The sequence below is a fragment of the Neolamprologus multifasciatus genome, chromosome 12, assembly GCF_963576455.1.
Source record: "Neolamprologus multifasciatus chromosome 12, fNeoMul1.2, whole genome shotgun sequence".
Lineage (NCBI taxonomy): Eukaryota > Metazoa > Chordata > Actinopteri > Cichliformes > Cichlidae > Neolamprologus > Neolamprologus multifasciatus.
Window position 1 is genome coordinate 34,588,309 of NC_140450.1, and position 243,790 is coordinate 34,832,098.

The window sequence follows — 243,790 nt, forward strand, 5'->3', positions numbered from 1 at the left end:
AATGAATGAAGTTCTTCAGATAGATTTATTCTCTGTCCTTGGACACAATATCTGTATTACAGTCATGCTTTCCAATATGCGGAAATGCCAAAGTTGCACCAATATTTAAACCTACTATCAATTTTAACAGGGCTGATTTCTGTGTCATTTGCTCGCAAGCGTAGTATTCTTGCATCGCTTTCAAACATTTTCTTTCTAAGTTCCCGGAGCCAGATGCTCAGTGGTACTTTTATGAAGTTGGATACTTTGTTTTAAAAGTGACTGCAATAATGGTTTATCCCCGCGAATAGCCGGGACAGGGACATGAACTTCAGCCTGATCTATTTCTCTGAACTGTTTCAGGAACATTCTTCAGAAAGGCGGCTCTGCAGTAGATGCTGCCATCGCTGCGCTGCTGTGCACCTCCATCATCAACCCACAGTGCGCGGGGATCGGAGGCGGGGTCATATTCACTGTGATGGACAGCTCCGGTAACAAGGCACCCTTGCTCCTCTTAGCTCAACCCCGCTGGGGTTTAACGTAATAATATGTAATGTTTTCAAAGGTAAAGTGAAAATCATCAACTCCAGAGAGACTGTCCCCAGAAATGTGAACTCTGACCTGCTTAAGTTGTGTCGTAAAACCACAGAGTGGACCGTGGAGTGGCCTCAAGGTGGGTTGTTTTTCTGCCATAATGCTAATATTTACGATTGTTTAGTCAAATCTGCTCTTGGACTCACCTTTATGACACAGCCTCATTGAACTGGAGAAAAGAAAAAAAGAGATCAAGCAAACCAGAAAAAGAGGTTTGGCTGTCGGCAGTTATTCAAGACAGTGAGTCGGTGTCATATATGACACTATCAGAATAATCTAGCATAAATTAAAACCATGAAACACATGCTCCTTAGTTTCAGAAGCAACCAGAGAGATTGAAGTAGTCAGGTCTTTCTCCAAACAGGTCTTAACAGGTCTTTTTCCAGACTGGTCTTAACAAGTCTTTCTCCAAATTATGCACAAGATGTAACACAAAAGTTCTAAAGGTGTACCTTAGTCTGTAAGACAAACTCAAGATGTGAAGGATCATACCTACTTTTTATCATCTGGGATAGGGCTCTTGTCACCAAAGAAGCGAAGGAAAGAGACAGCATGACAGGTATCCTCCTCCTCACCTCTAACCTCATCTCCTGAAATAAAGTCAGGGCTCTAACACACTAAGGAATGCTTAACCATTATTTAATTACTGTAAGCAGATTAGAGCGCTTCCAACTCCAGGCAGTCAACGAAAAACCAGCTAAACAACAACAGCTGGTTATAAGCTAACATTAAAGCAGGCTTGAGTTTCCTGTTTGTGAAAGTGGGACAAACTGGTGGGATAAACTGGGAAAAAACACTAAAGACAGGATCCTCAGATGAGACAGAGACGGACTGGACACAAAGAAAACATCATCAAGCTCAAAAGCACAAGAAAATAATTTACTCAGGAACAAAACATAAATTATCTTATACCTCTTCAAAGAAATGTATAAAAAAAGTCCAGAGATATTCAAATACTGAGTCAAAATGTTTTTATTTGCCAAAGGATTCTTGCTGCTCCACAGTCCTGGGTCCTTTTTGTCATATCTTTCGTTTCATGATGCATCCGATGTGTTTTTTGGTTTGAACTGCAGGCAGGTCATTTGAACACCCAGGTACTTCTACTGTGAAACCATGCTATTGTAATAGATACAGTATGCGTGGTCTTGCTGATGTCAACTCTGCACCATGCACCATGCACCATGCACTGATGGTGCTTTGCCAGATGTGCAAGCAGCCAATTCCATAGGCAGTAATGTAATCGCCTTCAAATGTTTTGAATTGAGTGTTGATAACAAGCTGCAAAAACAGCAGCACTTGTTAAAGCCCTTTACTGTTTATCCCAGACGATGCAGGATCCACATTTTCTAACAAACAAACAAACAAAAAGATTTGTCTGACATTAGAACAGTTCTCCACTTTGCCTCAGTCCTTTTTAAATGAGCTTTAGTCCACAGAAGACAGCTGCACTTCTGGATCATGTTCATGTATGACTTTCTTTTTTGCATGATAGAGAATTTAAATTTGTGGATGGCACACTGAACCATGAAAAACTAAGCACATGCTTACTGTTGTGGCGAGGTGGTCAGGGGGTGTTATGATTAAAATGCAACAGCGCCACCTAGGGGAATTTCAACTCTAGGAAATATAAAGAGAGTGTGTTTTCAGACTAAACAAAAGAATTACATAGGCTTGAAGAGACACTGCTGAGGCAAATTGGTTCCAGTATTAAAATGCCTTTATTAAATACATTTGTTAAAAGACAAAAAAAGGGTTAATAAGCAATTGCAGCCCAGAGCACAATGAAAGTTGACTGTGGCCTCAATAGTGTCCTAAAGTGTCCTATTATATTACATTTCCACCAAATTATGTGTGTGTTTTAACAGCAAAGAGAAATATAAAATCAATGATTTCTAAACTCAAAATAACCTGTAACCACACAGCTCTTTACATACTTTAGAAGTTAGTCTGTGCAATACTACAAATTTTTGGATTCAAAGATTCAAGAAAGTGTTTATTTTCATGTGTACAGAAGGAATATTATTTCTATGTGCAAAATGAACTTAGTGTGCAAATTGCAGTTGAGGTAGGTCAGCTGTTCAGGTGTCCGACAGCAGTGGAAGAAGGAGTTGTTGAGTCGAGATGTGCTGGATTTCACACTTCTAAACCTTCGTCTCGAGGGCAGAAGTGTGAACAGTCCGTGTTGGGGGTGTGTGGGGTCTTTGAGGATGGAGGCAGCTCTCCTCTGGACTCTGCGATGGTAGATGCTCTGCAGAGAGGGCAGCGGGGTCCTGGTGATCTTCTCCGCAGTTGTTATCACTCTCTGCAGGCGTTTGCGGTCCATAGCAGTAGTGCTGCCGTACCATGCAGTGATGCAGCTGGTCAGGGTCTCCACAATGCAGCTGTAGGAGCTTCCCCAGCCTCCTCAGGAAATACAGCCGCCGCTGAGCCTTCTTGAGCAGCTGTGTGGTGTTCAGTGTCCAGGTGAGGTCTTCACTGATGTGAATGCCCAGGTACCTAAAGCTGCTCACCCTCTCCACTTCACTCTCTTGGATAAACAGCGGCTGGTGAGGTCTCTTCTTCTTCCTCATGTCCACTATCATCTCCTTTGTTTTGTCAGTGTTGAGGGTGAGGTTGTTGTCCTCACACCATGACACCAGACCGGCCACCTCTCTCCTATAAGCCGCTTCGTCCCCTCCAGTGATGCGACTGATCACATCAGTGTTGTCTGTGAACTTCAAAATGATGTTGTCTTTGTTGGAGGCGACACAGTTGTGGGTGTACAGGGTGTAGAGGGTGGGGGTGAGGACACAACCCTGTGGAACTCCAGTGTTTGTGGTAACGCTGACTGAAGTCCTGTTGCCGATCCTGACAGAGGCCTGCCAGTGAAAAAGTTCTGTAGCCAGTCACAGAGGGTGGGGTGCAGGCCGGGTGTAGACAGTTTGTTGATGAGTTTGTGAGGGACGACTGTGTTGAAGGCGGAGCTAAAGTCAGCAAAGAGTACCCTGATGTAGGAGTCATTATTTTCCAGGTGGGAGAGTGAATAGTGAAGGGCAGCAGCGATGGCGTCTGACGTGGACCTGTTGGACAGTAGGCATACTGCAGGGGGTCCAGAGTGTCTGTGATGTTGCTCTGGATGTGTCCTTGGGCAAGACACTTCACCCTACTGGTGGTGGTCAGAGGGCCCGGTGGCGCCAGTGTCCGGCAGCCTCGCCTCTGTCAGTGCGCCCCAGGGTGGCTGTGGTTACAATGTAGCTGCCATCACCAGTGTGTGAATGTGTGGACGACTGGTTGTGTAAAGCGTCTTGGTCTATTGAGACCGCTGGTGGGGGAGAGGGTCAGGTAATCTGGGGGTTCTGGAAGGTCTTGGAGGTCTAGAGGTTCTGGGAGATCTGGGAGGTGTGGAGGATCTGAGAGGTCTGGGGGGTCTCAAAGCAGGTGTAAAGCGGATTGAGATCCTCCAGCAGACCGCCTGCGGAGCTGATGGTGTTGGTGGTGGCCCTATATTCTGTGATGTGCTGCAGGCTTTGCCACATCCGCCTGGGGTCAGCAGAAGAATAGAAGCCATCCAGCTTCTCTCTGTACTGCCTCTTAGCCGCTGTGATGGCTTTACTCAGTCTGTACTTCACAGCTTTGTACTCCATCTCATTGCCTGATCTGAATGCAAGAGAGCGAGTACGCAGCATGTGTCGTACCTGACCGTCGATCCAGGGCTTCAGGTTTGGGAACTTTCTGATTTGTGTAGACAGCTTGCCAGAATGCTGTCCATCTTTCCCATTTTCTGGTCCCCAGGACCAATCTTAACTTTCCTCACAAGTCCATCTTTATCAGTCATTGTTTCTGCTTTGGCTAATCTTCACTCGTTCTGTGGCAGATTATCTGTCTGTGGAGGTGAAGCTGGAAATCTTGTGAGATCTTGTGAGGCCAGAGACACAGGCTGCTGTGGATGCACATGTCCCTGTCCCTTATGTTTTAAATTTATGAGAGAGCAAATTAGTTTAATCTGCCCTTGATCCTGAGATCCCCCCTCCCACCTCTCTTCATTTTTTGTCTGTGAAAAGAGTTTCAGTCAGGTTTCAGAGTTCATCACAGCACAGAAACAGCTTTAGTGAAGGTTACAAATGATCTTCTTATGGCCTCTGACAGTGGACTCATCTCTGTGCTTGTCCTTCTTGACCTTAGTGCAGCATTCGATACTGTTTACCATAATATCCTATTAGAGCGATTAGAACATGCTGTAGGTATTACAGGTATTGCACTGCAGTGGTTTGTATCATATCTATCTAATAGACTCCAATTTGTGCATGTAAATGGAGAGTCCTCTTCACACACTGAGGTTAATTATGGAGTTCCACAGGGTTCGGTGCTAGGACCAATTCTGTTTACATTATACATGCTTCCCCTAGGCAGCATCATTAGAAGACATAGCATACATTTTCACTGCTATGCAGATGACACCCAGCTCTATCTGTCCATGAAGCCAGATAACACACACCAATTAGTTAAACTGCAGGAATGTCTTAAAGACATAAAGACTTGGATGGCCACTAACTTTCTGCTTCTTAACTCAGATAAAACTGAGGTCATTGTACTCGGCGCTGAAAAGCTTAGAAATATGGTATCTAAGCAGATTCTTACTCTGGATGGCATTACCTTGGCCTCCAGTAACACTGTGAGGAACCTTGGAGTCATTTTTGACCAGGATATGTCCTTCAACGCACATATTAAACAAATATGTAAGACTGCGTTCTTCCATTTGCGCAACATCTCTAAAATTAGAAATATCCTGTCTCAGAGTGACGCTGAAAAACTAGTTCATGCATTTATTACTTCCAGGCTGGACGACTGTAATTCATTATTATCAGGATGTCCAAAAAACTCACTGAAAAGCCTTCAGTTAATCCAAAATGCTGCAGCAAGAGTCCTGACAGGGACTAGAAAGAGAGAGCATATTTCTCCTGTTTTGGCTTCCCTTCATTGGCTTCCTGTTAAATCCAGAATTGAATTCAAAATCCTGCTCCTCACATACAATGTCTTAAATAATCAGGCCCCATCTTATCTTAATGACCTTGTAGTACCATATCACCGTATTAGAGCACTTCGCTCTCGCTCTGCAGGCCTACTTGTTGTTCCTAGAGTATTTAAAAGTAGAATGGGAGGGAGAGCCTTCAGTTTTCAGGCCCCTCTTCTGTGGAACCAGCTTCCAGTTTGGATTCGGGAGACAGACACTATCTCTACTTTTAAGATTAGGCTTAAAACTTTCCTTTTTGCTAAAGCATATAGTTAGGGCTGGACCAGGTGACCCTGAATCCTCCCTTAGTTATACTGCAATAGATGTAGGCTGCCGGGGATTCCCATGATGCATTGAGTTTTTCCTTTCCAGTCACCTTTCTCACTCACTATGTATTAACAGACCTCTCTGTATTGAATCATATCTGTTATTAATCTCTGTCTCTCTTCCACAGCATGTCTTTTATCCTGTCTTCCTTCTCTCACCCCAACCAATCACAGCAGATGGCCCCGCCCCTCCCTGAGCCTGGTTCTGCCGGAGGTTTCTTCCTGTTAAAAGGGAGTTTTTCCTTCCCACTGTCGCCAAAGTGCTTGCTCATAGGGGGTCATATGATTGTTGGGCTTTTCTCTGTATCTATGAAGCGCCTTGAGGCGACATTTGTTGTGATTTGGCGCTATATAAATAAAACTGAATTGAATTGAATTATGTTGCTGTCAGCAGAGTATAAAAGACCTTCCTGCATTACTTCCTGTTTGTCTATAGTGTGTTGACTTTGACCTATGGGATGGACAGCAATACGAACTGGGAGTATTTATTATAGCAGTTCACTTGTGGCAGACATAAAATAAATAAATAAAGAAAATAGAAATTAAAATATGTGTGAGATAGATGGATTGAGAAAAGAAAGGGGGCTCCATTTATTTAAAGGGTCCAGAGTTCTGTGCTACAGTCCTGCACACAGGCTGCATAAACAGTAAGAAAAGTAAGTATAAGATGCTAAATGCTTCTTTAAGCCAGAAATAGTGTAAATATGTAAATATAGTGAAATAAACTATTCAATTCAATTCAATTCAATTTTATTTATATAGCGCCAAATCACAACAAATGTCGCCTCAAGGCGCTTCATAGATACAGAGAAAAGCCCAACAATCATATGACCCCCTATGAGCAGCACTTTGGCGACAGTGGGAAGGACAAACTCCCTTTTAACAGGAAGAAACCTCCGGCAGAACCAGGCTCAGGGAGGGGCGGGGCCATCTGCTGCGACCGGTTGGGGTGAGAGAAGGAAGACAGGATAAAAGACATGCTGTGGAAGAGTGACAGAGATTAATAACAGATATGATAAACTAAAAGTAAGTGTTGGATGCAAAATGTTATCTCTAACATAATCAGTTACAAACAGACACGCATTTAAAAATTACTGTGTTTCCCTCTGAAATGGAGCAGAATAGAATAGATTATTTACAAAGCACCAAATTATATCAAATGTCATCTCAGATCATTAAAGGTCAGGACTAGGGATGCAAAGATACCAATTTTTTCAAACCGATACGATACCGATACTTGGATCTGAGTACTTGCCGATACAGAGTACAAAAAACGATACTTCTACCACACACACACACACAAATGCAATGAATTGGAAGACAGGTTTTATTATATTCCCTGCCGATAAAAAATAAAATCTTAATAAAAATGACCACAAAAAAATTTCAAGTGAAAAATAAGCACTTCTGTTAAATTATTGCAGAGTCTCCACACTGTAATTTTACAAAATATCACTGAACTATTGGCACTGTCTCAAGCTTTCAGAATAATAAATAAACACTTCTGTTTGGAATAAAATAAATACAAATTAGGTTTGAGAATAAAATAAACTTTTAAATTATTGCAGAGTGCCCATATTGTACACAAACACACAAAATAATTATTATTAAATAATAATAAAATATAAAAAAATTATAAAATAAATAATAAATAAAATAATAATTGCCCCCTAGTGGCCAATCTAAAAAACTACAACAGAAATGACCAGCCACCCTCTGATTAATGAAATAAGTTGGTATCGGTTCATGGTATCGGTTAACTTTTACGAGTATGAGTACACACACATTTTACAGTATCGGCCCCGATACCCGATACCAGTATTGGTATCGGTGCATCACTAGTCAGGACCTTACAGTTTACTCAAATCACAAGTAAATCTATGAGTGACTTTCCAGCCCTGACTACCCATTATCTATCTAACCAGATAGCAGATGGATTGGGATTCCTGGGGAAATTCGAGGTTATGAAGTGGCACACCGGCTTTATGGGAAGTTGCCGTGGGCCGACCTCTTTAAGCCGACCATCAAATTAGCCAGAGAAGGATTCCCTATTCCTCCCTACCAAGGTCAACACATCCCACGCATTGGTAACACGTCACTACGGTATGAAATACACCCACAATGTGATTTCATAAATACAAATGAATGTTTTAGGCAATCGTGGCTCAAAGAGTTGGCAGTTCGTCTCATAACCGGAAGGTCGCCGGTTCGAGCCCCGGCTCGGACAGTCTCGGTCGTTGTGTCCTTGGGCAAGACACTTCACCTGTCGCCTACTGGTGGTGGCCAGAGGGGCCGATAGCACGATACAACTGTAGCCTTCACCAGTGTGTGAATGGATAGTGGAATTGTAAAGCGCTTTGAGGGCCCCGAAAAAGTGCTATATAAATGCAATCCATTATTATTATTTCACTGTCTTTGTCTTTTAGGGAGTTATATTTAGATAAAAATGGGAACCTGCTTAAGACCGGTGATACTGTGAAATTTGAGAAACTGGCTGACACTTTGGAGATGATCGCAAACGAGGGACCAGATGTGTTTTATAACGGAACAATAGCAAAGAATTTAATCAGTGACATACAGAAAGCAGGTATTATCAGACGGGATTCATTTTTTTGACCATTTTCTATGTTTGCCAGGCACAATGATCTAATTACAAATTAACAAATCGATTCATTCTGTAAAAATCTACCACGATCACTGTGTGCTACACTGTGATCTGTCTGGATCCATTCAAAATCATTTGTTTTAATGTTTTTGCTCAGGAGGAACACTCACACTGGAGGACTTGGCATCGTATCAAGTTAATGTGACTGATGCGTGGAATATTTCTCTGCGAGACTACCGGATGTACTTCCCTCCGCCCCCTGCAGGAGGAGCCATCCTCAGCTTCATCCTCAACATCATGAAAGGTTTTGTTGCTTCTAGCATGTAGAGTTTGTTTCATATAAGAAAATGATCCTTATCAATCTTTACAAATGTGATACACTAAGAAATGATGTTTTAAATAAAAGAAATAACAATTTTTTTTTTTTTTAGGATACGAAATGAAATCAGAACCTAAGACGACTGATGAAAAGATTTTGTTTTATCATCGTTATATTGAAGCTTTAAAATTTGCCAATGGATTAAAGAAACATATCAGAGATCCAAACTTCAGCTCAGATAAAGTAAGTATCTCAAAATTTGCACTTGCTTTGTTGCATATAGTATGATTATATTTAAGTGACTAAATGAGTAAATGCAGCAATACCACATCAGCCTCTGCTCTGCCTGAACCCACTGCTCCACCCCGGCCTGCAGCTCATCCACAAACCACCTCCCACCACAGTCGGTTTATGCACACTGATAATGAGTTGAGGTCTGAAGTTTTTTGTAATATCTCTGAGCATTGCACAGTCAGACTTTCGGTTAATTTGCTGGGGTGAGATTGCGACTTTGCAGGTCGCTAGTTGAAGATGCTTCTGCTGTGTCTGTCACCAGCAGCGTCAGTGATGCCTCAATGATCAAAATTCTGTTAATATTTGGCTGTAAATTGTTAATTTTCTTGATATCAATGTATTTTCTGTAATGTGCTTATATATTTCGTTTGATTAATTCTCTGTATTTCACACAGATGGCAAAGAATTTGACAGAGGATCGCTTTGCCAACCACATACGGAGCTTGATCAGCAGCGACAAGACTCACGATCCCCAGTATTACGGCAAAAACTCGTATCTGGACAGCATCGGCACCACACATGTATCTGTGCTGGCTGAAGATGGATCTGCTGTGTCTGTCACCAGCAGCATCAACGACGAGTCCGTACCTGCATCATTCTGTTTCACTGTTGAAACCAGCTGACTTTTCCACAACAGTGTCACAGGGTTTAGACCTCGTTCATTTAATGTTTACTCTTTACAGATTTGGGTCCAATGTCCTCTCTTCAAGCACTGGAATCATCCTCAACAACCACCTAAATGACTTCTGTTTTAGAGCTGATAACATCGTTCATGGTGAGGGATCAGCAGGATTCCTTCTGAATTTAATATTTATTAACAAATATTCTGGACCTCAGTTCAGATTTGTATAGTGCTAATTCGCAATTTTAATTCATCTTCTAAACTAACGTGTTAAGCGTGGTTAATATAACATATACTTGATAAATATGCATGTTTGTACATGTTAGCACATTGGGGGGCAAATATAAGAGATTTGAAAGAAAAACAACAACACCTCAGGAAACTGCACACCATGAATTATTAGTCTAAGAGTACCAAACAAAAGCACAATTGAGGAAATGAGCGGAGAATTTGCATTTCATAATTCATTATGACGCCTTGTCATCTGACAATTGATGAAAACAATCAACAAAACTGCCAAACTGAAGCACATCATGTAAATTTGGATTAAAATGCCATTTTCCATTTAATGCTATAGCCCACTGAAATGTTTTCAATGTTCAAACAGGCACAGTTGAGCTCTGAGTGACCTTCTACAAACACAAATTACACAAGCTCTCTAAATCTGTCCTGTCTTCCTCACCTCACTCTTCAGCTGGTCACAGCAGACGACTGCTCCTCTGTGAGCCTGGTGCTGTTGGAGGTTTCTTGCTGTTAAAAGTGAGTTTTTCCTTCACACTGTCATCAAGTACCTGCTCATAAGGGGCTCGTCTTATTGTTCAGTTTTGTCTCTACTGAAGTGGGTTAACCTTATAATATAAATGTGCTGTTGTGATTTAACAGTATATGGATATTTATATTCATTTATACTGTATATACTAGAGATGGACCGATCCGATATTACGTATCGGTATCGGTCCGATACTGACGTAAATTACTGGATCGGATATCGGAGAGAAATAAAAAATGTAATCCGATCCATTAAATATCAAAAAAGCACCTCACAAAACTTGCGACACGGCGTAACTCGGCTCATAGAGAATGATAGAGCGGCTGTGTGTATTTGTAGCCTTGCTACCAAACAAGCATTTCATCTCCGAGGAAGTTTTCCCAGAGAGAAGTAAAGCAAGTGTGTAAGTTCATCTCTGAATGTTTGTAAAGCATTCCCGCGTTAAGCTTGACAACTGATATATGGAGCGACTGCCTCTCTCTCTCTCTCTCTCTCTCTCTCTCTCCTGCTGCTACTTCAATCATGAAACTGATCAATGATCAGCTGATCGTCTCTCTTGTTTGTTTTTGGCCCACTTTGCACCAGAAAGAGGAAACCAGCGGCTGAACAACAGCAGCACGTTTAAGCTTGATAATCTGTTGTTAGAATTTATTTAATATTATTTCTACACCAGGATCTTTTTCTACGCAGCTGACGTAACTGTGCAGGGGCGGATCTAGTAAAGTTTAGCCAGGGGGGCCGATAGGGCATTAACAGGGAAAAGGGGGCACAAAGAAATACTTTTCTTTCTTATTCTCATTTAAAATGTCGAGCTTTTAATAAATAATTATCTGAATCTTACACCCAAAGTTTTAATCTGATGTAAAATGAATAGAAGTCCATTACTGTATATAGTAACTGTTAAGTCTAATATACCCTAGTAAGCTATAGTACTTTTTCCTTTGGGAAGATACCATCTGTGCAGTCTGCAGTTCTGTTGAAGAAATATGTTGAATCTATTTAATTATTCTTGAAAAATAATTTATTTCTGTGCATTTCCCCCCCTGCATCAAATTAAATTTGATTACATCGATTAAGCATCATGAGGTGGAGGGTGGTTCCCTATTTTTTATTTTTTTTATGCTGGGAGTTTGCAACCCTATTAGTTAGGTTGCTTAATATTTCTGCTAAGTACTCTTTAAAATACCAGAATAGGGAGGATGGAGCAGGTTTAACTTTATTAGATTGATCAGTATTCATGAACTTTGAAATATTTTGGGTGCAGTGTATTTTTTACATACAGGTGTAACAGAATAGCTTTAGTGTTGTTGTGTATTTAAACTTGAGTATGAACTTATACAAAATGCAGCAAGATATTAAGAAAACAGTTTTATTGATTAAAAAACACTATATCGGATTCATATCGGTATCAGCAGATATCCAAATTTATGATATCGGTATCGGACATAAAAAAGTGGTATCGTGCCATCTCTAGTATATACATAGGGCAGCACGGTGTTGCCTTATAGCAAGAAGGCCCTGAGTTCGCTCCCACCTCCTGTGGGGAGCTTGCATGTTCTCCCCATGTTTGTGTGAGTTCTCTCTGAGTACTCTGGCTTCCTCCCACAGTCCAAAGACATGCAGTTAGTAGGGTTAGGCTAATTGGTGAATCTAAATTGCCCATAGGTGTGAATGTGAATGGTTGAGTGTCTCTCTGTGTTAGCTCTGCATCAGGCTAGCGACCTGCCTCTCACCCTATAATAGCTAGGATAGGCTCCACTGCCCCCGCAATCCAGGTATGAAAATACTGCAAGAAAGTACAGTCACTGATAGGGATGGGTACCGGTGTCCGGTGCCATGATGGCACCGGTTCTGACATAAACGGTAGTAACCAGACCGAAAAGCAGCGCACATTTCGGTGCTTTATTTCGGTGCTTTTTTTTCCTGAGAAGTGATACACTTTAGATTCTAGCCAATCATTTTACGTTTCCGAGGATAGTAGGCGGGGCCAGGTACGTAAGTTCTTTTAGAGCAGAGCTACAGATTAAAAATGCCCAAGGCGAAGCAGTCAAAAGTCTGGCTGTACTTCACAGCAAAATATGCAAACTCAGCAGCCTGCAACAAGTGCTTTAAGCTGATACTGTGACACTGTCAAAGGTAACACCTCGAATCCGATGAAACACCTGGCGACGCATAGCGCTTTTTTTTTAAAGCCGAGAAATGCGCCGTATTTGATAGCTTGCTGCGAGACCTCACACCGTGCACATCTACTGCGGGTGTGGTGCCTGTTATCGGACCCGGAGGCCTGCTAGTGTAGCAGAAATGATGATGCAGCAGCAGCCGTTCTTCTCTGCGTGAGTAGCTTCATGTTGTTCATGTGTAATTTACGTTGAGTAGGCTAACCACGTTATTACATTAATGCATGTAAGGTGAACTAGCAAACACCGTCATAGTTACATGCGGCTGTCTTCTTGTTTGATGGCAGATACTCCCTTCACCCTGGACAAAAAGGCTAAAATGACCAAAGAAAAAGTGGAAAACAGCTAAACATGAGAGCTTTTTGGACAAAGTTTATGTTTTTTCCATTGTTTAAGCTGCTTCCAGCCAAGAGTGATACCATATATGCCCCATAGCTGCAGAAAAGGCTAACATTGTTATCTTTTTACAAAAAAAACAGCTAAACATGAGAGGTTTTTGGACCAATTTTGTGTTCTCCATTCTTTAAGCACCAGTTTGAGCACCGTTTAAGCACCGGCACCGTTTCAAAAGTACCGGTTTGGCACCGGTATCGGATAAAACCTAAACGATACCCATCCCTAGTCACTGATTTGTGTATGAAACATTTGTATGAATGATTTATGCTCAAATATGTGTGTACAGACTGATTTCTGCTTTCTAGTTTTGTCATTCAAGGTCTTTGCTGTATTTCTCAGGGGAGCGGCCTCCCTCCAATACAGCCCCATCTGTGCTGAAGTCTCCATCGAAGACGCTGGTGATTGGAGGGTCTGGTGCTGAAATGATTCCACCGGCAGTGGCCTCGGTATGTATGCACGGTACACACAAAGGTGCCATTACATATTAAATAAAATAAATTTATGTGGACTGATGCTGTCTTTGCTGTTAAAGCTTGCATCACAGTAAGAGGATTCTTCACCCTAATTGATCCTGTAATCATCACATTCTCACCTCATAGATTATTTTTTCTCTCCAAGGCGCTCATGAACCACCTTTGGTTTGGAAAGAGCCTTAAGGAGGCGATTGATACTCTGGTTGTTCTTGTAGACTCTCAAAGTGAAGTAAAACTTGAATCCAAGCTTGAAAAGGTAATTTATTCAGTGTATTTAAATGATAACTTAATAATCTCTACAGGTTTTGTTCCATCTGAGTCTCTCTCCTCTTTGCAGGATGTAGTTGATGGTCTTGAAGCTCTGGGACATAAAGTAGCAAAATTCTACAACACAGTCAACGCTGCGGAAAAGGCGGGCAGCTGTATCTCTGCATGGTCTGATAAAAGGAAAAATGGTGAAGCAGCTGGTTACTGAGACCAAGAGTCAGTGATGTTAGTTATAGAGTATGGCTTTAAGGTTATGATAGCAGAGCTGGACATGATATATTATGTTTAAGTGGAAGCTAGCGAGCTAACTTCCTGCTAACTTCTAACTCTGTAAAATTTCATAAATTCTGTTTTCATGGATGCCTGGATGTTAAACTTAAATGTTACACCTGGTAAAGCAGCAACGCTGATCCTTTTATTAAAGATGAAAGAATTTAGACAGTTTGTAACTCTCAGTGACGCCGCAGTGATCGTTTGACTTTGGGACCCAGAAACGGTTAATGACGTTAGACTTTAAGACCTGATAACTTTTTCAAACTATTTACAGAACACCAATAGGAAAGGATGGTTTTGTTTTTTATAATTTTTGTGCTTTTGAGTGTTTTCCTTAGAAAATGCAGTTTTTACTGTTTCTTCCCTCAGTAAACACAAACAACGATTCAGGAAAAAACATTACATATATTTTTTATCATGACTCTAGTTTTACGTGGCCTTTCAACACACTTTTAACACAAAAGTGAAGACTCAGGGTTGTCTCGGGTTGTTGCTATGTCATCTTAAATTGGTCATGTGATTGGTTTATCATGGCTATTTTTCCTCAGCAAATCAGCAACACTTGTGCGATTGTTTCAGCTTCGACTGTCTGAGTGTTGAAAAATATTATTTAAATCCCAAATTTAATCCAAAATAGTGCAAAGACAGAACTGTAAATCGGCCTTAATTTTATACAGTCAATATGATCTTTTATATTCTTTTATCATAGAATATAAAAAAACAAGGACACAGCTTTCAGGTGAAGCCTGTGTCGATGTTTCTTCAACCTGCATCAGGCCAGCAGGAAGAGACTGACTGCAGAAATCTTTGGTTATATAAAAGATTGTTGGAAACAGAGCTACAGACTTCATGTTCCACTCCACCAGTGAACAATTCATATTTTCAAGTCTCATCAAATTCATGTTTCCTTTGTAAATTTTAGCCCACTGGATTGTCCAGAAGTGAGAGAAAGTAGGGACCACTTTAGGGCAGCCCTAAGTTATCTATCAATTGATTTGTAGCTTAAACAAACAAACAAAACCAAAAAAGTTTGGAGTCCTACAACAGCAGTTACTGTCACAGGCATGTTAGCATTAACAGAGCTAGATCTCACAGACTGTTCGAGCCAAATAGAAAGGTCAGTTTTTTATCTGAATATTATAAACTTTTAAATGCTTTTCAATATTAGTTATTTTTGCACAGTTCATCCTGTTATTGTTTTGCTGTTATAAAGTGTGGGTAATTCTGCTGATGTGCTCAGGGTTAAAGTTAATCAGACAAACAGTTTGTGAAGCAACACTTTTCTTTTTATAGCTGTTTAATGTGTTTTACTGACAGGAATAGATAACCTGGACTTGAGCTGAAAATGTTTTATTTTGCCAGTTTTGTGTACAATAAATTCCTTTCTTCAGTGTTTAATGTCTGCCTTGTTTTCATTGTTGGATTACATCCAAGCTGCCTTTTGGAAATCACGAGTCAGAAACTTTATGTTCTGCAGAACAGACAGAAGCTTATAGAAAACAATTGCTTTCAAAACACACAGGTCACGTAATTCTGACAAAATCTGAAGTTTTGGTGCTCTTCCCTCTAGTTCCAACAGGTGGCGCACCTGCAGCTTCAAGGTTCTGCCAGGCGCCAAAATTCACATTTTTATCAACCGGAGTGATTTGTAATAATTTCATCATTACTGCTTTAATTTATTAAACACACATGTGTAAAAGAAAACAATACCCTCTCTCTGACCTGAATTTGAAGCGTAATCAAATAAATATTATATAGATAAATATCCTACTCTGATAATCCTGTCTTACAGGTTGGAGAACGCAAGATACTGCTGGGTGAGCTCCATTCACTCATATAAGCAGAGACAGAGACACACCGAGCTGCAAACTCATAAAAATACCTCAATAAAAAAATGTCATCCTGACTGTGTACACTATATTTGTACTGTAGATAAGAAAAGCTAGAAAAACACATCCATTAATTTCAGGTGATTGATTTCATAACTAGAGAGAGTGTTGTGTTCTTTGCAGCTTTGTGCTGGGGCAGTGGGTGAAGACAGCCGATGCCAACAGGCTGAACAAACTGATTAAAAAGGCTGGTTCTGTCCTGGGTGTCAGACTGGACCTAGACGAGGTGTCTGAGAGGAGAAGGCTAAAAAGGCTTCTTTGTATCATGGACAAACCCTCCCACCACATGCACGCCTCCATGATGGACCATCAGAGCACACGCAGCAAAAGAATCATTGCCCTGAAATGCAGAACTGACCGGCACAGGAAATCCTTTGTGCCGGTGGCAATAAAACTGTAGAATAGAATAGCCTTTAGAATAGAATAGAATAGAATAGCCTTTATTGTCATTGTACAAAGTACAACGAAATTGGAGTGCCACTCCCTTGGTGCAAAATGCAAAATAAATATAAATGTAAAATATAAAAAGTACAATAAAACAACCGTAGTACTCAGACAATAATAAGTACGATATATACAGGATAGCAGCATAATATAGTGACAATGGCAAGTATGGTTAAGCAGGTTCAATAGTTTTGTGCTTATTTACTACGGTGATAGCTCTGGGAAAGAAGCTATCCCTGAATCTGTTTGTCCTGGTTTTATGTGACCTGTACCGTCGGCCTGACGGTAATAGTTCAAACAGTTGGTTACTGGGGTGAGAGTAGTCCTTAATGATACTGCCAGCTCTGCTGAGGTATCGGGAGTTTGCAATGGCCTCCAGACTGGGCAGAGAGCAGCCAGTGATCTTCTGGGCTGTGTTGATGACCCTCTGCAGTCCTTTCCTGTCTGCAACTGAGCACCCTGCATACCATGTTGTTATGCCGTACGTTAGGATGCTCTCTATGGTGGCTCTATAGAATGTCACCAGCAGCCTCTCCTCCAGGTTGTTCCTCCTGAGCACTCTTAAAAAATGGAGACGCTGCTGGGCCTTTTTTACCACCGCCGTGGTATTTGCAGTCCAGGAGAGATCATCAGAGATCTGCACGCCCAGAAACCTCATGGAGTGTACCCTCTCCACACAGTTCCCGTGAATGTAGAGTGGGGCCGGGTCTGCTCTGCCCTTCCTGAAGTCCAAAATAAGTTCTTTAGTTTTCGTGGTGTTCAGTTGGAGGTTGTTAACTGAACACCACTCAGTCAGTCTGTTAACCTCATCTCTGTAGTCCGACTCATCCCCCCTTGAGATGAGTCCAACCACTGTGGTGTCATCCGCGAACTTTATGATGGTGTTTGAGAGATGGGTAGGGGAGCAGTCGGATGTGTAGAGCGTAAACAAGAGGGGACTCAGAACACATCCTTGTGGAGACCCGGTACTGAGTGTGATGGTGCTGGACAGGTGGGGGCCGAGTCTGACAGACTGTGGTCTATTTGTCAGGAAGTCCTTGATCCAGAGGCAGATGGAGGTGGAGAGTCCCAGGTGAGACAGTTTCTGGACCAGGATCTCCGGGATGATGTGATTGAATGCTGAGCTGAAGTCCAGGAAGAGCATTCTCACAGTTTCCTCGGTGCTCCAGGTGACTCAGCGCAGTGTGGAGCGCTATGGTGATGGCGTCCTCGGTGGATCGATTTGTCCTGTAGGCAAATTGGTGGGGGTCCAGAGTGGAAGGCAGACCGGCCCTGATGTGCTGACAGACCAGTCTCTCAAAGCACTTCATCACTACAGGTGTAAGTGCAACAGGCCTGTAGTCGTTTGGGCTGTCCACAGCAGTCTTCTTAGCGATGGGGATGATGATTGAGGTTTTGAGGCAGGGTGGGACGGTGTTTAATGACAAGGAAAGGTTGAAGATTTTAGTGAAGACTCCGGTCAGTTCGTCAGCACATGCTCTGAGAACCTTTCCATGTATTCCATCAGGAATACATGGAAAGGTTCATACACAACTCCTCCTCACTCTGTAGGTGATTTTCCTGAGGATTAATAACAAAGCTATTCTGTTCCCATTCAGACGGTGCAGTATCACCAACAGTTTTTCATTGAATGTTTGTTTCATCTCTCCATCATACGCTGCTACTCTTTTATCCATTTGCACAATACTGTCACTTTTAGAATCACCTGCACTGATAGCTAAGCTAAGCTATTTATTTTTCAGGATACAGTTATATTGTTACTTGTTACAGTTATTTGATCTTATACTTTGCACTATCCTACTGTATATTACTGTATACTTGTATTCTATTGTACATATTGTATACCTTATTACTCTGCTCCTCTGTCTCTCTTGCTGCACTGAGCATGTGCATGACAAAAGAATTTCAGGTGATCGATTTCGTAACAGTTTTCATAACAGATTCGTTTTTTCTTTTCTTTTTTTTTAAAGAAAATTCTTGCTGATGCTTCTGGTGTGAATATCTGATAAACAACACTGGGCAGGTTTACTATCACCAAAGCTCAGCACTCACAGTAAACATCATGTCACTGTTATGAGATATACAACATTCACAGCAGCATAAGTTTAAAAAAGGTTTCTTCATGTTTCAGAAGTCGCTCAGCAGAGGAGGATTCGAGTCAACATGCATGAAGTGGACTGTTACAACTGATCAGAATTAGTCCATCAAAATTAATACATGTCAACTTTTTATAAAGAAGGAAAACACATTTAGTGTTAAATTGACTAAAAATAAAGCCAAATTCTATTTCAGCTTCTAGCTTTGTTCTACTGTGTGTAGAAAAAGTAAAGCAAACCTGATGACAGGAACTCCCAGAAAATGTAAAAAACCATGTAGAAGTCAACCAAACATCCAAATTTTGAGCACTTTGAGCAAAAAATGAAGCCGACTGAGCTCAAAACCAACTGTAAACCTGTGTGGTTTTTACAGTAAATGTAGTAATGTTACCCAGAGATGTATTTGGGGCTCACTTGTGAGGGATGGCAAGGATTCTTATAAATTATAATAGTATAAATCTATAATAATCCTTATGTGTTAGAGTGTATACTGTTGACTTTAAAGAGTTACTGGTAAAGTTACACTAATCAAAGCCCAAAAGGTTGATTCTGTTCACCTGGACGTAGCGTTTTCAGTGGGAGAAACATTTTTAGCCTGTCTCACCCTGTCCCTCTCAGCAGATGACATCAAGAATTGGGCAGACTCCACTCCAGTAAAGCTGCTGGCCCTGATGGTGTCAGTCCCAGGGCCCTCAGATGCTGTGCTTCCCAGCTGTCTGGAGTTCTGCACCAGATCTTCAACATGAGTCTGAAACTGCAGAGGATCCCATCACTCTGGGAGACATCCTGCCTGGTTCCTGTCCCTAAAAAGATTAACCCGTCGACCCCCAGTGACTACAGGCCAGTGGCTCTGACTTCACGTGTCATGAAGACGCTGGAGAGACTCATCCTGAGACATCTGCGTCTGCTGGTGGAGCCTTGGCTGGACGCTACAGTTTGCTTATCAACCCCGTATCGGTGTGGAGGATGCCATCATCTACCTGCTGGACCAGGCTTATTCTCACCTGGACATTGTTGGGAGCACTGTGAGGGTCATGTTCTTTGACTTCTCTGGTGCTTTTAACACGATCAGACCATCACTGCTGGGAATAAGCTCACAGAAATGCAGGTGGACGCCCCACTGGTAGCTTGGATCACAGACTACTTAACAAGTCGACCACAGCATGTTCGGCTGAAGGGCTGCCGCTCGGACAACATCCTGAGCAGCACGGGGCGCCACAGGGGACGGTCCTATCACCTTTCCTCTTCACCCTCTACACGTGTGACTTCAGGTCCAAGTTTCAGTCATGCCATCTGCAGAAACTCTCTGATGACTCTGCCATTGTGGGCTGTATCAGGGACGGGCAGGAGGAGTGCAGGAGTGTGGTGGACAGCTTTGTTGAGTGGTGAGCTAAACCATCTACAACTTAACATCACAAAGACAAAGGAACTGATCATGGACTTTAGGAATCAGGCTCCTCCTCCTACGCCTGTCACCATCAGAGGGGCTGATGTAGAGATCCTGGAGGACTACCGGTACCTGGGGGTACACTTGGACTGTAAACTGGACTGGACCAAGAACACCAATGCTGTCTTTAAAAAAGGGCAGAGTCGGCTTTTCCTACTGAGGCGACTCAGGTCCTTTAATGTTTGTAGGAAAATGCTGACCATGTTTATCACTCTGTGGTGGAGAGTTGTGTTCTTTGTAGCTGTGTGCTGGGGCAGTGGGTGAAGACAGCCGATGCCAACAGGCTGAACAAACTGATTAAAAAGGCTGGTTCTGTCCTGGGTGTCAGACTGGACCTGGAGGAGTTGTCTGAGAGGAGAATGCTAAAAAAGCTTCTTTGTATCATGGACAATCCCTCCCACCACATGCACGCCTCCATGATGGACCATCAGAGCACACGCAGCAAAAGACTCATTGCCCCGAAATGCAGAACTGACCAGTGGTCAATGCAAACAGTGCTGAAGCACCCCCAAAATGGGTTAAAATCTATATTGTATATTCACAGTTTAAACCAGATATTTACACTTTATGGAAAACACAAGAACATTTTTTTACTGTAAAACATCAATTTAGAGTAATTTTTTTTGTTTTAGATAAATAAATATTGAAATATCTTTTGAATGAGTTAAATGTCAGAATAAAGAGAGAGAGAGCTGTCTATTATTTATCACTTTCATCAAATTTAGGAGTACATATACACTAAGTTACGTGTTAATTAATAAGAAAACTGCAGACGATTCCATTCTGAGCTGAAGAAGCTTCTGATAGGTTAGTAGAGTCCATGTGAGTAAATTGGTGGCACAGCTGTGGATGCATATAAGGCAAAACACAGAGCCTGTTTCTGTGACATGGGAACATCAAGAGATGTCAACCAAAACACCAGGAAAAGAAATGTGGAGCTCCATAAGTGTGGCTCAAGTTTGAATACAATTTGGTGCCATTTACAATTAAGAAATACAGATTTTCTCTCTTTACTCTTAAAGTTAACAAATGTTTTTTATATTGATCAATCTAAACAAAAATAAACATTTAGTCTGATTTGATGTCACAATTAAAAAAAGTGTTTTTATTTGAAGAGTTTGTAAATATCTGGTTTCAACTGTATATTTGATGATGTTGGTGTTTGGCTTGATTGTCAGCACAGAGAGAGGGAGAGAGAGGGGGAGTGCTATTATCATCTAGTTCTGATTCTGGTTCTGTCTTGGTTAAGTCCTCAGTAGTCCTGATTTTGAACTGTTGTAGTCCTGTTTTAATTCCGGATCAGTTCTGGGTCTGGTTGAATTGGGGTTTAGTCCTCGTGTCTTGATACAGCTCTGAATTTGTTCTGCCTTGCTGCTTAATTAAAAAACTAGTTTAAGGTGTCCTGCACATGTGATATATTTTTTCCTATATGAAGTCATTCTTTTTTAAACAAAACTCAAAACACAGCCTAATAAATCTTTCAGTCATTTCTAACCCACATGCATACTACCCTTTAGGGCTAAGCTCCAGGTGTATAAAATGTCTGGCTCTGGTATACTCAACTCTGGGACACACAACGTAACGTTTGATAATGTGTCGTGTGCAAAAGCATCAGCTCTCAGAGCCGTGCTTGGTAGTGAATCAGAAGAATAGCCTCCCATTGAGCGAGAGCCGCTCCTCACTTAATTTCCTTTGGCTGCTCAGCTCACACAGTGGCTCAGCTATGCTCCAATCTCTCCATATTGTGGCCAATCACATGCGAGGATATAGGATAATATCATTATGTGAAAAACAGAGAGGGTGAGAGAGAGGAGGGCTGTGCGAGTGCGTCGCAAAAATACATAAATATGGCTGACACCCGTAAACGAAGCAGCATCTGGCTGCAGTTTAAAGACTTTTTTGTCTCGGTCTCGATACCCTCTGGTCTCGGTTTAGGCGTCTTGACTACAAGTCTGCTGCTATCACACTCTTTAATTCATCCACTTGGGTCAGATCCACAAATGTGGAACAGAATTAATCACACCACAATGCACCATGTACACCATGACATATATTTGCAGACATACTTGTCCTTTTATATGTATAGTTGTAGTTATATCTCTATATTTATCCTAATATTTATGTATCATAACTCTGTTTCCACACTCATTTTGTGTGAGTGCTTGATGCTTGTTGTATATTTGCTGCTATAACAACTCAATTACCCTCTGGGATTAATAAGGTTTCTCTGATTCTGATTGCACAAAGTGGACGGGATAGGAGGATGACTACCTTGTTCTTCCTCAACTTCACTTTAAATCAGTAACTATAGTTAGAACTTGGACACGACTGGAGGTTCCAACAGAATAATGATCCCAAACACAAATCATTTAACATTAAGCTTCTGCAATGGCTTCAAAGCTCCAACCTCAGCTGCATTGAAAAGTCGTGGACTGCTCTTCAAAGCCAAATCTGTGCCTCAAAAAGAGTGGTCAAATATCTGTTTTTGAAATTTTACCAGAAGCTTGTTAATGGCAACAAGAAGGGTTCGGTCGAGATGGACATTTAACCAAATATTAGTGGTTAACATTTGGTTAAATGTGAAACATTATTTGAGCATGTATGTGCAAAATGAATTACATTTGGGTAACCAATTCTTTTTTTTTGAAGTTATTAAAAATAGATGCTTTACAACCATTCCACCCTGTAAAAAGATTCATCTCCAGTATACTTCAATAAAGTAACCATCCAATGAACAGGTCACAAGAGTTGAAGTAAACATGTGCAGTTAGGGTGGGGATCGTGTTGAGCTGAATGTCAGGGGTTATTTGTGACAGAAGACTATCAGCTAGAGAGAAAGGAAAGGCTTACAAGGTGGTAGTGAGACCTGCTATGATATACAGTTTAGAGATGATGGAGTTACAAGATTAGAAATGAGTATCGAAGGAACAGCTCGGGTTGAGTGGGTTAAAGACAAAGCTAAAGAAGAAAGGTTGTACATGTCCAAACAATCTTAAAGGATAGGGTTGGTGTGATAGAAGAGTCTAGAGATGGGGTGAGAATTAGCCGGTCTCACTACCATCTTAAGCCTTTCCTGTAGTAATTCTTAAAGAGAGCAGCCAGAAGAAGATTCTAACTTGAATATTATTTTATAGTTTAAAAAGAGGTTTCAAGACATCTGTTGAGCAGTTAGTGGTTGAGCCCTTCCTGATTTTCTTGTTTGCCACATTTAAGATCATTAAACGAATGTAAATATTAGACAAAGATAACAAAGAAAAACAACTGGTTCATAATCTCAAGCTGAACCACAGTTGTCTTTTTTTACAGCAGAACAATGATCCAAAACACACCAGCGAGTCCACCTCTGAATGGCTCAAAAACCAAATGAAGGCTGGAGTGGCCAAAATCCCTCCACAGAACTGGAAAAGACTCATTGCCAGTTATTGCAGTTTAGGGGGCACACAGGGTCATGTTGGTTTTGAGTTTTCCCCCTTAATGTTAATTACATTCATTTGAAAACTGCATTTTGGGTTCACTTGTGTTATTTCAATTTATGTATTTATTTTGGGGGCATGGGTCAGACCTGCTCACCCACTGAGCTAAACTGAAACTAAACTAAATGTGTTTAATGATCTGAAATATGTAAATGTGACAAACATACATAAAAATATCAGTAAGGGGACAAACACTTTTTCACATCACTGTATATTAAGAATCATGAAACAAAAACAAACTTTGCAAAGTGTTTCCAAAAACCTTCAGTGGCACATGAAACTCCAGGTTTTTGGCAGCCAGTGATAACAAAAACAAAAAGCATTGGGACATGCTCATTCTGCATCAAACTCTACACTGCACTTAGGCAAAAAACACACAGATGGACTCTGTCAGGCTTTTAGCAGGAATATACAGTGGGGCAAAAAAGTATTTAGTCAGCCACCGATTGTGCAAGTTCCCCCACTTAAAATGATGACAGAGGTCAGTAATTTGCACCAGAGGTACACTTCAACTGTGAGAGACAGAATGTGAAAAAAAATCCATGAATTCACATGGTAGGATTTGTAAAGAATTTATTCGTAAATCAGGGTGGAAAATAAGTATTTGGTCACCTCAAACAAGGAAAATCCCTGGCTCTCACAGACCTGTAACGTCTTCTGTAAGAAGCTTTTCTGTCCCCCACTCGTTACCTGTATGAATGGCACCTGTTTGACCTCATCATCTGTATAAAAGACACCTGTCCACAGCCTCAACCAGTCAGACTCCAAACTCCGCCATGGCCAAGACCAAAGAGCTTTCGAAGGACACCAGGAAAAGAATTGTAGACCTGCACCAGACTGGGAAGAGTGAATCTACAATAGGCAAGCAGCTTGGTGTGAAAAAATCAACTGTGGGAGCAATCATCAGAAAATGGAAGACATACAAGACCACTGATAATCTCCCTCGATCTGGGGCTCCACGCAAGATCTCATCCCGTGGGGTCAAAATGATCATGAGAACGGTGAGCAAAGATCCCAGAACCACACGGGGGGACCTGGTGAATGACCTGCAGAGAGCTGGGACCAAAGTAACAAAGGTCACCATCAGTAACACACTACAACGGCAGGGAATCAAATCCCGCAGTGCCAGACGTGTTCCGCTGCTGAAGCCAGTGCATGTCCAGGCCCGTCTGAAGTTTGCCAGAGAGCACATGGATGATACAGCAGAGGATTGGGAGAATGTCATGTGGTCAGATGAAACCAAAGTAGAACTTTTTGGTATAAACTCAACTCGTCGTGTTTGGAGGAAGAAGAATACTGAGTTGCATCCCAAGAACACCATACCTACTGTGAAGCATGGGGGTGGAAACATCATGCTATGGGCTGTTTTTCTGCCAAGGGGACAGGACGACTGATCCGTGTTAAGGACAGAATGAATGGGGCCAAGTATCGTGAGATTTTGAGCCAAAACCTCCTTCCATCAGTGAGAACTTTGAAGATGAAACGAGGCTGGGTCTTCCAACATGACAATGATCCAAAACACACCGCCCGGGCAACAAAGGAGTGGCTCCGTAAGAAGCATTTGAAAGTCCTGGAGTGGCCTAGCCAGTCTCCAGACCTCAACCCCATAGAAAATCTGTGGCGGGAGTTGAAAGTCCGTGTTGCTCGGCGACAGCCCCAAAACATCACTGCTCTTGAGAAGATCTGCATGGAGGAATGGGCCAAAATACCAGCTACTGTGTGTGCAAACCTGGTAAAGACCTATAGTAAACGTTTGACCTCTGTTATTGCCAACAAAGGTTATGTTACAAAGTATTGAGTTGTATTTTTGTTATTGACCAAATACTTATTTTCCACCCTGATTTACGAATAAATTCTTTACAAATCCTACCATGTGAATTCATGGATTTTTTTTTCACATTCTGTCTCTCACAGTTGAAGTGTACCTCTGGTGCAAATTACTGACCTCTGTCATCATTTTAAGTGGGGGAACTTGCACAATCGGTGGCTGACTAAATACTTTTTTGCCCCACAAATGACCAGTTGGTGTAACTGTATTCCTTTAAAATGGGTCTTAAACATGCTTGAGTCTTACGTACGACACAGTTTATGGGTTTCACAGGTTTATTAGAATCCAAACAGTAGTTGGAGGTTTGAACAATAAATAAATGGGCTTTCAGCATGCTCACGTGATTCAACAAAGAAATATGAAGACAAATCAAAAGTGTTATTCATTATGAAGCCCAAATACAGCATCAGGTCACACCTGCCTTATCGTGGAACAACTAAAAGGCACATACAGAACCAACATATAATGTAGTGACATACATGCAGTAGTGAAAAAGAAGGAATACACAACCCCACTGGTCATTTACTTTTACGTCCTACAGCACAAGACATGAAAGTAAATAACAGATGGAGATCTGGCTGAACTCCACCCTATCATGTCCTCACAGAGCTACATGTAGACAGCTTACAAAAGGAACAGTGCTCGTTTAACACCATCACAAATCTGCAAACTGATTAAAAAGCATATTAAAACAAAACAAAACACTTTCCGAACAAAGCATTTCAAGAAGATAAGGCGACATCGTTTCATTTCAAATCCTACAGTTTAAATTTGGAATGACATCAAGCTAATTAAATTCTGGACTAGTTTTCAATTATTATATTATATTATATTATATGATAAAAAACTAACATGACATCACAGATGCTATTTAAGGCATTTTTAATAACCCACAATTTAAAACTAAATAGTGTACAACCAAGTAAAATGTAGCTTCTCTCCTTTCCTTCAACGTGCTAAAAGCATATCAAATCTGGTTTTTGGTGGTGACTTGCTGCAGAAAGGATTCCTCCTTTGATAACTGAAGACACGTGTTCACCGGGCAGCCACTTTGGATCACTTTATCAAAAAAATGATTTCTAAAAGCGTAAAGTAAAAATCCCCTCATTACACCAGGACACACCAGGTTTCATGTGCATTGTGAATGTCTTTCTTTCTTTTTTTAAACTTTTTAAAAAAATGGCAGGACTCTTATATTAGAAAGGCGGCAACATTACACATGAACTTCACCTCAACATATCAGTTAATTGTTAGTCGTTCCTGGTTTCTTCTTCTTCGTCCATCTCATGTGTTGCAGCTCGCGTTGTAAGAAGGAGGAGCCTCTGAAACACACACCATCAAACCAACTGGTTAATATATAAACACTGTTAAATACCACACTTTATATACTGCCACAAAACAAGGAGTACGAGCTAGGTCCTTGTATTCCAGTTGACTTTGTTCAATCAGATACACTCTTGTTTGGACCACATTAGTAGCTGTGGTTCTCCTGATGGATCAAATTACTGCACCTATTTTCAGAGCATGAAGCTAGTTGGGTAACTAGACTTTATCCTGCAACTGGACTTTCCTATATATGAATTTGTAGAGCCAATCAATCTCCTATTAATTTCCTTAAGAGTACTGCTGTGGGGAAGAGCTGCATTGATTCTGCAAAGAGCCACAACCCTGGGATTGCTGAGCAACACCACTAACACCTTGCAGTGACTGTATCCAGTGTTGGGAAGGTTACTTTTAAAATGTATTCCATTACAGATTACAGATTACATGCCCCAAAATGTATTCTGTAACGTATTCCGTTACGTTACTCAATGAGAGTAACGTATTCTGAATACTTTGGATTACTTAATATATTATCATGCTGTTTACAACTACATGAATGTACTATTGCTGTGATTTATTACTGTTACTGAAGGTCCGCGGCTCCGAACCGTAGTAAAGGGACCTCTGGCTAATACGGTGGGTTCTGTGTCGGCTCGTAGCTGAAAACTAGCTTTACTTTGTTGTCTGGGTCAACTTCGCTAGCAGAGACAGAGAGAGGCGTTGAAAGGCTGCTCCAACAGAACTTATTGTTTTTGGAGGAAAACACGAACACTGTGTACAGTCGAGTCTTAATAGCTTACTTACAACTTACAATGTAACCATGGCAACCGTAACACCGCCTGGAACAACAGAACGTAGCTGTCAAACAAAACCCAAACAGTCCTGACTGTTTGACCGCCACAATATGAAACAGGGAAGTACCGCCGTGTAATCCGTTTATTTCAACAAAGTAACTGTATTCTAAATACCACCTTTTTAAAACGGTAAGTGTAACGGAATACAGTTACTCATATTTTGTATTTTAAATACGTAACGGCGGTACATGTATTCCGTTACTCCCCAACACTGACTGTATCACACCAGAAACTTTTACTGAACTAAGTTGGGGTTCATGAGACCCTGTTGTTTCTGGTGAACAGGGATGAGCTGATGATACTTTACAATCAGTAAGCCATTGCATCCCACCAACATGAATTCCTGTTCCAAAGAATTCCATGCAGATTGATATTTTAAACTAGCTGCCATCATCATCATCATTTATTTATTTATATAGCACTTTAAAAACACACCTGGTAGACCATAGTGCTGTACAATACTAATATGCACATAGTAATAAAACCAGACATAGCAATAAAAATAAATAAATAAATAAAAATATCAGTTACCCACAGAGTTAAAAGACAGGGAATACAAATAGGTTTTTAATAAAGACTTAAAACTGGCACTGATGTAGCCTGTCTAATATGGAGAGGAAGGTTATTCCAAAGCATCGGCGCAGCAACAGAGAACGCTCGGTCTCCTCTAAGCTTCAGCCGTGACTTTGGCACCGAAAGCAGCAACTGCTCGGCTGACCGAGGGGAACGAGTGGGGACGTGGGGCTTCAACAAGTCAGACAAATAAACAGGTGCCAGACCATTTAGAGATTTAAAACCCAATAAAACGACTTTAAAACAGATCCTGAATTCAATTGGAAGCCAGTGTAAAGAGGCCAAAATCGGAGTGATGTGATGCCATACTGCACAAAGGTACAAAACATTCCTACAGACTATGACATAATATGAGGCATGGTGGAGGGATCATCATGGTTTGGGCTGCTTTGCTACCCAGTCTTTCAATCATTAAGGGAACAATAAATTCAAAATTGCAGCAAGAGGTTTTGAAGGCCCCAGAATATCCAGACCGGTTGCTGGTAAAATCATCATACAGCCATCTATTTATGCTTGCCATGACGGCACAGGTAGCCACTGTAGTATTCCCAAAAGATAAGCGTTGCTATTGAAACGTCCACATCAATGCTGATATAGGAGAAGAAATCAAAACTGGATGTCAGAGTCCTGCCTTAACCATTAGTGTTGCATCGAGTCCAAAGTCTAATAAGCAGCTACAGGAACCATTACTTAAGGGACTTCTAGGAGTAACTAAGGGTTCATTAAAGTTGTTGCAGTCAATACTGTGAGTAATTACTCAGCGATGAGGCTTGAACCATCGCTGAAGTTTTTGGTAACTAATTAAAAAGTAGAGTCTACTGATTTCTGGAGCAACAGTGGTAGATTGTGTGGCAACTGACCTTTTGGATAATCTGAAGTGCTGTAGTCTGGAGGCAGGATCTGTGGTGTTGCCACTGAAGTGGTCCCATTCAAAGAGGGGTAAAGACTTGTGGTCCCACTAAATTCAGGCCCGTTGGGTGCTGCAGCTGGTCCGACTGGCTGCTGGTTTTGAGGAAAAAAGAGGCCTGGTGCATAACTAAATGCATTGGGTGACACCAGTTGAGACTGCCGCTTGTTTTGGAAGTCCTCATTCATCAAGGCACCTCCCTCGGCTCCTGGGTGGTAATCAGCTGGAGGAGCGCTGGGGGAATTGCGGGAGGATCCCCTAGAGGGAGGGGCAAGACGAGGAGCAGGTTTTGGGGCTGGACGAGGGGGCAAGGTGGGCGAGGAGGCAGACATGGATGTGTCTAGTGTTGAGTCAGAGGCTGGCGTATCCTCAGTGGAAGGAGCAGATGCTTTTTTGGAAGGCCGTTGTTTTTTGTCTAACGAGACGTTCCCAATGTGGATGGGTAGAGTCAGCAAGACATCAGGAGACTTCAGACACACCTGGTTCATCAGCAGAACAAAAGAAGAATGTCGGTTGGTGGAATAGACTCTGATTTTCATTCTTTGTCAATATTAGTGGATGTAAATCTGCTTTGTCATTGGTCAAAAGCTTAAATCAGCACAAAGTCACATTTTTTTAGACTATGGGAGCTCTTGGCTCTTAGGGATTACTGGGAATTGTCACTGACCTGATTATTCAAAACCTTGGCTAAACATTGGGATCATCATTTAAACTGTACACACACACACACACACACACACACACACACACACACACACACACACACACACACACACACACACACACACACACACACACACACACACACACACACACACACACACACACACACTATAGGTTCTTGCAGCTATCCTCATGCTTACAGTATTGCACATACTAATAATTTTTCAGACAGGAAGCAAAGCAATACCAAGTATGTATCAGAGAAGAAATATGAACCTACTTTGACAAAATATTCGATCTTTATAAGCTCACAGCCAGCGAGGGAGGACTGAGGCAGGGGAGGAACAATGATCTGCTCCTTCCACTCCACCTCTTTGCCAGCTTTCACCACGCCTCCCTCCACCGCCGCTATTATTCTCACATCATGGGTCGGCTTCTTCGTCTCATAGGTTATTCTCTGAAAACATACGACTATGGATAGTCAGCAACTGTGATCAGTGTGTAGTGACTGCAAAATACAGCCCAAAGTCAGCGTGTGATCTCACTAATAGGCTTCTGGAAGAATGGTCAAAATTCTCATAAGCACACTTTTAAATATTGTAGAAAACCTTCCCAGAAGAATTGAAGCTGTAATAGCTACAAAGCCTAGGCCAACATCATATTAGAACCCTATTCATTAAGAATGGTATGCCAGTTAAGTTCATATGCATGCAAAGACAGATGAACAAATACTTTTGACATTCAATTAACTTATAGAAGAAAATGGCAGAAGGGCTAGTCCTGCTAAATGCGAGCAGGACTGCTAGCAGCTAGCAATAGTAAATTTAGAAACTTATTCCTATAGTGTCAGACTCAAGTTTGGTCTTCTGTTGGGTTTATCAAAGCAGCCATCATATTTAGAAGATATAGAAAATAAGTTTAAAACATGGATTGTAAATGTAAAAACATAACACTAAAAGTGAGAAACTAATACCAGAAGATAACCAGAGTTAAGGAGATATGTTCTAACCTGGATCAGACTGGCTGCCATGTTGCCGGTGCTCTTCCCAGATTGGTTGTGGATGTTGGCGGTCACCTGAATGACCTCTCCTGGTGTGTAACCCTTCATGTGCGTCTGAGCCCTCAACACTATTGTGCCAGTTTTCATCAACATGTAGTTGAACTGCTGAGTCACTGCGGATGAGCAGGTTCCCTATATGGGTCATGGCAAAAGACACTTTGAATAGTATAATTGACTTTAAATTAATTTGGTGAATCTAAATGCCAATAAGTACAAAACGAAGCAAATAACACTCAAACAGTTTCTTGTCTAGTTATTCAAAGGATTAGAATTAAAGTTCACACAAACGCAGAACTCTAGACCCCCCATTTATTGCCTTTAGTTGACATTTCAACTGCACACCTGCTCTTCATCAGACTCTACCTCCTCCTTGTCCCATTGGATGAGGAAGATGTGCGTGTTCTCTTGTGTTCTTTGTCCAGTTATCCAAAAATCTAAAGTTTGTGGATTAATTGGAACTATTTCTGATAAACAGCAACGTGTTAGGGTTGGTCCAAGCTCCAAATCAAAAACACTTGGCTGTTGTTTTGAACTCTGAAGACTAACTAACTCAATGTTTAGGACCAACCATTCAGGGACTGAATACAGACATACAGCTGTAATGTCTCACCCATATATCTGGCACTTCATTCAGGTTCAGAAGGCTTAGCAGGAAGAAAGCTTTCTCTGTGGTGTAGTCCTTGGAAAATCGTGGTGTGTCAATAAAAGCCCTCACTCTGTAAATGATCCTTCCATAGTTGCCTTCAAAAGACGTTGGAGCAGTGGCTGTGGGGAAGAAGTAAACTGTGTTAGTTTGTAGTTATACAGTAGTGTGAACTACAGTTGTTGTTTTTAAAAGAGTTACAGTTTTTGCAGAAAGAGTGAAGAGTACCCAAGAGCGGCCACAGTATTAGCGATCTGTCATTTTAGATTTAAATCCTTTTAATGTCTGGAAGGGATGTTTGAGTAACTCCTCTAAAATGTGTTAACCCTCAACTAACACACTTATTGAACATGAAGACTATAAAGACTTTTGTTGAAGGATGTAGGGACCAAAAGAAAACATTGTGAGAATAAATACAGATACCTCAGAACAAAGTAATTGTATTGCTGTGTTTAATTAACCGACATGTATAGCTGTGGTTTAAAACATTGTAAAAATGTAACCAACTCTGCTTTCTGTTTGTGTTTTTGTCTATAACAAAGTAGTACAGACATGGTTTCTGTCAACACTAACTCCAGTCCTTTAATGAATCTGTATAGTTCTGATACTGTGTGCATGAACCGTAATAACAGTAATATTGGTAGTAGCATAACTTGCAGGGAAAAAACTAACTACCAACTAGCACCAAACATTTGAAATAGCTTTCACTGGATTTGACTGACACAATCCAGGGAGTTTTTATGTCCCAGCCGCTGAACTGAATTTAAAGCTATAATCCATTCAGATTAATTCCAAAATAGCTGCTGAGTTTTGACACCTTTTCCCAAAAGAACTATGGTATTATTTTATAAAGTATAGAGCTCTTCTCTTTATTAACCTTCCAAATCTTGACAAATACAGAAACAAACAAACAAATAAACAAAAAGAAACTTCATAGGCACCTGCCAACTCTAGGAGTGAAAGCAAACAAGCTGAATGATTCATATCAGATTCACAAAAACTGGCTTGACTGGTTCTGAGTTTCTGTGATCCTAGCTACACGACAGAAAAGGCTTCTGTCTTGTCTGCATGTCATCTTGCAGACATGCACCTACACAATGACTAAACACTGTTGCCTGTGTTCTATTGTTGTTGTTCTATTGTGCGACAGCCAAAACAAATCAAGACAATGTATAGAAAGGAAGTCTAGTATTTTATTTCAGGCAACAGTTTTGGCACTGAATGAAAAGTTAACAAGTCTTCAAATGGTGATACTAAAATATTTCCTCATTATTCAACTGTCTTGTCATCTTTATGCACAGTTATCTTAAGAGTCCAGAACAATTAATGGTGTAATCAGGGAGTTCTCTCAAAGATTACATTGTTATGAGTCAGTGGAACAAACTGTATACTGCTGACGTCGCAGGAACCATTACAGGGATGGTGGTGGAAAGCATACACCAGTCTCTTCTGAGTTAGACACCATCATGGCAGCATGTATACGCTCTGCAATTTTGGCCCGTTCCAGAGAAAAGATGACTGACGGCTATAAGGGCCAAATTATCTGTTGTGCTGGCCCCAAAACGAGAACTGTTGCAACTGCCTTATCACTACTGATGGACAAAATTCTGATAGTGCCAAAGATTTAGAGTGACCTTATCTCACAGCGTCAGTGCTGCCCAGCATACCTATGTCAGTGACGCAAACAAGACTCATGACTACACTGTTGTTTTTCAAATGAACAACCCAAAGCCTTGCTGAAGATCAAATAGTCAGGCAAAAATGTAAAAACAGAAGAAGAAAAGCTAATAAAAGGAACAAATTTCTGAGCAGGTTGTGAACAAAGAATCAATTTGATCTCTTAACCACTTTATCTGGAGGTTAAACTAAAACCACCCCAACCATCATGAGAAATAACCCTTCACTAGTGGTGTGCGGATTGATATTGAAATATCGATTCTTCCAATACCAGAAATTTATGCTCCAAAATCCATTCTCATATTAAAATATCACCATTTTAGTACTTGGGGGTAAATTTGTAGTTTTTCATTAACAATAATCTTTTCTGGCATCGTTGTATTTTTACTCAGTTGTATACAGCATTTGTATTCTATTTTTTTCTTATTGTATATTTTATTCTATTTTATTTTACTGTATGTAGTATTTTATTGTATTCTATTCTGTACAGTTGTGTACTGCATTTATTCTTATTGTATTCTAATTTTTGCTTCATAACTTTTGCACTGTCCACTTCCTGCTGTGACAAAACAAATTTCCCACGTGTGGGACTAATAAAGGTTATCTTATCTTATCTTAACAGGAACACAGTGGAAAGAAACTAGATCATTGGGATCGTCGAAATTGGAAGGAACTACTTCCTCTTACGCATTTCACAGTCATGTGCGAAATACGGCTGAATAAATGTGTCGCAGCCCCTGGCGTGCGCACTCACAACAATGGCTGAGCGTAAACAAAGTCATGTGTGGACGTATTTTACCTCCACAAACTGCCAAGACGTGGTTTGTGATACATGTGGCAAGAAAGTGAGGTGCTGTGGCAACATTACTAATCCTCATCAAACATGTCAGAGTAAATCATATCACAGAATATGACGAGCGTATGTTGAGGCGAACTGACGAGACAACAAAAGCATGCATATTGTGTGTGTGTGTATACGCGCGCACACACATATTTGTTACATTTTGGGAGGAAAAGAAAACCAGTCCCATCCTCACAACATGCCAGAACATGTCAGACAGACTGGGAAATGCAAGGGGAAAATAAACACATGCAGAAATATCCCATCAACTTCACCTACCTGGTATGAGAAACTTGAAGGGAAATGTGTGCGTTCCCTCTTTCAGGGTACCTATTTGGGACACAAAGCACAAATAAAATCCTTCGATGGAAACAGTAACAGTTGCCCTGTTGTTTCCCAACAGTCAGATATGCCTCAAGGCTGCAGTGGAGAATGAGACGCTGTAATCTTCACATATTGTCACATGAACCAGTTACGTTTGCAAATTTGTCTCAATTATCACAACAAACCATCTCACAAGGAAGTATTTTGTGGACACTGGACATTTGCACACGGTTTTAATTAGCATTTGGAAGCACACCTTTGTCTGCCACTGAGGTCGTGCTGTTGAAGTACTGCTCCTCCGTCGTCCATGCTGTGTCATAGACCTTATTGGTGATGCCGCAGAAACCATTGCAGTTCACTTTGATAGCTGCAGATAAGAAAACACACAAGTTTAACTACAGACGATTCGTAGTAGCCACAGCAGGAAACACTTTTCGTAATCAGTGTGTTATTGATCTGTTTAATGGCATATTGCTCCAGATTTATACAACATCAATATGTGCAAAAGACCTGTAATAAACACCCTTCAGGAGAGTTTAGGATGCATTTTTTGATTTGAAAAATCGCTTAAGCCAACTAATGTTTTGTAACAAAAACAGACCAAAAACAAATTACTGGTCAAAAGTATAAAGATACTTGACTTTATACTGAAAACCATAAAATGCTTGCACCAGATTTTCACCAGATTAGGAAAGTGTTAAAGGCAGCCAAATATTCCACAACATTGTATTGTTCCTACAGTCTGTTGGCCGAAGTCTGAAGGTTATTTAACTAGTCTGAATGCTTTATTACTGTTTTAATGTAATCCTTCATTAACAGAAACAAAAGTAACCATTACATAAAATCCAGGTCCTACATTCTATGAACATAAAAAATACCCCAGCTTTACAGCTTCAATGTTAGCCACATTTGTTTCCATTTTGTTCATACATCATTACTTATTTAAGCAGTTTTGTGCAGTTGGTGCCTTTGGAGAACCATCGCGATTGAAAAATGATCTAACAAGTAATATGGTTTGTTAAAATAATGACTTACCAAGAAGTTTGTGCTTCAGCTTTTGTGATTAAAATTGTAGAATTGAGTTATGGTGTCTATTACTGAATGCCAATTAAATTTCACGTGTTTCAGCATTTGCTCAAAATAAAGACATCTACCTCTGAAAGAAGATACCAGCAACAATAATACCTGCTAATAATGTCCAGGACCTACAATGTGGTCATGTTTGTCCAGAAACTAAATGGTTGACATCAAGGTAAGAATGTCCATCTTAGTCCATCATCTAAGTCACATAAAATGTTCAAAATGTTCTCAAAATGTAACACATTTGAGTTAACAGCAACAGAAGAAAGCTTTGCTTTGTTGTCCAGGGACACACTGCTACAACGATGGCATCACATGAACAGAATGAAGAGCACAAACAACAAAACCTTTAACCTTTAACAGTCTCAAGAAATCCCAAAACAGAACAAAACATATGAAAAGTTGTTTGTGGGTTCTTCAATAAACTGGCTGTTTAAGTGAATAGTGGTGAGTGAAACTAAGATTTTTATTGCAGTGTTAATATTTTTCAGTGGCGCGTCTCATCACAGTACTTAAAATAGTTCAATATACCATTAGTATTTTAAACGGTCAAACTGTAGCATGTAGCATAAGAGATCTTGAGCTGACAGTCCGACCAGCTTTACCTGAAGAGGAATGTAAACAGACCAGCGGCCTCGCAAGCATTCAAAGTAACAAAACACAAAGAAGCCACTCAGCAGGTTGAGAGCGACAAAGAGTAGAAGAAACCTTTCCCTTGCAATCTGCATTCAAATGTGTTACCTTTTATTGTCCTTGTTGACACAGTTTGAGATGTTAAATATCCCAAATAAGAAGAAAGAATAAAGTGCATTCAGATGGATGAGATGTTGCTTTTAGAGCAATCTGGACAATGACACTCACTTTTCCTGTTTCAAGTTTCATTTTGGTCTTGATGACAGTCTTAAGTATGTTTTCCAGTGGATTAAAATGTACAGTCTGACTATACAACACTACAAAATAAACAAAACAACAGAACCAATTAGACACTGCTCAACCCCAGTGCATTACTGTAGAGGGTCCCTTCAGAGAGGGGGGGCCTTGACACAGAGTCAAAACTGGAATAAGGCAGCAAAGTGAGAGTATTTAGTACAGTCGCCTCACAAAAATGTTCCTGGTTAAAATCCTGGCTGGTGCTTTTCTTTGGGAACTGGTGCCTGTGTGGGTTTCCTCAAGTTACTTTTCACCAAAGCCAAGCATGTTAGGTTAATTAGTCATTTTACATTGAATATGAATGTCGGGTAGGTAAAGTGAGGTGTATAGAGTACAGTGCTGCAATAATGTATAATTAAACTTATTTTCTGAGCTAATCTTTCAACTTTTAACTAAATTTAAACTCTACGTAACATAAAAACAGTAAGAAATCTATGCTTATAAAGCTGAGCAGGACTGAGGAGTTGAACTAGGAATCATGTTAAATTATAAACTATCAAAACAGAATATTTACATAGACCAAATTACAGGTATTTTGTTGTAATTTAATGAAAGACCGTCAATTTTTTTTGTTTTGGATAGTTTGGGAAATTTGGATAAAACATTGACCCAAGTGTTACAAAACACAGAAGCACATTTCCCATTAGGCCTCATTAAACATTTCGCATTGAATCAGTGGAGCTGCACCGCGGTAAACGGCCAGTGAAAAATCATATGTAAGTTTTAGAACCACAAACACAGAAAACCACAGGATGGCTTTTCAACCTCGGAGCGATCTTCAAATAGGAGAAGTTGTTTCTAAAACCAGGTGTAGGAACAGTGTAGGAATTGCGACTCGTTACCAAATCACCTCACTTCCTCGTTTCTCGAGGTCGACGTTTTCCCACCTGCTGAGCGCAGATGGCTCTTACCTTTACACTGCAGCGGTTGGTCCAGTTTTACTGTCACGGTTCCAGAGATGGACTCTCCCGGACTGTACACGTCTTTGTTTTTCTCAAAGGCAATCGTAAACTCCTGAAGCTTTCCCATTTTCTCTCCCGACGCAATGCGAAACAAGACTGAAAATCACCTGTGCGTAAAGACGACAGCGCTCACTTTTACCTCCTCGTCCCCACCCCTTTTAGTGACGTCATGTTCACCGGACAAACATTACATAAAAGACTGCTTTTTCAGGCGTATTATTAACGAAGTTGTTTCTTAGCATAAAACAAGTAAAGTTTTCCAAATGTTTCATTTTCTTTGCCTTAAAATATCTACATGCATAAAAACCCCATTACACTTACCTGCAGCACTCACAGCCTCTGTATCCTCATCGTAGATCAACTCCCAGAACTTAATGGCTGAAGGAGATCGACCGCCTCACAACCATTAGCAATTCCAGAGTGTTTTCCCCAGAAACTGGGAAGCAGAATTGACGAAGAGTATCTACACACCACATACACCATCAGACCAACTGGTGAGCACTTAAACACTGTTAAATTAGGGATTACTTTATTAATCCCTCGGGTGCGGTTCCTCCGGGAAATTCAGTGGTGTCATTAAAATGACACTTTTTACATTAACACAGCTGAATGAAGCACGAGCCAGCTGAGGGGCAACTGTCACATTTAAGATATTTAAGTATTCTCGGTGATATTAAGGTTAGCAGAAGCAAAATTAAACCATCAAACCAACAATATTTTCTCCAGACTGTTTTTTTCTTATTAATTAACGTCACTCAGCTGCATCCCCAGAAGGTTTGGTGGCTTTCTATAACAGGTTAATATCAAATGAGCTTAGCTGCATTTGGATGAAGCTTATTAATAAAACCATGAGGTTGTATTACTGCATACTTACCTTGTTCTTATGTTAAAACAGTTAGTTAAGTATGTCAAAGACAATTAATTATCAATGACACCAACACTGTCTTTAGATAGTGACATATATATGTATGCAATGTAGTATAATGTGCTGATGTCATTAGGGAGTGCTCTTGCAGGTTACATTCTTATGACTTAATGGAACAAAGTAACAGCTGCTGGGTTGCATTAGGAACTGTTTCTAAACCTGTTCTTGTTTTCAGTGGTGAAAAATAGGGTGACAGATGAGGTTAGACTTCGATGCTTGCATACAACATTTGTAATTTGGAAATGGAAAAAGTATGCACTGCAGAGAAGGGAAATCTAGTAGGTAGTAAGACAGATCAGAATCAGAATACTTTAATAATCCCTAAGGAAATTATGTATTCAGATTACCCAACCCTCATCCCCAATCAGTCGTGGCAGATGGCTCAGGCTCAGCCTGATAGAGAAGAGAGTGTATGAGACAAGTGTTGGGGAAAATTGTGACAGAGGGATTGCAAAAAGAGTGAAAGGGAACATTTACAAACTAGTGAGACCTTTCTCCAACAGTTGGCTGACCTCTCCTTTAGTGATAGGATGAAGAGGACAGTCATTCAAATGGGCACAGAAGAGAGCCACTAGCCCTCCACATCAAAAAGAGCCAGTCGAGGCAGTTTGAGCATCTGACTAGGATGCCTCCAAGGTTCGTCCTGGGTGAGGTATTCTGGGCATGTCCTACTGGGGGGAAAGATATTAATAGACTTGTCTTTTTCACCTCTGATATTTGTTTTTGGGCTGCTTACAAGACAGGTAGACTTACCTGGTGAAGAGGTTTAACCAAAACATCTTTAACCAAACCATATTGCTCAGACAAGGAGGAGAGAGAGGTGTCGTTTGGTCTTGCTTCCCCCGAGCTATCCAGGGAGCACAGCCGTTTATTAGCATTCAACAACAACGACGCAACAGCGCTCTCTCACCCCACACAGAAAAACATAGCCGCAGAGAGAGCGCGTCACGTGGTAACCGTGGCAACATAACGCTGACGCCTGAAACAACAGAATACAGCTGCCAAATAAAACCCAAACAGCCCTGACCCGCTACATAGCCCCCACCTAAGGGGTCAGTCATCCCGACAACCCCATTACCCAACACAAAGTCCAGCAAATGCCCCCTGCCAGTGACTGCACAGCTTGGAGGACACTCATCTCGTAAGGACAGGGCAGTACACCCAAACCTTGTCACCAAGCACAAAAGCTCCCCCACTGGCACCTGGTATCATAGGCCCTCTTCTGTCGTACTCCGGCGCCGGCCTAGGCCTGGCAGGTGTAGTTATGAACCACCTGCAGCTGCTCCCTCAGCCTCCTGTAGTAGTCCACCTCTGGCTCACCATCAATCTCCGGCTCGGGTGGGGGACCCGAACACCAAGGCATCACTGCACGCTGTCGGAGGCTCGGCATGTCGGTCAACAGAGGCAGCCCACGAAGCATTGTCCTAGCGTCTGTCATGAGAGCACTTCACTCTCAGGCTGCTGGCTTGCTTGTGGTTCTCATTGTATTTAAAAGTAGTGTGGGAGGCAGAGCCTTCAGCTTTCAGGCCCTCTTCTGTTGAATCAGCTCCCAGTTTGGGCCTTGGGCCCCTGCCCTTGGCCCTCGTCAGGTTGGCTAGCCTCTGGTGTGATTGCCTATTGCGTCTGGCTCACTGGGACGCTTGCCCTTTTGGCCGTGGGCCATGTGGAGCCTCCCTCCTTCTCTTGCCTCTGAGATGTGTGGGCTCAGGTCTTCAGGTACCCTTGGGGACTGTGGATGCTTTGAATCTCCTGTATACTTCGTTGGCTTCCCACCTTTATTATCAATTGATTGTTGATCTGTGTTCCTGTGCTCATATTTTTCTGTTGAAGGTGCTGTTTGCTTTTTCTTCCTTCCTTTCTTTCTTTCTCTGTTTTGTTCTTACAGGTACAGCAGTTGGCGATACATCATGCTTTTGTATTAGTGCTCTTTCCTTTTTTTAATATTTTCTACTATTTTCTCTTATCTTCAATTTTTTTATTGTCTTCCCTGTCAGCTTAGACATCGTCATACTACACATTTTGTGTAGAAATGAATGAATAAACAGATAAAAGTAACATTCAAACTCAAGGAGCCCATAGAGCTCATAAAAAGCAAAAATGTCTTTGGCACAACATCGCATCAGGTCATCATTCTCATTGCATAAGGTGCCAGACAAGTTTGAAAAATACACATACTGATAGAAGAGAGAGAGAGAGCAAAAGAGAGAAATGGGTGAACTGGAACAGGAGGACTGGGAGACCATGACACTTGTTGGTGGAACACCACTAGAAAAAATCTAGTATCTAGTGTGTTGGTTAAATCTTTGATGCAGGCCTGTATGCTGAAATGCGTTGGAGTTTTAGTTTAAGTTGAACTATGCAATGAGAATCCCTCATTGGGCACCTTTTAAAAAAAAGAAAAAAAAATTGAATGGCTTGGAGGGTTTTTTTTTAAATTTTATTTTAAAGCCCAACTTTATTTATGTAGGATACTGTTTTATTATGAATCAAATTTTAGCTGCAAATATTTCTTCAATTGCTTCACATTCCTGTGGCAAAGGTGTGGCTCTGCTGAAGAGGAGGTGCAGTGTGTTTGGCAAAAGACAATCTCCAGACATTCTTTCATGAGGTGGAGGCTCGACAGCGGTTTGGACCCAAAACAGACTAAAAAAAAAAGCTCTCCAAGTAACACTTAAATATTAAATAAAATCCAATTGTGAAGCTGAACTTTAAATGGGTGGGCAAGGGGGCAGGGGGGTGTAGAAAACGATGTGCCAGGAGTCAGGTGTTCTCGCCGGGTCTAGTGAGCCTCGACCTCCCGGTCAGCTATTGAGCTGGTGGGTAACAGACATCTCTGAAAATGTCAGAGTAGAACAATGATACAAAGATAATCAAAGTTAGAAAAACCCAAAGCCTCCCAAAAATTCAAAATCCATGGCAGCCCTTCATTGCTTGATTAATGAAATAGAATTTGGGAGTCCTGCATCTCTGAACTGATTTGCAATAATCAGATAAATTCCACTTTTTTGAACAGCAGCTTAATCAGCTCTGAGTAGGTCTCCACTGCAGTGTCCCTTCACCTTTAGTAAAGGCTGTGAATACATTTTATTTTAATATGAATTTCAAGGAAACGTTCTTCACTTTATTTTGTATTTCATTTTTGAAAATCTCTTTTAAATTTCTGAATTCGAAGATATTTTATATTAAAAATGTTAAATGATGTTTCTGTTGAGAGTCGAATCTTCTTTTTATTCTGTTAATCCTTTCCATTATGCCAGTTTGGGTCTCATCCTCAACAGTCCTCTATCTTTCAATTCACACATTAATAATGTCACTCAGTCTGCATATTTTCAATTGTGCAACATTAATCGTCTCCGTCCTTTTCTCACTCCACATGCCACTGCCATTCGTGTCCACAGCCTTGTTACTTCCTGGACCGATTACTGTAATTCACGTCTTTTTAGTCTTACTCAAAAATCGATCCACAAGCTCCAACACGTCCAGAACTCTGCTGCCCGTATCATCACCAGGACCACTTCTATCCACCACATCACTCCTGTCCTGCAGCAGCTTCATTGGCTCATGGTCAAATATCGCATCGATTTCAAAATACTCTTCTACATATTTAAGACTATTCATCATCTCCCCCCTCCATATCTCTCTGGTCTGGTTCAGATCACCATCCCATCTCGGTGTCTCAGAGCTTCTTCTTCTCTTTCTCTCTCTGTCCCCTCTCCCCGTCTTGCCACCATGGGGAGCTGGGAATTCAGCTGCTCTGCTCCTCGACTCTGGAATTCCCTACTTCCTGATTTAAGAAATATCACTTCCTTCTCTCTCTTTAAGTCCAGACTCAAAACTCACATGTTCAAAATAGCTTATTCCACATAACCTCTCCAGGTTTTAGTTTTCTGTCTGTCTCTCCTCTCTTGTCTCCCTGTGCTGTTTGACTGTGACTGTGTACACTATCAGAAGTATCATGTCGAAGAGGAGGCAATTGATCCAAAACCTCAGTAAACTAAAAATGAAACTGCATCTTATTGATTTATTGCAAAAGGAATCGGGAAGTAAAAGTTATCAAGCCTTGTACTGCTGTGGTGAGCACTGCAGACGTTTCATAGGTATTTTTGACATGAAGAAAGAAAATGTTCTCAATTACGGAAACAGCCAGAGGGTTTATTTATGTTTGAGGTGTGATTTACGTGTGTGGCTGTTAATAAAGTTGGCGCTCTCTCAGGGGCGTGAGCGTTCATCCAAAATGGCAGAAGGCTGATGTGTTTATTTCTCCCCAAGTATCGTTGGTGCAGTTTACCATGTACATCAGATTTTCCTGCACATCCTCATACTTCTGCTAACAGGTTTTGGACCCAGAAAGCTAAGAACCTTTCTAAAAGAGTTCATGTGTTTTTGCCACATAGAGAGAAATGTCGCAATGTACAGCGCGCTTGGTGAGGATCAGCATACCATAGCGCCATGAGCCGACGAGCCGCTGAGTCAAATAGCCGTTGGTCTGGGCTAGTTTTTGATGGAGTAACTATGGCAGACAAAGCTTTTGGGCCACCTTCATTTGCAAGGACTAAAAGACATTATTTTGAAGCAGCCCTACCTGACGCGGAGGGAGAAGACAGAGCAAGGAGCAGAGGCCTACGCGGAGCTGATCCAGTTTCTGGGTGATAAAAGTTTGTCTTTTGTTATGCGAGAAGCTGCAGATGATGGACAGATGATGGAAGGCGCTGGGCATTCTAAAAAAACTATTATGCAAGTAAAGGGACTTCGCTCCAAAAGTCCAGCAGTGAGATTGTGACTGAGTATGTGATACGATCAGAGACAGCTATCACAGCCCTGAGAAATGCTGGAGAAACATTGAGTGATTGGTAACAATGGTTTTGAAGGGCCTGCCAGAATCATTCAAACCTTTTGCTGAATTCAAAACTAAACTGCGAAGCTACGAAGACACAGAAAATGTGCGCTGCAGCATCAGATGACAACGTCATGAAAACACGTGCACGACCGAGTGACAAACCCATGTTTGACCATTCGAATGACCGGGGAGCCGGTGTTGATTGATTGGAAATCACTTTTTGGCAGGCAATGTTTCTGTGTATTTTTTTTATGTGTAATATCTTTACGTATGTTGGTAAATAGACTTCGGTGAACAGCGTTTACAAAGGGGTTATATATAGAATTAAAATATTATCTGTTATCTTTCCAACTCTGTGTTATTGTGCTTGCATTATAACCAATCCGCTCCTTTATCCCCACTTAAAACATTTTTACTGAACTATTGTAATATTTCCTCTTGGCCATCTTACTCTTACAAAAGACATTTTTAATGTTAATGAGATTTTTTTCATTGCATAAATAAAGGTTATATAAAAGTCGCTGCCAAAAACTGATCGCAGCTTCTACCTTGTTACACAAATGTTGTTTGTGGCTCAAGATAACTTTATGTCATCCATGAAGGATGCATTTGACACGTTTCACATATTACAGCCCAACAAGTTACTTATAACAGTTTAAATACGAGCAATCGGTTTTTGAGATGATGAGATAGCCTTCATTTGTCAGTTGCAGGTCTTTTGCCCACAACCGAGATGACAGACCTTGCCGACCGTACATACAATACAAACATCACATTGGGGAGACAGGTCAGGCTGGTAGCGAGGAAAAAAACATCGAAATGTGTAACACAAAAGGATAATACAGGAATGCACAGATATCAACACACCATAGCACAATAAACACAGACAGCAACATGGGAAAGAGTTCCAGTGTGACCATCTGATCTGGGACCGCTGCAATCTTTCGACTGCGCCTCCAACTGACCCGATGTCCACATCAGAGGGGAGGTAAGCGTTGGAGGTGGCGTTGGATCCGGGGTAGGGAGGGTGATGCGTCGGTGAGTGCTTATCAGTATATGTATGTGTGTGCGTGTCCATAGTTCAGCTGAGACAGTGCCCTTCGCCCTGCCAGGCTAAGTAAACAGTCGTCCAGCCAACCCAGGTGGGCTTGTAGGGAATGGGAAGGAACGGACTCAACAAAGTCGTTATCAGGGAGTTTTTGTTCGGCTCCAGCCTTGAGCCCACAGCTGGTGCCGAAGGGGAAGCCGGATTTTGGTTTTTGGCAAATACCGGAAATCACTTTTTGGCAGACAATCACTTTTTGGCACAACACCGGCAACAGAGACTTGGTGTGTTTCAGATGCAAACTAAAGGGACACAAAGCCAGGATGTGTCAGTGCAAGCAGTGGTGTAGATGGTGTAAAACCACTTACTGGGACTCAACCTGCAGACGGAGTCAGCGACAGAACAATGCACGAAAAGTTTCGGAGGAGTTGGGCAGCAAAGATTACGCATTCTGGATAAGCAGCAAGGATACAGAGTTCCAGTCAGAACGTGGCATCAACAAAAAGGGTCTGATGGTGGACACAGGGGCAACTTCGCATATTATTACAGATATAACGAAGTTCGGAAAATTTGACGACAGTTTCCAGACCAAGACACACTACGTAGAGTTGGCTGACGGCACTAAGTGCACCGGAGTTGCAGAACAAAGAGGGGAGGCAGAGTTTTGCTTAATGGACAGCAGGGGGCAGTGCCACAAATGACAGGAACAGTCCAGCTTATATGGGCTACTACCTAGACAATGGAAAAGTACAGAAGCATAGCCTGGTGAAGTTTGAGACCAAAACAAGAGTAGAGACATACAAACTGACATGATGCCCGATGATAACAGTGACTTTGAGACACAAAATAGGTCCAGTGAGACCAGAGAAAAGACTGATGTGAGTACAGAACACACAGATACTCAGGAACAGATCCCAGTAACCATGTCTGAGATGAGCAGCCAGTCACAGGAGAGTGAAATTGACTGCGAGGCTGCAAGGTACCCTTCCAGAGTGAGAATAAAGCCTGGGTATTTAAGTGAATATGTTACTGACAAATAGGATTGTGATCAAGTACTCACAAACATGGATTATTGTTCCAGAGCAATGTGTAACATCCCCCAAGCATTCAAGGAAGCAATGACTTCATCTAACTCAGAGAAATGGGTCAGTGCAACGAATGAGGAGACGCAATCACTAAGAGAAAATGACACCTTTGCCTGAGGGTAAGAAGACAGTGGGGGGTAGATGGGTGTACACAGTCAAAAACAATGTTGATGGTTCTGAGAAGTACAAGGCACGTTATGTTGCTAAAGCATACAGTCAGAAGATGAAGAAAGATGTTCCCCTTCTACTAACCTGACTACTATCAGTGTTGATGCACAAGAAAACATGCTTTTACATCAGGTGGATGTTAAAGCTGCCTATCTACACGCACCGATAAATTGTGAGGTATTCATGGAACAACCTGAGGGTTGCACTTTATCAAGCACTTTATTTAGCATTGCACTTTAAGCATGGATTTGCACACAAGAAGTTTAAATATTTATTGACTATTTATTGGGAATTTTAAAATCAGTCGGTAGCCTTATTTCAGATCCTGCACAGCTGCTCCTCATCAAGGAATGTGGTGGTTGTCTGTGAGGAGAGAAGAATGGTGATTGAAATTGTGATTAAGGTTTACCAGTAAGGAAAACTAATGCAAGTGTGTGTGTGAAATCTAGGGATAAAAGTGGTGCAAATAAGTGTAAGATAATGATTACTCACCTTTCTTGCCTGTGTCCTCTTCAAGGTGTTTGGGCAAATGTTTCCCTGGGGGTCCAGACACCATTTAAAGGTTCCGGGAGAGACCATTGGTAAAGAGAGTGTGGTGAAACTTTTTGTGCTTGGGTTTCTGGGTTTTTATAATATTGGGTTTGGTGTAACATTAAAGTGTGAAATATTTATTAATATGTAAATGTGAAATGTATTTATTTATTCTTATTGATATATTGTATACTGTGGTGGAAGGTTGGGATTTAATAACTTACCTGAGAGTGGAATAATGGTTAAGTCTGTGACAGCTGAACATATTTAAGGCTGCCAGTTGTCATTAGATTGTGGATTTTGTGCTGTGAAGAAGCTCGACAAGTTAATTATTGTAAGGAGAGCTGTATAGAAAAGAAATACTTTTTGTTCCACTACACTTGCCTTGGTCCATCTCACTGTGTTTCCAGCCGCTAAGCGCCGCCCTGTTACAGGCTAAAACAAGGTGTTGCATGAATATCGGAGTGAGAACAACTTTGTGCAAAATCCCACTGACCATTGTGTTTACACAAAGATGACAGGAAATAAGGTGATTTTGATAATATGGGTAGATGACCTGATCATCACTACTAGTGATGAAAGTGAACTAACTGTTGTGCAGCAAAATTCAAAACAAAGGATTTGGGTAAACTGAGACATTTCATTGGAATAGATTTTGACCAGAGTGATAACTGTGTAAAAATGTTACAGAAACAATATGTGGAATAAATACTTGAAAGGTTCAACATGCAGGATTGTATAGAAAGACTGACACCTTGTGAGAAAACACTGAACTACACTGATGGTGCAGAAAAGATGAGTGAGGAATTTCCCGGAGGAACCCACCCAGGGGATTAATAAAGTTTCATCTAATCTAATCTAATCTAATCTAATCTAATCTAAAGGTACAGAGAGGCAGTTGGTAGTCTGATTTATTTGGCTACATGCACAAGACCAGACTTGAGTTTTATAGTCAGTAAACTGTCACAGTGTTTCACTGAGCCAACTGAAGACCAATGAACCACAGTAAAACATGTACTGAGATATCTGAAGGGAACATCAGAGAAAGAACTGTGTTACAGAAAATGTGACGATGAAGAACTGAGGTTGTGGGCACACAGTGATGATTGGGCAGCTGATGTAACAGACGGATGTAGTACTGGTTATTGTATAAGTTTGGCTCTAAATGGTCCTTTGATTTCATGGAAAACCAAAAGTCAACCTACTGTTGTATTATGTACCTGTGAGGCTGAGTGCATGGCTGTAGCTGCAACCCTACAGGAGTGTTTGTACCTAATGTAACTGTTACGAGGTATCGATGGACAAAAATATGCACCGCCAAAGGTTTATGAAGATTGGCTAAGAATCCTGTAACGAGACAGAGATGTAAACATGTTGACATAAAGTATCACTTTGTAAGGTCAGCTGCAAGTGAAGGAAAAGTAACTCTGGATTAACCTGCAACAAAAGTTAAGTTGTTCAAGTTTGAAAAGTTTATGTTTGGACATTAACCAGGTATACAGACATATAAACAGCACTGGCTGAGAAACCCTGTTTTTGTTACTTAAGAGAGTCATAATAGGAGAGCAAAGAAAATGCTCCCAACTATGGAAACAGCCAGAGGGTTTATTTATGTTTGAGGTGTGATTTACATGTGTGGCTGTTAATAAAGTTGGCGTTCTCTCGGGGGCGTGAGCGTTCATCCAAAATGGCAGAAGGCTGATGTGTTTGTTCCTCCCTAATTATCGCCGGTGTAGTTTACCACGTACGTCAGATTTTCCTGCGCACCTTCATACTTCTGTTCTTTGAAAATAAATGTCCCTGCAGCACAAGTGTGTATACACTTCAACACAATAAGAACAGTAACAGTATATTTGTGTGTGTGCTGAATATGGGAGAAAGATTCAAGACATAACCACAGTGCTTAGGGGCTAGTGGAGCAGAGTAACCATCACAGATATCCAGGAAACAGTCTCCAGCATGAAGACTTGTCCTGATCCCAAGGATACATCTGCACTTCTGCCATCTTTGATCGTTAACTTGGAGTTTGGGGTCATTCTCACTGGAAATTTGAAGCCTAACTTAGTTTGGAAGCTGCCTTTGACCATATAGCAGCTAGCATAGCCTTCCTAAAGCCAGCAATGTCACACAGCCCATGTGTGAATGGACTTGCAACTAGATCAGCTATGCAGAAATAATATTGGTCTCTGTTACTTTGATGTGCTTGACAAATAATTTGTAAAAAGTAAAAGTCTTGTTTTTTTGAACATGGTACCACTTGAAGACAAAGCTAGTGTGTGTAACATAGACACCACAGGATCCAATCAGATTGCAAAAAGTCGTTTGCACTAATGACCCGTTATATTTGTGGCTCCTCTAAGTTACAGGTTCCTGGGCTCAGCTCGTAAACAGGCTTTAGGTGATAGAAGTCATTTTTAATGGAACGCAATGATTATTTTAGGAATACCTTTCTGTAAATGCTAGCTGCAGCCTTTAAATTACTTATTACCATTGATGCATCCATGTAATTTGTTATTAAAGTGCAAGTGTTGATTAGCTGTGTAAAGTAACACTGAAGAGGAAGAGGTTCTGCCAGCCTCTCACTTTCGACCACTAAGAAGCTAAATGAGTCACTAACTTTCACAGCACAATAGGCTCATTCTGCCTTACAGATGTTTTTATTTTTGGCAAATTATTATGTGCGCAGTATGTAAGTCTGTTCCTCTGTAATGCTTTCTGTGTTTGTCACATTAAAAAATAGTTTTCTTGAAGTTGTAACATTATTGTGTTGGGCACTGATTATTGTGTCACTACAAGAATGTATTAAGAGGATAATCGAAGTCAGTTATGGTAAATGGACTGATTCTTATATAGTATAGATTCTTTTCTGTATAGAGCGCTTTGAGAGTACTCAAAGCGCTCTATACAACATGCCTTATTCACCCCCAATCTCACGAGCACTTCTAAACACAAGTGCAAACTAATCAACATCCACACTCCGATGAATGCACCCAAGTTAGACTATAATGTGGAGTTTGTGGTGCGGAGTGCTGGGTCCATTAAATGGCCATTTTCCAATTCTCCATATTTTTGTCAGTTCGAAGCACACCAGCATTTCGTTTGTGGTTATTTGACTTCTGCTGGCACACTCAATATCTTTTTTTGTTGAGGCCACCTGACACAACAGTGGTCTGTGCAGCAGTGCTTGTTAATGTCACTTGAACAGTGTTACAGAGTCTTGGACTCTTGAGCTGAGGCAATATTTCACAAAACCCACAGTTACTGTGTTACTAATATTGAAACTGCTTCTGTGTATCACATCTGTGGAAGGAGAGGAAACTGACCTTTTTCTAAATTGGGGAAGGACAAATTTAAATTTGCAAAGATCTTAAGATCTGCAAAGTCTGTTAGTTTTTGGAGCATTTTAGTCAAAGAATCAATGGGCATGGGAAATACGTCGTGCACTGGGAATTATTATATCAAATTCTTTGCACAATAAAGCATTGCTGTATGGATTACAGTGTTGGTTGGCATGAATACGACTATTCAGGGGCGATTCTAGGATCAGAGCTTCGGAGGTGCTGAGCACCCAGAGAGCTGCCCAGTCAGGCAAGGTAAACTTTACTAAAGAAGAATGGATTGCATTTATATAGCGCTTTTTGAGACCCTCAAAGCGCTTTACAATTCCACTATTCAGTCACTCTCACATTCACACACTGGTGGAGGCAGCTACAGTTGTAGCCACAGCTGCTCTGGGGCAGACTGACAGAAGCGATGGCTGCCATATCGCGCCATCGGCCCCTCTGGCCATCACCAGTAGGCGGTGTGAAGTGTCTTGCCCAAGGACACAACGGCAACCTTCCGGTTACAAGACAAACTGCCAACTCTTTGAGCCACGATCACAGTTTCCTAACCTTCATTACTGCGGGAGAATAATGAATGATGCTCACAGTGAGCAAAAAGTAAACTGAGTGCGTTTTTTGGACAGAGATTCACTTGTAAAGTGTACGTATAATACAATACAGATACATAAAAAGAGTCCTTGAAATGTACAAAATATTATTAAAAAATAATAGTAGTGTGTCCACAAACAGCAAATATTGTCACAAAAAGTAAGAAATCTTTGGGGGTGCTTTGATTCATGCTGGCTAAAATCGCCCCTGTGACTGTTACTAATTTTTAGTCAAAATGAGGATGTGAGTGATTGTGTGATGGCGTCAGTCACACATAGATAAAACAAGTCCATTCATTCACTTCATTAGTTTGATTTGCAGTTGCTTCACTAATATAATTCATTAATGTTTTTACTTAAACCTGACACTAATTTAATGAAGCGTGCACGTAATAGCACTGTGTGGTTTTTTCTAAAGATGTTTTTTGTTATATTAATTATGTTTTTGGGGCGATCGTGGCTCAAGAGTTGTGTGTTCGTCTTGTAATCGGAAGGTTGCCGTGTTCGAGCCCGGCTCGGACAGTCCTGGTCGTTGTGTCCTTAGCAAGACACTTCACCTGCCGCCTACTGGTGTTGGCCAGAGGGGCCGATGGCGCGATATGGCAGCCTCGCTTCTGTCAGTCTGCTCCAGGGCAGCTGTGGCTACAACTGTAGCTGCCTCCACCAGTGTGTGAATGTGAGAGTGAATGACTAGTGGCATTGTAAAGCGCTTTGAGGGACCCAAAAAGTGCTATATAAATGCGATCCAATTATATTATTTTTCTTTCTTTGAGTTACCTGGTTTGGGGCGGGTGGCTGTTTCCTGTCTGGGCAAAAGGCGTGGCCAAGGGCTGAGGACTTTGAATGCCTACCACTATATATATTATACCACCTGTGTCTTTGTGAGTTAAATTGTGTTTGTTTGTTTTCAGTTTCTGGAAGTTTGTGTTTTGATTATATTTAGTTGACCTCTTTATGGGCCCCACTAATTATATTTTTGAATTCTGTCTTTTTGAACTTTTCTGAGGGTTAAAATAAAGAAAACCCCATTTTGAAGACATTATTTGTGTCTTCTATAATATAAAACTTGCACAACCAAGATATGAGTTGTTTTTTATTATAAGACAGTTACTTTAATACACAGAGAACTTCAGAGCCAACATTTAGTTTCACACCATGGTCTTTCCTTTACCTTCACCTAGCTGCTTTTATTGTCTAACCACAGGCTGGAGTCTGGATGTGAAACTTGGAGTGTGGTGTGGAAACACATGACTTGGTTTTCTTGCTGGCAGTTTGGCATGTGACAACAGGAAACGCACAGGTGATACTGAAAATGTTAGAATACATGAGATCAATGATAATACAGACTGTCATGGTTTGGTGGGATGCAATCATGAATGTCTGCTGTAGGGTTTGTAAGTTTATTAACAATCCCACCCACTTGCTGGTCCCCAGTGCAGTTCATAAATATGGTGATTACCATCACCACCATTTAGTAATAGATATAGAAAAGGAAAAAATACAGAGAATAGTTTTGTGTATAAGAAGTTGTGAAATAATAGATAAAAGATGGGTACTGTGTGATATCTGTTAATATTTTGGGTACGTAGAGAGTAAACCAGCTAACAATATAACATCTGTATTGTTTCTAAATGGGAATTTCAAGCATAGTCTTCCGCCAACACTGGATCTTGAGACTCAGTCATATCCATGTCATATCCACATGTTAGAAATTTCCAGTCATTTCTGAATCACTTCTGTTCTGAATGTCTACCTGCCCCCTCCTGAAAGACTGGAAGGTATCTCGAAAGTTTTGCGAACCGAAGTAGTACAACAGTGGATCCAGGCAGCTGTTTACTCCAGCAAAAATCCAGGTTGCGTAATACGCCGTCTCAAACTGAAGGAGAAGACGGCATTGTTGCGGGTAGTATTTTTTTAATATGACTCCTACGGTCCGTACCACATTCAGAGGCAGGAAGCACAAAGCGAATATAACCAGACACACACCTATCATTCTCTGAGATTTCACCTTCACTTTCAGACCTTTAGCTGTGCTAATGTTTAAGCGAGTTAAGGTGTTTGCGAGACGGCTATAGCATGCAGCGGACACAAAGAAAGGCAGTAAAAACCCAAAGATAAACAGGATAAAGTTAATGACGAAGTAGGATTCTGTCAGTTTGGTCTGATGGATGGAGAGACACTGTTTGTTTTTCCCTTCTGTGGAGGTAGGAAGAGTAAAAGCAAAGATCAGAGCCTGGATCAGTAGCAGAGACCAAACTCCAGCACAGAGCTTCCTGACAAACTCCTTCCGCTTTATACAAGAGCTCCTGTTGAAGTGAACCACAGCCACATACCGATGAATGCTGATGAGAGTGAGGAAAATGGTACTGCCGTAGAAATGTGAGCTCAGCAGGGCAATCTTGAGTTGACACAGGAACTGACCGAACGGCCAGTTGTTCCCCATAGCAAAGTAAACTGCCATCATGGGAGTGACTGGTGTGGCGATGGCATCGCTGAGGGCCAGGTGGAACTGCAGCGTGGTTCCAGACGTCCAGCAGGGCAACCGGCAGCAGAACACCCACAGGCTGAAGGTGTTCAGGAGGAAGCCGATAAAGAAGACCAGGCAGAGCAGGATGGTGAGAGACACGTGCTGACTCTCCGCCAGGCAAAGGCCAGAAGCATTGCTGTTGTTCCCAAGCTGAGAGAGAACTTCACCAGGCATCTTTGAGTTCCTCACACCTGTGAGAAAACAAAACAATCATCACAACACCGCTTGAGGCTGGCTCCAAAGAGAGTAATGGGTAGTTATGCTCACTGCGTTGCCTGTGTCGTGGGTGTCACACCTTGTGTATCTTTTTGTAACCTGTTCAGCTGTGGCGACCAAGGCAAGACGCAAGTGTATGGTTGTGTCGGTTTAATGTTCCCGCACAGGCGCAGAGACATACAGACATACAGAGGGAGATGTTGGAACAGTGAAACAAACATATGACAAATTCTTGGCTTCTGTTTTTGACTTCTTCCTCTTTTATATGGGTGGTTGTAGCTCAGGTGGCAGAGCAGGTCAGCCATTAATCAGAAGGTCGGTGGTTCGATCCCAGGCTGCCTCCTGGCTGCATGTCAAATATCTTTGGGCAAGATACTAACCCCATGTTGCCTACTGGTGGTGGTCAGAGGGCCCGGTGGCGCCAGTGTCCGGCAGGGCGCCCCAGGGCAGTGCCCTGGCTACAATGTAGCTGCCATCACCAATGGGTGAATGTGTGTGTGAATGACTTAATGTAGTAAAGCGCTTTGGGGTCCTTAGGGACTGAGTAAAGCGCTATACAAATGCAGGCCATTTATATCAGCGTTTGTGTGACAATATTGTCTGAGTGTCGCCACCTGTTGTTCAGGATAATACTGCAGCGGCTCCTGTACCTCAATGGCGGTTTTAAATACAAGTGACTGTGACACAAGGTTGCAGCAGTGAATATAAATGGGCCCTTTGTACTCGCTGTTCTTGCCTAAAAATTACACACATATTAGTGCAAGTCACATTTTGGTATGGTTTTGGCCAGTTGTGCACATCTCAGTTTTTGTAACCTTGTGTTTGCTTGGGGTTTATGGGGCTTAATAGGATGGGTTGAGATAAACTGGGTGTTGTGTGCTGTTAGGAATCCTTAACTGACCAATCAGCATGCAAAAGTATTAGTATTATTGTCCTGCTTCTTTTTATTATTATTTTAACCATTTAATGCCATCTGCTCCTGTTTATTGAGGACTATCAGTGACAGTCACTTCAGGCTCCCAAAGCCTTTGTTTGAACTCTGAATTGGCAGTTTAGCCAATTCCTCCCATTCATGGAGAAAAATCCTTTCATTTGGTTGATGCTGTTCAAGTGTGTGTTTGTTTTTCCTTTATAAACACACCTACACATCCGTGTCCATCATACTGCTTCCCCAAAACAAGGCTTCCTGACATTTGACTGTGGTAAAACTGCACAGCAGCATTGTTCACCTTGAAACCATTCAAACCATTCACTTCAGTAAAGTAAGAGTAAAGTGCTCAACAGATTCAGTTTCAGTGCCTCATGTTAATCTCACTTTATTCATTCTTTTTTCCTTTGATCTGTTTATTCTTATCAAATCAAAATGTATTTATAGAGCACATATTAAAACAACAGTGTTGACCATAGTGCTTCACAGTCAGTAAAAGCATGAGTCAGTTAAAACAAACAATAAAAGAGGACAACAAACAATAGGTAACAACACAACAAGCTAGACCAGCCAACTAGACAGAATCAAAAGCCAAAGTAAAAAAATAAGTTTTAAGACGTGATTTAAAAGACTGGATCGACTCGGCAGTACGAACATGAGCAGGGAGGTTATTCCAGAGTCTGGGTGCCACGGATGCAAAGGCCCGGTCACCTCTCGACTTCATTCGAGTCCTAGGTTGTGCTAGGAGCCTCTGATTGGACGATCTAAGTGCTCTGTTGGGATTGTATAAGTGGAGTAGTTCAGAGAGATAGCTGGGTGCTAAATTATTCAGAATATTAAAAGTGAACAAAAGAATTTTAAAATCTATACGATATTTAACAGGGAGACAATGTAATTTGGCTAAAATTCTTACTGAATCTTTTCTATATTATTGCCCTTGCACTATTTTTCATTATTTATTTATAATGCTGAATGAATAATGAACAACTTTTAAGAAATCCGACAATCTCAGTCTCTACAATCTACTTCAATCAGCACAGTTTGAGATTGAAGCAGTTCCCTTGTTGCCCACGCTGATATGACTTCAGGCTCAGCTTTGAAACTGCCTGTCTGAGTACAACAGTCTGCGTTTTTTCTTATTTGTTATTCACAAATAAATATATGCATCAGGCTTAAACAGGCGTATTAACTGCTTTGTACTTTCTTACTGTCAGCCTTTCTATGATCCTGTCTGAACATTTTGAATTGTACTATCCTATGTGCTGTAGTAATGCGTGAAGAGCTGCATGGATTCCAGATTCTGGTGACATCATCCCAGCGCGATGTGGCAGCTTTCCTAACAGCGTCAGTGTTCAGTGGAGCTAAGGTCAGGTGACATGCAGTTATGTTTGCCTGTTGGTCTTCTTCTGTCTTCAGACTTTAACCTCCCTGGTAGAGGTAATGTAAAAATGTAAAAACGATGTCTGTTAGTAGAATTCAAGATGCCTGTGATTTCAGAGATTTTAGAGATCTGGATCCAAGAATTTTTGGAAGAATTCTATTAACCTATTTTAGATTCAGATATACTTCTATGGATCTATACGCAGTTTTGAATCTTGAGCTGCTGCTTCTTCTTGTAAAATGTTTGGATGTCTTTGTCTGCATGAGCCATTTGTCCTGCTTTATCTTTCTGAACGGTGTTTTGAAGATTTTCCTCGTCCTCTAAGAACACCAACAGCTACCTGTTGATAGGACCTGTGCTTTTTTGTGGAATCACATCCTGTGTCTGTTTCTTTTCTGTCTCTCACTGAACTGATCTTCCAATAGTGAGCTGTCCTTTGGTCTGCCTGTTCCTGCATTTGATGCAACTGATTCAGTTTCCACAAAGAGTTTTACAGCTTCACATACTTAACTCTTACCAACCGTGTGTCTAAGATCAAATTAACAGCTCTTCTGACACTTGTAGATGCCATACTGTCCACTATAACTGTTTACATTTAAGAGTGTTTTTTGGAACAATGAGTTGATAAAATCAGTTTCATCTCCTTAACTCAAGGAAATTTGACCTTTGGTTCGGAGGGGCACTAAAGTACATCGGTTTTCTTGCTCATTAGTCCACAGTCTGAAATATTAATGTTCTTTTATTTTTACAATTAGAACTGTACTTGTGTAATTTCTCACAGTTTCTTATTATTTCTAAGCTTCCATGAAAATGTGAAAGATTTCCTTGGCTACAATCATACATATGTGACGCAAAAGCAAAGTAAAATATGTAAGTCTTCTACTTTCTTGTAATTGCAATTGTTTTTTAAAGATCTTACCAGAGCTGAAGTTATCCTCAGTAATTTGTATCCAGTAACACAATGACTGCTTCTCTTGAGGAGTGTCAGCATGTAGAGCTGTTAGGGGCGGAGCTCTACAGTGACAACTACTGACAGCAGCTTTTTTTTCTGCCAGCTATGTCAGGACTCAAAGTAACAATTTCCTTAAATGTTCCTCGTGTAGATGACGTGAAACGTGAAACAAAGTATTACAACACAGATTCTGGTTACTGCTCGAGGGCATAACCATCAATATCCTCGCATCTTTTCATGATTTCATGTTTTTCCGTCTGACCAGATGTAGCTTTTTGCACCATCTTCTCACCATCCTTATACTGATCATCACAATATGTTTAAGTGCTAAAAGACACATCATTTCCTTCCTTGTTAGTCAAAGTAATTATGAAATACTCAGAGGGTGTAGCAGCCGTGAAGTGTCATGAAACAACAACTCTAATCGCCACATTTTTTTTTGTTTTTCACACTTTTTTTGTTACACAGTTTCAGTTTGTTGTCAAAATGAACAATAATAACTTTGTTTCTCTCAATATGGCCGTCATACTTCACTATGGTTAAAGGTAAACATTCTTTTTAACATTGCACCAGCGCTGTTAAGAGTCTCCTTCTGTGAAAGACTGATTGGCTACAGCTGCCTGTTGGGATGCCCGTAGGTCAAAGCAGTCTTTTTTTCTGTTTCAGTTCTCGTTAGATTTTTCAGTGAATGGATCTATACAAAGATAAGACTGCTGCCATATAACTGATAAATAATTAATCAAATCTTCCTTCTGTTTACGTTCTAATAGAGTTCTTTATTAAAACACATTTAAAAACTCGACCAAAGAAAAAGTGTCAGGAGTGCACGCTAACGTTTGTGCCTCTGCAGCATGCAGCTTTTCACATGCAGTGAAAAAGCAGTTGCAACAGAAACTAATGTGAACTCTTTTACTTTTTTGCAATCTGCAGTTTCATCAGACCACATGAGCCCGAGACCTCCGTTTCCACCCACAGAGAATGAATTTCTTATTGCTGATTTTATGAGGGGTGCTTCATATACAAAGTATATTTATTGTCTTGTGTTTCTGTCTGTTTTGTGACTCTTAAAAATGTGTCGATTGTCGTCTTGGATCTGTCTTGTGATACAACATAAATCCACTTTACTGCACTCCTATACTCATCACCACAATATGTTTACATGCTTTCTTGTTGCTGAAACTGATTCTGAAGAATGATTTCAACAGCTCAGAAAGTGTAGCAACCGTAGCAGTTTGTCTTGAAACAACAACTGTAATCTCCACATTTTTACACATTTTTCATTTTTTACAGACTTTTCTATTTTTCTCAAAATAGATTTTCAACTTTAACCCTTTCCAGGCAGGCGTTGCAGATTTGCAACAGTTAAAAACTAACAACCTGATTCCCCACATACATATTTTATGAGTTTTTTTTACTCAGAAGTACCACTGCAGGTATTCTTTTGTGCATTAGCAACAAAAACTTAATTTGAGCCTGAGAGGGTTAATATCAAAATTTAGACTTTTTTTTCTCTTCTGGTAGAGAAGGCGAGGCCTAGTACACATTGATTTGCTACGACTGCCTGTTGGGATGCTGTCAGTCAAGCAGCCAGATGTGGACATGGATGAATGTTGAAATATACTTTCATCCACCATATAGTAGCAAGGAAGCGGAAAACTATCCCCAGGGTTTGAATCTATTTTCTGCACCAAGCTGTACACACACCATTTAATGCTGTAAAGTTACTATGTAACATTCTATTGACATTAACATTCTTTTGGAATTAGCTTCAAGTGTTCGTTAGAGGAACTGCAATTTGTAGCAACTCCTGATGGCTTCATTTTTTAGCCTTATGGTAAATGGCCTGTATTTATATAGTGCTTTTACTAGTCCCTAAGGACCCCAAAGCACTTTGCAAATCCAGTCATCCACCCATTCACACACTGGTGATGGCAGCTACATTGTAGCCACAGCCACACTGGGGCGCACTGACAGGTCGCCCCAGACACTGGCGCCACCGGGCCCTCTGACCACCACCAGTAGGCAACGGGTGAAGTGTCTTGCCCAAGGACACAACGAGCGAGACTGTCCAAGCCGGGGCTCGAACCGGCAACCTTCCGATTACAAGGTGAACTCCCAACTCTTGAGCCACGATCGCCCTTACTACTTGCTTGTTCCATGTACATTTGATGCTGTTGCCAAGTGACTGAAGACTGCTAAATAAAACACAGGCATATGTCTCATAAGCTCTGAAAAGCAACAGAATGCAGAGCCTTGTTGGTGCTTTTCAAAGCACAGCACATAACACAAAGCGAGTGACCTAAACACACTTTCCTACATTTTTTTGGTGCAGATTTTACATGTGACTTTATTATTTTCCAGTCATGTCGAGAAAGGCGTGGAGTATGATTTTATTTTGTACAATATTAGATCTGGATTGTCACAGTAAAGCATTCAGCAATAGTTTCATCCCAGAAACCCTGGTAGCAACCCTCTGTTAGCTGAATATCATGTTGGAAACCTTCTCCTTTGTTACTCACCATGCACAGACTTTTCAAATATGGATGTAGGAAATAGGTTTTCAGTGACATGCAGCAGCCCATTTTCTGTTTACTTCCTGGTATGCAGCTGATTAAGTTTTCACAGAGCCACTTGAATGCGGTTGCTTACAGACATAGTCGAAAACCATCGTTCTTAAATAACCATGCAAACAGCAGACCGCTTTTACCAATAAGTCTTCATTTCCTTTTGTGCCGTACGCTTTGACTTCTGGTCCAAAAATAGTGGACAAACACAAAATGTATCAAAAAGTTCATCAGAAGAACTAGATGTCCTAGAGAAGAACTAAGTACAGGTTTGAAATCATTGTGAAAATAACTAACAGAGAAGTACCTGTGATGATTATTACCTGCTGACCTGTGTAATGGATGAATGCTGGAAAGTTGCATTGAGCATGAAGCTGAACATTTTTACTGCCACCACACTGATAAGCAGAGAATGAAACCAAGAAATACTGCAGACACATATGGTGCTAAATTGTCAGCCATAACACAGGGCCACCCGACAGGCATCGTAGCCCTCTTTCTGATTCTAAAAGGACCAAAATGTACTAAATTAATTTCATGGTGTTTTACGTGACATGAAACGACCTTAAATTTATCAGGAAAGTGCACTAAGGTCTCAGGCAACACTGTAACCAAAGAAGCCACCATGTTTGGCGTCACGTTTCAGACCTGAAAGATAGATTTGTTTTATATACATGCTATGTTTAGTGAGCAGGTGCTTCAATGGTGACTTAATGAAACCCGTGTGTCCCGAAAAACATTTGCTCTTTCACTATGAAAGAAGAGACATGTCCTTTGGAGATGACAAACTACACAAAGGAGATGCAGTGTGTGTGTATTAGCAGATATTACTTGTGAATTCAAAGAGTTCCTGTTTTGTCCTGTTATGCCACTATTTGGTCCAGTACTCAAGACATAATCCAGCATAGTAACATTTTAAAATGCTGTGAGGGGCCAAAATCATCTTCCATCTGTCCGATGGATTCATTTATATTAAAATAATGTTGGAGAGAAGTAGTCTACTACTGAACTGCGTCAGCTGTAAACACGTGGAGAAACCTGTTGCTTTGCATCTTCTGTTGACAACGGACCTGCTTTTATTAGTAACACACGTCAGGGACACATGATAGTGTGTAGAGGATGTGAGAGTCAGTAGGGAATTGCCAGGTGACCTAATGGAAAAACAATGAGGGGAACAAAAACGGTGCATATTTCCAGCTGGGGAAATATTGTCAACATCGTGGTGAAATGTAGAATCCTGGATAGTCCAGACAGAATAACACTGTGTGCTCCGTCTGAGGGCAGACAGACGTGTTCTGCAGTCTTTTCTTAAACTGATGCATTTATTTGCAGCTTTCAGACGTCTGAGATTTGTTTGGACTGCTTCATATTATTCTGTTATTTGTGTTATAATGTTATAATATAAGAATATGTAAAGCGCTGTACAAATACAAGCCATTTACAATTTACCATGTTATACGTTACAGTGACAAAACTATTTGTCCCCTTGCAAATTTTCAGTTTTTTGTATACGTTTCACACTTGAATATTGTAGATAATGAAAAAAAAAGTAATATTACAGAAAGCTAACCCACATAAATGAAAATGCAGTTTTGAAATGATGATTTATTTTTTCCCTCTAAAGTTAATACCTGTTTTTTCCACCTTTAGCAGCACAAACTGCAATCAAGTGTTTGTGATACTTGATTATGACTCTTTCACATCCCTGTGGAGGAGTTTGAGGTGGCTCCTTTTGCAGAATTATTTTATTTTGGTCACACTGGAGCACGAACAAACAGTTTGAATGATGTCAATAGAAATTTAGTCTGGCCTTTTAGGACTAGGCTACTCTAAACCCTTCTGCTTCCTTTTTGAGTGATTCAGGAGTGCACTTGCTGGTGTGTTTTGAATCACTGCCCTGCTTAATAACTCGAGTGCGCCCTGAGTTTAAGGATGTGAACTGATAGCTGGACATTTTCCTTCAAGATTTTCGGATTGAGAGCAAATTTCATGGTTCCCTAAATGATGGCGAGTCATCCTGAAACAGTGAAGCAGCTCCAGACTATGACAGGGCCACCATGAACTGCTGCCTGTTCTTTTTATAACAGGGCCAAAATCCTCCAAAAAGTTCAACTTTTGCCTCATCAGTCTACATGATATTTTCCCCAAATCTTGCAGATCAGCAAGATATTTTTGGCAAATGTAAGATGAGCCTTGTTGTTCTTTTTGGTGAGCAGTGGTTTTCCCTTGGAGCTCTCTGCGGCTCTATGGATGCCATTTTTGTCAAGTCTCCTTCTTATTGTTGATTCATGAACACCTTCAACGCGACCCTTTCCAGAATGATAGAAGTCAGTTCTTTTGTTTCAGATTTGTTTCTTTAGATCATGATGTGATTGCAATTTAAATCTTTTAGCCTACTTCACTTTGTCGGACAGATTATGTTATGTGATTTCTTGGCTGGTGAAACTCAGCTTTACACACAGTTAACAAAGAAGGCAATGACTTTTTCACAGCAGGTAGGTTTGGACAGCTTTTATCCCTAATAAATAAAATCATAATTTAAAACCTGCATTTCTTCTGCATTTTACTTGTGTTGTCTTTATCTGATATTAAAATGTTCTCAATGATGATGATGATGATGATGATATATACAGAAAACTAAGAAAAATCGAAGGCAGACTGTTTACTGTCCACATGGGTCACACTTATTGCTTATCTGGGTATCGCATAGGAGCTGAAAGATCAGAGTCACAGGATCTGTAAATACACATTATACTACAAGTGTTTCCAGGATTGTTTTTAAGGGCTTGTACATCACAAACAGGAGACACGAGGGCACAGGAAATAAGAATATTGGTTTAAATACACCGAGGACAGTTTTGAGGCATGAAGAAGGTTCGGCCCTGTGCTCTCATATCGATGTGTCATTAAAATAAGCTGCACAAGAGTTTAAACATTGTTTAGTATTGAATAACCATTTTGCAAAGAAAACATTAAAGCATCAAAATACACTTTAGGAACTTAGAGTGAAAGTACTGATTATTGATGGAGGTTATTTTAATTATTTGGTACTTTTATCTGCAAGTACAAAATGCAACATTTGCAAACAGCATGAAATAGCCAAATAAAGTATACTGCAAGTTCAGAGTACTTTCAAATATCAAAGTACATGTACGAAGTTACATTGCTACCCATGCTGTCAGTGGCACTGTGAGATTACAGTACTGCAGTGCAGGGACACTGGGAGAGATCATCTGCATTACAGTGAAAGCACAAAACAAATACCCTACAAAAGTCAGTGAAGTATTTATTTTTTAAATACGCTGCAGTAGGATTACAATGCCTACTAAAGTATTCTTAAAATAGGATTGAGTCAGAAATAACATTACTTCTAAAGAAACAGCAAAAATTGTTTTACAAAATAAGTTCAGATTGTATTCTTATTTTCTTTAGAATAAAGTTACTTTTTAAAATATAGTTTGGCACCATTTTGCTCACAGCACTAATTAGGACCTCAACCAGTTTATGTAACAGCTGTGTTGAAACCTCTGGTACAACACAAAAAAGCACAAAGGCTTAGTCAGGCTTCATTAAACTTGCAAGTAATGAGGCAAAACATTTGCCATTAATATGACCTTTGCTGAGTCAACATATCCATGTCAAAACGTGACAATCAGAGCGCAACGAGTCTTTTGTCTAACATTAAGTTACTTTTACATCTTTTGCGTGAAAAGTCATCTCATTTACGTTTAATGTTAATGAGATTTACTGAAGCCAAGGCAACAACTCCCAAACTTCAGATGTTGTTCTTGTTGTGTGTACAACTGAAAAGAAATACTTCATCAAAACTGCCATTTGGATTAAAAAAATTCATTTTTTTCAGCTGGTGTGTGTGCAGAGGAAGACCTGAGAGCGAGAGGATACACGGCGAGAACATCACTGTGCATGCATGTGTGTGTGTGGTGAGGATAATTGATCATATTTGAGTAAAAAAGACCCAAACAAGACTCGTGCAATAATGTCAGAGGCATCACTCATCATTTTTGTTTCACTGTGTGTGTGTGTCCCACTCACTCATGCAGTTTCCAGTGGTCTCGGAGCCGATCCGTACTTGGGAATTCTCACTGTAATCCCTGTTTTCTCAAAGTGTAATAAATGCGCAGAGACATCTAACTGACATGTTCATGCTTGTGTGAGATGTTACCAGAGTCAAACAAGCCTTCAGCATGTCGAACTCTATGTTTGGCTGTTGGTGAGTTAACCAATGGGGTTTACACACATCGGTCTCTTATTTCCTGTTACAGTCGAGTGTGTCTCATCAACTGATTGTGTTCGTATCGAGGTGGTGCATTTTGCCTGGCTCATAGTAAATCAAACTATATTTGCAAACAGTTCTTTATTTACAGGGTTCTTGCACTACTGACACACTTCATAAACACACACAGCCCAGATACATATGAAAATATTGTATATCTGAACAATAATGCAAAAAAACCAAAAAAAAAAAAACAGGAGCACACTGTCAGAGCTGGAAGACGCACGTCTACAGGAATTAAACCTTGAAAAAAAAAAAAATCCTACACAACTGTAAAATTTCCAGCCTTTCATGAATCAGCTGCAGCCTGCATGTAAAGTCTATCAGTGATTAGAGGTGTGAGGTGTGGTTGGTGTGGAGGCCGTAGTGGGAACGGTCACTGGGTGCAGCCCCAAGTCCAGGGATGGAGTTTCATCTGTTGGAGGCGGGCTCTTTTTCTGCGCCTCCATTTTCTCTGTGAGCTGGGTGTAGAGCTCCTTCAGTGGCTCACTGCACTGTGAACACACAGCACACATGTCAGCACATACAATATACTGACATTCAACTCGAGTTCACACGTGTGTGTGTAAGACTACAATGACCACTGTACAGTGTATCATCCTGTCCACACTGTATGCCCTTAATTTCATTCTGAATATGACAGTAAAGAATCTTGAATCTCATCTGTCAGCCTCTCTCTGCTCGTGCTGCTGCGTCTCAGTCTGCAGCTCTTCTCCTCAGGCCTGATTAGACTGCTCTGCTCCAGACGTCAAGCTTTATTTCTTCAGATTAGTTCTCCAAACTCTGAACCTTCTTCTTGCAGACTCACTCAGGTCACCTCTGCCTGTAATCTGCTCAGTCAGGGCTCAATATCCCATCCATGATCCTTTCAGGAATGATATTTATCTTTTATCCAACCACAGGCTGCAAGATGCTACATTAAAACAACAGATGCCAATGTGGTGGATAACTAAGAGTTAAACATCTAATGTCAGTTTGTGTGCCGACCAGGTTAACATTTATAACCTGTTAACCTAATAACTGTTCAACACTACAGTGCTGTTGAAAATAAAACTTTTTTTGACCTCGGAAATTCCTCCAAGTGTTGTTTAGGGTTATGAATGTTAATTAATTCTGTTCTTAGTGAGTAGAGGAGCTGTGTGTCTGTGTGCAGCGGTGCAGTGTGAAGTGCAAATGTCAAAAACAGAAAGACTATTATGAGAAATGACAGCGAGGGGGAGGAAGTACACGCCACTGTGGTCGAGGAACTGCAAGTTCTACAATGTTCTAAATGCTTAATCACTGTCACCAGTAGGGCTGCCACAAACGATTATTTTGATAGTCGACTAGTCACCGATTATTTTTGCGATTAGTCGACTAATCAGATCATCATCCATTGGACGTAAAACGTACAGCTTATTGCACCAGCAGCGTTTGCTCTTATATAACTATCATTAGCTTACAGCTTTAAGTGTTTAAGGTATGTGCTAACTAAAAATAAAGACAAGATGATAGTTTATTAAATTTTAATGAAATCTGCAGATTGTTTTGGTGAAGTTTAATAAACTCCTTGCTATCTAAAATATAACAGGACACCGGAGTAAATTCTCGAGCATCTCACACTTCTGATAATCAGCTGTCTGCTTGACGTTTATTCAGCTGTGTAAAAACTATAACTTTAATCTCAGCCAAACTGATTTACTCAGGAACAAATAAAATACTGAAAAAAGCCAAACAATAACATTTTAAGTTATCTAAGTGACTTATATATCATGTTTAACCTGAGTAGCGAAAGACAGCGGTGGGTTTGAAAACGATTAGCCGGGAGTCCGGTGTTCTCACGGCTCTAGTTAGCCTAGCCCCCGGCTAGCTATCGAGCTAGTGGCTAACAGACGTCTCCGAAAACGTCGGAGCGCTTTTGAAAATATGTGGCGTCTTGATAAACTGAGCAGATATTTGAGGTTTACACAGCTACATTCTCGCCTGAAAATATGTTAAACATTTATTTTGTGACCCAGAAAGAATAATAAGAGTAATATTAAAACTAACTAGCTGCCGCCATTGTTGGAAACTGAGCTGGGCTGCGCTATGAATTCTGGGACACAGCTTCTTCTTCTTCTGGGTTTAACGGCAGCTGGCATCCTTTTACATGCAGTGCTGCCATCTTCTGTTTCAGTCCGTTATTACACTCTTAAATCCTACTACTTATTCCTGCGTCTTTTGGGATCTTACAAAGCTTCAAACGATGCGTCGACTATTAAATCAGTCGTCGACGATTTTAATAGTCAACGTAATTGTGACTAGTCGACTAATCGTGGCAGCCCTAATCACCAGCATGGTCAGCTACCAGCAATTATTTTTAAGTCACATTTATGAATTAGATATAACTGTCATCTAAATATTCAAGTTCATCCTTATACACACAGGTATTGGGGCCGGTTAAGATGCATATTTTGAAGGAGGAGTAAAAAATGAATGATGTGATCAACCATCATTGAACAGAGGCAGTGGCTCCAACACCAGCTGCCTGCCACCTGCAATGCAGCAATGTACTCTTGAGAGTCCATCCCAGGCCCTTCAACCCCCACTCACACCTTTTGTCAGGTGACTTTAAGTGTTCGCATGATAGGGTGGGGTAACGTCTCACAATAGTTCTTCCCGAAACCTCTGGTGATAATGACCAGTGTTGTGCAAGTTACTTTGAAAGGGTAATTAATTACAGTTACTAATTACTTATTCAAAAAAGTACCTGAGTTAGTGACGGAGTTAAAAATTAATTACTAGGAAAAGTAATTATTGCATTACTTTAGAAAAATGTTTAACCCTCTGGGGTCCAGAGCATAATTGGCTGTTTTTGACCACTTTTGATGTTTCCTCTATTTCACCTTTAAAAACTGTTTATTTGTCTTGTTTGGTGTCATCCTCACACAACCTCACGTGTCTGAATTTACAGTCATGTTTTCATTTTGATATACTGTATTAACACAACTGATCTGAAATCAGACAAAAAACAAACTGAGTAGAAAAAAGTTGGATTTTTTACTGTAACAACCACAAACATGTTTAATGAATCATATTTCAGAACTTTAAATGCAAATATAAATCGCAAATTTTAAAATCTTACGCACAAGTTTTGCAAACAACAAAGTTATTTGCAACCTTTTACCCTTTTTTAAATAAACATTTCAACCTATTTACAGAACAATCAGCTGTTCTGCATTAAATAAGATGCCACACAAATTATTTGTGCCACTCCAAAAAATCATTTCTGTCGACTTTAAGGAGAACATCACAGCCTGATACCTGCAGGTCTGACATAAGGTCATAAGCAGAGAGGTCACGCTGCTGTCCTTAGACAGTAAACGTGACAAAACTATTCTGCGTATATTGTTTATCGTGATTCTGGTTTTACGTGGACTATCAGCACAATTTAACGGGCATATATCACCTTGTTGCTTTGTCATCGTGAAGTGGTCATGCGATTGTTTTGCCACGACTACTTTATTCTTCCAAACAGCAGCACTCATGCGATCGTTTTGCTCCCTCGTGGTTCAACACGAGGGTCTAAATGGAGCTCTCCACCTGAAATCAAACTCATCGTAGAGATAAAGCCTACCTGTTTTGGAGGGTCCAGAGTTTTCATTAAAGTTTCCATATATGATGGGAACACTTTGTGGTGGAGATGCAGTAACATCCTCAGGGTGTGTCTGTGGACATTTTCTTTACTGTAACGAATCAGACAGAAGAAACAGTCGAGACAAACGACAGACATGTTTACTGTACGCGATCACACCGAAGGTGTTTTTATCCTCATCGTTTAGAAAGAAGCTTTTATATCTCACAGTTAATGAAAAATGCAAAAGATACACAAAGAAGTAAATAGATCAATGCTTTGACGTCTTGGTTAAAACAACAACAAATCATGTGATGAGAGAAGGGCGTTTGCTCTTTGGGCAAAGACGTGTCAATCATGAGTCTTTAGCCAATGATAATCCTCTATTCTCTAACACTGAAGGACCAACTGGAGAGCTGTTCACTGAGCTGTGACCTCTGTAAAAGTCTAGGGGGTGAGACCTATGCAGCAGTTTATTCCACACTTGAAGGTGACTTGTGTGATTGCCTTGTTAGCTTCCTGTATCATGCTAACAGGAACTCACGTTTACATGCAGTATTATGTTCCACAGTCAAATTATGTCCTGATACACACAGAATAAACCATCTTTCCATGTTTTCATGATTAAGGACATGGACTGGCAGTTTTGGGACGGCCCCTTTCGGTACCTGCTTACGTCTTTAAAATCACTTTTAAACTTCTGTAAAACGTGTTTATAAGATGCTACAGAAATTAAATAGTTATTGTTATTATTATCACCCAAGTTTAAAAGCATGAACTGCAGACACAGTTCAGCATACTGTATCCTTCCTCATTTCTCTTGATACATTTACTCTGCAGAGACTAATGGCAGCATTCGAAAACAAGAACTGAAGATGTAATGCTAAACATGCCCCGCTGTTCTTTGTGCAACTGTGTGCTCTGTCTTGGCAAGTTTGGGAAAATGGCATCATCAATGGCATCAGTAAAAGATCACTGTGTAATTCCTCTTTAAAATGTTAGGGAGCACCTTCCTGAGCAGTTAGGAAGGTTCCGGTCAGCAGCTGGGGATCTGAATCTACTGAACCACTAAGCTTTCCGCTATTGTCAGAAGCTGGATGGTAATAAGAGCTTTGTGTATTTTTCAGTCAACTTTGGTGATGTAGTCTTATACTGTAACACTGAATCAACCTACCTGGAGAAAGATGTAAGGAGGAATCCATCAAAGACAACTGAACAAAACTCTTCAGATCCAAACTCATCAGAGAGAAGTGTGAGGTGTCCAGTCAGCAGGTGGAGGAAGATATCACCAAAAGCCATGTCATTGTAGGTCTCCACTATGGGGGACAAGAAAGAAACACTTGTAAGACTCAAACTGTTCCTATAAAGTGGAATGGTCTGTCATTAACACACTGAATGTGAAGTTTCTGAATACATGTTCCTGGTGACTAATTTCTTAGTTGACTAAACTAGAAAAGCCTAAACATCGAAAGTGTCCTGACTCTACTGAAGAAACATTTCTATTCAGTGAAATTAACACAGGAGTGAAACATGTGATTTTAGTTCATTGGCAAAAAGTCCAGCAGCAGAAAAACTCTTTGACAACAGCAGATGTAGTGGGAACATAGACAGCGACTTGCAAGTTGATGTAGTGGGAAACGACTAATACATGGCTGACTTTGGGGTTGGGAACAATTTTATAATTGAAAATTATTCATTTCTTCCCTCATGTGTTTTAACCCTCTGGTCTCTATCTGGCCATTTTTGGCCACTTTCTTTATTCGGTTTTCAACCATTTTTGTTCTGTTAATGCAAATGGAATGAAACTTTCCAAAGGTGTGCATTTTTTTAAAAATTTTTAATTTTCAACATTTCAACTTAATAATGTCAATAATATTCACTATACACCAATTTGTTCCTGTTTTACTGATCGTGGCCATTTTTGGCCAATTGAAACCCATTATAACCACCTTTTTTGATTCCTTGTTACTGGCAGTACTATAGCATGCAATTTAGGTAAAATTGCTTTCATTCTAAACTCAACACATGAAAATTGTAGTTTTTCATTTTTTCTACCACATGACATCCTTGGCCCATTTTCTGCCAAGCAAGCAATTTCATGTAATATTCTTGGTTTCCACTAGGTGGGGTTGATGGGTTACCACACTCCAATGGACCAATATAATGAAACAATTTTGACATAGGTTTGGTCTTAAGGATCTGATAGTTTGTGTTTGTGCATGACATTGCAGCACAAACATGTATTTGCAAGATAGACTGGAATAAATAATGACGCATCAAACATTACATAGGCTGCAGTGAATTCCTGTGGATGCAGGATATTGAGCTTTGAGGTTCCCAGTCAAACTTAGCTTTGAAGCACATGTGAAAAGCACTTTTACTCTTGTATTTTTCATAAAAAGAGACCATACCCAAAATATTAACTCTAGAAACAAAAACAAAAACAAAAAAAACCCCAATCACAGGACATTTTGCACAGTTCAAACCTGCAGCTGCAGCGCAAACAACAACAAACACTGTTTGTAAACGTGTCCTGGAGTTTATGCAGGTGCAGACGTTGCTACTGCTGTAAGTCAACCTAACAGCTTCCAGACCATTTATTCTGGCAATATGGCAAGAAGGTGGGAGTGTCCCCCCCACCCCAAGAGGGACAAAGGGACCCCCTGATGATCCTCTAATCGCCTGAGCCAAGGTGTGAAACTGGGTGTGAACTCTGGCTGATTGGGAACCACACCCAGTTCAAAGCGTATAATATCTAAATTTGAATTATATTTTGGTTTTCATGACTAGGACTGGTGCTAATTTAAAAAATCAAGTCAATGAAAGTAGAAAAATGTTTTAATATATATGAATTTTATAGTATTTTGAAAACGTAAACATGGGTGGCCATTTTTGGCCACGAACAAAATGAGAGGGATTTTTTGTTTTTCTGTCACAGCACAAAAAACCAAAGATACATAAAACTCATTGATACTTTTAATTATTGCTATGCATCTAACGTCCATCATGGTTAGAAAATAAATCAGTTTGCATGTATTATTTAGGAAAAAAATGGGGATTTTATGCTTTTATCCCTTTATCCCTTTATCCCTTTGTAAATCATTAAAATTATGTAATTTAACTGGTATTTAAAGGGTTAAAAGTCTGGATTTGAATTAAATTTTGGTCTTGATGAACAGCACTGATACTAATCTAAAACATCAAGTCAATGAAAGTAGAAAAATGTTTTAATATATATGAATTTTATAGTATTTTGAAAACGTAAACATGGGTGGCCATTTTTGGCCACGAACAAAATGAGAGGGATTTTTTGTTTTTCTGTCACAGCACAAAAAACCAAAGATACATAAAACTCATTGATACTTTTAATTATTGCTATGCATCTAACGTCCATCATGGTTAGAAAATAAATCAGTTTGCATGTATTATTTAGGAAAAAAATGGGGATTTTATGCTTTTATCCCTTTATCCCTTTATCCCTTTGTAAATCATTAAAATTATGTAATTTAACTGGTATTTAAAGGGTTAAAAGTCTGGATTTGAATTAAATTTTGGTCTTGATGAACAGCACTGATACTAATCTAAAACATCAAGTCAATGAAAGTAGAAAAATGTTTTAATATATATGAATTTTATAGTATTTTGAAAACGTAAACATGGGTGGCCATTTTTGGCCACGAACAAAATGAGAGTTTTTTTTTGTTTTTCTGTCACAGCACAAAAAACCAAAGATACATAAAACTCATTGATACTTTTAATTATTGCTATGCATCTAACCTCCATCATGGTTAGAAAATAAATCAGTTTGCATGTATTATTTAGGAAAAAAATGGGGATTTTATGCTTTTATCCCTTTATCCCTTTATCCCTTTGTAAATCATTAAAATTATGTAATTTAACTGGTATTTAAAGGGTTAAAAGTCTGGATTTGAATTAAATTTTGGTCTTGATGAACAGCACTGATACTAATCTAAAACATCAAGTCAATGAAAGTAGAAAAATGTTTTAATATATATGAATTTTATAGTATTTTGAAAACGTAAACATGGGTGGCCATTTTTGGCCACGAACAAAATTAGAGGGATTTTTTTTTTTTTTTTCTGTCACTGCACAAAAAACCAAAGATACATAAAACTCATTGATACTTTTAATTATTGCTATGCATCTAACCTCCATCATGGTTAGAAAATAAATCAGTTTGCATGTATTATTTAGGAAAAAAATGGGGATTTTATGCTTTTATCCCTTTGTAAATCATTAAAATTATGTAATTTAACTGTGATTTAAAGGGTTAAAAGTCAGGATTTGAATTAAATTTTGGTCTTGATGAACAGCGCTGATACTAATCTAAAAAAATCATGTCAAAAAAAGGGGAACTTTTTCTTAATATATATGAATTTTATAGCATTTTGTAAATGTAAACAGGGGGTGGCCATTTTTGGAAGTTTTTATGTTTTTCTGTCACTGCACAAAAAAACAAAGATGCATAAAACTCATTGATACTTTTAATTATTGTTATACATCTAACCTCCACCATGGTTAGAAAGTAAATCAGATGGCATGTTTTATTTGGAAAAAAATTGGGGTTTTGTGATTTTTTTCCATTTATGAGTTCCTAGGATTATTTGATTTAACTGGTATTTAAAGGGTTAAAATTATGAATTTGAATGAAATTTTGGTCTTGATGAACAGCACTGGTACTAATCTAAAAAATCATGTCAAAAAAAGTGGAAATTTTTCTTAATATATATGAATTTTATAGCATTTTGTAAATGTAAACAGGGGGTGGCCATTTTTGGCCACGAACAAGCTGAGAGGAAGTTTTTATGTTTTTCTGTCACTGCACAAAAAAACAAAGATGTATAAAAGTCATTGATACTGTTAATTATTGCTATGCATCTAACCTCCATCATGGTTAGAAAGTAAATCAGATGGCATGTTTTATTTGGAAAAAAATTGGGGTTTTGTGATTTTTTCCATTTATGAGTTCCTAGGATTATTTGATTTAACTGGTATTTAAAGGGTTAAAATTATGAATTTGAATGAAATTTTGGTCTTGATGAACAGCACTGGTACTAATCTAAAAAATCATGTCAAAAAAAGTGGAAATTTTTCTTAATATATATGAATTTTATAGCATTTTGTAAATGTAAACAGGGGGTGGCCATTTTTGGCCACGAACAAGCTGAGAGGAAGTTTTTATGTTTTTCTGTCACTGCACAAAAAAACAAAGATGTATAAAAGTCATTGATACTGTTAATTATTGCTATGCATCTAACCTCCATCATGGTTAGAAAGTAAATCAGATGGCATGTTTTATTTGGAAAAAAATTGGGGTTTTGTGATTTTTTCCATTTATGAGTTCCTAGGATTATGTGATCTAACTGGTATTTAAAGGGTTAAAATTATGAATTTGAATGAAATTTTGATTTTCATGAACAGCACTGGTACTAATCTAAAAAATCATGTCAAAAAAAGTGGGAATTTTTCTTAATATATATGAATTTTATAGCATTTTGTAAACGTAAACAAGGGGTGGCCATTTTTGGCCACGAACAAGCTGAGAGGAAGTTTTTATGTTTTTCTGTCACTGCACAAAAAAACAAAGATGTATAAAAGTCATTGATACTGTTAATTATTGCTATGCATCTAACCTCCATCATGGTTAGAAAGTAAATCAGATGGCATGTTTTATTTGGAAAAAAATTGGGGTTTTGTGATTTTTTCCATTTATGAGTTCCTAGGATTATGTGATCTAACTGGTATTTAAAGGGTTAAAATTATGAATTTGAATGAAATTTTGATTTTCATGAACAGCACTGGTACTAATCTAAAAAATCATGTCAAAAAAAGTGGGAATTTTTCTTAATATATATGAATTTTATAGCATTTTGTAAACGTAAACAAGGGGTGGCCATTTTTGGCCACGAACAAGCTGAAAGGGTAGTGATTTTTAACAAGGCCAGAGGGTTAATTATGTTCGTTCAGCAAACTCATGGTAAAAGTTCAACACAGATACGCGTGCTTCCCCACACAGACCAGTGGTGGCACTTTTGAGGGAGCACAGGGACTACGCCCTGTCATGTGACAGCTCTAAGGTAGGGACACACGTGTGCATCCATCAGTTTTGTCACTGTTTAGATCAGAACCGTCAGTTTTCATCAAATTTCATCATCATAACAAGAAACTGCTTCCTGCTCCAACATGATGTTGTTTGCCTCTACCTTATTGCTTCTGTTGTCTGGATATGTAACGACCTCGTCTTCCAGTCCCAACCTGCTAACAGCACCTCGCAGATAAGCTGCCAAGTTTTCCTCTAATCCACAAATTAAAAGCATTGCTAATTTCCTTCATTAATTAAAGGACAGATTTTTGACACACGACTCATTTGTCATGGAATTTGAACAGCCTGCTGTTGTATATTTAGCTTCATTTCCTCTCTCATTGTTGGTTGTGCTACAGTCTGCCAGGCACCGTGTTCAGGCTCATTATATTTAATGAACTTTTGCATTCAACAACACTGAGTGAAATCTTCTGCATTTTCAGGTAAACAGTGTCACACTGGTGTGGCTAACGTTAGCAAAAGCTGTCTTTACATGAAAATGAACGTCCCCGTGCCTGTGCTGAATATGTGTAATACTCATGTTGAGTGTTGACAGCCGGTTTATTCTGACAAAGCCTCGATACAACTCTGTTTTCATTTTCTGGAGCAAAATACTTTCAAATCAAATCAATTTATTTATACTTTTGCACCTTTCACAGGATAAAAACCACAAAGTGCTTCACAGTAATATAAAACAGAAATACATAAAATACATTAATAATAAAACACAGCACAAATCTAATTAAAAGCCAATCTAAATAAATGAGTCTTAAGCTGCTTTTTAAAAGAATAAATACAATCAAGGCAACGTAATGATGGAGGGAGAGCATCCCACAACCTGGGGGCCACCGCTCTAAAGATCTATCACCTCTGGTTTTAAAATATGTTCGAGGGACCAACAGCCTTCGATTAGATGATGTCAGGCTGCGAGAGGGAGCGTGGGGTTCTAAAAGATCAGAAATGTAAGCAGGGGCATCACAATTCAACGCTTTAAAAGTCAGTACCAAGATTTTAAAATGAATTCTGAAACCATGTTAGGAGCAGCTCCATCTGGGGGCAGAGGGCTACATAACAACTATGTACTGGCACTGGACAGCAATCAAAATATTAACGATCATATTACATGACTGGTGCGTCTGCAGACTGCCGAAAATATTGAAGAGTAGTCGATTAATCGCGCACATCTTTGTTAATATTGTGATTTATTAACAAAACCCCCAAAACAAAACCCAAAAACAAGCAATGTAACTGAGAGATCAGATAAGACTCAGTTACGTGAAAAAAAGCAGTGATACTGCATTTTGACTCAAGTTACAAGATGAAATTGTTGTTGTTATAATTCAGACACTCACCAAGTGCAGGCAGCAACCGTTGTAAGGCATTCTTGTTCCTCAGTTTGGCAATGTGGAGCACGTAGTAGAGACCCATTTCACAGGCCACTCTGTTCTCCTGCAGGTATCTGAGGGGGTAGGGAAAACATTACCTGCTACACTTCTGTGTGTGGTCCTGGAGACAACCGCTGTCACCATTTGTTCAGCTTAGTGAACCGACCTAATGAATTGCCTCCACAAACGGATCCACCCACTAATTCACTACATCCCATTTCAAATTGCACCCAGGACAGAAAGACTTTATTTATCCCCAAGAAGCAACTAACATACAACAGAGCAGCATAACGTTGAAGATAAGGACAATAAGAACAGGTAATAAATACACAGAATATACAGTTTTAAAATTAAAGTGACTAAAAGTGAATAAAGTGTCGGTAGTATATTATTTTATGTGTGTCATCGATAGTCTGGATGCCCGTGCATCATTAGGGCAAAGTGAACAGGCCAGCTACTGGTAGACAGAGCAGATCAGAATGACCAACCCGTGTACTTGTGTAGGAAAGCCTATGATTCAATCCAGGAATGCCAACAACTGCAAAGATTAACAAAACCCTAAGAGCCTTCAACAGTAATTCAGTGGGCATATGGAAAATGACACTAAAGGCCAACTTCAAGCCAAAGCCACCATCAAGTGCGGGATTTGCTCTGTCCCTACTGCTGTGCTGCATAGCTCCTCACCCAGGTCCTTAAATATGACAGGCTACAGACAGGCCACCTCCTCTACAGATGGTCGACTCTAACGTTATGCCAGAAAATTTATATTTATATTTAAAAAGTGCAATACTGTAATTTTCTGCTGCTCATTCCTGTGCAATATCCCATCTGCCCTCCCGTCATATTTCTTTTCAAGTTTTTCTTATTTAATCACATATATATTTAGTCATCTTTTCTCTTTTACCACGTCTCTCTAATATTTTGCTCCTTACTATTTTTCTATTTTTTTAAAATTATTTTATTATATTTTATTATATTTTCTCCTACTGTATCATGCTGCTGAGTGACTGCTGCTCGTCAAACACATTTCATTGCAATGTTGACCCTGTGCTAACTTGCATGTGACAAATAAAACTGAAAACTGAAAACTGAAATAAGACATCAATTCACAACACTTGGATGCAATGAAATCGGTGTAGCTGGAAGATAGACGGAGCTGTAGGGACTGCTCTGATAGAAGGCAACACTGCAGACACTGAGGATCGTTATAAATACTTTGAAATCCGACAGACAAATTTTAACCACAAAGAGGCCACTGGGAAAGATGCAACTACCAAACAGCTGCAGAGGAAGCACGAGATCTGTGGAATCAACACGTATGCCCCGCCAATCATCGGATGCTACTGACGATTGGCCTGCTGGGATAATAAACTGACCCAAGAAGAAGTTGCTAGAAACACAGAAGTCATTGTCATAAAGACAAACATGCCCAAGGTTTCAAGTAATGAAGTCAATGCAACTGATCTCTTATACCTCATACATGGTTACATACATCATGTTGCATCAACATCTCTATAGTTTATCATTTAAAACTACTACCTCTGAGAAGAAAAATAAAGGAGCAGTACTAAAGACGGTTTATGATTTCTCACTCGTGTTTGGAGATATTTTTTTGTACAAACATGTGAAGAATTTACATTTTATAGTTAAATTTAGAAGTGACCTAAATTAGAGTAGGATGTGAGGGTTAACGTGGTAACAGTGCTTCTTACCTCCCGAGAAAGGAAGCTATGAGATGAAAGTACTGATGACAACCTACGTTTGATGCAATATAACATCTGCCTCTCCTCTTTAGCTGCTGTGTTTTTACCTGTTGAAGGATTCGGGCAGGGTGGTGGGGTATGACAGCGAGCTCTTCTCTTCACTTGGGAGCTTCTGTTCCACAGTAAAGGTGTGATCGTCCACAACCACTGACATCATCGCAGGCAAAAAGCGAGTAACCACTTCCAGATCCTGAGGGTGACATAAATACCAATAATGTCACGGTGACTTCTGCTGGACTTCTTTCGTGATACTTGCAGTGATAGCTTTCAAAGTAATGTTTGAAATTATTACAATGGACAGAGCTCGCAAAATCGCTAGCCCGACGTCCCGGAGCTAGCGATATCTCTGGTCGGGCGACCAAAATCTATCTCAGCCCCGCCCGTTGGGTTATCATATAGCCCGACGGGCGGGGCTGAGATAGATTTTCTGAGAAAGGTTCTGCACTGGCTTCCTGTAACATTCAGATTTCTGTTTCACATCTTGGCTCTTACTTTTATACCCTTAGAAGGCGAGGCTCCCTCCTACTGATCCACTCCTATTCTCATGTTGACAAATAACATTCTTCTTCTTGTCCCGCACACCTGTCTGAAATCTATGGAGGACTGTGCATTTCAAACCTTAGCTCCCAAACTACTGAATAGCTTACCGCCCTCTCTTCGTACCACAGCCTCTGTGTTTGGCTCGTATTTTATGTTCTGTGTTGTTTTACAAGTTCATCCATGTTCATTTTGTCCTTAGACAAGCTGGTTATTGAAACCTCTGTAAAGCCCACTGTCACTGGTTTCTTGTCTTTCAAAGGCCTATATAGTATGAATACATTTTACTTCTTTTTTTTTATTAACCGAAAGAAATTCAAATCAAATAGAGATCAAACTAAAGGAATTTGCTTTAGTTTGATTTGTAGCTGGTTTAAATAAAAATGCAGATTTTTCCAGAGACACTACAATACTGTGAGTAACAATATTTACGTACACAGCAGATCCTCTGTTTTCTAATCAGTGAAAGCAAAAACTTGATGCACAGATACAGATAAACCTGTGTTGTCGGCATTTACGCACCAAACGAGGCTCTTTGAAGACCTGACTGTCGATCATGTCCCAGGCTCCTTGACCCAGTGAGAGCATCCTCAGCAGCAGCATCAGGTCAGGACTATCCTGTGAGAAAAAACATACGACATGAGCCTGTTATCAAAAATGCTGCCCCATCACAGTACATGTATGCGGGTACAGACAACTAGTAATTAGCATAAGACAACATTTAAAATTAGAAATGCACTGCTGAACAGCATTGAAATATTATGTTTAAACTAAATTAGTGCATGAATTTTTTTCTTATTTCGACTAGTTTAAAACAAGCCCACATTCAACATAACATTAGCTCACTAACTGAAACATATATGTACTGGGGCAGTATGGTGTTGTCGTGGTTAGCACAGTTGCCTCACAGTAAGAAGGTCCTGTGTTTTGGAAATGACAGTCTTCATTACAAAGCTTTCTTCGTTATGAATTAGCATACATGTTTTTATTGAACATTTGAACTAGCAAAAACAACAGAAACTCTTGTAGAGGACAAAGTCAGAGATAGAAATGACAAGGAGCAGGTGCATCTAGTACAGGTAGAGCTGCTGCAAAAACCCACAGAGCTCAGCAGCCAGCAACAAATTCTGGATCTTTTGCTTTTAGTTAGCAGTTAGCATTAGCAGCACATCCTGCGTCCGATGTGAAAGGACCTTTATGCTGCGCACTGTGACTCACAGCAATGGTCCCGGGTCAGCCCTGACTCAAACTAAAGTAATCCTAAAGTAATAATGGTATTTCTAACCACTGATATACCACAACTTTATCCTTTCAACAGCTGCTGAAAGTTAGGGGACCTAGCTGCTATCGGATATTTATATAGAGATCCTCCAGCTTCAAACTGTATCACCCTTCAAGGACCTGCAGTTCAAAAAAGCGCCCCTCCGACAGCCAAACCCATCTGTTCTCTGATTGGATTGTTACATTTGTGATTGACATGACATTGGCCAATCAGATGAAAGGAAGAAAAATAGGGTCAAAATTCGTACTTGTAACTTGCAGGGTTTTTTTTGGCTAAGTCCACACAGAAATCTTTTTTACACACACAAATCCGGATTTACAAGTACAAAATATTTATGACCACATTTTGAGCCCATACTTGAGCCCATACTTCCAGCTTCCTGCCCCCCAAGGATAACTGGTGAATCCAAATGTGAGTGTGAATGGTTGTGTGTTTCTGTCAGTGGCTGCATGAATTAAATGCACCGCTCTGACTGCTTGCTTAAAATCCACCATTTTTACACTGTTGTATTTTCTTCTTTTACTGAAGTAACCTCACAACCTCAAACATAATATGACTGCAGAATAACTGCAGGAATTATTGTGTTTTGGGTTTATTTCAACTTTCTGTGTTGCACAACTAAAACTTGCACTTGACACTGTTTCATCGTCTAAACTTCTAAATGGGCCTCCCTTCCTTTTCTTTGCCACATTGCGTGTTTTTGCTGTATCACCACAAAGTTGTCAGTCAGTATAATACCACAAATTGTCAGCACAATTGTGTATCACTTCTTCTGTTTCTCATGCACAGTATACTCACTCGTGGTAAAGCATCCTGACTCAGCAGCTCTTGCAGGTTCCTCATGATACTCAAGACTAGGGTGTTGCAGGCAAACGGGTCACACAGGATCATAGACAGGTCCCTGGAACGCACAATAATCAAAACATTATTTTGTGCATCTACCAATGATCAGCAACTATTTTCATAAACCAGCTCCTCGTCTGTTACCCAAGGACTTGCTCTTGTCCTTTCTTCACTCCATCCAGGAAACCCTGCAACTCTCTGGCTCGCTTACCATCCACAAACTTCTCACGGATACAGGCATCTAAACACCAAGTGAACTGTCAAAGTGCACAAAACAAACACACAATTCAACACACAAAGTAAAATACACTGGAGATGTGATTATGGGCTTTATTTACCACCAGTATCTGAGCCCTCACCTTATGGCAGGGATCCACCGAGCAGATCTCACTGATGTCCAGGTCATGAAGAGACATGAGCAGTTCTGCTCTCAGGGTGCAGTAGTGGACGTTCCGGGTTCGCAGAAAGAGAGTTCGTAAAAACTGCAGCACCATGTCATACAGTTTCACATTCTTCCCGATCATCTGAGTCAGCTTTAGAACCACCTACAGTACACAGACAACAGGAATAGTCAGCAAAGGTAATTCCAAAACAGGAGCTGTAGATCATTTACATGCTCCTGAGAACCCCAGACCTTTGACTAAGAATGCCAAGTTATTTTTACTCTCCCCTAAATACAACACTTTCATCAACTATTTAGACCTGCTGTTTGGAACATTAATGATGGGATTTCCGGCTCTTTCGGCTCCCAACCGGCTGTTCGGGTTGTTTTGTTGCTTTAATTTATTAGCAACAACAATATATACATAAAATTATGCACAAAAGGAATTACTAATGTAAAAAAATGTGGTTTTATTTATATATGTTTATATATAAATATATATATGGTGGCCCCAGAGACAAAGCACGAACAAACTGCAAAACACATTGTTTTGGAAGTTCAGTTAACGCTAGCAGAGCTGCCTAGATCACTTACACTACACAATTGAAAGCATATGTGTATTGTTTGTGTATTTATACACAAACACTCATATATATTCCAATAATTTAAAAAAAGTTCATTTACCTGTTACTACCACACACCAAATCCAGTCGTTGGTACTTCCTGGCTTGTGTAGCCACTAGGTAAGAAAAGCTCAACACTGCCCCCTAGCATCCTGGAGTTTGTGCGCATTTTTGAGGTTTCACGTGCTTCGGAGTTTGTACGTGTTTTGGAGTTTGTACGTGCTTTGTCTGTAGGGGCCACCGTAAATATACTTGTATTTATTCACTCCACATAAAATGTAATAAATAAATTATATAATACAAAAACCAACTATTTACATTTCAACTTTTAACTATTTGAATGCATGAATAAACTTTCTGAATCCTTTATCATCTGCAACTGAAAATAGTTGTGGATGATTACTATACCTTTCTAATGTGACCTTGTTGTCCCTGGATCTCTTTCTCCCTCTCGCTCTGTTCCTGTGCTACTGCTAGTGTAACTAACGCCCCTCCCCCCTCTGCTCAGCGCAAAGCACAAGGCTGACGTGCGGAGTGAAGCGGGAAAAAAGTGCGAGAGAGAGAAAGAAAAACAGCTCCCAATAAGGAGCCGGCTCCTGTCGTTCACTTCAAAGATCCGGCTCGTTGGCTCATTCGTGACTGACACATCACTATTGAACATTTAAGAGTTTCTTATGCATCTTTGGTGACATATTATTTTTTCTTTCATTGCTTTTCAGTGCCTAACCCTTTCTTCTAATTCCACTGTCAGAATTGCTAAGAATTGTTAACAAAATAATTTCAGAGTGACAATGCTAGCACCCAATAGTTACAACCAGGTACAGCACCATCATCCTGACTAACATATTGACTTTAGTCATCTGTAATTCATGTTACAATGGTACAGTGCAAACATAACTAGCATTTGACTTCTACAGATTGATAACACCGTGGCAAGGTGCCAGCTAGCTGCATGTTGTGCAAGACACATTATGAAAAGCACAGACAACATAATAGGACAACAGGACAGGCAAGTCCTCTTTATGTCTCTCAACTATTTTGGTCCATGACAGCTTGCACACAATATGTCAACATGAGCTATATGCAAAGCCAAGCGAAAGTAACAGAAGGTTGACTGGAGCTTGCTTATTGAAGTCTACTTGGATGACACCCGTGCAAGTAAAGAAGTTGCACCAAACTTCTTTTCTTTTAAATAAATGAATCTGATTCACAGCTGTGGGGACTGGGAGACTAATCAGATCTAAGGACGGCCAAACAGACAATGCACATGGCCTGAGACGAGAGCTGTAGAAGCCTGTCGACCTAAACAACACTACAGTGGCTTTTACTGTCTGTGAATGGTGCAAAAGAAGCCCACCATTGGCTGCGACCACCACTCTGTTTTCTCAGGACTGCATTCTCAGCCCCTACTGTACACCTATGACTGCACACCAACCCAACCAACCAACATCATCGTCAAGTATGCCGATGGAGATCAGACAGCGTAGAGGGCGGAGATAGAAAACTTGTTCCGCCAGTGCTCCGAAAACACCCTGAAGTTGAACGTCCTTCAAACAAAAGAACTCATAACTTCAGGAGGCACAGACAGGTCCATTACCCTCTTATTATAAATGGAGAACGGGTGGAATCTGTTTCCATCTTCAGGTTTCTGGGGACCCACATCTCTGCTGATTTAACCTGGACCCACAACACCATCGCTCTGGTAACGAAGGCCCAGCAGCAGTTGCACTTCCTCCATGTCCTGAGGAAGAACCACCTGGACCTGAAGGTGCTGCTGGCCATAATTTCATTACACCTGTCCAATGACAATAAAGAGCTATTCTATTTGATTCTATTCTATCCTTCTTGTTAAACAAGAAATGTCCAGATTGTAATGGTTGCTAAAGGAGCTTAAGGAGATTAAAATTGTGTTACATTGTTTAGTCTGAAATAAATCTGAAGCCAGTGTCATTGTGTTCTGCAACTCACCTCCCCTTGGCGTCGTGTTTTTGGAGAAGGGCTGAAGAAATTGTGCAGGATGGAGAGGTCGCTGCTGAACAGAGCTGCTTCCTTCTCCACAATGTACTGTTTTAGGAGAGGTGAGACTTCATCCCCAAACAGAGCCTGGTTGTCCTGCCAGATCTGCCTTTTTACCTCTACTGCACACACCTTGTAGAGCTCTTTGTCAGCCATCACCATCTTTAGTTTCTTCTCTGGCACCTGCAGGAAGAAGCGAGCAATAAAGGTTAAAAAGAGGTCCGCCTAAAACGGATCCTTGGCTTCTTGTCAAAACTATATTTTCTCATGTACTGCTTACAACATTCCCCTCCCTTACTACGAGCATCAGCTAATGCTGGAGACTGGAATTAGTTAACTTCTCCAGTATTATTTCTATGCTGTACCAGTTTCTGGCAATAGTTGACACTCACAGTGGTTGTTCTGTGGAAAATAAAGAGAGTTGGCCAAGAAACAAATGCAGCATGTCTTAGGTTATTCTCACACCTGTGGTATTTAATCCCTTTAAATCAAACTCCCCCCACTGAGCCTCTTGGAGGATGTGGTCTGAGTATGTTTCCAAATGAACTCCAGAGTGCTTTGTTTATGGTGTGAAAGTGATCCGAGCCCAATCCAACTACCAGGTGATAGTTTAAACTAAAATAAATCCCTTAGCCACATTTGCTTTGTATTTTCAATGCAGGATTAATTAAGGATGAAATTATTAATCCTTTCAATTAAGGATCAATTCCTATAACGGATAATGGTTGAAATACTTGCCTTAGGTAGATGCTTCAGGACCTGCATCACCACCGGCTGAATAGATGGCATTTTAACAAGGGGGAAGCTCTTCTCGAGCAGCTCTTCAAGCTTCCTGTATCTATAGATAGAGGAAAAGTCTATAAAAACACTGGTTCCCTCAGCAAGCATACAAATAAAAAAAAACAAAAAAAACCCACAACCAATCACAGACCTGTCCTCCTCCTTCCCCTCGGCTATGACGGCAACTCGCTCCATCAGCTTTTCTCTGAGCTCATCAAAGACAGACTGGTGGAACTCAAGCCGAGGCGTCCCATGGAGATCGAGAAAAGGAAGAGCAGACTGGAGCGTTGGCAGCAAGATTCCATTTTCCATCTGCAATAATGTAACATGTCAAGGACTCATCAGGAATTAGTTGTAGCCGTGCAGCTACTCTATTCAAAGTCAGCTTACCCATCAGGGCACACACCTGTAAAACAACCATATCATTATACTCCATGATATGTTTCATATAATATGGGCTTTAAATGGTCCACAAAGTATTAAATGTAAGTTAAGTATGAAATGTAAATTGCATAAATGAATAAACTTAGTAGGTTTATTGACTCTTTGCCTAAAAATTAGAGGTGGGAATCACCACACATCCCACGATACGATATTATCACAATACTTAACGCACGATACGATATTATTGCAATTTTTTAAAATATTTTGCGATATTCAGATTCTGTACATAAAGGTAAACTTTATCAATATTCATTTTCTCTAATATCAAAGTCTCACACTCAGTCTTTCTCTCATTTCAGTTTGATTGTTGACAAACTGAACGGTTTGTATTACAGTCTAGTCCAACTTAACTGAATCAACCATCTGGTACAATTATAGCTATTCTGAACTATGCAGTTTATGAAAACTATGCAGCCCCTTCAGCAACTGAAGAATTTGAAAGTCAATTAAAACAAAATATAATTTTACATTAAATAAAAAAGTTTTAAACTTAATTAAAATAAAACATGTCTTAAATTAAAATAAGTAAACTGTCATGTTTATTGCTGCCAAAAACAAGTGAAACACATTTGGACAGTGAAGGAATGTCAGGATTGTTGCTCAGAAAAAGGATCAACATGCTCTGAAGTCAGAGCACAAAAACCATCTTGTAACAAAATATCGATTTCTGCTGCCCCTGTATCGATACATTATTAGCAAACAAAATATCACCATGCTACATAGTATCGATTTTCCCCCCACCCCTACTAAAAATGTAAACAGAAAAAAGAATTAAGCACGTCAGGAGAAGAAATACACCATGTTTTCATTTTGAATATTTTGATTTGAAACCGAACTAAGAGCTGAATAACAAATCAACTTTAACTGTGCTATAGTAGCTACACGACATGGGCATAGCCTATATGCATAATAGGAATATATGTCTGTAAAAAACGGCAACTTATTGTAGGTTGTCCAGAAATAGAATTATTCTCATATTCCCCCATACATCTGTTAGTCATCTGAATTATAAAGTTTGGGGAAATCCCTTATAAAAAAATTTCAATCAATATGTCATGTTTTTGTTAAAAAAATGAAATTGTTTAAATTATCACTGACCAAAGTCATTTTGATGATGGCCGTTTTGTTTTCACATCGCCTTTGGAAATATCCTTTTTCCCTGATGACCAGTCAAAAACCTAAATATTTTGAGCTTAGCATGATGCCAAACAAACAAACAAACACCCGACAAAGCCACAAACACTCAGTATTACCAGTGAATGCTGAGGATTTGTGTTTGAAAAGCTCAAATAAACAGTTACTGAATTTGTTGCAAGTGAATCTGAATTTGATTAAATCTCTGATTTGCTGTAGCTCTGTCATAATGGTTGGTATCTGGGAAAATAATAAAACTGCCTCGGCATGTTCCCAAGCTGAAAATGTTCAAGATTGTTAAAGCTCTGATAAGATAGACTACGTTTAGTGCAAACGTAATCTATCTTATGAGTTGGCAAATCTGATCAAACTGACAAAAACAGAAACACAGGATATTTCTATTTTAATTATGTTATATTTTAATTTACATTGTAACACCTCTGAAAACCTAAGCTATGTTGTGACTTGACATGCTCCGCCCTAAAAATCACACTTACTTCAGCTACTGTGATCAGCTGATTCAGCACTGTTCATTCTTCCTTCAAATTTCTAGCTACTTTTTGGCTGCAGTGTTTTAATTTATCAGTGAAAGAATAACAATGATCATCTCAATATAGGAAATAATAAACAAAGCATCATTACAAGGACTTACAGATGTCAGCAAAGACTAGTGAAGCTATTGGAAGGAACATGAGGGGATGTACAAAGAAGTGGAAAAACTTGAGGGACAAATGTGTTTACTCCTAAAAAAAACTGAGGACAAAATTTTTTTTTTCAAAGATTCACCGCAGATGTGGACAAGATGCTAAACTTTAACTTTTCTACTTTTACAATCATTTATTAAATGTATTTCTTATTTTACTACAGCCAGTCTCTTCATGACCTGGACACCAGTGAGATCTGCAGCTTTAAACTGCAGGCAATCACTGCTTCAGTGTTTCAGTCACTGGACTTCTTTAAGTTTCTTGAAGATGTTTTCTTCATGTTTCTCTCATCCAAGAAGCTTCTTCAGTTTTCTGAAATAGTTCCCTGAACTGAAGAGGCTTCTTGGATGAAAAGTGATCTTCAAGAAACTTTTATTTCCAAGCTCCTAGATTACCATGACCTGGGTGACTGAGAACCTACACAGACTCTTCTATGAAACAAACTTCACATGCAACGGGCCTTAGAAGACAGTGATTATATACTCTCGTGGACACTGCGTGGATAGTGCTCATCTTTTTGACTGCACAAGACTATTACATCTGTGCCATTTTAGGAAAGCGACATAGCTGGAATTTAAAAGTCAGCAGGGGCAGAAATGTACAAAAGATGGAGTTAGCCACATCACCTGTTAGTTATCAATCCGAGGTTCAGTGCCATGGAGAGACACTGCATGCTCATATCTCACCAACTAGTCAGTCACATGTAAAAGATATCCTGCTGTATCTTCCATAGTTACTCTAACGGGACATGAATATCAGGCTTTATTAAATAAAACTGAAACTAGATACTGAGCCCGTGATCACACAGTAAAGTGTCTATTGAGGACACAAATCAAAGAAGTTTAATGGTTGCTTTCCCATACATGTCTATACAACCAAAGATATTGCCCCAAGGTGGCTATGTAAAAGAATGCAGGTTTAGATATGTTAGAGCCAATACTCTTAATCCCACTATACAATGTACCTTCCTGTTAAAAACAAGTTTTTTCTTCCCACTGTTGCCATAAAGAGTGTCTGTGACATCCCTAATACTTAGGGAAGATTGACTTGAGTACAAGTCTTTTTAAATATCATTTTTTAAATGGGACTAAATCCTCTCAACCTCTTCTACGCAAAAAAATAAAAATAAAATTAAAATTAAAAATGCACAAATCACGACAGGGGCAGGAATCTCTTTTTTGCTGCATCTCCATGGGGCCCATTCAGTCTGGGTTATCTCCTGAGCACCGATATAAAACAGAAACGCCAAATAGTACGATTACTGGTTTCACCTTTCACATGACAAAAGTATGCCCATTTTTCATATACAGTCTATGGTTTGTGCTCAAACTGTATTTCCTATTTAAGACAATAAATAGCTGTTCAAACTCTCTAAAGCTCTAAGTTGGCGTCGACTTATATCACCTACTCTCACCTCATGGAGGTCAAAAACACTCCAAACACACCACAAACAAACACAGCAGAACGGCATACGTTCTGTGCATTGTGAGATTACGCTCAAAGATTGTCTGCCATCTCCAATCCTCTCTCCTGCTTTCACAGATCTGGCGGGAGAGATCAGAATAAAGGGTGAGAAGGCGATGAAAATCCTGCATTTTGATTTTTTTTAATGCAGGATATTAGCTCAAAAATATGAACTTGAAGTGGAAAGCAAATTTCATTGACCATTTCTCCCACTTTCTCTTTTTGCAATCTGTGTTGTTGTTGTTTATCGCTACAACAGTGATGAAAATAGCTTGGTAGGAAACAACGGAGAACGGTGACTAGCTTTGGATGGTTCAGAACATACGCTATCGTTTGTTTATCAATCCGGGAACGCTTATTTACCGTTAGTCGAAATGTACACTCTATCACTCGAGGCATTAAGCTGTTGGGTGTTACCTGAAACTGATCGATGGCTTTCAGCGGCTCTGTGCAGTTAGTGAGAGTTTCTTTAAGATCCTCTCCGTTGGATATACCAAGCTCAGGCAGCCCCGCGAACATCTTGCTTTCAGTTTAAGCATCAATTAAATTATCTGAGTCAAATTGATGTCTTCTGACGGGAGTTTAGTCAACAAAAGTAAGTTCCTTCTGCAGAAAACAACACATTCGCCTTTTCAGTGAGAGCTTCCTGTGTTGCAACTTTGTAAACACTCCGCCAGAAACATCCGCGATGAAAACGTTCCAGCGTGCTCTGCGGTAAAAGGGCGAGCATCAAGGGTTCGATTGCAAGCTGCGGAGAAGCGCGAAGTCAGTAACTACAAAGAGCTGATGCAAAACCGAGTTTTAAAAGTGTCCGCTGAATTTACTGTCTGTGCCTTTCATGCTGTGCTTTTTTTTTTTGCGGCTTTTCGCGGTAAACTCAGCTGAATCTGTCTGTCTATTTCAAACTCCCTTTGTTCCACCGTAAATTGGCCATACTCTCAAACATGGGAGGATTCAATTGTGGTATAGATCGTGGTAGAAGTATAATTACCTCGGAAAAATATGTTTAAAGTTTTATTTAAAGTCTCATATAAAGTCTTGATGCATTCTCAATCACCCAGGAAAATAAATCTCCAAAAGTTGATTCTGTTCATCTGGACGTAGCGTTTTCTGGGAGAAACGTTTCGTCACTCATCGAAAGATGCTGAAATTAATAGCAACGTTTTCCACATTTAGCTCCGAGCCTTATTAAAAACATGTTTTTTCAACTCATTTTTCACAATATTCAAATTTCCAAAGATGAATTGGAAAATGTTCTTTCCCCGAAAATGTCTGTAACTGAAGCTGCATCTATCCTTTCCATCTCAAAGCCTACTCTGTAAGACTATTATGACAAGTAAGTTATACAGTCTCTTACATTTAATTCTTCATTGAGCTGTATGTTTAAGTGTAGAAGAAAACCAGAGATCAAAGACTTTCAGTTCCACTTAGCAAAGATGATGCATTTTGTCCTTTGGATGCATCATATTGCTGGTCTCTGTCAGCCTCTGTGGACCTTCACCACCATCTGCACCACACACGAGGGTTTGAGCCCATACTCAGATAGAGATGCAGAGTCGTTCACCAATAGCTTCCCAGCAACAGTCAGCCGGACTTCAGCCGTAAGATATCCTACACACACAACAGAGGACAGAGATGAACCTCACAAAATATTTAAACATGTCAAAAACAATTATGTCAGGTTCCCTGAACACCACTGAAGATGCACACATTTTAAACACACACCTTCTGTGTCCAAAACTCCTTAGCAGTGACAACAAAGTTAATATTTCAAAATCATCCTCAGTGCACACCTTATCCCCCACTGTGGTCAAGATGCTCTTAGCTGTTTGGTTCCTCCTGCTCAGGATTTCTTCAGAGGAAAAAAGGAAACAAAAAGAAGTTTTAAAAAGTTTTTTGTTGGTGGTGTTTTTGACTTTCAAGCTCAATCAAAGCAGAAAAAGACTTCAAAACAAATTCAGTTGAATGGATGGGTATAATCTTCCATTGAAAGCCAGCAAGAAATAACAGTTTTTTAGAGATTTTTGGTTTTGGTCATCATACACATAACAGCATTCACTGCATTTGCAGTATAATCTGTGACTATTATGAAAGTAACATACATAACTTGAAAAGCTAAAGTCAATCATAACATTAAGCTCACCTTGTTTTTGTGGAGAAGGTGATCAGGCATCCAATTTAAAATACTGCTGCTTACGTTTAAAATTACCAACAACACAGCACCGAGCTACCTTAAGGAACTCCTTAAATCGTATGTTCCTGCCAGAGCATTAAGATCATCTACTCAGTTACTCTTGGTGCAGCCTAGATCTCGGCTGAAGTCTAGAGGTGACCGGGCGTTTGGCCTGGCTGCACCAGAGTTGTGGAATAACCTTCCGATTGTGATCCGGGCGTCTGATTCCATCCAATCTTTTAAATCACGGTTAAAAACCTATTTGTTTAATCTCGCCTTTCCTGCTTGTTAATGCTCGCACCTGACTTTTAGACTTACTCTATTTTTTTCTTATACATATTTTTTTATGGCTTGTGCTTTTATTATGTTTTTATTTTGATATGCATTTTATAATACCCCTGTGTATTAGTGGCATTGACCTGTGAGTATATTTGATACTTTGCTAAGGCCTCATAATACTCGTGTTACTTCTCTGTCTCTTATGTTAAGCACTTTGGTATACCGCTGGTTTTTAAATGTGCTCTATAAATAAAGATTGTTGTTGTTGTTGTGTTTTTCTTCATGTCCTGAGAACAGGTGCACTGGATCATCACCAGCTTGTATCTTCATCCTTTTTCACTCAGTGAAGTCTTTCTCTTTGTTCCCTTTGCAACAGAAAACTACTGTGTGATCACAGGTGAAGTTAGGGATATTTTTCCTGTGCAGTTTTTATAGTGCTTCATTTGGTGATAGCTGTTGATCCACTTTGATCTCAAAGGATCTCGACGGTGGAAAAAAGTAATATTTCTCCTTACCATTAGGCTAAATATAGATATAGTATAGATATAATATGTCAGCAGCATCCCCATAAGGGAGGTCTCCCTGTAGTGTCCCGAATGCAGATCCATTGTGATAAGAGAGAATGGATCCTCTGTAAAGTGTGCACAGCAGTAAATGGACAGCCGTTTGAATTCTGCTTGCAGTGTTTGAGGGAATGGGAGAGTCCACGGCCTTGGAAACACTGCTGTGAAAATCACTAAAAACACTACAAACCTGCCCAGATATAACCTTTGGTTCATTGGAGGAAGTCCACGGATGTCCTTCTATCCGTCCCTGTCTCACCTCGTGGTTGAGTACAGCAAGTGGAATTGTAAATTTGTTGTTTGTCCTCGATGTAAGGTAAAGTTAAGTTTTCTATGCCTGAAGAGCTCTACTAAATTTAAATTTTTAAAGCGACTTCTGTGTACCATGCTCCAGTGGTGTAGCTGTATGGCAGAAGAAATAATGACAGAGACACAAAGCTTCCAAGTTTTACTTTCGATGTGGGAGTGCCTTATTTGTAATAATGTACTATGCTGTGTTTTTTAATTCCCTTTTTATAATTCTCTATCTCTCTAATTCTCTCCAAATCAGATATAATTAGTTTTGGATTCGATTGATGAGAAATTTGCTACTAAATTTGCTACTAATTTTTCCATGTTTTTGTTTGTTTTTTGTTTTTTATTTTTGTTAGCTTTATGATGACTGCTATTTTTTCTTCTAAATTGTTTAAGGAAATCAATGTCTATTTTATTAAAACCTTGTTATGCTTAATAAACAGTTAGGGTGTAAAGCATGCATGTTACAAGCACGTAGATGCTTTTATTTACAGTTTGTCGTTGGTTTCTTCTGCTTGTGCAGTTTTCCAGCCACCTTCTTCCCGTGCAGCACACAGTCCCAACATGATCAGATGATGCAGAACAGCCGTGTGGGTCAGCATCCCCTGACACCACACCCTGAACCCACCAGCCAAAGCCCTCCCTGCAGCTGAGCCACAAACCACATATTATCTCATTTAGAAAATTTTTTTTAAGTAAGTGACAAAACACGTAGTTAAGATTAATTTTTAGGGGTTTTGTTGGTTTTATAAACAGTTTAGTTTGAAACACACTGAATAATTCATTAACTACATTTTAAAAATCTGAAAAGCACTGTGGCAGGGTGTGGTTTGTGGCCCAGCAGCATCAGGGGAGGGGTGGAGCAGTGGGTTCAGGTTGTGATGTCAGGGGACGCTGACAAGACAATTATATGACGCAAACTGTACTACACACCTACATTCAAAGGTTAAAATTATTTTATTAATTATTTCAATTAAATATTTGGAACAAACTTGTGTGGGCAAATAATATGGGGACTATAATTGATTTTAGATCACCTTAATAGTTAATTTCAGTACTGAGCACTCAAAATAATATAAGTAAAATAGTTATAGGTTCACATGGTCGAGGATTGTTTGCGCAGAGTTGTGTGTGTGTGTGTGTGTGTGTGTGTCCATCCATCCCTAGGTGAAGCTGCACCCGATGAAGGAGAGGAAGAGCGCAAATAAGTGGTGCTAAAGACCACAGCACTTCTCAACGGTTTTTCAGATAATCAGATAGAAGCGCGTTCTCCTTTATAAATATGTATATCCCTTCGTTACCATGGGAACGAAGATAAAAGGGATTTGTAGAGTCAATGCGGACTTTGTGGACATTTGAAAAGGTCAGGAGTTAAGAGTGGGACACTTGGGTTTTTTTCTTCTTTTTATCTTTTTGTTTTTGCCACAACATCGGAAAAACGGCACGTGTCCCTAAGTTGCGGCTTCGGTACGTTGGGATCTACCTATCCGAAGAGGAAGAAGCATAACGGGAGTGACTTTTTTTTTTTTTTTTGAATTGGCAGATAATTTCAAATGCAGCGTTTCTATCAGCTCAACAAACGTCAGCACACACAAACTGTGTGTAGTGTGTAGCACAGTGTGTTGGTAGCCAAATCGCCGGCTGCGGTATTTGACACGAAGAAACGAGAAATCAAGCTGAGACAAGAAGAAGGATTAGAAAGACAAGACAGGAGAGGAAGAAGAGACGCTACGTTTAAAGGTAGGGACTCCTCGTTTAAAGATCACATGTTAGTCCTCCTGTTTTTAAATCACATACTGGGTCAGTACAGGTAACATTATGCTTTTTACATAGTGTGAAACGTGCTACAAGTCAAACTTAGGCAGACTGTGTTACTTAAAGGCTGCAGGAAAATACTCGGTTGTGTTTAAAAAGGTTAGTTTGCTGTACTGTGATGGATTTAAAGCAAATAAGGATCCTAACTGCAAAAGAAAATAATTTTCAAAAAGGTTGAAATATCTAAAGCAATGGCAGATTAAAAAAAAACACACACACACACACAACAGACTGCAGGGAGGTTCTGTTCTGTGATGTCACAACCAAGCTGGTCCGAATAGGGATACAGTCCCGATCAAAAGTTTACGACCTCTTGAAAAATTGCAACAAAAAAATAAAAAATAAAATAAATCATATTTTGCATGGTTGGATCTTGACAAGGTTCCAAGTAGAGCTTCAACATGCAACAAGCAGAAATTGGACAAAAACGTTTTTTGAGCATTTAATTTATTGAAAATAATGCTTAAATTGAAACAGGCTTTTTTTTTATGTAGCTGATCAAAAGTTTAGGACCACACCAGGGTTTCAAGTAGAGCTTCAGCATGCAACAAGCAGAAATTGGACAAAAACATTTTTTGAGCATCCAATTTATTGAAAACAAACAGAAAAATAAACAGAAATCAAAGTTCCAAACATGAACTCAGTAATGGATAGCTTCACAGCTATTGCTGATCACTTCAAAAAAATTGTTGCGGCTCTTTTATAGCATCACACAAACATCTCACATAAGCTCTATCGCTACAGTTTTATGACGCACTCATAGCACACTATGCCCACATTTGTGGAGAGCAACCTTTGCATCATCTGTGGTAATGGGAAACAGTAAGGTTGTCGCTCCCTAACAGTCAGCAGATAACATGTTAATCAGGTTATGTTATGACAATCCCTGCAGCACATCCATTTAAATGTCTAGGAGACATGTGAGTGAAGTTGGCCTCCCCATCTTCAAATCCAACAAAAGTGGTATCAAACGTTTGTGCTACGTTTGTGCTGGTTATGTGCTGCTATCATTTTAAAGATATTAATAAAAAAGTTCTAGAGGTCATCAGAGGTCAACCAACCCCCCCAAATTAATGGAATCAAACAAAATTGGTGTCAATCAGTTGTGCTATGTTTGTGCTGGTTTGTGCTGCTAAAATTGTCATTTGTGCTGCTTCTGTTTTAAAGATATTAATGAAAACGTAAAGGTCAAAAGGTCAACCAGCCCCCCCCACATTAACCAAATCAAACAAAAGTGGTATCTTTCAAAAGTGGTGGGGTTGCAGCATAGCTGTTGTAGTTAGTGTGGATTGGGTATAAGGTGTGTTTGGTTGGTGGTTTGGTGTGTGAGTGAGGTAAGTAGGAGAGTCGGCCGAAGGCCTGTACAGGTCCGGTAACGGTCTCCTGCAGACTTCTTCTCATAGACCGGGGTTGGCACCAATGGAGAGTGGGAGGAGTGAGTGGAATAGTATGGATGGTAGTGAAGAGGAACAGATTGGCGGTCAGGGTGACGAGAATGAGTGGGAAAAAGTGGGAAAGGGGGGGAAGAGGAAAAAGAGAAGTGAGGGTAGTACGGAAGGGACTGACAGTGAAGGTAATGAAGAAGGAACAAATGCGAGTATGAATGTAATTGTCAGGTTTGAGGAAGAGGGTGTGAAGAAAATAGATCCACTTAAGCTGACAAGAGCACTTAAGGCACAAGTTGGGGAAATCACTGATGTTTTGCTATAGACTTAAGTTTACTGTTGGTGTGCTGTCTTGTGTGAACTTTGTGTGTCCTACAGCATGCGCTGTGTTGATTATTGAATATGCATGGGTTAAAATCAGTGCTTTCCCTGTTAGGTTGAAGGAGTGTTTCTCTCTTGAGAAACATTGATGGAATTTTTGTTGCGGTGAACACGGTTAGAGCAGTTGTCTCGGGAGCACGTCCCCAGAATTGAGGGGGTCGCTGTTTGTGCAGTTGCCTTTGTCTTTCTGGCGGTTTTTAGTGCATAAGTACCCACTGTAAGTAACTGCATGAAGACTAGGCTTCAGTTAAGTAGATTTTGGTTAGGCAGTTAGTGGGAAAGTGCTGTTTTCAATTGCATGTCAAGGATCAATACTTTGTTATGGCTACAGTTGATGCTTTTGTTCAGTCTCCATCGGAGGAACTCTTGAATAGTTGTACTAAAGAAGAGCTGTTGAAACTTGTTGAACATTATGATGTCGATGTTGGGGATAAACAGTTGAAAGATGAGGTTAACACTAGAATTACTGAGCCTTTTTTCCCCTGGTGCAAGTCCCTACTACTAGATTTACTAGCCTTCGCAAATTTGCGTAAATTCCCCCCGACCCTGATACCTCTTGGCACCCCGCTGAGATTTTCACAGGTCTTCAGCTCCATTGTTCTCCTGCTTTTGTTGTGCAAAGACACCCTCCCCCAACCATGAGAGATTCAGGTCTTTCCTTCCCTGCAAGGCTACTTTCCTTCCTTACCTGCAGTGTACAATACACCATGGTAGTTCTTGTCAATCCTTGTCACTACATTGCATAGCTGTCCATAAACACATATACACAGAGTTGTACATATATTTATATAGCCACACCTTACATAATATGCATAAAGTCTAGTTATACACACACACACACACACACACACACACACCTATATATATATATATATATATAGGTGTGTGTGTGTGTGTGTGTGTGTATACACACACCAATATTTTTGAATACACGTGTCCATATTTATGTTTCCAGATTGTTTGTATAGTGCACTTTCCATACTGTGCTCTTTGTACAGATTTTATTTAGCTGCTTTTGTCTTGCACTGTCCACTTTTTTTTGCAATGACAATGCAGATTTTCCACTTGTGGGACAAATAAATGCAAATTTGCTGTGTGTGTGTGTGTGTGTGTGTGTTTGTGCAACATTGGCATTTGTTTACTCAGATCCAAGGCAGACCAAACCTCTGTGTTACAACCTACATACAAAAGACACACATTCACAATATATGGGTACACATGTCTGTTTTATTTCAAAGTGTTTCAGACTTTACAGCGTTTGCAGACCCAGTGTCCATCATCCCTGCATTTGGCACAGGTGAATTTCTGACATGTTGCACAGGTAAACCTGCTGCGATTCCTGTTGCAGCTCTCTTGCACCTGGCACTGCGTTGTCTTTACAGTCCCTGGCACAGCAGCTGCAGCAGCTTCAGCAGCTTCAGCAGCCTGCCTCTGTGCTAATATTTCCTTGAGCTGCAAGTTGAGGAAGTTCACACCGGACTTTATTCACCGTGCCCAGTAATGTTGTTTTGCGCTGCAGCAGTCTGTGCGACAGTGAAGTAAAGAAATTGTCCGTTGTGACGTTTCTCCCATCATCCAAAAATGGCTCCATCAGTTTCCTGACCACGTTCTCTGCCAGCCTCTCTCCCTTCTGACGACTGGGGTCCTTTCCCAAGTAAGGAGATGCACTGCAGACATATTTGGTGTCCAAATCCGTGGCCATCCAGAACTTGATCCCAAATTTGTCTGGCTTGGTTGCAATATACTGTGTGAATGGACAACGAACCTTGGTAGGGAACAGCTGTTCATCTATGGTCATGTGTTCTCCTGGAGTGAAACTCTTAGCACAGTTCTTATTGAAGCGTGTGCAGATGTCGGAGATCACCGCAAATTTGTCTGTTTTCACCCGTTCTGCCCGCGTGTCCCTGTCATCAAATCGAAGGTGTTGCATAATTGAAATGAATCTATCTCGGGGCATTGTCTCTTTGATTACTGGCACCAGAAATCCTTCTGACCAGCAATCCACAATGGCACCAACAGGACACATGATTGCTCTTACAAACAGGATTGAATTGAATGCCTTCAGTTCATGAACTGACAAATTCCAGTCCGGCTCTGTTCTGCGGGCTTGATGTACCGTGCACTCTCTGATGGTCTGCAGCATTCCCACGTCTAACAGGCAAAGGAAGCTTTGGAGCACACTTGTAATCTTACGTTGTCAGAAGATAAACAAATAGAGAATGGTAAATTTACATGAACCTCACTCTAAATGGGTTTATATAAATATCATATCTACTATGGCAGTGACAAACCTTAGCAGACTCTGTGGGTCCAGCTTGCGCAGTGAAACACGAGCGATTTGCTACTGCACTGGGCATTCCAATGTCCTCTTCAACCCACACAGTGCCGTCTTTTGCCGTGTGGCTCTGGCTGGGCTTCCCAGTACCACGGGGCCTCTTCCGTGGAGGCCATCCTGATGTGCGTTCTCAGAAATGTGAACAAGAAATCATTCTCCCATCTGGGTCGGTCTACTTTTATGCACAGCACTGTGCTGTAGTCAACAATGCCACTCCCTCACATACACAGTGACAATGGAACAATGGAAGATCTGTGCTGAGAGTCAAGGAAGGTGTGTCTTTTATATTTGCAGGTCAGTCAATGTGTGGGATATTTTGTATAGATACGGCAGGCATTTCTGAAAGTTGTAACACAGAGGTTTGGCCTGACTTGGATCTGAGCAACTCTGAGTGAGCAAATGCAAATGAGCCAGGCCTCAAGGATAATGGGTGGTTTGCACAACAAAAGCTGGAGGAGAAACGAACTGACGACCTGTGAAAATCTCAGCAGGGGTGATTAACACCTCGGGACTTGCACCAGAAAATAAAAAAGCCACTAATTCTAGAGGGTGTTGGGTTTAGGGAAGTTACGCAAATTTGAGCAGGTTAGTAAACCTAGTGTTAAAGGAGTGTTACAGGCTGCATTAGTAAAGAAAGGCGTGTTGCCAGGTAAAATGAAGACTTTAGTGGCTGATGTTGATCAGTCTGTGGTCTCGACTACAGTTGCTTTGTCTTTTGAGCAGCAAAAGGAGTTGTTACTCTTACAAATGGAAAGAGACAAGCTGAGCATTGAGAAAGAACGTGTGAGGCACACTCCATACTTGATCTGTAGGCAATTCCTCTCAGAAGTGGAGGTCACGGTAGAGGCATCGGAGGGCGGAAGGCGTTCCCTCAGTGGCTCTCCTCTTCTGAGATTGTGTAAAAACATAAGTCAATGTAGTGTAAGCAGCTTGAAAAGAAAGTCATTGAACTTGTATAAATTTTTGGGAGACGGTTGCTCACACGCGGGCGGCACAGTGGTTAGCACCGTTACCGCACAGGAAGAAGGTCTTGAGTTCAGCTCTACTGTCGCTGTGTGTGGAGTTTGCATGTTCTTCCTGTTTTTGCGTGGGTTCTTTCCTTGTACTCCGGCTTCCTGCCACAGTCCAATGACCTGCAGTTTGTGGCAATAGGTAATGGAAGAGTCTAAATTGCCGACAGGTGCGAATGGTTTTCTGTGTTAAACCAGGTGAGGTTTGAGAGAGGACGGCCAGAGAGCATCTTTTGTTTACCAGTCAGCAGAGAGTCCCTCAGGAGGGAAACGAGCAGAGCCTTCATGCCGGGACGCTGCTGGGGTTGCAGCATAGCTGTTGTAGTTAGTGTGGATTGGGTATAAGGTGTGTTTGGTTGGTGGTTTGGTGTGTGAGTGAGGTAAGTAGGAGAGTCGGCCGAAGGCCTGTACAGGTCCGGTAACGGTCTCCTGCAGACTTCTTCTCAGCAATGGAGAGCGGGAGGAGTGAGTGGAATAGTATGGATGGTAGTGAAGAGGAAGAGATTGGCGGTCAGGGTGACGAGAATGAGTGGGAAAAAGTGGGAAAGGGGGTGAAGAGGCGCAGAGCTAGTGAAAGGAAGAGGAAAAAGAGAAGTGAGGGTAGTACGGAAGGGACTGACAGTGAAGGTAATGAAGAAGGAACAAATGCGAGTATGAATGTAATTGTCAGGTTTGAGGAAGAGGGTGTGAAGAAAATAGATCCACTTAAGCTGACAAGAGCACTTAAGGCACAAGTTGGGGAAATCACCGATGTTTTGCTATAGACTTAAGTTTACTGTTGGTGTGCTGTCTTGTGTGAACTTTGTGTGTCCTACAGCATGCGCTGTGTTGATTATTGAATATGCATGGGTTAAAATCAGTGCTTTCCCTGTTAGGTTGAAGGAGTGTTTCTCTCTTGAGAAACATTCTGTTAAGAGGACTTTTACCCGGATGGATTTAGTGGCAGAAACACACACGAGCACAGAATTGTAGTGATGCAGATTTATATACACAGATGAGGGAATATTTACAAGGGAAGGGGTTATATACAGTGACAGATAAAAATGTGCACGGAGAGCAGTGCTGAAAGGTTGAGACGGAGCCGAGGTATGCGGGCGGACCGATGACGCACCGGAATTACCTAAAAGCGAGGGACAAAAAAAGTTACAGAGTACGTCGATAGCCGAGAGTTAAACTAAAAGTGGACGAGGAGAGTTGGAGAGCTTACTTGCAACACCGACATACAGCTGTTGCGGTGGTCATAGCCTGGTAAGAAGTAATTCTCCGTCACGGATCCACAGAAGCCCACACACAGAAAACTAGGCAGGCGAGCAGGCAGCGGGACAGGCTAGAACAAAGGAGAAGCAGGCAGGTGATGGATCCTAAAACATGCAGCTCAATCGCGTGGAATCAACAGATTCAGCTTGCACCAACACGTTACCACTTATGACAACGACAATACTCCGACACCAGACGTCCGAGATTCAGCTCCATAAAAGCGCTCACTGATGACGTCCGATGCGCCGCAGGTGTGCCGGAATGCCATCAAGCCCCGCCCCGCCTACCTGTGCCAAGAAGGGAAACAAAACCCAAAAAACAATACACCTACCCACCACCTCCTAACAGTATCCCCCCCTCAAGGGACGCCTCCCGGCGGTCCTCCAGGCTTTTCAGGATGCCTCCTGTAAAAATCCACAATAAGACCCGGGTCCACAATAAAGGCCCCAGGAATCCAGGAGCGCTCCTCCGGGCCATACCCCTCCCAGTCCACCAGAAACTGGAAACCACGACGAATCCAGCAGCCGCCGGACCGAATAGACAGGGCCACCGTCCACAACTTGGGCAGGCGGAGGTGGTTCCAAGGGTGGGCACAGTGGGCTGCGAGAGACGGGCTTGAGGTGAGAAACATGAAACGTGGGATGAACCTTCATGGAAGCCGGCAGTTGCAGCCTCACAGAAACAGGGTTGATGATGCGTTGGATGGTGAAAGGACCCAGGAAGCGAGGAGTAAGCTTCCTGGACACGCACTTCAGAGGAACATTTGCAGAGGACAGCCAAACCTGTTGGCCCACAGTGTATTGAGGCGCGGGCGTTCTCCTCCGATCAGCAGCATGGCGAGTCCGAGTTGCGGTCCGGAACAGTGCTGCCTTAGTCTGGCGCCAGATCCTCCGACTGCGACGTAAATGGTCCTGCACCGCCGGAACCGCAATCTCCGCCTCCTGAGAAGGAAACAGTGGCGGCTGATATCCAAGGCATATCTCAAACGGAGAAAAACCAGTAGCTGCCGAGGTGAGGGAATTATAAGCATATTCAATCCAGGCAAGATGACTACTCCAGGAAGCGGGGTCAGAGGAGGCCACACAGCACAAGGCGGACTCCAGCTGCTGATTAGCCCTTTCAGTCTGTCCATTAGACTGCGGGTGATAGCCCGAGGAAAGGCTCACCCCCACCCCCAAAGCAGTACAAAAAGCCTTCCACACCCGAGAAACAAACTGAGGCCCCCTGTCAGACACAATGTCCAAAGGAATCCCATGTAACCGAAAAACATGATCAACGAGCAAGCGAGCAGTTTCGAGGGCAGAAGGGAGCCTAGATAGAGGAACAAAATGTGCTGCCTTGGAGAACCTGTCAACAATGGTGACAATAACAGTGAGTAGCGGAACGCGGTAACCCGGTAACCCGGTAACAAAGTCAACTGCAATATGCGACCAGGGCCGACCTGGGACAGGCAGGGGGTGCAGCAGCCCGGGAGGGGCCAGGTGACGGCTCCTATTGCGCGCACAGGTGTCGCAGGCCAACACATATTCGCGGGCGTCACTCTCCAAAGCGGGCCACCAAAAGGAGCGCCTCAACAGGGAAACCGTACGACGCACGCCGGGGTGACAGGCGAAGCGAGAAGCATGTACCCAGTGCAAAACGCGGGCACGCACGGCCGACGGAACAAACAGTCTGCCAGGCGGGCCCGAACCGGGGTCCGGGTCCTGCCGCTGCGCACTGCGCACCAGGCTCTCAATCTCCCACGTAACGGCCCCCACCACGCAGGACGAGGGGATGATAGTGGCCACCCCCGTAGACTCAGATGCGGGAGAAAATTGACGGGACAAAGCGTCAGGCTTAGCATTGCGGGTACCCAGTCGGAAAGAGATAGTAAAATGAAACCGGCTAAAAAATAGCTGCCACCTGGCCTGCTTGGAGTTGAGCTGCTTCGCACACCGAATGTAAGAGAGATTCTTATGGTCCGTCCAAATCACAAACGGCTGTTCCGCCCCCTCTAACCAGTGACGCCATTCTTCCAAAGCCAGCTTAACCGCCAGCAGCTCACAATTACCCACGTCATAGTTCCGCTCAGCTGGAGAAAACCGCCGCGAAAAAAATGCGCACGGATGGAGACGGCCATCGTCGGGTGAGCGCTGCAACAACACGGCTCCCGCACCCGCATCAGAAGCATCCACCTCCACAACAAACTGTCTGGAACCATCGGGGTGGACGAGAATGGGCGCGGAGCAAAACAACTCCTTCAACCGAGTAAACGCCTGCTCGGCCTCAGGCGACCAACTGAAAACTCGAGCCGGGGACGTCAGCCGGGTGAGCGGAAGAGTGATCTGACTGTAGTTCTTAATAAGCCGGCGATAAAAATTAGCAAACCCCAGAAACCTCTGCAAGTGTTTGCGCGAGGAAGGAGTCGGCCAATCAGCAATTGCCCTGATTTTACCAGGATCGGGCCTAACTTGCCCCTTAGCAAGGACATAGCCCAGGAACGACACAGAACTAGCATGAAACTCACACTTTTCCGCTTTCACAAAAAGTTCGTTTTCCAGAAGCCGCTGCAAAACGCTGCGCACCTGCTGAACATGGTCCTCAAAAGATCGTGAAAAAACAAGAATGTCATCAAGGTAAACGAACACACACCGATTCAAAAAGTCCCGTAGCACATCATTAATCAATGCTTGAAACCCGCCGGCGCGTTAGTCAAACCGAAAGGCATTACCAGATATTCATAATGTCCACGCGGTGTGTTAAAGGCCGTTTTCCACTCATCTCCCTGGCGTATGCGCAACAGATGGTACGCATTGCGAAGGTCCAGCTTCGTGAAAATGACCGCATCCTGTAAAGGTTCAAAAGCAGACGAGATCATAGGAAGAGGGTATTTGTTCTTCACAGTTATGTCATTAAGACCCCGAAAATCAATGCAGGGTCGAAGAGATCCATCTTTCTTGTCCACAAAGAAAAAACCCGCCGCCAACGGCGAGGACGACGGACGAATTAAGCCCGCCTCCAGTGACTCCGTGATATACCTCTCCATGGCCGCCTTCTCCGGACCAGAGAGGTTATACAGCCGGCTGGTGGGCAATGGAGCTCCAGGCAACAGTTCAATGCTACAATCATAAGGACGATGGGGGGAAGCGAGAGCGCACAGCGTTTACTGAAAACTGCCCCCAGATCATGATACTGTTCAGGTACAGACGAGAGATCCAACTCCTCAGGCGCCAGCTTAGACGAGCAGACAGGCGAGGGTGGAAGAGCAGACTGTAGACAGTGAGACAAGCAGTGGCTACTCCAACTCTCAATGCGACGGGTGGACCAATTAATCTGAGGGTTATGACGCTCGAACCACGGGTAACCTAAAACGATGGGAGACTCGGGGGAGGAAAAAACAAAAAACCGAAGAAGCTCGCGATGATTACCGGAAAGAACCAATGAAACTGGTTCAGTCTTGTGAGTAATAGAGGGTAGTAACTGTCCGGTGAGAGCCACAACAGAGATGGGAACCTGCAGGGGCCGCGTCTTAATACCGAGATGCCTCGTGAGACCGCCATCAATAAGGTTCTGCTCAGTGCCAGAATCCAAAAGTGCATTAGTGGAGAAAGTACCAGACGCGTTGTTCACGATAGCAGGAAGCTGCATGCGGGGGACTCGGGAAAGAGAGGAAGTGCTACCCACCAGTACCCCCACAGTTACTGGTGGGCACCACCTTTTGACCGCAACGGGCAGGTGGACACAAAATGGCCCGACTGGCCACAATACAAACACAACCGTCCCTCAAACCTCCTCCGACGCTCCTCCGGAGTAAGCCTTGTACGACCCAACTGCATAGGTTCCTCAGCAGCGTCCGCTGGAGGAGACCATGCGTGGGCCGGACCGGAAGGAGGGGGCGGGAGACTGCGCGCACAGCAGCGTGCTCTCCACACCCAGCACGGGACCGGCCTCCCCTTTCTTTCTCACGCTCGCGAAGGCGATTGTCGATACGAATAGCCAGATTAACGAGAGCCTCAAAGCTCTCTGGTTCATCACGAGTGGCGAGCTCATCTTTCATGCGATCGCTTAACCCGATAATGAAAGCCCCGCGTAACGCGTCATCACCCCACCCCGTCTCAGCGGCTTTAACCCGGAAATCAATAGAAAACTCCGCCACCGACTGGCTCCCTTGTCGGAGCCCGTGCAGCTGCCTTGCCGCCTCGTCAGAGCGCAGGGGGTGATGAAAAACAGCCTTAAAATCCCGAACGAACTGTACATACGTGACAGTCTCTAGGGGATGTAGAGCGAGATAAGATTCGGCCCAGTCCAAAGCACGATCACGAAGGGCACCGATAATATGGGAAATCTTAGAGGCATCATCAGAAAACGCTTGGGGAAACCGCTGAAAAAGCAGTGAAACCTGAATCAAAAAACCCCCACAACGGCCCAACTCTCCCGTGAAAGGCACCAGAGCCGGGGGAGCGGGGTCAACAGAGCCCGAACTCTGCGAAACGGACGGTACAGGTGGGGGGGACGAAACAGTGGGAACGGTTGGAGGAACTAACCGAGCTAAAGTCTCTTGAATGGCTGTCAGGGTCTCATTAACCCGACCCGCCCATGGCTCGGATTCCTTAAACTGCCGAGACAAGCTTGACAAAGACTCCTCGTGTTTCTGGAGTAATTCGCCGGAATCGGGACCTGCACGTTCTGCCGAATCCATAAGAGTGGTCGGAGTATTCTGTTAAGAGGACTTTTACCCGGATGGATTTAGTGGCAGAAACACACACGAGCACAGAATTGTAGTGATGCAGATTTATATACACAGATGAGGGAATATTTACAAGGGAAGGGGCTATATACAGTGACAGATAAAAATGTGCACGGAGAGCAGCGCTGAAAGGATGAGACGGAGCCGAGGTATGCGGGCGGACCGATGACGCACCGGAATTACCTAAAAGCGAGGGACAAACAAAGTTACAGAGTACATCGATAGCCGAGAGTTAAACTAAAAGTGGACGAGGAGAGTTGGAGAGCTTACTTGCAACACCGACATACAGCTGTTGCGGTGGTCACAGCCTGGTAAGAAGTAATTCTCCGTCACGGATCCACAGAAGCCCACACACAGAAAACTAGGCAGGCGAGCAGGCAGCGGGACAGGCTAAAACAAAGGAGAAGCAGGCAGGTGATGGATCCTAAAACATGCAGCTCAATCGCGTGGAATCAACAGATTCAGCTTGCACCAACACGTTACCACTTATGACAACGACAATACTCCGACACCAGACGTCCGAGATTCAGCTCCATAAAAGCGCTCACTGATGACGTCCGATGCGCCGCAGGTATGCCGGAATGCCATCAAGCCCCGCCCCGCCTACCTGTGCCAAGAAGGGAAACAAAACCCAAAAAACAATACACCTACCCACCACCTCCTAACACATTGATGGAATTTTTGTTGCGGTGAACACGGTTAGAGCAGTTGTCTCGGGAGCACGTCCCCAGAATTGAGGGGGTCGCTGTTTGTGCAGTTGCCTTTGTCTTTCTGGCGGTTTTTAGTGCATAAGTACCCACTGTAAGTAACTGCATGAAGACTAGGCTTCAGTTAAGTAGATTTTGGTTAGGCAGTTAGTGGGAAAGTGCTGTTTTCAATTGCATGTCAAGGATCAATACTTTGTTATGGCTACAGTTGATGCTTTTGTTCAGTCTCCATCGGAGGAACTCTTGAATAGTTGTACTAAAGAAGAGCTGTTGAAACTTGTTGAACATTATGATGTCGATGTTGGGGATAAAGAGTTGAAAGAGGAGGTTAAAGGAGTGTTACAGGCTGCATTAGTAAAGAAAGGCGTGTTGCCAGGTAAAATGAAGACTTTAGTGGCTGATGTTGATCAGTCTGTGGTCTCGACTACAGTTGCTTTGTCTTTTGAGCAGCAAAAGGAGTTGTTACTCTTACAAATGGAAAGAGACAAGCTGAGCATTGAGAAAGAACGTGTGAGGCACACTCCATACTTGATCTGTAGGCAATTCCTCTCAGAAGTGGAGGTCACGGTGGAGGCGTCGGAGGGCGGAAGGCGTTCCCTCAGTGGCGTTCCCTCAGTGGCTCTCCTCTTCTGAGATTGTGTAAAAACATAAGTCAATGTAGTGTAAGCAGCTTGAAAAGAAAGTCATTGAACTTGTATAAATTTCTGGGAGACGGTTGCTCACACGCGGGCGGCACAGTGGTTAGCACCGTTACCGCACACGAAGAAGGTCTTGAGTTCAGCTCTACCGTCGCTCTGTGTGGAGTTTGCATGTTCTTCCTGTTTTTGCGTGGGTTCTTTCCTTGTACTCCGGCTTCCTGCCACAGTCCAACGACCTGCAGTTAGTGGCAATAGGTAATGGAAGAGTCTAAATTGCCGACAGGTGCGAATGGTTTTCTGTGTTAAACCAGCTGAGGTTTGAGAGAGGACGGCCAGAGAGCATCTTTTGTTTACCAGTCAGCAGAGAGTCCCTCAGGAGGGAAACGAGCAGAGCCTTCATGCCGGGACGCTGCTGGGGTTGCAGCATAGCTGTTGTAGTTAGTGTGGATTGGGTATAAGGTGTGTTTGGTTGGTGGTTTGGTGTGTGAGTGAGGTAAGTAGGAGAGTCGGCCGAAGGCCTGTACAGGTCCGGTAACGGTCTCCTGCAGACTTCTTCTCATAGACCGGGGTTGGCACCAATGGAGAGCGGGAGGAGTGAGTGGAATAGTATGGATGGTAGTGAAGAGGAAGAGATTGGCGGTCAGGGTGACGAGAATGAGTGGGAAAAAGTGGGAAAAAGGGGGAAGAGGCGCAGAGCTTATGAAAGGAAGAGGAAAAAGAGAAGTGAGGGTAGTACGGAAGGGACTGACAGTGAAGGTAATGAAGAAGGAACAAATGCGAGTATGAATGTAATTGTCAGGTTTGAGGAAGAGGGTGTGAAGAAAATAGATCCACTTAAGCTGACAAGAGCACTTAAGGCACAAGTTGGGGAAATCACTGATGTTTTGCTATAGACTTAAGTTTACTGTTGGTGTGCTGTGTTGTGTGAACTTTGTGTGTCCTACAGCATGCGCTGTGTTGATTATTGAATATGCATGGGTTAAAATCAGTGCTTTCCCTGTTAGGTTGAAGGAGTGTTTCTCTCTTGAGAAACATTGATGGAATTTTTGTTGCGGTGAACACGGTTAGAGCAGTTGTCTCGGGAGCACGTCCCCAGAATTGAGGGGGTCGCTGTTTGTGCAGTTGCCTTTGTCTTTCTGGCGGTTTTTAGTGCATAAGTACCCACTGTAAGTAACTGCATGAAGACTAGGCTTCAGTTAAGTAGATTTTGGTTAGGCAGTTAGTGGGAAAGTGCTGTTTTCAATTGCATGTCAAGGATCAATACTTTGTTATGGCTACAGTTGATGCTTTTGTTCAGTCTCCATCGGAGGAACTCTTGAATAGTTGTACTAAAGAAGAGCTGTTGAAACTTGTTGAACATTATGATGTCGATGTTGGGGATAAAGAGTTGAAAGATGAGGTTAAAGGAGTGTTACAGGCTGCATTAGTAAAGAAAGGCGTGTTGCCAGGTAAAATGAAGACTTTAGTGGCTGATGTTGATCAGTCTGTGGTCTCGACTACAGTTGCTTTGTCTTTTGAGCAGCAAAAGGAGTTGTTACTCTTACAAATGGAAAGAGACAAGCTGAGCATTGAGAAAGAATGTGTGAGGCACACTGCATACTTGATCTGTAGGCAATTCCTCTCAGAGAGACGCACTCTTTCTGCTGCTCTCTTGCTTTCCTTCAGAATCCTTGTAAGAACAAAAATGGACAACAAGGAAAAACAGAGAGTAACCGAGAAAACTCAAGCTGTCTCACCAGAAAAACAACTGTGTTCACTATTTGAACAAGAACAGGAGTTGCTAGAGAACAGAATGTTAGCAACTGCTGCAACTAGCTAACGTAAGTTAAAGTGGCAGTTTCTGTTTTTGTTTTTGACGCTGTTGCTGGTACGAGATTTCGGAATGGCACCACTTACCTCAACATCCAGTTGTGAAAGCTGCATCAACCTGAACCAAAAAGTGATCGAGCTGGAACAAAGGATATCCACGCTATACCAAATCCAGGGGGCTGAACGCGAACTTGCCATCCCGCTGTGTCGCTGAGGTCTGCGCCATCTCCACCAGTACGCCCCCGGAGCCGCGGCGGGCAACCCGACGCTGTGGTGCAAACTCACCGCGGAGAGCTGTGCTTCACCCCTGCTCCTCGGAGAAGAGGACCCATGGCGCGGCTACCTGGGAGTCACTCACGCAGTCCGGCTGGCGCATCTCCATCTGAACACCCCCGGTGCCACGGCGAGGGCGTCTCAGATGGCCAGCAGCCCCCGATGGCACCTCCTCTCTCCACGCTGGTCCTCGGGGATTCCATCGTCAGGAACGTGCGGATGAGGGGGGCGCTCACGCTGTCGTTCCCGGGAGCCACCGTTGCTGACATAGTGGACAGAATTCCCAACATTCTGGCATCCCACCCACAGGCCAACCGGCTCATCATCCATATCGGCACCAATGACATCCCCAAACAGCAATCTGAGCTGCTGAAGCTGGACTTCCTCCAACTCTTCAGCCTCCTTGGTCAGTTGCAGGTGAGTGCTTTTATCTCCGGGCCCACCCCCACCTGTGGCAGAGGGATAGGCCGTTTCAGCCGGCTGCTCAGCCTTAACACCTGGCTTTCCTCCGCCTGTGTCTCCCATGGCGTGGGTTTTATTAACAATTTTGATGCCTTCTGGGAGAGGAGGCATCTTTTTGGAGCAGACGGGCTCCACCTCAACGCCTGGGGACACCGTTTGCTGTCCGCCAATTTGGCATTTGGCGTACAGCACTCCCGCACACCGCCCTGTCACTACCCCAAACCGACATTACCTGCTGATCTGTCTGTCACTGACTGATGTTCCCCTGGTCCCAGCTCCTATATTTGTTCCACTTTTAACAGTAATACACAAAACTCTGGACTCGGACCTTTCTCTCCCACAGTCAACACAATACCCGTTATAATCACAAACAGAGAGCAACAGAATTATCATAAATCCAGTAACTCCAAAAACATTAATAACCTCCGGCCTCTTCAAAAATGTCAACATCCATTCAACTCTGTTGTCAAAAATCCACCGGTCTCAATCAGTATGGCACTTTTAACTGTCCGCTCTCTGTTGAACAAGTCTTTTATTATTAATGATTTAATTTTAGATAATAAACTTGACTGTTTATTTTTAACTGAAACATGGCTGGGTTCGGATGCACCAGTTGTTCTCACTGAGGCCTCCCCACCAAATTTTAATTTCTCTTTTTCTATTAGAAGTGGTGAGAGAGGTGGTGGGACTGCATCTTTAGCCAACAACACACTCACCACCAAACACATTTTATTTGATCATTTTACCACTTTCGAATTCCATGCTATTGTTTTCAGCATTGAGAAAGAACGTGTGAGGCACACTCCATACTTGATCTGTAGGCAATTCCTCTCAGAAGTGGAGGTCACGGTGGAGGCGTCGGAGGGTGGAAGGCGTTCCCTCAGTGACTCTCCTCTTCTGAGATTGTGTAAAAACATAAGTCAATGTAGTGTAAGCAGCTTGAAAAGAAAGTCATTGAACTTGTATAAATTTCTGGGAGACAGTTGCTCACACGCGGGCGGCACAGTGGTTAGCACCGTTACCGCACAGGAAGAAGGTCTTGAGTTCAGCTCTACCGTCGCTCTGTGTGGAGTTTGCATGTTCTTCCTGTTTTTGAGTGGGTTCTTTCCTTGTACTCCGGCTTCCTGCCACAGTCCAACGACCTGCAGTTAGTGGCAATAGGTAATGGAAGAGTCTAAATTGCCGACAGGAGCGAATGGTTTTTTGTGTTGTGACGGCCAGTGGGCTGGCCTTGTGTTTTGCTTTTTCTGTTACCTGTTTCTTGCAGGTAGGTGGAGCTGACCCAATTATAGATTCAGCACACCTGAGAAGGCCAGTCCCAGTGTATATAAAGACACCTTGACTAAACCAGCTGAGGTTTGAGAGAGGACGGCCAGAGAGCATCTTTTGTTTACCAGTCAGCAGAGAGTCCCTCAGGAGGGAAACGAGCTGAGCCTTCATGCCGGGACGCTGCTGGGGTTGCAGCATAGCTGTTGTAGTTAGTGTGGATTGGGTATAAGGTGTGTTTGGTTGGTGGTTTGGTGTGTGAGTGAGGTAAGTAGGAGAGTCGGCCGAAGGCCTGTACAGGTCCGGTAACGGTCTCCTGCAGACTTCTTCTCATAGACCGGGGTTGGCACCAATGGAGAGCGGGAGGAGTGAGTGGAATAGTATGGATGGTAGTGAAGAGGAAGAGATTGGTGGTCAGGGTGACGAGAATGAGTGGGAAAAAGTGGGAAAGGGGGGGAAGAGGCGCAGAGCTAGTGAAAGGAAGAGGAAAAAGAGAAGTGAGGGTAGTACGGAAGGGACTGACAGTGAAGGTAATGAAGAAGGAACAAATGCGAGTATGAATGTAATTGTCAGGTTTGAGGAAGAGGGTGTGAAGAAAATAGATCCACTTAAGCTGACAAGAGCACTTAAGGCACAAGTTGGGGAAATCACTGATGTTTTGCTATAGACTTAAGTTTACTGTTGGTGTGCTGTGTTGTGTGAACTTTGTGTGTCCTACAGCATGCGCTGTGTTGATTATTGAATATGCATGGGTTAAAATCAGTGCTTTCCCTGTTAGGTTGAAGGAGTGTTTCTCTCTTGAGAAACATTGATGGAATTTTTGTTGCGGTGAACACGGTTAGAGCAGTTGTCTCGGGAGCACGTCCCCAGAATTGAGGGGGTCGCTGTTTGTGCAGTTGCCTTTGTCTTTCTGGCGGTTTTTAGTGCATAAGTACCCACTGTAAGTAACTGCATGAAGACTAGGCTTCAGTTAAGTAGATTTTGGTTAGGCAGTTAGTGGGAAAGTGCTGTTCCCTTTCAGTCGATTCACTCGGTACAACACATAAGTATGGGATATCACGCCCTCGCGTGTCCTGGCTGAAGAAACCTTTAATCACGCCTTTAAGGCAGATGACGTGTGATGACACGCGCACGGCCCCGCCTGCACATATAGCCGCTGTCATCACAGTCATCCCTCAGTTCTTACGCTCTTCACCTCGCTGAGAACACCTCTGCTGAGTTGGGCTAGCTAGCTGCTGCTAGTTAGCTCCGTTGTCTGCCGACTTGAACTTAGCTTAACTGCCCCTGTTGGTGTTAGGTTTCACCGCGCAGTTGGTGTGTAGGCTGCCCGCGGAGCGCTAATTTCAAGTTTTCCCATGCAGCGTTTTGCTTTGTGTTTTGGAATGGACTCCAAACCGAAGCGAGCAAAGCAGAAATCTTCTGTTCGCCCCTGTCCTCAGGGATGCGGTTTCTCTTTGCACGACAGCGACCAGCACGATGCCTGCCCTGTCTTCCTGGGGATCGTCCATGCTAGGAGAGCATTGACGGAGCCCGAAGCTTGTGCGTTTTGTCGCCAGCTCCGGCGCTCGACCCTGGAAAGACGGGTGACGTTTGTGGAAAAAGTGCTGGGACGCTCGGCTGTCGCACGGCATGACCCTCTCCTTTCCGGGTCTGGAGCCCCGGCTTCGTCCGAGTCCGAAGACGAGGATTTTCCGGTCGATGTCCCCGCAATTAGCTGGGCTGACCACATGGAATATGTTGACGGGTTAGCCGATGACGAGCCGGAACCGTGCAGGAGCGCTGACGGGCTTCAGCCTGGGTTGAAGCCCGCCAGCGCTCCCCAGGACGATGATGACGTGCTGGACATCGGCCTGGACATCCATGGTTTGTCGGAGGATGAGCAGGAGAGCTCATTGTCGGCCCAATGTACCGCCGCTGCAGGTGGACTGGCCCTCTCCTCCGCCAGCTCAGAAGCCGTCGCGGTTCGCGGGGTTTTTCCTCCCACTGGAGCCCGCAACGGCCAAAAACTGCCTTCCCATGTTCCCAGACTTTCTCTGCGAGCTAACAGCATCATGGGACAAACCTCTGTCTACCCGCGTCACTGTGCCCGGCTATAGACAGTACATGGAATTGGACGGCGCCGAGGGGGCTGGCTTAGCTAACCCAACCCCTATGGAGCCGTCTCTGCTTCTCTGGCCCCGTCCCATAACCATGGTGTCGGCAGCCCCGCAACTCTGCCGTCCAAGCACTGCAGATTCTCTGTTTCGCAGCTGGAGAAGATCTATAGAGCTCAGGCCAGCACTGCTCGTGCCATGAGCTCTGTCACCATGCTCCAGACGTACCAGGCAATGTGCCTGACGGAGTTCGGATCGCAGGTTCCTGATGACAGCCCGCTGGCACCTCTTCTTAACGAGGTCAGAGTCGCCACAGATTACATCCTCCGTGCGTCTCGCTGTGCAGCGCTCTCCCTGCGCAGAGGGATGGCTTCGACAGTAGTGGCGCAGAGGCACCTGTGGCTGACCCTGTCTGACGTCCCGGATAGGGACAGGGCTGTATATCTGGACGCACCAGTGTCTGCGGCTGGGTTATTCGGACATTCACTTGAAGCCATTCAGGCTAGATTCAATCTGAGGGAGAAGCAGACGGAAGCTCTGCGCGACATCATCCCCAGAATGTCAGCCCAAGCCCAAGCCCGCAGCTAGCTCTCACAGGCCCGCCGCTCCTCTGCCGACTGGCAAGAGACCGGCGCCCACTGCTGAAGTGGGTGTGCCGCCAGCGAGAGCACATCCTCCGGCCCGAGCTCCACGCCAGTCGGCCTGGAGCAAAGGCCCACCCTTGGGCCCCCAGCATCCCTCCTGCACACAGTTTTCTTCTGATGGCCACAAGGTCGTATTGCGTCCAAATGCTGCCTATTTTCCCAAGATCATGCCTGCATCTTCTAGCTCAATGGAGTTTGAGTTGCTGAGTTTTTGCTCCCCTCCTTTTGCATCTGAGGAGCAGAGGAGGATGCATTCTCTTTGTCCAGTGCGTGTGCTACACACCTACATTGAGCACACTCAGAATGTGCGTTTATGTGACCAGCTGTTTGTCTGCTTTGCTAATCCAAATAGAGGTAGAGCTCTGTCGAAACAGAGGCTGTCCCACTGGATTGTAGAAGCTATCTCACCGGCATACGGCACCAGTGGTCTTGCTTTGCCCCACGGGGTGAGAGCTCATACCACCAGGGAGATGGCAACCTCATGGGCTCTTTTTAAAGGGGTGCCTTTTGCTGATATTTGTGCGGCAGCTAGTTGGGCAAAAAAAACGCACACTTTTGTGCGGTTTTATCGGTTGGACGTTACAGCCCCTTCGGTGGCTCATGCTGTCCTTTCTGCTGGGTCTACCACTCACTAGGATGTGGTGGTCCGATTCCGGTTCAGTGGTTGCTCTGCGGGGCGTGTATATATGTCCCATACTTATGTGTTGTACCGAGTGAATCGACTGAAAGGGAACGAATAGTTATGTCTATAACTTCTGTTCCCTGAAGGAGAGGAACGAGGTACAACACAAGGTGGCCCCACCGAGCAGTTTGGCTCGGTGAAGAGCGGCTATCGAACAGAGGGATGACTGTGATGACAGCCGCTATATGTGCAGGCGGGGCCGTGCACATGTCATCACACGTCATCTACCTTAAAGGCGTGATTAAAGTGATATCCCATACGGATATGGATATGGATTGGGTATAAGGTGTGTTTGGTTGGTGGTTTGGTGTGTGAGTGAGGTAAGTAGGAGAGTCGGCCGAAGGCCTGTACAGGTCCGGTAACGGTGTCCTGCAGACTTCTTCTCGTAGACCGGGGTTGGCACCAATGGAGAGCGGGAGGAGTGAGTGGAATAGTATGGATGGTAGTGAAGAGGAAGAGATTGGCGATCAGGGTGACGAGAATGAGTGGGAAAGGGGGGGAAGAGGCACAGAGCTAGTGGCGCCAGTATGTTCGGCTCGCCGTCACGCCACCTGTTTTCTCGTTTTCTGTTTGCTGTTCATTGCCTTAACTGTGGAAATTAACTCGCTCCGGACTTATGACCGAAAAACTCTTCTTATCATCCGGGACTCAGCAGTGACAGCACCTTTGTGCTTTGTTTTTGATGGGCAAACAAGCAGTGCGCCTCCACCGCTCCATGGCATTCCGCCTTACCTACGTCCCACCTGGTTCCTCCCTCCCAAGCTACACCGGAGAAAACGAGGGAAGCGAAGTGGTCTCCTGGCTCGTACAAAGGCATTCCTGTCACTTTCTTGCCTGGCTGATCCTCTCCTTGTACAAATGGGTTTCTGCTACTCTGCCACTGTGAGAGGCTCACTCCAACCCAGAGGACCCTGGGTGCGCACTGTCTCTCCAACTCCGCCTGGTGCTGCTCCTGTTTCACCGGTGGGCCCGCTTCTCGGCCCGCGCTTCCTTCAGTCGTCTGGTTCGCTCCTCGCCATGCCGGCGGTGGCGTTCTCCTCAGGTGAGCGACTCTCTTCCACCTCCGGCCCGCGCCTGATGCCTGCTCCTCTCCTGCGTGACTCTTCAAGTACGTCGCTGGTTGCTCCTGTTCCGGGTGCTGGGTCATCGGCTCCTTCCCAGCCACGGATCCGCAGACTTGGTACTGTTATTTCAAACCTCTGCCCACTCAGCCGCACATCAACCCCGATGACAGCTACTGATCTCACCTTATCTATGGCTTTGATCAACATTCGATCCCTCTCCAATAAGACGTTTCTGCTCAAGGATTTCTTCTCTTCTCATGAACTGGATTTTATGTTCCTGACTGAGACCTGGCTACATGCTGGTGAGACTGTGGCTTTCTCTGAGCTTCTTCCTCCAGGCTGTTGTTTTTTCAACTCTCCCAGGTCTTCTGGTAAAGGTGGAGGCCTTGCCTGTGTTTTTAAATCAGTTTATGACTGTCGTCAGATTTCATCTTTCTCCTTTTCCAGCTTTGAACTGCAGCTTTTTAAACTGAACTCATCTACTCCATTACTGTGTGCAGTAGTGTACCGTCCTCCCAAATTCAAGGGTTTTATCAGTGAGTTTGGGGAATTCTTATCAGGACTTTCAGTAGATTTTGATCATTTTCTTATTGTTGGCGATCTGAATATCCATGTGTGTTGTCCATCTAAACCTCTGGTTAGAGACTTTGTATCACTGCTGGACTCTTTTAACCTGACTCAGTGTGTGTCTGGCTCCACACATGAGAAAGGTCACACACTGGACCTCGTCATGTCTCACGGCCTGAGTATCCACGTCTCTGAAATCTGTGAGAGTGCGTGTATCTCTGATCACCTTCCTGTTCTGTTTTCTGCCACTGCACAATGTTCTGTTGCTACAGTTAAAGCTCCTTCACGCCGCCACCGGATCATCAATACCCATGTACCATCCCAGTTCTCTGCTGCTTTCAACAACTCTGAGCTCTCCACGGTGGACTGGATTGACTCCCTGTGTGCAGAAGATTTACAGTGGGGCAAAATAGTATTTAGTCAGCCACCGATTGTGCAAGTTCCCCCACTTAAAATGATGACAGAGGTCAGTAATTTGCACCAGAGGTACACTTCAACTGTGAGAGACAGAATGTGAAAAAAAATCCATGAATTCACATGGTAGGATTTGTAAAGAATTTATTCGTAAATCAGGGTGGAAAATAAGTATTTGGTCAATAACAAAAATACAACTCAATACTTTGTAACATAACCTTTGTTGGCAATAACAGAGGTCAAACGTTTACTATAGGTCTTTACCAGGTTTGCACACACAGTAGCTTGTATTTTGGCCCATTCCTCCATGCAGATCTTCTCAAGAGCAGTGATGTTTTGGGGCTGTCGCCGAGCAACACGGACTTTCAACTCCCGCCACAGATTTTCTATGGGGTTGAGGTCTGGAGACTGGCTAGGCCACTCCAGGACTTTCAAATGCTTCTTACGGAGCCACTCCTTTGTTGCCCGGGCGGTGTGTTTTGGATCATTGTCATGTTGGAAGACCCAGCCTCGTTTCATCTTCAAAGTTCTCACTGATGGAAGGAGGTTTTGGCTCAAAATCTCACGATACTTGGCCCCATTCATTCTGTCCTCAACACAGATCAGTCGTCCTGTCCCCTTGGCAGAAAAACAGCCCCATAGCATGATGTTTCCACCCCCATGCTTCACAGTAGGTATGGTGTTCTTGGGATGCAACTCAGTATTCTTCTTCCTCCAAACACGACGAGTTGAGTTTATACCAAAAAGTTCTACTTTGGTTTCATCTGACCACATGACATTCTCCCAATCCTCTGCTGTATCATCCATGTGCTCTCTGGCAAACTTCAGACGGGCCTGGACATGCACTGGCTTCAGCAGCGGAACACGTCTGGCACTGCGGGATTTGATTCCCTGCCGTTGTAGTGTGTTACTGATGGTGACCTTTGTTACTTTGGTCCCAGCTCTCTGCAGGTCATTCACCAGGTCCCCCCGTGTGGTTCTGGGATCTTTGCTCACCGTTCTCATGATCATTTTGACCCCACGGGATGAGATCTTGCGTGGAGCCCCAGATCGAGGGAGATTATCAGTGGTCTTGTATGTCTTCCATTTTCTGATGATTGCTCCCACAGTTGATTTTTTCACACCAAGCTGCTTGCCTATTGTAGATTCACTCTTCCCAGTCTGGTGCAGGTCTACAATTCTTTTCCTGGTGTCCTTCGAAAGCTCTTTGGTCTTGGCCATGGCGGAGTTTGGAGTCTGACTGGTTGAGGCTGTGGACAGGTGTCTTTTATACAGATGATGAGGTCAAACAGGTGCCATTCATACAGGTAACGAGTGGGGGACAGAAAAGCTTCTTACAGAAGACGTTACAGGTCTGTGAGAGCCAGGGATTTTCCTTGTTTGAGGTGACCAAATACTTATTTTCCACCCTGATTTACGAATAAATTCTTTACAAATCCTACCATGTGAATTCATGGATTTTTTTTTTCACATTCTGTCTCTCACAGTTGAAGTGTACCTCTGGTGCAAATTACTGACCTCTGTCATCATTTTAAGTGGGGGAACTTGCACAATCGGTGGCTGACTAAATACTTTTTTGCCCCACTGTAACTGCTCTTTTTAACTCAACATGCACTTCTATTCTGGACTCCATCGCTCCCCTAAAATCACTCCGTCCTAAAGCTCACACTGAACCCTGGATTACAGACTCTGTTCGTGCTTTCAGGCGCTCCTGCAGGTGTGCTGAGAGAAAGTGGAAAAAGGACAAGCTGCAAATCTCCTTCAATATCCTGAGAGACTCTCTTTTAACTTATCAGAAAGCTGCTAAAGAGGCTAAGTCCTCCTACATATCTAACCTGGTTAGCAGTAATGTCCATAAACCTCAGACTCTGTTTCGTGTTTTAAACTCCATTGTTGATCCTCATACGTCCACTTGCCTCGCACCTTCTGCCACCCTCTGCAATGACTTTTTATATTTTTTTGTTAATAAGATTTCCTCCCTGCAGTCTGTCATTCCACCTCCACCTTTCAATCCCTGTGTTTCTCCCTCGTGCCAATCTGCCTTTAACCAGTTTGAGCTAATCTCTCTTTCTCAGCTGCATGAAACAGTCTGCAAGGTCAAGTCTACCAACTGTTCCACTGACGCTATCCCCTCTCGTCTTCTGAAGCAGGTCCTGGACTCAGTTGGACCTGTCCTTCTGGTCCTGATCAATGCCTGTCTCAGCTCTGGTTGTTTCCCAACACTTTTTAAGCATGCTGTTGTTCAACCTCTCCTCAAAAAGCCTAACCTGGACCCATCTATACTCTCTAACTATAGGCCCATCTCCAATCTGCCCTTTCTGTCCAAAGTACTGGAGCGAGTTGTCCTCAGGCAGCTCCAGTCATTTTTAGACAACAACAGTCTCTATGAGAAGTTTCAGTCTGGTTTTAGAGCTCGTCACAGCACTGAAACCGCCTTACTGAGAGTTTTTAACGATTTGCTTTTAACTGTAGACTCTGGTTGTGCTGCTGTCCTAGTAACCTTAGACCTGACAGCAGCCTTCGACACTGTTGATCACAACATACTGTTATCCCGCCTAGAACACTGTGTCGGTTTGAAAGGTACTGTCTTAAAGTTTTTCCAGTCCTACCTGGATAACAGGAGTTTTTCTGTCCACCTGGGTGAACTGTCATCTCCCAGAGCTCCTTTAACTTGTGGTGTACCTCAGGGGTCCATTCTAGGCCCCCTGCTGTTTACTCTGTATTTGCTCCCTCTGGGCGATGTGCTGCGCAAACATAATGTGTCCTTCCACACCTTTGCTGATGACATTCAGATCTACCTCCCTCTGAGGTTAGACTGTAAGGACTCTTTGCAGCCGTTATTCTCCTGTCTGTCTGACATTAAGACTTGGATGGCTCTTAACTTCCTACATCTAAATGAAAGTAAAACTGAAGTCATTGTGTTTGGGCTTCCTAAAGACCCCAACCTTTTCTTTGATTTTATGGGACCCCTAACTTCCAAATGTACTTCCTCCATTAAGAGCCTCGGTGTTACTTTTGACAGTGCTTTTAAATTTGATAAACAAATCAGCTCCGTAGTCAAGGGATCTTTTTATCATCTACGGATTTTAGCTAAAGTCAAGTCCTACCTGTGCAGGAGCGATCTAGAAAGGGTGGTCCATGCTTTTATTACATCACGGCTGGACTACTGTAACTCCCTTTATGCTGGTTTAGATCATTCCTGTCTGCATCGCCTCCAACTGGTGCAGAACGCTGCTGCTCGCATGCTGACCGGTTCCAAAAAGTGAGACCACAACACTCCGGTCCTCAGCTCTCTCAACTGACTCCCAGTTGCTTTTAGGATTGATTTTAAAATTTTACTGCTGGTTTTTAAGGTTCTTAACGGTACTGCACCTCCTTACCTGGCAGAGCTTCTTAGCATTTACCGCCCCAGGAGATCTTTGAGGTCAGCAGACCTGATGCTTTTAGATGTTCCCAGGTACAGATAAAAGACTAGGGGAGAGAGGGCTTTTGCTGTGGCTGCACCCAGACTGTGGAACAGTTTACCTCCTCACATCAGATTCTCCACAAGCCTAGGAACTTTTAAAACTGCTCTTAAAACTCACCTCTTCTCATTGGCCTTTAGCAAGGTTTAACTTACTGTATTAACTTATTGTTTTATCAGTGAGGTGTTTTATGTACTTGTGTTTTATTGTATTTTATATTTGTATTTTATTGTACAGCACTTTGGTCAGCCTTGGTTGTTTTTAAATGTGCTTTATAAATAAACTTGACTTGACTTGACTAGTGAAAGGAAGAGGAAAAAGAGAAGTGAGGGTAGTACGGAAGGGACTGACAGTGAAGGTAATGAAGAAGGAACAAATGCGAGTATGAATGTAATTGTCAGGTTTGAGGAAGAGGGTGTGAAGAAAATAGATCCACTTAAGCTGACAAGAGCACTTAAGGCACAAGTTGGGGAAATCACTGATGTTTTGCTATAGACTTAAGTTTACTGTTGGTGTGCTGTCTTGTGTGAACTTTGTGTGTCCTACAGCATGCGCTGTGTTGATTATTGAATATGCATGGGTTAAAATCAGTGCTTTCCCTGTTAGGTTGAAGGAGTGTTTCTCTCTTGAGAAACATTGATGGAATTTTTGTTGCGGTGAACACGGTTAGAGCAGTTGTCTCGGGAGCACGTCCCCAGAATTGAGGGGGTCGCTGTTTGTGCAGTTGCCTTTGTCTTTCTGGCGGTTTTTAGTGCATAAGTACCCACTGTAAGTAACTGCATGAAGACTAGGCTTCAGTTAAGTAGATTTTGGTTAGGCAGTTAGTGGGAAAGTGCTGTTTTCAATTGCATGTCAAGGATCAATACTTTGTTATGGCTACAGTTGATGCTTTTGTTCAGTCTCCATCGGAGGAACTCTTGAATAGTTGTACTAAAGAAGAGCTGTTGAAACTTGTTGAACATTATGATGTCGATGTTGGGGATAAACAGTTGAAAGATGAGGTTAACACTAGATTTACTGAGCCTTTTTTCCCCTGGTGCAAGTCCCTACTACTAGATTTACTAGCCTTCACAAATTTGCGTAAATTCCCCCCGACCCTGATACCTCTTGGCACCCCGCTGAGATTTTCACAGGTCTTCAGCTCCATTGTTCTCCTGCTTTTGTTGTGCAAAGACACCCTCCCCCAACCATGAGAGATTCAGGTCTTTCCTTCCCTGCAAGGCTACTTTCCTTCCTTACCTGCAGTGTACAATACACCATGGTAGTTCTTGTCAATCCTTGTCACTACATTGCATAGCTGTCCATAAACACATATACACAGAGTTGTACATATATTTATATAGCCACACCTTACATAATATGCATAAAGTCTAGTTATACACACACACACACACACACACACACACACACACACCTATATATATATATAGGTGTGTGTGTGTGTGTGTGTGTGTATACACACACACCAATATTTTTGAATACGCGTGTCCATATTTATGTTTCCAGATTGTTTGTATAGTGCACTTTCCATACCGTGCTCTTTGTACAGTTTTTATTTAGCTGCTTTTGTCTTGCACTGTCCACTTTTTTGCAATGACAATGCAGATTTTCCACTTGTGGGGCAAATAAATGCAAATTTGCTGTGTGTGTGTGTGTGTGTGTGTGTGTGTGTGTGTGTGTGTGTGTGTGTGTGTGTGTGTGTGTTTGTGAAACATTGGCATTTGTTTCCTCAGATCCAAGGCAGGCCAAACCTCTGTGTTACAACCTACATACAAAAGACACACATTCACAATATATGGGTACACAAATCTATTTTATTTCAAAGTGTTTCAGACTTTACAGCGTTTGCAGACCCAGTGTCCATCATCCCTGCATTTGGCACAGGTGAATTTCTGACATGTTGCACAGGTAAACCTGCTGCGATTCCTGTTGCAGCTCTCTTGCACCTGGCACTGCGTTGTCTTTACAGTCCCTGGCACAGCAGCTGCAGCAGCTGCAGCAGCTTCAGCAGCCTGCCTCTGTGCTAATATTTCCTTGAGCTGCATGAATCGGCAACAAAGTTGCTGAGCTAGAAGACTCAGAAACAATCTTCTTTTGCCTGTCCACCCTGTACATGCCTTGTACAAAATGTAGGCATTCACCGCCGCCAGGTCCAGCATATTGTAGAAAACTGCTAATGGCCACCTGCGTGTTGCTGCTCTTACGGAATACATCCACGCCATTTGGTCCAACACGTCTACACCACACTGTAAAAGCAGAGACAGAGTCATGAGTATATGTTTTTTTTCTATAGGCCTGTATAGCACACATCAGAAAACATTGTAGCACTGGTGTAAAATTGTACACACATTCACATACCTTCATGTGGTTATAGTCTGTTGGGTTTCCTCTTTCTGCCGTCACCGATTGTCACGTCTTGGTGCATGGAACTTAGAACACACACAGTCTTGTTTTTTTTAGGTGCATAAATTGTCAAGGAGACACCGCCACTTCTAAGCACTGAAGTGGAGAATACCTCTCGCTTTGCAGTATCTTTTGTAAGTTGAGGAAGTTCACGCCGGACTTTATTCACCATGCCCAGTAATGTTGTTTTGCGCTGCAGCAGTCTGTGCGACAGTGACAGTGAAGTAAAGAAATTGTCCGTTGTGACGTTTCTCCCATCATCCAAAAATGGCTCCATCAGTTTCATGACCACATTCTCGGCCAGCCTCTCTCCCTTCTGACGACTGGGGTCCTTTCCCAAGTAAGGAGATGCACTGCAGACATATTTGGTGTCCAAATCCGTGGCCATCCAGAACTTGATCCCAAATTTGTCTGGCTTGGTTGCAATATACTGTGTGAATGGACAACGAACCTTGGTAGGGAACAGCTGTTCATCTATGGTCATGTGTTCTCCTGGAGTGAAACTCTTAGCACAGTTCTTATTGAAGCGTGTGCAGATGTCGGAGATCACCGCAAATTTGTCTGTTTTCACCCGTTCTGCCCGCGTGTCCCTGTCATCAAATCGAAGGTGTTGCATAATTGAAATGAATCTATCTCGGGGCATTGTCTCTTTGATTACTGGCACCAGAAATCCTTCTGACCAGCAATCCACAATGGCACCAACAGGACACATGATTGCTCTTACAAACAGGATTGAATTGAATGCCATCATTTCATGAACTGACAAATTCCAGTCCGGCTCTGTTCTGCGGGCTTGATGTACCGTGCACTCTCTGATGGTCTGCAGCATTCCCACGTCTAACAGGCAAAGGAAGCTTTGGAGCACACTTGTAATCTTACGTTGTCAGAAGATAAACAAATAGAGAATGGTAAATTTACATGAACCTCACTCTAAATGGGTTTATATAAATATCATATCTACTATGGCAGTGACAAACCTTAGCAGACTCTGTGGGTCCAGCTTGCGCAGTGAAACACGAGCGATTTGCTACTGCACTGGGCATTCCAATGTCCTCTTCAACCCACACAGTGCCGTCTTTTGCCGTGTGGCTCTGGTTGGGCTTCCCAGTACCACGGGGCCTCTTCCGTGGAGGCCATCCTGATGTGCGTTCTCAGAAATGTGAACAAGAAATCATTCTCCCGTCTGGGTCGGTCTGCTTTTATGCACAGCACTGTGCTGTAGTCAACAATGCCACTCCCTCACATACACAGTGACAATGGAACAATGGAAGATCTGTGCTGAGAGTCAAGGAAGGTGTGAAGGTGTGTCTTTTATATTTGCAGGTCAGTCAATGTGTGGGATATTTTGTATAGATACGGCAGGCATTTCTGAAAGTTGTAACACAGAGGTTTGGCCTGACTTGGATCTGAGCAACTCTGAGTGAGCAAATGCAAATGTGCCAGGCCTCAAGGATAATGGGTGGTTTGCACAACAAAAGCTGGAGGAGAAACGAACTGACGACCTGTGAAAATCTCAGCAGGGGTGATTAACACCTCGGGACTTGCACCAGAAAATAAAAAAGCCACTAATTCTAGAGGGTGTTGGGTTTAGGGAAGTTACGCAAATTTGAGCAGGTTAGTAAACCTAGTGTTAAAGGAGTGTTACAGGCTGCATTAGTAAAGAAAGGCGTGTTGCCAGGTAAAATGAAGACTTTAGTGGCTGATGTTGATCAGTCTGTGGTCTCGACTACAGTTGCTTTGTCTTTTGAGCAGCAAAAGGACTTGTTACTCTTACAAATGGAAAGAGACAAGCTGAGCATTGAGAAAGAACGTGTGAGGCACACTCCATACTTGATCTGTAGGCAATTCCTCTCAGAAGTGGAGGTCACGGTGGAGGCGTCGGAGGGCGGAAGGCGTTCCCTCAGTGGCTCTCCTCTTCTGAGATTGTGTAAAAACATAAGTCAATGTAGTGTAAGCAGCTTGAAAAGAAAGTAATTGAACTTGTATAAATTTTTGGGAGACGGTTTCTCACACGCGGGCGGCACAGTGGTTAGCACCGTTACCGCACAGGAAGAAGGTCTTGAGTTCAGCTCTACTGTCGCTGTGTGTGGAGTTTGCATGTTCTTCCTGTTTTTGCGTGGGTTCTTTCCTTGTACTCCGGCTTCCTGCCACAGTCCAACGACCTGCAGTTAGTGGCAATAGTTAATGGAAGAGTCTAAATTGCCGACAGGTACGAATGGTTTTCTGTGTTAAACCAGCTGAGGATTGAGAGAGGACGGCCAGAGAGCATCTTTTGTTTACCAGTCAGCAGAGAGTCCCTCAGGAGGGAAACGAGCTGAGCCTTCATGCCGGGACGCTGCTGGGGTTGCAGCATAGCTGTTGTAGTTAGTGTGGATTGGGTATAAGGTGTGTTTGGTTGGTGGTTTGGTGTGTGAGTGAGGTAAGTAGGAGAGTCGGCCGAAGGCCTGTACAGGTCCGGTAACGGTCTCCTGCAGACTTCTTCTCAGCAATGGAGAGTGGGAGGAGTGAGTGGAATAGTATGGATGGTAGTGAAGAGGAAGAGATTGGTGGTCAGGGTGACGAGAATGAGTGGGAAAAAGTGGGAAAGGGGGGGAAGAGGCGCAGAGCTAGTGAAAGGAAGAGGAAAAAGAGAAGTGAGGGTAGTACGGAAGGGACTGACAGTGAAGGTAATGAAGAAGGAACAAATGCGAGTATGAATGTAATTGTCAGGTTTGAGGAAGAGGGTGTGAAGAAAATAGATCCACTTAAGCTGACAAGAGCACTTAAGGCACAAGTTGGGGAAATCACCGATGTTTTGCTATAGACTTAAGTTTACTGTTGGTGTGCTGTCTTGTGTGAACTTTGTGTGTCCTACAGCATGCGCTGTGTTGATTATTGAATATGCATGGGTTAAAATCAGTGCTTTCCCTGTTAGGTTGAAGGAGTGTTTCTCTCTTGAGAAACATTGATGGAATTTTTGTTGCGGTGAACACGGTTAGAGCAGTTGTCTCGGGAGCACGTCCCCAGAATTGAGGGGGTCGCTGTTTGTGCAGTTGCCTTTGTCTTTCTGGCGGTTTTTAGTGCATAAGTACCCACTGTAAGTAACTGCATGAAGACTAGGCTTCAGTTAAGTAGATTTTGGTTAGGCAGTTAGTGGGAAAGTGCTGTTCCCTTTCAGTCGATTCACTCGGTACAACACATAAGTATGGGATATCACGCCCTCGCGTGTCCTGGCTGAAGAAACCTTTAATCACGCCTTTATGCAGATGACGTGTGATGACACGCGCACGGCCCCGCCTGCACATATAGCCGCTGTCATCACAGTCATCCCTCAGTTCTTACGCTCTTCACCTCGCTGAGAACACCTCTGCTGAGTTGGGCTAGCTAGCTGCTGCTAGTTAGCTCCGTTGTCTGCCGACTTGAACTTAGCTTAACTGCCCCTGTTGGTATTAGCTTTCACCGCGCAGTTGGTGTGTAGGCTGCCCGCGGAGCGCTAATTTCAAGTTTTCCCGTGCAGCGTTTTGCTTTGTGTTTTGGAATGGACTCCAAACCGAAGCGAGCAAAGCAGAAATCTTCTGTTCGCCCCTGTCCTCAGGGATGCGGTTTCTCTTTGCACGACAGCAATCAGCACGATGCCTGCCTTGACTGCCTGGGGATCGTCCATGCTAGGAGAGCGTTGACACAGCCCGAAGCCTGTGCGTTTTGTCCGAGTCTGAAGACAAGGATTTTCCGGTTGATGTCCCCGCAATTAGCTGGGCTGACCACATGGAATATGTTGACGGGTTAGCCGATGACGAGCCGGAACCATGCTGGAGCGCTGACGGGCTTCAGCCTGGGTTGAAGCCCGCCAGCGCTCCCCAGGACGATGATGACGTGCTGGACATCGGCCTGGACATCCATGGTTTGTTGGAGGATGAGCAGGAGAGCTCATTGTCGGCCCAATGTACCGCTGCTGCTGCTCCGGTCGGCCACGATGACACCTCTCTTTTCTCCCTGTTTCGCCGTGCTGCTGAGAAGCTGCAGGTGGACTGGCCCTCTCCTCCGCCAGCTCAGAAGCCGTCGCGGTTCGCGGGGTTTTTCCTCCCACAACGGCCAAAAACTGCCTTCCCATGTTCCCAGACTTTCTCTGCGAGCTAACAGCATCATGGGACAAACCTCTGTCTACCCGCGTCACTGTGCCCGGCTATGGACAGTACATGGAATTGGACGGCGCCGAGGGGGCTGGCTTAGCTAACCCACCCCCTATGGAGCCGTCTCTGGCTGCTTATCTGGCCCCGTCCCATAACCATGGTGTCGGCGGCCCCGCAACTCTGCCTTCCAAGCACTGCAGATTCTCTGTTTCGCAGCTGGAGAAGATTTATAGAGCTCAGGCCAGCACTGCTCGTGCCATGAGCTCTGTCACCATGCTCCAGACGTACCAGGCAATGTGCCTGGCGGAGTTCGGATCGCTGGTTCCTGATGACAGCCCGCTGGCACCTCTTCTTAACGAGGTCAGAGTCGCCACAGATTACATCCTCCGTGCGTCTCGCTGTGCAGCGCTCTCCCTGTGCAAAGGGATGGCTTCGACAGTAGTGGCGCAGAGGCACCTGTGGCTGACCCTGTCTGACGTCCCGGATAGGGACAGGGCTGTATATCTGGACGCACCAGTGTCTGCGGCTGGGTTATTCGGACATTCACTTGAAGCCATTCAGGCTAGATTCAATCTGAGGGAGAAGCAGACGGAAGCTCTGCGCGACACCATCCCCAGACGTCAGCCCAAGCCCAAGCCCGCAGCTAGCTCTCACAGGCCCGCCGCTCCTCTGCCGACTGGCAAGAGACCGACAGGCCATCACCCTCCCCCCCCTCCCTTTCTCCCTCCTCCCCACACCTGAAATTCACTGAGGAGATGATGGACCGGGTCAATGCTGGGCTCAGATCTACCCCCCGGCCCAATCCCTTTTTGTCCCCCATAAACCCCCCACCAGAGCAGCCAAAGGTTCGCCATCAAGCCCCGCCCTCAACAGAGCAATCGAAGCCCAGCCTCGCCCCCCTTAGTTCCTCCTTACCACCTTCATGCTCTGTCTCCACAGTCGGATGTGTGATGTGTGAAGGGCTGCGAGGATTATGGCAGTGGCGACTTTTCCCAGGAGAAGCTGGGACCCTGTTTACTAGAAGGTTTTAAAATTTCTGTACTTTTAGGTGACAGAAGGAGACATGTGGCCTGGTCGAAACACAGAGAGCTGCACTCTAAAAGATCTTTAAATATAGTAAACATACCTCGTGTGCCACAGACTGCTCCCAAACACGAGGGGACAAGTAATACCTCTAAAACACTTATGTTGGCTTTATTAAACGTTAGCTCTTTAGCTGGGAAAACATTTTTAATTAATGATTTAATCACTTAGCACAGCCTCGATTTTATGTTTTTAACTGAAACTTGGTTGGACCAAAGTAACAGTGGAGCTGTTCTCATCGAGACGACCCCTCCTAACTACAGTTTTATCAGTGAGGCCAGGGTGAGCAGGAGAGGAGGAGGGGTTGCTGTCTTATTTAACGAATCATTTCAATGTAAGCAGCTGTCTCCTGGAAGTTTTCAGTCTTTTGAATATGTGGCTTTACAGCTGAAGGCCCCATCCAAAGTTGTGTTTCTTAATGTTTACAGGCCTCCCAAATACTGCACAGACTTTTTTAATGATCTCAGTGAACTGCTGTCTGTGATCTGTGTTGATTTCGACTGTGTAATTATTGTTGGGGATTTTAACATCCATGTGGACAACCCTCAGGACAAAGGGACTAAAGACCTGAGTAACACTCTGGGCAACTTTGGGCTGACTCAGCATGTAACAGAGCCCACACATAATAGAGGACACACTCTTGACCTACTGATCTCCAAGGGCCTGAGCATTTCAAAGGTTACTGTGTCTGATGTGGGCCTGTCTGATCATTACTGTGTTTTCTTTGAAAGTAAAATCTCAGCCCACACAAATATATCAACAGCAGTGATCACAAAACTGTGTATAACTGAACACAGTAGTGCGATTTTTAACCAGGTCTTCCCATTAACACCTGACCTGTCCAGAGGGTCAGTTAATGAGCTCGTCAATAGCTTCAATGCTAACATGTTAAATGTAATGGATACAATTGCTCCCATTAAGGTGAAGGTTATCTCTGGAAGGAAAAAGTCTCCATGGAGAAACTCCACACTGGTGAAAAATAAAAAAAGAGAGTGTAGGAAAGCTGCAGATGGAGAAAAACAAACCTCCAGGTTCATTATGACATCTATAAAGAGAAACTTCACAATTATAATTTACAACTGAGGAGTGCAAGAAGGTCCTACTTCTCTGACATCATCACTAAAAACAGCCATAATGCTCGGGTCTTATTTTCTACAGTTGACAGGCTAACAAACCCTCCTGTGTCAGTGGCAGCTGAACTTCATTCAACCATGTCCTGCAATGACTTTGCCAAATTCTTCACAGAAAAAATCCAAAAGATTAGACAAGCAATTGGTACATCAACAGCAGATCCAGAATATGTACTGTGTCCACCGAAAAACTGTTTAAACACCATGAAACCGTTTCACCCGATTAACAGCAAAGACCTGGAGGACATCTTAGGTCAACTGAACTCCTCCTCTTGCTGTTTAGATGTCCTGCCAACAAGTTTTTTTCAAAAAAGGTCTCAAAGACTTTAGAGTCAGACCTGTTACAGATCGTCAATTTTTCTTTAATGTCAGGTGTGTTTCCAGAACCACTAAAAACTGTTGTAATTAAACCTATACTGAAAAAGGACAATCTTGACAAGACAGAAATGAACAACTATAGGCCGGTCTCAAATCTCCATCATAGCTATGCAGATGACACACAAATATATATCACAATGTCACCAGGAGACCAAGGCCCTGTACAGGCTCTTGGTAAATGCATTGAGGAAATTAATGACTGGTTGTGCCACAATTTTCTCCAGCTAAACAAAAACAAAACTGAGGTAATAGTCTTTGGAGCCAAAGAAAAACGATTACAGGTCACCAGAGAACTTCAATCTATACACCTAAAAACCACAAACCAGGCGAGAAATTTGGGTGTAGTGATGGATGCAGACCTAAACTTAGAAAAACACATTAAGACAATAACAAAATCAGCTTACTATCACCTCAAGAATATTTCAAGGATAAAAGATCTGATGTCGCAACAGGACCTGGAAAAACTAGTCCATGCATTCATCTTTAGTAGGCTTGATTACTGTAACAGCATCTTTACAGGTCTACCTAAAAAATCAGTCAGACAACTACAGCTCATTCAGAACTCTGCTGCTCGAGTCTAAGACCAAAGACCAAAAAAGTGGACCACATCAGTCCAGCTCTGAGGTCTTTACACTGGCTGCCTGTCCGTCAGAGGAGAGACTTTAAAGTTCTGATGCTGGTCTATGAAGCTCTGAATGGTTTAGGACCAAAATACATCAGTGACCTCCTGACCCAGTATGAACCTTCCAGATCCCTCAGGTCATCTGGATCCGGTCTTTTATCAGTTCCCAGAGTCAGAACCAGACACGGAGAAGCTGCATTCAGCTTTTATGCTCCTTATATCTGGAACAAACTCCCAGAAAGCCTCAGATCAGCTGAAACACTCAGTTTATCTAAATCCAGGTTGAAGACTCACCTGTTCTCAGCTGCATTTGAATCACCAAATCCAAACTTTTAAACTTAAATTTCAAAACGTACATTTTAACTACTGATTTCATCTACTGTTCTGATTTTATCTGTTTTGATTTTATATACTGTTTTGTTTGTTTGTTTGTTTGTTTGTTAATTAGTTAGTTAGTTTGTTTGCTTGTTTTAATCAATTTTAATTCATGCTTTATATTTGTTTTTGTTTCTAATATCTCTGTAAAGCACTTTGAATCACCTTCCTGTTGAATTGTGCTATACAAATAAACTTGCCTTGCCTGGCCCCGCCTGCACATATAGCCGCTGTCATCACAGTCATCCCTCAGTTCTTACGCTCTTCACCTCGCTGAGAACACCTCTGCTGAGTTGGGCTAGCTAGCTGCTGCTAGTTAGCTCCGTTGTCTGCCGACTTGAACTTAGCTTAACTGCCCCTGTTGGTGTTAGGTTTCACCGCGCAGTTGGTGTGTAGGCTGCCCGCGGAGCTCTAATTTCAAGTTTTCCCGTGCAGCGCTTTGCTTTGTGTTTTGGAATGGACTCCAAACCGAAGCGAGCAAAGCAGAAATCTTCTGTTCGCCCCTGTCCTCAGGGATGCGGTTTCTCTTTGCACGACAGCGACCAGCACGATGCCTGCCCTGTCTGCCTGGGGATCGTCCATGCTAGGAGAGCGTTGACGGAGCACAAAGCCTGTGCGTTTTGTCGCCAGCTCCGGCGCTCGACCCTGGAAAGACGGGTGACGTTTGTGGAAAAAGTGCTGGGACGCTCGGCTGTCGCACGGCATGACCCTCTCCTTTCCGAGTCTGGAGCCCCGGTTTTGTCTGAGTCTGAAGACGAGGATTTTCCGGTTGATGTCCCCGCAATTAGCTGGGCTGACCACATGGAATATGTTGACGGGTTAGCCGACGACGAGCCGGAACCATGCTGGAGCGCTGACGGGCGTCAGCCTGGGTTGAAGCCCGCCAGCGCTCCCCAGGACGATGATGACGTGCTGGACATCGGCCTGGACATCCATGGTTTGTTGGAGGATGAGCAGGAGAGCTCATTGTCGGCCCAATGTACCGCCGCTGCTGCGCCGGTCGGCCGCGATGACACCTCTCTTTTCTCCCTGTTTCGCCGTGCTGCTGAGAAGCTGCAGGTGGACTGGCCCTCTCCTCCGCCAGCTCAGAAGCTGTCGCGGTTCACAGGGTTTTTCCTCCCACCGGAGCCCGCAACGGCCAAAAACTGCCTTCACATGTTCCCAGACTTTGTCTGCGAGCTAACAGCATCATGGGACAAACCTCTGTCTACCCGCGTCACTGTGCCCGGCTATGGACAGTACATGGAATTGGACGGCGCCGAGGGGGCTGGCTTAGCTAACCCACCCCCTATGGAGCCGTCTCTGGCTGCTTATCTGGCCCCGTCCCATAACCATGGTGTCGGCGGCCCCACAACTCTGCCGTCCAAGCACTGCAGATTCTCTGCTTCGCAGCTGGAGAAGATTTATAGAGCTCAGGCCAGCACTGCTCGTGCCATGAGCTCTGTCACCATGCTCCAGACGTACCAGGCAATGTGCCTGGTGGAGTTCGGATCGCTGGTTCCTGATGACAGCCCGCTGGCACCTCTTCTTAACGAGGTCAGAGTCGCCACAGATTACATCCTCCGTGCGTCTCGCTGTGCAGCGCTCTCCCTGCGCAGAGGGATGGCTTCGACAGTAGTGGCGCAGAGGCACCTGTGGCTGACCCTGTCTGACGTCCCGGATAGGGACAGGGCTGTATATCTGGACGCACCAGTGTCTGCGGCTGGGTTATTCGGACATTCACTTGAAGCCATTCAGGCAAGATTCAATCTGAGGGAGAAGCAGACGGAAGCTCTGCGCGACATCATCCCCAGACGTCAGCCCAAGCCCGCAGCTAGCTCTCACAGGCCCGCCGCTCCTCTGCCGACTGGCAAGAGACCGGCGCCCACTGCTGAAGTGGGTGTGCCGCCACCGAGAGCACATCCTCCGGCCCGAGCTCCACGCCAGTCGGCCTGGAGCAAAGGCCCACCCTCGGGCCCCCAGCATCCCTCCTGCACACAGTTTTCTTCTGATGGCCACAAGGTCATATTGCGTCCAAATGCTGCCTATTTTCCCAAGATCATGCCTGCATCTTCTAGCTCAATGGAGTTTGAGTTGCTGAGTTTTTGCTCCCCTCCTTTTGCATCTGAGGAGCAGAGGAGGATGCATTCTCTTTGTCCAGTGCGTGTGCTACGCACCTACATTGAGCACACTCAGAATGTGCGTTTATGTGACCAGCTGTTTGTCTGCTTTGCTAATCCAAATAGAGGTAGAGCTCTGTCGAAACAGAGGCTGTCCCACTGGATTATAGAAGCTGTCTCACTGGCATACGGCACCAGTGGTCTTGCTTTGTCCCACGAGGTGAGAGCTCATTCCACCAGGGGGATGGCAACCTCATGGGCTCTTTTTAAAGGGGTGCCTGTAGCTGATATTTGTGCGGCAGCTACTTGGGCATCACCGCACACTTTTGTGCGGTTTTATCGGTTGGACGTTACAGCCCCTTCGGTGGCTCATGCTGTCCTTTCTGCTGGGTCTACCACTCACTAGGATGTGGTGGTCCGATTCCGGTTCAGTGGTTGCTCTGCGGGGCGTGTATATATGTCCCATACTTATGTGTTGTACCGAGTGAATCGACTGAAAGGGAACGAATAGTTATGTCTATAACTTCTGTTCCCTGAAGGAGAGGAATGAGGTACAACACAAGGTGGCCCCACTGAGCAGTTTGGCTCGGTGAAGAGCGGCTATCGAACAGAGGGATGACTGTGATGACAGCGGATATATGTGCAGGCGGGGCCGTGCACGTGTCATCACACGTCATCTGCCTTAAAGGCGTGATTAAAGTGATATCCCATACGGATATGGATATGGATTGGGTATAAGGTGTGTTTGGTTGGTGGTTTGGTGTGTGAGTGAGGTAAGTAGGAGAGTCGGCCGAAGGCCTGTACAGGTCCGGTAACGGTCTCCTGCAGACTTCTTCTCATAGACCAGGGTTGGCACCAATGGAGAGCGGGAGGAGTGAGTGGAATAGTATGGATGGTAGTGAAGAGGAAGAGATTGGTGGTCAGGGTGACGAGAATGAGTGGGAAAAAGTGGGAAAGGGGGGGAAGATGCGCAGAGCTAGTGAAAGGAAGAGGAAAAAGAGAAGTGAGGGTAGTACGGAAGGGACTGACAGTGAAGGTAATGAAGAAGGAACAAATGCGAGTATGAATGTAATTGTCAGGTTTGAGGAAGAGGGTGTGAAGAAAATAGATCCACTTAAGCTGACAAGAGCACTTAAGGCACAAGTTGGGGAAATCACTGATGTTTTGCTATAGACTTAAGTTTACTGTTGGTGTGCTGTCTTGTGTGAACTTTGTGTGTCCTACAGCATGCGCTGTGTTGATTATTGAATATGCATGGGTTAAAATCAGTGCTTTCCCTGTTAGGTTGAAGGAGTGTTTCTCTCTTGAGAAACATTGATGGAATTTTTGTTGCGGTGAACACGGTTAGAGCAGTTGTCTCGGGAGCACGTCCCCAGAATTGAGGGGGTCGCTGTTTGTGCAGTTGCCTTTGTCTTTCTGGCGGTTTTTAGTGCATAAGTACCCACTGTAAGTAACTGCATGAAGACTAGGCTTCAGTTAAGTAGATTTTGGTTAGGCAGTTAGTGGGAAAGTGCTGTTTTCGATTGCATGTCAAGGATCAATACTTTGTTATGGCTACAGTTGATGCTTTTGTTCAGTCTCCATCGGAGGAACTCTTGAATAGTTGTACTAAAGAAGAGCTGTTGAAACTTGTTGAACATTATGATGTCGATGTTGGGGATAAAGAGTTGAAAGATGAGGTTAAAGGAGTGTTACAGGCTGCATTAGTAAAGAAAGGCTTGTTGCCAGGTAAAATGAAGACTTTAGTGGCTGATGTTGATCAGTCTGTGGTCTCGACTACAGTTGCTTTGTCTTTTGAGCAGCAAAAGGAGTTGTTACTCTTACAAATGGAAAGAGACAAGCTGAGCATTGAGAAAGAACGTGTGAGGAATGCTTTAGAAAACGAAAAGATGGGCTAGAGCACTATCGGCTAGACCTAATCAAGGCGGGTAAATTATCAGGTGGTGTTGAGGCTAAAGAGTCTTCTCCACAAGGACTTGAAACTTTTGATATTGTGCGTAATTTGCGTTTGGTGCCAAAATTTGATGAAAGAGAGCCAGATGCCTTCTTCTCCCTTTTTGAACGCATTGCCGAATTGAGAGGATGGCCAGAAGCTGACTGTGTGATTATGTTACAGTCTGTTTTGACTGGAAAGGCTCAGGAAGCTTATTCAGCACTCAGTGCAGTTGATTGTCAGAGTTTTGCCACTGTTAAAGATGCAGTTCTGAAAGCGTATGAGTTGGTACCAGAAGCTTACCGTCAACGTTTCAGATCATGAAGGAAGTCTGATGGAAGGTTATTTGCTACTTCAATACGAATTTTTTTCTTTTTCACAGAGTAAAAAAAACAACAAAACAAAAACCTACAGCAAACACTGCACGTTATGATTCCGACTTGTTAACAGCTCCCTGTTCATATTTTCTTTCTAATACAGTTTGACTGGTCTCCATTGTAGGTGCGCAACCATCTAACAATAGAGAATACTGGGTAGTCATTTCATCGAAGCGCCTTGAGGCGACATTTGTTGTGATTTGGCGCTATATAAATAAAATTGAATTGAATTGAATTGAAGTCTGATAAGCAGTCGCATGTAGAGTTTGCAATGGATTTAACTAAGCACTTCAACAGATGGTGTTCTGCACTGGGAGTGACACCTTTTCAGGATTTATGTGAGTTAAAGGTATTGGAGCAGTTTAAAGATTGTGTTCCTCCTGAGGTTGCCACTTACATTGCCAAACGGGAAGTGACAACAGTTTCTGACGCTGCTAAATTGGCAGATGAATATATCTTGGCGCATAAGGGGCAGGTTGGTAGAAACTGTTTTTCAGTTGGTGCTCCTGCTAGAGCTTTTGGTCAAACTAAGTTTATGTCATCAGTTCCTGCGAAGGCCAAAGGTGGTGTGACGCCCAGTAAGTTTGGTCAAGGTTGTTTAGAGTTGTTTAGAGACACACCTTAGAGACACACCTTGTCTATGTGTTAGCCCTGTAACAGACTGGTGACCTGTCGAGGGTGTACCCTGCTTCTCGCCCTAAGATAGCTGGGATAGGCTCGAGCTGCCCTGTGACACTGGAAAAGAAACACAGCAGAGAATGGATGGGTGGCTGATCAAACGTTAACATTTCCAGTCACTTTCAGTTCAAGCTGCTTAGCATGATCTCACATTTGCCAATTTCTCTATCTCTTCCCCCTCTGTTGTGTGTGTGTTTCTCCCACATATTGCATACTCTACTTTTGTCCTCAAATCAGGTAGGAAGTGTCTGTGTGGCTGGTCTGGTTTCACTAGATAGATCAGGCTGCACCCACCTGTGAAACAGGTGGAGGGTCACCAGGACATGCAGAACTCGCTGACAGACTCCTGGCCACCTCTTGCCTCCTTAGTAGAAAGGGGCCACTCCCAGAGGCGGAGGGCTGTGAGGCACCGCCCGCCGGGCCCTCTCCTTTGGGAAAACCCTCAGCACTGGGCCGAACCTTGGAGTTCTGATGTCCATTCAGGCACACTCCATACATGATCTGTAGGCAATTCCTCTCAGAAGTGGAGGTCACGGTGGAGGCGTCGGAGGGCGGAAGGCGTTCCCTCAGTGGCTCTCCTCTTCTGAGATTGTGTAAAAACATAAGTCAATGTAGTGTAAGCAGCTTGAAAAGAAAGTAATTGAACTTGTTGAGATGGTTGATCAAACGGAAATATTACTGTCATGGTCCAGTGACGCTACATGTATAATTATTTATTTTTGTTTCTCTCTCTTTCTTTCTCGCTTCCCTGCTCACAACGTGATGCCTGGGCGGAGCTAATCATGATCTCCGGTTGCTGTCCTCACACCTGCAAGCAATTTCTCACCTGAGGTTCATCATCCTGTTTACCAGCCACTTCTGACGGCAGTGGACTGTTGTGTAACATTCGTTAGTGCAATTCTAGCTGTGGAAATATTTTGATTTCTCTTTGTGCTTTGCTTGGCATTTAACATTTTGTCCTTGTATATAGATTTTCCGTGCCCCGCCTTGAGACCCTGTTCGTGAGTGTGGCAGTTGCAGTGAGCCTGTGGAGCCCCCCCCACCCTCCATGGACCTCTGGATTCGCTGGACCCCTTCTCCCCACTTGTATATAGTGCACTCTGTGTCATGTAAATAAAAAAAACTGTTTATTGTGGTTCGTAGTCTGCGCTTGAGTCCTGCTCAGCCTTGACAAATTTTAGTCACTTTCGGTTCAAGCTGCTTAGATTCCCGTGATCTCACATTTGCCGTTTGTGTGTGTGTGTTTCTCCCACATATTGCATACTCTACTTTTGTCCTCAAATCAGGTAGGAAGTGTCTGTGTGGTTGAGCTGGTCTGGTCTGTCTAGACTCTAGACTTTCACTATATAGATCAGGCTGCACCCACCTGTGAAATAGGTGGAGGGTCACCAGGACATGCAGAACTCTTGCCTCCTTAGTAGAGGCGGAGGGCAGTGAGGCATCCAACCCCCATCTCATCAATAGGGGGGTATGATCTGAAATAACAATAGATTGATAATTACAAGTTTCAATAAGTGGAAGAGGACATTTATCAGTGACAAATGAATTTATCCAATAGAACATTTTGTGGACAGGAATATAGTCGGAGCATGCCCTGGACGAGTATCCTTATTAGAGCTTCTTTCTAGGTTAGAGAGCACACAGCTTGCACCTCCAGCTAAAATGAGATTGTGTGTTGTCATATCCAGAATTCACGAGAATAAATAGACAATTAAGGTTTCATCATCCCATTTGGGGGCGTAAATGTTGGCTTAAATCGATCGTGGCTCAAGAGTTGGGAGTTCGCCTTGTAATCGGAAGGTTGCCGGTTCGAGCCCCGGCTCGGACAGTCTCGGACGTTGTGTCCTTGGGCAAGACACTTCACCCGTTGCCTACTGGTGGTGGTCAGAGGGCCCGGTGGCGCCAGTGTCCGGCAGCCTCGCCTCTGTCAGTGCGCCCCAGGGTGGCTGTGGCTACAATGTAGCTGCATCACCAGTGTGTGAATGGGTGGATGACTGGTTGTGTAAAGCGCTATATAAATACAGGCAATTACCATTTAAATCAGTTCATAAAGTTGTCCATAATGTTGGCCAACCACAATAATACAAGGACCCATAGGATCAGATAAAATGGTTGATACAGCAGCCATAGAGTTGTCTAATCAAAAAGCAACAGTATGAATGTGTATGTGTGATAGTCACTAACCCATTTATGTGAATTAACTTATATTTAAGCCATTTTACATTTTTAAATGTAAGAGATATCTTCTTTTGAAAATCCTCTAAATTAACTAGTTTTAACTATAGACCTGATAACTAGTCTGGGATATTTGTAGCTGATGCTCCATTTTTGTACCAGTAGGTGGCAGTGTGAGACCATGGTTTGGCCTGTTGTTAGTAGTCAGAAGCATGCTCAACACAGTTTTCTCATAATGTTACATGTACTCCCTGCCTTATCATTTCTTTCCTGCTTGCAGGCTAGTATTGTACCAGAAGTAGAAAATAAAAGCAGTCACACCTGATATATTGCATAGATTAGTTATTAAGGTCAGAAACTGAAAGCACAGAAACATTGTTTAGTCTAGTAAATTCAACGTTCTGTAATGTTACTGATCGGCTCCACCTTTATAGTGTGTTGTTTTAGTTGTTTGTTTTCTGCCATCAAGTATTTACTTAAATTCAGTGCACATATCAAGATGGTAGTGATTACACCATTCTTTCGGAATCTTTCGAAATTCATGGATTATCTTTTTAGCATTCATTTTGAAGCGAGTTTCATAAGAAAATTGGCTTTGTCTATGACAGTGGAATATGTTGATTCTGTCTATCTGATAACGGAACACGTATTGAGAATATGTGAAATCCTATCTCGCTCTTGACGGAAGCAGCTGCATCTTTTCCCTCTCCCTTACTTATCTTTCCTGCTTGGCTTCTCATGTCCTTGTGTATTCTCGTGTAACTTTCTAACCCTCAGAGAGTCTCTCAGTCTTGTTCTCTAAGACCTAAAGAATTATGAATTTGATCAACTGGTCCCTTAACAAAATTGACACCCTATTTTTGATGAGAAGCCTGGGCTCGGGAGAGCCTGATTGTCCTGCGGAGCCCCTTGCTGCCGGATACTCGATGGTCGGTCGCGTCGTGTGTCTGGCGACACTCTCAATAGAGAACATTGAACGAGATCTACCCATTCGGAACCATGATAACAGAGTTCTGGCTGATTGGAGCTGGCTTGAACCTGGCTTATCGAAGAACAAAGAAAGCGGTCCCACAAGGCTGGCCGACGTGATTGACGATGGGCAATCTCTGAGTACTCACACTGTGTTTATTGAACGCAATATGGATAAGATCTTAGAGAAGTTCACGGCTCTGCAATGGGAAATTTATAGACCAAGTGACCAGTGATGGACATTAGACCAACTGTGAAATTGCATGCAGTTGTTCACATTAACCCAAACAATCATGTCCTTCACTCATTTGGCTCCTGAACAAGAAGTTCTCTCTGATCCTATCCTTCAAGGACACCTGCGTCGGATCAGGACTGTTGACTTTGCTTAACCAGGTAAAAAGACACTCTCTCTCAAGTTGAACAGGACACACACACACGTACACTGACGCAGATGTACACCCCCCCTCCAAACGCCTCCGATGGTTGCACCCACCCGATGCAGACGGCGATTGACCGGGCCAGCGTGGAATCATGCTGCTGTCTACACCGGCGACCTCTCACCCCATTTACCCATCCCTGTTGCTTGTCATGTGTTTTCATTGTGTTACAGTGTGAAGATTCATGTGCTTTTTGTGCTGACGAATTTTTGTTTTCTGTTCTCATACTGATCCCCTACCAGGAGCTCAGTCTGAGTAGAGTTCTCTTTTTCCTCCTCCACTCCCTTATTGTGATGCCAATGACAATAAAGAATCCATGAATTCTTTTGGACCTAATACTGATCTTTGAGGTATGTCACAAGCAACATTCTTCAATTTAGATTCCTATTCATTTATTTGTACATATTGTTGCATATTCACTACATAGCTTTTTATCAGTCCAAAACCACTCCCCTAAACCCATACTTTCCTTTTTTTTTATTAGAATTTCATGATTGACAGTATCGAATAGGGCTGCCACAAACGATTATTTTGATAGTCGACTAGTCACCGATTATTTTTGCGATTAGTCGACTAATCAGATCATCGTCCATTGGACGTACAACGTACAGCTTATTGCACCAGCAGCATCTGCTCTTATATAACTATCATTAGCTTACAGCTTTAAGTGTTTAAGGTATGTGCTAACTAAAAATAAAGACAAGATGATAGTTTATTAAATTTTAATGAAATTTGCAGATTGTTTCGGTGAAGTTTAATAAACTCCTTGCTATCTAAAATATAACAGGACACCGGAGTATATTCTCGAGCATCTCACACTTCTGATAATCAGCTGTCTGCTTGACGTTTATTCAGCTGTGTAAAAACTATAACTTTAATCTCAGCCAAACTGATTTACTCAGGAACAAATAAAATACTGAAAAAAGCCAAACAATAACATTTTAAGTTATCTAAGTGACTTATATATCATGTTTAACCTGAGTAGCGAAAGACGGTGGTGGGTTTGAAAACGATTTGCCGGGAGTCCGGTGTTCTCACGGCTCTAGTGAGCCTAGCCCCCGGCTAGCTATCGAGCTAGTGGGTAACAGACGTCTCGAAAACGTTGGAGCGCTTTTGAAAATATGTGGTGTCTTGATAAACTGAGCAGATATTTGAGGTTTACACAGCTACATTCTCGCCTGAAAATATGTTAAACGTTTATTTTGTGACCCAGAAAGAATAATAAGAGTAATATTAAAACTAACTAGCTGCCGCCATTGTTGGAAACTGAGCTGGGCTGCGCTATGAATTCTGGGACACAGCTTCTTCTTCTTTGGGGTTTAACGGCAGCTGGCATCCTTGTACATGCAGTGCTGCCATCTTCTGTTTCAGTCCGTTATTACACTCTTAAATCCTACTACTTATTCCTGCGTCTTTTGTGATCTTACAAAGCTTCAAACGACGCATCGACTATTAAATTATTCTTCGACGATTTTGATAGTCGACGTATTCGTGACTAGTCGACTAATCGTGGCAGCCCTAGTATCAAACAGTTTTTTTTTATTTAAAAAAACTCCAAGTGTGTACTTCTTATTATGTAGGCAATTCACATTTGTCCACAAAACTGTCAAATCTTTTTATCAATTTTTATAAACTTTTTATAAACAGTCACTGGTCTATAATTTGCAAAGTGATGCTTTTTACCTGTTTTGTAAATTGGAATAACTTGAGCAACTTTCATTTTTTGAGGAAAAAAACCTTTTTAAAAAGACAAGTTGAAAACGTATTTTAACGGTTTCCAATACCATAAATAATCAGCAACTCTCTTACTGTTACAACATCAATGTCATTCCAATCTGTACTGGTTTTGTTCTTAAGTCTTCTAACGATGTCATATATTTCATTCTCTTCCACTGCTCTGAGCTTCTATTCCGTTCAATATTTTCACCAGTGTCCCTTTCTATTCCATCGACCTTTATTTCCTCTGCCACTTTTGGCCCATATTTACGAAGAATTCATTAAAACCATTTACTACCTCTTTCATTTTGTTAATGCGTTTTGTCCCTTCTATAAAGTACAGGGTAATCATTGTTCCTTGATTCATTTTTGATTGTACTGTTTATGACATTCCATATACCTTTTGTGTTTTCTTTATTGTGTTCTAACCTTTTAATAAATTATTATCTTTTACAGGTTCTCATTATATTAGATAGTTTGTTTTTGTAAGTTTTATATTTCCTTTCAGTTTCAGGTGCTGTTTTTTTTATGAATTCTCGATATAGGGTGTTCTTTTTTTTGCTGGCATTTTGTAGTCCTTTAGTCATTCATGGTCTTCCTGCATAGTTGTGTTTCCTGTTGATTTCAATCACCTGGCAGTTTTTACCAAGTAATGTGTTACTAATGTGTGTTTAATGTATTCTTAAAAATGCTTCGTAAGGTTTATTAACTTCATGTACTTCTTCATGTTCATAAACATGAACATGAAGAAGTTCCTTGCTTTAAAAGTTCATTTTTAAGACAGTTAAATGTCTTCTCTGTTCTAATCCTTTTGTAAATAATCTTGTGTTCATCTCTGTTAACTTTATAATGCCAATTATAAGATGCAAAGACTGGTAAATGGTCACCTATATCATTAATTATCATTGATTGATTATCATCTCCTTACAGGAAATAAAACTTACTTCCTAGCTTTCAGAAAAAAACATTTCCGACATCATTGGCTTAGAGTATCAAAGATAATACAGCACTCAAAAAACACAGAATTTACACTACACTTAACTAACGATTAGCTTGCTATGCTAACGCAGTTAGTCAGCTCACTGGAAATGAACAGGAATCATAAAAAAAGGTACATCGGCATCAACCAAAAATGTCCGCATTTCCCAACAAGCGGAAGAGTAAAACCCTTTTTTTTTTTTTTTTTTTACAAGAACTAGGGAAAAATTCCTGGTGACTTGCTCCGACCAGCATTTGTAGCCTTAACGTTGTTCTCATTCGCTATAACGTTCAAGTTCACAAGCACTACACAATCTCAGAGTGCCACCTACTGACATTCTTTGGGAACCGCAGTTAATTTCATGATGCAATTTTAGGTGGGTTACATAGTTCATGCATTTATTACTTCTAGGCTGGACTACTGTAATTCATTATTATCAGGATGTCCTAAAAACTCCCTGACAAGCCTTCAGTTAATCCAAAATGCTGCAGCAAGAGTACTGACAGGGACTAGAAAGAGAGAGCAGATTTCTCCGATATTGGCTTCCCTCCATTGGCTCCCTGTTAAATCCAGAATTGAATTCAAAATCCTGCTTTTTGCATACAAGGTCTTAAATAATAAGGCCCCATCTTATCTTAATGGCCTTATAGTACCGAATCACCCCATTAGAACACTTCCCTCTCGCATTGCAACCTTACTTTTTATTCCTAGAGTATTTAAAAGTAGAATGGGAGGCAGAGCCTTCAGTTTTCAGGGCCCTCTTCCATGGAACCAGCTTCCAGTTTGGATTTGGGAGACAGACACTATCTCTACTTTAAGATTAGTCTTAAAACTTTCCTTTCTGAAGCATATAGTTAGAGCTGGATCAGGTGACCCTGAATCCTCCCTTAGTTATGCTGCAATAGGTGTAGGCTGCTAAGGGATTCCCATGATGCACTGAGTGTTTCTTCTTCAGATTCACGTGGACCATATTGGACACCAGGGATCAGACATCAGTTATAACAACATCCGTCACCAGATTGAAGAGGGTCTCAAAGAACAGTTTAATGATGCCGAAATTGTGAGGGCTGTCATGATATAAAACCTGGTAATTTCAAAGACATGCTAATGAACAATGATGAAATGACAGTAGAGGACAGTAGAAAGTAGAGCTCAAAGTGTCATGGTCTGGAGTCTGGTGACTCCATGTTCGTGTTTTGTGTTTATTAATATTTAGAGTTTTCAGGTTTGTTGTTGTTTTTTCCAGTGTTTAGGTGTTCTCTGTGCTTCCTTTGTGTTTCTTGTGTTCATCTCATTTTACTTTGACGGTCCCGTGTCTCATGTCAGCGTGTCTAGTTTTGTTTTCCCTTGAATGTTATGTCTTATTACTCCCAGCTGTGCTCCTAGCCCTGGGTTTCTCTCTATCAGTGTCGCGTCGTCCCCTCACCACTCCTATGTGTATGCGTTTTTACTTCCGTGCTCTCTAGCTCTGTTAGCATTTAGTTTCGAGTTTTGGTTTGTCTTTTGCAAGTGTTTTTTCATGGTGTTTTGCAAGTGCAATAAGGCAGCCTCCTTCGGTTAACACTTTGAGTTCGAGTCCTGCATTTGGGTCTACATCCTGCCTGCCACACAGCCGTATCATGACAGAACAATGCAACCACACAATGGACCCAACAGTGGCTGGATAATCCTGAGGAGAAGTATTGCTTGGTTTCCGGTCTCCCCTGGCTACTGAGTTCCCTTCATCCGCTTATACAGGATTTTCTCCTTAACACTTTGCATCTTCACTCACCAACTGCAACCACTCACCTGCCACCTCCGCCGGAGGATTCGCTGCCTGGCCTGCCGGAGGACTCGCTGCTGGACGTAATGCTACCATTAGCAACTTTGACATAGAGGCATGTGGCTCAAGTCACTCCCATTAATATTTATGTGGCGGGGCGTGGTCATTGGTGCAGCTGCGGCGAGGTGGACACACCTGAGCAGCATCAGTGATCAAGCCACATCTGTATTAAAAGGCTGTATTGGGTCTTGAGTGTTGTTGTTAGTAGTGTGTATGTTTGGCTGCGAGCTGAAAGGCTGCAGCCGTGTCTCTAAAAACACCAGCCACCAGCCAGGTGATAGTACCTGATACCTGGTACTTTTTTAGTACCTACTCCGTCAGGGTTCCAAGAGATTCAAGGTGATGCCCAACAGTGTGAGCATCCATCCATCCACCTATCATCCAGTAGAGTTAGAAGTCGCGCCTGTATGGGCAGTTAGCTGCCAGTGTCCATCCCAATTACCAGACTCAAGCACCCACCAACCATCTGGGACCAGCACCATTCTTTAGCAGCACAAAGACCCATCATAACAGCATTCCAGTATTTTTTTTTAATGTATTTATTTGATTAGCATTCAAATCTCTCAGTGAATACAGAATAAAGATCTACCACAAAGTAAGAATGCACGAGATAAGGCTAATCAAAAAGGTACTGGCTGAAGCACATGCTTATTATGCCAAGCCTTTTAACAAAAGATCATTTAGCATGCAGCTCACATAGATAGAGCTCGAAGCAAAAGAGTAAAACAAAACAAACAAACAAAAGAACAAAACAAAACAAGTATAAACCTCATTCCTCCCTTGCATACCAGCCATCATACATAACTGCACAAAAGAGAATGTAAAACTCCTTCTATTCCTGATCTAATTAAGAAGGACCCCAGTGAGTTTGCACAGCTGAATAATCCTCTTGACAATCTGCTGCCACCAGATAGAACAGATTTATTCAAGGATGGATCATTTGAAACTGAGTGAAACTCTCCTCGTAGCTGATAGCTTAATTCTCCAACCCCCTTATCATGACACTGTGGAAGCTCTATCTGAGAAATTCGGTCAGCCCCACCAGTTAAACTCACAGAAAGATTGTAAGTGTCATGGATGCACCAGATATCCGTCGTGAGGATGTGGGGACTTTTCAGAATTTTGTGCTGCAGATTTGTGCTCTTGTTGGTATGCTGAAGACCCTTGGTCTGGATGGTTAAGTGAAACTGTCATGACTCCTTAGTAAAATCCCTCATTTAGATGGAAGCTAGCGAGCTAACTTCCTGCTAATTTCTAACTCTGTTAAATGTCATAAATTCCGTTTTGCTTTCATGGTTGCCTGGATGATAAACTCAATTGTTACACATGGTAGAGCAGAACGCTGATCATTTTATTACAGATGAAAGACTTTAGATAGTTTTTCAATTCTCAGTGATTTATGGACCTGCAGCAGCGTTTGAGCCCAGACATGGCTAGTGACGTCAGACTTAAAGACCGGATAAAGAGTGATATGAACATATCTATAACTTACCGCAATGAAAATGTCTGGAGCACACCAACAGATATTTGGAGATGGAAGAAAACTGGATATCAGCTCGTCTCACAGCTGCTATCCAGACTAGACGCCTTCTTTTGGTAGCATCCGATACAAGAGCTGCCTCATGTTGCTTCCAGGTGGGGAAAGAATGAAAAGATAAACCATTTTCAACCTTATTGCCTTGCCGGTCGTGCGATCTAACTTTACAACCGACCGCACAGCAAGTATGAACCATAGCTGGTGTTATCCGTGTACGCTCCACTTTCGCTAGCGCTTTGTTTGGCCCAGAAACATGGCGCCTCAACCAAAAATCATGGTCACGCCCCCTCTCGTGACATCACGCCCCAAAAGCCCTATTAGACTAATCGTTGCGTCACTTCCGGTATTTCAGACAATCCCTTTCCGTCAAGGATTTTTAATTTGTTGTGGGTTTTTTTAATTTGTTGTGGGGTTTTTTTTTAATTTGTTGTGAGTTTTAAATCTTACAAAACATGCTTTGGTTTTGTCCAGTGGACTCTTGCTGCCTTTAGCAGAGAGTGCTAATTCTGGGACTGGTGGATGTTTACAGCACACAGTATATGAAGAAAACTATAAAGAGGTTTACATACAGCCTATAAAATGGAGTGATGGTAATACAACCACAAATTTGTTTCACAGCTGAAATTAATCAGATAAAAATAAAAACTGCATTATTTTTTAATGCTGTGCCACTGGTATTCTATTTGTACTTGTCTAGATTTATACTCCTCTACACCTCTTTAGATGCTGTATTGCTTTAAAACACTGATGTGAAGATACCAGTGCCCATTCTGCTGGTTAAAAAAATAAGAAGGTAATCTTTAAATACACCGAATGTTCAGGTACATCCTGAAGGGTGCAATATTCCACACAGGCAGGGGGGGTCACTGTTTGAAAACAGTTGCAGGTCAGCTAAAGTACATACAGTGGCATAACACTGCAAACCAGGGATACTGGTTAAATGACCATAGGGAGATTTTAAATAGAAAAAGCTAACAAAAGATCAAAATACATATGTACATATTACTCACAAATCATATCAAGTTTGAACTCTTTTTTTTTAGGGAACAGAAGTCAAATTAACCATGCGTTCAATCTGGTTACAAAAGCTTTCTTCACATTAATAAATACATTACTCATACGTCACCTGCGTGTGGGTAAATCCTGGAGTCATACAGGAAGCAGCGGAGCCAGCTTCCTAGGCCTATTCTGATATAGAGTGAAATCAGCAAGACTGATATGTGTGTGAGCACATGGTTCCTGACAGTTATTTTGTATCCGTAATCATAATGCAACAATCAAAAAGAGAAGTGTTTGGATAAACTGTTGTTTATTTTCAGGCTGTTTTTTCAAGATCCAGTGCATTTAACAGTGCATTGAAACATTTGATTCTGTGACGCATAATTACCTGAACACCAATGACAGGGTAATCAGAAACTTACAAAGTAGCCAGTAATCCTGGTGATGACTCGTGTGAACTTAAATCTTCTAGAAAAATATATATGACCCTATGACTTGTCATAGGATGTCATTTTAGCCTGCAGCCTGAAAATAGAGCGTAAAATGTAAATCATGGATGGAAGGTTACATCGGACACCAAAAAGCATGTATTCATGCACTGCAGACGAGCTTTTCTACACTTCACCCAGACAAGCTGTATTTAAAACCACTAATGTCAGAACCATTGACTGTTTTCTACAGTCAGTGGGTTGGATCAGACATGTTCTCCACAGTAGTCATCCCCAAACTGAAAGCTGCTTTTCAACTTTTCAAGTTGGACAAGAAGAACCTAACAGCTTTAACTACATCGGGATGGAGGTTTATTCTCTTCAGAATGAAATACAAGTACAACAAGATACGTACATAAAGAACCTACAGCCTATTCCTATTGATCCCAGGTTTCAGTTCTTGGGTGAAAGCAAATCTGTCAAATTAGTGGTGTTTAGTAATTTCTTGATGGAAAACCTCTCAGATGGAGGCGCACAAGGTGGACATTTTATCATGTTGATGGGAGAAGGTGGAACGTTTTCGCCCATATGTTGTCAGTCCAAACTGATCAGGAGAGTGGTACAGAGTACACTAGCAGGAGAGACTTTGGCCCTTGCAGATGGGATCGACAGTGCTATGTCAGAACAGTGTGAGAATCTCCAGCATGTTCATCACAAATGGAATGGGGGGGGGGGGGGGGGGGAGATGGAAATAAGGAATTGTTGTGTCTGTTAAAGCACAGAATCAAATAAAAAGAGTTATGTATGCATTGCATTGCTAAAAGATTAATAATAAATCATAATGGGTGTGCATGAATTAAACGGTCCTTAAGACATGAGAGAAAGGAGAAGTGATTTTTGTTTGTATGAAACTTAAGAGTTTTTAGGGAAGTTGAGTTGCAGCATTGTTGGGTGGAGTGGAAGAAAGGAAATGCACTAAAACTGCAAGTCATGCCAGTGCGTCAAAGATAAAAGGGTGGGCCTAAAGAGGAACATGACATGTCCGTAGATGTTGTTTCCACCGGTAGATGTCTAGGTAGGTCCGTAGAGGTGTATAAAAATGAGAGGCAGAAGCAGAGAGGGGCTTTTTCCTCTAGTCCCGAGCCGGTGAGTAGGATGAAGACTGAAGATCTGCAGTGAAAAGACTTAGAGCGAGGGACGACAGAGAAGTCATAACCCTTCACCGTGGATCGACTGATTGGATTATGAATTTTGAACTGCCTACTCATCGTATGCTGAGTTAGGATCGGAGTCAAGAAGGTGAAGTCCGGGAGCTTTGTACTGGGCTACACTTTATCTTTCCTTTGGACTTCTGCCAACACAGCAGGGAACTGGATTCTATCAGTGCGCACGATGATCCTCCTTCCCTCCTAAAAGAAGACCCAACTCAACAACGGTTGTAGTCACTTAGCAACAGAATAGTTAGAGTTTATAGTGTGATAAATAGGATATTCTAGTAAATCGTTATAACACATCCTTGGGACCTACTGTCCAGGTCACTAAATTTTACTCAGCAAGTGCCATAGATCATTAGAGGAGAGCTGCCGTTAATAAGTGTGGCTGACAAATATGTTTCATTAAGGTTGCCAATGAGAGCATAGAGTCAGAGGGACCTTCAAGGACCTGCAGTTCAAAAAAGCTCCCTTCCGGCAGCCAAACCCATCTGTTCTCTGATTGGATTGTTACATTTGTGATTCACATGACATTGTCCAATCAGATGAAAGGAAGAAAAATAGGGTCAAAATTCGTACTTGTAACTTGCACAGATTCACGCGTTTGTTTTGGCTACGTCCACACACAAATCTTTTTACACATACAAATCCTGCTTTACAAGTACAACCACATTTTGAGCCCATAGACTACCAAATTTCCCAGAGGAACCCACCCGAGGGATTAATAAAGTTTTATCTTATCTCTAGACGAAGGCAGTTAGAGGCTGAGCGAGTCTCCTCGCCGCCGGCTTAAACTAGTCTCAACTTCACCTATCAGGGTAATACCCGTAGGGATTAAGGGACTCTGACTCGAAGGATGGAGAGCCGGTCCAGACCACCTGTACAGGGGTAACTGGGAACTAACAGCTGTTTTTCTGGCTGCACTCTATTCTGAGCTCACCACTGGTGATGGTACACACAACATCTGTGTAACAGACAACCATTCCCTTCATGATGCTGTCAAGTCCACAAAATCTGTAACTGAGAAGAGGCTGTGGCTCAACATTAGTAGCAACAAAGAACTTATGCACATAGGGACTGTTCAGCACATCATATGGACATCTACCAAAGAGCAGCTTGCTAACTGCCTGACAAAAGTGCACTGTAAAATATAACTTGTTGTTTCAACTTAAAAATATCAGGTAAAGGGCTGCCTTAAAATTTTAAGTTAAGTCAAGAAATATATATAAATAAATTGTTCTTGTAACACAACCAATTGTTATCTTAATGAAAAATCACGTTGTCTAAACTTTCGTCTTAGTTTAGTTGACTGAGATTTGTTAGTCAGTTCAACTCCTTTAATTGTAATTCTTACTTGGGAAAACCCTTTCAGATAAATTAAAATAATCTATTGTTTAAACTCTTGTCCTAGTTCAGTTGACTTGGGTTTTTTAGTTAATGCAAATACTTTAGTACTTTGTTTAACTTAGGAATCTATTTTAGCTTAACTAACATAATCTGTTAGCTAAGTTGATTTAAGTTTATTAATTAACTGAGCTCCTTAAGGTAGCTGAGTGAACTCGTAAATCAGTTTCATTTTAATTATCAGAGTTGATTGACTGGATGTCACTATCTCTACTTTTAAGATTAGGCTTCAAACTTTCCTTTTTGCTAAAGCATATAGTTAGGGCTGGACCAGGTGACCCTGAATCCTCCCTTAGTTATGCTGCAATAGATGTAGGCTGCCGGGGGATTCCCATGATGCATTGAGTTTTTCCTTTCCAGTCACCTTTCTCACTCACTATGTGTTAACAGACCTCTCTGTATTGAATCATATCTGTTATTAATCTCTGTCTCTCTTCCACAGCATGTCTTTATCCTGTCTTCCTTCTCTCACCCCAACCAATCACAGCAGATGGCCCCGCCCCTCCCTGAGCCTGGTTCTGCCGGAGGTTTCTTCCTGTTAAAAGGGAGTTTTTCCTTCCCACTGTCGCCAAAGTGCTTGCTCATAGGGGGTCATATGATTGTTGGGTTTTTCTCTGTATCTATGAAGCGCCTTGAGGCGACTTTTGTTGTGATTTGGCGCTATATAAATAAAATTGAATTGAATTGAAAATTGAATTGAATTGATGTAAAGAAAAATGTGTATTGAACATCTTACGTTTTTTTTTTTTGTTTTGTTTTGTTTGTTTGTTTAGCTTTCTAACATCCATTTCAGCAAAACTTCCTGTTAGGCTTATCTTAGATCTCAGGTTTAAATATCTACATTCCTTTAAATTAATTTTCTGTTGTTTACAGAAAAAAAATAAAAACCCACAGATTCCATTAAAGTGTATCTGATCATTTCAAGCAGAAAGTTTGTTTTAAGAACATGACAAGACAATTACTCATGAGCACGCAACATTCAACATTTATTGTGCCATCTTAGTTATCTGAGAAACAGAAAAATCAGTGACGTAGCTCATCAGGCTCACAATCCATCAAAACTCAAAAGTTGCTCGCTGTGAAACAATAAATTTGAACTTGGTCTTGAGCCCAGTTTGGGTGAAGATTAAATTCTGACCAATACTCTAGGAGCAGTAGTGATTCTTGTGAAGCAACAACATAAAGTCTGCATTAATGTAATGTATCAACGGAACACTTGCTATTTTAGAAAAGTTATTCTTTACATTTGCAAAATTTTTAAACTTCATTGTGCTCAGTCACACCTGTTAGCATAAAACTTGAAATATTAAAATAGTACAAAACCTTTGATAAGTGACAGTAAAGATCAGTTTATAACAACTAAGACATCAAACTCTTGTATTTGTCTTCGTTTACAATTGCAACAAATTCCACAGAACCAACATCTCTGAAAATGAGTACATGCTTCTGAAACATTTGATAAGATGCATATTTCAGAAACATTAGTTTGAGTCTGCTCAATTGCAAAACAAAGGAAAAACTACTGACTTGCATGAGATAAGCATCTGCGAAGTCCACCATTATATTGTTGTTCACATAAGTTTCTTAAACAATGAACAAATGAGCAATTGTCTAATCTGGAATGTAAAGTGTAGTCATTTATTGACATACAAAAGTGAGAATGAGAACTTGCAAGAATAAAAAACAAACAGTAAAATAAAAACTGTCCTTAACACTAAGGCAATTGTATGCTGTGAGCAAGAGTCTGTTTCTTAGACCCTGCAGTAGTGAGACGCACTGCCTTCCACCAATGTTCATTAGGACGTTCTGAATGACTTCAAAGATGTCCTTAAGTTCCTTTGGATAGTCTATGTTGAGGGCAAAAAGAAGACCCATCAGCATGGAAATGGCACTTGAGACATCCCTCAGATTAGACAGGATTACTGCTGCCTCAAGGACAACCAACACATCGATGATGTCTTCTTCTTTCACCATCACAATGCCAACTTTCATCCTCTTAGAAAACGTGTCTTCAATACCTGTCGGTTATAAAAGGGTTCAAAGACAAAAAAATATATAAAATTACACAATTACAATTACACAATATCCCTCGTGCTTAAGAATTCATGTCTTTCCAAAGAAGAGCCATACTGATGCCTTGGATGATGCTGATTGGCTTTGGGTAACACTTATTAGTTGTTAAAGCTTTTTCAGAATGAGATATGCACCCCCATGTTACAAATCCATTTCTTGCTTTAAACAAAGACCATGTTCATAAATAACTGAGCATGTCTACAATGTAGCTGCCATCACCAGTGTGTGTGAATTTAAATTTACTTGTGCTAAATATTGGCTGTGCTCTAAACAAACTGCAGCTACACTACAGGATCAGATTGTGGCTCCATAGACAATGCTCCTTTAATCAGTTTATTGATTAAAGTTTATTCCCCCCCCCCACCCCCCCATATTAACAGCATGAAGAAAGAGCATATAGACATGGCTGAACAGGTTGCATAATTGGCACTGAATATCAACATCCACCTTTACCCAGCTGCCCAATGACTCTGGGCCAGTGACCTTTAATTGCTTACCCAGTCTCTTTTCCAGGGTCCAGGACATTTCACCAAAGTATTGCCCCCCACAGCTGTAGCAGCCACTGCAGGCCCTTAAATATCCTAATATCTCTGCCATTACAATATACAATGTGAGAAATCAAACGTAAAGCTGAAGTGAACAGTACAACAGCGAAATGTCAAAGACCCTGGTGAAGACATGAATAAACACAAGACACTAATAATATCAATGCTAGCTTGCCAGTTAGTTTCTCTGAAACCCAGACCATCTCCAGTGTTAAAGATCTTGTAATAATACATTTGGTGAGGAAGAAGTACACATGTTATCATGTGGCATCTACTGTTTCATAGATGCCACATGTTTAATTTAAAATCCACTGTGGTGCTGTCATTATTAAATTTACTAAAAGAAACAATGCTAACCTTCGCAGTCTTGAGAGTGTGTGAGGGATCTTCCTTTAGAAAATGAGGCCCTCTGTCCTCTTCCTTTGTGTAGGGCTCTGGTCAAAGAAGTCAAAAAGAAAACAAAAACACTTTTTAAACAGTGTTTATGAAGCATGTAGACAGCTCCAAATTCACAGCTTTTTGATACATAATTCCATCAATATGTGATTATCATTGAATCAGGCTTATCAGGACATTCAAGTAGAATATGATATCCAACCTACCACCAATATACACAGATTCTGTAAAAGTTACCAAACTAAATGTCCAGTTGTGAAATATGATGACAGACTTTACTTATCAGCTTTCTTTCAATGAGTTCATCAGTTGAACTGGATAACCTAAAACTTACACAAAGGATTAGATTTCGCAGTTGAACACTTACATCATCATCGAAGCATTTTATGAGCCTAGTTAGCCCTCCTATGCTGCTCTTGATTTTGTACAGCTCCACGAATCTCTCCATAATGGTCAAGCACAGCAAAAAGGAACCCTTTCAGGTCAACAGATGTAAGGCGGGCAAATTCTGCTTCAACCTGAGCAACAGAAGAAGAGGGGTGGGGAGTACAGGCAGAATAAAAAAATTATTCTTTGAGACCCAAATTTAAGCAAACCGTCATCTAAGCAAACAAACAAAAAGATGCACTTTACCTGCCGTTCAGCGAACAAGGAAGTTCAGAGAACAATAAGCTCTGTCTTGATATCTTTTAAAGTAGAATGATTGTGAAAATGACTTATGTGATGTAAAACTTTAGTAAACGTGCGATTAAAAGAACACTGAGTAAAAGGACAAGTAACAGTTTCCTTATTCCTCAGATGTTTATCTTGATGAGCAACATATTGCTTTAGTCCAACTGCCTCATTAAAGTTACACAACAGGCTTTTTACATTAAAGCCAGCAAGTCCATTACATACTCCCTGTTTATATCTGAAATAATGTGCACATTCTGTGTGTGGACAGCAATTTACCCAAAAGAGTGCAAAGTTTGCTATTAAGCTATTAAGTTACAATATAATCTGTGGTGTTTCCAGTATGGCAAAATGCACAAATTGTAACTTACCATTTGACTCCACTGACAAAAATAAATCCCCAGCATCAAGTTTGGCTTCACAGACCTAAAATAAGTAAAATAAAAATATATGTTATAATTATTTTGTTTTCGCCATTTATTCATGTTTGCTAATTTTCTGACATATAAACAATGTTAGTTTTCTTACAATACAGGGAATGCAGTTAAATTAAAAGGTAAATTATGCAAAAAACAAAACAAAACAAAACAAACAAACTTCTGCAGTATATCATGCTAAATCTCAGTGTCTCTTATGCCAATTATTTTATCACTACAGCTCTTTTAGTATGGAAACTCACACAATCTAGTCATACTGATCACAAGAGTTCAAAAATAAGTTAAAATAGTGAGCTGTTGTTAAGCATAAAGCATTTCAGGGTAACAAATAACTGCACAATATAATTAAAGCAAAAAATAAACACACTGGAGGACTATCTGATAAAAACTAATATAATGCTGGTTTGTAGACCATATTTTGTCTAAATCCTCAGTGCACTCTTGCAGCTTAGCATGCAGCAGTTAATAACAACTTAAGTGATTACATAGGGGTAAACAGATGACAACAAGCATAGCAGTCCTGCCAAAAAGTTATTTTTGAACCCAGTCAGTTATTGGAAATATTGCCAAAATGAACTTCCACCAAAATACAACAACCTGTGAACTTGAAAGAAATTTACAAGTACAGAGACAATATGAAATAAACTTTATTAATTAGCTGAGTTAGCTTGCTAATATCACAACAGTGGTTGAGTGCACAACCTTAAAGCTAGCGGCACAATACTTGTGATTTGGTCAGTGCCACATTAAACCCATAAAAAAGGCCATATGTCATTTTATTAGGTCAAGTTTGGTCATGACACACAAGCTGGACCTTGTCGGCTAAAGTTACATTAGCTAAAGCAAACATTTCGGCAAAAGAGAAAACCCACGTCATGCCATAAATTCAAAACATGTTCCAACTTTTGTAGCTCTCTTTCCTTATAGTTATAACCAATGTTACTCACCTTGAAAGCATATTCCAAAGAAGACAATTAGAAAACGTCCAAGTAAAGTGAGCATGTCGTTAACCGCCAATTCCTCATGCACCTCGATAGCAGTCACGTGGGACAGTTTTGAATCCTGCTGTGCTCAACTTACCCACATTGTCAAGTTCACATAAGTTGCTGATTTAGCTGGACATGAGTTTTCAAGTTAGCTTTTTTTGGTGTAATTGGGACGTTTTTAACTTGTAATTCTATGTTATAACAACAACTTCAGTCATCTATCGTCAAACTGATATAGAATAAGAATAATAATGATAATGATAAAGAATAATATGTTGAAATAACAAACATCTAGAATTACATTTTACAGCGTGGGAACATCAGCACTTGGACTGCTAAGAGCCCTGAGAGAAGTGGAGTGGCAACTGAAAGACTGAAAGGACTAATGACTAAAAAAACAAAAATAACACACATAAAAAAATGATTTTTTGAAACGCTAGTGTAGAGTGTTATATTATGTTAAGCTGTTATATTGTTCAAAAAGGAAAAAAATATTGTACTAATCTGTTTTCTTTTCCTGGGAGAACGAAATGGAGAGATTGTTAAGATGTAAGTGTCCTACTGCACAAGTGTCCTGTGGGGAGGCGTGGCTACCCGCAGGCGAGAAAGGGGACGTAGAAGTTTGGAGGGTCAGTTTTTTCTGTAGTTGTATGAAAGAAGGCGATCATTAAAGTTGGAGTTACTATGCCGGTTGTGTGATTATTGTGCTGCGGCATGGTCGTAGCCCCCAAAAAGGACAAAGAGAAAGTCCGCATCTGTGTGGACATGATCATTAAATGAGTCAGTGTGTCATGAAAGATATATCCTCCCCTCTGCAGACCAAACACTAGGAATGCTTACAGGTGCGCAATATTTTTCCAAGCTCGATGCTAACATTTTGGCAAATACCCCTGTCCAAAGAATCTGCTCTCCTCACCACATTCATTACGCCATTTGGTAGATACCATTTCAATCATTTGCCGTTTGGCATTTCCAGTGCATCAGAGCATTTCCAAAACATGATGGTGATGGAAGTGACAGCCTCGCGGGAGTCGTGTGCCACATGGACGACATCCTGGTCTGGGGATCCACAAAAGAGGAGCACAAAATGAGACTCCACGCTGTCCTTAGGATTCATTGTGTCATCAGAAGGTGTGAGTCCTGACCCTGACAAAACCAACGCAGTGCAGAATATGAAAGAGCCAAGCACCATGAGCGAGCTTAGGAGCTTCCTTGGAATGGTGAACCAGCTTGGGAAACTCATCCCAAACCTTTCCGAAAAAGACAAGCCACTGAGAGACTTGCTTTCAACTAAAAACATGTGGTACTGGCAGCCTGAGCACATAAAGCATTTAACAGTTTAAAATGACAAGTGTAATCCGTTCTGGTACTGCAGCTTTACAACCCAAACAAGCCCCAAAGGATCTCAGCAGACGCCTCTTCTCACGGGTTGGGGGCGGTTTTGCTACAGAAAGACAATGACGTGTGGTCACCAGTCGCTTATGCCTCACGATCCTTGACGCCCACAGAGCAGCGCTATGCTCAGCTGGAAAAAGAAGCGCTGGCACTCACTTGGGCCTGTGAAAGATTCAATGACTTCATTCTGGGGCTACACTTTGAGCTTGAGACTGACCACAAGCCACTCGTGAGTCTACTCGGAGGGCAAGCCTTGGATTTGCTTCTACCGCAGATACAGAGATTTCGCATGCGCAAGCCTCACCACAGCCGACACGCTCTCGCGTTTACCGCTGACAAACAGTGTGATGCCCAGAGACAATGATCTTATAGAGGACACTGATATTTACGTTGACACAGTGCTGGAGGGCCTTCCTACTAGCAGCAAGTATCTTGCAGATCTCCGTGAGCAGCTACAGTCTGACAGTGTCTGTTCCCAAGTCATGAAGTTCTGTGCTGAGGGCTGGCCGGACAGGAACCAGCTGCAGGGAGTAATAAAACACTACTGGTCAGAAAGAGCAGTTTTGAGTGTACACAAAATTCTTACCTGCAAACATGCAAAATGCAGTTTTGGACCAAATACACCAGGGTCACCAAAGTGTAGTTAAGTGTCAGAACGTGCCTGACAAGCAGTGTGGTGGCCAGGATTAAGTAATCAGATCAGTGAACTTGTCCTTAAGTGCAGGCTGTGCATACAGGGAAGAGTCAATGTGAGGGAACCTCTTATGCCCACATGTTTCTCTGAGAGGCCATGGCAGAAGTTGGGAGTGGATTTGTTCACACTAAAGGACAAAAACTATTTGTTGGTAGTGGATTATTTCTTGAGGTATGTCGAGATTGCTCATCTTAGCCCAACTCGTTCATCCTGATGTGATTGTGCATTTAACGTCAATATTTGCACGTCATGGAATACCTGAAACACTGATTATGGATAATGGCCCACAATTTGCATGTCAAGCCATGGAAGACTTTGCAAAGGACTACCGTTTTGAGCATGAGAGTAACAAGTAGTCCCAGATACCCTCAGAGCAACGGCGAGGCGGAGAGAGGCGTCCAGACCATCAAGAATCTCCTCAAAAAGGCCAGCGATCCATACAAAGCATCGCTGGCTTACAGAAAACAGCACTGGCGAATGGCTACAGCCCACCTCAACTTCTCATGGGGCACAGACTTCGTACTACTTTGCCAATGCTTCCTGAAACTTTAGAGCCATGTCTGCCTGATTTTCAGCAGATTTGTCATTCTGAGAGATCATGGATGCAAAAGCACAAGGCACAGTGACATCAGTCCACCCAACTCCACGATCGTACATCATCAGCAGACCTCAAGGGACAATCAGAAGGAACCGCAGTCATCTCGTGCTGATCCCACAAACAGAGGCTCAAAGCAAAGCAAAGCAGATCCAGTCCACTCCTACAGAGACTGTCCCTGAGCAAAGCACCCCCCATACACCAGGTGTAGTTTGAACCAGGTCTGGTAGGGAAGTGATTAAACCAAAAAGACTTGATCTGTAAAGCTAATTGTTGGAAATAAAAAACAGTTCATATTTAGAAATGCTAAGTTTTGTTTATGAGCATTGCATGTTTAAAAAAAAGGAAAAAAAGGAGTTTAACATGGGTTAAGTTCTAGTTCTAGGAACAGTGAAAATGCTGCGCAGGACCCTCAAGCTCCCAGGCCTCTAGTACAGGACGTGTTCTTGAAGGACAAAAGACCACCCACAGGGTGAGTTGGGAATATTTATATATGACATTGAAAAAAAAGATTACTTATATCCTTGTAAGTATCACTTGTCAAGAATAATTTAGCGTTGTGAAAACTACTTGAACAAAGAAAAGTTGTAAAGTCCTGCTTATTCGAGACCTGTTGAAATATGATGCTGATAAATAGTTATTTAGCCCAAATGTTTTTCCATTTTAGAAAATCACACGTCCCTGATGCTATCCATTCTTTAAGTAGAATTTGAGCAAACCAGTTGTCCTTTTATCAGATACATGTATATTTGTGAACAATATACATTGTATATTTTCATTCATTTGATTTATCTATACTAATATATATATATATATATATATATATATATATATATATATACACATACACATATATACATACACATATATATATATATATGAGAGACGTCTGTCTCGCCCTAGCAGCACCTGTCCCTCTCCTCGTCTTCAGTTCGCCTCAACATACACTCGTCATATTCTGTGATATGATTTACTTTGAGGTGTTTGACAAGGTTAGTGATGTTGCCACAACCATACATGCCAACCCTCCCAATTTTTCCGGGAGAATACCGAATTTCAGTGCCCCTCCCGGAGCCAACATTCTCCCGAATTTCCAGGACAACAAAATTGAAAAACCATATCCCAGAATTCATAGCGCGGCCCAGCCAATTCCAGTTTCCAACAATGGTGGCAGCGACATAGTTTTTTTGTATGTCCTGTCTGGCACTGTAGCAATCAGAATTATTGTCTGAAGGCCAAGAAAAATGCCCAACAGATTTACTTTCCCAAGTGGGCCTTTTGCTATACTGGTCCACTTGATTGTCCTAGTTTATTTGATCTTTATTAGTTATTTTTATTCTAAGTTATTGTAATCAGGCCAGACTGGACTCGGGGACGGGAAAGAAAAACAAGAAGAAAAGTTCAGAAGAAAGTTAACAGAAGGAGAGGGAAAGAAAAAGGAGAAAAGAGATAGAGAGAAGAGACAATGAAAATCTGTTTCATCACCTTTGTCTTTTTTTTTCTCTTTTCCTGGATCACCTGTTGAGAAAAAAAAGAAAACAAGCAGAAGAAGACTAGAGCAATAGAATAAACAACATCATGATGATCTATGGGAATATAACAGCAAATACTAAATGTTAAACATTATTGTGCAGCACGTAAGATTGACAGCACACAGTGTGCTTTAAGGTAGGAGCCAAAAGAGTGTAGTTTGTGTGTGTGTGAGCACCCGTGTGTACACCTGTGAGCATGAACGCGCTTGTTTTTAAAAGGTTCCTACATGTAATGATCTGTTAGAGGGTGTGGGGGGGCCACAGCCCCGTCCACCAGGGCATGAAGCAGGTATGGAGGAGATCAAAACTCCAGACATCTGGAGGCCCTCAGAACACAAGAGACCAACAGAGGGGCAGCACTATCCCAGAAAGACCTGAGGAGAGTCCCATGAGGGGTCACTCGCTGCGACTTAGTTTTAATATTGCTCTGATTTCTCTTTCTGGGTCGCAAAAAAACTTTAAACATATTTTCAGGTGAGAATGTAGCTGTGTAAACTTCAAATATCTGAGCCGACCGACACATTGTCTTCAAACCCCCGCGGTCTTTCACTACTGGGGTTAAACATGATATATAAGTCACTTTGATAACTTAAAAATGTTATTGTTGGGCTTTTTCAGTGTTTTATTTGTTCGTGAGAAAATCGGCTTGGCTGAGATTAAAGTTATTAGATTAAATTAAATGTAACTTTATTAATCCCTCGGGAGGGTTCCTCTGGGGTTTTCACACAGCTGAATAAACATCAAACAGAAAACGATTAAACAGAAGTGTGAGACGGTCGAGCGTTTACGTCAGCGCCCGGTTATATTTTAGATAGCAAGGAGCAGACAGCAGAGTTTCACTCCACCACTCCACTCCACTAAATAAACCCTGTAAAATGTATTTACCCCCCAACAGCCCTTTTTAATGTCTCCCTAGTGTGGCCACAACACCTCACTCTTGGAGCACTTTTTTGCCACATGTATCGCAAAGCAGGTCTCAGCTGTTTGTGGAGGTAAAATAAGTCCGCACATGACTTCAATTACGCTCATCCATTGTTGTGAGTGCGCACGCCAAGGGGCTGCGAGACATTGTTATAGTTTCTTTCCTCTGTGTTCCTGTTAATAATAAACTACAAATTTACTCTAAATTACTAAAATATCAATATTTTAATGTGAGAATCGACTCTAGAACATAAATGATTGGTATCAGAGGAATTGATATTTCAGGATCGATCCGCACATCAGTAGTAGCAGCTACCTCTGCTTACCAATGAACAAACACACGTCTCCGCCACGCTGCGCCTATTAGTACCCACACAGAGCAGATCCATGTGCGCAATACGTAGCTGTGCTATCTGGGGAATCAACAAGCGGTAAACTTTCAGAGGAAGTGAACTACCGACGGTTACGCAGAGAAGAAAACAGCGATGCCTGAGTCAAACGAGGACGTTGAGGGGGCAAATACGACTCCCGATAGCCCCCTCAACGAGACCGCTGAGAAGTCAAGTGCGACTCCTAGTTCTTCCCCCAACGAGAAAGTTGGCTGGGCAAAGACGACTCTCAATTGCTCCTCTTGTTCTCCTTGTTGCTCCAAAGTGTGGGTCGTGTGGTGGTTTTGCCTTTGTGCTGTCGTAGGTATTATCGTAGGTGGTCTGGGGGCAGGTTTGGGGGCAGGGTTCGGGGTAAAGTTCTGGCTATGTCAGGTTGCCCCGTCGGACGACGAGGACCCTAATTGCGCTTTCTCAAAAGCTGCAGTGGCCGCAGACTCCGAGGATTGTTCAAAGATTGGACTGTGAGTAACATTTTAAACTTCTACGACATTTTTCCACATTACATATACGATTATGCACTGATCCAAATGCAAACGCTAAAAGATCTCTGAGAACTGCGTAACCCGCGTCTCATCGTGTAAGTGTGCGATTATGTTTGTATTTTTTCTCTACATCTATTTACAAGATGACTACTCGTAACTAAATTCTATTTTCCCTTCTTTAGGAAACCAATATGCCATTTCATAAAATTCAGTGTGATCTGCATAATACAGCTTAATGCAAAATCTTCATGTCAAGGGCGTAGATTTGGTTTTGGCATTGGTGGGGACGGATGATTCAACCACCGAGCCCTGCCCCGTTTCTTTTTCTTCCCCTTTTTGTCTTTGCTTCTTGATAAAAGGAGAAATATACTTGCCTACATATGCTATTCTACATGCTTTTAAACCATTTAAAATTACAATTCATAGTTTTATATGTTAAATTACTATTAAACAAATGACTGACTAAGTATTTTAGGCTTTAGTTTACTTCAGCCATATTCCATATAAATCAGGTGTCATACAAAAATAAAAAATAGCTTCAAATACAGTCGTGACAATAAAAGAATATGACTTTAAGGACTTAACATCATTACTTCAGTTATAGTACACAAACATCTCCTACACATTAGCACTAAGGGAACACTGAATGACCTGGTGGTTTTTGTCCATAAAACTACTCGTCTAAGATTAACACAAAATAAAAGATCTCTCAGCAACATTATGCAACATTTTAGGCACTATTGCCCCGATCAGATCAGTGAGCTGGGATGTTTTATTCTCAACATGAACTACTGTTACAGCAACAGACATGGACTACTGGTGCCCCACACAACAACTCAATGTCCACTGTGTGAAGCAGCCAAACACATGCCTTCTCCTCTCGTTAACCTATAGCACCAAATCATCAGTCAGTCACCTGTGACCTTGCCTCTTCACCTCTGTCCGAGCTACATGGCAGAGCTGCCTCTGTCACCTGATAAATAACAGTGAGACATTCACATACATGCAGTCACACATGTGCTTCAAATACAGTCATGAACCAGCAAGTCATCATCCAGCTTCACCTGTGATCTTGTGTCACCATCACTCTCTGAGCTTAGTGTTGGTTCTTCTGTCACCTGACAAATAGGACAAACATGACAATAAGAATAAAATGTGGAGCTGCTTCAGTGTTTCTGTCAATTTGTGCAGATCTTGACTCATCAGTAATGTTTGTAGGCTGAGTGCATTTTTAAAACAATTTGTGCAAACTGCACTACAAGGTGGATATTTGCAAAATCATGACTACCTCATGACATTTTGTCTCAAAAATGAACCCTATGAATACGTCAGTGCCATTAGGATGAAATTATTGTGTCACCAACATTTTAACGTTAGACATATCATTTTAACAGCCTCTGTAAACTAATATCCTGGCTTGCTCGAGGCTGCTGTTTTCTGACAGTTTCAATCAAAATTAGAAATGCTGCTCTGAGACTGAGAGAACTAATAGTGCTGCTGTTGTGCAGTTAGTTTCCAAAACACCTTATTCATGGTTACATACAATTTTAGACTGATGTGGGCCAAAGCCTGGCATAGCCTGTAACGTTATTATGACACATTTTATGAGTGAGCTTGGCTTTAAGTGACTTACAGGTTTCTTTGAAAAATACTTTCTTATATCCAGCTTCTTCCTCTTTGCTGCCGTCCTCCTCTCCTCCTCGCAGCGCAGGTTTGCCGCTGCTAAAACTAAACAGAGCTCCCTGAGAGGCTCAGCCAATCACATTGGCCATATTTGTCACATGACGTAGGACTCCAGTAGAGAAATTTAACTCTTTCTGCACCGCTGGGTGAATGAGACGCTGACAGATCGTTTTTTTCTTCTTTCTATCGGGTTTGTTTTTCTTTACTTAAAGAGATCAAATTATTGGTGGGGACATGTCCCTTCCGTCCATGCCAAATCTACGCCCTTGCTTCATGCTATCGTCTAACCCTAACCCTGTCTTGTCTCATTTACATAGAATCACATAAAAAGTGTGAACTACATTTTTAAGCCTATGATACAGAGGATAATACATTATTATCTCCGCCAATGTTTGTGCTTCTAGCTTTAGGATGAGTGCGGCCTGCGATCATTTTGTTTGCAAACACAACAGCTCAAAAAGTTGTAATGAATTCTGTGTTGTAAGGGTGCACAGTGGAGTCATATTAATAAATAATTAATTAATCTATTAAAAAATGTCCTTCATCCACCAAGGTCGACTAAATGATTTATTGGTTAAAAATGTAGAAACAAAACCTTATAACTTAGAAACTATGATTCTTACAGGTGTGATGTGTATTGTCAACGTATAGGGTATAAATATATACCCTATATCATCATCCTACATTTGTCCTCTGACCTCTTCTTTGAGGTTAATATATTGATCTGAAGGTCACAATGATAGTAATGCCGGCTTATTTGGCTCCCAAGCGGGTCATCAAATTTTCAGTTTCTGAAAAAGTGTGTGTGTGTGTGTGTGTGTGTGTGTGTATTCCATTGTTCACTTCAAAGATCTGGACATAAGACCTGTTTTGTTCCCGACTGACAAATCTGTCACGGGCTGGGTCTGTGACCCAGCATTTTGAGGTTATTATATTTGTGTTCTTAGGGATATCGTAGGGAGGTGTATGTCTTGTATTATCAGGTTGCTTTGAGTTATAGGTTTAGTTTAGGTTACTCTATGCATTCTGAGTTATGTATGTGTTCCTGTTCACTACATGTTCTCGTCCTCAGTGTCCTACTCTCAGTTATGACTGTGGTAGGTTTCCCTTGTTGTTTAGTGTGTCTACCTGTCATGTTTCATGTCTGTCGTGTGTTTTCTTGTTGTCAAGCTCATGTCATGTCTGCGTCTTACCATGGCTCTTGTTTTATTTTGAAAGAGTCTGGTGTTCTTTGCTCATTGTATTTAGTTTTACTGCCCCTAGTCTGCTGTGTCCTCATGTGTCTCCACTTCCCCTAATCACCTCACCTCATGTGTGTATTTAAGTCCTCAGTCTAATTGTGTTCAGCTTCACGTTGTCTGCACACGTACCCCCATGTTTTCCTCGTCAAGGTCATAGTTTAGTTCATAGTCAAGTCTTGTTTGTCGTTTTGTTTGTTCATTCGTTCCTTCAGCCAAATAAAGGCTCGCTTTATTTTTGAAACTTAGTTTTGGCTCCACCATGTCTGCTTCTGGGTGCACCTCATCTTCACACTGGCGCACCCCGCCGTGAAAAAAATCACTATTTTTACTGACAACGTCTGTAATGACAACATAGAGGCATATAGGGAGTAATATCCCAGTATCACGCTAAAGCATGTAATAGACATGCTGGTCCAACATGTGGATATCTTGCTTTGCCTCTCCTAACCTTTAAATTTAAATGCATACTTAAGTTGCAGTAAGCTGCAGTACCAGCAGTGATATTTTATTTCAAGCCAACAAGAAAACAAATGTTTAAAGAGACATTACTAAAACATTTACATCTAAATGCATATCAGCTACCTCGCACAACCCTACCTGGAGCCTGGAATGTAATTCATACCTTCCTTGGTTGGCAGCGACTTGTTTAGGTCACAATTATAGTATCAAGTCTTTCCAGTCATGTTTCTGATTCTGTCATTTCTTTTTAAATTACTCAGCTTTTTCTCATGCAGGATTTAATTCAGTTAATTTTAACCTTGTAATCTTCTGTCTTATTTTACCTCTTTTTGCTACAACTTTCAATGTTTTTCTCAGTTTATTTGTTTGAAACAGTATGTAACCATTTTACTTCCATTTTTTTAATCTGCCAACACAATGCTACTGTCTTTTCTGCTTCTTTGGATACAAACTTTCCTGCTGATGTACAAAAATTTGGATCAAAATAAAGTTGTTCCTCCTTGTTTGCCTAATTTCAGAGCAGGTTTAATGCAGTTACCAAAACCTAACACAGGATTAACTCCACAGAGCACTGCTTTCACTTTTAAATGGTTGTTTAAATTGCTTTTCTACTGAAACTGAGCACTCAAAGTGCTTAGGTCCATCAGAGAGCTTTGTGATCAGCTTCACAATCTCTCCAGTTATATCAAACCCTATGCAAAAAATCTTGGTGTGATTTTTGACATATTTAACTTAGTGGTTAAAAACAGCTCCATCTCTGCTCCATATTGAAACGAGGCCTTTTCTTTCTGTAAAAGATGGTGAAATTGTAATTCATGCTCTCATTTCTTCCCACTTGGATGATTGCAACTGACCTTACAGTGGTCTCAGTCAGTCCTCTCTGCCCTGTCCACAGTCGTTATGCTAGGCTCCTCACAGACACCCAAAAAAGTGGATTTATTCATTTCAAGATCCTCCTGTTTCGTCTGCAAATGATCAGGTTAATTTAACTGTGGGATGTGATTGAGATTAAAATTCAATGAACTGTGCATCTCTAGCACATGCAATAACAAAAAGCCCAACACATCGTTGTGTTATTCAGTCATGACAATTTAATTGTGGGACATTAAAATTTTGATGAAGATTAAAATGACATTAATTGTGCACCCCTAACACACGATAAAAATAACACTAAAGTGTTAACGATGAACTCTTTCAGGGACATTCTTCAGAAAGGCGGCTCTGCAGTGGATGCTGCCATTGCTGCGCTGCTGTGCACCTCCATCATCAACCCACAGTGCATGGGGATCGGAGGCGGGGTCATATTCACTGTGATGGACAGCTCCGGTAACAAGACACCCTCGCTACTCTTAGCTCAACCCCGCTGGGGAATAACATAATAATATGTAATGTTTCCAAAGGTAAAGTGAAAATCATCAACTCCAGAGAGACTGTCCCCAGAAATGTGACCTCTGACCTGCTTGAGTCGTGTCCCAACACCACAGAGTGGACCGTGGAGTGGAAGCAAGGTGGGCTGTTTTTCTGCCATAATGCTAATATTTATAATGTTTTAGGCTAATCTGCTGTTGGACTCACCTTTATGACACACCTAATTTATTCTGTACAGGTGACTGCTAATGCACACTGTGAGTCATGTCATGAAACACATGCTCCTTAGTTTCAGAAAATGGAAGCGAGTTTGAAGCGAGTTTCGCTGACACTCACACTCTCTCTCTCTCTCTCTCTCACACACACACACACACACACACACACACACACACACACACACACACACACACACACACACACACACACACACATAACTGAACTAGGACAAAAGAAAAAAAAACACTAAAACACTAAAGACAGGACACAAAGAAAACATCATCAAACTCAAAAGAAGAAGAAAATAATTTACTCAGGAAGAAAAACCTAAATGATCTTATACCTCTTCAAACAAATATATAACAAGTCAAGAGAAATTCAAATACTGGGTCAAAAAACCCACATTTTTGTTTGCTGTAGGATTCTAGCTGCTCTACAGTCCTGGGTCCTTTTTGTCATATCTTTCGTTTCATGATGCACCCGATGTGTTTTTTCTTGGTCAAAGGTTTGAACTGCAGGCAGGCCATTTTAACACCCAGGTACTTCTACTGTGAAGAGATGCTATTGTAATAGATGCAGTATATGGTTTAGCGTGGTCTTGCTGAAATAGATGTCAACTCGATGGGAGCATAAGCTGCTCTAAGACCTGTGTACACCTTTCAGCACTGATGGTGCATTGCCAGATGTGCAAGCAGCCAATTCCATAGGCAGTAATGTAATTACATACCTTCAGAGGTTTTGAATTGAGTGTTGATAACAAGCTGCAAAAACAGCAGCACTTGTTAAAGCCCTTTACTGTTTATCCCAGAGGATGCAGGATCCACATTTTCTAACAAACAAACAAAAAGATTTTTCTGACATTAGAGCAGTTCTCCACTTTGCCTCAGTCCTTTTTAAGTGAGCTTTGGCCCACAGAAGACAGCTGCATTTCTGGATCATGTTCATGTATGACTTTCTTTTTGCATGATAGAGAATTTAAATTTGTGGATGGCACACTGAACCATGAAAAACTAAGTACATGCTTACTGTTGTAGAGAGGTGGTCCGCTCCCGCGGACGGCAATCACTTTCTGCCCGACGATAACTTTTTGGCACAACACCTGGAGCTAAGGGAGCAAAACAATCACATGAGTGCTGCTGTTTGACCAAGGAAGAATAAAGTAGTCATGGTAAGCCAATCACATGACCACTTCAAGATGACAAAGCAACAAGGTGATATATACCAGTTTTTAAATTGTGCTGATAGGCCACGTAGAACCAGAGTCATGATAAACAATATATGCGCGTTTTTTCCTGAATAATTTCCTTACGTTTACTGTCTAAGGACAATGCTAGCAAGCACTCTCTGCTTATGACCAAAAAACAAAACAAAAAACAGCCCGTTCGTGTTGGTGGAGTGTCGACCAATCAAAAAATGATATGGCAACATGACATTTGGTTGTTCAGGAAGAGGGGGAAGTTTTAGGAGTGATGGCGAGAGAGAGAGAGAGAAAGAAAGACAGCAGAAAAAGAGAGAGAGCGAGTTTTGAGATGTGAGAGATTTGTGATGTTTAGCGTGTTTGGAGTGTGTAGTTAATGTGTTGTCTTGTGTAGTTAGTGTGTAGTGTTGTGGATAGTTTTGTGTTGTGTGTCAGAACAATGAGGCGATTGCTAAATGAAAACAGGAGGAGTGATGCTGTCAGACCTGCAGGTATCAGGCTGTGATGTTCTCCTTTATAGTGGACAGAAATCATTTTTTTGGAGTGGCACAAATAATTTGTGTGGCATCTTATTTAATGCAGAACAGCTGATTGTTATGTAAACAGTTTGAAATGGTTATAAAAAAGGGTAAAATGTAAATGGCTGTAAATAACTTTGTTGATTGCAAAACTTGTGCATATGATTTTAAAATTGACAATTTATATTTGCATTTAAAGTTATGAAATATGATGCAATAAGTATGTTTGTGGTTGTTACAGTAAAAAATATAACTTTTTCTACCCAGATTTTATGGTTTTTTTTTTGACTGATTTTAGATCAATTGTGTTAATACAGTCTGTCAAAATGAAAACATAACTGTAAATTCAGACACGTGAGGTTGTGCTGAAAAGAATGATACCAAACATGGCAACGTAATTAGTTTTTAAAGGTGAAATGTAAAGGTCAAATCAAAAGTAGTTAAAAATGGTCAATTATACACTGGACCCCATGGTTAAACATTTTTTTAAAGTAACTCAATAGTTACTTAGTTAGTTAAGTAATTTTTACTTTTAGAATCTTGTAACTCAGTTACTAACTCAGTTACTTTTTTGAAGAAGTAACTAGTAACTATAATTAATTTCTTTTTCAACGTAACTTGCCCAACACTGTACACTAGGCAAAGTGGTTCCAGTATTAAAATACCTTTATTAAATACATTTTTTAAAAGACAGAAAAGGAATAACAAGCAATTGCAGCCCAGAGGACAATGAAAGTTGACTGTGGCACAGCCTCAGTAGTGTCCTATAGTGTCCTATTATATATATTTCCACCAAATTATGTGTGTTTTAACAGCAACAGAATTATAATATTAATGATTTCTAAATAACCCGTAACCACACGGCTTTTTACATACTTTAGAATTTAGTCTGTGCAATACTACGAATTTTGGGATTGCTCCAATACAAAGTAAATTAAGAGCAGTACTGAGAGCTTATGTAGGGGAGAGCAATGTGTCATGATTTTCAAGCTGAATGAAGCACATTTACCAAATTCAACCTGTCCAGGGTGTACCCCCTTCTCGCCCTAAGACAGCTGGAATAGGCTCCAGTCGCCCTGCAACCCTGAAAAAGGATAAGCACCAAAGAATGGATGGATCCAACTGTGTTAGGATCGATCTGATACTGATATTAGTGATGGTATCAATACTATCAATATTTGGATCAATCTGTCCATCTCTGCAGACAATGTCCACACATAAAGTCTTCATACAGTATTAGTCCTTTATTTTATCCAGGTAAAAAATCTCATTGAGATTAAAAATCTCATTTCCAAGAGAGACCTGGCATCATGGCAACAAAAGTCAAAATAGACGTACCACATTAGTATATAACATTTAAAAAAATACAATATCCCGTACAAACATGTGAGAAATATACAATAACAGATCTAATTAAGAGCGACATTAAAAACAATCACACTGAGTAAAAGAGTTATTCTCTCGTTCCTTTAAGACAGACTTAAACTCCCCCAAGGTAACCAATTCTGATCATTTCAGTTCCTTCTGCAGATTATTCCAGGAAGCAGGGGCAGCGTAATTAAAAGCCTTTTTCTCCAATTCTGTTCTGATTTTTGGGCCAATCAATTGTATGATATTGTGCGAATGAAGGCTGTATTGGTTGTGGTTTTTACACATATAAACACATAAATAAGATGGAACCAGCCCAAGGAGAGGTTTATAGATAAACATCAACCAATGGGAGAGTCTACGAATATGCAAAGATGGACATTTAGCAGCAGCATACAAAGAACAATGATGTACACAATTTCCATAACCAGTAATAAAACATAAAGCACAATGGTACACAGTATCCAACCTCTTTAGGTAGTGAGCAGGTGCATTAAAAAAATCACCAAAATCCATTAAAGGTAAAAAAGTTGCATAAATCAAGTGTTTTCTCACTTGGAGGGAGAAACAGGATTGATTTCTAAAAATGTAACTTAATTTTAGTTTTAACTTTGACACAAGCCTTCGAATTTGAGTTTTAAATGACAAATTCTGATATATAATGATCCCTAGATACTTGTAAGATGTGATCATTTCAATTTCAGTTCCTTGAATTGTTGTAATCTTAGGAGATGTAGCTAACAACTCTTTGCCATTTGAGAATAACATGAATGTGCTGTCCTCGCCCTGAGTTTCTTAGTTTCACCAGCTAGACAGCGAGATAACTTTGCTCCAATAACCAGACTTTTTTTTCTTGTTGCGCTGATTTATTGAAAAATGGCCACTGACCATTGCCTTCTCTTTGACCATTGTAAAACTGAAAGTACAAAATGTTGTATTAGCTAACTAACATCGTAACATTGTAAACTAGCTTGTTACACTCTTACTGCAAGCTAATAAGATAAATTTTTACACAAAACAAAAGATAATAATTATTGTATCGTTACTCATACTTACAGACATATCTTGTCCAAGGCAACAACATTTTAAGGTCCGTATCAGCTTAGAACAATAACATTTCGGCATCACTTTGCGCCATCTTGGATTTTTCTCACGTTCTCATTTTTCCCTTTCCCAAAGTAATCAACCCATATTACAAGCAGCCACTAGAGGGAGCTCTAGGACAGTTTACAACCGTAATATCCAGTTTAAGTTATAAAAGGCAGAACACTCCCCACCTGGTACAATACAATTGTGCCACTACCACAAACTTTCCTAATAAACATTTTGAACAGTTTACAGCTATTACAAACACACTTATTTATCACTTGATAAAAGCAAAACCATATCAGCGATGGGTCTCAGAAACACTTTATCATTTCCATGTTTCACAGTTTTTACTTCTGCTTTTCGAACCGTATTGTCCTTGCTCTCAAATGTTCTTACAACTTTTCCCATGGACCAGTCGTTTCTGTGTGCGAGAGCATCTTTCAATAACACAACATCACCAACTTTTATGTTTGTTTTATCATTAGTCTATTTTCTCCTTTGCTGTAGTGTTGAAAGATATTCACTTTTCCACTGCTTCCAAAAAGAGTCTGCCAAACACTGTACTTGCTTTCACTGCTTTGAGTAGAGGTCTGGAGGTCCAAAGCTTCTTGTTGGTGCAGATAATGCATTGACCTTTTGTGTAAGGAGCATTGCTGGAGTGAGAAGGTTTGGTTTGTCTGGATCTGTTGAGACTGGTACAAGTGGTCTTGCATTCATTATTGCCTTTACTTCTGCCATGAATGTACTTAACACTTCATGCATTAGTTGGACATGTGCAGCTTTCAACGGAATACCACCTAGGATGCGCCTTGCAACTCCAATAAGTCTCTCCCACGATCTACCCATGTGTGACAAGTGTGGGGGATCTCTTGCAGGTATGAGTTTATTTCTGTGTCCTTGTGATCAATTTGCAACTCATTGTATGCTCCAATAAAATTTGTTCCTCTATCAGAGCGGAGTATTTGAGCAGGTCCACGGATGCAGAAAAATCTCCTTAGGGCATAGGTGTCAAACTCTGGCCCGCGGGCCAAATTTGGCCCACAGCCTAATTACATTTGGCCCGCGAAGTCATACCAAATTATTATTAGAGCTGGCCTACTGGTATTACACAGCTAATATATATATTTTGCTTGTTCCATATTCAGTTTTTTAGCAAAACTTGTTTGAGTCCATAAGAAGAGATTCATTCTTAAATCTGAAGGAAGATTTTTTTTTTCAATAAATATTAACGTTAGCCCGCGACCTTGTTCCAGTTTTGAATTTTGGCCCACTGTGCATTTGAGTTTGACACACCTGCCTTAGGGCATTGATGAAGCTGGATGTCGACATTGATTCAACGAGCTCAATGTGCACAGCTCTCGAAATGCATGTGAAGAGCACAGCACAGCGTTTACTGTCTGCACTTCCTCCTCTGGTGCGACGTGTGGTGACCGTCCAGGGTCCAAAGACATCCAGTCCTACATTAGTGAATGGTGGCATTGGTGTCAGCCTGTCCACAGGTAAATCTGCCATCTTTGGGGTCTGAAGTCGCCCTCTAAGCTTCCGACAGAGAACGCTCTTGTAAATAACAGAAGTGACAAGCCGTTTACCACCAATAATCCAAAATCCAGCACCTCTGAGCACGCCTTCTGTTATTTCACACCCTTGAGGTGCTACCTTCTCATGATGGTATCTTATAAGAAGGACGGCTATATGATGAGCATTTGGGATAATGAGTGGATATTTCTCATCTTTTGTTAGGTTAGCAGGTGCCAATCTCCTGCTCTGAGGAACCCGTCTTCATCAATAACTGGATTTAACCTTTGAAGACAGCTTTGTTTTGGAAGTGGCTGATTTTCTTTTAAGCACCTGCACTCCTCCTTGAACGTTTCGCTTTGTACTGTGCAAATGATAAACTTTGCTGCTTCGTCTGCAATGTTAGTTTCACTGAAACACTTCCAGCCTTTACCTTCTGTGCTTGTTTTCTTGAATGATGCTGCCACATGTTTTAGTGATGCAATAGTGCGACACAATCTCATCCAATGAGAGAATCTTTCAAAACAACATGGCTCTAGCTGTGTTACTGAGGCTTTGGTAACAAAGCTTTTTACATCAGGTCTGATCTCTGCATCTGTGTCAGGATCGATCAGTGTGAAACTATCACAGTGAGACGTCTTTATGTCGTGTCGTGTCAAAAATGAAGGACCACTAAACCAGTTCGTGGAAGCCAATGCAGAAGCTACAATCGGTCTAGTGGCCGTGTCTGCTGGATTGTCACTACTGGCTATGTAAAACCACTGTGCTGGATGTGTAGTCTTTCTGATTCTAATCACTCGGTTAGCCACGTAAGTGTAGAACCTCTTTGTGTTGTTGTGTATGTAACCAAGAACGATTTTACTATCTGTGAAAAATCTGACAGTATCTACTTCAATGTCAATCTCATCTCTAATGAGTTCGTACATCTCTACAGCTAAAACTGCTGCACATAACTCCAATCTAGGAACAGTGTGAGCAGGTCTTGGGGCTACTTTGGACTTGCCCATGATGAAACCTGTGTGCCACTGACCTTCACCATCAAGAGCTCTCAGATATGCCACTACTCCTATGGCCATGGTACAGGCATCCGAAAAATATGCACACTTCTTTTTTCACAGCAATGGCCTAGGAGAACGGAAGGTAGCACCTCGGTATCTGTAGCTACTCAAGATCCTTCAATGAGCTTCTCCATTTGCTCCATTCCTCTTCTCTTTCTGCAGGAAGTGATTCATCCCAGTCCTTTTGCTCTGAGGACAATTCATGGAGAAGAGCTTTTCCCTACATTGTGATGGGTGACACAAAACCCAGCGGGTCATATAGACTGTTAACAGTGGCCAAGACACCTCTCCTGGTGAACGGCTTTTGTTCAGTGGTGACGTGAAATGTAAAAAAGTGATTTTTAAGATTCCACAGTACCCCTAAGCTCCTTTGCTGGGGTATGTTGTCCAGCTCTAAATCCAAGTCTTTTAGATCCACATTCACACACCGGTGTGTGAATGTGAGAGTGAATGAATAGTGGTATTGTAAAGCGCTTTGAGTGCCTTGAAAAGCGCTGTATAAATCCAATCCATTATTATTATTATTATTATCCTTGGCTCTCTCAGCAGCAAGGAACGCTTCCACTACTTTGTGGTCATTAGAGGCTATTTTATGTAGCCTTAAGTTTGACTGTGCCAACATCTTTTGAGCGTCTTTTGCTGTGGATTCGAGACCATTATCAACATAAAAATGTCTCATTACAAATTGCTTTGCATCATGTCCATGCTCTTCTTCTCCCTCAACTGCAGCACGCCTTATACAATAAATAGCCACAGCTGGGGAAGGGCTATTCCCAAAAACACGAACCCTCATTCTATAGTCACAACTGCCTTTGTTGGGATTATTATCTTCATACCAAAGGAATCTCAGATAATCCCTATGATCCTCTCTCACTTCAAAACAATAAAACATTTGTTGCACGTCAACTGAAAATGCTACAGGCAAGAATTTGTTTTTTACGTAAATTGCAACACCGCCACCCTTTCTGGGGCGGTCGCAACGGAAAGGTTTATAGCGCGTTATTGCAATGTCTTTGTAAGTAACCGATTTTGTAAGCCAGGTTTCTGATAATGTAAGAATATCAGTATCTAACTCTTTCATCCATATTTTCACAAAATCAAGTTTGGGAAGAAGACTTCTGACATTTAAATGAGTGATACCAAGACCCGTTCGAGCTTTAAAATCACAAGGAGTACTCAAGCATTTGCAATCTGGACCGGGATTAGGTTGTATTTCCAGATAAAAGAAGCAGAAAAACAATAAAACATTTTCTTTTCACAGATTTTTTTTGTAGTTTAACAGACTGATTTCTCTTACGGCTCAATCTCTTTGGGTGGTGAGAGAATTGGGAAATAAACCAGTGATATGGAATAAATAAATCAGTTAAATCAGATGGAATGAGATCTCTGCTGATGATCACATTTGAGAAGCTTCTAAAAGATGTAAAATCCCACCTTGTTCCCTTTTGAGAAGAGTAAGAAGTATGATTTCCCTTGTTCTGCAGACTGTTCCTGCACCTCATGTAGACAAAAAGCTGTCAATAAAATCAATAAAGGAAAAAAAGGCTACTGAGGATCCTGACTGACAGGGGAAAAAAAGGTAGACCCAGTAGACCTGTGGTAGAGCCTGGTTGTGGCCTGCTGGCTGGACCTGCTAGCAGTAAAAGATATAATCGTCGCATTAAACAGCTTCTAAGAGCAAGATCAGTTTCTGAATGGACTATTCAACAATAGACAGCTTGCCAGAATGCTGTCCCATCTTTCCCATTTTCTGGTCTTCAATTAATGTAAATTGCTCCCCAGGACGAATCTTAACTTGCCTCACAAGTCCATCTTTATCAGTCATTGTTTCTAATTTGGCTAATCTCCACTCGTTCCCATGCAGATTATCTGTCTGTGTAGGTGAAGCTGGAAATGTGAGATGCTGAAGTGGGGCCAGAGACACAGGCTGCTGTGGATGCACATGTCCCTGTCTCTTATGTTGCTGTCAGCAGAGTACAAAAGACCTTCCTGCATTACTTCCTGATCGTCTATAGTGTGTTTACTTTGAAGCGAAGCTGTGGATCCATATGTAGAATCAGCATAGTCTCTGTTAAGAAGCGTCTTTTAACAGCATTTGAGTATGGGATGGACAGCAATAAGAACTGGGAGTAGTTATTGGAGCAGTTCACTTGTGGCAGATATAAAAAAATAAAGAAATTAGACATTAGAATATGTGTGAGAAAGATGGATCAAGGAAAGAAAGGGGGCTACAGACACCATTTATTTATGGGGCCAAGAGTTCTGTGCTACACTCCTGCACACAGGCTGCATAAACAGTAAGAAAAGTAAATATAAGATATACTAAATGCTTCTTCAAGCCAGAAATAGTGTAAATATGTAAATATAGTGAAATAAACTTAAAATAACTGTGAGATGCAAAATGTTATCTCTAACATAATCAGTTACAAACAGACACACATTTCCCTCTGAAATGGAGCAGAATAGAATAGAGTATTTACAAAGCACCAAATTATAACAAATGTCATCTCAGATCATTAAAGGTCAGGACCTTACAGTTTACCCAAAACACAAGTAAATGTATGTGTGACTTTCCAGCACTGACTATCCATTATCTATCTAACCAGATAGCAGATGGATTGGGGTTCCTGGGGAAATTCGAGGTTACGAAGTGGCACACCGGCTTTATGGGAAGTTGCCGTGGGCCGACCTCTTTCAACCTGCCATCAAATTAGCCAGAGAAGGATTCCCTATTCCTTACTACCAAGGTCAACACATCCCACGCATTAATAATACGTCAATAAGGTATGAAATACACCCACAATGTGATTTCAAAAATACGAAGAGCAAACAATGAATGTTTCAGCTTTATTTCACTGTCTTTGTCTTTTAGGGAGTTATATTTAGATAAAAATGGGAACCTGCTTAAGACCGGTGATACTGTGAAATTTGAGAAACTGGCTGACACTTTGGAGATGATCGCAAACGAGGGACCAGATGTGTTTTACAAAGGAACAATAGCAAAGAATTTAATCAGTGACATACAGAAAGCAGGTATTATCAGACAGGAGTCGTCCTGCTCTCTTTTCTGACCATTTTCTATGTCTGCCAGACACAATGATCTAACTACAAATTAAAAAATCGATTGGTTTTGGAAAACTCTAACATGATCCCTCACAGGCCACACTGGGATCTGTCTGGATCCATTCAAACTCTTGATTATGAAATGCATTGTGTTCATTTTTGCTCAGCAGAATCATTTGTTTCACTGATTTTGCTCAGGAGGAAACCTCACACTGGAGGACTTGGCTTTGTATCAAGCTAATGTGACTGATGCGTGGAATATTTCTTTGGGAGACTACCGGATGTACTTCCCTCCTCCCCCCGCAGGAGGAGCCATCCTCAGCTTCATCCTCAACATCATGAAAGGTTCCTGATTGTTGCTTCTAGCATGTAGAGTTTGATTCATATAGGACAATGATCCTTATCAATCGTTACAAATGTGATACACTAAGAAATGATGTTTTAAATAAAAGAAATAACAATTATTTATATTTTCAGGATACAAAATGAATTCAGAACCTAAGACGACTGATGAAAAGATTTTGTTTTATCACCGTTATATTGAAGCTTTAAAATTTGCCAATGAATTAAAGACAAATATCAGAGATCCAAACTTCAGCTCAGATGAAGTAAGTATCTTAAAATCCTACAGATTTGCACCGGCTTTGTTGCATATAGTATGATTATATTTAAGTGACTAAACAATTTAAAGTAACAATACCACATCACAAAACACAAAACAAACCACCCCTTGCCTGCAGCTCATCCACAAACTACACCCCACCACAGTCAGTTTATGCACACTGATAATGAGTTGAGGTGTGAACAGATCTGAAGTTTTTTTGTAATATCTCTGAGTTTCGCACAGTTGGACTTTGGGTTAATTTGCTGGGGTGAGATTGTGACTTTGTGTTAACAAAGTGCTTTTACAGAGGTGCTCACCTTTGTTAATGATCAATCAGGGGCATTTGATTATCAGTACCTGGCTGCTACTTACAATTAAAGTTCTTATAGAAGCACTAAGGGTGTAGAGAACCAGTAGAGTGCTGTAAAAATTTCTTTGAGTCTCAGCATTTTCATTTCAGCATCATTCTGAGCAGTGATGTAGCTTTTAAAACATATACATATAAATACAAGTTTTAAAAGCACATAAACCTAAATTGGCTTAATATTTGTCTTTAATTTAGTATGTATGTATGTATGTATGTATGTATGTATGTATGTTGTTATTATTATTATTATTATTATTATTATTATTATTATTATTATTATTATTATTATTATTATTATTATTATTATTATTATTATTATTTTAGTATTTAAATATAAGTATAATTTTGTGTAATGTGATGTTTTTAGATGCTCTGTAGTTCACACAGATGACAAAGAATTTCAGAGACTATATCTTTGCCAGTCATATGTTGAGCTTGATCACTAACTAATATTATAACCTCTGGTATTAATTCATTCATTCAGTCATTCATCTTGCATCAGTGATGGATCAATGATCAAAATTCTGTTAACATTTGGCTGTAATTTGATAATTTTCTTGACAGCATGTATTTTCTTCCTGTTAAAAGGGAGTTTTTCCTTCCCACTGTCGCCAAAGTGCTGCTCATAGGGGGTCATATGATTGTTGGGTTTTTCTCTGTATCTATGAAGCGCCTTGAGGCGACTTTTGTTGTGATTTGGCGCTATATAAATAAAGTTGAATTGAATTGAATTGAATTCTGTAATGTGCATATTTATTTAGTTTTATTAATTCATTTTATTAATTCTCTGTATTTCACACAGGTGGCAAAGAATCTGACAGAGGATAGCTTTGCAGACAGCAAACGAAGCTCGATCAGCAGCGACAAGACTCGTGATCCTGGCATCAACTTGTATCTGGACAGCATCGGCACCACACATGTATCTGTGCTGGCTGAAGATGGATCTGCTGTGTCTGTCACCAGCAGCATCAACGACGAGTCCGTACCTGCATCCTTCTGTTTCACTGCCAGAAACCAGCTATCAGATATTTTTCTTTCTTGAAACTGAAGATTTAAGAGATTATGGAGGAACTTATTTTTAGAGTATTTCTATACTACAAAGAGTGTCTTGGTGTTGTAGTTTATTAAATTTTTTTGTTTACAGATTTGGCTCCAAGGTCCTCTCTCCAAAAACTGGAATCATTCTCAACAACCAGCTGTCTGACTTCTGTGGTAGAGCTAATCGCTCCTCTCCTGGTAAGAGATCAGTAGGATGCTTTTTACATTTATTATTTATGAAATACAAGTAATCAGACGAGGAAGGTGGATTATTTCAAAACTAATACCACAAAGAGTTTAATCTTTTTTCCTGAAATTATTTTCCTGACAGGACATATTTCTTTAAGTAATTTCTAATAACGACAAAATACTACCATTGAGGAAATGAGAGGAGAAAATGGCATTTCATAATTCATTGTGACGCATCATGTTTTGTTGATCATGGAAAAACTAAACTTGTTGATCATTTCCACGATGTTTTGCCAAACTGAAACACATCATGTGAATTTGGACTAAAATTGTATTTTCTGTTTAATACCATAGCCTGCTAAAATGTTTTGAATGTTCAAGAACAGGCACAGTTGAACACACTGCTGTAGTAAAATCTGTTTCCATGTCAACGTGTTGTTGTGTGAAGTTTTTCCTTCACCCTGTCACCAAGTACTTGCTCATAAGGGGCTCTTCTTATTGTTGGGGTTTACTCTCTATTGAAGTGGTTTAACCATATGGATATTTATATTCATTTAAATATATACATAGGACAGCACACTGGCACGGTGTTGCCTTATAGCAAGAAGGCCCTGAGTTTGATCCCACCTGTGTGGAGCTTGCATGTTCTCCCCATGTTTGTGTGAGTTCTCTCTGGGTACTGCGGCTTCCTCCCACAGTCCAAAGACATGCAGTTAGTAGGGTTAGGCTAATTGGTGAATCTAAATTGCCCATAGGTGTGAAAAGAGTGTCTCTCTGTGTTAGCGCTGCATCAGGCTAGTGACCTGACCTCGGTTTACCCTGCCTCTCGCCCTATGATAGCTAGGATTGGCTCCACCACCCCTGCAACCCTGAGAAGGATAAGCTGAAGATAATCGATGGATGAATCTATATATAGATCTATAATATTGATTCAAGTGTGTTCAAGGTTCTGTATAATTCAGTTTGGACATAGCATCATTTAAACATTAATCTAACACACTGACAGAGTCTCAGTAATAGCTGCACTTTGAAAGACATTTCACTTTAGTTTGATACAGATTCAGTAGAGATAACTCAGTTGTTGTGTGTGCACTTTCATCATTTGTTGATAAGCACGGGCGGATGCAATTCTAAACTTGTTCGTAGAGCACAGGTGTCGAACTGATCCAACACAGCTAAATTACCTCCTCAACGGCTGTATCCCAATTCAGGGTCTGCAGCCTTAAAGTACGCAGCCTTAACGGTCCTCAAAGGCCGCGTACTTAAAAACCGCTAAGGCCGGAAGTGCGAGGCTTGTGAAATGGGACGGTCTAGCCTCCGTCGCGCTGCCCAGGTTGCCTAGCAACCATGATACTAACAGCTGGAAACGTTTCATACAGCTTTGTTTGACAGAAATGAAGGAGAAAATCTTTTGTTTGTTTGTTTCTACATGAGCTTTGATCATTCTCTGATTAAGCTCAGCTATTGAACGGCGTATATTTTAAAGTAAAGGCTTTAAAACCAAGTTAGTACAAACGTCACTAATGTCACATGACTTTGCCGACATGTGGCCAACAGTAATGTTTTAATGATCTTCATTATTAAACATTTGCACATAAATAAGTGACATAATATTCAGTACTTACTTAAAGTTTACTCTTCGGGCGCCCCTCATCCGCCGTTTTTTTTCTGGCAAAATTATCCACACCCACCGCCGCGCTAAGCATTATGGGATATGTTGGGCCACGAAGTCTACACCGCCACGTCCTTAAAATTCAGAGAAATGAAGGACGCATTTGAGGGCCGCATTTCGAGCAGCCTTTGAATTGGGACAGCCTTCGTCGCGTCGCTGTGACGTAATCTGTTGGGTCTAAACTCAGACCCTGCTGTATCCAGGACAGAGAAAAACAAGGCAACAGCGATCGATCGATTTACTTGTAAGGGAGGCCTCGTCGGTATCTCAGAAACGCACTTCAAATCTCCTTACGAATGATCCCGACGATGGCCTCCTCTCGCTGCCTTTTATTGAAAACATTCACACAATAAACAATAGTTTACAAACACCTGTGTGTGTGTGTGTGTGTGTGTGTGTGTGTGTGTGTGTTCTCCTGCTGACCAAAAAGGGTCATAAAAGCAGGAGCAACATCCTTGGTCATAAAGAGGGTAGTCTCCTCCACACCCAATTTATGGTTCACCCTAGATAACAAAGTGAAGCCATACAAAGGGGAGGAAGTTTACCAACATCAGACAGACCTTCACAAGGATGTACCTGTGATAAAACACTACAGACCCCACCCAGAACCTCGAGAATCTGGGGAGGGGGGACAGAAAAATTCTTTCATCACAGAGTTAAAACAATGTAGAGATGGTAAGCATAAAAATGACAAACATTTAACAATTCACTAACATAATCGGCCTTAAAATGCGGCCTTTAAGGCTGCAGACCCTGAATTGGGATACAGCCAACATGTCTTGGAGTTCTCCAGAAGCCTGGTAATGAACTAATCATTTGATTCGGGTGTGTTCACCCAGAGTCTTATCTAAAACCTGCAGGACACCGGCCCTCGAGGCCTGGAGTTTGACACCCCTGTTGTAGAGCATGAAAATACAGTAACTGATTCGTGTATGAAACATTTGTGTAAATGATTTATGCACAAATATGTGTGTACAGACTGATTTCTGCTTTCTAGTTTTGTCATTCAAGGTCTTTGCTGTATTTCTCAGGGGAGCGGCCTCCCTCCAATACAGCCCCATCTGTGCTGAAGTCTCCATCGAAGACGCTGGTGATTGGAGGGTCTGGTGCTGAAATGATTCCACCGGCTGTGGCCTCGGTACGTATGCACGGTAAACATACAAAAGTGCCATTACATATTAAATAAAATAAATTGATGTGGACTGATGCCTGACATCATAGTAACAAGATTCTTCAACCTAATTGATCCTGTAATCATCACTTTCTCACCTCATAGACTTATTTTTTCTCTCCAAGGCGCTCATGAACCACCTTTGGTTTGGAAAGAGCCTTAAGGAGGCAATTATTACGCCTGTTGTTCTTGTAGACTCTCAAAGTGAAGTAAAACTTGAATCCAAGCTTGAAAAGGTAATTTATTCAGTGTATTTAAATGATAAATTAATAGTTTCTACAGGTTTTGTTCCATCTGAGACTCTCTTCTTTGCCCTGCAGGATGTAGTTGATGGTCTTGAAGCTCTGGGACATAAAATAGCAAAATTCTACAACACAGTCAACGCTGTGGAAAAGGCGGGCAGCTGTATCTCTGCATGGTCTGATAAAAGGAAAAAAGGCAAAGCTGCTGGTTACTGAGACCAAGAGTCAGTGATGTCAGTTATACAGCATGGCTTTAAGGTTATGGACACTGCTGTAGCTACAACATTGGTAAATCTATATTCATCTGTTACCTGATAGTACATTCATGCTTTGCTCATGTGTCTAAAAAGTTTGTAATATTGAAAACATAATGCAACGATCAGATCAATTAAATCCCAAATTTCATGCAAAAATGTGCAAAGATAGCACTGTAAAAACTAGAAATGTAATTTTTTTTTAAAATTTAGGGATTGCTGTTGATATCCGCCTCAATTTTTTACAATCAATATGACCTTCTAAATATTTGTTTATTTTGGGTTTTGATACATATAGAATTGACTAAACAAGGAAACAGCTTTCAGGTCAAAATGTGAAGCCCATGCCTGTTTCTTTGACCTGCATTCTTCTAAAAGGCAGGCCAGCAGGTTGAGACTGACTGCAGAAATCTTTGGTTATAGTAAACAATTCATATTTTCAAGTCTCATCAAATTCATGTTTACTTTGTAGATTTTAGCCCACTGGATAGTCGAGAAGGGAGATAAAGTAGGGTACACTTTAGGGCAGACCTAAGTTATCTATCAATTGATTTGTAGTTTAACCCCCCAGCCCCCACCCAATGCTTTTTATTATTATGTTTTTATATTTAGTTTTCATATTAAGATTTTGTGCTTCATTAATTCATCCTGCTATTGTTTTGCTGTTATAAAGTGTGGGTAATTCTGCTGATGTGCTCAGGGTAAAAGTTAATCTGACAAGCAGTTTGTGAGGCAACAGTTTTCTTTTTACCTCGGTATCTGTCTGAGCTCCTGTCTGTTTATGATTAATAAAGTATTCTGATTCTGATTGGTTCAGGATGACCTGCCATTGTCCAATCACACATCTGCTTACCTGCATCTTTGGCTCGTTTCTCTTGCTCTTCTTTTCTCTTTTTTCTAAACTGAGGACCTGATGGCTTTGAACTTTTCTTGTCCATCTTCCATTGGTTTTAATTTTGCACTCCAGTATGAACACCCTTCCCCCAACCCAAGGATCACCACAACATAACCTAACAGACCTACACCTTAGTTCACAGATTCACTTTGTCTAGGGTTTATTTCTGAGATTTCACACAACCCAGGATTCAAATCATGAATACATGCTGGGCTTGGATTTACAACATTATAAATGAAATGCGCTCTATTTGGAAGCAGCCGACCCCCCCCCCTCCCCTTTCGACGGCTTGTCTGTGAGACTTTAAATCATCAAACTGTAAATTTTAAATTGTTATTGATCCCTTTACCCCGAGTCCTAAAGTGTATATTTATTTTCTTACTCTTCTTATATTTATTGTTTGTTTACTTGCACTGCTGTAACTGGAGCCTCGTCGTCTCGTCTCTCTATATGCTGGACTGTATGTAGCGGAGATGACAATAAAGTTTACTTTGACTTCAGCAGCGAGCAGGCGCACCGAGGAAAAACATCGTATCTGTCACAAGTCTGTATCATGATGTCTGGTGTTTTGTGTTTGTTGGTTTGTTTTTATTTTGTTTTACTTTGCGAGTTGGTTATTAGACGCTGCTCCAGCCGGTCAGAAAATCCCCCGCCGCCCCGCCCTCTCCTCTCTGCGCCGCAAGCAGCAGGCGCAACTCGCAAACAAAAGGCGCCCTTACTCCCAGCAAATGGGCGATAGAAAACCGATCGGTGCCTGTGACATTCCCAATATGCGCTGGCTGACGTCGGGGCAGCATGAGTATGCCCGTGATGCCGCCCCCCATCACGATGCCGCCCCGGGCAACCGCCCGTGTCGCTCGTATCTAAAACCGCTACTGATTGTAACTGACTGTAAAAAGTCAGCACAACGAAAATAAACAACATCTAAACTTGGTTTACATCTGACCCAGATAGACTGCAGTTCATAACTTCTTACCTGAAGTTCAGTTCACCGCCTTGGGTCTCTCCTCCTCCTGTATATCCTGAGTTATTTTTACACATCGACCAGCATCTGGCCAATCCACCACCTTTCATTGTTTATACCGTTCCAAAAAAAAAAATCATCGGCCCATAAAAATGAAATATCACATCGGCCCACCCGGCAAATAAATGCCCGCTGGCCAGTCCAGCTATGGTCGTGCCATCAGTTAACCCTTCACGCGTGCCCAGGGCTGCCGACCCCTGTAGTAGAGCAATCTCAAGATGATGGGCCGAGGAGGATCACTTTGTTTGGGACATTGGCGATTCACTCTATGTGCTCGATCGATAAGTAGCTTCTCCTCGAGAGGTAGCGCCTCCGCCAAAAGTTGTGAAACAAACTCAGTTTCAGAGCAGCTCAAGACCATTCTATTTTTGCCATTGTGCTGGACCATGTGATGAAGTATTTACCATCTCTCTTTGCTCTTGGGAGGTAACATCCGGTTGCAGTTTGGCTACAACACCACTGCTTACCAGTTTTTCAATTTCTGCATTGTTTGCAGCACCCATTGCTTAGATGTTTCTCTATACTCTTGTAGTTTGGCAATATTGCCTCTTGGGTTGCTTGGAAAAATGGCATATCCTTTCTCCTCAACAAGGGCTTGTCATACCGGAACAGTATCTAAAGGGCTTTCTGATCCTCCTTTGACATTGTTACCTCCTTTTCACTTTTTTATGGTAGAATGTCAACTTGCCACCGTTTTTCAACACGCCTCTGAAGCTCAACAGATAGGGGGCTGCAGGAGGCACAGTTGCAGCTCTAGCTGTGACTCAAGAGTCTTTGCTGTGTCTTGCAGTGTCCAACCCTTGCAGCTGTCCCCCCTAGTGATTCAAAGTGCACAGGTTCTGCAGGGTTTATAAGGCGCAGCTGTGAAACTTGGCTGAAGGTTTGTAGGGGTAAATACTCGAGATGTCTGTAGATTGCTTGAGGAAAGTAGCTGGATATGAATGTTGAGCTAAATCAAAACGCTAAGTAGTGAAGGCATGAAATATTTGCTAGTTCTCATGGAAAGGTCCTCAGGAGTGCCTGTCAATCCTAGCTGCTAAGCTGAAGATGATCGTAGCATGGTGCAGTCAGAGCCATCATGCAAGACAGCATAAGTGTCCAGGGTCATGTCTCCATGTCTCAGTAGGACTTTGATCACTTTAAGCAGAACACAGGAGAGGTGTGAAGGTTTGTCTAGTTGGAGGACTTCGGTGGCAGAGCTCACCAGGAAAGTACCTTCCTTCACACTCTTGATGTTGACCTCATGTAGGATCCAGAGATGTTTGACTTGACGTATGGTGCACACTTTCTTCAGGTTGCACTGTACTGCTAGATGTGATCTTTCACATCACCAGCAATGTTGGTTTGTCTTAACCCAGTCTATGATTCGAACCTTATCAAAGGATTTGAATGTTGGGCATTGACTGAGATAATAGTCCTCTGTATTGCAGTATGGACTGTAGGCTTTCAGTGGGCCTTTCTTGCTCTGAGCAGACAATTTGCAGTTCAGTAGCTCAATAGACTGCTTTGCCAGCAGATTCTCTGTGCCATGGAGTATAGTGGCTGTGCGTGTTACTGGCTTTGACTCTTTCAGGTGCTGATTTCTGGACGGTCCTCTCTCTGTCCTTTTGCTATAAACTTACCAACTATCTAAATGTTTCCATGTTTTCAGCTTCAACCAGTCACATGTGTCTCCAGAACTCAAACCTCATTTCAGCTGGCAGCTTACTAAGGAGTCATGACAGTTTCACTTAACCATCCAGACCAAGGGTCTTCAGCATACCAACAAGAGCACAAATCTGCAGCACAAAATTCTGAAAAGTCCCCACATCCTCACGACGGATATCTGGTGCATCCATGACACTTACAATCTTTCTGTGAGTTTAACTGGTGGGACTGACCGAATTTCTCAGATAGAGCTTCCACAGTGTCATGATAAGGGGGTTGGAGAATTAAGCTATCAGCTACGAGGAGAGTTTCACTCAGTTTCAAATGATCCATCCTTGAATAAATCTGTTCCATCTGGTGGCAGCAGATTGTCAAGAGGATTATTCAGCTGTGCAAACTCACTGGGGTCCTTCTTAATTAGATCAGGAATAGAAGGAGTTTTACATTCTCTTTTGTGCAGTTATGTATGATGGCTGGTATGCAAGGGAGGAATGAGGTTTATACTTGTTTTGTTTTGTTCTTTTGTTTGTTTGTTTTGTTTTACTCTTTTGCTTCGAGCTCTATCTACATGAGCTGCATGCTAAATGATCTTTTGTTAAAAGGCTTGGCATAATAAGCATGTGCTTCAGCCAGTACCTTTTTGATTAGCCTTATCTCGTGCATTCTTACTTTGTGGTAGATCTTTATTCTGTATTCACTGAGAGATTTGAATGCTAATCAAATAAATACATTAAAAAAAAAAATACTGGAATGCTGTTATGATGGGTCTTTGTGCTGCTAAAGAATGGTGCTGGTCCCAGATGGTTGGTGGGTGCTTGAGTCTGGTAATTGGGATGGACACTGGACAATGGTAGCATTACGTCCAGCAGCGAGTCCTCCGGCGGAGGTGGCAGGTGAGTGGTTGCAGTTGGTGAGTGAAGATGCAAAGTGTTAAGGAGAAAATCCTGTATAAGCGGATGAAGGGAACTCAGTAGCCAGGGGAGACCGGAAACCAAGCAATACTTCTCCTCAGGATTATCCAGCCACTGTTGGGTCCATTGTGTGGTTGCATTGTTCTGTCATGATACGGCTGTGTGGCAGGCAGGATGTAGACCCAAATGCAGGACTCGAACTCAAAGTGTTAACCGAAGGAGGCTGCCTTATTGCACTTGCAAAACACCATGAAAAAACACTTGCAAAAGACAAACCAAAACTCGAAACTAAATGCTAACAGAGCTAGAGAGCACGGAAGTAAAAACGCATACACATAGGAGTGGTGAGGGGACGACGCGACACTGATAGAGAGAAACCCAGGGCTAGGAGCACAGCTGGGAGTAATAAGACATAACATTCAAGGGAAAACAAAACTAGACACGCTGACATGAGACACGGGACCGTCAAAGTAAAATGAGATGAACACAAGAAACACAAAGGAAGCACAGAGAACACCTAAACACTGGAAAAAACAACAACAAACCTGAAAACTCTAAATATTAATAAACACAAAACACGAACATGGAGTCACCAGACTCCAGACCATGACACTTTGAGCTCTACTTTCTACTGTCCTCTACTGTCATTTCATCATTGTTCATTAGCATGTCTTTGAAATTACCAGGTTTTATATCATGACAGCCCTCACAATTTCGGCATCATTAAACTGTTCTTTGAGACCCTCTTCAATCTGGTGACGGATGTTGTTATAACTGATGTCTGATCCCTGGTGTCCAATCTGGTCCACGTGAATCTGAAGAAGAAACACTCAGTGCATCATGGGAATCCCTTAGCAGCCTACACCTAGTGCAGCATAACTAAGGGAGGATTCAGGGTCACCTGATCCAGCTCTAACTATATGCTTCAGAAAGGAAAGTTTTAAGACTAATCTTAAAATAGAGATAGTGTCTGTCTCCCAAATCCAAACTGGAAGCTGGTTCCATGGAAGAGGGCCCTGAAAACGGAAGGCTCTGCCTCCCATTCTACTTTTAAATACTCTAGGAATAAAAAGTAAGGTTGCAATGCGAGAGGGAAGTGTTCTAATGGGGTGATTCGGTACTATAAGGCCATTAAGATAAGATGGGGCCTTATTATTTAAGACCTTGTATGCAAAAAGCAGGATTTTGAATTCAATTCTGGATTTAACAGGGAGCCAATGGAGGGAAGCCAATATCGGAGAAATCTGCTCTCTCTTTCTAGTCCCTGTCAGTACTCTTGCTGCAGCAATTTGGATTAACTGAAGGCTTGTCAGGGAGTTTTTAGGACATCCTGATAATAATGAATTACAGTAGTCCAGCCTAGAAGTAATAAATGCATGAACTATGTAACCCACCTAAAATTGCATCATGAAATTAACTGCGGTTCCCAAAGAATGTCAGTAGGTGGCGCTCTGAGATTGTGTAGTGCTTGTGAACTTGAACGTTATAGCGAATGAGAACAACGTTAAGGCTACAAATGCTGGTCGGAGCAACTCACCAGGAATTTTTCCCTAGTTCTTGTAAAAAAAAAAAAAAAAAGGGTTTTACTCTTCCGCTTGTTGGGAAATGCGGACATTTTTGGTTGATGCCGATGTACCTTTTTTTATGATTCCTGTTCATTTCCAGTGAGCTGACTAACTGCGTTAGCATAGCAAGCTAATCGTTAGTTAAGTGTAGTGTAAATTCTGTGTTTTTTGAGTGCTGTATTATCTTTGATACTCTAAGCCAATGATGTCGGAAATGTTTTTTTCTGAAAGGTAGGAAGTAAGTTTTATTTCCTGTAAGGAGATGATAATCAATCAATGATAATTAATGATATAGGTGACCATTTACCAGTCTTTGCATCTTATAATTGCCATTATAAAGTTAACAGAGATGAACACAAGATTATTTACAAAAGGATTAGAACAGAGAAGACATTTAACTGTCTTAAAAATGAACTTTTAAAGCAAGGAACTTCTTCATGTTCATGTTTATGAACATGAAGAAGTTAATAAACCTTACGAAGCATTTGTAAGAATACATTAAACACACATTAGTAACACATTACTTGGTAAAAACTGCCAGGTGATTGAAATCAACAGGAAACACAACTATGCAGGAAGACCATGAATGACTAAAGGACTACAAAATGCCAGCAAAAAAAAGAACACCCTATATCGAGAATTCATAAAAAAAACAGCACCTGAAACTGAAAGGAAATATAAAACTTACAAAAACAAACTATCTAATATAATGAGAACCTGTAAAAGATAATAATTTATTAAAAGGCTAGAACACAATAAAGAAAACACAAAAGGTATATGGAATGTCATAAACAGTACAATCAAAAATGAATCAAGGAACAATGATTACCCTGTACTTTATAGAAGGGACAAAACGCATTAACAAAATGAAAGAGGTAATAAATGGTTTTAATGAATTCTTCGTAAATATGGGCCAAAACTGGCAGAGGAAATAAAGGTCGATGGAATAGAAAGGGACACTGGTGAAAATATTGAACGGAATAGAAGCTCAGAGCAGTGGAAGAGAATGAAATATATGACATCGTTAGAGGACTTAAGAACAAAACCAGTACAGATTGGAATGACATTGATGTTGTAACAGTAAGAGAGTTGCTGATTATTTATGGTATTGGAAAACCGTTAAAATACGTTTTCAACTTGTCTTTTTAAAAAGGTTTTTTTCCTCAAAAAATGAAAGTTGCTCAAGTTATTCCAATTTACAAAACAGGTAAAAAGCATCACTTTGCAAATTATAGACCAGTGACTGTTTATAAAAGTTTATAAAAATTGATAAAAAGATTTGACAGTTTTGTGGACAAATGTGAATTGCCTACATAATAAGAAGTACACACTTGGAGTTTTTTTAAATAAAAAAAAACTGTTTGATACTAGGGCTGCCACGATTAGTCGACTAGTCACGATTACGTCGACTATCAAAATCGTCGACGACTGATTTAATAGTCGATGCGTCGTTTGAAGCTTTGTAAGATCACAAAAGACGCAGGAATAAGTAGTAGGATTTAAGAGTGTAATAACGGACTGAAACAGAAGATGGCAGCACTGCATGTACAAGGATGCCAGCTGCCGTTAAACACCGAAGAAGAAGAAGCTGTGTCCCAGAATTCATAGCGCAGCCCAGCTCAGTTTCCAACAATGGCGGCAGCTAGTTAGTTTTAATATGACTCTTATTATTCTTTCTGGGTCACAAAATAAATGTTTAACACATTTCCAGGCGAGAATGTAGCTGTGTAAACCTCAAATATCTGCTCAGTTTATCAAGACACAAAAGCGCTCCGACGTTTTCGGAGACGTCTGTTACCCACTAGCTCGATAGCTAGCCGGGGGCTAGGCTAACTAGAGCCGTGAGAACACCGGACTCCCGCTAATCGTTTTCAAACCCACCACCGTCTTTCACTACTCAGGTTAAACATGATATATAAGTCACTTAGATAACTTAAAAATGTTATTGTTTGGCTTTTTTTAGTATTTTATTTGTTCCTGAGTAAATCGGTTTGGCTGAGATTAAAGTTATAGTTTTTACACAGCTGAATAAACATCAAGCAGACAGCTGATTATCAGAAGTGTGAGATGCTCGAGAGTATACTCCGGTGTCCTGTTATATTTTAGATAGCAAGGAGTTTATTAAACTTCACCGAAACAATCTGCAAATTTCATTAAAATTTAATAAACTATCATCTTGTCTTTATTTTTAGTTAGCACAGACCTTAAACACTTAAATCTGTAAGCTAATGATAGTTATATAAGAGCAGATGCTGCTGGTGCAATAAGCTGTACGTTGTACGTCCAATGGACGATGATCTGATTAGTGGACTAATCGCAAAAATAATCGGTGACTAGTCGACTATCAAAATAATCGTTTGTGGCAGCCCTATTCGATACTGTCAATCATGAAATTCTAATAAATAAAAGGAAAGTATGGGTTTAGGGGAGTGGTTTTGGACTGATAAAAAGCTATGTAGTGAATATGCAACAATATGTACAAATAAATGAATAGGAATCTAAATTGATGAATGTTGATTGTGACATACCTCAAAGACCAGTATTAGGTCCAAAAGAATTCATGGATTCTTTATTGTCATTGGCATCACATGTTTATGTGAGGTGGAACGAAATTACGTGCACGTGGTCCCGGAGCGAAAGAAACAGAGTAACGAAGAAACAGAATAAAAAGAAAACAGAATAACAAGTAATAAGTGTTACAAATAAATTAAGTGCAGCAACCTGAGTATTATAAATGCAATTATTAAAGTAATACAAATAAAAATAAATAGAGTGCAACAACCTGAGTACCAGTATGGAGTATAGATATAGAAATGTAGGTATAAATACAGCAGCAAATGGCATGATGTCTAGCATTGATAAAGTGACGATGTCAGTAGTGATTAGGTGCTACAATAACAGTTCTTGTCCATTATTGACTGAGAAGTCTCACAGTTTCTGGAATGAAGCTGTTTCTCAGTCTGGTGGTTTTGCATTTAATGCTCCCCAGCCTCCTGCCTGAGGGGCAGGAGGTTTATTATGTATATAAATGATATTTGCCAAGTAGATTCTAAAGTTCATAATATTTCCAGATGAAACAAATATATTTTGTTCAGGTGTGGAATTGCCACAGGTTTTGGAGGTGATCACACAGGAATTAAAGATATTAAAGAAGTGGTTTGATATAAATAAATTATCATTAAATCTAGATAAAACCAAATTTATGTTATTTGGAAGCCATAAGAAAAATATTGAAGTAGAAATATGTGTTGACAATGTCCACAATGACCACACCATCATTGTTAGGGGGAAATTGGAAAGGGGGCATTGCCGTTCTGGGGAAAACAAAGCAAATCTTGGATCAGAAAGCACTGCACATATTATACTGTGCTTCACTACTACCATATATGAGCTATTGTGTAGAGGTCTGGGGAAACACATACAGAAGTAATACACAAACAATAACTATAATGCAGAAAAGGGCCATTAGAATAATAAATAATGCAGGGTGCAAATGCACTCTTTATCAAAATGCATGAAATTCCAAGACTTGGTGAAGGTTAAAACAGCGTAAATATTATATAAAGCAAGAAATAAAATGCTTCCAAAAGACATCTGTAAATTGTTTATAGAAAGAGAAGGGGGGTATAACTTAAGAGGGAAATGGAATTTAAAAATACAAAGTGCTAGAACAACTTTAAGAACTATGTCTATCTCAATAGCAGGAGTTAAATTACGGAACAGTCTAACAGAAGAAATAAAAGAAAGTAACAACATAAACCAGTTTAAAATAAAATATAAAAAACATATTTTAAACAAATATAAGAATGAAGAAAACAGGATTAACCCAGAACGGTAATTGAAGTGATGTTTTGGTTTGTTTGTTTCATTATTTGTGAATCAAATTTACATATTCTGTCTTTATTTATATGAAAGAAATGATATTGTGATTTTTTTTTTGTTTGCTTTGCTGTTGTTTCATTTGTTTGTTTAATTTAAGACTAAAAGAAAATTAAATGAATGAGATGTAAAATTTGAGGGGGTAGGGGCAAATAAGTGTATACTTCTGCCTACTCCTTTTCAAACAAAAGAATTGAATGATATTATGTAATGATGGTGAATGTACATGTTTGAAATAAAAATGAACTGAAGTGAAATAAATATGACCAGTCTTTGGATAAACAGCACTGCGACCACGTTTTGTGCTCTCATGCATCGATGAGGTGCATTCTCACAATTCAATAAGTGCTGGATTATTGTTACTGCTGTTCACAAAAGAGGAGATGTGAGTTAATTTTGTGTGATAAGTGCCTTTGGAAACTGTTTTAAGGTTCTTTAATTCTGTTATTATCGATTGCATTAAGTTGTTATATACAAAGAGTGAGAGGTGTATGGTCACTAGTGTTGATTAAGTTGTTTTATAATATTAATGCAAAATGTGTTCACTGCCCTGTGCAGGTTGGTCTTTTTGTTGGAGTCTGAAATTGTGCGACTGAGACCAGTAAATTCACCTGCAGCCAGGATTCAGGATCCCAGCTGCGATGCAGGAAGGTTTGCAGCCTACTTAGAAGTGACAGACGCGTTACTTCCTGACAGATAAGCTTATGAGATCTCAAAACAATACACTACCTGGGTAGTACTGCTAACATTAACACTATCCACACACACTTCACACACCTGAACTGAAAAGACTGAAAAGAACTCTGAACTGAGTACACAGACTGACAAACATGGACTATTGGAATTATCTCATTGTGAATTGTTGAATGACTACTTATGGTTTTGTTTAAATAAATGTTAACTGTTCTTTTAGCTGTGTCACTTGCTCCTTAGTCGATTTCTAGAGAACATAAACCCAAGATCCTAACTTCCTCTACATTCTGTAGTGGTAAAGTATCATGTGTTACAACTAGGTTTTTAACGTCACGCTGAGACAGGATATTCCTCATTTCAGAGATATTGCACAAAATGGAAAAAAGCAGTCCTACATATTTGTTTAATATGTGCATTGAAGGACATATCCTGGTCAAAAATTACTCCAAAATTACTTTCCTGCAACCAGGAAAGAAATTACTAGCCAGGGAGACGTGGCGAGTCGTTGCTCCATTATTTATTCCAATTCAAACTCATGCAGTCTTTTGTTACTTTATAGTATTACAACTGTGTATTTACTTTTTCCAAAAATAGCGATGGCGATGATGATGATGATGATGGCGATGATGATGATGACGGCGATGACGATGATGATTTATTTGTCACTTGCAGTTGCCTACAGCAAAATTGGACCCCTTCCGACCATACATACATTACACAAACATCCCATTGGGAGACAGGTCAGAACAGGGAGCTTACAGAAAAACAGTGAAATGTACAACACAATAGGGGAGTGGAGGAGGAAAAAGAAAACTCTACTCAGACTGAGCTCCTGGTAGGGGATCAGTATGAGAACAGAAAACAAAAATTCCTCAGCACAAAAAGCACATGAATCTTCACACTGTAACACCATGAAAACACATGACAAGCAACAGGGATGGGTAAATGGGGTGAGACAGTGTAGACAGCAGCATGATTCCACGCTGGCCCAGTCAATCGCCGTCTGCATCGGGTGGGTGCAACCATCGGAGGCGTTTGGAGGGGGGGTGTACATCTGCGTCAGTGTACGTGTGTGTGTGTGTGTGTGTGTGTGTGTCCTGTTCAACTTGAGAGAGAGTGTCTTTTTACCTGGTTAAGCAAAGTCAACAGTCCTGATCCGACGCAGGTGTCCTTGAAGGATAGGATCAGAGAGAATTTCTTGTTCAGGAGCCAAATGAGTGAAGGACATGATTGTTTGGGTTAATGTGAACAACTGCATGCAATTTCACAGTTGGTCTAATGTCCATCACTGGTCACTTGGTCTGTCAATTTCCCATTGCAGAGCCGTGAACTTCTCTAAGATCTTATCCATATTGCGTTCAATAAACACAGTGTGAGTACTCAGAGATTGCCCATCGTCAATCACGTCGGCCAGCCTTGTGGGACCGCTTTCTTGGTTCTTCGATAAGCCAGGTTCAAGCCAGCTCTGATCAGCCAGAACTCTGTTATCATGGTTCCAAATGGGTAGATCTCGTTCAGTGTTCTCTATTGAGAGTGTCGCCAGACACACGACGCAACCAACCATCGAGTATCCGGCAGCAAGGGGCTCCGCAGGACAATCAGGCTCTCCCGAGCCCAGGCTTCTCATCAAAAATAGGGTGTCAATTTTGTTAAGGGACCAGTTGATCAAATTCATAATTCTTTAGGTCTTAGAGAACAAGACTGAGAGACTCTCTGAGGGTTAGAAAGTTACACGAGAATACACAAGGACATGAGAAGCCAAGCAGGAAAGATAAGAGAAGGGAGAGGGAAAAGATGCAACTGCTTCCGTCAAGAGCGAGATAGGATTTCACATATTCTCAATACGTGTTCCGTTATCAGATAGACAGAATCAACATATTCCACTGTCATAGACAAAGCCAATTTTCTTATGAAACTCGCTTCAAAATGAATGCTAAAAAGATAATCCATGAATTTCGAAAGATTCCGAAAGAATGGTGTAATCACTACCATCTTGATATGTGCACTGAATTTAAGTAAATACTTGATGGCAGAAAACAAACAACTAAAACAACACACTATAAAGGTGGAGCCGATCAGTAACATTACAGAACGTTGAATTTACTAGACTAAACAATGTTTCTGTGCTTTCAGTTTCTGACCTTAATAACTAATCTATGCAATATATCGGGTGTGACTGCTTTTATTTTCTATTTCTGGTACAATACTAGCCTGCAAGCAGGAAAGAAATGATAAGGCAGGGAGTACATGTAACATTATGAGAAAACTGTGCTGAGCATGCTTCTGACTACTAACAACAGTCCAAACCATGGTCTCACACTGCCACCTACTGGTATAAAAATGGAGCCTCAGCTACAAATATCCCAGACTAGTTACCAGGTCTATAGTTAAAACTAGTTAATTTAGAGGATTTTCAAAAGAAAATATCTCTTACATTTAAAGTAAAATAGCTTAAATATAAGTTAATTCACATAAATGGGATTAGTGGCTATCACACATACACATTCATACTGTTGCTTTTTGATTAGACAACTCTATGGCTGCTGTCAATATACAGGCGAAGCTTACGGGTTATGCAGCCAACTTTGTAAGTTGGAACATTAAGTCTATGAATCACCCTGTTAAGCGCAAAAAGGTGCTTACACAACTGAAAAAATCTGACATGTCTTTTCCACAGGGGACTCACCTTTGTATAGCAGACCAATATAGATTGAAGACTGGTTGGGTTGGCCAAATAGTCCATTCCAACTTTAACTCTAAGACAGAGGGGTGGCCATCCTTATTGGTAAAAACGTCCCATTTCCTGTATCAACCATTTTATCTGAGCCTATGGGTCCTTGTATTATTGTGGTTGGCCAACATTATGGACTTCATGGACAACTTTATGAACTGATTTAAGCCAACATTTACGACCCCAAATGGGATGATTCAATTCAATTCAATTCAATTTTATTTATATAGCGCCAAATCACAACAAATGTCGCCTCAAGGCGCTTCATAGATACAGAGAAAAGCCCAACAATCATATGACCCCCTGATGAAACCTTAATTGTCTATTTATTCTCGTGAATTCTGGATATGACAACACACAATCTCATTTTAGCTGGAGGTGCAAGCTGTGTGCTCTCTAACCTAGAAAGAAGCTCTAATAAGGATACTCGTCCAGGGCATGCTCCGACTATATTCCTGTCCACAAAATGTTCTATTGGATAAATTCATTTGTCACTGATAAATGTCCTCTTCCACTTATTGAAACTTGCAATTATCAATCTATTGTTATTTCAGATCATACCCCCCTATTGATGAGATGGGGGTTGGATGCCTGACTGCCCTCGCCCTCTGGCAGTGGCCCTTTCTACTAAGGAGGCAAGAGTTCTGCATGTCCTGGTGACCCACCACCTATTTCACAGGTGGGTGCAGCCTGATCTATATAGTGAAAGTCTAGAGTCTAGACAGACCAGACCAGCTCAACCACACAGACACTTCCTACCTGATTTGAGGACAAAAGCAGAGTATGCAATATGTGGGAGAAACACACACACAAATGGCAAATGTGAGATCACGGGAATCTAAGCAGCTTGAACCGAAAGTGACTAAAATTTGTCAAGGCTGAGCAGGACTCAAGCGCAGACTACGAACCACAATAAACAGTTTTTTTTATTTACATGACACAGAGTGCACTATATACAAGTGGGGAGAAGGGGTCCAGCGAATCCACAGGTCCATGGAGGGTGGGGGGGGCTCCACAGGCTCACTGCAACTGCCACACTCACGAACAGGGTCTCAAGGCAGGGCACGGAAAATCTATATACAAGGACAAAATGTTAAATGCCAAGCAAAGCACAAAGAGAAATCAAAATATTTCCACAGCTAGAATTGCACTAACGAATGTTACACAACAGTCCACTGCCGTCAGAAGTGGCTGGTAAACAGGATGATGAACCTCAGGTGAGAAATTGCTTGCAGGTGTGAGGACAGCAACCGGAGATCATGATTAGCTCCGCCCAGGCATCACGTTGTGAGCAGGGAAGCGAGAAAGAAAGAGAGAGAAACAAAAATAAATAATTATACATGTAGCGTCACTGGACCATGACAGTAATATTTCCGTTTGATCAACCATCTCAACAAGTTCAATGACTTTCTTTTCAAGCTGCTTACACTACATTGACTTATGTTTTTACACAATGTCAGAAGAGGAGAGCCACTGAGGGAACGCCTTCCGCCCTCCGACGCCTCCACCGTGACCTCCACTTCTGAGAGGAATTGCCTACAGATCAAGTATGGAGTGTGCCTCACACGTTCTTTCTCAATGCTCAGCTTGTCTCTTTCCATTTGTAAGAGTAACAACTCCTTTTGCTGCTCAAAAGACAAAGCAACTGTAGTCGAGACCACAGACTGATCAACATCAGCCACTAAAGTCTTCATTTTACCTGGCAACACGCCTTTCTTTACAAATGCAGCCTGTAACACTCCTTTAACCTCATCTTTCAACTCTTTATCCCCAACATCGACATCATAATGTTCAAAAGTTTCAAAAGCTCTTCTTTAGTACAACTATTAAAGAGTTCCTCCGATGGAGACTGAACAAAAGCATCAACTGTAGCCATAACAAAGTATTGATCCTTGACATGCAATTGAAAACAGCACTTTCCCACTAACTGCCTAACCAAAATCTACTTAACTGAAGCCTAGTCTTCATGCAGTTACTTACAGTGGGTACTTATGCACTAAAAACCGCCAGAAAGACAAAGGCAACTGCACAAACAGCGACCCCCTCAATTCTGGGGACGTGCTCCCGAGACAACTGCTCTAACCGTGTTCACCGCAACTAAAATTCCATCAATGTTTCTCAAGAGAGAAACACTCCTTCAACCTAACAGGGAAAGCACTGATTTTAACCCATGCACATTCAATAATCAACACAGCGCATGCTGTAGGACACACAAAGTTCACACAAGACAGCACACCAACAGTAAACTTAAGTCTATAACAAAACATCAGTGATTTCCCCAACTTGTGCCTTAAGTGCTCTTGTCAGCTTAAGTGGATCTATTTTCTTCACACCCTCTTCCTCAAACCTGACAATTACATTCATACTCGCATTTGTTCCTTCTTCATTACCTTCACTGTCAGTCCCTTCCGTACTACCCTCACTTCTCTTTTTCCTCTTCCTTTCATAAGCTCTGCGCCTCTTCCCCCCCTTTCCCACTTTTTCCCACTCATTCTCGTCACCCTGACCGCCAATCTCTTCCTCTTCACTACCATCGATACTATTCCACTCACTCCTCCTGCTCTCCATTGGTGCCAATCCCGGTCTACGAGAAGAAGTCTGCAGGAGACCGTTACCGGACCTGTACAGGCCTTCGGCCGACTCTCCTACTTACCTCACTCACACACCAAACCACCAACCAAACACACCTTATACCCAATCCATATCCATATCCGTATGGGACATCACTTTAATCACGCCTTTAAGGCATATGACGTGTGATGACACCTGCACGGCCCCACCTGCACATATAGCCGCTGTCATCACAGTCATCCCTCTGTTCGATAGCCGCTCTTCACTGAGCCAAACTGCTCGGTGGGGCCACCTTGTGTTGTACCTCGTTCCTCTCCTTCAGGGAACAGAAGTTATAGACATAACTATTCGTTCCCTTTCAGTTGATTCACTCGGTACAACACATAAGTATGGGACATATATGCACGCCCCGCAGAGCAACCACTGAACCGGAATCGGACCACCACATCCTAGTGAGTGGTAGACCCAGCAGAAAGGACAGCATGAGCCACCGAAGGGGCTGTAACGTCAAACCGATAAAACCGCACAAAAGTGTGCGGTGATGCCCAACTAGCTGCCGCACAAATATCAGCTACAGGCACCCCTTTAAAAAGAGCCCATGAGGTTGCCATCTCCCTGGTGGTATGAGCTCTCACCCCGTGGGGCAAAGCAAGACCACTGGTGCCGTATGCCAGTGAGATAGCTTCTATAATCCAGTGGGACAGCCTCTGATTCGACAGAGTTCTACCTCTATTTGGATTAGCAAAGCAGACAAACAGATGGTCACATAAACGCACATTCTGAGTGCGCTCAATGTAGGTGCGTAGCACACGCACTGGACAAAGAGAATGCATCCTCCTCTGCTCCTCAGTTGCAAAAGGAGGGGAGCAAAAACTCAGCAACTCAAACTCCATTGAGCTAGAAGATGCAGGCATGATCTTGGGAAAATAGGCAGCATTTGGACGCAATACGACCTTGTGGCCATCAGAAGAAAACTGTGTGCAGGAGGGATGCTGGGGGCCCGAGGGTGGGCCTTTGCTCAAGGCCGACTGGCGTGGAGCTCGGGCCGGAGGATGTGCTCTCGCTGGCGGCACACCCACTTCAGCAGTGGGCGCCGGTCTCTTGCCAGTCAGCAGAGGAGCGGCGGGCCTGTGAGAGCTAGCTGCGGGCTTGGGCTGACGTCTGGGGATGATGTCGCGCAGAGCTTCCGTCTGCTTCTCCCTCACATTGAATCTAGCCTGAATGGCTTCAAGTGAATGTCCGAATAACCCAGCCGCAGACACTGGTGCGTCCAGATATACAGCCCTGTCCCTATCCGGGACGTCAGACAGGGTCAGCCACAGGTGCCTCTGCGCCACTACTGTCGAAGCCATCCCTCTGCGCAGGGAGAGCGCTGCACAGCGAGACGCACGGAGGATGTAATCTGTGGCGACTCTGACCTCGTTAAGAAGAGGTGCCAGCGGGCTGTCATCAGGAACCTGCGATCCGAACTCCACCAGGCACATTGCCTGGTACGTCTGGAGCATGGTGACAGAGCTCATGGCACGAGCAGTGCTGGCCTGAGCTCTATAAATCTTCTCCAGCTGTGAAGCAGAGAATCTGCAGTGCTTGGACGGCAGAGTTGCGGGGCCGCCGACACCATGGTTATGGGACGGGGCCAGAGAAGCAGCCAGAGACGGCTCCATAGGGGGTGGGTTAGCTAAGCCAGCCCCCTCGGCGCCGTCCAATTCCATGTACTGTCCATAGCCGGTCACAGTGACGCGGGTAGACAGAGGTTTGTCCCATGATGCTGTTAGCTCGCAGAGAAAGTCTGGGAACATGGGAAGGCAGTTTTTGGCCGTTGCGGGCTCCGGTGGGAGGAAAAACCCCGCGAACCGCGACGGCTTCTGAGCTGGCGGAGGAGAGGGCCAGTCCACCTGCAGCTTCTCAGCAGCACGGCGAAACAGGGAGAAAAGAGAGGTGTCATCGTGGCCGACTGGCGCAGCAGCGGCGGTACATTGGGCCGACAATGAGCTCTCCTGCTCATCCTCCGACAAACCATGGATGTCCAGGCCGATGTCCAGCACGTCATCATCGTCCTGGGGAGCGCTGGCGGGCTTCAACCCAGGCTGAAGCCTGTCAGCACTCCAGCATGGTTCCGGCTTGTCATCGGCTAACCCGTCAACATATTCCATGTGGTCAGCCCAGCTAATTGCGGGGACATCGACCGGAAAATCCTCGTCTTCGGACTCGGACGAAGCCGGGGCTCCAGACCCGGAAAGGAGAGGGTCATGCCGTGCGACAGCCGAGCGTCCCAGCACTTTTTCCACAAACGTCACCCGTCTTTCCAGGGTCGAGCGCCGGAGCTGGCCACAAAACGCACAAGCTTCGGGCTCCGTCAATGCTCTCCTAGCATGGACGATCCCCAGGCAGACAGGGCAGGCATCGTGCTGGTCGCTGTCGTGCAAAGAGAAACCGCATCCCTGAGGACAGGGGCGAACAGAAGATTTCTGCTTTGCTCGCTTCGGTTTGGAGTCCATTCCAAAAAACAAAGCAAAGCGCTGCACGGGAAAACTTGAAATTAGCGCTCCGCGGGCAGCCTACACACCAACTGCGCGGTGAAACCTAACACCAACAGGGGCAGTTAAGCTAAGTTCAAGTCGGCAGACAACGGAGCTAACTAGCAGCAGCTAGCTAGCCCAACTCAGCAGAGGTGTTCTCAGCGAGGTGAAGAGCGTAAGAACTGAGGGATGACTGTGATGACAGCGGCTATATGTGCAGGCGGGGCCGTGCGCGTGTCATCACACGTCATCTGCCTTAAAGGCGTGATTAAAGGTTTCTTCAGCCAGGACACGCGAGGGCGTGATATCCCATACTTATGTGTTGTACCGAGTGAATCGACTGAAAGGGAACAGCACTTTCCCACTAACTGCCTAACCAAAATCTACTTAGCTGAAGCCTAGTCTTCATGCAGTTACTTACAGTGGGTACTTATGCACTAAAAACCGCCAGAAAGACAAAGGCAACTGCACAAACAGCGACCCCCTCAATTCTGGGGACGTGCTCCCGAGACAACTGCTCTAACCGTGTTCACCGCAACAAAAATTCCATCAATGTTTCTCAAGAGAGAAACACTCCTTCAACCTAACAGGGAAAGCACTGATTTTAACCCATGCAGATTCAATAATCAACACAGCGCATGCTGTAGGACACACAAAGTTCACACAAGACAGCACACCAACAGTAAACTTAAGTCTATAGCAAAACATCAGTGATTTCCCCAACTTGTGCCTTAAGTGCTCTTGTCAGCTTAAGTGGATCTATTTTCTTCACACCCTCTTCCTCAAACCTGACAATTACATTCATACTCGCATTTGTTCCTTCTTCATTACCTTCACTGTCAGTCCCTTCCGTACTACCCTCACTTCTCTTTTTCCTCTTCCTTTCACTAGCTCTGCGCCTCTTCCCCCCCTTTCCCACTTTTTCCCACTCATTCTCGTCACCCTGACCGCCAATCTCTTCCTCTTCACTACCATCCATACTATTCCACTCACTCCTCCCGCTCTCCATTGGTGCCAACCCCGGTCTATGAGAAGAAGTCTGCAGGAGACCGTTACCGGACCTGTACAGGCCTTCGGCCGACTCTCCTACTTACCTCACTCACACACCAAACCACCAACCAAACACACCTTATACCCAATCCACACTAACTACAACAGCTATGCTGCAACCCCAGCAGCGTCCCGGCATGAAGGCTCAGCTCGATTCCCTCCTGAGGGACTCTCTGCTGACTGGTAAACAAAAGATGCTCTCTGGCCGTCCTCTCTCAAACCTCAGCTGGTTTAACACAGAAAACCATTCGCACCTGTCGGCAATTTAGACTCTTCCATTACCTATTGCCACTAACTGCAGGTCGTTGGACTGTGGCAGGAAGCCGGAGTACAAGGAAAGAACCCACGCAAAAACAGGAAGAACATGCAAACTCCACACAGAGCGACGGTAGAGCTGAACTCAAGACCTTCTTCCTGTGCGGTAACGGTGCTAACCACTGTGCCGCCCGTGTGTGAGCAACCGTCTCCCAGAAATTTATACAAGTTCAATTACTTTCTTTTCAAGCTGCTTACACTACATTGACTTATGTTTTTACACAATCTCAGAAGAGGAGAGCCACTGAGGGAACGCCTTCCGCCCTCCGACGCCTCCACCGTGACCTCCACTTCTGAGAGGAATTGCCTACAGATCAAGTATGGAGTGTGCCTCACACGTTCTTTCTCAATGCTCAGCTTGTCTCTTTCCATTTGTAAGAGTAACAACTCCTTTTGCTGCTCAAAAGACAAAGCAACTGTAGTCGAGACCACAGACTGATCAACATCAGCCACTAAAGTCTTCATTTTACCTGGCAACACGCCTTTCTTTACTAATGCAGCCTGTAACACTCCTTTAACCTCATCTTTCAACTGTTTATCCCCAACATCGACATCATAATGTTCAACAAGTTTCAACAGCTCTTCTTTAGTACAACTATTCAAGAGTTCCTCCGATGGAGACTGAACAAAAGCATCAACTGTAGCCATAACAAAGTATTGATCCTTGACATGCAATTGAAAACAGCACTTTCCCACTAACTGCCTAACCAAAATCTACTTAACTGAAGCCTAGTCTTCATGCAGTTACTTACAGTGGGTACTTATGCACTAAAAACCACCAGAAAGACAAAGGCAACTGCACAAACAGCGACCCCCTCAATTCTGGGGACGTGCTCCCGAGACAACTGCTCTAACCGTGTTCACCGCAACAAAAATTCCATCAATGTTTCTCAAGAGAGAAACACTCCTTCAACCTAACAGGGAAAGCACTGATTTTAACCCATGCATATTCAATAATCAACACAGCGCATGCTGTAGGACACACAAAGTTCACACAAGACAGCACACCAACAGTAAACTTAAGTCTATAGCAAAACATCGGTGATTTCCCCAACTTCTGCCTTAAGTGCTCTTGTCAGCTTAAGTGGATCTATTTTCTTCACACCCTCTTCCTCAAACCTGACAATTACATTCATACTCGCATTTGTTCCTTCTTCATTACCTTCACTGTCAGTCCCTTCCGTACTACCCTCACTTCTCTTTTTCCTCTTCCTTTCACTAGCTCTGCGCCTCTTCCCCCCCTTTCCCACTCATTCTCGTCACCCTGACCGCCAATCTCTTCCTCTTCACTACCATCCATACTATTCCACTCACTCCTCCCGCTCTCCATTGGTGCCAACCCCGGTCTATGAGAAGAAGTCTGCATGACACCGTTACCGGACCTGTACAGGCCTTCGGCCGACTCTACTACTTACCTCACTCACACACCAAACCACCAACCAAACACACCTTATACCCAATCCACACTAACTACAACAGCTATGCTGCAACCCCAGCAGCGTCCCGGCATGAAGGCTCTGCTCGTTTCCCTCCTGAGGGACTCTCTGCTGACTGGTAAACAAAAGATGCTCTCTGGCCATCCTCTCTCAAACCTCAGCTGGTTTAGTCAAGGTGTCTTTATATACACTGGGACTGGCCTTCTCAGGTGTGCTGCATCTATAATTGGGTCAGCTCCACCTACCTGCAAGAAACAGGTAACAGAAAAAGCAAAACACAAGGCCGGCCCACTGGCCGTCACAACACAGAAAACCATTCGCACCTGTCGGCAATTTAGACTCTTCCATTACCTATTGCCACAAACTGCAGGTCGTTGGACTGTGGCAGGAAGCCGGAGTACAAGGAAAGAACCCACGCAAAAACAGGAAGAACATGCAAACTCCACACAGAGCGACGGTAGAGCTGAACTCAAGACCTTCTTCCTGTGCGGTAACGGTGCTAACCACTGTGCCGCCCGCGTGTGAGCAACCGTCTCCCAAAAATTTATACAAGTTCAATTACTTTCTTTTCAAGCTGCTTACACTACATTGACTTATGTTTTTACACAATCTCGGAAGAGGAGAGCCACTGAGGGAACGCCTTCCGCCCTCCGACGCCTCCACCGTGACCTCCACTTCTGAGAGGAATTGCCTACAGATCAAGTATGGAGTGTGCCTCACACGTTCTTTCTCAATGATAAGCTTGTCTCTTTCCATTTGTAAGAGTAACAACTCCTTTTGCTGCTCAAAAGACAAAGCAACTGTAGTCGAGACCACAGACTGATCAACATCAGCCACTAAAGTCTTCATTTTACTTGGCAACACGCCTTTCTTTACTAATGCAGCCTGTAACACTCCTTTAACCTCATCTTTCAACTCTTTATCCCCAACATCGACATCATAATGTTCAACAAGTTTCAACAGCTCTTCTTTAGTACAACTATTCAAGAGTTCCTCCGATGGAGACTGAACAAAAGCATCAACTGTAGCCATAACAAAGTATTGATCCTTGACATGCAATTGAAAACAGCACTTTCCCACTAACTGCCTAACCAAAATCTACTTAACTGAAGCCTAGTCTTCATGCAGTTACTTACAGTGGGTACTTATGCACTAAAAACCGCCAGAAAGACAAAGGCAACTGCACAAACAGCGACCCCCTCAATTCTGGGGACGTGCTCCCGAGACAACTGCTCTAACCGTGTTCACCGCAACAAAAATTCCATCAATGTTTCTCAAGAGAGAAACACTCCTTCAACCTAACAGGGAAAGCACTGATTTTAACCCATGCATATTCAATAATCAACACAGCGCATGCTGTAGGACACACAAAGTTCACACAAGACAGCACACCAACAGTAAACTTAAGTCTATAGCAAAACATCAGCGATTTCACCAACTTGTGCCTTAAGTGCTCTCGTCAGCTTAAGTGGATCTATTTTCTTCACACCCTCTTCCTCAAACCTGACAATTACATTCCTACTCGCATTTGTTCCTTCTTCATTACCTTCACTGTCAGTCCCTTCCGTACTACCCTCACTTCTCTTTTTCCTCTTCCTTTCACTAGCTCTGCGCCTCTTCCCCCCCTTTCCCACTTTTTCCCACTCATTCTCGTCACCCTGACCGCCAATCTCTTCCTCTTCACTACCATCCATACTATTCCACTCACTCCTCCCGCTCTCCATTGGTGCCAATCCCGGTCTATGAGAAGAAGTCTGCAGGAGACCGTTACCGGACCTGTACAGGCCTTCGGCCGACTCTCCTACTTACCTCACTCACACACCAAACCACCAACCAACCACACCTTATACCCAATCCACACTAACTACAACAGCTATGCTGCAACCCCAGCAGCGTCCCGGCATGAAGGCTCAGCTCGATTCCCTCCTGAGGGACTCTCTGCTGATTGGTAAACAAAAGATGCTCTCTGGCCGTCCTCTCTCAAACCTCAGCTGGTTTAACACAGAAAACCATTCGCACCTGGCGGCAATTTAGACTCTTCCATTACCTATTGCCACTAACTGCAGGTCGTTGGACTGTTAGTACATGACTTAATAATTGATCAACAAATTGATTTACTCTGCCTTACAGAAACCTGGTTGCAGCAGGATGATTATGTTAGTTTAAATGAATCAACACCCCTGAGTCATTCTAACTACCAGAAATCTCGAAGCACAGGCCGAGGGGGCGGTGTGGCAGCAATTTTTCACACCAGTCTATTAATTAATGAAAGACCCAGACAGACTTTTAATTCATTTGAAAGCCTGATGCTTAGCCTCGTCCACCCCAGCTGTGAAACTCAGAAACCAGTCTTACTTGTTATCATCTATCGTCCACCTGGGCCTTACACAGAGTTTCTGTCTGATTTCTCAGACTTTATATCTGATTTAGTTCTGAGCTCAGATAAAATAATTATTGTGGGTGATTTTAACATCCATGTTGATGCTAAAAATGACAGCCTCAACATGGCATTTAATCTGTTGTTAGACTCAATTGGTTTCTCTCAAAATGTAAAAGAACCCACCCACCACTTTAATCACACTCTAGATCTTGTTTTAACATATGGCATAGAAACTGAACATTTAACAGTGTTTCCTGAAAACCCTCTGCTGTCTGATCATTTCTTGATAACATTTACATTTACAATAATTGATTACGCAGCAGTGGAGAGTGGACTTTATCAAAGTAGATGTCTTTCTGAAAGCGCTGTAACTAAGTTTAAGAATATAATCCAACCACTGTTATCATCGTCAATGCCCTGTACCAACACAGAGCAGAGCAGCTATCTGAACGCTACCCCAACAGAGGTCGATTATCTTGTTAATAATTTCACCTCCTCACTACGTACGACTCTGGATACTGTAGCTCCTGTGAAAACTAAGGTCTCTAATCAGAAGTACCTGACCCCGTGGTATAATTCTCAAACACGTACCCTAAAGCAGATGACTCGTAATCTGGAGAGGAAATGGCGTGTCACAAATTTAGAGGATCATCATTTAGCCTGGAGAAATAGTTTGTTGCTTTATAAGAAAGCCCTCCGCAAAGCCAGAACAGCTTACTACTCATCACTGATTGAAGAAAATAAGAACAACCCCAGGTTTCTCTTCAGCACTGTAGCCAGGCTGACAAACAGTCAGAGCTCTTTTGAGCCAACCATCCCTTTAACGTTAACTAGTGATGACTTCATGAACTTCTTCACAAATAAAATTTTTATCATTAGAGAAAAAATTACCAATAATCATCCCACAGATGTAATATTATCTACAGCTACTCTTAGTACCATTGATGTTAAGTTAGACTCCTTTTCTCCAGTCGATCTTTCTGAGTTAACTTCAATAATTACTTCCTCCAAACCATCAACGTGTCTTTTAGACCCCATTCCTACAAAACTGCTCAAAGAAGTCCTGCCATTGATTAATTCTTCGATTTTATATATGATCAACCTATCTCTAATAATCGGCTATGTACCACAGGCCTTCAAGGTGGCTGCAGTTAAACCTTTACTCAAAAAGCCATCTCTAGACCCAGCAGTCTTAGCTAATTATAGGCCAATCTCCAACCTTCCTTTCATATCAAAAATCCTTGAAAGAGTAGTTGTCAAACAGCTAACAGATCATCTGCAGAGGAATGGTTTATTTGAAGAGTTTCAGTCAGGTTTCAGAGTTCATCACAGCACAGAAACAGCTTTAGTGAAGGTTACAAATGATCTTCTTATGGCCTCTGACAGTGGACTCATCTCTGTGCTTGTCCTGCTAGACCTTAGTACAGCATTCGATACTGTTGACCATAATATCCTATTAGAGCGATTAGAACATGCTGTAGGTATTACAGGTATTGCACTGCAGTGGTTTGTATCATATCTATCTAATAGACTCCAATTTGTGCATGTAAATGGAGAGTCCTCTTCACACACTGAGGTTAATTATGGAGTTCCACAGGGTTCAGTGCTAGGACCAATTCTGTTTACATTATACATGCTTCCCCTAGGCAGCATCATTAGAAGACATAGCATACATTTACACTGCTATGCAGATGACACCCAGCTCTATCTGTCCATGAAGCCAGATAACACACACCAATTAGTTAAACTGCAGGAATGTCTTAAAGACATAAAGACTTGGATGGCCACTAACTTTCTGCTTCTTAACTCAGATAAAACTGAGGTCATTGTACTCGGCGCTGAAAAGCTTAGAAATATGGTATCTAACCAGATTCTTACTCTGGATGGCATTACCTTGGCCTCCAGTAACACTTTGAGGAACCTTGGAGTCATTTTTGACCAGGATATGTCCTTCAACGCACATATTAAACAAATATGTAAGACTGCGTTCTTCCATTTGCACAACATCTCTAAAATTAGAAATATCCTGTCTCAGAGTGACGCTGAAAAACTAGTTCATGCATTTATTACTTCCAGGCTGGACTACTGCAATTCATTATTATCAGGATGTCCAAAAAACTCACTGAAAAGCCTTCAGTTAATCCAAAATGCTGCAGCAAGAGTACTGACAGGGACTAGAAAGAGAGAGCATATTTCTCCTGTTTTGGCTTCCCTTCATTGGCTTCCTGTTAAATCCAGAATTGAATTCAAAATCCTGCTCCTCACATACAAGGTCTTAAATAATCAGGCCCCATCTTATCTTAATGACCTTGTAGTACCATATCACCCTATTAGAGCACTTCGCTCTCGCTCTGCAGGCCTACTTGTTGTTCCTAGAGTATTTAAAAGTAGAATGGGAGGGAGAGCCTTCAGTTTTCAGGCCCCTCTTCTGTGGAACCAGCTTCCAGTTTGGATTCAGGAGACAGACACTATCTCTACTTTTAAGATCAGGATTAAAACTTTCCTTTTTGCTAAAGCATATAGTTAGGGCTGGACCAGGTGACCCTGAATCCTCCCTTAGTTATGCTGCAATAGATGTAGGCTGCCGGGGGATTCCCATGATGCATTGAGTTTTTCCTTTCCAGTCACTCACTATGTGTTAACAGACCTCTCTGCATTGAATCATATCTGTTATTAATCTCTGTCTCTCTTCCACAGCATGTCTTTTATCCTGTCTTCCTTCTCTCACCCCAACCGGTCGCAGCAGATGGCCGCCCCTCCCTGAGCCTGGTTCTGCCGGAGGTTTTTTCCTGTTAAAAGGGAGTTTTTCCTTCCCACTGTCGCCAAAGTGCTTGCTCATAGGGGGTCATATGATTGTTGGGCTTTTCTCTGTATCTATGAAGCGCCTTGAGGCGACATTTGTTGTGATTTGGCGCTATATAAATAAAATTGAATTGAATTGAATTGAATTGGCAGGAAGCCGGAGTACAAGGAAAGAACCCACGCAAAAACAGGAAGAACATGCAAACTCCACACAGAGCGACGGTAGAGCTGAACTCAAGACCTTCTTCCTGTGCGGTAACGGTGCTAACCACTGTGCCGCCCGTGTGTGAGCAACCGTCTCCCAAAAATTTATACAAGTTCAATGACTTTCTTTTCAAGCTGCTTACACTACATTGACTTATGTTTTTACACAATCTCAGAAGAGGAGAGCCACTGAGGGAACGCCTTCCGCCCTCCGACGCCTCCACCGTGACCTCTACTTCTGAGAGGAATTGCCTACAGATCAAGTATGGAGTGTGCCTCACACGTTCTTTCTCAATGCTCAGCTGGTCTCTTTCCATTTGTAAGAGTAACAACTCCTTTTGCTGCTCAAAAGACAAAGCAACTGTAGTCGAGACCACAGACTGATCAACATCAGCCACTAAAGTCTTCATTTTACCTGGCAACACGCCTTTCTTTACTAATGCAGCCTGTAACACTCCTTTAACCTCATCTTTCAACTGTTTATCCCCAACATCGACATCATAATGTTCAACAAGTTTCAACAGCTCTTCTTTAGTACAACTATTCAAGAGTTCCTCCGATGGAGACTGAACAAAAGCATCAACTGTAGCCATAACAAAGTATTGATCCTTGACATGCAATTGAAAACAGCACTTTCCCACTAACTGCCTAACCAAAATCTACTTAACTGAAGCCTAGTCTTCATGCAGTTACTTACAGTGGGTACTTATGCACTAAAAACCGCCAGAAAGACAAAGGCAACTGCACAAACAGCGACCCCCTCAATTCTGGGGACGTGCTCCCGAGACAACTGCTCTAACCGTGTTCACCGCAACAAAAATTCCATCAATGTTTCTCAAGAGAGAAACACTCCTTCAACCTAACAGGGAAAGCACTGATTTTAACCCATGCATATTCAATAATCAACACAGCGCATGCTGTAGGACACACAAAGTTCACACAAGACAGCACACCAACAGTAAACTTAAGTCTATAGCAAAACATCAGTGATTTCCCCAACTTGTGCCTTAAGTGCTCTTGTCAGCTTAAGTGGATCTATTTTCTTCACACCCTCTTCCTCAAACCTGACAATTACATTCATACTCGCATTTGTTCCTTCTTCATTACCTTCACTGTCAGTCCCTTCCGTACTACCCTCACTTCTCTTTTTCCTCTTCCTTTCACTAGCTCTGCGCCTCTTCACCCCCTTTCCCACTTTTTCCCACTCATTCTCGTCACCCTGACCGCCAATCTCTTCCTCTTCACTACCATCCATACTATTCCACTCACTCCTCCCGCTCTCCATTGGTGCCAACCCCGGTCTATGAGAAGAAGTCTGCAGGAGACCGTTACCGGACCTGTACAGGCCTTCGGCCGACTCTCCTACTTACCTCACTCACACACCAAACCACCAACCAAACACACCTTATACCCAATCCACACTAACTACAACAGCTATGCTGCAACCCCACCACTTTTGAAAGATACCCCTTTTGTTTGATTTGGTTAATGTGGGGGGGGCTGGTTGACCTTTTGACCTTTACATTTTCATTAATATCTTTAAAACAGAAGCAGCACAAATGACAATTTTAGCAGCACAAACATAGCACAAACATAGCACAACTGATTGACACCAATTTTGTTTGATTCCATTAATTTGGGGGGGTTGGTTGACCTCTGATGACCTCTAGAATTTTTTATTAATATCTTTAAAATGATAGCAGCACATAACCAGCACAAACGTAGCACAAACGTTTGATACCACTTTTGTTGGATTTGAAGATGGGGGGCCAACTTCACTCACATGTCTCCTAGACATTTAAATGGATGTGCTGCAGGGATTGTCATAACATAACCTGATTAACATGTTATCTGCTCACTGTTAGGGAGCGACAACCTTACTGTTTCCCATTACCACAGATGATGCAAAGGTTGCTCTCCACAAATGTGGGCATAGTGTGCTATGAGTGCGTCATAAAACTGTAGAGATAGAGCTTATGTGAGATGTTTGTGTGATGTTATAAAAGAGCCGCAACAATTTTTTTGAAGTGATCAGCAATAGCTGTGAAGCTATTCATTACTGAGTTCATGTTTGGAACTTTGATTTCTGTTTATTTTTCTGTTTGTTTTCAATAAATTGGATGCTCAAAAAATGTTTTTGTCCAATTTCTGCTTGTTGCATGCTGAAGCTCTACTTGAAACCCTGGTGTTGTCCTAAACTTTTGATCAGCTACATAAAAAAAAAAGCCTGTTTTAATTTAAGCATTATTTTCAATAAATTAAATGCTCAAAAAACGTTTTTGTCCAATTTCTGCTTGTTGCATGTTGAAGCTCTACTTGGAACCTTGTCAAGATCCAACCATGCAAAATATGATTTTATTTTATTTTTTATTTTTTTGTTGCAATTTTTCAAGAGGTCGTAAACTTTTGATCGGGACTGTATCCCTATTCGGACCAGCTTGGTTGTGACATCACAGAACAGAACCTCCCTGCAGTCTGTTGTGTGTGTTTTTTTTTAATCTGCCATTGCTTTAGATATTTCAGCCTTTTTGAAAATTATTTTCTTTTGCAGTTAAGATCCTTATTTGCTTTAAATCCATCACAGTACAGCAAACTAACCTTTTTAAACACAACCGAGTATTTTCCTGCAGCCTTTAAGTAACACAGCCTAAGTTTGACTTGTAGCACGTTTCACACTACGTAAAAAGCATAATGTTACCTGTACTGACCCAGTATGTGATTTAAAAACAGGAGGACTAACATGTGATCTTTAAACGAGGAGTCCCTACCTTTAAACGTAGCGTCTCTTCTTCCTCCTGTCTTGTCTTTCTAATCCTTCTTCTTGTCTCAGCTTGATTTCTCGTTTCTTCGTGTCAAATACCGCAGCCGGCGATTTGGCTACCAACACACTGTGCTACACACTACACACAGTTTGTGTAAGCTGATGTTTGTTGAGCTGATAGAAACGCTGCATTTGAAATTATCTGCCAATTCAAAAAAAAAAAAAAGTCACTCCCGTTATGCTTCTTCCTCTTCGGATAGGTAGATCCCAACGTACCGAAGCCGCAACTTAGGGACACGTGCCGTTTTTCCGATGTTGTGGCAAAAACAAAAAGATAAAAAGAAGAAAAAAACCCAAGTGTCCCACTCTTAACTCCTGACCTTTTCAAATGTCCACAAAGTCCGCATTGACTCTACAAATCCCTTTTATATTCGTTCCCATGGTAACGAAGGGATACACATATTTATAAAGGAGAACGCGCTTCTATCTGATTATCTGAAAAACCGTTGAGAAGTGCTGTGGTCTTTAGCCCCACTTATTTGCGCTCTTCCTCTCCTTCATCGGGTGCAGCTTCACCTAGGGATGGATGGACACACACACACACACACACACACACAACTCTGCGCAAACAATCCTCGACCATGTGAACCTATAACTATTTTATTTATATTATTTTGAGTGCTCAGTACTGAAATTAACTATTAAGGTGATCTCAAATTAATTATAGTCCCCATATTATTTGCCCACACAAGTTTGTTCCAAATATTTAATTGAAATAATTAATAAAATAATTTTAACCTTTGAATGTAGGTGTGTAGTACAGTTTGCGTCATATAATTGTCTTGTCAGCGTCCCCTGACATCACAACCTGAACCCACTGCTCCACCCCTCCCCTGATGCTGCTCGGCCACAAACCACACCCTGCCACAGTGCTTTTCAGATTTTTAAAATGTAGTTAATGAATTATTCAGTGTGTTTCAAACTAAACTGTTTATAAAACCAACAAAACCCCTAAAAATTTATCTTAACTACGTGTTTTGTCACTTACTTAAAAAAAAATTTCTAAATGAGATAATATGTGGTTTGTGGCTCAGCTGCAGGGAGGGCTTTGGCTGGTGGGTTCAGGGTGTGGTGTCAGGGGATGCTGACCCACACGGCTGTTCTGCATCATCTGATCATGTTGGGACTGTGTGCTGCACGGGAAGAAGGTGGCTGGAAAACTGCACAAGCAGAAGAAACCAACGACAAACTGTAAATAAAAGCATCTACGTGCTTGTAACATGCATGCTTTACACCCTAACTGTTTATTAAGCATAACAAGGTTTTAATAAAATAGACATTGATTTCCTTAAACAATTTAGAAGAAAAAATAGCAGTCATCATAAAGCTAACAAAAGAAAAACAAACAAAAACACGGAAAAATGCCTGAATAGCATAAGTGATTAATGCCATCAAGCTAATGCTAAAGAAGCAGCAGACAATGACAGGTCAACATAAAATTACTAAATCTTAAGGAAGGAGTAATAACATAATGTATGATTAACTATATTTCACATTTATGAATGAATTACATTTTTCAGGTTTATTATCATTATGATTCGGACATAATGCAGCTGTAAAGATCACATTTAGTAGCAAATTTCTCATCAATAGAACCCAACACTAATTATATCTGATTTGGAGAGAATTAGAGAGATAAAGAATTATAAAAAGGGAATTAAAAAACACAGCATGGTACATTATTACAAATAAGGCACTCCCACATCGAAAGTAAAACTTGGAAGCTTTGTGTCTCTGTCATTATTTCTTCTGCCATACAGCTACACCACTGGAGCATGGTACACAGAAGTCGCTTTAAAAATTTAAATTTAGTATAGCTCTTCAGGCATAGAAAACATAACTTTACCTTACATCGAGGACAAACAACAAATTTACAATTCCACTTGCTGTACTCAACCACGAGGTGAGACAGGGACGGATAGAAGGACATCCGTGGACTTCCTCCAATGAACCAAAGGTTATATCTGGGCAGGTTTGTAGTGTTTTTAGTGATTTTCACAGCAGTGTTTCCAAGGCCGTGGACTCTCCCATTCCCTCAAACACTGCAAGCAGAATTCAAACGGCTGTCCATTTACTGCTGTGCACACTTTACAGAGGATCCATTCTCTCTTATCACAATGGATCTGCATTCGGGACACTACAGGGAGACCTCCCTTATGGGGATGCTGCTGACATATTCTATCTATACTATATCTATATTTAGCCTAATGGTAAGGAGAAATATTACTTTTTTCCACCGTCGAGATCCTTTGAGATCAAAGTGGATCAACAGCTATCACCAAATGAAGCACTATAAAAACTGCACAGGAAAAATATCCCTAACTTCACCTGTGATCACACAGTAGTTTTCTGTTGCAAAGGGAACAAAGAGAAAGACTTCACTGAGTGAAAAAGGATGAAGATACAAGCTGGTGATGATCCAGTGCACCTGTTCTCAGGACATGAAGAAAAACACAACAACAACAACAATCTTTATTTATAGAGCACATTTAAAAACCAGCGGTATACCAAAGTGCTTAACATAAGAGACAGAGAAGTAACACGAGTATTATGAGGCCTTAGCAAAGTATCAAATATACTCACAGGTCAATGCCACTAATACACAGGGGTATTATAAAATGCATATCAAAATAAAAACATAATAAAAGCACAAGCCATAAAAAAATATGTATAAGAAAAAAATAGAGTAAGTCTAAAAGTCAGGTGCGAGCATTAACAAGCAGGAAAGGTGAGATTAAACAAATAGGTTTTTAACCGTGATTTAAAAGATTGGATGGAATCAGACGCCCGGATCACAATCGGAAGGTTATTCCACAACTCTGGTGCAGCCAGGGCAAACGCCCGGTCACCTCTAGACTTCAGCCGAGATCTAGGCTGCACCAAGAGTAACTGAGTAGATGATCTTAATGCTCTGGCAGGAACATACGATTTAAGGAGTTCCTTAAGGTAGCTTGGTGCTGTGTTGTTGGTAATTTTAAACGTAAGCAGCAGTATTTTAAATTGGATGCCTGATCACCTTCTCCACAAAAACAAGGTGAGCTTAATGTTATGATTGATTTTAGCTTTTCAAGTTATGTATGTTACTTTCATAATAGTCACAGATTATACTGCAAATGCAGTGAATGCTGTTATGTGTATGATGACCAAAACCAAAACTCTCTAAAAAACTGTTATTTCTTGCTGGCTTTCAATGGAAGATTATACCCATCCATTCAACTGAATTTGTTTTGAAGTCTTTTTCTGCTTTGATTGAGCTTGAAAGTCAAAAACACCACCAACAAAAAACTTTTTAAAACTTCTTTTTGTTTCCTTTTTTCCTCTGAAGAAATCCTGAGCAGGAGGAACCAAACAGCTAAGAGCATCTTGACCACAGTGGGGGGATAAGGTGTGCACTGAGGATGATTTTGAAATATTAACTTTGTTGTCACTGCTAAGGAGTTTTGGACACAGAAGGAGTGTGTTTAAAATGTGTGCATCTTCAGTGGTGTTCAAGGAACCTGACATAATTGTTTTTGACATGTTTAAATATTTTGTGAGGTTCATCTCTGTCCTCTGTTGTGTGTGTAGGATATCTTACGGCTGAAGTCCGGCTGACTGTTGCTGGGAAGCTATTGGTGAACGACTCTGCATCTCTATCTGAATATGGGCTCAAACCCTCGTGTGTGGTGCAGATGGTGGTGAAGGTCCACAGAGGCTGACAGAGACCAGGAATATGATGCATCCAAAGGACAAAATGCATCATCTTTGCTAAGTGGAACTGAAAGTTTTCTTCTACACTTAAACATACAGCTCAATGAAGAATTAAATGTAAGAGACTGTATAACTTACTTGTCATAATAGTCTTACAGAGTAGGCTTTGAGATGGAAAGGATAGATGCAGCTTCAGTTACAGACATTTTCGGGGAAAGAACATTTTCCAATTCATCTTTGGAAATTTGAATATTGTGAAAAATGACTTGAAAAAACATGTTTTTAATAAGGCTCGGAGCTAAATGTGGAAAACGTTGCTATTAATTTCAGCATCTTTCTACGGTCGCTGGGAAGTGCAAATGGCAACAAATTAAAAAACCACAACAAAATCAAAACCTGCAACAAATTAAAAAAACCCGCAACAAATTAAAAAAACCCACAACAAATTACAATAACCCGCAACAAATTACAAAAACCCACAACAAATTACAAAAACCTGCAACAAATTACAAAAACCTGCAACAAATTACAAAAACCCACAACAAATTAAAAAAAAAACCCACAACAAATGAAAAAAACCCACAACAAATTACAAAAATCTGCAACAAATTACAAAAACCCACAACAAATTAAAAAAAAACCCACAACAAATTAAAAAACCCACAACAAATTAAAAATCCTTGACGGAAAGGGATTGTCTGAAATACCGGAAGTGACGCAACGATTAGCCTAATAGGGCTTTTGGGGCGTGATGTCATGAGAGGGGGCGTGGCCATGATTTTTGGTTGAGGCGTCATGTTTCTGGGCCAAACAAAGCGCTAGCGAAAGAGGAGCGAAAGTACACGGATAACACCAGCTATGGTTCATACTTGCTGTGCGGTCGGTTGTAAAGTTAGATCGCACGACCGGCAAGGGAATAAGGTTGAAAATGGTTTATCTTTTCATTCTTTCCCCACCTAGAAGCAACATGAGGCAGCTCTTGTATCGGATGCTACCAAAAGAAGGCGTCTAGTCTGGATAGCAGCTGTGAGACGAGCTGATATCCAGTTCTCTTCCATCTCCAAATATCTGTTGGTGTGCTCCAGACATTTTCATTCCGGTAAGTTATAGATATGTTCATATCACTCTTTATCCGGTCTTTAAGTCTGACGTCACTAGCCATGTCTGGGCTCAAACGCTGCTGCAGGTCCATAAATCACAGAGAATTGAAAAACTATCTAAAGTCTTTCATCTGTAATAAAATGATCAGCGTTCTGCTCTACCATGTGTAACAATTGAGTTTATCATCCAGGCAACCATGAAAGCAAAACGGAATTTATGACATTTAACAGAGTTAGAAATTAGCAGGAAGTTAGCTCGCTAGCTTCCATCTAAATGAGGGATTTTGGAAACAAATTCAAACGTACAGCTCTGCTATCACTTCCAACATAAATGAAGACAGAAAACTAAACAGCAGTGACGTTTTCTAGGGTTACTGAAGGTTGGCTAGCTGGTATATAACATGTGCTACGTGACCGCTAGCGACACAGCTATGTTAGCATAATATAAACAGGCTAACTTTTTTCCACTTGATAAAAGTTATCGTGAGGATTCTCGGTGGTCTGGAACAAATATAATCTCATGGCAGGTTGCTGTAAACGGACCAAACTTCAGCCAGGAGAACAACTGAGATAATTCATCCACAAGGATGAATAGGATTAGTCATTCATATACTGCTGCATGGGCTGGGCTGTAGCTACATCTTAAGGTTTTAAAAACTGAGCTTTCAAATGATTAGTGGTGATAAAAGCAGAGGGAGGCCAACAGTGATCACTGACTGCTTTTAGGAGCTTTTTGAGATTAAAGAGAAGACAATACAAAACATTAAACATGTTAACAACACAAAACCCATATTGAACGCAGACTACTTTAAAGTAGTCTGCGTTCAATATGGCTTTTGTGTTGGCCCTGAAGCGGAATTCGTCACGCCATCACTTAAAGACCAGATAGCCTATTAGTTTTATTTTCGATGCACTCTGAGGTCATATCAAATTAGAAAAAAAAACCGTTCTATTTATCGACTTGCTAATTGTGTGAAATTATTGCAGGCAAACCAACCTTATGAAATGGGTGAAACATCGTGACTGGGTTCCAGCGCTACACAAGGGACCTGCTTCAAACATACCACCATGCCAATCAGATTACTTAGATGTTAGTGAAACTGTTGGGAAGATAATGTGAACATTTATTTATACTGTATAATCTGCAGATTCTGATAGAAATCTGCAACTATCCTTTGAAGCACCGCTCCTCTCTAAAACAGCAATAAGGATCATTATTAGGCCATATGTAAATAACAAAATAACTTAAAGCAAAGTCTGAAACAAGTCTTTATATTAAGGGCCATCAGTCAAACAATACTGTTTGGTCTGGGTCTGAACAGAGCGTGTTGTGTGTGACGTCTGCTTTTGCGCATGCGGGCCACTTAGAGGGTTCACAAAGGAGCGCTTTTGCTGTCACATTTTATTTGTAGTGTGAACAAGCAGACACAAAAAAAATCAGATTTAAATATAAAAATCGGAATTGAGCATTAAGACCTGCAGTGTGAACGTAGTCATAGTGAGTTCAGTGCACTGATGTGACATTGTCCTGAAGGATTTAGTTATTCTCAATGGTTAAAGAAATTGCAATTATTTATTCATATTTATTATAAATAATCCTAATTATATATCTTGCTTCCATGTTTGTGTCCTGTGTCACAAAAAATGCATTTTTTACTATAGTACATTGATTAATGACCTGCAGAATCTCCTTATCATATTACGTGTCCATAATTGTCACCTAAAGTCAAACTTTATGCTTTCTCCATCTTGAAAGTGATGACATCCTTGCATTACATACTTTAGGTTCATTTTCTGAAGGCAGGTTTCTGAGAGAGAACAGGCAGATTTGGAATATAACATGCAACGTTCTATATAGATGGATACATAAAAAAATGAAAAATTACATGTATGTGCTAAGTTTCTAAATACTTTGTTACATTTATGATAAATGGATTTGAAAGTAGATAAAACACATTTATGTCAGCCTTGGCTCATTAGAGTCCTTGTCTTTAAATTAACTTTGTGTGTTTCAGGTACTGCACTCTCAAAGACTGAATGAACCAGCATTGCAGCCATGGGTCATTGTGAGCATCACAGGGAAGGTTGAAGCCGCCCACTGCACCTGTAAGGCCGGAGTCGTGGAGACCTGCAGCCATGTCACTGCTCTTCTGTTTAAAGTAGAAGCAGCAGTGTGGATCCGTGGCACAAGGACTGTTACAGATGAACCTGCATACTGGGTTTTGCTGGGTAATATGACCAAGATACAGCCAGAGGTTGGCCATAAGATAGACTTCTCCTCTTCAGCTGCCCAAAAACGGCTCTGGATCAAAACATAAACAGACCATCCATATTGAAAGGTAAAAGGAGCCGTCCCCAAAAACGAAGAATACCACCTGCTAATGTGGAGGAGTTGTCACTGCTATTGGATACTTTGCTGGAACACAGTAAAGCTGTGGGTTGTGGGAATGACCCATAATGTTTTATATATGGGTCTAGATTTATGCCTGAAGTGCACTGCCATGTAAAGAATTTGCATTTACTGAATATGTACTGACTGAGTACCACTGTTCAAAAGTTGAATAAAGAAACAAACTAATTTTTGCCTCTTTTTTAAATTTTTTTATTAAAACCACTTTATAGAACATCACATCAGACATCATTACAATGTAGAATCCATGTCATTTATAGTTTATAAAAGACAAAATGTTTACACAAAATCATGACAGCATTTACACGATATCACCCACTACTAACATTATTTACTATCAATTACTTCAATTTATCTTTTGAAAAATTACCGCTATCTATACAGCACAAGACTTAATATTTAACAGGAGCAAGTTTCATTTTTCCCTGGTTTTACTACCACACTGTTCACCAAAACGGCAGCAAACCTTCACCATCTTATCCAGAAGGGTCACCTCTTCACCCTCACATGGAAGAAGTAATCTGATTGGCATGGTGGTATGTTTGAAGCAGGTCCCTTGTGTAGCGCTGGAACCCAGTCACGATGTTTCACCCATTTCATAAGGTTGGTTTGCCTGCAATAATTTCACACAATTAGCAAGTCGATAAATAGAACGGTTTTTTTTTCTAATTTGATATGACCTCAGAGTGCATCGAAAATAAAACTAATAGGCTATCTGGTCTTTAAGTGATGGCGTGACGAATTCCGCTTCAGGGCCAACACAAAAGCCATATTGAACGCAGACTACTTTAAAGTAGTCTGCGTTCAATATGGGTTTTGTGTTGTTAACATGTTTAATGTTTTGTATTGTCTTCTCTTTAATCTCAAAAAGCTCCTAAAAGCAGTCAGTGATCACTGTTGGCCTCCCTCTGCTTTTATCACCACTAATCATTTGAAAGCTCAGTTTTTAAAACCTTAAGATGTAGCTACAGCCCAGCCCATGCAGCAGTATATGAATGACTAATCCTATTCATCCTTGTGGATGAATTATCTCAGTTGTTCTCCTGGCTGAAGTTTGGTCCGTTTACAGCAACCTGCCATGAGATTATATTTGTTCCAGACCACCGAGAATCCTCACGATAACTTTTATCAAGTGGAAAAAAGTTAGCCTGTTTATATTATGCTAACATAGCTGTGTCGCTAGCGGTCACGTAGCACATGTTATATACCAGCTAGCCAACCTTCAGTAACCCTAGAAAACGTCACCGCTGTTTAGTTTTCTGTCTTCATTTATGTTGGAAGTGATAGCAGAGCTGTACGTTTGAATTTGTTTCCAAAATCCCTCATTTAGATGGAAGCTAGCGAGCTAACTTCCTGCTAATTTCTAACTCTGTTAAATGTCATAAATTCCGTTTTGCTTTCATGGTTGCCTGGATGATAAACTCAATTGTTACACATGGTAGAGCAGAACGCTGATCATTTTATTACAGATGAAAGACTTTAGATAGTTTTTCAATTCTCTGTGATTTATGGACCTGCAGCAGCGTTTGAGCCCAGACATGGCTAGTGACGTCAGACTTAAAGACCGGATAAAGAGTGATATGAACATATCTATAACTTACCGGAATGAAAATGTCTGGAGCACACCAACAGATATTTGGAGATGGAAGAGAACTGGATATCAGCTCGTCTCACAGCTGCTATCCAGACTAGACGCCTTCTTTTGGTAGCATCCGATACAAGAGCTGCCTCATGTTGCTTCCAGGTGGGGAAAGAATGAAAAGATAAACCATTTTCAACCTTATTCCCTTGCCGGTCGTGCGATCTAACTTTACAACCGACCGCACAGCAAGTACGAACCATAGCTGGTGTTATTTTCGCTAGCGCTTTGTTTGGCCCAGAAACATGGCGCCTCAACCCAAAATCATGGCCACGCCCCCTTTCGTGACATCACGCCCCAAAAGCCCTATTAGGCTAATCGTTGCGTCACTTCCGGTATTTCAGACAATCCCTTTCCGTCAAGGATTTTTAATTTGTTGTGGGTTTTTGTAATTTGTTGTGGGTTTTTTGTAATTTGTTGTGGGTTTTTTTTTAAATTTTTTGTGGGTTTTTGTAATTTGTTGTGGGGTTTTTTAATTTGTTGCGGGTTTTTGTAATTTGTTGTGGGTTTTTTTTAATTTGTTGTGGGTTTTTGTAATTTGTTGCGGGTTTTTGTAATTTGTTGCAGATTTTTGTAATTTGTTGTGGGGGTTTTTAATTTGTTGCTGGTTTTTGTAATTTGTTGCGGGTTTTTGTAATTTGTTGCCGGTTTTTGTAATTTGTTGCCGGTTTTTTTTAATTTGTTGTGGGTTTTTTTAATTTGTTGTGGGGTTTTTTAATTTGTTGCGGGTTTTTGTAATTTGTTGTGGGTTTTTTGTAATTTGTTGTGGGTTTTTTTTTTAATTTTTTGTGGGTTTTTGTAATTTGTTGTGGGGTTTTTTAATTTGTTGCGGGTTTTTGTAATTTGTTGTGGGTTTTTTTTAATTTGTTGTGGGTTTTTGTAATTTGTTGCGGGTTTTTGTAATTTGTTGCAGATTTTTGTAATTTGTTGTGGGGGTTTTTAATTTGTTGCTGGTTTTTGTAATTTGTTGCGGGTTTTTGTAATTTGTTGCCGGTTTTTGTAATTTGTTGCCGGTTTTGTAATTTGTTGCGGGTTTTTTTTAATTTGTTGTGGGGTTTTTTAATTTGTTGTGGGTTTTTTTAATTTGTTGCGGGTTTTTGTAATTTGTTGCGGGTTTTTGTAATTTGTTGTGGGTTTTTGTAATTTGTTGTGGGTTTTTGTAATTTGTTGCGGGTTTTGATTTTTTTGTGGTTTTTTTAATTTGTTGCGATTTGCACTTCCCAGCCACCGTACTCATCCAAGTGACTTCTTCAGTCTCAGCTGACTGCAGGTTTCCCCAATCTTATAAACAGTACATTTGCATAATGACTGAAACCAGCCCACTGAAGGAACAATGGGCTGTGAGGTCAGTTCCTTAATCATAATTATGCAAATTCTCATCAGTGGTCTTTGATCAGTGGGTTTTGGTCAGTGGTTGTTGATCAATGGTCATGAGAATTTGCACGTACAAAACACAACAGAAGTGCTCCAGGATGCTAGGGCGCAGTGTTGAGCTTTTGTTACCTAGTGGCTACACAAGCTAGCAAGTACCAACGACCAGATTTGGTGTGTGGTAGTAACAGGTAAATGAACATTTTTTTAAAATTATTTGAATATATATGAGTGCCTGTGTATAAATACACAAACAATACACACATGCTTTCAATTGTGTAATTTAAGTGATCTAGGTAGCTTTGTTTTGGAAGTTCAGTTAACGCTAGAAATGTGCTTTTGAGTTTGTACATGTTTTGTCTCTAGGGGCCACCGTATATATTTTTATATAAACATATATAAATAAAACCACTTTTTTTTTACATTAGTAATTCCTTTTGTGCATAATTTTATATTGTTGTTAATAATAAATTAATTAAAGCAACAAAACAACCTGAAGAGCCAGTTGGGAGCCGAAAGAGCCGGTTCTCTAAAAAGAGCTGGAAATCCCATCACTGCTTCAAAAGCCTTCAGTTCGGCACATGGCTATTTTGAAAGACACATTAGCTGTTAGTGGTGTCTTAGAGTATGTATGCCACAGTTCTATATTGAACCTTAAGTTGTCCCTGATTTGTTCAGAGGTATGAGTGTGTGATAGAAAATGCATTCATAGACTGCCTGAATGTGTGTGTGAATGTGTACTATAGCTTGTAGTAAAAGCTACTTTCAGTGCTCATTCAAACTAGAAAAGTGCTAAATAATGACAAGTTAATCACAAGTGGTTTTGTATTGCACACTGAGTCTGAAACATTTAAAAAAGGATCCCATTTATTTTGGATTTTGTGCACACTGACATGAGTAAGCTGAACATTTACTGAAATTTGTGAATCTAAAGCAAAACTTGTATAGGGCAAGCATCATTTAAGAATGATTTTTGCTACATAATATAAAAAGCCAAAATTAAAACGGTGTTTACTGAAGGCTTTTTGCCTGAGAGAAATTTACTCTCTCAAACCATTCCTTCATTAGCTTTTGTTTTTCTGTAGACAAAGAGAAAGTATCCCAGTGCAAAGAAGATGAGGATGATGGAGAGGAAGAGGATGCCTTTCCAGGGCCCTATGGGCAGGGCCTTCATCGCTACAGGATTTTCGGCTGGAACTAGATTGGTCAGGTTTAGCATGTAACCCAAAGCCCAGCCTACAGATGCTCCTCCGGCCTACAGAAACACAAGAAGAGGTGCAGTGATATTACATCATATTGTGGATTCTATCAGTTTCCAAATTCCAGCAAATAATTTCGTTTCACCTCTCACCTTTTTTTCAAAAGAAATAGAAGGAAGGGAAACCTCGTTAAAATGGTAGCCCTGTGTTAGGAGCACCTGGACGAAATTGGAGACGGCGCAGACATTCTTCATGTATCTCTTATCCTGCTTTGTCCTATTCGTCATCTATACGTGAAAATACAGTGTGTCAAGCTGGAAATATACAACAAACATCAAGCACTCATAAAAAACGAGTGTAGAAACAGAGATATTGATAGATATATAACAGATAATATATGTAGGTATATGTCGACAGTGACTTCAGAGCCTTCAAGTAACATGGTGAAGAATTGGTGGCTTGTTTGCTGGATTTACAAATCAACACGTCTCAAAGTCTTTATGGACAGCACCTCAGAGATGCTCATGCTGCAGACGCGCCGGACAGCCTCTGCGGTTCGATTAGGAGACGTCATATCCATGTTGGTGAGGGTAGAGATGTATTTGTGAGTGAAGTAGAAAGCAGAGAATGCCTGTGGAGAAGAAAGAATAGTGCAATGGATATCAGAAAGCAAAAATTAGTGCTCTTTCAGTGAAGAGCATACTGCACTATTATTGACCTGGAACTGAGGAAATACTGACTAGAACACTGATTTCTGCTGCTTTGTCAAGATTAAAAACCTGGCCATTCCCAAAGTCATGATTGCTGCGGCAAAAAAAACAACAACACAAAAATCTCATAGGGCACACTAAATCTCAAGTCTTCACCCTAATCCAGGAGAAAGTGATGTATTTCCTTGAATAAAATGCATTAAAAAACATAAGGAATACAGGCTGTTGGCTATTAATTGTTAATGCTATCCAGTCATATGCATAAATCAGTATTAAGGCCAACGTGGGACCGAGCCAACCACCAGGGCACAAACTTCAAAACAAGAGCCATGTATTTAGGTCAGAGTAATAAGCCATATTGCAAACTAATCAAACTAATTTCATATAGATAAATACATTAAATATTTAATTGTATATGCTTGTGAGTAATTTCAGATTTATCTTCTGTTATCGCTGCAGTGCACCTGCAGTACCTTCATCGTCCACCAGTGGGCCCACATGTCACTGATAAAAGAGGTGTTGTATCTGAACTTTTTTTTATTGTCATTGTACAGTTTCTTGCACATCGAAATTAGGTAGCAAGACCACAAAGTGCAAAAGTCTATTTTTTAAAAAGTAAAGAAAACAATATACAAATAAGAATATATATCTAACTAGTATATAATATTCTCACTCTATATATATACATGGTGTATGAGTCACAGAAACATTGTGGGTGTGTGTACAAGGGCAGTAATATGATATATAGATAAGGGTGGAAGGGAGGTCATTGGTCATTTAGGATGGGGGTGGTAATTGCACATCTGCCAGAATATTGCACAAAGACCAAAATATTGCACATGGAATAGAGGCAACATAGACAATAGCAGCGACAGAGTGACTGATATGTAATAAAGTGAATGCCGGATTCCTGTGATTTTATCCAAATGTTTTCTTGAAACTTTCCAGCTCTTTAAGTCTTGTATGCTTGTCTGTATAACTGTTTATGTGCGAGTAAGTCTCTTAGGCAGAAATCGCAGAAAGTGTGCATAATGGAATAAATATCTACCAGAGAGCTCTCATACACGTGACGATTTTGGTGTAGAACATCTGGAAAGCTGTTCAAACATCTGTTCAAACTGTGTCCACATAGGAAGCAATTCACTCGTTCCATATCTTTAAAGTTGGTGGCTGTTCGCTAATGAACATTCCAGGGTCTGGTTGCATAGCTGTTTGATGCAATTACTACCATACTACCACTGACTCTCTCCTTCTTTTCTGTTTGTGTGTGTCTGTCTGTGGGCATGTTTTCTGTTGACAGTGTGTTTGCCATTGGACAGCCTGTATTATCTCTGTCTCTTAACCTCAGATTCAAAGATAGCAATTTGACTTTAACAATCTGTAAATAAACCTGTTGAATGTTTTAACAGTGCTTTGTGAAGGTGTTTGGATGGAGGTTTCCAGGGGATCATTGAGATTATAGATGAAAAAAGAAAAGAGGCAGGGCACATGCTGGATAGGTTGCCACTCCATCAGAGGAGGAAGCTGTTCAGCATCACATTCATACTAACAGCAGGTTAAGATATCTCAATTAACCTACCATGCATAGGTTTTAACTGATCACTCAGAAAACATGCACACAAAAACCCAGCTGACCTACAGCTTCTTTTCTATGAATTATGAATGCTAATAATTGTGCGGGAAAAAACAGTAGAATTATAACGTAAGAAGTAAAAAAACCTCACTGTAATCAATACAATGAGCAATCCAAGAAGAACGAATTAAAAATGATACCCAAAATTGAGTCTACGTTATGCTTCTATGCTTTTTTGCCTCAATATAGGATATTTTAGACAACATCTAAAAGCCTCTCACCATGAATCTTCCTCTCAAGCTGGGCTGAAAGACTCCATTAAAGGAGCACTTGGAGTATTCGCAATTCTCAAAGGAGAATATCTTATTCACATTCTCTAAGCAGGTTTGGTAGTCCCCTGTGCCCACAACGTTTACATTCATTTCCAGGTCAATCTTGTCTGGTTTGGGGTCCACAGTGCACGGAGAATCAAAGACGTCCTTCCCCAGGATGACAGATTCGCTGAACTGTTTTGGATAGCAGGGGTGGGACACTGTGCTGTTTGGATAGTTATCCTTAAAGTTAGAAGATTAAAATTTTATTAGAAAACATTTTTTTATATTTTTCTTTACAAAGATCATTTCACCATATTGAAGGAATAAAAGCCATCCATAACACAGACACCGCATTGTTCTAAGCTTCCTTGTAGCAACAACTCTGATTTTCCTAAAACTGGTACAGACTGGTTATTTAATTTGGTTAACGAGCTAGCAGTTCTCTTGTCCAATCTTTATGGCAAGCTTTCATCTCTCTCTTAGCAAGAATGTAACAATAGAAGAAAAAAAAGAAAGAAAAAAAGAGAGAAAAAAAGGGAAAAAAAAGAAAAAAAAGAGAAAAAAAAGAAAAAAAAAGAGAAAAAAAAGAGAAAAAAAGAAAGAAAGAAAGTAAAAAAGTAACAATACGATCCCAAAATGCAACAAATGTGAACTTAATCCATTTAGTAAGCTTAATGGAGATGTGTTTCAAACATCCTTATTGCTTAGCAGGACTGCAGCAAGACAATAAAATGTTTACATATGCTGTTTTATATGGTCTTGCTATCTGAACTTCTCAGTTGTTGAGAAGATACAGAATCATTATAACAAACAGGGATTTGGTCTTTTAACTTGTTGAACAGTACCTTAATGAGATGAGCCAGCAGTTTCCTTAAATACTGGTCTTGGCCGTAACACAGGAAGCTCTGGGTGTATAGTCTGTAGGTTTCTCCAAAAAGCTTCAACTCCATTGTGTTACTTTCATTCTCCACCTTTTCAGAGGTTTCAAAAGTAATCTGAGTAGATGCTCCTCCTAAATCCAAAGCTCCAATTGTCTCTCTGCCTGGATTCATCCAGTGACCTACAAAACCATACTGGGTAATAACAAAGGACACCACAGTGGAATTAGAATCACTTAGAATCAACCAATAACATTCAATGAAAACGTTTAGAGAAAAATGAGCAAAGCACTCAAATGCTCTAAAACTGTAAGATCTAAAATATCTGTTTGGCTTCACTTGTAAATGGAAAAGAGGCCACATCCCCACCTAAACATGCAACTCATGCATCATAAAATACCTACATGTAATTTTCAACTGGGACGCTTCCAGCACTTGGCATCTTCATGCACACCAGTCAATCCATCACATTTCTAACACGGTGCTTAATTAAAAATGTTAACTAGATCCTGAACTCAGTTTTCATTATGTTGTTAATAATACTCACTGTAAGTAAGTTAACAGTCACAAACAAGATACTCAGCTAACTACAAGTAAAATTATTAGTTAATAAGTCAGTTTAACTAATAAATATCTAACTTGGAAAATAGGTGAAGCGATTTACTGAAACATATACAGGCTAAAACAAACAAGTCTAACAGGCTTGAGCATGAATACTCAGGACGACTATCTTTAATCATCAGTACAGCCTGAAATCTCTTAGGAGAGCTCTAATTTCTGTAAGTAGCCTTCAGGAATAGGACAATAGACAATAAAACAATAAAAGGACAATAAAAGGACACTATAAAAACTCTTCTTTAGGTGATGGCTGTTATTTGTCCCTTTCTAGAAATTTCAACTTTTGATTGCTTACTCCATCAGACCTGTTGCCCCTATTTTTCATTGCAGATCTTGTGCAATGTGACACACCTCATCTTTTTCCCTGTTACCCTTCTTTAAGAATGGCTTGTGATGGCTTTGTATTTCTTTTTTGCAAATGTAATTTTTATTAGCTTTAGTTAGTATTGAAAACAATACAGTAAAGAAAATTACAAACAAACAAACAAACAGTCTGGAGTTTACATTTCTTTTTCCACACGCAAATCTCTTTTTATGTCGTGTTTTTGGTGCCACTTAAAAATGTTTTCCACTTCCTCCATTGTCTGTCATACTTACAGCCCATCAGTCTAATATAGAAAGTAATTTCTGAGATACCTTCTACAATCCTAATCCAATCTTGTTGAGTGGGAGGGTCTGGGTGTAACCAGTTCTTTGTGATTGCTTTCTTTGTTGTGGCTAGAATTATATTTACTAGATACATGTCCTCCTTTTATACCAGTTCCTTTATGTTTCCAGTCACTTGACTGGTGTTTGGGAGTGCATAACCCAGAATATTATCCATGGTCATTTTACGGTCTTCCCAATACTTTTTATTTTTATGCACTTCCAAAATATATGTGGGTAATCAGCTTCTGTTTCTCCACACAGTCTCCAACATTTATTTATTCATGCTATCTAATCAGCACCTTGACATGCCACACCTGTGAGGTGGGATGGATTATCTCTCACTAACACAGATTTAGACAGATTTGTGAACAATATTTGACAGTCATGGGTCATTTGTGTTTGTAGAAAATGTTTCAGATCTTTAAGTTCAGCTCATGGAAAAATGGGAGAAAAATCAAAACAGATATGGGCTATGTCCAAAACAAATAATAACAATAACAATAAAAACATCTATGTGATTATAAATTAATGTTTTAATCAGAAGCTAAGTTAAGTTTATGTTTAAAGACATTGACCCTTTCAGTTCTAGTCATATCCTAAAAAAACAAAACCGTTCATGTTTCATGAGTTTGTGAGGCAGTGCACGCTGCTATCCAGCTGCCTCGCATGCTAACAGAAAAAGCAGAAATTCATCAGAGAGACAGCACTTACCTTGACAAAGTTTTCCAGTAAGTAGTTAACAGTGACCCAGCCAAATACCCCTTCTGCCTGCCCGCTCAGAATGATTGACTCTTTGAATTTGAAAGGGTAGGACTGGAGTTTGTTTTCCACTTCCTTCATTACACGCCGCGACTTTGAGGCATTGGTGATGCTATCAATACATTGGTTAAATGAAGCAATTGTAAGACTTTCTGAATTCATTTCAGTACAGATATTAATCACTGATGGAGTTTGTGGTGAATTATTAACCACTAACCTCAGCAGCCTCATGCCTGCAGTCGCTCCCAAACAGAGCGGAGTTTGATGGTGTCTGAATTTGGGGATATGCGTCAAAGCTTGTTCCAAGCACTTCTCGAGACTCTTTGCAGCACCACTAGGGTTGTCGGCATAGCTTGATATCCCACCACCTGGACAAGAAGAAAAAGGAACTCTAATTGTTTAAGAACCTGATCCAAGGCTGCATTTTCTGTCTTGGAGTCATCCACTGGTGTTTCTAAGGAAACATTGATAACAAGGTCAATAAAAGGGGAACAGCTGGTACTTACTAAGCTAGCAAAGAATGTCTGGTGAGGAAGTGGACCACTTAAGTCTTACACAACACAATTTGAGTATCCTTAACAGCACTGGATATTTTTCTACAGGGTGAAATTGTGGAAGTGAAAGTGAGAGTGTCCTCACCAGTGGAAGCTTCTGGGGTTAAATGGTCAGTTCTGGAGGCTTGCAAACATTTTCCACTTAACACCAGCAACATTTCTATAAATAGTTTTGGTATTGCTTAGCAATAATTTGAGAAATATTTGTGATCCGTTACATATTCCATATGTAAGGGTATGACCCCCCCATGTTGTGGCGACACTCTGGCTAACCCGGCCATGCCCCACAGCTCAAGTATAAAACAGGTGTGCAGATGTGAAACTGGAGATTGAGTTTTGAGTGCCCTCCCGTTGAGCCTCTGGAGAACACTGAGATAAAGTGGCTATCACTTAAAAACCTCCCTGATAAAATCTGCCAAAAGAGTTGGTGAACTCCAGCCACTATCGGTCCACAGTGAGTGTTGCAGGTGATTCCCGGATGGGAAGGGGGTGGAAGCTCCCCTTCCCTCGGTTGTGCGGGCCCACTTGGCCCATGGGGTGGTCACCTCTTGGGTCATGTGCGGCGGCAGCATGGTCCTCAGCTACCACCTTTACGCAGTTTTATCGCTTGGACGTGGCAGCCAGCCTGTGTTTTGGGTGCTGGGTGCCCATCAGCTGTAGCCGTTGTTCCTTGGTCAGCCTAGCAACTTGAGGGCTGACCATGAGTGGCTGCTCAGTTGCGATCCTTGCGTCTTGCAGGACTCGCTCAGGTAAGTCTTGCATCTGGCAGACTGAAGCCTCTGCCTGGCTCGGCCTTTGCGTCTGGCGTGGCCTTGACTGGGGTGGCATGTATATATGTACATTTGAAAACTGTTCTTTTGGTACACTTTCTGGGTTTTCGGCTGCGCTGTCTCCTTGCGGGGTGTCTTTAAGAGTTACCCCATACATATGGAATATGTAACGGAGTGGAGAGATAGTTTCTCACTCAGTGAACCAAGGTTACAATGTAACCGTACGTATGAGAGAGGCCTGATAGCTGAAGGCTCTGCCTCTCATTATACTTTTAGAAACTAACAGTTAGATTTCATTCTGAGCAGTGGCGGTCCTAGCCTGTTTGGCGCCCTGGAAGAACACTCCCTCTAGTGCTAGCATGTGCTCTATTTGGAAGCAGCCGGCCCCCTCCCCTGTCGACAGGTTGTGTGTGAGACTTTAAATCATCAAACTGTAAATTATACATTTTAAATTGTTATTGATCCCTTTACCCCGAGTCCTAAAGTGTATATTTATTTTCTTACTCTTCTTATATATATTGTTTGTTTACTTGCGCTGCTGTAACTGGAGCCTCGTCGTCTCGTTTCTATAAACTGGACCGTATGTAGCGGAGATGACAATAAAGTTTACTTTGACTTCAGCAGTGAGCAGGTGCACCGAGGGCTCTCACGCACACTTTTCGTGTATAGATTTGAGAAAAAACATCGGTGCAAATTATAAGTCTGTATCATAATGTCTGGTGTGTTCGTGTTTTTTGGTTTGTTTTTATTTTGTTTTATTTTGCGAGTTGGTTATTAGATGCTGCTCCAGCCGGTCAGAGAATCCCCCGCCTCCCCGCCCTCTCCTCCCTGTGCCGCAAGCAGCAGGCGCACCTCGCAAACGGAGGGCGCCCTTACTCCCAGCAAATGGGCGATAGAAAACCGATCGGTGCCTGTGACATTCCCAATATGCACTGGCATGACGGCAGCATGAGAACGAGCAACTATTTTTATTTTTATTTTTTGCCGATACCCGCGATGCCGCCCCCCACCACGATGCTGCCCTGGGCAACCGCCCGTGTCGCCCTTATCTGATTCTGAGTATATGCTGTTGCCCACATCTACCACTCAAACCACGAGTTAAAGTAATGCTTGAGTTCTCATTTGATCAACTTTGTCTTGAACAATGCAAATGAACTCACCTTCTACATGACACTCATCGTGCTGGGTAACGATGCCGGTATTGTTCTGCTTGTCAGCCGGCCATTTGTAGATATACATGGAGGTGTGGGATGAGCCTGCATCCAGAACGATTCCATACTAAAAGAGACAGATATACAGTAGAGTAGGTGACCACAGGCCTCCCAACTTCAGGGTATTTGTAAGCTATCTCTGTGACCCTCTAATGACTCAACAATCACCCATCTGCTCTTCCAATATACAGATGAATCACAGATATATCACAATTACACATATATCATAAATATATATATAATGCTCTAAAGTTTTAGTCAATAACAGCTTCTGATAGGATAGAACATACTGCACAGAAAACTGCATAATGCATATGTCCTAAATCTTAATGTGTGTTAAGTGAGGTTGAGATCTGGTGACTGTGAAGGTAACAGCATAATTCACATTATTTATATCCTCATGAAATCACTCAGTGTCCTGGGAATGGAGGATTTAGCATCTAAAATAGACGAATCTTATTAGGATAAAATATTTGATCAAACAATAAACATGATCACCCAGAATAAGTTTGTATTGAACTACAGACACTCTTCCCTGAAGACAAGTGTCTCCTCTCATATCGCCCAACTTTGGTTTGTTATTGGTCAATAACCGTGGTGCAGTGATTGGATCACACAATCAAGAAATGTTTTTTTCAGAATATGTAAATAATCAATTAAGGGAAAAAATGGAAATACAAGGAAAATATAAACAGAAAAGGAAAAAAGGAACAAAACAATTACAGTGCAAGTACAAAACAATGTAACATTTTAATGTTACACTCGATTAGTACAATTAAATATATTTTTAATGATTATTAAAAAAACAAACAAAACTTTATTACTATCCCAGAGGTTGATTCTGTTCATCTGCACGTTTTCAATGTCACTGGGATGAGTAACAAAACGTTTCTCCCATTGAAGATGCTACACCTAGATGAACAGAATAAACCTTTACTTACCTGGATGATTGAGCATCAAGACAGTTTATTTCTATCTTTGTTTTTTTTTTTACAAACATTTTGTTGTTGTTGTTTTTGTTTTGTTTTGTTTATAGAGTTGGGTTAATTGGAAACACTAAATTTCCCGTAGGATGGATGGATGGATTTTTTGTTGATTTTTTTGTTTCTTAAATATTTCTTTATCTTTAGTGTGTAATTTTTTATTAGCATTATTTGTAGATATATAACAGCATAAATATTACATGTCATTTAAAATTGTGTTCATTTCTAATTGAATCGATACATTGTTGTCTCATCTAATTTTGCAGTTGTGCAGTAGCTTAAGAATTAGTGGCCTAATGCGTGTATGGTCTGTATTCTCAACGTCTGCAAGCATAGCCATTTCACACTTTGGAGAGGCAAAGCATGAATTGTGGTAGCTCATGTGGTGGAGCAGTAGCTTGTGTGAGTGGGTAAATGAGGCAAGTTGTGTTAAGTTGTTTGAGTGCTCAGAGTAGAAAAGCACTGTAAGAACCAGAACCAGTCCATTTCTCATTTACACAGTGGACTGGTGTGTCTATTACATGCTTTGCATGATATTGAGTTGATACTGCTGCAAATTGCAACTTTTTTGTGCACTAACCTACTCATTTTGATAGTTGCAACAACTCCAATGTGCGAAGGTTGTCTTATTTTCCACTTACTGAACTTTAAGTGAAGTTTTTACAGGATGTGGTTAAAACCTATAACATAGCAAGTTTGCAACAGTTGCTATTTTTGTGCAGATTTACTGCTTCTTTTTTAGCGATACATTGTAGGTTTTTTCTCATGTATGTGTACTCTTTGAAGTGACCAAATCAAAGCAGACTTGTTTCACGAGACTTATTTCTAAATACCTATTGTGTGGTGCCCTTTAAAAGATTTCAAATAGTCTGTGAGATGAACAAAATGAAAAGCCCACAGGAAATTAGCACAGAATAACTATCAAATAAAACAAACCACTTCTTTTATGTCACAGTCTTTGTCTTGACTCGTTCAGGGTATTCTGTGTCACTTCCTCTTGCAAACCATTGTCAGGAAATGCATTCAGAGCTGGATGTTAAATTACGAGCGTTTAGCTCAGATGTAGACAAGCACTGAGCAGTTTTAAATGAGCTCGTGCAAAGACTCTCTCCCTGTCAGTATACCAACACACATCCCACAAACATCTGGCAGTTTCAATACCTGTTGGCCTAGTTTGGCCTATCATACAAAGTTGTTGCTCTAAGAACTACAGTTGACAACACACACAAGCTAAAGTAAATTTCTGAAAGGTATCAAACGCAGAGACAGGCTTTTAGGATCCTAATTTTTTCTACACGTAGTGTAAACTCTGTGGTATAATTTACATAAAGTATTAAAATAAAGATCTTCTGTATTTCCTTACTTGGACTGATACATGATGATGGCAGAAAACGTAGTAAATGGTAAATGGCCTGTATTTGTATAGGGCTTTTACTATTCCCCCCTAGGGACCCCAAAGCGCTTTACACACCCAGTCATCCACCCATTCACACACTGGTGGAGGCAGCTACAGTTGTAGCCACAGCTGCCCTGGGGCAGACTGACAGAAGCGAGGCTGCCATATCGCGCCATCGGCCCTTCTGACCACCACCAGTAGGCAACGGGTGAAGAGTCTTGCCCAAGGACACAATGACCGAGACTGTCCGAGCCGGGGCTCGAACCGGCAACCTTCCGATTACGATAGTATGTTTAGATTTCTTGTACTTTCAGTCACACCGTTGCGCAGAGCCTTCTAAAATGAAAATCTGACATTTTTCAAACTAATATTAAAATCTGGCTTAGCTGTGTACACAAATTTAACTTCTAATGCATTTCTAATGCACACATTACCAAAATCCTGACCTAGATTTGGAACGGTGTTCTGCGCCTCTATGAAATTGTATCTCAAATGTGTATGTCTGCTGAGATACTCTATCTTATTATTATATTATTTTAACTTAAAGGCCTTTAATCTTAATCAAATCTTTTATTTCGAACAAAAGATTCTAACTTCCGTAATACGTAATACATAATAACTCAAATAGTTTGTGATAATAGTGATAATGATTTCATATATATATATATATATATATATATATATATATATATATATATAGAGAGAGAGAGATAGATAGATAGATAGATAGATAGATATATAGATATATATATAGATATATACACACACACATATATATATATCGTCTAGAATAATATTTACCATGTTTTCTGGAGGCAGCTCCATCTCTTTAGCTGGAAGGACCAGCAACAGAATCCCCGCAACTGCCACGGCGATTAGCACAACCGCCGGTACGGTTTGGGAGCACCGGAGACCCATGCTGAACTCTGCTGCTTGTGTTTGCCGCCAACAGTTCCGCGTAAAGGCGCATTAAATAGCTATGGCTTTCGTGTGAGCTCCTGGCGTGTTGCGCGCATGTTACGGAGTCCCGCTTCCTCTAACTTGTGCCCACACGGGCAGACAGACGTGGTTGAAACACTGTGTATAGAATATGAGCTTCATTCATGGGAAGCACACGACAAATGCTTCATAGGGTAGTTTACAGCCTTATCCCGGGCGCTCGAGCACCCCCAAATTTTACATATAGCGCATTTTAGTATTATTTTCTGAATTTGTCTTCAAATTTAATATTTCTGTAACTTTTCTATTGATAGAATGAAAACAGGTGTTATGTCCAGTGTTGTTGATGTCCTCAGGTTACAGTCTCTCACACGCAGGCTGGTTGTTACAAGACTTTGTTGCTGCAGCAGAGAACAGATGCAGAGATGCGTGATGCAGTTTCAAACACGCTTTAACTTAATTAAAGCGCATGTTCAAACTATTCTGATAATGCGGGAATGTTGCTGTGACTTCTAGTGTGTGCTTGTTTTATTTGTTCTCTAAATATCGTCAGAAACATTAGGCAGTGTAGCTTAAATCACCAGAGATTATTAGCTAACTTTAACCTACTGATCCGCTACTCTGCTCGGATATCGAGAGTTTCCAGCCATGGAACTGATGTAATCATTTTAGTTTGTTAAGTACATTCAGTGTTTGTTTACAGTACAGCTCCAGATCCGGGTGACAGCAGGTCAACTTACGTCACCTGTGCAGCTGCAGCCTGTTTTCAGTTTACATCACAGAAATTTGTCTCCTTCAGAAATTTTCTGATGACACGGCCATTATTGGAAGTGTGGATTGGTCGCTTTGTGAGGTGGTTTGAGGTGAACCACCTGCAGCTAAATGTGGCCAAAACAAAGGAGCTGTGGAAATCTGTCAGCACGAGTCTTCAGGCTTAAACTATAATAAATAAATGTGAAAAACACAGAACAGGGAGCAGCTATCCAAGACACTTATGGATGCATGAACTGGGATGTGAAATTCCTGTCCCTTGGAGAAACTTCAGAGAGCCAGCAACTACAAACGAGTAGCTAGTTTCAATCATAATTTCAGTGACTGAACTATTGCTCGTATACATTTACTGTATAATATAAAATATTTAAACGAAATCTCTTTGAAACTTAAAGAATCGAATCTTTTGGTTTCTTCTTTTACATCACACTCTATCAAACTGTTGTCTGCTACAGAGATACAAGTATTATCCTAGTAGTAATATGGCATCCACCATCTCCTGCTTGCATAATTCTGAAAACATCTTAGTGGTGGCCGTCGATTGAGCCAACCCTGCAAACCCTGTGGATGGACGATGCAGTGGACAGTGGGAGGAAGCATCCTAAAGCTCTCTTTGTAGAAAAGGCAAACCGCAGGTCTCAGTTGCAGCACCTCCTCCATGTCTGATCTTGCTTCGGCAGATTCAGCAACATTGCCAACGACTTCCTGTAATCTATTACAGTTGTTAAAGAAACGGTCCAGGAACTGGTCACTTGGGATAATCCTGTTTAAACAACTTTAAAAATTATTTTTTCCCTTCCTCATTGCTTTTGTTTTAGTCACCCACTGCTGCATTTGGCCCTGGAGTGTCCTCAGGGAGAGAGGAAATTAAGGCAGGAGGCCTAATGGAAGGCCTTTGTCCCATCACCTCATCCATGAGGGCAAACCAGGGCCACGTAGCATTATATTTGATATCAAACAAGTTTTTATTTCATGAATATTGAAATCTTTTTTTTTTTTAAAAAACTGGAGGCATTACATTTGCTATTATTGTGACAAATGACCTCGTCTGTGCATTGGGCAGAAAACAGTATGGTGCTGTTTAAAAAATCCAAACTGGGACTGTAACGCTGTAAAATGTCTTTGAATTTCAGGTGCTCCTGTTAGAAACATACGTACCTACGAGAACGGAAAAGATCCAAATCACAGCCAATTTTCCCACGTTTCCAGAGGAGACATGTGATGTTTGCTGGGACGTAGCTGTGAGGGGTCTGATGCTCACAGCTGGACTCAGGAGGCTCATCACATTAACTTCACTCCTAAAGCTCTTCATCAGAGCTGTGTGTTATGATTTTAGTTTGTATCCTAACAAAGGTGTGTAGCTCCCTCTGGTGGATGTTGTGGAGTATTGCGTTGTCTTTGCTCCAAAGGTTTTTATACACTTCTGGTGTTCCCTGTCACTGTGGGCTTGACAGCACAGCAGAGTCATTAAATCCAGAGCTCTCCAGATCTACACTTTTCTTAGTTTGGTCCATGTGAGCCGAGAAACCTGACAGAGTTTGATGAACTGATCCTCCCTCCATGATGTAGAGCAGGAACTCTGGTCTGGATCTGGATGTTGTTGATAAGACCATCATATATACAGGTCAGGTTAATGGTTCCTCCTTCTGCAACAGCTTTATGAAGTAGAAAAGTAATAGCTAAATGGGGAAAGAATGGCATAAACAGAGGAATTGACACAAAAGCATGAGAAAAGTTAAACTGAGGGGAAAACTAAGCTCAAACAGTCTTGATGCATGCTCAATTATGCAGGTAAGGAAATCCCAAAAGGTTCATTCTGTGGAAAAGCAGTGCAAAAACGTTTCATCAAAGACCCACGATCATGATGGGCGGTAAAGTAAAAGTGTAACTGATTTGATCAGGCCCATTGGAAGATAAATAGGGAGAACTTAACTCTTGACATCCACCAGAGGGAGGCACAGTCTAATACCTGAAAGGCTCCTTTGATGAGACTTCTTACAGCATTTAGTGTGATTCGACTCATGTGCAGGAATTTCTTTAGATACAGATTGTAGAATATTACAACTCTTAGTTAATCAGTTTCAAGGGCTCGTGGTAATAGGAGAAGAACCATACATGTATACTTAAGTAAGAGTTGCAGTTGCATGATATGCAATAGTGCGTTTATTGATAGTTGGTGACCTTTTCATGAGTCACCTGACAACATTTAGTTTCACTGACAGTAACAACAACAATAAACATTTAAAATACCATCACACAACATACAATACACTTGATAATATGTCAACATTCCCGGGGAAATAGCTCGGCAACACCTTGGCATCATTTATAATCGTAAAATGTTCTTCAGAATTAATTTAAGATATCTTTAAGGAGCCTTTCCTCAGCAGCTCGAGAAGTCGATTTAAGCAAATGAAAGCTGGACTGTCACATCTACCAAATGTGTCCGTACTGAACTGTAGATGACACGGCAGTTTGTTTTGTCTCTGTGGTTGGTAGGGGTGTGTGTGGTAGTGGTGGGGATGATTACATGAACAGAACTTCAAGGGGTGACACAAATGGCCATGAGGTGAAGAGGTCGGCAACATAATTCTGAAATGCACAGATAAATCAGAAGCGTCCAGGCACGGCATCCAACCAGCCACCTGATGTTTCCTTTCCAAACACCCACTCCTCCCCCAACAGAGCTGCTACACTGTAAAAAATGCACTGCTTCAAGGCTGCGCATATTACTGCCACATGCGAGAGCAGTGAAGAAGAAATTCTTCTAGTATTCAAGCTGCAAGCTTCTTCGTCTGTTATCTTTTGTTGTTATTGGTGGTTTAATTGTACATTTCCTGACCTGTGCTAATCACATGGTTTTTGTTTCAGTAGTGCTCACCTGCAGCTCTTACTTGTAACTACAGTTGCAGCTGTTGCGCTGCTGCTGCAGGTGAGAGGTGGTGATTGCAAACATCCATCAAACGTCTCAAGAATGAAGTCGCCGGTTCTTATGAGGGACGTTTTAGCTGTCTCAGAGAAAATTTGTTTGCTAAATACTCTAATTACAGCTTTTGTGTCATTTAAACTGTGTTAAACCATTTAGTGACATAAATGAAAAGACTATTTTTGTTCACTATAGTGACTAAAAGTATATTTAAGCATACATAAACAAATATGTACCCTATGTCCTCTGCAATGGGCGAGTCAACCAGATCAAATCTTTGCACAGACATCACGACACATACAGCAACTATTAACATCTATATGTAATTTAAAAACATTTATCACAAAGAGCAATTCTTCTGTTTTTGTGATGTTACATTATGTTCAGTTTGCATCATCTGTGTGTAAATGAACAGTCATCAAAGTTTGTGTACACTCTGTTGCTTTGGTCCTGAGGCAAACAGGACACATGAAGTAGGCTGACAAGTTTCACATGAACAGTTTGGTTCATCCACACTGTGAACACTAACTTAAATAAATGACTAAATAAACAGATGATGACCTTTGACTTCTTTGTTTCTCTGATACAGAGACTCTTATTGTCTACAGTGCCAATAAGAAGTATTTTTCCCCTTCCCGATTTATGTTGTTTTGCATATTTGTCATACGTACTCATACCTACGTGCCTCCTTTGTGGGTTTTCTTTTGTTTTTTGGTCCGCAGCGGTTCTCACCTCCCATGGATGCTACTTTTGCCCACTCTTTTTCTTACTGTTGAACACTGACCTTAACTGAGGTAAGTGAGGCCTGCAGTTCTTTAAATTTTGTGCTTTTGTGGCCTCCTGGAGGAGTTATCGACACACATTTGAAGTAGGTTTTCTCCATTTGTGGATAACGTCTTTCATCATGGTTCACTGGAGTCTTAGAAACAGCCCCACATGGAAAAGATATTTATAAATCTTATAAAGTTTGTATCTGTCTTGTATGAAACTTGTATGAAAAGCATACAAGAGTGAAAACAGATATAAGATCCCTTGAAAATTATATAATGAAACTTGTATGTTTTGGATACTTACTAAAAAATATATGAAAGTAATGAGAAAGTGGCCACTTTCATGAGTAAATCATATAAGTTTTTACTATTTCTTTTCCATATGGGGCATCATGACCCTGTCCGGACTGCCAGATGTCGCTGACTTAGTTTCTCATCTATTCGTAAATTTCTTCAGATCGTAGCATGAAGTGTTGCTTATTCATCATTTAGGCTGCTTCACTCAGACAAGTTTAATTTAAATGCTTTCTTGATTCATCAGGTCTGGTAAAATCTGCATTTTGTATTTACTCCTGTTATTGTGAAATATGTTTTCACAGCACTGTAACTATGACAACACTATCAACGAAGAGTTGCTTTTAACAGCTTTAATCAACTTCCTTTCATTATCTTTATTAGCAGCTTTCCCAAATCCCTCCTGTAACACAACAGAACACTTCAGATTATATTTAACTAGTGTTTAATTCGTGTGAATTGATCCTTTAATGCAAGCCACTGACAGTTCCTGCTAACTGATCGTTTACCGTCAAGTTTAAATTTAATACATTTCAGAAGCTCGGCTCGATGGAAGCAACTCTAAAGATGAAAATGGACTTCATCTACGGTATTACTATGTTAGATAGGCGAGCACGCTTTCTGTGCATCTTGTCAAAAGTAATTCAGCTGAGCTCTAAAGACCACATAGCTTCAGACTCAACATCTTTTGCAGTGTATCAAAGGTCCTGAGAACTATCGTAGGCTGTCCTGCATACTGGAGAGCCAGGGCACACAAAGGGCATTCACACCTTGTTAAGTTTTACAACTTGTGCATTTGTTGGTCCCAGGATCTATTGCCCCTATGACTTGGTGTCTGCCTGAAGTGACCTTCTATGTCAACCTAGGTGATGGAGAAATTTAGGGTCTTCTCTAATCAGTGTGAACACACCTTTGGGTTTATACGGCTTGTTGGAAAACACTCTACAAACGAGGCTTAGTGAGACTGTCTTTCGAGACAAGCCGGTCTATCATGAGCTCAAAACATTCTTGTACATCGAAATGCATAACCTTGATTGGCAAAATGTCAGAAGTAAAAATGAAAATAAAAATAGGATGCAATTATCTTCATTTAACTGATAAAAATTTTAAAAATCAGCTCATATCAAAAAATATGATAAATGGTTGTGATTTCCAAAACCTCAAGACACACAGTATGGACTCCACTATGTTACCTGCAGCACATATTCCACCAGTATTGCTGCTTATCACCTTTTGAAAACAGTGAAGATCCGTGTTGTTCACGGATGATCTGATATCGTCGTGTTGGTGTTGTTCCCAGATCATCATGAAAATGTTGTTCCAGGTTCAACATTGCAAGTGACCAATCACATTATTGTGACGTTATTCTTTTGCGCACCAACCCATTCGTGCATTTATCCCAATGTTGCAAGGACAATATCAGTTCTTTATTAAAGGGTGCGGACAAAGGCGGTTTCTCGCAGCTTAAGTACAGTTTTTTGTTTTACGCCGGTTTTTCCCAAAGTCGCAAAAGTATGACATCACAACATTCTGATTGGTCACTTGCAATGTTGATCCTGGAACAACCTTTAGTATGATGATCTGGGAACAACACCAACACCAGGATATCAGATCGTGTTGTTCACAGATGAGATGAGAAGACAGATGTCTCAGAGCCTTTTCGATAGAAATGTAAACTTAGTGCTTGCTTTCTGTTTCTTTAAATCCATTACTTTCTTACATTTGTTTGTTTTTACAGTTGAATACAATCTTAACAGTGCACATTAAATGACCAAACCCAACAGAAATCCTGGTCTACACGTTAAAGTGTGTGCTGTGATAGAAGCAAAATAATGCTACTGCGATCTGTTCTCAACTACAGTAACTGCTGCTAAAATTACAAAACAATCCTCTAATCCCAGTTCAACTAACTGGTTATTATTATTAAACATTGGGCACAAATTGTATGAACCCTGGATTTGTGTTTGTGCAGGAATTCTTTGTCACATTTAGATATTAGTGGTTTTTGCAGGCGTGTTCCTCGTGTGTTTTCTTCTCGCGCAGCGCTCCAAGGACTTTGTTGTCGTTATAGCGTGCATGGATTGCTTCACTCTTGCTTTGAGAATTTTTTCGCTTCTTACCTGTGCATGACAGACTGCTGTAAACTGCATGAAGGAATGCCTATTGAGGTGATTAAAGAGCAGAAAGCAGGTGATATTTAAGAGTGGGGGTTTGGGAGGGGATGTGGTATGTGAGGATGGACTTCTTGAAACAGGGAAAAGAGGGGTGGAGGGGGTGAAATCTCAGCCATGTAAGAGGTGAAAGTATGAGGCTCAAACCGCTGTAATTCTATAGCTTAGTTCCATCCTTTCGCATGCATGGCCTACTGTTATTTGTGTTAGTCAGTCATCACTCACAAATACTACAGTCGGGAAGAGGATCCTGGACAATCTGGCCTCTGTGAAAACGCGAGTGCATTGAGAAGAGCTCCAGTGAAGGATTCAGAGGCGAGTCTGTTGAGGATCAGGATCTCTACCTTGTTCACCTGAAGAAGAAAAAAGTCAAAGATGAAAAAAAACCTACTATAATACTGATTTTTTTCATGTTCTGAGACTTTTGATGGTGGGTCGGGATAAGAGGTAGACTGGAGGCACCTGAAACAGTGTTGTACCCACCTTTTCAATATGAATGACTTCTCTTGTCAGGACTGAATGTGGGATTAAATCTTTTGAGCATACCCACTTTGCAGAAGCTGGATGTGAAATAAAGGCAGCTATTGTGTGACACTGGCTCTCCCCCAGGGCTCTCACAGCTCCCCATCCTTCCCAGCCTCACCTCACATACTGAACCGGCAATTAGACGGTCAAATCAAAACCCTGGCACTCAGGGCTAATTGTTTCTAACATGCCTTTGTAAAGTGTCATGTTGTTTCCCATTCAAGACAGCTTCCCTGCCTCCTTGTGTGTCAGATAGGGGAGGGCAATGCTCCAGCCGGGAGATAAGCCGCAGGCTTTTTTTAATGCCCCAAAATAGACTTAATTTTTACCCTCCTTTCACGGTTCAGGTGCACTTGAGCATTGAGATGGTCAGAATTTGCAGTGGGTGGGTTAGTCTGATGGATACAGTACCCTGCAGGATATCAATTATTGGTAGCTTCTGGAATGTCTTTAAAAGAGAGCATGTGTGAGGGTCCAGCATTCTTCTTCTATTCTGCAATTTGTTTGAGAGTGAGGGCTAAAACGACTATCAGGACATGAAATGCATTACTTTTGAAAGTGCAGCTGTTAGATCTAATCGTAGAGCAGCTTCATTCACTTCGGCTTTGTTCTTACAGGTGTTGGAGTTTTCTGCTATGGCATGTAACGTTAAGCACCGTAAAAGGTATTTATTGGAACTGGAAATACATTCAGATTTCTAATGAGAGTTTTAGCCACTTGGGGGCAGCAGCCAACACCCGCATATAATACTGTCGCTTCGTGTTAGGATAAAAATGCTTGCAAATATTTGTCAGCTAGTGTCTAGCAGCAGTCAGCAGGCTGAAAACTGAAGCCAACACGGTGATCCAGGAGGTAGAGATGGACCAGTTAGAAGGTCGGTGGTCGACTCAGCCACCTGAGATGACCAATAGGTCGCTCAGGTGGTAGAGCAGGTGGTTTGGTCCCAGCCTGCAATGAATGCATGTAAAACAGCATAAGAAAAAGGTGCTTGTTTGAATGGGGCAAGTTTAAAGTGCTTTGAGTGCTCAGCAGTGTTGGTCAAGTTACTTGAAAAAAGTAATCAGTAACTAATTACTGATTACTTCCCCCAAAAAGTAATCCCGTTACTTTACTGATTACTTATTTTCAAAAGTAATTAATTACTTAGTTACTTAGTTACTTTTATAAAACACGATTTACAACCTGAATAGGTGATAAAGTGATAGATCTTTCAGCCCAATTCTACTTTTTCTACATAATCATCATACAAAATGTAATCAAATGGAAAAGTCTCTTTTTAAAACTTGTTTTATTAGTTTTAATCTTTTAACTTTATGCATCAAGCAAAAATTTTAATTATCTGCAACATTCTCTGACTGGAAGAAATTAGTTTAACATTTAAACCTATTTTCTGCACATTCCAGCACATAAAATAAATATTGTTTGTGTTTACACTCAGTCTTTCAAATAGATGCAAGTAAAACACAGCAGAAAATAAATAAAGTCAAAGACTAGCGGTCCTGTTGCTCTATTTTCACCTGTAAAGCAGGAGTGGGGTAGGCGGAGGTTTACCCTGGTGCAGGTGTGCAGCGGTCAGTGGAAGAATCCGCGAGTTTCTCTGTGAGTTTCCCATTACGTCGTAGCTACTCGGTGCTTGTTTGGAAGTTTAGGGGTTTTTTCGCTGTAAAAAGAAGTTTTCTTCCCACGCACAACGGACACTAATGTTTTTGTCACTTTTTATGGAATCAAACTCAAAGTAAGGTCAGTACTTCCACGCTTTAAACGCTGCACGCTCATACTCTCTCTGCACTCGATATATGATCCATTGTTGATCTGCACACAGCTGTTGTCACCAACGTCGCACTCGCTTACGTCACTGTCATGAGACATTCTCGCAAAAAAATCACGGTTTTAGTAACGCAGTAACGCAGCGTTCCTACGTGAAAGTAACGGTAATCTAATTACTGTTTTTGCAATAGTAATCCCTTACTTTACTCGTTACTTGAAAAAAGTAATCGGATTACAGTAACGCATTACAAGTAACGCGTTACTGGCCATCTCTGGTGCTCAGAGTTGTAAAGTGCAACGTAAGAACTCCCCAGTGATTTTAGTCTTGGGCAAGATACCGAACCCCGACTTGTACCCACACACAAAGTATTACTGTGTGCATTGAAGAAAACCAGAGGACTTTACTTTGACATTACTTGAAAAAACTAATCGGATTACAGTAACGCGTTACTTCCATCTCTGCTGTCTACAAAGCTGGGTTAAAGACAGGAACGTACAATCGTGTTGGTTTTTATTCAGATTATACAGATCACACTGCCACTGCTGTAGTTCAAAGTTTGTCCAACCTCCCAGCCCCCCACTGCGGCCCTAAGCAGCTGTGTGCTTTACCTGGTAGCAAGCAGCGCTCGACATGGATGAATGGTCGACAAGTGGGCTAGCACAGAGAAGGGAGGGACGGTGGAGTTCACAAGGACGAGGGGAAGCATAAAAGAAACATCAAAGGTAAAGAAATAAAGATGAAAAGTGCAGATAGCAGCTTCATTCATTTTCACACTCATTTTTAGTTCAACTCTTTGTGTGTTATAACGTTGCTCTTCTCAACTGTTGGCTGAGAAGAGCAACAAAAGAAGAAGCAAGAGTAGCTCATAGTCCATGTGCTTTGGAGAATGCAGACGACTCTCTGCAGGTAGACGAACTGTCTGTCCCGATGGTCTGTCCTCACACTGCAAATGGAGAATGATGCTGGGCGACTTCCCATGATGCACCAGGAACTTCTCCTTCACTCCCCTCTTTTTATTTCCCCTATGTGTTTAAATGTTACTATTACATGTGTGAAAATGTGCTACACAAATGAAATGAAACTAAATTACACAACGAAACTTCTTTTGACAGCCAGAGAATCAGCTGGCCATTAGACCTCATGAAGATTTCAAACATTTGCACAATGTTTTCACTTTTAAAGAAGCACCACAAGAGAAAAATCTTTCTGATATTATCAGTTGATAATCACGCAAATATCTCACAAAGCAGGAGTGGTGAGCCACAGCTGCCAATATAAAAAATACAGAAAACGAAACAATAGATTTACAGAAACAGGCAGATAAATGGCTCAAAGAGTGTGGTCCGTGTGCTGCTTCTCATCTTTGTTCAAATAATAAAAGGCAATAAATCTCTCGAACATTTTACTGCTATGCTTTCAGAATGAAAGCTTACACTCTCTTTCCCAGCAGCCACGAGAGATTAGAAGTCGTGCTCGCACATCTTCTTCTTTGCTGTAAAAGAAAAACATTGTGAGGAGTGGGTGTCTAACTCTTTGTCTTTGACTGACCTTCTGTCTGCACCTAACAGCCCTGAGAGCAGGGAGCTGCTTCTGTTTTAATTGGAGTGTGACTGGAAATATACAGGGAGCTGTGGGGGAGGGAGGCTGTAGGAGGGTGATGCTTGTCCATCAATGCCCCCCACACATACACACACAGACACACACTCCCTGCTGTGGACCCCTGTGTCTGCTGCCCGGCCTGTCAACCTGAGAGACGGGAAGGAGGGAGAGGGGACTGGAGTGCTGAAGTAAGGTATAGGCAGACATTTTCTCAGGAATGCTGGGAGCTATCAGAAGTGACATGTAACCATATCCCCTGTCAGATCTCAGACTTTATCTTTGCTCTGCTGTTGACTGCTCCTTCAGTATGCTGATGTATCCTGTCTGAACCTGAGAGCCTTGCATGGGAGCTGACCTTCCTCCTTCCATCTCTCCAGGAGCGTTTTGATCAGGACTGGTGAATAAATACTTGTAAGTATCCCTGTAGCTTCATTATTTTGTTAGAGGTATTTACTGGAAGTCTCATTAAAGCGTGATTTAGACTTCTATGTCGTAATTTGTGATTTAACCGGAAGCCCCTTTTAATCCTGTGCCATTACTTTCTGCGCCAGTCAGTCTTTGCTGCATTGACCTGACATGTAGTTACATTTCTGGAGAGGTGCACCTCAGCTTACTCAGATAGTTATGGTGTAAGGGTTAAAAGTCAGAATCAGGCCAAAGAGCGAAATGTTTCCTAATAAGCTAATTGTTGATTTAAAATGTCAGAAATGTTCAAATATATTTGACAAATGACAAAAACAAAGAATGCTTGCAATACAAAACCCAAAGACAAATGTCCCATATATAAAAGGAGAAATACTTAACCCAGCCACGAGGGGTTAGTGCAGTTGGAGCACTCTAGGAGTAAACCAGTGTAGTCTTAGTGCTGGTCCCAGGCTAAGATAAATAGGGAGGTTTGCGTCAGGAGGAGTATCAGGCATAAAAACTCAGTCAGAGTAAATGTGCAGGTCGTAAAGAACGATGTTTCTGTGCCGCTTTGGTTGGGGCACAGGTTGACAACCATATTCACCTGTTTGCCAACCACCGATGGTGCTGTTGGGCAACAGGATGCTGGTGGAAACTGTGCTACTGTTGGCAGAAAATAAAGGAAGAGCAAAGGGGGAAGGCACGTTTGGAGACAGGGGTGAGGTGGTGAACATGTTTAAAATTTAAAGCATTAGAAAAGAAATTATCTCACAGACGTAACATTATGTAGCATTGTGTGCTAGGTAACACAGACCTTCATCTCCAACCTTCCTTTCTTATCAAAAAGTCTTGAAAGAGTAGTCGTACAACAGCTAATGATCATCTGCAGAGTTTCAGTAAATGGAGTCACCTTCAAACACTAAGGTTATTTATGGAGTTCCACAGGGTTCTGTGCTTGGACCAATTCTGTTGTCATGCTTTCTGTATCATTACAAGGGTCACTCATATTTAAGAGAACACACCAATTAGTTAAACTGTCTTCTTATCTTATCTTAATGATTTTATAGTACTATATCACCCCATTAGAGCTCTCTGCTCTCAGACTCTGGACTTGAGGTTCCTATAGTATTGAGGTTCCTGCCTCCCTTAGTAGAATTTCACACCTCTCTTCTGTGGAACCAGCTTCCAGTTTGGATTTGGGCGATTTATAAGATTAGCCTTAAAACTTTACTTTATGATAAAGCATATAGTTAGCGCTGGATCAGGTGAATCCTCCCCTAGTCGTGCTGCAATAGGTGCAGGCTGCTGGGCGATTCCCATGATGCCTTGACTGTTTCTCCTTCAGTCACCTTTCTCACTCACTATGTGTTTATACACCTCTCTCTATTTCATTTTTAGTTATTAATAATCTCTGGCTCTATTCTACAACATGTCTTAGTCCTGTTTCCCAGCCCTTACCCACAGCCAGTTGTGGCAGATGGTCGCCCCTCGCTGAGCCTGGTTTCACTGGAGGTTTCTTCCTGTTTTTTTGTATCTTTACTTTTTGGGTCTTTACTTTACAATGTAAAGCACCTTGAGGTAACTGTTGTTTTGATTTGTCTAAATAAAATTGAATTGAACTAACAAATGCTGGGACACTGACTGGTAAAGGATGCTAAGTGTGAAATGGAGAAGAAAAACTCAGTCAATTGAACATTTTTGTCACTGCGAGCAGCATGGTTACCTTGTGGTTTGACACTACAATCCAAACTCAAAAATCTTGACACCTTTTGAAATTAGCTAAGGACATTCATGTTCTAATCATCACGATCTGGGTTTTTATCTGCCACCACCATCAGGTTAACATTTACATTTGTTTTGGTTTGATCTATGACCAGGTGGCAGTGTTGAGTGCTAATTAGCTAACTAAAACATGTTAGCATGGTAACTAAGACATAAAGGCGTTAAAGATTCTTGCTGGATAGTTTCTTAATCCTGGTATTACATGTGTGCGTTACCTACAGGAGATATTTGGTATCCCCTCATTTTGGAGAAACTATAGGAGTAACTGGAAAGTAAGCAATGAATTGCTTCAAGTGAAGTCAGAAAAACTTCTACTAAACAAAACAAAATAAAAGAAACAACCAAAACAGTTTGCTTAAAAGGGGAGAAAGTATTTGCAGTATTTGAAGCATTTTCATTCCTGTACCTTTCTACTAACTATTACATAACTCTGTCTCTTCCATCAGACTCCACTGATTTAAAAAACAAACTGTAACTTTTGGCATTGTACACTAAAAATGCTGGTTTACCATTTCACAGTTTTGCTGTTTAACATTTCTGTTTGGGTGCAAAACCCCCTTTAAAACAGTGAAGTCACATATTCTTAGGTCCATGTTCTGTACATTGACTATGGAGAAGTAGTTTTATGCTTAGGTGTGAATTACTGTGTGGTTGGGCACAGATGTGTTGGTGCCAGTGATAGAAATAAATCAAATGTTGGGCCTTTGTAATCTACCCAGATCACCTAAATTATGTTTACTGGTAGTCGGGCCGTACGCGTGTCTTAGTGCAGTTGAACATAATCCACAAAGTCCGCTTGTAGTCGAAAAACAAACAGGCAAACATTTATTTCCACAGTGATCCACAAATACAGTGATCCGTTTGAATGTTCATGTACACTGCAAACAAGGTAAGAAACTGTTTTTCTCCACAGCTAGTTTAAGCCCCCGTTGCTCCACACTGTCCGTCGCAAACGCTCCCCCCGTGCACAGTTACCGTGTCTTAAAGGAACAGTACGTAAAAATTAAATAAGGCAAGAAAAAATACAATTTAACTGTAAATCTTACACTAAACAAATTATAAAGTAAAAACTGAAATTCCCCATTATCTTACACTTATCCTTATCCAAAATGATTCAAATTATTAACAAATATACACTCTGTGCAATCTGAGTAAACTAAGAGATGATTAGACCTTTATCCTATACACTAGGAGACAAAGGAGAGGTGCCGCAGTTAAATAAATACCAGTTTAGAGTGTTAAGTACTGCATTGGTAACATGTGCCCGTGTCATTTTGGAACACTGGAAGGACTCCCATATTCCCATACGCTTAAAATGTGGAAAGACAGAATGATTGGGAATGTTGCGTGCGAAAAGATGCTGGGAAAGTTACATCATGTGACGGAAGCTGCGCTGGAACAGTGGGACAATTTTTGCACCTACATGTCTGCCTGACATTTGAGCTTAATACAACAGATGTTAAAACCTCACAGTTTTTGTTTTGTTGTGTTTTTTTATTTATTTATTTATTTATTTTGTTTGTTTTTGTTTGTTTGCTTCTTGCTTTTGGTTGCTGCATCTTTGTATTTGCTGTTATAAAATTCAAAATCTAATAAATACTTGGATTATAAAAAAAAAAAAAATGTTGGGCCTTTTCCCTGCTTTTGTTGTGGTGAGTTGTTTTAGATTTTTTTCAGAGGCAAACATATTTGTCCCTCAGGTTTTTCCACTACTTTGCACATTCCCTTATGTCCATTTCAAAAAATTTCAGCAATCTCCCTCCAGGAATCTCCTGATATTCATGAGTCTTTATGTTAAGGCGATAATTATTATTCTTTATGCTGGGGTGATGATTAATATTATCTTACTGTTAAATTTTAAAAATGCCAACAAAGAAAGTAGCCAGAAATACACAAGAAGAAGGCATATGATTGTGGGCTATGCTGACCTGATGTGAAATACATTCCTCAGGAGGTGCACACCAGCTTACATCGTATGGTACGAAGTAGGGTTCAGAGGGGTTTGCAGTAACCCTGCAGGTTATGTATGGATTTCCAACTGAAGCGTAAATCAGGCATTAGAAAGCACCACTGTTCCTAAGTACAAAAAGAAAAAAAAAAGAATTCGATTGAAAAATAGTAGATTTAGTTTCTGCTAATGGGCTTTCAGTACTTAATAAATCTGGGTAATATAATATTTCTTCCTGAACATTTAAATTTTTTTAATTGTTTAAGTGGAAACATTTAATGTTTACCTATAAAAAGAGCTCTAGTACAGAGTGATTAGAAAGCTGTTTATTTCATAACACTATGCTAATACCCGTTTGAGGGTTCACAACCATCATCCAATTAGGTCATGCACCCATGACCCAGCTGAATGTGCTAATGGAATTACTGCAAACGTCTTTGACCCCCACAGTCGTTTACCTTCCACTCAACCAAACAAGATCAAACGTTGTTATCAGA

At 41.6% G+C, this 243,790-nt stretch overlaps 8 protein-coding genes and 4 long non-coding RNA genes across 17 annotated transcripts in view; 4 read left to right on the forward strand and 8 right to left on the reverse strand.

The window, feature by feature from the left end:
- Positions 1-14,735, forward strand: part of ggt5a (gamma-glutamyltransferase 5a) — a 14,966-nt gene extending 231 nt beyond the window's left edge. The window contains exons 1-11 of one of the 2 annotated variants that reach the window (XR_014877247.1): positions 1-470; positions 545-652; positions 7,815-7,992; positions 8,316-8,476; positions 8,652-8,798; positions 8,926-9,056; positions 9,503-9,687; positions 9,791-9,882; positions 10,424-10,488; positions 13,411-13,517; positions 13,690-13,800. The exon at positions 1-470 is cut by the window's left edge and continues 231 nt beyond it. Coding sequence is in view for 1 of the 2 variants with exons in the window: in XM_085180631.1 (XP_085036757.1) it covers positions 458-470; positions 545-652; positions 7,815-7,992; positions 8,316-8,476; positions 8,652-8,798; positions 8,926-9,056; positions 9,503-9,687; positions 9,791-9,882; positions 13,411-13,517; positions 13,690-13,800; positions 13,882-14,019 (1,371 nt within the window). In the remaining variant the exon portion in view is untranslated. Of the gene's footprint in view, positions 471-544; positions 653-7,814; positions 7,993-8,315; positions 8,477-8,651; positions 8,799-8,925; positions 9,057-9,502; positions 9,688-9,790; positions 9,883-10,423; positions 10,489-13,410; positions 13,518-13,689; positions 13,801-13,881 lie in introns of those variants that run through there. The other variant, XM_085180631.1, reaches the window with a different exon arrangement.
- Positions 14,736-25,518: 10,783 nt separating this feature from the next.
- Positions 25,519-37,232, reverse strand: arrdc1a (arrestin domain containing 1a). The gene is made up of 8 exons (XM_085180632.1): positions 37,048-37,232; positions 34,383-34,493; positions 34,082-34,132; positions 31,252-31,406; positions 30,591-30,773; positions 29,862-30,038; positions 28,872-29,397; positions 25,519-26,583 (listed from the first exon to the last, which is right to left on the reverse strand). The coding sequence occupies exons 1-8, from the start codon at positions 37,163-37,165 to the stop codon at positions 26,546-26,548; spliced, it is 1,359 nt and encodes a 452-aa protein (XP_085036758.1). The 5' UTR covers positions 37,166-37,232; the 3' UTR covers positions 25,519-26,545.
- A 13,300-nt stretch (positions 37,233-50,532) lies between these two features.
- LOC146507421 (P2Y purinoceptor 4) lies at positions 50,533-57,457 on the reverse strand. The gene is made up of 2 exons (XM_085179594.1): positions 55,592-57,457; positions 50,533-52,338 (listed from the first exon to the last, which is right to left on the reverse strand). Exon 2 carries the CDS (start codon positions 52,319-52,321, stop codon positions 51,326-51,328), a length of 996 nt encoding a protein of 331 aa, XP_085035720.1. The 5' UTR covers positions 52,322-52,338; positions 55,592-57,457; the 3' UTR covers positions 50,533-51,325.
- A 4,198-nt stretch (positions 57,458-61,655) lies between these two features.
- Positions 61,656-86,210, reverse strand: nelfb (negative elongation factor complex member B). The gene is made up of 13 exons (XM_085179593.1): positions 85,952-86,210; positions 81,940-82,100; positions 81,747-81,846; positions 80,961-81,191; positions 78,347-78,532; positions 78,132-78,244; positions 77,943-78,045; positions 76,385-76,480; positions 75,373-75,515; positions 73,530-73,636; positions 67,249-67,390; positions 66,078-66,186; positions 61,656-62,976 (listed from the first exon to the last, which is right to left on the reverse strand). Exons 1-13 carry the CDS (start codon positions 86,051-86,053, stop codon positions 62,806-62,808), a joined length of 1,764 nt encoding a protein of 587 aa, XP_085035719.1. The 5' UTR covers positions 86,054-86,210; the 3' UTR covers positions 61,656-62,805.
- Positions 86,211-89,688: 3,478 nt separating this feature from the next.
- Positions 89,689-176,330, forward strand: LOC146507423 (glutathione hydrolase 5 proenzyme-like). 3 transcript variants are annotated; one of them, XM_085179592.1, is made up of 12 exons: positions 89,689-90,583; positions 160,398-160,525; positions 160,600-160,707; positions 170,136-170,313; positions 170,402-170,562; positions 170,791-170,937; positions 171,070-171,200; positions 172,366-172,541; positions 172,708-172,799; positions 175,494-175,600; positions 175,759-175,869; positions 175,954-176,330. In XM_085179592.1, exons 2-12 carry the CDS (start codon positions 160,480-160,482, stop codon positions 176,089-176,091), a joined length of 1,395 nt encoding a protein of 464 aa, XP_085035718.1. In that variant the 5' UTR covers positions 89,689-90,583; positions 160,398-160,479; the 3' UTR covers positions 176,092-176,330. The 3 variants fall into 3 exon arrangements, 2 of the variants coding, with proteins under 2 accessions (XP_085035718.1, XP_085035717.1); XR_014877142.1 differs by lacking the exon at positions 89,689-90,583 and adding an exon at positions 155,138-155,795 and having other exon boundaries at positions 175,494-175,613; positions 175,954-176,082; XM_085179591.1 differs by lacking the exon at positions 89,689-90,583 and adding an exon at positions 155,148-155,795.
- Positions 123,066-132,157, forward strand: LOC146507424 (uncharacterized). Of its 2 annotated transcripts, none has more exons than XM_085179589.1 (2): positions 123,066-131,910; positions 131,993-132,157. In XM_085179589.1, exon 1 carries the CDS (start codon positions 126,392-126,394, stop codon positions 128,438-128,440), a length of 2,049 nt encoding a protein of 682 aa, XP_085035715.1. In that variant the 5' UTR covers positions 123,066-126,391; the 3' UTR covers positions 128,441-131,910; positions 131,993-132,157. The 2 variants fall into 2 exon arrangements, with proteins under 2 accessions (XP_085035715.1, XP_085035716.1); XM_085179590.1 differs by having other exon boundaries at positions 123,066-131,853.
- On the reverse strand, positions 141,950-150,045 carry LOC146507425 (uncharacterized). Its single transcript, XR_014877316.1, has 2 exons — positions 145,749-150,045; positions 141,950-144,187 (listed from the first exon to the last, which is right to left on the reverse strand). It is a non-coding gene; the product is annotated as an uncharacterized LOC146507425 (long non-coding RNA).
- LOC146507426 (uncharacterized) lies at positions 153,801-155,510 on the reverse strand. The gene is made up of 2 exons (XR_014877143.1): positions 155,407-155,510; positions 153,801-154,010 (listed from the first exon to the last, which is right to left on the reverse strand). It is a non-coding gene; the product is annotated as an uncharacterized LOC146507426 (long non-coding RNA).
- A 13,701-nt stretch (positions 176,331-190,031) lies between the features above and the next one.
- Positions 190,032-198,815, reverse strand: LOC146507427 (uncharacterized). 2 transcript variants are annotated; one of them, XM_085180443.1, is made up of 2 exons: positions 190,687-198,815; positions 190,032-190,547 (listed from the first exon to the last, which is right to left on the reverse strand). In XM_085180443.1, exon 1 carries the CDS (start codon positions 194,541-194,543, stop codon positions 192,495-192,497), a length of 2,049 nt encoding a protein of 682 aa, XP_085036569.1. In that variant the 5' UTR covers positions 194,544-198,815; the 3' UTR covers positions 190,032-190,547; positions 190,687-192,494. The 2 variants fall into 2 exon arrangements, with proteins under 2 accessions (XP_085036569.1, XP_085036568.1); XM_085180442.1 differs by having other exon boundaries at positions 190,630-198,815.
- Positions 198,816-209,342: 10,527 nt separating this feature from the next.
- LOC146507428 (uncharacterized) lies at positions 209,343-212,959 on the forward strand. Its single transcript, XR_014877224.1, has 2 exons — positions 209,343-210,361; positions 212,378-212,959. It is a non-coding gene; the product is annotated as an uncharacterized LOC146507428 (long non-coding RNA).
- LOC146507429 (uncharacterized) lies at positions 211,733-214,625 on the reverse strand. The gene is made up of 2 exons (XR_014877223.1): positions 214,374-214,625; positions 211,733-213,385 (listed from the first exon to the last, which is right to left on the reverse strand). It is a non-coding gene; the product is annotated as an uncharacterized LOC146507429 (long non-coding RNA).
- Positions 214,626-216,631: 2,006 nt separating this feature from the next.
- Positions 216,632-228,432, reverse strand: LOC146507430 (ectonucleoside triphosphate diphosphohydrolase 2-like). Its single transcript, XM_085180445.1, has 9 exons — positions 228,197-228,432; positions 224,966-225,083; positions 222,699-222,849; positions 222,434-222,593; positions 220,424-220,651; positions 219,546-219,818; positions 217,493-217,612; positions 217,134-217,268; positions 216,632-217,037 (listed from the first exon to the last, which is right to left on the reverse strand). Exons 1-9 carry the CDS (start codon positions 228,311-228,313, stop codon positions 216,831-216,833), a joined length of 1,509 nt encoding a protein of 502 aa, XP_085036571.1. The 5' UTR covers positions 228,314-228,432; the 3' UTR covers positions 216,632-216,830.
- Between the last annotated feature and the right edge of the window lie 15,358 nt (positions 228,433-243,790).

Bases quoted from the DNA above. Each gene is read 5' to 3' on its own strand.
- arrdc1a (XM_085180632.1), bottom strand. From the start codon at position 37,165: ATGGGAAAGCTTCAGGAGTTTACGATTGCCTTTGAGAAAAACAAAGAC. The intron at 30,774-31,251 runs GTGAGACATTAC...TGACCCATATAG, and splicing joins ATGAAGTGCCAGATATATGG to GGAACCTGCTCATCCGCAGT. The intron at 30,039-30,590 runs GTTAGAACATAT...GTATGTTTTCAG, and splicing joins TGGCAGCCAGTCTGATCCAG to AGAATAACCTATGAGACGAA.
- LOC146507427 (XM_085180443.1), bottom strand. From the start codon at position 194,543: ATGGACTCCAAACCGAAGCGAGCAAAGCAGAAATCTTCTGTTCGCCCC.
- LOC146507424 (XM_085179589.1), top strand. From the start codon at position 126,392: ATGGACTCCAAACCGAAGCGAGCAAAGCAGAAATCTTCTGTTCGCCCC.
- LOC146507430 (XM_085180445.1), bottom strand. From the start codon at position 228,313: ATGGGTCTCCGGTGCTCCCAAACCGTACCGGCGGTTGTGCTAATCGCC. The intron at 222,594-222,698 runs GTTAGTGGTTAA...ATGTATTGATAG, and splicing joins GCAGGCATGAGGCTGCTGAG to CATCACCAATGCCTCAAAGT. The intron at 217,038-217,133 runs GTGAGAGGTGAA...GTGTTTCTGTAG, and splicing joins CTATTTCTTTTGAAAAAAAG to GCCGGAGGAGCATCTGTAGG.
- nelfb (XM_085179593.1), bottom strand. From the start codon at position 86,053: ATGTTCGCGGGGCTGCCTGAGCTTGGTATATCCAACGGAGAGGATCTT. The intron at 81,847-81,939 runs GTCTGTGATTGG...CTCTATCTATAG, and splicing joins GAGGGGAAGGAGGAGGACAG to ATACAGGAAGCTTGAAGAGC. The intron at 81,192-81,746 runs GCAAGTATTTCA...TTCTTCCTGCAG, and splicing joins TCCTGAAGCATCTACCTAAG to GTGCCAGAGAAGAAACTAAA.
- LOC146507421 (XM_085179594.1), bottom strand. From the start codon at position 52,321: ATGCCTGGTGAAGTTCTCTCTCAGCTTGGGAACAACAGCAATGCTTCT.
- LOC146507423 (XM_085179591.1), top strand. From the start codon at position 155,431: ATGCCTGAGTCAAACGAGGACGTTGAGGGGGCAAATACGACTCCCGAT. The intron at 160,526-160,599 runs GTAACAAGACAC...ATGTTTCCAAAG, and splicing joins CACTGTGATGGACAGCTCCG to GTAAAGTGAAAATCATCAAC. The intron at 170,563-170,790 runs GTATTATCAGAC...GATTTTGCTCAG, and splicing joins CAGTGACATACAGAAAGCAG to GAGGAAACCTCACACTGGAG.